Raw genomic sequence first — 256,679 nt, 5'->3', positions numbered from 1 at the left:
ATCTCTCTCCCCATTACTGCCTCTCCTTCTCCCAAGAGAAGGGGAAGCCCCCTTGGGTATCACCCCACCCTGGGACATCTGTTCCCAGAAGGACTAGGTACCTTCACTCCCACTGAGGCCCAGCCAGGCAGTCCAGGTAGGGGAAGGGGATCCAATGGCAGGCCATGGAGTCCGAGACAGCCTTCACTCTGATTGTTAGGAGAACCACATGAAGAAGAGGTTCCACATCTGCTACAAGTGGGTAGTGGGCCTAGATCCAGCCCCTCATTCTCTTTGGTCAGTCGCTGTGAGCCCTCATAGACAGAGGTTAGTTGCCTTCATAGGTCTTCTTGTGGTGTTCTTGACCACTCTGGCTTGCTCACCAAAAGTCAAACTTTCTTAAATTGGGACCATCTGTGTCCTGCGGCTGTAAGGCAGAGTGAAGGGTTCTCTCCACTCTGAGTTGGAAAGAATCCGACTCGATGAGACACACACAGCAGTAACAAAAGGCATTTCCTTAGTGTCTTTATTACCAAATGCAAGAAATAAAAGGGAAGATCTGGGGAGCCAGGGAAGCAGGCGCTCTGAAAAGGACGATGACGAGCCCAAGTGAGATGTCCCACGTACATCAGCAAATTTAATGCTCTCAAATATTGACAGTGTAGCTCATTAAGACAATGGCTTCCACCTCACAATTTATCGAAGTCTTTATCTTACGTGAGTGGCCCAGAGAAATGAAGTCACTGAAGGTCATCACCAGCGGCAACCGGAGAGCCTGGGCTGGAAGCAGGAATTGCCAAAATGCTCTCCTGCATGTCTGGTTCCTTGCCTCTCAGCAGTCCACTAAAGTCAAAACTGCAAACAGTAAATCGCATTTTTGCTGCATAGTTTCCTTAACAGACAAGTGTGTTCTCCCAGTAGGGAAATACTACTGAGAATCGTCCTAAGTCATCAAAGGGCCTACACGGGGTGGGCAGCCCTAATCCGGAAAATCTCAATCCCAAATGTTCCAAACTCTGCAATTCCTTAACTGCTGACAGATGCCACAAGTGGAAAAGCTCCAAAACATGACTTTTTGTTGTGTTCACAAATTATTTAAAATAGTGCCTAAAATTGCTTTCAGACTAAGTAAATGAAGCGTATATGAAATATAAATGAATTTAGTCTCACATCAAATGTGTCTCATTATACACATGCAAAAGTTCAACAACAACACTCTGAAATCAGAATCCCTTTTCTCAGCACACTTGGGTGAAGATTGTTCAACCTCTGTTCAGAATCTCTCTCCGTTCGGTTCATACTCAGCACCTCCCTTCACTTTGTCCTTGGGCTGTACGTAGTACTAGAGATTTATCTTTTTACCCTTAAACAGGTAGAAGAAAAAGGCTTCCAAAATGTTAGCTAGTACACTGCTCGTGGGGGGAAAAAAAAAGAAAAAAGAAACATGACGGGAACTTGGAGCAATAGCGCCCCCTTCTGTTATATTTATTCCATGACAGGTTGTTTTTGTTTTTGTTTTTCATTTTATTTTATTTACATTTAAGATGCCATCCCCTTTCCCCATTTCCCCTCCCTAGAAAACCCCTGTCTCATGCCCCCCTTTCCTTTTTGCTTTTATACAATTTTTTTTAAATGTTAATCAAAGGATTTATAAGTTTGGTAATGCTCAATCAGAAGGGTAATCCAATACCCAACCTAGATATAAAGACTATCTTTGACTGGTGGAGACCTGTGAACATCTGCCTCCATGCCCCCTCTCTCTTTCTCTCTCTCATCATCTAGTTTCTCCTCTCCTTCATCTTCTCTCCTTACTCCATCTCTTCCTCTCAGCACTCCTTCCCACTTAGCTCCTCCTACATATCACTCTTCCTGTTAAAGTAAAACTTTTCTCTCAAAATACAGTTAGAGCATACTTATTCCTAATTGTACCAGTGAGGTATAAGATAGTTCTAATACCCAGTCCATCATTTTGTTGACTAACCAGAACCTCTGTCTTCTAACTAAAACACTTACTTTTGATCCTGGCTTTTTTTTTTTTTTTTTTTTTTTTTTTTTTTTGGCTTTATAATGAATGTCAGCTGAAAACTATCTACTCAGATCTTTTCTCTCAAAGTAAATAGCCAGGATTGGCTATGAGACTATGGGTCTTCAACCCCGTCAGAAATCCTGAGTTAACTGAAGTTATAGGAAGCACTAAACATAGCTTCTAAAACTTAGCCAATTTATAGAGACCTCTGAACACCTGAGAAGCTCCTATACTACCGAATGTTCGAGCATCAAATCTTCAGCCTTCTGGCCCAGAGTCATCTGACAGACCTTAGTGATGCAGGATTATTAAGGGCTGATTACTCTGTCTGGGCAGATATAATCAGTCGACTATTCTGCATGTGTGTCCTCTTCAGGACAGTAGTTAGTCTGTAGATGGAAAGAGGTGTTTTTTTTTTTTTTTAAGAGTATGTGTGTCTATGGAGGTCAGAGGATAATGAATAGAAACTGGTCCTTGCTTCCACCAGGTGGGTTTTGAGGATTGAACTGAGGATGCCCAGGTTTCACAGCAAGAACCTTAACCCACTGAGCCATCTGGTCCAACCAGGATTTCTTGAATCTTCAGCCTCACAGAGAACAGTGAGCTGGGCATGGTGGTGTGTACTAGCACTTGGGAGACAAGACAAGAAAAATCTCTGTGAGTTCAAGGCCAATCTGATCAACATATTGAACTCCAGGACAGCACAGACTACACAGAGAGACCCTGTCTCAAAAGAGAGACAGAAAGACAAAGACGTGTTTCATGGTCCATTTTAGTCTATATCTAATTGTACCTAATCCAGTATTTAAAAGTGGTGTTCTGGCTCTGGATTTCTGATGAAACTGTAAACTGAGAGAAGCTTAAGCTTAAAAAGCTCTGTAAGCCAGAATCTATCCTCGGCATCCTGAATTGAGAATTTTAAGAAGGTGGAGTTGGCTTCTGCAAGATTAGCAATTATTCCAACTGATCCTGATGTGCAGACTGGTATGGAGCCATGGCTGGCCTCTTTGATGAGCCTCCCGTCTCCCATCTCACCCCCCAGTGAATGTGAAATATCAGCCAGTGTAAGTATCACACACAGACACAGATGCTACACAGAATCCTGTGTTTCTGGGAAGCACAAGGTGCACATGGGAGCGGGTATCAGGAGTCTCCTGCAGCAGAATCTCAAAGCTCTGGCATCACATTGCTGCAGAAACTGGGGAGGTTTTTAAATATGCTTTGCCACATGCTCTCTCTCCATCATGCGCGGCCGTCATTCAAACAATCATGAGAGTGCTTCCCCCAAACCTGGAAAGTCCTCGTCTTCTGGAGGTTGGGTAGCAACGGAGTCATTTAGTGCGCAGTCGGAAGAAAGGATGGAGCTAAAGGTCAGAGGGTGGTTTATGGCGTCAGTATTTCATCAGTAACCCCAGCAGCAATGCGAAGACATCTATGTCCCCACTAGGTGTCACGGCTTGGGTCTGGAATGTCCTACTAAGGTCCATGTGGTCAAAACTTGCTCCTGAGTTCCTAGTGCTATTGAGAGGTGGTGGGACCTTTCGGAGGTGGGACCTACTGAGTTCAGTCTTAGATGCTGGGGCCAGGACTCTTCCTGTTTCTCATTTCCTGGTTGCCACGAGGTGAGTCGTTTCCTCTGCTATGGGCTCCTGACATGATATGCTATGCTTCCATAGGCCCAAAGGCAACGAAGCCAAATGGCCTGGAAGGAAAACCTCCTCAAAAATTAACATGTCTTTATTACTATAAGCTGGATGTGGCCATGGTTTACAATTAGCCCCGATTCTCAGCCACCACTGCTGATGCTTCACCCCGTTTCATTAATGTTGAAATGTTCAAATGAGTCCAGTGCAGTGGTGTATGCCTGTAGTCCCAAGAATTCTCCTGACTAGTGTAATTTGTTTTCTTCTAATTTTTCTGTATCTCGTGTGTGTGTGTGTGTGTGTGTGTGTGTGTGTGTGTGTGTGGTGTGTTGAGAGAGAGAGAGAGAGAGAGAGAGAGAGAGAGAGAGAGAGAGAGAGAACTTGGAGTAAATGCTCTTGCCACCAAGTGGCTTGAGTTCTGCCCGAGGACTGCATGGTAGATAGAAAGAACTGACTTCCCCAAGTTGTCCTCCTACACACACACACACACACACACACACACACACACAGAGAGAGAGAGAGAGAGAGAGAGAGAGAGAGAGAGAGAGAGAGATTCATTCTCTGGTATTTTACATTATGGACCCTGATTGCTGGGGTCCAGGAGTTGCCTCAGACACTACACAAACACCAGTCTCAGTCTGATTAGGGCCACAGAACAGTCTCAGGAGCTGGCTGCAACTATGAGACAGGATCTTACAATGCTTTTAAGCCTTGAAATCCACAAGCATCTGTGCCAAGTTATTTCATCCATCAAAATTTAGGAATAGGGGACTTCCTTAGGAACATGTCTTTGTTGTACATTTATCCTGTTCCCATTGGTTGAGATATTCACCTGTAGTGGGGAATTGCCTTGCTGAACATTCATGTCTTAACTTGCCAACCAGGACATCAGTTACCCAGGTACATGTCTCTTTCTGCCAAGCAGAATGTTAGTTCCCAGGAAGGTCTTGAGCACTTAAACTGTATTCGACTCCTACTCAAAATGGAGGTTTCTTATATTGGTGCAGGTGTCTCTCTTATGTTGGGGTCCATCTCAGGAGCAGCTTATACAGGCAAGAAACCATAAAAGCTCAAACCAAAAAGCAGAAAGTGCTGCTGGGTGGTTGGTTTGGATCCAAGCTTATTATGGCTAACTATACAAAGCAGTTCTAGTTGACTTCTAGGGTGACTGGTTTCCGAGAACAGCAAAACGCAGAACATACCAGAAAAATGCAGTCGACTGAAGCATGAGAAATCTTCCTAGGAACAGCACATGAAAACATTTCCTTAGAACACTATTAACAGCACAAGGTGGCAGGCTAGACAGGCATCCGTTACCTAGGCCTTAACATTGTACCTGGGCCTTAATCCTGAGCACAATCCCTTCCCAGTTCTTCCATGTCCACCTCCCCTTGTGACCTCCTCACCACCACCCCCACAAAAGAAATAAAAAAATAAGAAGAGAATGAAAACAAGAATAACGCAAGTCCATTTTGTGTTGTCTATATCCTCACTGGAGCATGGTTAAACTCTCAGTGGCCTGGCCCTTAAATAGAACTGAGTCCCTGTCCTCCCACACCTCTGTGGGGTCGGGTAAGGGTCTCAAAGAATCTTTCCATGTCCTCCTTCTCAACTGTGTATCTGCAGTCATTGATATAACAGCAAAAGTAGCCTCTTTGCTCTTCACATCAGTAGGAGTATGTGCGGTAGGACCATGGACCCAGACAAGGTCCTCGAAGGTTACTTGAACCATGGTTATCACCATGGCCTCAGGTGCAGTGTAGACCACTGGGATCAGTCTCTGCCCCACCCCCACCCTCCACTTCTGTGACACCACTGTAGACATCAATGTGACTTCAGGAAGCAGCACATACCATGGTCATCTGCACAGCATCAACCCAGACCTCAGCAGGGCAGAGCCAGGCCAGGTGTCTGAAGTCATGGGCCTGTCCGGCTCACTCGGCTGCCCCTTGAGCACCCTCACCTGCCCAGGCTGGGGATAGGGAGCAGCATTGGCTGCTGGCTCTTCTGCCTCACACCTTTGTCAATTTTTAATATTAGAGACAAACATTTATACCATTGTGATATGTATTTAATCCTTTCTGGTTTTGAGACAGGGTTCCCTGGTGTGGCCCTGGCTGTCCTGGAACTCTATTTAGACAGAGCTGGCTGATCTGTCTGCCTCTGCCTCCTGAGTGCTGAAATTAAAGGCATGCGCCACCACAGCTGGGCTAACATTTAAAAGGCGTGGCCTCGGAGGCAGAGAGCTTGCCCACTACGCCTGAGGCCCTAGGTTTAATCTCCAGTGCGACATATTTTTAAACTACATTTTAGTTTTTGATACACATATGTAACTGTATTAGTTACTGTTCTATTGCTGTGATGGAACATCGTGGCCAGACGCAACTTACAGAAGGAAGCCTTTATTTGGGATTATGGTTCCAGAGGGATACGGGTATGTCACGGCTGGGGTCAGGAGTCAGGGTAGCAGGTTAACATGAGAGCTGGATCAACAAGCTGAGAGAGAGAGAGAGAGAGAGAGAGAGAGAGAGAGAGAGAGAGAGAGAGAGAGAGAGAGAGAGAGAGAGAGAGAGAGAGCTCACAATGCAACGGCAAGAACAAAGCTGGGCGTGTGTGCTGGAAATGGCGTGAGACTGGGAACATCAGTGTCCACCCCCTCCAACAAAGCCACACCTCCTAAGCCTCCCCAGACAGTGCCATCAGCTAGGGACCAAGTGTTCGGACATCTGAGCCTATGCAGTAGGCTCTCATTTAAACCACCACAGTGCCTAGGACACCACAGCCACAATCAATTGAAACAGTGAACTTATTCATCACCATAGTGTTTTCTCCCACAACCTCCTATTGGGGTGTGATTGGGGTGTGGGTAGAGTCTCCCACTGCAGCCCAGCCAGGCCTTGCTCTTCTGACAAACTTCTGCCTCAGGCTCAGTGTTCAGAGCCGCAGGATCCCAGGTGTGAACATACATATCTAGTGTTGGTGTTTCAACACTTCGCTACGTAGCTCGGGCTAGCCTGGAGATCACTATCTTCCTACCCAACTCTTGTTCCCCTTTATAGTCGTCCCTCTCTCTGCCCACCCCTCAGGCAACCTGATGTGTGCTCTATCGCCACAGCTTAGTGGGCCTGCACCAGGGTTTTGTATGAATGGAATCATGAGTGTGCTTTTGCCTGTCTTCTTTCATAAATCTTTTGAAATCTGTCATGCTGTGGTATGTTTCATTCATTGCATTTTTTGCTAAGTGACTTCTTACTCTATGAATGAACATGTCTGTCCATTCACCTGTTCTTGAATGTCTGTGTTGAGTCCAAGTTAGGCTGTGACATGTACAGCTGCCGTGAACATTGATGTCGTGTTCATTCTTTTCCAGGGGCCCGCGCTTTCTTCCGTGTCTCTTAGTTAGAATTTATGAGTACACTGGCTAGGTGGTGTTGGGTGGCATAGTAGAAATAAATTTTTTTTTAAGATCTCTTTTGGGGACCGGAGAAATGCCTCAGTGGTTAAGAGAACTGACTGCTCTTCCAGAGGTCCTGAGTTCAATTCCCAGCAACCATATGGTGACTCACCACCATCTGTAATAGGATCCTATGTCTTTTTCTGGTGCATCTAAAGACAGCTACAGTGCATTCATATAAATAAAATACATCTTTTTTAAAAAAAGATCTCTGCCGGGCAGTGGTGGCGCACGCCTTTAATCCCAGCACTTGGGAGGCAAAGGCAGGCAGATTTCTGAGTTCGAGGCCAGCCTGGTCTACAGAGTGAGTTCCAGGACAGCCAGGGCTACACAGAGAAACCCTGTCTCAAAAAACAAAAACAACAACAACAAAAAAAAAAGATTTCTTTTTATCCAGGTGCAGTGGCATACACCTTTAGTCCCAGAACTCAAGAGACAGAGGCAGATGAATCTCTGAGTTCAAGCATGGTCTACAGATTAAGCTCCAGGACAGCCAGGATAATATGGAGGAAACCATGCCTTGGAAAAAAATAAGTTTTTCATTCTTGTGTCTATGTGTTTTCCATAAGTGTGTGGATGCCTGAGGTCGGCAGAGGGTACTGGCTCCCACAGAGCTGGAGTTATGGGTCGTGATAAGCCACTGGACATAGGGCTAAGAAGTCAACGGAGGTCTTTGGGATGAGCAGCAAGCACTCTAAGTGCTGGGTGATGACAAACTCTTCTTGTTTCTTGTTTTACCCTCCAGGGCAGTGTTGGAGATGGACCCGACATCCTTGCACATGCTAAGTGCTCTATCACTGAGCCACAACAAATGGCTCAGTCCTCCAGTCCGTTTCCAGCAGAGATGCATGAGTGTTCCAGTTCATGTGTCCTCACTGACACTTGAAAAAGTAGTCTTCTTAATTTCAATCATCTCACTATGGTTTTGTTTAGTGTGTGTGTGTGTGTGTGTGTGTGTGTTTGTAGAGGCCAGAAGAGGACTTCAGATCCCCTGCAGCTAGTTATAGATATGAGCTGTGTAGTCTGGGAACCTGTGGTCCTCTGTTCTGCCTCTCTGCTGTCAGTGTCTGGATGCTGCTGTCTGGGACAGGGAGTCCACAGTCCACGTTTCCCTTCCAGGCATAAGACATCACTATACACCAGACTGAGGAGGATGAAGCCTCTGGGACAGACTTTCCACAGGTCTCAGGTCTGGCCAGGAATGCTGGGGGGTGTTACAGCTCTTAAAGGGGAAATAGATTCGGGCAGCCTTTGAGAGGCAGATAGCTGGGGTCCAGGGTCCCACAGTGGCTGTGGCAGCAATGTCAGCAGCCAGTGCTCTCAAAAGAGCCTAGCTGGGCAGGTGGGTCCAAGATCCAACTGAGAGCTTGGGGTGAAGAGCCTTCTCTAAGTGTTGTAGCTCAGTAAAGACAGTCACTCTCAGACGATCCTTGGTGAAATAACGTACACTTTATTCCATGTGGACAGGGGCTATGTGAACCTTGGCGCGGGGGGTGGGGATTTGGGGGAGGGCAAATGCTTTCTATCAGCTGAAGTTAAATGCTGGTGATGTTCTATTTGCATAGAGAACTCCAGGTGCCGTGTTACACAGCTGACTACCAGTAGTCACCTCAGTTAGGGGTCATGGTTACATGTCGCAGGGCAGGCACAGAGGCAAGGACAAGGCAGCTCTACTCCTGCCCTCTCAGATCTCTGAGATGACCAGGGTTTGAACATGTCCCACCTCACCAGATCTTATGCCTGTCTGGTGACTAGTCCCACCTGCCCCACGGGCACCAAACTCCAGTTCTTTGGGAGAACATTGTGAGCTTTTAAGCATGGAGTCATTTCTATTTCCAACCCACTCTCACTTGGTTTTTAATTTGCAGCCTCCTGACTACTGATGCTGTGGATCTGGAAAGTGTGCTCCTAAAACAGGATTAGAGAAATGGCAGTATCCTCAGAAGCAGTCAGAGGGTCCCTGGGAATGGTCTGTGAATGCAGACATAGATAAGACGGGCGACAGGGGTCACAGGGCTGCCAGGACGTGGCAACCAAAGGGGTTGCAGGGGCTGTGGGGTCAACTTGCTGCTTCTGATAGCTGATCCAGGTACACAGAGAAAGAAAGAAAGCTGCAGATAGTTACGGCCCAATGTAGAGCACAAGGGAAACCAAAAAGCCCTGCTGGTACCCCATCCTGATTACATAAAGAGCTGCAAGTGACTCTGACCCTGCGTCTCAGCACCCCGCCAGCCACGTCCATCAGCACCTGGAGCAACACTGCTAACTAACCTCATGTGTCACTGGCAGTTCCTCATGGAGTTTCACAACACTCTTTTGAGAAGCACATGTCTGCTGTGAGTAGCCAAACATATTCCTTGTGCGGGGGCAAGATCCCCTCTGTACACACAGGCAAACATTGGGCACGGTTGAGAGTGGGGTCTCTAAGGCAGGCAGGAGACAGGAGGGCTCGAAGGCTTATGGAAATAGTTCAGATACACTGGTTTAGGAAGAGGGCCCAGGAGTGGTGATCGCATCTGCTGGGTTAGGGTAGCTAACCAGTCTTTACTTTCAAGTGCTGGCCCAAGTGGACTATGGGGATGAACTCCCACAGCTCATATAGGTCAGCCTCCCGGAGCAGAAGCAGGCAAAGAATGGATACAGAGAGGTTTGTCCTCATCATTAACCTTGCTACTAGGGCTGTTCAGGAATGGAAATGTTCTCAGGCTATCTCCTGGCATGGTGCATTCGGGAGTTCCATGTCACCTTTGTGCCTCCCGAGCCTTCAGACTCTATACTTTGCAACACGGGAGGGAAAAGCTCACAGTGAAACTTTTTTAGTGGCTATTGTAACAAATCACCAGAAACGAATTGACTTACAGCCACAGAAAAGTAGGGAAGAATCCTACCTTGTCCTTTCTATTTCTGGTCGGTCCAGATGTTTGGGCTTATAGCTATGTCACCTTCATGGTCACATGGCCAGCCACCTTGAATTTGATTATATCTACTAATACCCTATTTCCAAATAAGGCCATGTCCATAGGTACTAGGAGTTAGAACTTCATGCCCTTAAAAGCCTAAAAGGCAATGGTTAACTATGGGGAGCCAACAGAAGGCGGCTATTATCCTTGCAGCCATCTTGAGCCATATACCCTGACCAGAGACTTGATTGCATTAGCCTACAACAGCTGAGCACACTCTGATAACATCTTGCTTTAGATACCCAGGATTTTTCCTTGGGTGTTTGAGACTTAAAGGTGTGTGACTTAGAGGCGTGGCTTAGAAGTGAGACATATAAAAGGCGAGAGGCAGACAGAAGAACAGAGAATCAGACACTTCAGAGGAGTACAACTTGGAGTAGGAATTAGGCATTGAGGAAGAAGACATTTGGACTAGAGAACTCAGAAGAAATTATTAGTTATTAGGCACTTGGCACTTGGAGAAAGAACTTGGAACTTGAAGGCACTAGGGACTAGGAACTGGGACTAGGAACTGAAGACTTAGGACTTGGAGAGAAGAAGAGAGACTGAAGACTAAACAGGATTGAATCACACTCTGTCTGGTCTCCATTCTTCATGTCCATTCTCACTCACTCTCTTGCTGAACCCCGACCCGCAGACCGGAGCAACTTGGGGCAGTACAGGCTCTAACAGTTTAGCCCCCAAGGCTTTTGGCAGTGCAGGTCCCAACATTAACAGAACGATCCAAGACACTTGGGACCCCAAACGTGGGGCAGCTCGGGCTGCAACAGTTAATCAATTTAGCAGATATTAACACACCCACAGGGGATCCAGCTCTCAATTAGGATCAGCCAACACAAGGCATTGACAGTGGTGGATGGAGGAGTGTGGTCATAACACACTGGATCTTGTTCCCTGGGTCTCTCTGCCAGAGGCTTTATGGTCCTCTCCACAGATCCCTGCAGGTATTGACAGCTCTCTAGCCTAGCAAAGCAGGCCACTGCCTGGTATTGTCTGTGCCTAAACTCTTGCTTGCAGAGTGCTTTTGCTAAATCCCAACCAGTCTGCATGTCTTGTTGATTCCCTACAGGCATCAATTAAGGTTGTTTCTAGATCCTCTGTGGGCTGAGAATATAACGGATTGGTCAGAGTGGGGCTCTGCACAATTGCCACTCAACCACCCAGTGTACATCTTGGGGATGAGCCTTAAATGTAAGGTGGGCTAGCCTTGGCACAGACTGGGGCAGATTTCACACTGCAAACTGTGTGAAGGCTCTGTGAGGTGTTGTAGTAATTGTTTATTCTCAAATTGGGGCTTCTACCCCACATTTGATCATTCAGTTCCCAGACAAAAGACACACAACTTTTATGAAAATCCTTAATCAGCACTAGAGCTGGGCAGTTATCTGCCCTCTATGCCATTAGATTCTATTTCCCTATCAATAACCCCGAATTAAAAGTTGCTAGGTTTCATCTGGGCTGCTCTTACCTGCAATTGACCAGGCCTCATGGCCATGTATTAGTAACTCACTTACCCCATGGCAGCCTCCTCCTCAATCCTTTCTCTCCCCCTCCTCCGACCCCAAGCTTGGGGACCTGGGAACCCAAGAACCCCACCTATCTTTCTTCTGCCCAGCTATTAGCTATAGATATCTTTATTCACCAATCAAGGATAACTTGGGGGGCAAGGTTACATAGAATCACTTTGGTAGTATCTGTGGGAGTAACCAGGCCTTGGGGGCCAGTATTTAACATTACAATACAAACCTCAACTGTGAGGTCACCTAATAACACCCAGCCAGAGTTAAGCTAATTCTAAATGGCAAGGTTTGTTTTGTTTTGAATTCTCCTCCCTGCATTTATAGCCTTATAATGTGACTTGTTAGGTCTTCCCACTGAGTACTGGTCTCCTAGCTTTTGCATTCTGAACTGCCTAAGTCAATGGGATAGTAGCAAAACGTGAAGATTTGAAAATGTGGGCCAATGCAATTGATGGCTCAGTGGGTAATGCACAAAAAACTGGATGCAGTGGCTTGCATTCACAATCCCAAATGAAATCAGAGGTAGAGACAGGAGAATCTAATGGAAACTGATGGGCTAGCTAGAATGGGGTACACATAATGGCAGAAACAAGACAGACCCGGCTTCAACAAGATGGAAGGAGAAAATCAATCTTCAAAGTTGTACTCTGGTCTCTATACATGCACTGTGACTGTGTTCCAGAAGTGGCTAACGCACCTAAAACCAAACCAAACCAACCATTAAACTCTGGCATCTTGATCTTGGGCTTGAGTGCCACATGAACATGCATGCCCAGGCTACCTTGCTTCAAACTGAGGGGCACAAGGGCCAGTCACCTGTTGCCTGGCTGACAGCCATGAGAGATGCCACTGGGCCCAGCCAGCTTCCAGATGAGCCACAGAGCCATGAGTGACAGCAATCGAGACTGGAAGACCCAAGCTCCACAGCCCCATGCAGATAAGAGCTTATTTCTCTCGAGTGGCTTATGATGTAGGAAATGTGAATGCTAATGAGCACATCTTCCAATCAGGCCGCTCAGGCGGAGCACTTCAGTTCATCCCTTCCGTCCCTCTGCACCAGGGTCTGCAGGAAGTTTTGACGATGCCAAGGAAGGTATGAAATGACATTTTGAGGTTTCAAGTAATCAAACCTCATCAAAATAAGGAGGGCTGTATTCATTCCCACCTATAGAACTTTGCTTATGGTCTCGGGTTACTGAAAAAGGCAGCTAGGGGCCAGTGAGTTTCCCAAGTATAACAAGGGCCACTCCCACGTGGACCCCAAGGATGCAGCTACTGAGGAATACGCCTGCAACTGCCAGACACGGGAGCCCTCTCTTCTTTTGTGAATGTCTGCACTCCCTCCAAATTATTTACTTTTTTTTTTTTTTTTTTTTTTTTAACACATTTATGTGTTGGTGGCAGGGGGAGGCAGAGTACAACTTGCAAGAGTCAGTATGTGGACATGCAAGAAACAAAAAAAAATAAAAAAGAAAAAGATAATATCCAGAGGCCTGTCCTCACCCTGTCCACCTGGCACATGACCTGGGTGCCCCAGGAGCCAGTACAATGTGCGCATATATGGTGGAGAGATGGGAAAGAGAAGCGGAATGGTTTGAGCATTATGAAAAGAGGCCGAACTGGAGACTCAAGGGTGGAGAGGATTAGACTGACGTGAACTGCCTACCCTGCCACCTGAGGCCATGGTGAAGTCCTGGCCAGTGCTGTGGCTCAGGGCCATGTCTTCGTACGTGACCATGTGGTAGCAGTGGTGGCCTGTGTCACTGTCTATGGCCCAAATTACCAAAAGCCATGTGGATGTCTGTGATCTGGGATGCTACCTAGGACCATGCTGATGTCCAACTGGACCATGTTTGTCTAAGGACGGTACAGAATCAGTCCCGCCCCTCAGTGGGTGCAGCACTTGGGAGAGCAGCCCTGCACAAAGCACAGTAGAGCTGGCCCTGAGGACATAAGTGAGAGAGACTGGCCCAGCCTCCCACCAGCTGTGGCATTGGGTGAGCTAGCCAGGGCAGTGCTGGAGAGCTCACTCTGGTAGTGTGGGTAGAGGACAGCTAGTGGGCTGACCAACTGAGCTACCACCCTAGAAGATCCAGAACTTTTAGTTGGCCCACGACAACATCTACCCCATCTATGAACTGCTTGAGCGAGTGAAGGGGCTGGTCTTGCAGATCAAAACTGCAGGATCTCCACGACACTGGGTAACAAGATTTCCAAGAGGGGTCCCAGTGAGGATCCTGTATTGATAATGGAGCAGAAGCCAAAGGCCTTGAACCAGACCAATGACCCACTGCAGCAAACATCTGCAAGTTAAGATGGACAAAAGGGTACACTGTGGGACACACTGCTATGCGCTATAGCTTCCAGACAAGACTTTTGCTTGTTTGTACTTTCTTTTACAGGGCAGGTTGCAAGGTCAGAGGGTGGATACAAAGGGATGGGAAGATGAGTGGGCCTAGGGTGGATAATGTGAAATTTACAAAGAATCAATAAAAAGTTAAAAAGAAAAGAAAGATACTGTCCAGGAATAAGCTCTGAGCACCCTGGTGATCAGAAGTCAGGAAAGTGAGAAACGCAGCATCTTAACAGCTGCTTTTTCTTCATTTCTTCATGTGGGCACAGCCTGGGTTTCAAAAGGGCTTTATGACTGGCTCAGTCCATCCTTCCACGTGAGCCTTGGGGTTTGACCTTTGTGCTCCTGCCCTCAGTTGTCTTTCTAGAGCAGGGAGACCTTTAGTAACCCCAGGCCACCCACCTGAAGTACTTACTGGCCTCAATTTGTCACACACAATTTCCACATTAGTTGTTTTACTGGACTAAGCCGCCCACATGTTGATTAGCTCAGGCTTTGTGGGAAAGGAACACAAGAACGAAACAGACAACTCTGATTAACACTGAGCGAGTCACTTAACTCCTCCAGCTCCAGTTCCTAAAACCAAACTACCTGCTTCATGGGCACAGAGTAGTATTAACTGGGTTTGGAGATACCACACGGCAAGTGCTTTTCTAAACTGTTATACAGGTGGCATCACAACGCATAGCCCATTAATTATAAACAGGTAACCCTGTTAATCTCTTCATCAGTTCTGCATGACATCACCATCATAACCTGCCAGGAACCGTAACAGTACAGGAAAACCACACTTAGCACTGTTTCTCTTGCTTAGTTCCTACTACAGATCAACACTGCAGCTTAGCTGAGAGCCACTTAACACACTCAGTCCCTCTAGCCTTAATGAGCTGTTTCTGATAGCAGTGCTACCTCATCCATCCCAACTCTTCCTCAAGTCCTCCCACAAGACCTTTAGCCTGCACACTGCCCAGCCTGTCCTTGAACTCAAACTCCCTGGCCAGCCCAGCCCCCTGAGTATGTGACTAGAGGGAAGCACTGCCGTGCGGAGCTCCCCACTTAGGCCCTATACAAACTGCTTTCTCTTTCAGGTCAAGACAGATAAGCACATACTATTTTGCTTCTGTAGACTTGTAACTTTTGAGCCAAGTATATACTATTCTTGTTTAATTCTTTTACTTTCCATAACTAATTCTACAGCAGAAGTGTCGAACACCCACCATGTAAGCCAAAGCTAGCACGAGTTAAGAATGGTTTTGCTGTTTAAAACAATCTTAAATTATATAAAAGTCAAAGACTGCATAGATGGGCATGGTGGTGTTAGGCTCAACACTTAGGAGGCAGAGGCTGGTGGAGTTCTTACTTTAAGGCCAGCCTGGTCTACAAAGTAAATTCCAGGAGAACAAATAGAGAACAAACAAAGTATCAAACAGTGATACATACACACATACATATCAACAGTCTTGTAGCAAATCTCCAGCTGGTCCTCTCAATGACATAACAAATAAGCCATATGTAAAAAGAGGGTCCTGGCAGTTTAGGCAAGACTTGGTTGGCTTGGTTGACACAAGCCTGCTGTGATGATGCTGTATCCTACCAATGTAGCAGCTGAACCCCAAGGAGTCTGTCAACTTTAAAACCACCAACCATCTGCCACTGGCCATGAGAAATAAGAAAAATAATTGGAGACTGTGAATGATATGAAGCTGTTTACTGTCTGACAGACAAAGTCAAGCTCACAAAGAAATTTCCTTGAGTTTAATAAAGATGCTAAAAATGTTACTTTTTACGTATTTAACTTTTTTTTTTTTTTTTACAAGATGAGGTTTTGCTACATAGGCCAGACTGGCTCTCCCCCGATGTCTGAAGTATTTACAGGCAAACTCCTACAGGCCTGTTTTCTTTTAAATATGTTTTAGCAGTTTATTAAAAATGTACTTGTGTTTCCTTCAGCAGGGTCTTACTAGATAGCTCTGGTGAGCCTGGAACTCACCACAGAGCTCAGGCTAGCCTCAAATGTGCAGGTATCCTCGGGCCCTAGCATATGGGTTATAGGTGTGCACCACCACAGCCTGCTGTGATGATGCTGTATCCTACCAATGTAGCAGCTGAACCCCAAGGAGTCTGTCAACTTTAAAACCACCAACCATCTGCCACTGGCCATGAGAAATAAGAAAAATAATTGGAGACTGTGAATGATATGAAGCTGTTTACTGTCTGACAGACAAAGTCAAGCTCACAAAGAAATTTCCTTGAGTTTAATAAAGATGCTAAAAATGTTACTTTTTACGTATTTAACTTTTTTTTTTTTTTTTACAAAGTTCTGTACATAAAATAAATATACAGAAGCAAACCCCATCAACTGTGTACATCAGTAATCCTCACTGGTGGGCTCACCGTTTATAAGGAAGACATCATTCAACGCATCCTGTCACAGAGACCATCCTGTCAGCAAGGACTTCTACCCCAAAGGATCATCACTGGGCCTCCTTTATGAAGTCTGCTAAACAGCAAGAAGCCTTCAATCTACCAACTAGCAAGTAGCCATGAAACCAATGGCTGTCTCGTCTAGAGTGTGGCCTAATGGCAATGTCTATATCTCATGCTGACCAAAGCCCTTAAAATACGAGTAGTTTAGAACAGAAATAAGCCCCACCTCTCCTTGGCCAGTCACTGTGAAAGTGTGCGTAAGGCAATTGAGTTGAGGGTTATAGGTTCACCTTGCTAATGTCAAAGTGACACTAACAAGAATCTTAGTTTCATCCACCAGATGACGGGCCCCTGCGTCCAGGTCTCCAGGAGCAGGTTCCACCCCCTTCACCCGTCAGAGGGTTATAACCTGGAAGTGAAAAGGAAACAGAACCATTTCGATGGCTGGAAATCTGGGAACATCCTATATTAAAACTGTAACAACATATCTAGCATGTAAATTACATGGTACAGACTCCATCTTCATGGGCAATTTCCAAGGGACTTTAGCTATTACATAAAAATAAAGTGGGTGAAGACAGCTGTGCAGCCTTCAATCCCAGTGCCTGCATGGAAAACACCAGTTGGAAATCACTCAAGACAGCTCTAAGATCTAATTACATAAAGACTCCAGTCACCATGTATAAAAAAGGTATATATTCAAATAAAGGGCATTGAAGCTGCAGAAAACTTCCAGATGTGAGGCTTACACCTGTAGGCCCACTCAGGAGGTTGAGGATACATCTTCTTGGATAAGGCCAGCCTTAACTACATGGTAATTTCCAAAACAAAGTGGGCTAGGTTTGAGAGCATGTCTCAAAAACAAAATGACAAAAAAACCAAAACTTTAAAAGAGTGTGATGGTCCTGGCCTATCATCTCAGCACTAGGAGCTGGAGGCAAGAGGAGCAACAGGTCAAAGGTCACCTTGGCTACATATGGAGCTGAAGGTCAGCCTAGGCCTAAGACTGTGTCTCAAAAACAAATCAACAACAGAAACCAAGCCCAACAACCAGAATGGAACTTTCCACTTCTAGTAGTCAGAACTGGGTCACCTACATCCTTTTTCCATCTCTCCCTCCCACATCAGCTCCTCATAGCAAACATGGATAACTGGGTCTTTGCCGAACGGCCCAGTCTCCAGAGCCAGCCAGACCTTCTGTGGGCTGGTTCTTTTCCTTGCTCACTGTGAAATCTTGCCTTGAGCCTTAGTTTCCTCATCTGCAAAGCCAGGCTATTTGGGTTGGCCCTAGCCCAGGAATGCTGGACAGCAGCACAACAGACCATGTACAAACTTAAGCATGTCAGGTGCTTTGTTTTCTACAACTTCCACTGTGTATTCAATATCTGAGAAGTTTCAAGTTTCCACCCTTCCCTGAGCTCTGGATGGCAGGAGGAGAGACACCTAACACACCAGTTGCCTCAAACTCAGCTTGAATCACAAAAGAGTACTGATTACTCCATTTGTGTGTTCCATCTTCTGGAGAGAGGTGAAACCCCTCAGGGACAAGATGAAGACATGCTGCTACGGTGTCACCTGGGGAGTCTGGTCGTGCACACAGGGTGTCACCTGGGGAGTCTGGTCATGCACACAGGGTGTCACCTGGGGAGTCTGGTCGTGCACACAGGGTGTCACCTGGGGAGTCTGGTCGTGCACACAGAAAAAAGCCAAGTGAACATCTGTCCACACCCGAGAGAGTTACTCACAGGAAGAGGGCAGCATTATCAGCAGGACACAGACAGTGTCCCCCACATCATCCTAGTTGCTTAGTGAGGAGCCACATGGTACTATGCAGCTGCTTCCCTTAGACTGACAGTCCTAAACTTGGGACCCAGAAACAGAGTCTTCTTTCTTTTAGAGACAGAATCTCACAGTGTAGCCTAGGCTGGCCTCCACTTGGGCAATCCCTCTGCTTCAGCTTCCCAAGTATTACATGTATACATCACATGCTCTCAGCTGGAGAATTGTACTTTTAAAAACGAAATACTGGGAAGATGGCTTTTCAGTGGGGAAAAGAACATGCAAGCAAGGACCTGAGTGAAAATCCCAGCACCCATGTACCATGTACAGAGCCAGGCAGTGGCACACACGCGTGTAATCTCAGTGCTTTAGGGTTACACACAGGAGCACAGCTCTGGCTTTCCAGATGCCAAACCAGTTCCAGGATGAGGGGGACTCTGCCTCAAAGGAATAATGTGTAAAGTGAGAGAACAAGAGACGTCATGTCCTTCTCTGGTCTTTGCACAAGCATGGGCATGTGTACTGGGACACACACCACACACAGAGAGCACAGATCAAAGAACAATATATTTTGTAAGTGTTGAAAATTTTAAATGTTTCTTTCACATTGCTAAGTCCTTACCACCTCCTCGCAAAGGTTTTTTGTCAGATTTTCCTTTGGGGATGACAGATGAAGTAGAAGGTCCAGGACCATCTTCTTCTTCTTCCTGTTTGAACAAACATAGGCTTAAGAATCAATAAATTCTGCTTGGGGCTGGAGATACAGCTACAATATGCTATGCTCTGTGTTCAGTTTGCAAAGCCACAAAACCACTCCAGATGCCAGCATTCTAAATGACTAAGTACTGCTACCTCCAGTTACCTGAGGCCTTCCTGAGTTTCTTTTGTAACTTCGGCCTTCTTGCATGCTGTCCCACATTTCAATTTTCTGTCTCCTTTTCTCTTCTTCAAGCTAAGAAAGAAGCACACACAATGAGCCAGGCAGTGATGCCATGCACCTTTAATCTCAGCTCTTTGGAGGCAGAGGCAGGTGGATCTCTGAGGCCAGCCTGGTCTATAAATGAGTTTCAGGACAGCCAGGGCTGTTACACATAGAAACCCTGTCTCAAAACACACACACACACACACACACACCAAGCACACTAGGAAACATCCGTAAGCTCCTACTATTCTCAAAGAAAGTGCTCATTTTAAGAATTCTTAATTCAGGATGGAGAGATGGCTCAGCAGCTAAAACCACTGACTGTTTTTCCAGAAGTCCTGAGTTCAATTCCCGGCAACCACATGGTGGCTCACAACCATCTGTGATGGGTTCTGATGCCCTCTTCTGGTGTGTCTGAAGACAGCAACAGTGTACTCACATACATAAAATAAATCTTAAAAAAAAAAAAAAAAAAAAAAAAAAACTCTTAATTCAAACATCTCCCAAATCAAGTGTTCACTTTCATCTCTTAAACAACAACAGCCAAGCTGCTGTAGAGAGCTGGGCACAGTGGTATGCACCTGTAAGCATGGCACTCAGGAAGATGAGAGAAGACTAAGTTCAAAGCCAGCCTGGCCTACACAGTAAGACCCAGTCTCAAAAATGACCTCGAATGAGTGTGTGTGGGCGGCAGAGCAGTTTTATCATCACCTGGGTATCACCTGGCAGTGCCACAGCCTTTCTGCCTCAGGCACTGGATCCTGGGACAACAGATTTCCATTGCATTGGAAAGTTAAGCAGTATGGAAACCTAAGGGGAGATGAATCCCCACAGAAAACCTGCACTCAGTAATGAGCACCCAAGAAGGCCTGTGGGAGAACCCACCTCATGGTCTTTGCTCTGCTTCCTGTTCCATGGACAGTAGCCATTTTTTCAAGCAACCAAGTATCCCAGTGGACATAAATGTCAGTGGTATGTACTCTCCCATTTCCAATGCAGTCCATTTTGGTTCTAATTAAATTGTGATATACGAACACGTGACAAGATTCTTTAAAAGCATATATTCTGCAGATCTCTCCATGGCATGTACATCTCTTGCTAAACCTGTCCCTTCAGGCTTCCATTGCTTGTAAACACAGGAAGTTGAGAAAAATCGCAAATACTTCTTAACATAAAGGTTGCTTTGTACCATTAGCTACATCAAGAAGCCAGGTGGTGGTGGCAGTGGTGGCAGTAGCAGCCGCCCATACCTGTAATCCCAGCACTGGGGAGACAGAGACAGGTTGATCTCTGTGGGTTTGAGGTTAGCCTGGTCTATAGAGTGAGTTCTAAGACAGCGAGTACACAGAGAAACCCAGTCTTGAAAGAAACCAATCAACCAAACAAACAATAACAAAAATACCCCCCAAACAAACAAACAAACAAAAAGAATGTATAGTATATGAGTTGGGCATGGTGGTACACACCCGTGATCCCAGAATCCCCAGCTCTAGGGAAGCAGAGGCAAACTTCAAGACTAGCCAGGGCTATATGAGACCATGCTTTCAAAAAAAAAAAAAAAAAAAAAAAAAAAAATGTGATCCATCTTAAAACCAAAAACAAAGGGGAGGGAGAGGTGTGCAGCTGGCTTAGCAGGCAGAAGGGCCTGCTTATTAAGCTAGGTGGCCTACGTGAGCCCAGAACTCGTGGTGGAAGGAAAGAATGGCTCCTGTAAGTTGTCCTCTGACATCCATAGCATACCACGACACGCACATGCCTGCACTCACACACAAATTATAATAAAATAAACATCCCAAATAGATGCATAGCAGATAAATTCTAGCATTATCCATGAGAGCTCTAAGCTAACCATGAGCCAGCCAGATAGGTAAACATTCAAAACAAATTGCACATACTATTTCCATTTCTGTGGAGAGGGACCCACACAATGTGTTCATAAAATATCAGATAAAATATATCTGTGAAAATATCGAAAAAAATTAACATCACATAGGCTACCTAAGCCGTAGGTAAGAAGCAAGGACAGTAGAGACGTAATTCTACAGAACAGACTTCTAGTTTTTTTGTTTTGTTTTTGGTTTTTTTTTTTTTTTTTTTGTTTTTTTGAGACAGGGTTTCTTTGTGTAGCCCTGGCTGTCCTGGAACTCACTTTGTAGACCAGGCTGGCCTCGAACTCAGAAATCCGCCTGCCTCTGCCTCCCAAGTGCTGGGATTAAAGGCGTGCGCCACCACTGCCCGGCCAGAACAGACTTCTATACTACATGTTTCTAGTTATGAACTTTAAAGTCAGTAGCAAACACTTTACGCTGATGACTGAGAGAGGATGGACAACTAACTTCCACTGAAGGCTGCTATTAAAAGTGTTAGGAGGGAGGGTGTATGTTTGTGTCTTGTTATGTCCTTTCCTTTTGAGACCCAGCCAAGCTGGGCAGACCAGACCCAAAGGGATGACCAGGCAAAAATAAGAGAAGCTGCCAACTACAGCAGAAAGGCATATGTCCCTGGAAGTCTCAGTAACACAACTGAGACTATAATATGACCAGATTCTCTGGTGCCTCAAAGCTAGCAGAGGGTTCTTTCTGCAGGGATGAGACATGCTCTGGAAACTTCTGGACTGAAACTAGAAAGCGGTCATCAACGAGAGGTCAGCTCAATGCTGGTGTGCAAGTGTGACCTCAATGAAAGGTCACCCACAGGCTCTTGCATCTCAGCGCTTGGTCTCCAGCTGGCTGCAATGTTTGGGAATGGCATAGAACCTTTGGAAGGGACAGCCTTACTGGAGAAAGCATGTGGGTTTTGAGGATTTATAGGCCAGCCCTATTTTCTATCCCCTCTGCTGCTTGTATGAGAATGAAAAGTCATCAGTCTGCTGCCTGCTGCCATGACAGACGGTATCCTCCCCCGGGACTGTACACCAAAATAAACCCCCTCTCCCCAGCTGCTTCTGTCAGTCCATCACAGCAACAGAAAAAAAAGCACCTGACACAGCCATCTTACTCCCATGAAGAACCTGGCTGATGAAGGCAATCCTTGTTCCTTCTGGTACACACCTTCACCAACCTAAGCTTCATCTAAGCTTTATGCTGCCTTTTCTTGCCTCTTCTGAAACCCACTGCAGTGCGCTTGACCACCCCTAAACCAGCTCACATGCAATACATAACTCCAAACAAAGTTGATTCGAAGCTTGTAATCCCAGCACTCAGGATTATAAGGTATCCAAGCACAGGGTAGACAGGCTGGCATCTCCCCTGGCTCCAGTGGCCTGTGACCTGGGCACACCGTTTTGTTGACTAATACTGTTATAAGAAAACACCTGAAGGCAAAACAAACAAGAGATACACACTTTTCTTCAAGAGTGTTTTCTCCCCTGACAATTCAAAACTGCACAAAGCAAGCATGCTGACCAACAGTAAACTAAGTGAAATTAATTCTTGATATCCACCCAAGACATGTACTCACTCGCTCACATACACCATCCTCATGTACTGTCTTTCACTAGGTAGCATATATTTCTCTATTATCACCAATGTAAACATAGTAGACTCTGAAATGCGTCTTGAATTGAATGAGACAGAACTCTGCTCCATAAGCTTACAAATAACAGTACTTTACTGTTATCACTAAGCCTTGATTAGTGATATCAAGGGCAGAAGTGTGGGTCAGTGATAGAGACCTACCTACCTTGCTTAGCAAGTTCAAGGCCCTGAATAAGCAAAGAAAAGACCCAACAAATTTATGAAGTCAACCCAGTTCATACCTGTCTTAGTTTTTCCTTATGTTTTTCAACCTGGGCATTTAGATCTTCCTGCATCCTCAAACGAGCAGCTGCTAAAGCCTCTTGTCGCTTAACAACAACATCGGGTTCTAAAAGAGAAAAACAATTAGTTATGAGTGCATATGGAACAGCCTATATATAGAGAGTGGTTCAAATGTCAGGAAACCAGGGCAAAGTATCCCCTTGTCTACTCAGCAGAGCACTAAGCCCTGACGGCTGCCACGGTGAACGTCCACTGTTCAAGGCGGCCAGCTCACTTGCACCTGATCTTTAGGTTGGCCAGCATTCCACAAAGCAAAGCTGAAGGCTTTCATCTCTCTCCATCACTTGATTAGCCCAGGTCTATGTATGAGAAGAGGCGTAAGATTCTTGTTCTTACAAAGCAAAGTGCTTTCAACTAGCATTAAGAATCTGAATGTTCCAATTTAACTTACTTGTGGTTGAGACAGGGTCCCGTGTAACCTCAACTGGCCTTGAACTCACTATGTAGCATAGAATGACCTTGAACTCCTGATCCTCCTGTATCTACTTCCCAGAGGGGGACTATAAAAGTCTGGCACCATACCCACTTATACTTGGTACTGGAGATCACATGCTGTCTTGTGTGCGCTAGTCAAGCACTCTACAAACTCAGTCACAGCCCCAGCAAAAGCTTACTTAATTATTATTTTTTTTAACACTGCCTCAGTATGTAGGTCTGGCTGACCTACAACTCTCTATGCAGACTGGGCTGACCCCAAATCCATACAGATCTGTCATCCACTGTCTCCTGAATATAGGGATTAAAGGTGTGTGGCCCACACCCAGACCTAGTTTACTTTTCTACCTCATTGTAAATCAAGCTTTTCCACCCCAGTCTCAGTACTGTAGTGATCAGATGAATGGTGATCTGTATTTAAGTTATACTGTAATATAAAACACTATTTCTTTAGGAAACACCACAGGAGTGTAGCTTCTAGATAGAATGGCTGCCCTTTAAGACTTCTGGAAACAACCAAACAATAACTGGAAATAAGGTCTGATGAGATCAGGGAAAAATCAAAATGAAGTGCATGTAAAAACCTAACACTGGAGATGGGGGGGGGGGGGGGGGCAGCACAGCAATTGGAATGTGAAAGAAAGAGAAAGGAAGAAAAGAAGGAAGGGAGGGAGGGAGGAAGGAAGGAAAGATGGAAAGAACCCTAACACAGGAGTTTCTGGTCACTCACAATAATTCTAGAGGTTCAGTAGGGAATGTCACTGGAGCACAAAGAAAACAGTGAAATTTTCATTTTAATCCTCCCTAAAATTAATGGGAACAGTAAAAGTCATAAGCCAGAACAGCTGCTTGACCACTATCTAGGCTGAGCCAAGTGATACAATCACTGTCATGTGGTCTTCCACTGCTGGTCCATCTCCACGTGTTACATGCTTGAGAGCTTTTAATATTTGTACAACTTGGGGATATTGGATTGATGGGAAATTTATCAATCTCTTATGCCTTCTCCCAGGATTACAGCTTCTAAGCTTTCCCAGGAAAGTCCTGAGGATACCACCCATCCCACTTTCAGGGAGCTATCCTTATCTGGCCCTAACTTGAGAGTCTTCCTTAGGCCCGGAGGTTGTATCTCAAATAAAGACAGCAGAGATCTCTTAGTGAGGCTCTGGCTCCCAGGTGTTCTTGATCGCCTGCCCTGTATTTACTCAGGAACAAGATAATTAGAACAAGGTAAACTTAAAAAGATAAATAAGATTCAGTGAGCTAGAGAAGTTGGCAGCGGGTCAGGTTAGAAGCCTCTTCCTCCTATTCGCTCAGGTGAATCCATGGCATGTAAGATTGGGGGCCACATGTGGTATGACCCTCCAGGAAAGAGACGCAGCAACAAAGTTACATTGGTTTGAGTTATCTCTGCCCTACATGGGGGCTTATACTGATGAACAAAGAATGGTATGGATAAATGGTAAAAGAATACGGTATTAGGACCTCCTTTAGAAAAGTTAGCTCATGCAGGACCACTGTGGTATCCTATGGCCAAGGAACAAAAAGCATACTAAGATTAGACATATACATTCCACAAAGATATAAACATTGTACTATGTCCAAAACTGTAGCAGCTATGGCCTGAAGATTTTCCTTGGGCCTAATGACAATTAGTACTCTGACCATCAAAAATTGATAATAAACTGCTCAGATGACAATCTGCCCAGGCTGGCTTGGAGATTTTCTGTCTAGCGTCCTTGAAACCACAAGAACTACCAGCCTGAGAATAGGTTGTCATGCTTTGGCAAACAAACAAACAAACAAACAAACAAAAATCTATAGATTTTTAAAAATGGGTTATGAGGTTGATGAGAGAAAATGATTGTAAAAGGTAATTCTGGGGCTGGAGAGATGGCTCAGCGGTTTAGAGCACTGACTGCTCTTCCAGAGTTCAATTCCCAGCAACCACATGGTGGCTCACAACCATCTGTAATGGGGTCTAATGCACTATTTTGGTGTGTTGAAGACAGCTACAGTGTACTCATATAAATAAAAATAAATAAATCTTTAAAAATTTAAATAATTCAATAAAATAAAGTAAATTTTAAAAAAGATAACTGTTCTGTCATGGTTTATCAATGATGACTAAACTTATGACTACGAGGAAGCTAAAATACATCTGGGGGACAAAAATATGACCTATGTTTTGGAAAAACATGAATCAATCCCTGTCTACTAAGTTCTGTATAAATAAAGAAGCACCCCACTTCCAATCAGTCAGGCTACAAGATTCCCGGACCCCATGCCTGACTCCCTCCTCCCTCATCACTTCTTATTTCCTCCACAGGACCTGGCCATCTCCAGGGACTGGCCCCCAGCAACTAAACATGATGTGCATTGAGTATGCTATACACCACTGAGGAGCTTTTGCATCTCAATAAAAATCTTTCAAAACCCAAACTCAAAATCATGTTTTGCCGCCACCCACTAAGTAAACAACAGGCGCCTTCACTTCTATCACATGGCACTAACCCAGAACAGCCTCAGCTTGGTCCAGCTGCCTCTGCCTCAAAGCCCTCAGTCGGAGGGAGAGCTTCTGGACGACGATGTAGAGAAGGATACAGCTGAATAGGATGTACCAGCCATAGCTGGCCAGCAGGGAGCCCACTGAAAAAAGAAACCAGTTTCAGAAACGGAAAATAGCATTTTTTTCAATAATACTCAACAAAAATAATCATAGCTCCTTTCAGAACCTTTACAATCTAGCTGAGGAAACAGACTCCTAAGAAGTGAATCACTGGGTACAGAAACTTTTCAACTACAAGGGGACTCGGGAGTAGCCCAGAGAGTGCAGAGCACAGCAGCTAGGTTCTGAAGGACTAAGGGGGACGTGTCTGTCTGATTCAGGAAAGCAAAGGCCATCAAGACTCCGTTGAGTTACACTTTGTTAAGGAGTGAGACAGCAGTGTTAGGGCCAGGCAGAGCGAAACGCCGGGCGGAGGACTCCATTGCTCCCGCCCAGCTAGGGCAACTTAGAGAAAACTGAGCTCGGCCCGGCAAGCAGGCCCGGCCAGCCCGCGGCGTTAACGCCAAGCCACCTGGACACCGACCCACCGAGCATGGCGGCACCCGCCGCCTCTCACCTGTGACGTGCAGGAATCGCAGGCTCTCGGTCTCCAGCGCCGGCCTCGCGGACAGAGGTTCCTCTGCGCGATCCATGGCCGCTACCGCCGCCAACGCCTGGCCACCCGCTCTTCTCTGCTCTGCACTTCCGGTTCGGCCCTATGTACACGTGGCGCTCACGGCCGTGGCAGTACTGACCTATCGCGGCTCGACCTGCCTCGAGCTCGACCAATCACAGAGGGGGTGTGACCAGAGGGCGGGGCTGGGAGAAGCCCAGACGGAAGCGCGTTTGACTTTCAGGGAGGAGCTTGCAGCTCAGCTCAGCTTTGCGCTGATACCCGATCTTGCACGCATTTTTTTTAAACAGACCTTGTACTTGATACCGATTGGACATTGAGGCCCAAGAGATTTGAAGCCTCCTGGGGATGAGATATGCATCCTGCCCATGTCAACGGGCCATTGAGGGGTTGCATCGTAGATCCTCCTCCCCAAACGTGCGGAAAGCGATCTATTTAAAGTTCCTTTTTTTCTGAACCACTGTCTCAAGGGAAGGAATTAATTAATGTAGTAATGACTTCAACATGTTTAGGCTCTTATGTGCAACATTACCAGTTTTTGTAATGGTTCTCTGCAACATTCTAGGAACGCAATAAAGGAGATAGCCGAGATTTGAAACGGAACTGATGGAATCAAATTTCCAAAGTTAGGTTAATGGGATTAAGGTAAGAACTCTGAGGTGTTTAAAGGTGGGGCCTTTGGGAAAATGCTGTATGAGGTCAATGTGGGATTCCCCAGGGAAAAGGAGATCAGATTTATAAGCACCCACCACAGCCAAAGGACCCTGATGGAATCTCTACGATGCTGCACCAAGCTTTGTGGACTTTGAATCCCCAAAATGGAAATAAAACTCATTGTGTCATAAAAATTAGTCTGTTAAGTATCTTGTTACAGTAATAAGCTAATGCAGTGATTCCATCTGAAGGATGGATGTTCATGGGACATAGGAGAGAAAAGCCTGGAATCACTTCACATTATCAACCACCTTGAAAATGGGCTTTGATGACTGGACATTATCAGTTAAGAATATGAAGATAGCCATGAATTTGCTGATCTTTTTTTTATTTTTATTTTTTTAGACACAACCTGGCTTTTTAAAAATTTGCTGAATTTTTAAAGTTTTATGTTCTCAATAGTTTCCTCTTAGTGGTAAAAAAAAATCATTGTTTAAAATTTTTTGGTACTGATGACTGCCACCCCACTAAGCCACACCCCAGTTTGAACCATTTCTTTTTGCTTAAGGTGATTTCTCATTTACTTTGGCTTCTGAGACAACGGAGGTTGCTCATTTACCTGTTTATCCAATCCCTTAACATCTGTAATCATAATGATGAATAAGTAGAAATGTTTAGTTTCATTAAAAGACAAGGTGGAGGGGAAATGTTGGGCAGTGGTGGAACACACCTTCAACCCCAGCGCTCAGCAGGCCTCTGAGTTTGAGGCTAGCATGATCTAGAGTTCAGGATAGTGAGGGCTACAAAGAGAAACCTTGCCTTAAAAACCCTAACAAGTCGGGAGGTGCTGGCTCATGCTTTTAATTCCAGTACACTGGTTAAGATGGGTTAGTTTCATTAAGAGAGTAGGTGGTGGCACACACCTTTAATCCCAGCACTCAGGAGGCAGAGGCTGGCGGATCTCTGAGTTAAGAGACCAGCCCTGTCTACAGAGTGAGTTCCAGGACAGACAGAGCTACACAGAGAAACCCTGTCTTAAAAAACCAAAACCAATAAAAAAGGGAGGTGAGTGGAGATGATCAAAGTACATTATACACAGATATAAGTGTCATAATGAAATCATTATTTTACACAGTGACTGCCCATACAAAAGCAATCTTTTCCATTTGGGACTTTGCAATCTAAAATGGAAACTAGCAGCAATTGAGAAAGATAACATTAAAATACAGAAAGAAGTAGGAATGTATCCCAACTGGCCAGGTGCTTCCTTGCCTACATGTACAAGCATGTAAAGCGGCTCACTGTATAAACTGAATATGTGGCAAATGCTTCTAATCCCAGCATTGGTGAGATGGTGGTAAGAAGATCAGGAATTCAGGGTCATCTTTGGTGTCAAGGGGAAGGCTACATTGGGCAGTGTGAGCCTGCCTCAAAAACCGAAACCGTAGGAGACAAAGGCAGGTAGATCTCTGTAGTTAGCCCTTCTCAAAAACAAAGTCAAATGTAAAAATTGACAGACACATAGGCACATCCAACACTAACTTTGTTTACAAACCCAGTGTACATACTTAGATACGCAGTATAATATTCAACTAAAATTTAAGGTATTTTGAGTTGAGTGCATGGATTTTAGGCTTTTATTTCAGTTCCTACAATACTGCTCCTACTTCTCAGGTGTGACACCTTTGTCCCTTTCACCAAGTGGTAGCTGTCTACCCATACTTACCGCAGCACTTGAACAGCTCAGGGGTTACTTGGAAAACTAGGGCAAAGGTGAGTAGTAACCACAACTCCACCACTTACTATGTAGACTCAATGCCTAGCTCTAACCTGTCACTTACAGTCACATCCTTGTGTGAGTCCTTTTTATAGCCACGACCTCCAAGTTAGAAGTCCTCCACCCGTTGTATTCAGCCACGTAAACTGCTTTGGTTAATGGTAAGCAGAAGTGTTACCAGTTTTGAGTATAGTTTAGTTAGTTGTCCAAGGAGTATTAGGCATAGAAAACCAACTCTGGTTAATCACATGTCACAAGATTTGTACAGACAGGGCTCCTCAACATCCTGCCACTGAGATGAGGAGGTACTACCCCACCTCACAAGACTTTACAGTTACTAGTTGATGGAAGAGTTAAGAAACATTTTCTTCAGTGGTGTAGCCATTGGTAAGGCGGTCAAGCTCCTATAAACAACCCTAATTCGTTAAGTCAGACACAAAAAGGGAGTAGCTAATTGGAAGAGGGAGATCATCTGAAGGACAAAGGAGGCTAACAGGTACATGTTTGTATAACTAAATGTACAACTAAAATACATTATGGACGTGTATGGACATGTCATGAAGTCCATTACCATATATAATTAACACAGGGTAATAAAAGCATCAACAATAAAGAGCAGAGTCAATATGAAAGCAAACAGATGGTGTGGCTATAACTGCTGGCAAACTGCCCAAATTGCTGTTTTCCAAGATAAAAAGCAACTACACAGGATGAAGGGTGTGGGGAGCTCAAGGCCTCAAAGAAGGCAATACAATGACAGTCCTGCTCAAGCAATAAGGGCCTGCCACTTTCCAGGAATGCTCTTACATGCCTGCGTGTAAGGACACCACACCTCCAGTGCCCATGGAGGCCAATAGAGGGCGTTAGATTCCCTGGAACTGTTACAGAAGATTGTGTGATCTGGCAGGTTGGTGCTGAGACCCAAATCCACGTCCTCTTAGAGAACGAGTCCTCTGAACACTGAGCCATCTTTCCAGCACCAACTCCTGTGTGTGCACATAGATGTATGTGAGCACATGTAGAGAGATCAGTTCTATCCTGTGGATTCCAGAGGTCAAGCTTCAGCTAGTCAGTCTTGTTAATCATATCCATTAAGTCAAGCCTCAAAACGAGGGCATTTACCACTTATACAAATGCTAGAGAAAAATATTCAAGGTCAGGAGGTGTGGAGACACCTGTAACCTCAGCTGTTGGGATGTGGAAGTAGGATTAGGAGTTCAAGGCCAGTTTCCGCTATGTGGCTGGTTGAAGAACAGCCTGGACTATGTGAGACCATCTCAAATTAGCATCGTAATGTAGTCCCACCGACCAATTCTTGCAGGTGTGTGATGGTGATACACATTTCTGCTGTAACAGGACCAATATTAGCCTGAATGAAATTCATGCTCTACAAAACAATACATGAGAAATGTTAGGATCCAGGATAAACAAGGATTGAAGGTTCAAGTGACACAACCTCATCAGTTTTTTGGGTTCTGAGACACATAAGAAAGGAAACCTCACTTGCCTCTAGCCAGCTTTGCAAAGCCCTTGATTGGGACAATGGCATACATGATGCAATAGTGTCCTGTTTTTCTTACCTACACCAAATACTAAGCCATCTAGTGGCAATATGGTTTCAGTCCAGACTGATTAAATACATGCCCAGGCCAGAGTTTCAAAGTTAAGCTACTTTTAGTAAAAAATGTGCAGTTAGAAAGTCGTCAGTAACTTGTCATAACTGGTACTATTGACTAAGATGTAGTCTCATCCAGTAAGAGGACTCATAAATGAAGCAATGGAAAACAGAAACCTGTTTTTGCTTTGGTGATGGGGGTCTTGTAGTCTTAGGAAGACTGCCAGCAAGCCACACCCATAGCCAAAAGCAGCAAGTATTTTGTCTGTCTTATCAGCAACAGGGGTTGTGCATTAACAGAAGGGCTGTGGGAACAGTACAGGTAGCATCACTGGAGATGCTGAAAAGCAGACTCCAATCCAGCATGGGAGAGAACTGAATTTACGGCTGGGGCTCAGCAGAAGCCACTGTTCCTCCATTCTTCTCAACCAGATATTTGAGAGCCACAGTTCTTCTGTATCTTAGGCATCTGATGCTTCTACAAGAACAGTATGTTACCAGCGACCACCAAGAAGCGTCCAGAGACTATGTAACACACTTGTCACATTCAGAATCACCAAAAAAGTTTGAAAACTTTAACAAGGGCCTGGGAGGGTGGTTCAATTGGTAAGAATGCTTGCTATGCAAGCTTGAGTACCTGAGTTCAAATCCCTATAACCCAGGTAAAAAGCTGGGTCCCTTCTACACACATACCTGCAACCCAGTGCTGTGGGGTAGAGATAGGAGAACTGCTGGCTACGAATGAGAGGCCCAGTGGGAGACATTGTTCTCAAGACAACAAGGCAGAGCAGGGAAGCTGGGGCACTGGTATTTAACAACAACAAAATCTTTCCTAGATAAGGAATACAATAAAAAGCATAGATGCTGAGAAAAATGTGCCTTAACCTGCCCAATGAGAAACCACAACCTCTGTGTCTCTGTCCCACAGGCTGGAGGTTTGTTTTTGCTCATGCTATAGCACCAACAAACAAAAGTCTCATTTCCTATTTAAAAATTTTCGAATCATTATAAGTTGATCTGTGAGATGCTCATGTATGTCGATTAAAGAGGTCAAAGAACGGCTATTTGTCTAGTCTTAAAGCCTTCCTGCCTCTACCTTTATGAAGAATCTGTAAATTTCATGAGTGGGAATAATGTCTACTCAGGAACCCCATTCTCTCCAACTTCTAACGTAAACATCACCTTATACCTCCCTGCAAACACACAGCACACAATCTGGCAGTGCAGTAAGTTGCCTTTATTTTACCATTTGTAGAAAACTGACATTGCTATGTCAAGGTTCATATTAAAAAATTATCAGCAGTAGTTCTGAATATTCAGCAGAGCTGCAGATTCCACGTTGCTGATACAAGCAAGGCTGTTACTCCATGCTCAAGATACAAGACTTGTCCCAAGAGAGCTTATCAGAGCATCTGACAGAGCTCAGGACCCATTTGTGACTGTGTCATCTTCTATCTCTTCTTCACCCTCATCACTCGGCCCTGAAAAAAAAACACAGAACAAGTCATGTCAGTTTTGTATTATCTGTTTACTCTCCAGACATACACACTGATTGAACATGCACACACGGCTGTTAATTCTGTTCCACAATTTGTGGCAGATTTCTTCATTTGAATCTAGCCTGGTGATAGTGAGTTCCAGAACAGCCAGGGCTATGTACAGAAATCCTGTCTCAAACCACAAACACACACAGACACAGACACACACCAAAAAGTTTTGCCTTTTTCAAATGTTTAGGGAAACTACTGACAAGTCTGTCTATTATTTGGAAACAAACAGTATTATTCCAGATACAAGTTAGCCAGGCTCAGTTGGCTATACTGACAGCTTCTTAGAGACAGCTCACAAAGTGAAGTTGAAAATGTTTCTAAGCCGGGCGGTGGTGGCGCCCGCCTGTAATCCCAGCACTTGGGAGGCAGAGGCAGGCGGATTTCTGAGTTCGAGGCCAGCCTGGTCTACAGAGTGAGTTCCAGGACAGCCAGGGCTACACAGAGAAACCCTGTCTTGAAAAACCAAAAAAAAAAAAAAAAAAAAAAAAAAGTTTCTAGGGTCTTTCCCGTCTTGCAAGATGGCGGGTGAAAAGGCGGAGAAGCTGGATAAAAAGGAGAAGAAACCTGTGGCCAAGAAGGCTGCTGCCTCTGGTCCCCGCGCCGCCGGTGCAGCTAAAAAGGGTAAGCCTAAGGGTAAAAAAGTCAAGAAGGCGAAGCCCCATTGCAGCAGGAACCCTGTCCTGGTTAGAGGAATTGGCAGGTGTTCCCGATCAGCTATGTATTCCAGAAAGGCCTTGTACAAAAGGAAATATTCAGCTGCCAAGGCCAAGGTTGAAAAGAAGAAGAAAAAGGAGAAGGTCCTTGCTACTGTTACAAAAAACACTTGGTAGGGACAAGAACGGTGGCATCCGGGTGGTGAAGCTTCAGGAAATGCCTAGGTATTATCCTATGGAAGAGGTGCCTTGGAAGCTGCTGAGCCATGGTGGAGAGCCCTTCAGCCAGCCTGGGGAGGCTGCACTCCGGCGTCACTCCGGGACTGTCCTGATCATCCTCACCGGGCACCACAGGGGCAGGAGAGTGGTTTTCCTAAAGCAGCTGGGCAGTGGCTTGCTACTTGTGTCTGGACCTGTGGCTATCAACAGAGTTCCTCTGCGCAGAACGCACCAGAAGTTTGTCATCGCCACCTCTACAAAAGTTGATTATCGGCGAGGTTAAAATCCCCAAACACCTGACTGACGCTTACTTCAAGAAGAAGCAGCTGCGCAAGCCCAGGCATCAGGAGGGCGAGATCTTCGACACAGAGAAGGAGAAATACGAGATCACAGAGCAGCGAAAGGCTGATCAGAAAGCTGTGGACTCGCAGATTTTGCCAAAGATTAAAGCTGTTCCTCAGCTCCAGGGCTACCTGCGATCTCAGTTCTCCCTGACAAACGGGATGTATCCTCACAAACTGGTGTTCTAAATTGCTTACAACCTAATTAAACAGATTCATGTTAAAAGAGAGAGAGAGAGAGAGAGAGAGAGAGAGAGAGAGAGAGAGAGAGAGAGAGAGAGAGAAGAAAATGTTTCTAGGAACCCTTCCTGTTGTCACCTGCAGCCCACTACTCTACCGTGTACTCTGAATGTATCTTGCACCCATAACAGGCACTTGAATACTTAGAAAAGCTCCTTTACTGTGTTTTGTACGCCTTTCTAATGCTGAGTTGTTTCATGATTCATTAGCATTTCCACTGACTTCCCCAGAAATGTTTGTAACATTTTACCCGCAGACCTACATTTTCTTTAACTGTCTTTCCAGGAACAGCAAAGCCTGAACCCAAGGTCTCACGTGTGTTAGGTATTGCTCTACCAGATTTACATCCCCAGCCCAAGTTTCCCCAATTTCAATTTTTGCTTAAAATCTTCAGTTTTATCATTGGTAATAAACATTGTCAGGTGCTAAGGACTGAACTCAAGGACTTAAATATGGTATTTATTACTGGGCTCCATCTTCAGGACCACAAAAAAATCACTTTTTATTTCAATGATGAAATGGTATATATATACTTAATGGGAGTGGAACAGGGAAGAACAGAGCAAGTGCCCTCCCTTGGCCTTGCTGAGCACCAGCAGGTTTTACCACCACTGCAGACGCATCGAAATGGAAGAGCAAACATCTGGGAGTTACTACATAGATAATTTTACCTTGCATGTCCCCAGGGGCCCAGAGGCCACACAGTACCACAGTTCTTAAAAATATCTCATACACTCTCCCTGATATGTTTATAAAAAGATAAAGAGAAAGGGGAATACGATCTGGGGGGGTGAGGTATGGGGGAAGGGGATAGCTCAGCAGGCCCATAACAAGAGGTCGAATATAGAACAGAGTTTATTCAGGGCATGGGCAGGGGAGTTAAGAGGGTAGTAGAGGCAAAGAAAGGCAGACAGAGAGAGAATAGAGACGTAGAGACCTGCCATAAGCACATGGAGAGAAAGAGGGGAGAAGGGAATGGGGAGAGAGGGGAGAGGGGACAGAGTGGAAGCAAGAAGGCAAGAGAGGAACAAGAGAGAGACGAGGGGGGCAAGCAGCCCCTTTTATAGTGGGTCAGGCCTACCTGGCTATTGCCAGGTAACTATGTGGGTGGAGTTTAGACAGAATACTAACACTCCCTGAGGAGCAACTGACAAGTGATAGCTGCTGAAGAAGGAAGAGCCATTTTCTTCAGCAGGATACTCACTGGAAAGTTACCCTTGCTCCAGCAAACACCCCTACCCCATATTCATGCAAGCAACTGACTAAATTCAGTGGGTCACAAAAACTAAAAAAACCAAAACAGCTCAAAGATAATGATCCTTGGAAAGCTGTCAAGATAGGCATCCCAGGAATATTTATACCCAACTCTGTGCTATGTGTTTACTTTATTTGAATAGTGTATCTCTGGTGCTTAACATGCCGACACAAATTTGGTATTCAAACAATAGACTAGTTAACACCCAGCAAACACAGCAGTCCTTCCCCCCCCCCCCCACAACCCCTACAAACCTTTAATGACAGCACTTATCTGAAACTTAAAGATGCAGATATTTACCTTAAATGATGAAACCTGCCCAAGGACAGTACCAAGGCTCTTTATACAGCCCGTGCTGAACCACTGAATTATCATATACAGCAACACCTTGCTTTGCAGGGATTCTGTTCTAAAATTTTCATCACTGGAGATTTTGTTGTATTGTGACGATGAACATGACAGGGAGCACACTTACACAAACCTAAATGGTTGAGGCTATTAACCTACCTGGGGAAGGCAATTATTTTCCTAATCTATGAACCTAGACAACATGTCACTGTTCTCAATAATGCAAAGAGCTGAAAAAAAGGTAAGTACCCATGCATCTACACATATCTAAACTTACCCCGTGGGATCACTATTGTATATGCAGTGTATCAGTCCACCAAAATGTCCATTATATAGCATGTGACTCAGAAGCTCACAGTCACCTCTAGAGCTTCATTCTGTCCTTATGAAATATCTTGCTACAACGTGTAGAGACTGCGTAACATCCTAGTGGCTCAACAACGTGTAGAGAAGCATAAACATCCTAGTGGCTCAACTTTCTTTACTGACCCTCCCCGCCTCCTTCCTTTGTTTCCTTTTCTTTTCTTTTTTCTTTCTTTCTTTCTTTCTTTTTTTTTTTTAAAGGGTCTTATGTAGCCCAAGCTGGTCTCAAACTTGTTTTGTAGCCAAGAATGACCTTCACCTTCTGACCCTCTCGGCTTAACCTCCCAAATACGGGGGTTATGGGCCTCTATCATCATTCCAGTCAGATAGTACTGTGTAATCACTTTGAGTGTGATATTTTACAAGTTCAGACAAAACAGTTTTCCTACCTGATCTGCGCTCTCTGCCAGGTATCTGGCCAGACTGCAGCAAGCCCTTCAGCCTCTCAACTTCCGCCAGTGTCGATGCGTTTGCTATGGCATTCTAGAAAACACAGGAAACCAAGGATGGATGATAATGACAAGCATTACAGAAATCCCAAGCAACTTTCCCATAGAATGTCAACCACACAGTTCTGTGTCAGGGAAGGATTTCACTGGCACATTACAAATCAACCTAGAAAACAGGCTGTCAATTTTCATATTTAGGAGGAGATTAAGGTTCATGTAAAGGAGAAGCAATCATTTCACATGCCCTTTAAAAAGCTAAGTATCTGTCTGGAATCCTGTTACTGGAGACTTTAGGATTTCTACCTATATTCCAACCAGAATTGTCAGCCAGCAAATCTTGGAAAGCAAAGAAACTAAAGAAAACCCCAAGACTGCACACGAAGGTATTTAACTGCTCAAAGAAGTAAGTGGATCCTGGGGAATGGAGAAGTATACACATGCCTTCAACTACTTTATCTAATCATTTCAAATCGAAGTCTGGGCAAAGAAAGTTTTAAGGAAGTTTTTTCCTGAACTAGAAATAGCAGCATCCTAAGGACTATGGGAAGATGGGCTCTACAAGGCTCAGTACTAGGACACACCACTGTCAGCCCCAGCCTGGCTCTCTCCAGTCCCACAACCTGAACACACCCTCACCTTGATTGCTTCCACATCCCCTGCAGACGGCCCACCTTTCTTTTTGTCAGTTGGCAAACCAGCACCTGGATTAAAACTGGTGAGGGAGAACACAATCGTTACATTCTGATTGGTGCCAGCTGCTTCTCTTACTCTCAAAAGCTTTTGAAAGTAATTCAACCAGTGTAGTATCTTATCTTTGTTAACAAACTGATACAAGAACTCTCTCCTTCAGAAACACCACCCAATCCATCTTCCTACAGAGAAAGCAGGGTGTTTAACATCACAATTAAGATTGTAAACCGAAATATATGCTCTGCTAACCGGGAAGAAATTTCCCGTGATGTGCAGATCATGAATGGTCAGACACCACCATTGAAATGTAATACCACACTAAGCACAGTTTTGGGTTTAATTTTGTAGGAGGCAAGCTGTCAGACAGCCAGTGTTTCTGAAGGTGAAGTAGAGTTAAGTTGGATATCCGTCTCTTACGTTTTGCTCCTCCTGGCAATATCCTTTGCAAGCTGTGCACCCCGTTTGCCCTTGAACATTTTCTCTGCTTCCTGACGCTCCTACAGCAACACCACACACAGAGTTAATGGAAATAGGAACACCACATGCACTTAGATGCATTCCCCAGGAAACATGGAAGGGAATTCTCCAGAAGTACTCTGGGTTGGTAAGAACACCAAAAGCCAACTCTAAATCAGGAGACACAGTGGTCCAACATTCTTGGGCAAAGTTCTCAAAAAGATCCCCCTCCTAGTTTTAAAGAGGGACTTCCAAGAGACTAGAGAAGAATTAGCACTTTCAACATGGAAATACCATTCTAACAGGCAGAGCTGCTCACAGATGGATTATAGTGGGCTCCCTGTTGGAAATGCATCTAAGCAGACAACTCACTGTGTAGTTCCAACTACAAAGTTTGGCCAACTTTGGAATGGCCAACAAAGCCCTACCATAAACTACTGAGAGAACAAAACAAATGGAAAAAAAAAAAAAAAACACCCCACAAAAACTGTAACAAACAATCCTAACTAAATGCTTTCTTTCCCACAGATTAAGTTTCAAAGTAATAACAAAATCTACTTATTAAGCAAGTTTAAAAGAACCTGGCAATAAAAGTAGAGGACAACTCTGTACCGCCTCACAGCAGTGGGCAATACTCACTTTTAGTTTCACTTTCTGAAAGTCCAGTACTCTGACTTGTGGAACTTTATAAATCACATAAAGTCGATAATGCTTCTTATTGGTTACAGGGTTTCTGAGGATGCTGTAAGAAAAGGGACAGTTCCAGTCGGACTCGCCGAAGCAAATGTGAGGCAGGGGTCACCGGAAGGTACAGTGACTGTATTACAAATCAAGAGCCAGCAGGCGCTTGCTCTTCCCACTTTATTGTCAGGAGTCACACACCACCCAGGGAAGAGCTGCTCATCTGCAGCCTGAAGGTGCTATTTCAGGACTACAGTCACATCATCACAAGTAATCTCCATACCTTAGATATGTCAGTGATTTGAGAGATGCCAACGGGTCCAGGTCACCCTATAAAATAGTCACAGTAAGAATGGGGCTGATAGACATACTACTACTCAGATAGTTTGAAATGGCAAGTATCTTTGAAGCAAGTATCTACACTAGCTTTTATTTAGTTTTCATTGCTCTGGCATCTACTCCATTATTAATACAACAACTGCTTAAATATCTTCTACCTAATAAACTGATACGGTTTGGTAGTAACACCTGCTTCAACAGATTTTCTACAGCAATCTCAACATGGCTACTAAGCAGCGATTCAAAAATGAAACCAATGCCAACATCAACAACTTACTTGGAACAAGCTATTTACACAGCAACCTCAAGCCAAGATCTTGGTCTATTGTGGGGTTTTTGTTGTGTGAAACAGAATCTCCTATAGCCTGGGCTGGCCTGGTACTTGTGCAGCCTAGGATGGTCTTCAATCCTGATCCTCCCAAATGCTGGAATTATGGGTATATGCTGCCACACCTGGTGCAGAATGTCTTTTCTTGTTAGTGGCTTCAGAGAGTATATTTAGTATCTTTGAAAAGGTAGTTATCCTAGCCCACCTCTGCCCCATCTCTTCAAACATCTTCAAAGACAAGGTGAATAGTATAGTTCAAAAAATTATGGATGCCTATCATGGTGGCACATGTCTTTATCCCAGCACTCAGGAGGCAGAGATAGACAAATCTCAAGTGAGTTTGAGGCCAGCCTATTTATTCTATGTAGTGAGTTCAGGCCAGCCAGTGATATTCTCAGCTTTTCCAGAATTGTCCTGGAAACCATGATGAAACAAAAATAGCAATACTAAAAACCCATCATCAAAAGTTAGAATCAAACTAGACAAGTTCTAGACAATAGACAATAACTAGACAATAACTAGACAAGTTCTTTACTAGACATCTCAGAGTAGGAATAGTTAGGGATACCAGCTACAGGACTGGCAGTGTTTGTGAAGGCAGGAAGGCCATGAATAACCAGAGAACTCCGTAATAACCAATAGATGCTCAGTTTGAGAAGTTACCCAAGGATCTGCATGTTCCAATAATAAGTACAGGGAGATCCAGATAGGGTGTGTGATGGGGCTATAGCAAATGTGGGTCCTCAGGCTTGTCGTCTCTTCTCCCATTTGAGGCAAAGTCTTACTATATATATCGCAATGGTTTGTATATGCTTGGTCTAGGGGGTGGTGCTATTAGAAGATGTGGCCCTGTTGGAGTAGGTGTGTCACTGTGGGTATGGTCCTTAAGACCCTCACCCTAGCTGCCTGGAAGTCAGTCTTCCACTAGCAGCTTTCAGATGAAGATGTAGAACTCTCAGTTCCTCCTGTACCATGCCTGGCTGGATGCTACCATGCTCCCACCTTAATGATACTGGACTGAACCTCTGAACCTGTAAGCTAGCCCCAATTAAATGTTATATTCATAAGAGTTGACTGGTCATGTTGTCTGTTCACAGCAGTAAAACCCTAACTAAGATACACACACACACACACACACACACACACACACACACAAATAAATAAAAATAAATAATCCTGGGTGGTCAAACTGTGTCCCTTCCAGGACAAATTCCTACACTAAAATCTTGGAAGAGACCTAAATTAAGTAATTCAAGAGGGAAATAGCACAGATGAAAGCAGGAGAACTCACTTCTACAGCATACACACCAAAACTGGAAGGATTGTAAAAAAGCAATAACAGAGAACAGAGTTCTCAGAAAGCAAGCAGTCATCTTTACATGTTCAAAGGGAGTACTAGAGCTTGAAAACTGGCCTACTGAGCAAAAGGAATCCAAAAGGAATAAAAAAACTAAGTGTCTGTTTTACTTATACACACACACACACACTACAGAACACAATGACAGCATGACAACCTGGTTAAGAAAAAGAATACTGTTGCTCAGTAGTAGGGGAGGCAAGCTTTCCCAGTATCTGAAAGGTCCTAGATAATTTTTGATTCTACAATGTATCACCAGAGACACTGATTCTAGAAAGACCACCTGCTAGGACTCCCTACACCCCAGCTGTGATGGTAGAGGTGCCCTGGCTCACACCTGCAATCCCAGCATTTGAAAGATTAAATCAGGAAGACATAGTGAGTTAAAACCAGCATAGGTTACATACGGAGTTCAAAGTCAGCCTGGGTGACACAGTTAAGGGACTACCTTAAAACACAATACAGGCTAATGGTTGATCGTAGACTGCCTACCAGAAATTTGATGGTAAGACCCTACTCGTGAAGCACACACTTTTGTCACTGGATATGAGAAATCAAGCGGGTACTGAGCAGGAGGCTTCCTCGCAGCAGGCTCGCTTTCATAGTATCAGAGGGTGCTATGCAGGCTGCTGGGGGAAGTCATCAGCAGTCTCACCCAGTTCCACGGGAAGAAAGGCATGCCCCGTACAATAAAGCTGGCTAAGAACCCATGGTTGGGGAGCTCATAGGCCCTAGGGGTGAATTACCATCACTATTTTGGTAAGTGTTCATACTAGCATCTCACTATTCTCTAAATATGTATCTATCCCAGAGATTAGTAGTACAGCTCTTGGACCTCATCAGAGAAGTTTCTTTGCGGAGTGGATGGTAGTTATTAAGAAACTCAAGACTGGCCAGAGCATAGAGAATACACTGGGGGGCTGAGCCACGATAGCACATCTATAGCATGCCTTTCTTCCACAGGCTCACAGTCTATTGAGGAGGAAGGGCAAATGAACAAACAGACAGTAAGAGCTAGAAGTGGGAAAAGCCAGGCCTTCCAGTATCTTCTGGACATGACAAGACCACTGCACTCATGAACTTACAGTGGCTGTGGTCATCTATACAAGACCAAGCCAGCCAACATGCCAGCACAGAAGATGGTAGGGAGCTCACAAACCTCTAGCTGGGAAACTTTTCACAGTTCAAGCAATTGGGGAAGGGAGAGTCAGTATTCTTTAAGGGTGTGGCTCTTGGTAGGTCAGCCATTCTCCTGTAATCGGCTCCATACCCCTGAGTATGTATAAGATCAGCACAAATAGGACTTAGTGGGTTTTAAAAAATTGGGGAGAGGGGGTTGGGCATGGTGGCTCAGGAGGCAGAGGCAGGAGAAACTCTATGAGTTCTAGAACTACAGAAAAGATCCCATCTCACCAAAAGAGGGAGGAAATGAAGTTGTGAGAAAGTGTGGGCAGATGGGAGAAACTGAAGGTAAATATGACCGAAACTCACTGTATACAGGTATTAAAATTTCAAAGAATAAAAACAGCAATGCAGTTAAAAGACAAACTTAACAGTGGATTTAAAAATCTTATCACTGGTGCTAGAGAGATGGCTTAGTGGGTAAGAGCACTTCTTGTTCTTGTAAAGAGCTGAGGTTTGACTCTTAGCACCCATATGGTGGCTTACAGGCATCCATAGCTCCAGTTTTAGGGGGCCTGATGCTCTTTTGAGCTGCATGGGTGCCAGGCATACACGTGGTACACATACATATATGCAGGCCATACACTCACACACATAAATCTAACAACTGGGGCTAGAGAGATGGATCAGCGGTTAAGGGCTGCTCTTCCAGAGGACTGGGGTTCAATTCCCAGCACTCACATGACAGCTTACAATTGTCTGGGCTCTGACACCCTCACACAGACATGAATGCAGACAAAACATCAATGCACATTCAATGAAATTAAGCAAGTTATTAAAAAAATCTAAAACTTTAAAAAGAATCTTATTTGCAGTTTTTAAGAGACAACAAAGATGAAAGTTAGTTCTGGATAAAAAAATGATTTGTCATGGAAACAGTTAATCAAAAAGACCTTATTTGGGGTTTTATTATATTATATGACATAAACCTCAAGGTCAAACAGTGTTAACAGACAGGTCACAAAAAAAGTTAATCAAAAGGTTCAGTTCCCAGAAATACTAACAAATTTAAAACTTGTATGTATTAAGAGATCTAAAACTGACAAAACTCCAGATGGGCAATTGAATCTACTATCATGACATAAAATCTTAATATATCATTTTCAGTGCGTGTGTGTGTGTGTGTGTGTGTGTGTGTTAGGCTGGCTGCTTGAACTGCAACTAGAGCCACTATGCCCAGCTTGCTTGCTTGTTTGTACGGATCCTAGGGTTAGAACCCAGGTCCTCATGATAAGGGGGTAAGCACTTTAAACTACGTCATGGGATTCAGGCAATTTTACAACTTGCTAGTAACTACATTAATAAAGAGAAACAGGTAAAATGAAATCCAACACCTTATCTAAAATACCAATGCACTATAATATAAAAAGCCACTGAGAAAGTTAATAACTTCATTTGTTGGGGATTGGTTCTAATGCTTTGATTTAATGGAGAATCTGCCTGTCTAAACGCTGAAGGTTCTTGTCATCCCCAATTGGTTTTGACTGATCAATAAAGATGCCAGCAGCCAATGGCTGGGCAAAGAGAGATGGGGTAGGACCCTTAGGTTTGTGCAGGCTAGGACACGGGAGAAAGGAGAAGAGAGGAGAATCACCAGGTTTTGGAGGGAGACGGATCAGATTTAGAGCTGCAGAAGGAAAATCATCCAAAATGTAGGTGAGGAGTTCTGCCCCTGGAAAGGCTGCCCTTCGTGTCTTGGATAGCAAAGATAACAAGACGGCTGCCCAGAAGGATCAGGACAACAAAGACAGATCATAGATTTAGAGGGTGTTGAATCAGGATTACCCGAGGGAAATCTATGATACCAGGCAAATGCTTACAATAGCCCAGTCTTTGAGCTAGCCAAGGCATTTCAAAAATAAGCTAATGTGAGTGTCTTTCATTTTCAAATCCAAAGAGTTCCTGGGTGGGTGGCTGGAAGCTCCACCGCCAGGAGCACAAAGTGGACTAGCAAACTCACTGCTACACTCATTTTTAATACTGTCTGGCATGTATTTTACAGTTTTGCCCAATTCACTTAAGAACTGAGATTAGAGTACCACACTGAATACTGCAACTCTGCAAACATGGGAGTTTATCCATGGAAGGGGAAGAGAGTTTCAACAGAACATCAGAAGCACTAATGATAGTGACTGGCAAACTAGATTGCACCTAATGGGAAATCCTACCAAGACACCCAGCAGAATCAAAAATCAAAAGGCAGACCTGAGTGGGCCAAAAGGTCTGGGGCATATAATCCAGATTTCTTGCCAATCCCCAGCACAAAAACTAACCAAACCACCACCAAACAAACAAACACACACTTAAATAGTAAAATTAGGAAAAAACTCAAAGAGGAAGCAGGAAGAATCCTTAATCTTGCCCCTTAAATAGTTTTCTCCATTCAACTTACCAGTTCCACTAGACTGTTGTTGGTGAGAATGAGTTCTGTCAGACAGGGAAGAGCCTGATCAAGTCCCTCACCTATACGGCTAAATAAAAATAGAGAGGCTCTCAGTGAAAACGAAAAATAAATAAGCTAACACTTCTCTGTCCATTCAAGTATTAACGCTTCAATGATAGAATCCTCTTCTCCCACATGCCATCTCAGGGAAAGTATTAAAGAAGGAGCCTTGTCTGAGGCACAGGGTCAGCGACAAGGATGGGATAACAAACCCATGTCTCCTGAGCTGCTTTCCACTGCCATGCTTTCCACTGCCAAGTGGGCTAGTGCAACCTAAGGAAAGGTGAGATTCTGGGGCAGGAAAAAAACTACTTAATCAATTTACAATTTCTCGTTCAGAAAACTTAAAAACCCAATAATTTTGCATTTAGAAAGCTGGTGTAAGACATTCATCAGAAGAAAATGTTTAATCATGAAAATGGCTTCTCCCTAAAAACACTACTCAGTGGTTTTATGCTGCACACCAACTGTGTGCTTAGCTCCTGTGGAATCCAGAAAAGGGCCTTGAATTCCCTGGAACTAGAGTTTCAAGCTGCCCTGCTGGTCTGAAAAAAGTAGCAGCCAGTCCTGTTATTAGTCCTATCTCCAGCCCCTGGGTCCTTTTCTGAATGAAAGCTTTGCCAGCAGAGCGATGGTAGCACACGCCTTTGATCCTAGCACTCAGGAGGCAAAGGGAAGCAGAAATCCAAGTTTGAGGCCAGGCTGGTCTACAGAGTGAACTCCAGGACAGCCAAGGCTCACAGAGAAACCCTGGCTCAAACAAATATGATCTTAATTTCACAGAATTATTGTAGAAACCAACTACAAAATCAAAAGCCAGTAGAATGGATGAAGTATAGGTACTCAGGGAAAAATAATTTTATTTCATAAAAAGATTTTTATTGTGACAGGGTCTCACTATGTAGCCCTGGCTGGAATTTGCTGTTGACAAGGATATCTTGAACTCAGAGAGATCAGCCTCCTCAGACTCCAGAGTATTAGGATTAAAGGCAGGCACCGTTCCACACAGCCTTTATAAATCTTTTTATTATGGTGATGGTGCTGTTGATGACTGCTCTAGGATCTGAAATGTTGACAAAGCACAGCGTTGCAAATTCAAAGTTTAGTATCAGTTACAAATATCACAGCTTTCTGAAGAGTAGCAAGTAAGGTCAGACCAATGCCCAAGTTAATGTCCAATCTCTTAGGAAAAGTGCTCTCTTCATTTCTCCCCTTAAGAGACATGGAAAGGCTGGAGAGGTGGCTCGGCAACATAGAGCTCTGGCTGATGTTCCAGAGAACCCAGATTCTATTCCTATGCTTGGAGCAGCTCAGGACTATCTGTAAACCAGCTCCAGAGAAGTCAATGCCCTCCTCTGGCCTCCAAAGCCACTAGGATTGTGTGTGGTACCTGCAGGCAAAACACTAATACACATTTTTTAAAAAGTCATCTTGGGGGCACATTAGAACACTTATTTAAAGGAAGAAAGTATTCTTACTGGCAGACACTCACCAAATTCTGTTGTTGTTCACTAATAATGTTTTCAGTCTTCTCAATAAAGGGAAACCGTCCAGTTTCCTGATCTCATTGTCAGAAAAATCAATAGCATCAAACTGGTCTAAGGTGGCACCTAGATTTTCAATAACAGGAATTTTATATCCTGTAGAGAGGGGGAAATACAACAAATATTAATATAAATGAAAAGTCCTGAAAATCATAGGAATATTGGGTGGAATTTGGCTCAAAGCTTTCATTCAGGAAGTATTAGCCTGCCACTAGTGCCATGCCAAGCACTGAACAAAAACAAATGACAAACGAGTTACGGGAGTCCCTAGTGCTACGAAGCTTGTAGTCTTGAAGAGTCTGAAGGCAAGAAGAAGAGATGGGCATTATTTACTAGCATTGGTGCCCATAGTTTATTAAGAATGTCTATGAGGTACTCACACTGTTCTAAGGCCTTAGCTTTATTAGGCTCCGTGACAGAAAGTAACACTTGAAACTGCTTACTGTTGATGCCTATGTCTTGTTCAGACACTGGTGACAGGTATTCTCAATCTTTCATATAACTTATCAGTGTAGCCTCATGGTATCCTGACTCACCCTCCTCCCCTACCATCTCCAATTCAGAGCTGAAAATGGCTTATAAATTAACCACAAATCACAGTGAGCACCCCCTTGATTGTCTAATGGGCATCATCATTGAGCTAGGCACTGTAGGAAGAAAAGGAATGAAGTACACAACTGTTGTGTTGGAAGTCGTGAAGGGGAGTGCAATAAAAAAATGTGGTACCAGAATAAGCATTCTCAAGATTGCATGGTTTTCAGAGATACAGCAGAGACCAAAACTGTGCCAAGAAAGTGAAAGGATACAGAAGCTCCTGAACTGGACTTTCTCTGAGAAAGTTAATTTCAACAAACAAAAGCACTAGTATTTCCCATAGGCACTAAGAAACTGTCGAAAATGGCATTATATAGTGTCCTGAGACTGTGGTTGCCTCAGGTCACAGACTATAATCTTAACCCCTTTCAAGGCCATCTCCTGAATAGTTAAGGATTACACTCTCAATTCTATGTTTTAAAAATCAAGTGCTACTGTTGTCAGAACTGAGCAGGTGAGCTCCACCACTCCACACATTAAGTGACCATTAAGCATTGGTCAAACAGCTCAATCTTGAAAACACCTTTATAAAAATCGGATCTGACTCAGTAGCGCGAGTGCTTGCCTAACAGGCATAAAACCCTGGGTTCATCCGAAGCACCATATAAACGTGGTGCACGAATTTAAACCCGGCACCCAGGAAGTGGAGGCAAGAGGGTCCGAAGTTCGATATAATCCTTAACTATATAACGGTTTGAAGTCAGCTCGGAATACACGAGACGTTGTCTCAAAACCAAATGAACAAAACCAAACGGGAATTACTGGGACAATTAAGGACATTTTGGTACATATCCAACCTCACTTGCCATATCAACGCATTTGCTAAAAACCAGCCGAGCGCCGTCCGGTACGTAGCATTCTCTATTTCTTTAGTCCTCAAATAGTTAAGGCTACTCAAACTCGGAGCAAAGCCTAATGACTACGGACCGGGGAAGGAACAGAGGCGCCGTGTTCGCTAGCAGGAGCGCGGCTAACAGCCCCAAAGGGCCCTGCGGGACCATCCATCGGAGGCACCCCAGGCCCAGATGGAGGCCCGCGGGCCAGGCTCCAGCCTCCGCGCACGCGGCGGGGCCGGCTTCTCGCGGCCGCGCGCCGGGGCCGGGACACAGCCTGCGCTCCGTCTAACTCACCGCGGAGGTCCAGCTCACGGTCCCGCACAGCATTGGTGTACTGCGCCGCCTGCTCGATCAGCTCCGCCGTCAGCTTCACCATCCTGTCGCAGCCCGTGTATCCTCACCTCGGAAACCGGCCTGTGCCTCCCGCCAGTGTCGTATCCCAGAGTGCACCGCGCCTCACCCCCAGACAGCACCAATCAGAGCCCCGCGCAGCTCGACCGCCAGGCTAGAGCAATCGAAGATGTAGCCCCGTGTCTTTGCTCCTGGGTTCTGGGCTTGAGCGTGCCTGAGAGTATGGGGAGCCCAGTTCCAGGTTTTTGTATCCAAAAGATAAGAACACGCGGGAGATACGTCAGTGAACCTCAAGGGAGGATTAGTTGAGACTACCCTCTCTTCTCCACCCAAGAAGGGGCGGAGACTATGAAGTCCTGCAAGTCTTGGCTTGGGCTTCCGCAGATAAGGGTCAGGACCAGTAAAGCTTGAGGGTGGACTTGTGGCCTATAGTCATTTAGGTATTCATACCTAAGGGCTGGTCAGATGACTTAAAGGTTAAGAGCACTTGCTACTTTTGCAACGGACTTGAGTTGGCTGGCATTCCAGTACCCATCTGGACACCTGACAACTGCTTGTAACTCTAGCTTCAGGCGATTCACCATCCATTTCCAGCCTCCTCGGACAGCCACAATTGCAAACACACACACATGCATGCATGCATGCATACATACATACAATAAACCATACATACAAACAAATAAAATAAACCATAAGTGATATTCACATTGAAGGCTAGGCATGGTGGAGAATGCCTTTAATCCCAGCAGTTTGGAGACAGATGGAGGTGGATCTCGGAGATTGAGGCCATCTTGGTCTACAGAGCCAGTTCCAGAACAACCAGGAATACACAGAGAAACCCTGTCTCAAGCAACCAACCAACCAAAAAAAAAAAAAAAAAAAAATTCATATAAAGTGCAGGAGAATACACACATCAGTAATTGACATTTGATGAGTGCCCCACAGTGAACACAATATACCTGGAGAGCTTTGGCCTTTCTCCCCCCAAGGCTTAATCTCACAAATTTGTGTGATTATTTTTTATTATAGCTTATTAATTAATGTACATGCCCACCTGTGTATGGGTGCAGGGGAGGCTTCAGCCTAAAATTCCCTGGAGCTGGCCATCGTGATCCTGTGGACATGTGTGTTAGAAGTTAAACCCTGGTCCTCTTCAAGAGCAGAAAACACTCTTAAAACCACTTTTTAAAATGATTTGTACAACTCTGTGGTTTTGTGCGCAGGAGTACAGATACCCACGAAAGGCCAGAGGTGCCAGATACTCTGAAACTGGAGTTACAAGTGGTTGCTGGGATCTGAACTCTGGTCCTCTGAAAGAGCTGTATGTGATCTCTTGCCTGCTGAGTCACAGGATGACTGACCTGAGGGTGAACTTGAACAGCTCACTCTCCTGCCTCCACCTCCATGTGCTAGGATTATTGGAGTGAGTTTATGCAGTGGTGATCCCTTCAGCCCTGAGCCATTAACTCCAACTGAGGCTGCACCTTCACCAATGACTATCCCTGGCTTCTCACAGTGCCAAGCCTCAGCTGCTCTTCATGACCCCTTCATGCCTTCAAAACTAGTACCACCTGGGTGATTCTTACAAGTTACCAAGTCCAGCTGCAGCATAAGGTGTAACTTTGGCTCTCTGGAATACACCTTCTTTGTGCTCTCAGAACACATTTCCCTGAAGATTTCACCTCAGTGATACTGGTCTCTTCTTAATCACTGCTAATTACTTAGCTCCAGCTAACTAGCATCAATTGTCTCAGTAGTCCCTTCTATTCTTGACTCTAAAGCCAGAGCCACATGGCAAAAGCTGCCAAGTTCTGCTGCTTGTTGGGGCTGGAAACATGGCCCCCTTCTATTACATTATTACCAACTTTCTGTTTTCCAACTCCTTCGCTGCCTAAGCTTGGCTGTCCTGGATCTTGCTCTGTAGATTGGCCTTGAACTCAAAGAGATATACATGACTCTGCCTTCTGAATGCTGGGATTAAAAGTGTGTCGCACTGTGACTGGACCTAAGCTCTTCATGGGGACTATACTGCAAGATCCAGATCAAAGGCTTGTGTCATCCCATGTCAATTTGACACATAATCATATCTCCTTATATCCCAGTGAAAATAACCAGGTCATAATAATATAACTATCTGTTGTTCAACTGCAAACACACAAACAATAAATTTAGCTGGGTGGGACCTGGCCCTGAAATTACCACTCTCTGGACCTATTGATCTCCTTCACCACAAGATCTAGCTTCATTGTGCTTCTGGTGCCATTTTAATACTTGAACCATATATTTTGTATTTTTCCTTTCTAAGCTTGCCACACGTGACCAAAACTCTCTTTATGAGAGTAAACCAGAGGACAAAGTCTATGTTGGACTTTTCTGAGACTTCTTTTTTCTTATCCTTTTTACTCTTTACCTTGGCCTCAAGTAGACTCTTCAGACAAGGGCAAAAAGCAGCAACATTCTTCACCAAAACATCATAAGAACAATCTCCAGAGTTCAAATCACCCTCAGTATCAACATTCCTATTAGAATGGCCCATTAAGCCCCACTTAAAGCATTTCACTGTTTCCAAAGTCTCCAAATCCACATTCCTCCAAACAAAAACATGGTCAGGCCTATCACAGCAATGAAGTCCCTGGTACCAACTTCTGACTTAGTTATGGTTTCCATTGTTATGAAGAGACAGCATGAGCATGGTTACTCTTACAAAGGACAACCTTTAATTGGGGCTGGATTACAGGTTCAGTGGTTCAGTCCATTATCATCATGGCAAGAAACATATGGCACCGTCCAGGCAGACATGGGGCTGGAGGAACTGAGAGGTTTGTATCTTATTTCAAAGGCAAAAAGGAGAAGACTGTCTTCAGGCAGTTAGAAAGAGAGTCTCAAGCCCACTCCCACAGTGACACACTTTCTCTAACAAGGCTGCACCTCCTAATAGTGCCATTCACTGGGCCAAGCATTTTCAAATCACCACATTTTGAGATTCAAGATCTTGGATTTAGACTTTATCTTAGAGAACCCGACCTAAGACCTAAAGTTGAACTCCAGTTAACTAACAAGCCAGCATCTAGCATCAGTTCCCAGGTTACTCCCAAACAAGACCAGTTCCCAGGATACCCTCCCTAAAAAAGCCTGTCCCTGGCACTTCACTCCCTAAAAACCACCAATCAGGAGGAAAGCAGAAGTTAAGTTTATGGTTTGGCACCAGCCAATTGTGTTAAAAGACAACAAAATTCCCTAACAGCTCCCTAATCAGATGTGTGCTGGAGCAGAAACCCCCTCACTTGCTCAACATTTTCTATGAAACCTTGCCCTGCTGAGAGCTTGGGCTTCACCCTCCCGTTCTGCTGCATCAGAGACAGTGGAGTGGCCCAAGCTCGAGCTTGTAATAAAGACCCTAGAGTGATTACATGAGAATCAGCTCTTTGGTGGTCTTTTGGGGTTCATGAAATGGGCACAACAATATGTGGGTTTTGTCTTTTTAAAAAAAAAAAAATGCTGTACGCCTGTGCTTTAGTTTGGTTTAAGAAGCATGAGCTCACTCTTGGTTGCCAGCTAATAAAAGGACTTAGATACTCCTAATTGGCTCAGTTAGTGTGGTTGTCAATAACTATCTTATGTGAACCATTTCACCACCATACCCAGTTAATCATTGATTTATTTGTGTGTGTGCGTGTACGTGTGTGTGTGTTAAATACACATGTATTTGTGGGTGCACCTACCTGTGGGCATCTGAAGGATAGAGAAGGAAGGAGCTGTCTCTCATTGAACCTAGAGGTAGGCTGGCAGCAAGTAAAGTCCCAGTGATTCTCCTGTGCCAGTGTCTATTTTATTTAGCACTGGGGCTGTAGGTCCACACTACCACACCTGATTTTTATGTGGGTCTTGGGGACTTGAACTCAGGTTCTCAAGCCTGTGCACCAAGCACTCTTAATTCTTAATTGCTGACCCATTTCCTAGCCCTTGGTTTTTGGTTTTGATATATCATGTAGTATGCTTTTTGCCTGATAAAATGATGGAATGCTTTGCTTTGTTTTTTGGTTAGGATATACACCATCATGTTGGTTAGCATGTAGGAAGTCATGGCTGTAGGCATCTGAGACAGCTGTCACATTGTTTCTACAGTTGGGAAGCAGAGAGAAATGAATTCTGTATACAGATAATTCTCTCTCTCTCTCTCTCTCTCTCTCTCTCTCTCTCTCTCTCTCTCTCTTTTCATTTGACCTGGATATTAGCTCTTGGGAGGGTATTACCTTTATCCAGGGTGGATTTTTTTTTCAGTTAAACTTATCTGGAAATGTTCCCCAAGATACAACTAAAGGAAGCTTCACTAATGCAGTGTTTCTGGAATCAATATAGGAAGGAAGTGACTAAAATATACGTTTCCCCTAATTGTGGTGGTTTGAATAGATATGCCCCCCATAGACTCAAGTGTTTGAATGCTTGGTCCATATGGAGAGGCACAAATAGGAAGTGTGGCCTTGTTGGAGGAAGTGTGTCATGGGGGGGGGGGGCTGGCTCAAGGGGCTTCAGAAGAAATTTAGTATGTGCCAGAGAGACTGTTCTTGTGATATTTTGGTGAAGAATGTGGCTGCTATTTGCCCTTATCTGAAAAGTCTGCCTGAGGCTAGAGTGAAGAGTTTTGGATTAATTCTGTTGGCAAAAGAAATCTGACAACAGCCTAGTTTAGGCTGTCTTGTGTGGTTATTAATGTGCACTTTTATGCAAATCTATAATGAAAAAGGAGCAAGCTGAGCAAGAAAAAAATACAGTATGTTCGGTGTGAGGAGAAAAGAAACACCTAGAAATGGAATGAGGCTAAGTCCTGCAGTCAAGGAGACAAAAAGATGGAAGAAAAGCCTGGTGTCAAATGGAATAAAGGAAGTGGCAGGGCAAGACCCCACCCAGCTAAGCTTCCAGCTTGTGAAAAGGAATTAAAGAAAAGGGAAAGGGAAATAACAGAAAGCCCAGGGCCAACTGTGGAGGTTCGTAGCTTTGATCTCAGCCCTCAGAAGGCAGACTCTGGTGGATCCCTGAGTTTGAGGCCAGCCTGGTCTACAGAGTGAGTTTGTGGACAGCCAAACTTAAGCAGTGAATGAACCCATCAAAATTAGAAACCTGGTGAAGATGTAATTGAATGAGGGGAAATGCTCTAGCCCCAGCAGAACAACTAGTGGCACTATCCGGAGGTGTGGCCTTGTTGGAGGAGGTGTGTCACTGTAGGGCCAGGCTTTAAGATCTATGATCAAGCTATGCCCACTATGGTACACAGTCTCCCCCCTATTGCCTGTGAATTAAGATGGAGAATTCTCAGCTCCTTCTCCAGCACCATGACTGCCTGCCTGCGGCCACGTTTCCTGCCATGACAATAAGGAACTAAAGCTGTGGAACTGTAAGCCAGCCCCAGTGAAATATTTTCCTTTATAATAGTTGCTGGGGTCACAGCAATAAAACCCTAACTAAGACACCATCTGAAAATCAAGTTAATACCATAGTTGAAGGCCATTCTTTTCTTCTAGCTCTCCGAAGCCACTCTTGTCAAAACCAAGTGTCCAAACTCATGATGGTCTGCGTTTGGACTAGCCATTCTGTTCTATGGGATTACGTGCATACTATCATACTGCTTTAATAATACATACTTTCTAAAAAAAAAAAAAACCTTTGAACTTCACTTTTTCTCACCACCTTGGTTATTCTTGTTCTTTATAGCTTTAAAATTTAAATCTTAGCTACATCTTATATCTAAAAAGAGTCTTTGGAGATGAGATAGGGAGGAGAATGAGGATGGGTTGGGACGGGAATCAGGTGGAGGGAAAGCCAAGGAGAGAGGGCTGGGAGAGTGAAGGACAATCAGGAGTGAGTGGGGTGGGGTGGGGGCATTTCTAGGATGAGCCAGAGATGTAGGATGGGAGTCTGGGGAGTCTATGAAAGTGACCCTAGTTGAGACTCTTAGTGGTGAGGGATATGGAACCTGAAGTGGCCACCTCCTGTAGACAGGCAGGATGTCTAGTGGAGGGATAAGAACACCAAGCCACCCACAAAATCTCCTACCCAAAATTTGTCCTGACTGCAAGAAATCCAGGGACCAAGATGGAGTAGAGACTGAGGGAATGGCCAACCAATAACTAATTCAACTTGAGACCCATCCCATGGGCAAGACCTAATCCCTGACACTATCAATAATACTGTTAGGCTTGCAGACAGGAGCCTAGCATAACTGTCCCCCGAGAGGCTCCCACTCAGCAGATGACCAAACATTAGACAGAGCTCAAGGAATCTTCTGGAAGAATTGGGAAGAAGGATTGAGGGATTCAGAGTGGATAGAGACTCCAAAGAAGACCAATAGAGTCAACTAACTTGGACCCTTGGGGGTCTCCCAGAGACTGAACCAAAGAACATACATGGGCTGGACCTAGCCACCCCCCCCCCTGCCACATTATGTAGCAGGTGTGCAGCCTGGTCTTCCAACAACTGGAGCAGGGATTGTCCTTGACTCTCTAGCTGCTGGTGGATCCTGTTCCCCTAACTGGGCTGTCTTGTCTGGCCTTAGTGGGAGAGGAAGTGCCTAGTCCTGCAGTGACTTGATGTACCAGGTGGGATTGTTGGTACCTGGGGGGTTGGGGGCTTCCCTTATCAGAGAAGAAGGGGAAGGGGGACTGGGAGGAGGAGCTATGTGAAAGGGGGGCTGGGAGGAGGGCTCTGTGATCAGGATATAAAGTGAATAAATAAATAAATTAATAAATAAAAAGTGCCTTCTAAAGTGTTTGAGGGAATCATGGACATTATTTCAGAAAATTACCCTCGCGTTGGTCAGGAAAATATTTTTGTGTTATATAACTTTTTATAATTTTTCTTCATTCAAAAATTACACAAAACAAATAACGACCCCCCCCCCCAACACACAAATATCCCAAACAACTATCAACATTCCAAGTTTTCTTACTTCCAGAATAAACCACTAGGTGGAGCCCTTGGACTAGAGAGCTGTTTTTTAAGAGTTAGAAAGACCCAGAAGTTGGGTAGATAGATATGGGAGGTGGGAGGGGGGTGTAGGGAGGTTGGAGGGGGGTGTAGGGAGGTGGGAGGGTGAAGGGCAGAGGGTTCTGAGAGGAGGTGAGGGACACAAGAGAACATGAAAATACACCATTTGAAATTCTCAAAAAGTAAGTTTAAAAAAAGATGTAGGATTATTTCTCTACTTTAAAAAGGGAAACTGGGACAAGCCCTTTGGGGGGTCCCAGAAGAACAGAACACTGGACACAGTTATTTACACTGTTAGAACTTGGCTTTGCTTCTGATTGTGCACTGGTTCTTTCTTTTTGAATAAGAAAGTATTTAATTTATTTTTGATTTTATAGAAGCCCACAGTTGAGAGTATCGAGCTTTTTACAAGAAATTTGGGAGCTTTATAGAAACTTTGGATTTTAAAAGAGACTGAACCTTAAAAAAAAAAGAATTATTTATTTATTTAATGTATATGAGTACACTGTACCTGTCTTTGGACATAGCAAAAGAGGGCATCAGATCCCATTATAGATGGTTGTGAGCCACTATATGGTTGCTGGGAATTAAACTCAGGACCTGTGGAAGAGCAGTCAGTGCTCTTAACCTCTGAGTTATCTCTCCAGCCCCGAGGCTGAACTTTGAAAGTGTTCGAATTTATAAAGACTGTGGGACTTTTAAAGTCTGCGATATGTTTTATACTATAATATTAATATGAGATCTTAGAGATAACAAGAGAGGAAGTGTTATGTTTACTAAGCTATTGATATGTTTGTGTGTCAAGTTGATAAGGAATCAGTTGTGCTGGCTAGCCTAGTTTTGACACAAGCTAGAGTCATCTGAGAGGAGAGAACTTCAATTGAGGAAATTCTTCCATAAGATCTGGCATTTTCTTAATTAATGACTGATGTAGGAGGGTCCAGTTCATTGTGGGTAGGGGCATCTCTGGGCTGATGGCCCTGTATTCTATAAAATTTCAGTTGAAAAAGCAAAGAGCAAGCCAGTAAATAGCAATTTTCCAGGGTCTCTGAATCAGATTTTGCTGCAGATTCGTACCCTGATTGAGTTCTTGTCCTGACTTCCTCCGATGATAAATAGTGATGTGAAAGTGTAGGCAAAATAAGCCTGTTCCTCCCCCAAGTTGTTTGGTCATGGTGTTTTATCACAGCATCAGTCATTCTGACTAAAACAGAAATTGTTACCAGGAGTAGGGTGTCTCACTCTAGCAAACAAATGGGTGACATCAAACCATAAGTGGGTTATGATATCCTTACGACTTTTCAAACATTTTTCTTTTTAAATTACATTTACTGTAGCTAAGCCTTCTCAGTCTGAGCACACTGGAATTTTAGGCTGCAGACTTCTTAGTTGCCAAGCCTTTGTGCACACTATAGGGAGCTTAGTAGCTAGCATCCCTGTCTTCTACCTGATAGATGGGAATGGCACTTTCCAGAAACATTTGTAGACGTTGCTGAAGATCCTCTGGAAAAGCAAACAGACCTGGTTGAGAACTTCTCTTTTAGGTAATAAGACATTCTTGGCTCTTGTCACTTTGGTTCTTATAATAAAAGGCTCCAGAAGAATGCCAAGAGATGTCTAGTTACACTTAGTGTAGATAGTCTATGTGGTGGTTTAAATGAGAATGGCCTCTGTAGGCTCAGATGTTTGCTTGGTCCCCAGTTAATAGAACTTTTTGGGAAGGATTAGGAGGCATGGCTTTGTTGGAAGAGGTATGTCACAGGTGTGAGCTTTGGGGCATGCTCTCTGTCTCTCTTTATCTCTCTGACTCTCTCTTTCTCTTTCTCTGTCTATATAGATCAAGACATAAGCTCTTAACTGCTGCTCCAACACCATGACTGCATGCTTCCCACCATGATAATAATAGATTAACCCTCTAAAACTGTAAGCAAGATCCCAGTTAAACGCTTTATACTATAAGTTGCTTTTGTTGCAGTGTCTCTTCAAAGCAATAGAACAGTGACTAAGGCAGAAGTTGGTACCAGGAGTGGGGTATTGCTATGACAGGCTTAACTATGCTTTTATTTAGAGGAATGTGGAAGGCTTTGGACTTTGGACTAGAAAAATTATTGAACACTAAATGGGACTTAATAGGCTGTGGCAGTAGGAGCATAGAAGAAAGTCATGTTGAGAGCAATGTAGACTATGGAGGCTTTAGCTCAAGAGGTTTCAGAAGGAAATAACATTAGAGACTCTTCTGGTGGTGGTATTTTGGCATCAAATGTGACTGCCTTCTGCCCTTATTGGAAAAAAAAGTCTACCAGATACATTGAAGTGTTTTGGAATAATGTTAGAAAAGGAGACTTCAAGACAATGTAACTCTGGCTTTGTCACACGGTTACCAGTGATTACTCTGATGTAGCTCTATAACAAAAAAGAGCAAGTAGGGGATCAAGAAATGCAAAATGTACAGTTTGAGGAAGAAAAAAAATAGTGCCAAGGACGTGTAATGTTGGAGCCAAGTCATTTGCTCAAGGAGATGAGAAGTTTAAGAAAGGCTTAAGGAGAAATGAAGTAAAGGGAGTAGTGACCTCACTTAGGAGGCATCCAACTCACAGAAAGCAAAGCTTATTCAACAGAGGCTTCAACAAGTCAAAGCTAATGCAAATATAAGGCGTGGAGGTGGCCAGGTTTCAGCCCAGGCAGCAAGCAGGAATTGGTAGCATCAGCCACTTGGTTCTGGGTTTACAGTCTAGAAGGATACAGGAGTAGAGGGGGATGGAATCTTCTTTGAGTAGGGAAAGCTGCTTCTTTGTTAACGTGCCACCACAGCAATAGAATCATAACTGAGACAACTGTGATCCTGTTATTCAAGATAAAATCCATAAACATACCCTGCCTAATAGTGTTTGCTAATCTTTACCTTGAGTGTGAGCATCTGTGAACAGGTACTGGATGCGGTCAGCCCTTTCCTATGTATAGTGATAGTAGTGCCCGTGATGAAAGGAACCAGGGCTTCATAATGCTAACCAGGAGTGAGACCTAGTCTGGCCTTTTATTTTATTTTATTTTTTTTAGGTGCCATTAGAACTTTGTCAATAACTTCTCAACTTCCTACCCCACTGGCTAGCCCCTGGATGAGCCCAGACACCGCCATGTGAGCAAGCGCTTGTAAGGCTGCTGGTTGGCTACTTGGTTTTCTTTGGGACATATAAGCTATACAAGTGGTCTCTCTCTCTGTCTCTCTCTCTGTCTCTCTCTCTGTCTCTCGTCTGTCTGTCTGTCCATCCATCCTGGGGATTAAACCCAGGGCCTCATGCATTGCAAGCAAGGTCAGCACTCTTCCATTAAAGATATATCCCAGGCTGGCTTTCTTTTTTCCCTTCCTTTCTTTCTTTCCTTCCTTTCTCTTTGATGCGAGGTTTTGTTATATTGTCCAGGCTGCCTTCAAATGTGAGACTCTCCTTTCTACACCTCAGTAGTGGGATTATAGTATCTGCTACCACAACTCAGCTCTCCATACGTTTGGACTCTGCACTCTTAGTCAACAAGGAGCTGGCGTTTTTTTAATGCTTGGGTTCTAGAGGCTAACAGCATACTCCTTAGCTTGGCTTTAATTCAGAGATAGTTTTGATGCAGATATGGGGAAAGGATTCATATTAGCATTGCGGAACTCCACTTGACTTATGCTGTATTCAGACCCCCCTTTTAACAATGCACTTGCCAAAGAAGGATCCTTACCCACATGTACAATGTTCCATATACCCCTGTCTATACAGGGTACCTGGTAACCTATGATCCTGACCTATGCTGGCCCGCATGCACACTCCTCTCTCATCTGTGAAGTAAGTTCCTCCTTTCATGAACAATTACCGAAGTTATACAAATCCTATTCAACCACACTCCTGTTTGTACAGAAGCTAGGAGGCTGACCAGGCTTGAACTGGCTTGGAGTCCATGCACAATAAGGCAAACTGAGTACTCTCAGTGAACTTTCAAAGAGAATCCCCTATTGCCACTTTTTGTCTATATATAATTAATTGTGTATGTGTGTGATTAAAATCAGATCATTATGGGAAGGAACATACGCAGTGAGCCTATGTAATACAGACTTGTCAATCAAAACAGAACTACCTCCCACTATAACCCTTAGCAATCAAACTCCTTTTGGGTTCCATAAAAGAAAGACCCAAAAATAACTGAGGCCCTTAAGTACCTTCTCCACTCATGTAGCCTTTTGTGAGCATTGACATTGTCTGACCTATTCTATTGCTTTGAGTAAAGTTTTGATACTTTTTCAAAGCAGTGTGAGTCCTTATTTCAATTCTTTGAAAAGACCAAGAACTTAGAAACATCCAGTCCAGATCCTGCCCACTGGTAACAATTTCACCTGGGAGGTGATGTTCTTAAGGATACTTCTCCACTCCAGATACAGAAGTCCAGACACGCCCACTTAGCCCTTCACAGTCTCACTCTGACAACCCTGCCTTGTCTGTGTTTGTGGTGGGCTGCTACGGGCAGTCTGTCCCCTTCTTAAGAGCTATATATCACTCCCTTCCTCTGACACTCCATGGCTACACTGTTGCACAAGCAGTTCTTGTGGCCATCACTGTGCAAGACAGGCTCAGCCGAGTCCTGTCCCAGGGAAGCAGAACCAAGAAACAACCAGGAATTAGTCTGGGGGCTGGACTAACACCAGCTGCCCTTGGGAGATGGATGATGGTGGTCTTTTCACTTGTCCTAACAGGTGACAAGCAGGACATAGGCAGAGAAGGGCATGACTTCAATGAAAATTAAAGTCCAGGTGACAGTGCTCCCATAGGGTTCCCCAGACTCTGGTGCACTCATCCCCAAAGTTCTGAACCAGCCTTGGATTTCTGAACCATTATAGCTCATTATAGCTTCCTCAGTTACAGCTGGTACCCTTTATTTATCTGCAACTAATGGATTCTACATACATGCTTTAGGCCTCACAGGCCATGGTGAAAATCCAAGAGGCAGGTAACCCATGAGTGCAGGGATTTCAGTAACTATGGAGGAGGCAGGTCAGCACCCAGTTAAATGGCACTTGCCAGATGTAGGTGAATGACCTCAGGGTCCCCTTTACCTTACTTGGCTTTGATGGCACAAAGAGGGTCTCTTATTTTTAAATTTTAAAACTCTGTAGTGTGTGTGTGTGTGTGTGTGTGTGTGTGTACACAAGTGTTTGTGTAACACAGCAAGCATCGGGAGATCGGTGGACAACCTGTGGGAATTGATTCTTTCCTTCCACCATGAGGGCTCCAGGGATCAAACTCAGGGACTCACCCTAGGAGGCAAGTGCTGGCCCCCATAATGCAGGTCTCTGACAGATGACATCCTTGCGTTGTAACCCTGGGTTTCTCTCTTTATTCCATTATGCCAACATTTGCTAAAGCCCTCCATGGGATATTGTGGTGGTTAACACTGTACACTTGGTGGGATCTAGGATCACCTAAGAGACAGGCCTCTGGGTGTGTTTATGAGGGATCACCTAGATTAAGTGAGGTGGAAAGACCCATCCCGATTGCTTCCAGTGTCTCAGGCTGTGTATGAAGATGAAGTAGGCTGGTGTAGGTAAGCGGCCATCTTCCTGACTATGGATACAGCTTCAGGATTCTGTCACTATGGCTTCTCTATCACAGTGGACTATTCTTGTGGAAGTGGGAGCCAAAATAAGCCTCCATCCCTTAAACTGTTGTTTAAGCATTCATTTTATTCGGTGTGTGCATTTTGCCTGAACTTACGCATGTGTGTCCCGTGTGCCTGGTGTTCACAGAGGTAAGAAGAAACTGGATTTCTTGGAACTGCAGCTACATACAGTTATGAGCTGCCATATCCAATGGATATTAGGAATTGAACCTGGGTCTTCTGAAAGATCAACAAGTGTTCTTTTTTATTTTATCTTTTTGTTTTTTGAGACAGGGTTTCGCTGTGTAGCCTGGCTGTCCTGGAACTGACTTTGTAGATCAGGCTATTCTCGAACACAAAGACCCACCTGCCTCTACCTCCCAAGAGCTGGCATTAAAGGGGTGCACTAAGTGTTCTTAACCAACTGCTGAGTGATCTCTCCAGCTCCTTACATTGCTTCTTGTCACATATTTTGTTATAGCAATGAGAAAAGTAACAAATATAGACAATTAAACAGATCAAGAACCCACAAAGTGATTCCTCCCTGGCCAGCACAGAGGCTCAAAGTTTTATCTTAGAAAGAAATACAGGCCCCTTTGCAACGGGATGTTAACTCTTTTATTAACTCAGGGTTAACATTAGATTTGCTGCACTGATTTCTTATTTGAAGTTGTGGATTCAACAGACAACAGCTGAGTCCTTGCCACTTACAGGTGACAAGACAAACACATTATAGTCAGAGAGGAGAGCTGGACCATATGGAGAGAGACGAGGTTGGAAAAATTTAAGGCAAATGTTATTCCCACCTTAAAGGGAACTGACCAAGCAGATCTGCGCATTTCAATGAAAATATATGAAATATTTGTCAAAATAATTAACATCGGTAAAAATTAGAACACGTAGCTTATAAAATGCCCACACAGGCTTGGCAGAAAATCAATCCAGCTCTATCATGTAGGCTTGTACCATACTGGACCAGAGCAGCATCCACTGGTGAACAGAGTCCTGAGCGTGGAGGCCAAATGCACTTGAAAAGCAGTTGTGTGCCGTGGAGGGCTGGCCATTAGTGATTTGGGGGTTGGCATTGCATGTTTAAGGAGGAACTGCCTGGCCAGCAGATGTCTTTTGGCTAGCCCTAAGTAACTCCTTTGGACTTTCCTTCACAGGCTCTGTTTCTGTAGATGGCTGGTGGCTCAGGCCCAGGAGGCCCCAGGGACACAGGTAGAACAGTCACATGGACAGCTTGGCTCACTCAGAGGAGAACGCTGAAGAGAGTATGAGTGGACCTACTTCGGTTTGTTGCTGGACCTTCCAGGCAGGGGCTGCAGTTTTGGAAGGAGCTGACTGCGTAGAGATAGGTTCTATCCCCAGTGGTCATACATCTTATGCCCTGAAACCTATTTTATTTACAGTCTGATCAAACTGTACCTCAGGCTGTTTGGTGGCCAGTGATGCTTGGGGAGGAAGCGAGGCCCTTCATCATAGGTGAGGACAGCATAGGGTCCTGCCAGCCAACTCAGTGAGATTTGTCACAGTCATACAAATATGTGGGAGGACTTGACGTGATGCCAGGCATCTCTCTTTTTCTGCTTTGGTCTTGAAGTTTCAGTAAACTAGGGTCCCAGAAGTCACTCCGAAGCTGCAGGTATGAGTCTCATAATTCATTTTGTTCCTGTTTTGAGTCCAACTTTAGACTGCAGCCAGCAAGCAGAGTTCAAGGGGATTTTTGTTAATTTAGCCACATATCCTTAAGGGCCACCTCCACCTTGTTCAGGTGCTCAGAGATGCTGCAGTCGGACCCAGCTCTGGGGGAGATACAGCTGTCAGATGCAGGGCCACCCCAAGGAACAGGCTACAGCTGACCATCTGTAGGAAGGTAGATGGGCAAGTGGGCAGACAGGAGGACCCTGCCCTTTATGGGGCAGCTGGTGCCCCTACCCAGCCAGGAGGCAGGTGCGGCAGCAAAACTGGATGAAGAGCTTCCGTTCGCAGAGACGATTGGACTTCACCATCTCACAGAAGGTCTCATCGGCTGGCAACAGAAATGGATAAGGAAGGATCAGATTTTTGATCTTGCTAAGATTCAATTGTTCTCCATTTGCCAGGCACTGATGGTGCACCAGGCAGGACACAGGGCCTCTCTCATGAGCCATTTCAACACAAAGTTCAGTGAGGCCTAGGTGGCACTGGGCTATGGGACTTCTGCTGAGTTTAAGTGATGAGGGGGAGGGAGTTCCTGAAAGGGCTTTGGGAGGTGAGATGGAGGGTCTGCTATGGGGTGTGTGTGTGTGGGTCACTGTTACTCATGTAAGTCTCTTTCTGGGGGCACTGTGTTGGTGACGGGTCATGAAGAAATGGGAAGAGGGTGCAGCCAGAGGCGCGGGACTGGAGCAGGAAGGAAAGCAGGCTTCAGGAATGTAGTTTAGGGGACATTCCCATGGGGGAGGTGGAGGGAGAAGATGGGCAGGCAGGACTCAGTGATGGGGAAAGCAGTGGAGGCTGGTACCCCTGACTCTACATTGTCACTTGGGAGCAGGCTGTCCCATGGCAGCCTTACTTTCTAGGGCTGGTACATAACCTGAGCAGGGACTTCCTGGGCTTTGAAAGGACAGGATTTTCCAAATCCCAAAGGCAAACAAGGCAACTAGGTCACTTGGTAGCCTTCAGGCCATCTGCAGGGTGCTGTGTGGGCACTCTGCCAGGGCAGAGCCATGACAGCTTTATGACGAGGGATTAGCTATCCACTAAGCTAATGTGTCCAAGGATTAGCTTGGACACATGAGGTGGGTGGCTCCCCTCTCCTGCATATTAGGACATGGTGTCCAGCATTGGTTCCACAGAGCTCCTCCCTGCTGCCTGCTCAGCATGAGTCCCCCTTCCAAGACACAGTAACCTGCTCCTGTATAAGGCCTCTAGGACATAGGCCTCTGTTGACCCTCCTGCCTGGCATCCCCACTGTCTGGATTTCTTGTGAGTTTCTAGTTTTTATAATTTGTTTTCCCCCCACCCACCATCTGTCTGCAGAGGCAGGACCCTCCTGGCATGGGTAAAGAAGCTCCTTGGTGCTGGGCGGTGGTGGCGCACACCTTTAATCTCAGCACTTGGGAGGCAGAGGAAGGCGGATTTCTGAGTTCGAGGCCAGCCTGGTCTGCAGAGTGAGTTCCAGGACAGCCAGGGCTACACAGAGAAACCCTGTCTCGAAAAACAACAACAACAACAACAACAACAACAACAACAACCTCCTTGGAGACAGTTGGGGCTCAGCTCTGTCCTCCTAGTCCTAAGGATGAGGTCTTTCCAGTCTCCTGGTGTTGACCTTTTTTATGGGGAAGTTCTACTCCATCTGCCTGTAGCCTATGTTGGGAGAGTGGAAACAGCATACAAACAAAACTACTTTTAAGCCATGTAGCCAAAGAGATGGTCGATCAGGTCAGAAGTGACCACTCCTGCTCTGGGTAGCCATGCCTCTGCTCTCTCCTCCTTTCACTGCCTCCCGGGCAGCTCTGAGGTCAGCGCTCACCATTGCTGCACGTGTGGTTGGTGATGCAGGACGTCCCCAGCTGCGTGAAGCCGGCTTTACATCTGCTGCAGTTCCTACTGGAGCCTTCGCAGCTCAAGCAGTTTTCATCGCATCTGTGGGAAGACATCAGCCCCTCCTGAGCTTTGGGGAAGAGGCCCCTCCACATGGGGTTCCCATCCCAGAACCTCCCAGCATGTACTCCCAAAGTCTCAGGAGTTACCGAGACTCTCAGGATACCCTGGCAAGCACCGAATGTTGGTTGATACACCATTCTTGTCTGACCTCTCTGTTGCCAGGGGAAGGCAGAGGCTGTCAGAATCAGTTGGCAGGAGCATTCTCAGGAGGGGAGGCCCTCAGGCCTTGCTCTCTGACTCTGTGGCCCATCTGGACACTCTAGTAGACACGAATCCACTCTCCCCATGTGCCTCCCAGAGCTTCCAGCTGTCCAGCTGTAATAGTTGTAGGCTTGGGGTTGGGGGGTACACAGATTGCCTAGGACCATGACCCTAAAACGTCTGCTGCCTCCCAGGCTAGCATGTTTGACATCTGCTAGACATCTGGGGAGGGTGCGAGCCCATCTCTACTCCCACTTCCACAGACAGTCCTGGCCCAGCCTGACCCCATGGCTCCTGCTAATGCAGAGTGCTACGATCTCAGGTCATAAAAGTGGACCACACTTGAAGTCCACACTCAGCATTCTCTTGGGAACATGGGCTCATTTTCACCTGGCCTGTGGGTGCTGCAGTGGTAAAGCTAAGAAGCTCTAACAGGCAGGCTCCTGCAAGCCTGAATTATGTGTTGCATGGCTCTTGACAGAAACAACTTAGCGTGACTCTGCATGATTCTCAGTGTGTGTACTCGAGCTGTTTCTGATGCTATTTCCAGCTCCAGGTGACCAGGACTCCACAGTGGTTCCTGTTTGCTTCCAGCTTCCCCTGCTACTGTCAGTTAACTGTGGAACAGGCCTGTGGGAGGGGAAGAAGTCTAGCTCAGCCAGGCTTCGGCCCGCCCCAGGGGTGACATGTTTAAGAAAGATGCCACCTATGTGAAACCTTCGGTGTTGAAATGTCCCTGAGGGGTTTAATCCAAGTCATAAGAAGCCCTAGGGCAGCATCTCCTCAGCCTGGGTGAGGTGGGTTTTTGTTCCAAATGCACTGGAGGATGCTGAACTAGCTTGCGTTAAGAGGCCTGGTTTCAGATCAGCGTGTAAGGCTGACTTCTGGCACAATTTTGGGAAGTCCCTGGTATCTGGTTCTAGCCACACAGTCTGGGTCCTCATGACACAGGCCCCCCTGGAGATCTTCCTGGCCTCTTTCATGGAGATGCATGCATGGGCAACCATTTCAAAGAATGTCAGTTGTCTGGGAGGCTCGGGGCCCCAGGGACTCGCAGGCACTGGCTGAGCGTTGCTGCAACCAGAAAGAGCTGCGGCATGGAGTAGGCTGTAGTGAGAACCCAGCCAGACACAGCTCAGTTCTTCACATACTGCTCACTGAGCTCAGCGGGACGGAGGACAGGCGCTGCTGTTTTCTATTTCTGCAGCACAAAGTGCCAATAAAATGTCACATCTGAGCAAGTCTGGGTTCGGCAGCCAGAAGCCCAGGCAGGCTCAGCTGGGGTATTCACACAGGTCTCAGGAGGTCCAGGGGTGGTGCTGGCCACCCTGAGTGCTCATTTGGAGTTTTGTGGGGAAGGACTGAGCATAATGCTTTCCTGAGGAAGAAGTGTTATCTCCTGGACTCACTCCCCAGATGCCCCGTCTCCCGCTTCTGACTCTACCGGGGCACAATACTGTATTGGCAGTGGTCTCAAGAACAGGGGCTTTCAGGGTACCTACAGTTCCTCTGCAGTACCCATGTCACCTCTAAAACAACATGGCAACTTTACCCTGCCAAATTCTGGAGGGAGAGCTGTACCCACCCACGGACCTCTCTCTGTACCACAACTGGAGACATACCTACCAAGGAAGAGTGGGACTCAGACCTCCTGCTTCAAGGGGCCCTCACCAAGCTTCAGTCTGGGTACAAACTGGGCAAGAGGCACACTCTGAGGACTTCTGTACCTACTGAGGAGTCTGGAGAATGCTGAGGGCTGGGGGAAGACATGGAAAGACTATCCTTGGAGCAACAACCCCAGAGTTGTTCTCATTTTCTGCCAAGAGGTCCCTGCTTGGGAGTAAAGGTCCCCTTACTGAGTCTTGAGTGTGGCTGGCAGTTCTGAAATACTGTCACAGACTGTCTTCAGGTTCAGGCTTCAGCTTCTACATGTCTTCTTTGTATTCAGGTTAGCAAACAAGCAGGTCTGTGCCATTATGGCTTCCACATCTAGCTAGCCCTCCAAACAATTATATGTTCCCTGTGGCTCTCCCTGGCTCCTCTGTAGGGGAAGCATGATATCAGGTAGCATTCTGGAGCTTGCTGCCTGAGTTGGGAGAGGCACACAAAGACTCAGGCTCTCCTCCCTTAGGGAAAGGTTCACACCTATAAAGGCTCTTCAGGGCCAGAGGCTCTGTGGTGTGGAATTGTGTAAAGTTCTGTCACTTCCTCACTTGGGAGCTCTGCAAGGCTCCTGGGGGTGTTTTCCCAGGATCTGGTATGTCAGCTCCAAGCTGAGGCTGGACTCCCCTCCGGGGCTGTTAGCATTTCCTCAGATAGAAACTAGTACCAAGGAACTTCTGTCCAAGGGGCATTTGTGGCTGGCTTCCCTTCTCTCTCCTCGAGGCTGGGACATCATGGCCTCTGGATGCCACAGTCAGCATCCCTGGGAGTCTGGGGCACTTGACAAATGAAAGTGATTATCATCATTAAATTCCATGCTGTCCCTGTGCTGTTGTCCTTGGTTTAATTATCAGTAAACCAGCTGGCTTGTGAAATGAAAGGTTTATTGCTGACAGCTGTGCCCACAGTCCTGCGTGCAGGACTCAGCATGGCAGGAGGGGGTGGGGGGGAGTCTCCTGTTTTGAATCATCACTGCAGGGTGCTGACCCTTGTATAGACATAAGGCACCCCTCCCCTACTGGCCCTTCTTTTCTCAGTGCTGATGACTTGCTCTTATCAGCTCACTGAGTATAGGTGACAACGCACCATAATTCTCAAAATAGTCCAAGAAGTAGAGCCCACTGTGAACTTTGCCACTAGGAGGGGGATCTGGGCATGGCTTCCCACTCCTGTCCTGACACAAGTTTCTCAGAGTGGCTTTGAGTCTTTTGCAGATAGCAATACCCCACTTCCACTTCCCTCAAGGACCACGCCTCCACTGCATCAGCACTGTCAGTCACCTTCACATGCCTCCCTCTTGCTCGTACCATAGGCTGTCTTTCCTGTTCCTGACCTGTTTATGATGTCCTGACCTGGTACAAGGCACAGCCAGCCAAGCATAGAAGAAAGTTTGTCTGCTCCTTGAACAGCCCAAAGAACAAGGGAGTACCGTTGGGTCCAGTGGCACTTGCCAAGTGTGTGCGCTCATGGGAGGAATAGGCAGAGAACAAGAGGGTTAAAACACTTGCGTACTGTCTATGCCAGGACTGGCTTTGCAATGAAGACATGACCAGGTTAGTTTTATTTCATCTAAAATATGTAACTTAGAAAGAGTGTTAACTTCCATAAACTTGGTTTCCTTGACCACCTACAACGTGAAAGCATACCACACCATGGCTTGAGGACCAGTGCCCTGTACCATCTGCTGCTGGGGTGTGAGGGCTGTGTGACAGCACCTTGTTAATTCCGTTTCTTGTCCTAGCCCACTGCTACCCAGTGCCTGCATATGGAAAGTGCTTCACAAATAATTAGGCATTAGGAGAGGCTTGAAGGCTGCCAGCTGGCTTGTGACTTTGGCAATCACTAACTATAGGCAACCCTTCCTCAGTAAATGGCTTCCTGTCTGACCTCTGCACCTACAGCAGCAGGTGATGAAGCATGTCAATCCCCTAGGCTCCAGGGGCACTGCCACCACACCTGGCCCATCAGCTGCTCTTTCTGTAGTGCCCAGATGACCATGACTCCACATCAGCCTGGACCACAGCCCAGAAGACCATACCTTCGACACACTTTGTGGGGTAACCCAGGCATCTCCTCCGGGTAGAAGCCTTCACCACAGGCTGGCACACATTTCCAGTCTTGGAAGTGGAAGCTTTTTGCACAGTGAATACATTCTTCTCTGCTGGGCCCTGACAGGTGCAGGAAAAGAAGCAGATGTCAAGGACATGACTGGTGTTCTAGTACCTCTGTGAGGATGCTCAAATGTCCCCAGGCAGCCCACACAGCTTTGTAGGAGCTCAGTGACAGCTGACAGGGCTTACTATGTGACTTCTGGGGGTAGTTCACCCTCCCCACTTCACAGATGGAAACATCAGAGGCCTAAGCTTAGCCCAGTGGGGAACACTGCTAGAGCCTTGGTGATTGACTTCAGTTGCATGTATTTCCTTTCCGTCAGCTTTAGGATAGAATCATGACAGTAGGCACTCAGTGGTATTATTGAGGTATGGCTTTGTCATAGTAGATGTGGCTTTGGTGGAGGAAGTTTGTCACTGAGGGCAGACCTAGTGGCTCACTGTCTTTTCCTGCTGCCTGCAGATACAGATGTAGAGCTCTCAGCTACCACTCCAGCACCATGTCTCCCTGCATGCCACCTTGTTTCCCATCACGATGATAATTGACTAAAACCTCTGAACCGTAAGCCAGCCCTAACGGAATGTTTTTCTTTTTAAGACTTGCTGTGGTCATGGTGTCTCTTCACAGCAATAGAAACCCTAAGACAGTAGCCAAACTATTTCCACATGGTTCTCATTTTTTCATGTGTATGAAGGAATATGTACCTATGTGTATACTTACATTTGTGTGTGTGTGTGTGTGTGTGTGTGGTGTGTAGCTTGGAAGGCAATATTGAATATCATCCTCAGGAAAACTGCTTATCACTTTTGAGATAAGAACTCCTTTTGGCCTGGAGCTCACTAATTAGGCTAGACTGACTGGCCAGTGAGTCCCAGGGCTCTACCTGTTTTGAGGCTCCTGTAATGGACAAGAAGACTCATATGGAGTCTCTTTTTTTCCTATGCTGTGGCGGTGTGGCCAACCTCCTACCCCTCAAACTGGGATTCTCTCAGGTTTATATTGTTTTTGATTGAAAGCTTAATCTCATTCTTTGGCCAATCCCCACCCTACCCTCACACCCCCAGTGTTTGTCTCCAGGGAGCATCTGCAAGTCTGTGAGTTGGCAGACTGGGTCACTCTATTGTGAGCCTCAGGGACTATCAGAGCCAGACACTATCTACTGCCGTGCCTCCTCTGCTCAACTATGCTAGCCCTGATAGGCTTCCTTCAAACTCGTTCCCTCTGATGGGAATGGATGTCTATACCTAGCTGAAAGCTCACTACTCTTTGGTGGTAGTGGTGGTACTGGGATTCACATATGTATATGTATCATTAGGGAATGCCTCTAGATCATGCTTAGTCTATTAAACCTAACAGTTACGAGGTGGGTGTGGTGGTTCACACCTATAGCCCCAGCATTCAGGATGTAGTGTCATGAGTGTCATAAATTAAGGGACGACCTCACTACATACTGAATCCTTGTCTTCATTTTTAAAAAGTTGATTATGACTGAAGGTGTACTGTCTGGTGTGTGTGAAGAACTGGGTTTCGTTCTTTTCTTTTTTTTAATATTGGGGGTTTGTTTGTTTGAGACAAATTGTGTGTGTGTGTGTGTGTGTGTGTGTGTGTGTGTGTATAGCCCTGGCTGTCCTAGAACTCATTCTGCAGACCAAGTTCTGACCTTGAACTCAGAGATGAGCCTGCCTCTGCCTCCCAAGTGCTTGGGATCAAAGTGTGCTCTACACTTCCTGGCTGTGAGGCACTGGGTTTAATCCTCAGCACCAGAAAATAAGAAGAAATTAGAAAAAAAATGTTGGCTGCAGGATCAGTTGGAAAAAAATGCTAACACTTCTGGAGGTGAATGATGGTCATAGACATGACAAGCACATGTGAGAATGCTTAATGCCACTGATCTGGACATCTGAAAATGGCCGTGCCAGGATGGCAGGCCCAGTGAGGGTGTGAGCAATGGCATCAAAACAGTCCCAGAGGGGAAGTTCTCCTGTGCTTGTGATGTCTTGACTGTCAGCTTGAGTGTTTAGAATCACCTAGGAGACACACCTCTGGCTTATCTGTGAGGATGTTTCCAGTGAAGTCTGACTGCTCTCAATGTGGGTGGTACCACCCCTTGGGCTAGGGTGCTGGACTGAATAAAAAGAGGGGGAAGCAGGAGGCCAGCTGAACACCTCTCTTTCCTAGCTGGGCATGCAGTGTGGCCAGCTGGTGCATACTCTTGCTACTACTGCTAGAGCCTTCCATGCTATTGTGCCTTCCCTATCACAACAGAGGACATCCTCAAACCATGAGCCAACACAAATCCATCCTTAAGTTGCTTTTGTCATGTATGTTACTAATGAAAAAAAAAAAAAAAACCAAAACAACGCCAACCATTCTACATCAAGGATAGGACAACCACAGCATCCACCATCCAATCATGTTTCATGCTAGAAGGGAAGACCTTGAAGATTCCCAACACATAGAAGTAATACTATTTGGGGAGATGGAAACACTTATGACCTTGGCTTAATCATCGCTCATTGAATACAGGCACTGAATGAGAACATGGAACCTCAAAAATCAGTACTGTCAACTGGATTTTGTTTTTGAGTGGTTAAGATTGTAAATTTTATGTTATATGTTTCGTTACAACAAAAAATGTCGGTGAGCACATTTTTTTTTTTTTATGAAACTACTCTCATAACTACTAATGAATGTCATACTCAAAACCTCTCAAGGATTCCATTCGGCCTCTAGAGGTACCAAACACTTAGAGCCCCCACAGTGCTAACGATAACAGCACAATGGGCTATGCTTATGCTAACCCACCATGCTAGGTCTAGTACAAGTAGAAATACAGGCCCTTGTGTAGAAGGCAAGAAAAACATGCTGTGAGAAGTGCTAAGGTTTCCTTTGAAATCTCTCTGGGACTGTTGTGGTATTTTTTCACTTGCTGTTTCTTGCTGTGTTTTCCCAGGCACAGGCCAGGGTCAACTCTCCTAAGGACCTAGGGAACTGCTCCTTGACCTAGCAAGCATGTACGAATGTCTACTGGCTGCCACTTGCCCTGGATAGGTAAGTGGAAACCAGCACTTCCCTCTCCCATGGGTCAACTCGTCAACACCAAGTCAAAGATCACAACCTCAATGCCAGGATGCTCTGGGCACCCTCACTGGAGGTAGCCAGGAGAGTCTCAGTCCCATAAAGTTCAGGGTACTTGGATCATGGTAGGCTGGGCCACTATGCTGAACTAAAGATGCCACCAGGCACAGGTGCTTCAAGGGCAATAACACCTGGCATGGAGTAATGGGCTCCAGATGATTCTGAGTGGGAAAGAGAGGCTCTGGCCCCCATCACTGCCTCGGGTTATGTGTGTTCTAGACAGGTTAAAAAGAGCTCCATGGGGAGGCATGGAGAATTCCTCTCCTCCAAGAGCTTTGGAACTGCCTGATATGGAAATGAATGCTTTAAGTGAGGGAGAAGACACAGGACTGAGCTAAGAAAACTTACAAGTGCTTCAATACCATTGGCTGCTAGACAGTCTGGGGACTCACTCTGAGAAAGACAAGTGAATTGAATTATTGAAATCAAAAGAATTAAGGGACCATAGGCATGAATGCTATGGATTCACGTGACATTTAAACAGGCAGCACCAGAGACATTTCTTAAACAACCTGGGTTAAACCAGGACAAAAAACAAGAAATAAAAACGCAGCAAGAGCAACTCACTGGGAAAAGCCACTTGCTAAGGCTAAGCCTTGATCCTTCTGGGGTTGTCTGAGGATGGGGTGGAAAGAGGACATGCATGTCTCCCACAGGTGGCCTAGGGTCAGCACCAGCCATTGTTTTTGGATGCTGGGATCTCTGGCATGTCCACTTGCATAACACAGCTGATAGTTTCAAGAGGCCCCTATGGGACCATACCGAGGATGACTGTACCTGCCTCCTGGCATTTCTAATAAATGGTTTTGTGGCAAATAAGATTGAACTGAGACCTAATTCTTATATTGTCACTGCAGCAAAAACTCCATCTAACTCGAGTTTCTTAGCAGGCACCAAAGTGCTGGGGGCGGGAAGAAAACAGAGGAGAATGCTTCACCTGGAACGTATCTGAGCACATAACTCACGATGCATGCGGATGACTGCAAAATGAAACCCAATAAAATGAATGAAATCTCCGCTACACTCTGCATAAAACCTGTGCCTGGAGACATCTGTGCTATAATCTCGGTGGGGAACTATAATGCATGTAAAATTGTTTATGGCAGTCTCTTTCCTCTTTGAATAAAATGTTCAGATTAAGTGGAGACGGTTACAGAGAACTGAAGTTGTGTTTTATCACAGGGTGCCCAGCTCTGTCCCCACACCTCTCAGAGGCCTCTCAGTCTTTATGGCGCTGCATTTTGGTTAACTCTGCAGCAAGAGTAGAGTTTTAAGGCAAGCCAGCTTAGGAGCTGCTAGACCCCCTCTCTCTCTTGTCTAAAAGCATTCACGGCTTTTGCTATGGCTATGGGTTTGAAGCTGGGAAACCCAGGGCTGCTTGCTCAGAGTGGGTCTCTGCAGGTTTGGTTGTGTTTTTGTTTTTAATTAAAAAAAAAAAAAAAAACAAAACTGTTGGTATCTGGTACATAACCAGCTGTACCAGCTCAAACATCTTAAAGTATATAGTCGGGTGGCATTACTGAATTCACACCAGTGGGCAGCCATTACTACCCTCTGTCTCTGGAACATTCTTCATTTCCCCTAACTTGCACTCTTGTGTTCCTTAAACAGTAGCTCCTCATTCTTCCTCACCAGCCCTGGGAGGACCTTTGTTATTTTATGGTTTTTTCCCCCCCTTAGGTCCTACATGGGAGGCAAACGCTTTATCCCTGAGTTACACTTTAAGCCCCCTGCCTTTAAATTTTACTCTGTAATAAATCCAGGAACCCACAAAGTTATAGAACTTCCTGAATTTCAAGATAGTTGGCCTATTCACCTCAGTGAGCCAGCATGCAAACGTCCAATGAGACCAAAGCCTTGGCAGCTTACCCACACAGGTCCGGCAGGTGTGATGGCATTCCCCACATTTGATGAGCTCAGAATCGAAGTAGGTACCCGGTTCACAGTCTGGAATGCAGCTGCCCCGAGCGAGGCTGGTAAAAAGAAAAGTAGGCCGGTTTCCATGTCTGTTCCGAAATTCTAATTAAATTAGGATCTGTCCTCAAACACTTTTCACAGGAGGAAATGAAAGTCATCAGAGCACAGAGCTTTGTGTCACCAAAGGTTCCCAGCTGATGAGAGTTGGCAAAGCTGTCCTGAAGCCAGCTGGAGGTGCTGAGGCCTCCAGCCTGCTGCAAGAGGTCAAAGCTTCCAGCTTTCTCTTACTCTATGATGGCTTATCTCTATAGCTTTTTCTGAAACCTGCATCAGAAACCCCCCCACTCCCCTGGAGACCTGGAGCATTGAGTGGTTGCCACTGTGGCAAGTTAGTTCCAGCTTACTGGTTTGAGTCCCCGGAGGATCTGCATTTGTGTGTGTGTGTGTGTGTGTGTGTGTGTATGTTAATAGCCACAAAGTTGACCTTTAGTCCTGGATCTGCTCTGGTTTCTTCCTTACTTAAAACTCTCCTGTTTTACATGAACTTGAAACAAGAGCATCTCCTGGCATCTGGCACCCTGCTACATCTGGCTTCTGGCTTCCTTTCTTATCCATCAGTGCCTGTATACCTGTCCTTTAGCTAGGCAGCCTGGCAAAGGCATCATGGATACAAACCACTGATGCAGGACCTGGCTCCACTACTTCCCAGCTATCCCAGGCAAGCCAGCAAAGCCCGTTTCCTCCTAGGAATTGGTTCCTACAGCATAAAACTGCTAGGAAGACTCACTGAGCAAATACATATAACTGTTCGGTGTCTGGCACACGGTAGTGTAAATAAATGTCACCTACTGTGATGTCTTTGGTTCCTGGAATTATACTGTGTGTGAGGCACAATTCTAAATGGGTTTGCTGATAAATAGATTGAGCAAGGGCTCTAGAGTGCACCCGTCAGCTCCAGCACGTCCTGCTGGGATGTGATTTATAATTAGAAATATATATTTAGTCTTCATCTTAGCACACAGCTCCAAAACTCTCTACAATCAATAGTGATAAGTGTCATTTTGCATGCTAATGAGATAACTGGTTGCTGGGGCTCTTCCATGGCTTCATGGTGGTGGTGGGGAGACTGGCTGCCAGGTAGACAGATGATTGATCAGAGAGCAGGGATTTCCAGTCTCACCACCCCAACCTCAGAGGAGGTGAAAAAGACTGAAGGTGCAATTGTCATCACCAATGACCAATGACATTAACATTAATTCAAGCCTCCATAATGGAGTCTCCATGGCAACTCCAAGAGAGATGATTTGGAGTTTCCAAGTTGGTGAACAAGAACATATACATAATTCAAGAGCTGAGGCAGGGGTACTGCCATGAGCTCAAGGACCATTTTGAATACAAAGAACACATCCATCTACCTGCTGGGAGGATATTGCACCCAACTCCATAGGAATGGGAGGTCCTGTGTTCTTGACCCTGCCAGTGTTGCTATATAATCCCACTTCATCCGCCTCCTTTTTAACACCTGTGTAATACAGGGAAAATGTCTCCCTGTTCCGGGAGCAGGTGTAGTAGGAAAGCAATCAGACCCAAGAAGAGGCTGTGGGAACTCCAACAGCTGGAAGCCAGGATGGTCCACATTGGGATCTGAGACTAGCCTCAGAAGCAGGACCAGCATTGAGAACTGAGTTCTCCACTTGTGGGACATGGTGCCAGGGGTGGGTGGATAGGTGTGAGAATTAAGTTGGGTTTATGGGATATCCAGTGGATGTCGTCCACCCATCCATATTTTGATGACCAGAATGTAAGTGTAAGTGTGCTGTACTACATATAAAGAGTAGGAGACCCCCACCCCCACCACATGGTTTGCACCTCCATCCAGCAGGGTGATGCTCACAGGGTTGCGAGCTCCTCTCCACAGATGGCAGATGCTCGCCTGCGATCCTTCCTCACTGTGATGCCAGGGCCACCATGCAGGACAGTTAAATCATGTTTGTAATAACTTCTCTGTGAGCCCCTCCAGTGTTTATCCCCCTAAAGAGATGGATGGCCAGGAGGCGGCGGCTAGGCTGTTCTCTCACAGCTGTGACGTGACAGCAATGATTTGAAGTCACAGCTGAAGAGGATATTGGGCAATAAAAGGAAGCTTTCTGTGGATTATGGCTGGCAATGTTTCCCTGCTTTGTTTGTGTTCCTCCATGAAAGCTTATTACTGCAGCCACCACACCTGCAGAGTGACTGCTGCCGAGAGAGGTTCTTCCCCCAGCCCCTGCATCCACACCCAACTTCACTCTTCCCCACAGGACATAGAGATAGGTATCTTGGACTCCTTGGCACCTTTCCTCTGGGAAATAGGTTTCAGGGAGTCAGATCTACAGTCTTCCATCCTTCATACCTTCAGCTAGCAGCCCAGGGTTTGAGGGCCCATAGCAGGACACACCAGTGTTAGAGGGGCCCAGGATATTAAAGCTGGTCCCTCTCAGCCACCAGTCATGGCCTCTAGTAAAATGTCTTCTTTCTCTCAGCTTTGTTCCCTTTGGGGGAATGTCTTCCTGGAACAGTGAATCCTAGATCCTTTGCTTCTAATCTTGTTCTATCTAGCTAACAGGTTTACAGGAGCAGCCAGTAAGATGTGCCACTTTGGAAGGTCTTGCTTTCCCTTCCTGTCCTCCAAACTCTGATCTAAAAGGGCAGGATGGAGGTAGGCAATGTCACCAAGGCAGTCACATGGAGCCTTCTGGGACATTCATTGGTCTCCCCTGCATGAAAGCCGTGAGTAACACCAATGACTTCATAAGTTGCTATAAAGGCTAAAGGCAACATTGGTGGGAACACTCGCAGAAAGAACAGATGCTCTCTGAGGCCGTGGCCATTGTGGAGGCTCTCTGGGTACTCACCCATCCTTCCTCATTAAAGAGCTTCCCCTTTGAAGTGAATTCTAGCCTCAGCGGCAGTGGGAGGAGACGATGAGCTGGGTGAGTGGGATGCAGCCTTGAAGTGCCTCATGTGCACCTACTACAGCATCCCCTCCCCTGGGCATCTGCTGGAAATACAGGTGCTCGGGTTTCACCAAGCCTCACGGCCATTTGGACAGAAACCCCTGAAGTTCCTAAGCCCTGATGACTCCCCCCCCCCCTTCTTTTTTTCTTTCTTTCTTTCCAAGGAGACCATGGTGCTAGGCCCTCTACATGGGCGTGTCTATAGCTTTCTTAATATATGCTTTCTAAACTTTTGGATAGTAACTGGTAATATGTATTTGATGTCACTAAATGCAATTTGGCTGTAGTAAGTGGTCAAATGGAAGAATTCAAAATTGTTTGAAGAACATTCCTTAACCCAGCAAAGCTGTTGTTCCATTTTGTGTTTTAAATGCTGAGCTTTATAGGGCCAAGTTCTGTGGAACAGGGAGGATGAAGAAACTGTGGAGCATCCTCAGGGAGCCAAGTTCTCTGTCCGGATGACAGTAGAGGGGTTTATTATTGCAGAGGAAAGTGCCACGAGCTTCCTAGGATTCTCCATCCCCCCAACCTCCTAACAGCAAACTATTGTTATCTCATGTGTTCAACTGTTACTTTTACCAATTTTCCAAACCCAGCCTAGAATGTGGAGCTTCTGGCCATCCTTCAATCTCTCTTCTTCAGCAGTCCCCTGATTTGACAGCAGGACTCTTTGGGCTCCATGCCTTTGACATTTTAGCTTTCAGGAAAGGAAGCAAACTCTCAGGAAAGCAAACACAGAGTAGATCCTGCCTTTTGTTTTGTTTTGTTCCCCCCCTCCCAACAGTTCAGGGTGGGCTCACCTGAATCCTTCCTTACACACAGTGCACTTCTCAGGTTCGTCCACACACTTTTGACAGCTCGGGTGGCACCTGAGGCAGAGTCTCTGACCTGGAGAAAGGCAGGAAGGCAGTAAGCAGACGATGACACGGAGGGGGCTCAGAGTAGAAAATAAGCCCCAGCATGCTTGGTGGCCTTGGTGAGGACAGCTGTCCCCAGTGCCCTCTCCAGAGTGGAGCAAGAAATAACCATGAACCTGGGTGTTAGACCTCAAGCTTCCCAGGTCCATTATCTGGAGTAACTCCATCAAGTCAAAGGACCAGCTGGCTTCAGAGGTGGTTCTTTTCTACAGGAGACATTCTGTCTCTGCTTATGGACCAGAGCCAATCCCTGAGTATACTTGGATCAGGTGCAGATCTTTATAAACCGTTGAGGTACCCTGGAGGCCACTGGCTCCTCTCCCAGGGAGGCAGGACTCTACTCTGCCCCTGCCCCAGCAGCTTCTGGGGCACGCCCAGTCCCACCTGTGCTTCCAAGCTTTACGACTAAGCTCACCTGTGCAGGTGCCTCATCAAGCCCCAGCTGGCAGGCCCGAGGGGGGGGCACCTCTGCTCAGCCTGATGAGGGGGTCCATGGGGTGACATCCCATGCAACTCAGCTGGTGCTCAGCAAAGACAGTGGTGAAGGATAGGTGACCTGACCAGGCAAGGTGAGGAACCTGCATGTCATCTGAAAAGGAGCCTGGCTGGTAGCCTTGACAGGTGTCCCCAATGCCAAGGAAATATTTCTATGTGACCTGCCATTTGACCTCTAAAGGGAGTCTTTTCTTGATGGCTTGATATGTCTTTAAAAACTTCCTGGTTCCTTCTCCCCAGGGCTAACAGCCATGGTATGACAGGTGACAGGCCAGATCAGTGCAGGGGTTAAAATGGGAGGACTAAAGTTGGGGTGATACCTGTGAGTTTCTGAGGTCCTCAGCTCATCTGAGAGCGGTCCATCACCTGTCCACTTAGCACAAACCTTCTCTTTCCCCTCTTGCAGAGTGAGTTTCACTTTCCCAGCTATGTAAGCCTGCACTGAAGCCCACAGCGCCATAGCGAGGATGGGCTGTGGACAAGATCCTTTATCTGCATCTTGTTCTCAGTAGAGAATGAATTCAGTGTGCGGGACTAATTTCAACAGTGCTTTCACCACTGTGCAGCAGGCTGCAGCTGCTGAGTGCTATGACTTCACATCCTCGCCCCCTGGCCTGGTTCAAGATCCCACAAAAGACCAGAGTACAAGAAGCTAAGGGTCCGGGAAACCCTCCCTAAGTAGGGGAGTACGGTCCAGCAGGGGAAGCAACTCATCTATGCTTGTGTCTGTGGACAGCCCACTTACTTTCGTCAGCATAAAGTCCGGCAGGGCAGAGGGTCACACACGTGTTCCTCTCCTGGTGGTGATAGAACCCACGGCGACAAGACAAGCACTGTGTTGGGCTCCTGCCCGTGCATGACTCACATCCCTTATGACATCGACGGCAGCGTCTTGCTGCTGTGTCCCCAAAGTAGCCCAAGGGGCACTCGCTCACACACTTCCTGTGGGAGCAAGGGCAGGTGAGGATCTCTGTTTCATTCCAACCCTGTGCCCACCCTGTGTGGTTCTTACATGGGCTGAGGCTTCATAGCTAGGTGTGTAAAATGTTGAGGACACAGAATCCCAGGGGGAAGGTTAAACCATAAATAAGTTCCCCTGTTTGCTGACTATAGCTGGGGAGGGTCCTAGGTACAAACAGGCAGATCTGAAGAACAGGAATCCAATCCCAGGAGCTGGGTCTGGTAGACTACAAGTATAATCCCAACACTTGGCTGAGGCAGGAAGAGTTTGAGGTCAAAGTCAGTTTGGGCTACATAGGGATACCTTATAGAAAAAATACCCAACCAAATAAAGCAGGAATTCTTTCCCATTCTAAGGAACTGTTTGGTTTTCTGCAGGCACTATGATTTTGGTACTGACTTGGAATCCTGCCCCCCCCCCCCTTTGTTTTTGAGTCAGGGTTTCTCTGTGTAGCCCTGGCTGTTCTAGAACTCACTCTCTGGTCTAGAACTCAGAGACCCACCTGTCTCTGCCTCCCGAGTGCTGGGATTAAAGGAGTACATCATTATCTCCCAGGCTTGACTTGGAATTTCTGACTGGAACAATTACTATTTTGGTGCTTGCATAGAGTAAGTTTGATGGTCAGTGAATGAAGCTATAAATGACTGCCCTTGTTCAGAGCCAGGGTGTGTTCCAGGTCTGGGATGGGGACTCCAGATACAGCAAGATCTGCATCTTGATTCCACTGTGTATAGCACACCCCTGCCTGACATGCCTGGCCCTCATGGACATGCTTCAGCAGTGCTGAGGTACAGCTGACATCCAGACCTTTAGTGTGCACAGCACTGTCTCGCTGTTACCTTGGCCTTCTATTCCAGGCACACGCAGCCCATGGTGGATGCTCAGGAAGGTTTGTGTATTACATTAAATAAATAAAAGGAAGGGAAGCTTCAAGCCTATTAGGGAGTGGTATAAGGGTCTGAGGTTTGCATACTCCTCACTGAAGGGACAGTCTGAGCTGAGACAATTGGCCATAGGCTGGGTGTCTGTGGTGGTTTGAAAATGCTTGGCCCTTGGGAAGTGAGACACTTAGAAGTGTGGCCTTGTTGGAGAAAGTGTGTCACTGTGGGGGTGGGCTTTGAGACCTTTCTCTTGGCTGCCTGCAGAAGAGACAGTCTCTTCTGGTTGCCTTCAGATCAAGATGCACAACTCTCAGGTCCTTTTCCAGCACCATGCCTGCCTGGATGATGCTCCCATGTCTCCTGCTATGATGATAATGGACTGAACCTCTGAATCTGTAAGCCAGCCCCAATTAAATGTTGTCTTTATAAGAGTTGCCCTGGTCATGGTGTCTCCTCACAGCAATTCTAAGATGGTGTCCTAGGTCAGGTCTGTCAGAGCTTCCCTTCAGGGAACAGGAAGGTTCACAGAGTTTTTAGGGAGCTGACAGGAAATCCCACAGCCAGCTGCAGCCTGTTTAAGAGCTGAGTCACCATGCTGGTCCTCTGAGGCCTACAGTACAGGGTTCTTGAATCACGCCATGTCCACAATGCTCTGTGAGCAGGCATGTGTACTCAGTGTGATCCAATATGGCTGCAGAATGATTTCTAAGCATGGCCAGCAAATCATTCAACTTCTCACTGTTTCGTAATGGACTTGGATTACTTGTGTGATTAAATCCAAGATAGGAAACATTTTTGTTTTTGAAAAAATACAAAGCTGTTAACTTTGATGCACTCTCTTTTCGAGGGTTAAACAACGTGGCCACCTTAGCGCTAAGACATGGGGGTCTAGGGTCTGCAGACAGTAGCTCCAGCCTCTTGTTACCTGTTTGTCTTGGAGTTCCCCAGGCTGAAGTGGACACAGTTCAAGCACTGGTCTGCATTGGGACCATCACAGCCTTTGTCACCACATTCGGGATGGCACACACCTTAAAGACACAAGCACTTCTTTTCATCCAGAGAGATGGTTTCTCCATCCGATCCAGCCCCATGCATCCCTTTGTCAGGTCACCACAACCCCCAGGTCTGGGGAACTTCCTTCAAGTCTTGTAGAGACTACCATATCAGAGACCTACTCACGGGATGTGGTCCCTCAGCTGGGGCCTGAATCTAGCTGTCCTGACCCTCTATGGAGGAAAGGCATGAGAGCAAGTGATATTTAGTCATTGGAAGTAGTGAGAGATGAAGGCCAGTGAGGAGATGGGAACTGAGATCTTAGATATGAGGCATTAGAGCTGTCACGATGGGACCAGTCACTTTGTTATATGCACAGTGAAAAACAAAGCAACACAGTTGGGTGTTTGGGTTGTAACTACAACATAGATTATGGCAGAAGAGAGTAGGGGAGGAGTCTATTTCCACACCTGGTGTTCCCAGATTACACAGAATGTAAGGAGACAGGGACAGTTGGGAACATAGGACTGGATGACACTCATGGTGACTGTGGGCTGAGCTTTTCCTGCAGCCTTTTCCCCTCCAGCTTCCTTCATTCTTGCGGCCAGCAGTAAGCTACCATGTCTTCCCTCACATCTCCTCAGGAGACTTCAATTCTAACTGTGGGTTCCACGTTGTTGGAAAAGCCATCTAGAAGTACAGGGAGCTCCACAAAGTCCAGAAAACTATCATCTTCTAGGTCCTTCCCCAGGGCCCTGCAGGGACGAGCCACCTCAGCTGCAGCTGGCAAGGCTGCAGGTTCTGCTTCTCGGTCCTGAAGCCAGCCCGAGGTGACTCTGCCTATGCCACAGTTTGCTATGCACACAGAGAGAAAGCATCCCTGGAGGTTGGAGGTGATACAGGGAGGGGATGGAGGAGGCACTGGAAAGGCTTCTGAGAGGTTAGAAGGAAAAACCCTTCTGCTAAGCTTGTGTTAGCAGAAGATTCGGACTGAGTCCAGAATCGAAGTGGCTGATGAGCTGGCCACCGCATTTCATGCAGAACATGAATACAAAAGCCCCCATTCTCCCAGCCCACAGGGCTTTCCCAAGGAGCGCAAAGGCCTCTTCATTTCCCCTCCTGACGTTGAGACTTTGCTTCCCTCCCTAAGGTTTATCTTTGCTGGTATCTCCCAGCTTGCACTGTGGATCTCCATTTGCCTCAGTAGCCACTGTGAACCCCCACAGAGCTGGGTCTCCCTCAGGATGTTCTAGATGGCCTTTCCAAGTGGCTGCTGGTCTATTATGTGTTCTAGGTAGACATGCCTGTCGCTTCTAAAATTCAGCACCCGAGCCACATCCTAACTCTGTCTTCCAAGACTCTATTATTTTGAGCTTCTTGTTGGCCTCACCCCAGAGTCAGCTATGGGGAAACGTCAACTCTTGTTTGGCCGCCTTCTCTCTCCCAGGCCCCCTCCCCCCGCAAGGCATGGTGGCATTCCTCTGTGGCCCTGCTAACCAGTCACTTAAGGGCTTGCCTTTTGTCTTCTGCAGAACTTTCTCTGTACAACCCAGGAGGCAACAGTGCAACCAGCCTGGTGGAAAGGAAGTCTCTCAGTCTGACTGTGAGACCACTGAAATGACAGACTCCAGAGAAATGAGACCTCCCCTGGAATCTCATGGTGGGAAGGGAAAAAAAATCACCCAAAGGGGGAGTTTGTCATCACGGAGAGGTTCATAACTTGTCAGACCACCTTAAGGTTTATAACTTGTCAGACCACCACCTGGGTTTCGGTATAGGACCAAAACCCAGACAATGATGGGAAAATGGTGTGTAGAAACACAACTTGTCCCAGGACTGCTTAGATGTGCCCTTGATCTACATTTCAATCTCACTTCAGGACGGTGAACATGGACTTAGGGTGGGCTGTGGGGTCAGAGGATGCGTGAATAAATCTCCCTTTCCCGATTTTTAATATTCATTTGATTGTTTTAATTGGTGGCCAAACTCAGTTTTTTCGAGTAACAATGGTGACCCCTAAGTTCAGTTACGATTATTTCTACTTTAGAAAGATTAAGCATGATGGGGGGACAGGAACATGAATCCCATTTCCTTACAGACAGAATAGGGACAAACAGAATGGAGTCTAGCTTGTTCAATGCAAGTACCTAGGATGTATTATGTGGAGCAGGTGCGAGGCAGACATTTGCCGGTGGCTGAAATGTGGCAGGATAGATGGAGGAAGGGCAGACGCCTTCACCATCTGTAGGCAAATGTCCTAGCAAGTCCCTAAACAGAGATGCCTTCAGCAGGGACTGGACTGGGCCTTCTCCAGCACTGGTCAACAGGATGCTGATGTCACTTGTTACCTCTACCTGCCCCTGCCTCTCAGGCCTTCCCACAGTAGGAAGTTTCATCAGTCATCTCTGGAAGAGATGGCTAAGTCCACATGACAGCCAGGGCAGCAGAATTCTGATATAGCATCAAGGCCATGGGCAGCAGCCAGCCCTCAGTTGGAGAGGCCGGGATATGACATTGTCCAGCCAAGGGCAGCTATCAAATTCATAAACCAACCAATCAACCAGCATGTGGCTTTCTGGGTGGTTTTAAAAGCCAAGTATCAAACTTCATCTCACCCATGAAACACGCTGAATCAGATCCACCTGGCTAGCTAGCTAACCATCTTACCCCAAACACCCCTTTCCTCCCCTGAATGCTGGTGTCCAGCTGTAACTCATTCTCTCCGAGAGCATCTGTTTTTGTCACAATCTGTAATTATGTCTGCTTGGCATCTCTCCTCAATTAGCTGAAAGTGACTCTGAGCCCTGGCTTCCGGAGTCAGTGGGCTCTGCAGCACACCGACAGAAGCTCCCAGCAAAAGGAGTGCTTGAATGTTCTGAACAGCTTGGCTAATAGCAGATCACAACCCCATGGGGTTATCCAACACAGGCAAATTCGAAAAGTCAATTTCCTGTCCTTTGTGGGGCAAGTCCAGGATTGAAAAAAAGAAACCAAATCAATGGATCAGGAAGGCAACTTGTCCTGCTCCTCTCTCCCGTCCTGCTCCTCTCTCCCGCCTGGTCCCTTCTAACTCTCTCTTCTCCTTTTGTTCCAAGACTAGAGATTGACTCTGTGGCTGCACAAATGCCATGTAAGTGCTTTACTGCTGAGCAGTATTGCCTGCAAATACATTTTTTTTTTTTTTGAGACAGAAACTTTGCAGGTTGACCAGGCTGGCTTTGAACTCACTCTGCAGCCCTGGTAAGCCTTGAACTTACCTCAGACGACTCCCTACCTCAAGTTCCTGGGATTATAGGCATGCACCATGAGACTCATTCATTTTCCTTGCTCAATGGCTGTTTCTTTCCCCAACCCAGGCTCCCCTTGATTCCAATAAGTTTGGTCACATGCTTGTAAGACCCCCATCTCATATCCTGCTTTCATCCTATCTGAGCTCAGTTCTACTAGCTGCCCAGGTACAACCTACATGGGGTGTCTTATTTACCTGCTATGGGTGTAGACTTCAGAGCACCCCAGATCTGCTGAGCCTGGTCTCTCAGGTGGGGCCAGTCCAGGGTCTGCTCTTTAATCAAGCATTCTGATGTGTTCTGGTGGTGGTTGTGGGGTCTGCCTCCATTGCCACCACCAGATGGCTCTGTCACTGTATGCCTGCCCTCACTCCAAGCTGTTCATTCCTGGTACCCTCCTCCTGTCTTCCCTGTGCTTCATCTTGCCTGCTGGGGCTGCTCTCCTCACTTCTGGCAGGTCTTCTGGATCCCAGTCCCCTTGTTCTCCGGCCCTCCACCCTACCAGCTGATGCCACTGCTCATATTCCCCATCACCCCAGACGGTACTTCAGCCTCACTTACCTTACCTGAAACTAGTGCTGCTGCCTGGCCTGGTGTAGTTTGGAGTTGGCCCTAAATGTTAATGTGCCGGAATCTGGTTCAGTTGGATGGTGCTGAGGTTGTAGAACCTCCTAGTGTGATGACTAGCTTTGACTGTCCAATGGTGGACCTGGGAGACGCTTAGGAGATAACTTCCTATACCTCTGTGTGTGTCTGTAAGAATGCTTCCAGAGACGGCTGGACCAGTGATGCCTCTGACCTACTCAAGGTTCAGCCACTGATGGATTTAAAATGTTGGCAGATTTGGGGAAGCAGTAGAACCAAGGAAGGTGGGGCCTCACTGGGGCATTGGCTTCTTCCTGTCTGTCTTCTCTTTCCTGTTTGCCCTCAGTGAGGATCTCCATCATGATGTTTTACCCCACTACTCAGAGCCCTGGAGCTAAGAAAACATGGACTGGAGCCTTTGAGTCCATGAGCAAAATAAATTGTTCCTCCTTTTAACCATTCTCTTAGGTGTTTGTCCCTGCGATGAAAACCCCAGGGGCACATAGTGTAAGGTAGTTAGATCACTTTGGATGTTGCCCTTGGAAGGGGTTAATGATAACTTATGGCACTGAGTTAGTTCCAGCAAGGACAGGTTGTTCTAAAGAATGGCCTTGCCACTCACTTGGCCCTTATACACCATCCTGAGTCTCTACTCTTTTGTGAAGCAGACAAAAGTATTTCCTCAGAGATGGACAGGTAGACTGAATTTCTAGTCCCCTAAATTGTGAGTTAAATTCATCCTTTTTTTTTTTTTCTTCTGTATAAGTCACTCAGCTTTGGGGATTTTGTTATAGCAATAGAAAACCTAACGCTGCAATGCTGAGTATTCTCTGTGGAAGCCCCATTTTCCTGTGATGGGCAATCTTGTCAGCTGCTATTTGGAATCCTTGTTATTTACAAACATTCTCTCCCCTCTCCTCTTTCACCTCCTCTATTTCTTGTCCCAGGGAGTGTTGGCCCTCCTCCTCTCCTATCTGTCTCTTGTCTCCTCCTGCTGGTTCCTGGGACCACTGCCCCTTTGGACTGTCTCTGTCTTTCTTAATATGGCAACTACTCTCTCATCTATAAGGTCCCAGTGAAGCCAATGACAGCCATGGCATCACCACAAATGTACAGTTTATCAATGACCAGCTTTCCGTGTTCTGAAAGCCACAGTCCTGCCCTTTCTTGGGACTCTAAAGAGGCTTGCTGTCCCTTACTCCTCCTACTTGGCCACTCATGCCATGGCACCCTCTGTCACTCTGGCCTGCCTCTGTGACTGGGTCACCCTTCCAGTTTCCCCAGACTTCGGGAAACTTTCCCAAGAGCCAGAACACATCTTATCCCTATGGAAACCTCTTCCTTCACCCAGGCCGTGCTGGGTAGGGACCATGTACTCTGAGAGCAGAACAGCGTAAGGGTGAGATGCCAGTGTGCACGGCCGGAGTCAGAAGCAGGTTTTGAGGGGGAAAAAAAATCAGCTCTTTATTAATAATTACTGAATCTTGCCATGGTTTATAAATCACAAGGGACAACAGCAGATTAGCCCATACATAATTCAATGTTTCGTTTTAAAGGGATGGCAGAAAAAAATTTAAAATAAAATCGACCAGGGTTTACGCCTGATTTGTATTGGTGGAAGTTTCAATCTAGTTATCCATATCTGAGATATCACCCATCATTTGTCAAGGAGATGGGACATTTAGCTAAGAAAAATATGCCCAACCAGAAACAACCAGTGCCATATAATTGCTGTGGGATGACCCAGAGGAAAATGAGCTTCTTCAAGCTCAAATAACATCTGTGCTCTGCCCAGAGACTGGAGGTGTCCAATGGCATGTTTGGGTTACCGTGGCTCCTAGCTACCTTTCAAATGAGCCAGTAGTCTAGAGACTGAGGCCACCATGCCAATGGGATAGGTGTAGAAGCCTTCACGCCAGGGTCTTTATATGCTGTGAGCTTCTGAAGATGTTTTTACATAGCATTAGTCTGTATTAATTCACCTCTTGACGACCTCTCCTGGGTACGAGGAGAGTGGTCCTGGAGAATGGTCACTTCTCCCTTTTTGGAAACAAGCTCATGGAACCCAAGCTTTCCTCTCATTTCTGGTTGCTCAAAATGGATGGAGTTGAGAGAGTCCAGATATTGAGTCATGTGATGAGGGACTTTGAAGAAAGGGGGGCAACCCTGGAGCTAAGCTAATTAACCCAGGGCAAGCGCCAGTTCTGGTTGGGCATATTGGAAGGAGCCCAGTGGCCCAGCCTGAAAGGTCAGAGAATACTTACTGGTTTGAAGTATACTTACTGGTCTGTAAAGTATTAGGAGAGCCTTGGATGGAAGGAGCTGTGTGAGTGCAAATTACTGTCATTATTACAACTTCCAGGCAAGGGAAGACCTACAACCAAAACCCCACTTTTTGCCCGAAAGGGCCCCGCCTTTGAGAGCTACAGTGGAAAGTGAAGTTGGGAGGCTACCCATCTCCTCTCACTCAGGTTTATTACCTGTGTACTCTTCCTCATCTTCTGGAGTCTCCGCCTGGGTTGGTGGTCCAGCAGCCTTGGGAGGTTCCTGCTCCGGGACTGAAAGCTCCAGCATCCGAGAGCGAGACTGATGGGAACTGAAGGTGCGGTATGGGTGCTCGGCCGTGCCATATAAAATGAGGCTCCATTCTTTCAACTTTCCTGGAAGGCACCAAAACCATCATCATCCCCCAAAGCTTGGGATACATCTGCAGACCACTGAGCATGTGCAGCAGCCTCCGTCACCCATAAGAGAATCAGATGCTGCCTAGCTTTGACCCCTACAGCAGGCTCTCTGTCGTTACATCATTTCCCACCCACCTGTTGATCCGGTGTAACAGCTACTCTTGGTTGTCAACTTGGCTGCACCTGGAATGAACTAAAACCCAAGTAGATAGGTACACCTGTGAGGAATCTTTCTAGATTAAATTATTTTAAGTGTTCCTACCACTTCCAATCCATTTTTTTAATCTCGATCATTTGAGGTAGTAAAATAGACCTTTAATCTAGATCTCTTGAGCTGGGAAGATCCACCTTTTATCTGGGCCACACTTTCTCCTGGCAGCCTGTATAAAGGACATGAAGGAGGGAAGCTGGCTCTCTTTGCCTGCTCACCCTTGGTGGCAAGTCCATTCCATCACTAGCATTAGGGCCTACTTCTTTGGGATTCTGGTGTGTACTAAAGATCAACTGAGACATCCAGCCTTGTGGACTGAACAAATAATGGAGTTTTGGACCTTCCATTGCTAGACAGTCATTGTTGGACTAGGTGAACCATTTTTAATTAGTGGTATATATGGGATATAAATAAATATATAGGATACGTTTATCCCATGCACACACACTCATTCTGTAAGTTTGTTCCTCTAGAGAACCTTGACTAATACAGATTTTGGTACCAGAAGTGGTTCTAGAACTACAGAAGTATAAGGATGAATTTAAGTATCTGGAATAGGTTTTCAAATTTGCCAATTACAGCTACTGAAGCCTCTCCAGTTACCAAAACCTCTCGTAGAAATTCAGAGAGTACTCAAAACCCATGGCACGAACTAGGTTACAAACTTAAGGAGGTAAATACATCTGATTAATTGGACCCTGAAAGATCTAGACTAAAACGGGTCTTCCCACTCCAAATGATATAATAATAATAATGATAATGATAATAACAACAACCTCTCATGAGTGTGCCCAGCCATATAGGTTTTAGTTCATTCCAGATATAGTCAAGGTGACAACCAAGAATAGCCACCACAAGTCCACTCCTTGTCAACTTTATACCTTTACACAATCATATCTTCTTATTTCATGATTAATTTCCAAATGAAAACAATAACCATGTCATAATTACACCTAACATGATATAACGATCCCTCATAAACCACAAATGCATTATAAATTTTAGAATAGGTGGCGATGTCCCTAGAGAGATGTTCTTACAGTATCTCAAACTTAAATATGATAACCACTGATATTTTTTAAATTGATAATATATTACATGATAATTGAGGAAAGAGAACAAATATCTGTACAAATACATTCTTTACAATGTATGACAAACACTCATCTCAGTTATATTCCTCGTTTCTGCAGCTGGTCATGTGGCCTTAGCTGGTATGTATTGGTACCTTCCTCTATTACCTGTTCAGTATCTCCTCTACCCTTGGCAAGCACCTCAGCAGGTCTTGACTCTTTTCCTAGTGGAGTGACCCATTCCCGAAGGTTCTTTGCCCTTTGGAATCCTGTCTTAGTTAGCTTGTCGTAGTTTCCCATTGACTTTAATCACAAGACATGGTAGCACCAAGAGACGCCCTAAAGTAGTGGTCCTCAACCTGTGGGTTCAGATCCCAACCCTTTCACAGGGATTGCCAAAGACCACTGGAAAATACAGATATTCACATTATGATTCATAGCAGTATTAAAATTATAGTAGTGAAGTAGCAAAGAAAATAATTTTTATGGTTGGGGTTCACTATAACACGAGGAACCGTATTAAAGGGATTCAGCATTAGGAAGGTTGAGAACCGCTGGGCGGTGGTGGCGCATGCCTTTAATCCCAGCACTTGGGAGGCGGAGGCAGAGGCAGGTGGATTTCTGAGTTTGAGGCCAGCCTGGTCTACAGAGTGAGTTCCAGGACAGCCAAGGCTATACAGAGAAACCCTGTCTCAAAAAACCAAAAAAAAAAAAAAAAAAAAAAAAAGGTTGAGAACCACCACAAAATATTTCAGACACTCTAAACATAATCTTTCTTTCTTCTGTTGCAGAGAAGCAATCCAGTTTCCTCTTAGTAACCTGGACCAATCACCCCTCCTAACACTGTTACTCCTTTCTTTGTCTGCTGGGCTTAAGGGCATCAGAAACCCAAAGTGGTCAGGGGGACATCTAAGCTTCTAGTACAATGGAATGTTTGCTGTGTCTCCTGGCAGGAGCACCCTCCCCCCACCCCACACACTCTGGAACCAAAACTTCTAGGCCAGCAGAACTGTAGGCAGAGGAACAGGAAGAAATTTTTTCCTAGCGGGCCAGTAAGGGTGATAGTGAGTGAATGGAACCATTTCCTTTCTACACCTTGATTCCTGGACCTGTGGGTCCTGACTTGGGGGAAACTGTATCGTATATTAGACACTGATTAAAGGCATGTATATAATTGATGCTGTAACTGTGTCTTCAATAGGCCATTCTATTTTTCTATCAGGCAAGCCGCTTCAGGATAGCGGGGGACATAGTAATACAAGTGGACTCCATGATCGTGGGCCCATGGTCGTACTTCTCTGGCTGTGAAGTTCATTCATTGGTCAGAAGTGTGGAATGTCATGAGGGTAAATAAGACATTCTGTAAGTCCATGGTGGTGGTTTTGGCAGAAGTACTACATGCAGGAAAGGCAAAGCCATAACTAAAATTACTATCTATCCCAGTAAGGACATAGTGTTATCCTTTCCACAGAGAAAGTGGTCCAATGTAGTCAACTTGCTACCAGGTCACTGGCTAGTCACCCTAGGGAATGGTGCCATGTCTGGGGCTCAGTGTTGGTCTCTGCTGCTGGCAGATCTGGCCCTCAGCAGCAGCTGTTAGCCAGTTCAGCCTTGGTGAGTGGCAGTCCATATCAAGCTCATGCATACCCTCCATCTCTGCCACCACTTTGTTCATGGGTCCCCTGAACAATGACAGGGATAACTGGAGAAAGACACTGTCTACAGAATGGTTCATCTATCTACTCGATTACTGAACTCCTCCTCTGCTTTAGTCACCTTTTGTTGAGCATTTACATGGGATATAAGTATCTCTTCACATCCTTTGTCCATTTGGAGAGCTCTATACACATACTTTGTTCCCAGAAATCTTTCTCACCATCTTCCAATCATGCTTGTTCTAAGTCCCTGACCATACAGCCAATTGATTTCCTAGAGCCCATGAAATCAGTGAACATAAGATTTCATATAGGGTCATGTTCCTTCCAAACCAAATGTATGGCCATGTGTACTGCCCAAAGTTCTGCCCACTGTGAAGATTTCCCTTTGCTTATGTCTTTTAGAGTTGTCCCAGAAAGGCATTGTAATGATGCAGCTATCCACTTCTGGGTAGTGCCTGCATCATGTGCAGAACCATCAGCAAATCAGGCCCTAGTCTTCTCTTCCTCAGTCAACTGATCATAAGAGAACACCCCATGGGGTTATAGGTGTGTGCTTATAGCAGATGGCATTGTATTGGGAGTAGAAATCAATGGTATTCAGGCATCTTCTTCATGTAACTTGCTTGCACCCTCCAGAAATACTCAGGGCCAATCACAAATATACCATTTCCATTTGATAATGGGTTGCTGCTGTGTTCACCTTACTTTAACTTGGTGGGTCCAATAACACTCAGATCATGATGGGCAGCTCAGGTCACATGGTAACTTGGTGGTCCATTATCAAGCATTCAGTTTCCACCAAGGCCCAATAGCAGGCCAAGACCTATCTCTCAAATGGATTACAGTAGTCTTCAGATGATGGTAGAGCCTTGCCCAAAATCCCAAAGGTCTTTCTCTTCTCTGATCCACTTATAAGGTCTTGCTGAAGGCTCCAAGCAACATCTCTATCTGTCACTGACACCTCAAGTATCATAGAGTCTACTGGATCATATGGTCAGAGTGGTAGAGCAGCCTGCACAGCAGCCTGGACCTGTTGAAGAGCCCTCTCCTGTACCAGGCTGCACACAAAGCTAACAGCTTTCCAAGTCACTTGGTGTATGGGCTGGAGTAATATACCAAAATGAGAAATGTGCTGTCTCCAGAATCCAAATACGTCAACTAAATGTGCTTCTTTCTTGGTGGGAAGGGGGCAAGGTGCAATAACTTATCCTTCACCTTAGGAGTATCTCTGCATACCCCATACCACTTGACTCCTAAGAATTTCTTAGGTAGAATTTCTTAGGTAAGAATTTCTAAGGTAGAAAGCCCTTGAATTTAGGTTGGATTTATTTTCCATCTGCTGAAGTGCGTATGTGTTATCAAGGAGTCTGAAGTGGTTGCTACTTCCATCTCACTTGGTCCAGCAAGTATAAAGTCATCAATATAGTGAACCAATCTGATACTTTCTGGAAGAGACAATCAAGATCCCGTTGAACTAAGTTATAACACAGAGCTGGGAGGTTAATATATCCTTGACTTACTGTAAAGGTGTACTGCTGGGCTTGACAACAGAAAGCAAATTGCTTCTGGTAATCTTTCTGGACAAGTACCAAGAAAAAGGCATTTGCTAGATCAATAGCTGCATGCCATGCACCAGGAGATGTGTTCATCTGCTCCAGTAAGGACACTGCATCTGGCGCAGCAGCTGCAATTTGACTCTCTACTTGATTGAGGTTTTGATAGTCAACTGTCATTCTCCATGATTCACCTGCCTTCTGCACTGGCCAGATAGGAGAGTTAAAAAAAAGATGTGGTAGGAACCAACACCCCTGCATCTTTCAAGTCCTTAATGGTGGCAGTAATTTTTGCAGTTCATCCAGGGATGTGATTCTGTTTTTAATTCACTATTTTCCCTGGCAGAGACAACTCTAAAGGCCATTTAGCCTTTCCAACCATAGTAGCCCTCACTCCACAGGTCAGGGAAACCATTTGAGAATTCTGCCAGCTTCTAACTATATTTACCCCAATTATACATTCTGCGACTGGAGAGTTTGGGGGACCCACTGAACATACTATGAATCAGACTTCAGCCAAAACTCCATGAATCACCCACCCGACCTCCATAAGCCCCTGCTTTAACTGGAGGGCCCCTGTGTTTCTTGGGATCTCCCTGACTCAGTGTTAGTTTAGAACCAGTATCCAATAGGCCCTGGAAAGTCTGATTGTTTCCTTTCTCCTAGTGTACCATTGTAAAAGCACTAGATTCCTTTGGGGAAGGACTGGAGAAAAAGTAACAGTAAAACTCTTGGGTGTCTTATCAAGGTCCATAGGGGGAAACTGGTTGTTACTTTATTCAAGGTGTTCTAGGTCTGTAAACTAGCTCAAGTCTGGAAGTTGGTTCATTGGCCAAGATTCCCCTTTGCCATGATCCAATGTAGCCTTTCTTTCATTTGTTTGAGAGTTTTCCCACTTAAACAGATCAAACAAAAATTCAGTAGGCTTATCTGTTTCATTCCTGGAAATGTCATGGTTGATTAGCCAATACCATACGCCCATACAAGTCATGCCAACATAAAAACTACTGCCCGTGCTGACCATCATGGGTCAGTCCATTATGGACATTGCTTTGTCTGTGCTGCTCATTACAATAACTATAATCACTTTGCCTTTGGCGATTCAGTGTTGTCACCTGGCCCCTCCTACCTTAGGACCCAATTAAACCCATTGCATTTAATTCATTCAACTGAACAGCAATGTCTCAGACCCTAAGGTTTGGTACAAGATAAAGGTCGAGAACAAAGTTCTTCAAATGTGCTGGTGCCCCTTTTGCAGCTTATAGGCTTGGTGAAGGACATGTCTTCTGGGCTTTCCTATTGTGGAGGATTAGGTTTTACACAGTGTACCCACTCTAGCACTGCAATTTCCCTGAGCCTTGCAATCCCTTCATCAGCACTAAGCCAAGGGATCTCCAACTCTTTTTCAGTAGGCCACCTTTTGACAAATGCTTCAGCTAACCATTCAAAAACAAACTCTTGACACCTTTTTAATTGACCTTACATATTCAATCCATTCAGTGGGTCCATATCAATAAACTCAGACTGATCCAGGTTTTGTTCCTCCCGCCATTACCCCACACCCTTAAGATCCATTCCCACACATTTTTCCCCAGACTTCTGCTTGAATGCGTTAGCAAACTAACTTAGCTCTTTAGTAGTGTAGCACAGCTCCTCATGGACTGCACTTTCCACCTCCCAGCCTGGTTGTAGGTCTAGAGGCAGCTATTGGTAGGGGCAGAGGGACATCAATAATGTCTTATCTGGCATCTCCTTCAGGGAAAGTCGTTGTTGGTTTAGCAGATGTCGAAGGATTGATTTCCTTAGTCAAAAGTGGAACAGGCAATATTTCAGGGGCTGGAGGTGAGAGTATTTCTTCTACTGAGGGTGGAAAGAGCACTTCCTCAGGTGACATAAGCCCTTTGGAATCTCAGGGTCCAAAGTTCTCAGCCTCTCTTGGGTCCTCCCATCCATCTCTATCCCAAGTTACATGGTTCCATCCTTTACCAATCAATGTGCCCTTACTTTAATGAAGAAACCTTCCAAGGCTGGGACTTGAATCTGTGCTAGAATTTAGCCAACCTTATAAATGAGGGCCTTGGTTTAATTTTCCACAACTTGAGCTCTGTGACTGCTGGAGAGAAGATTCTCTTCTAGAGCACACTTAGACACCTTGAGACTGTGACCATCTGGAGCCAGTGCATTTTAATCACTGAATTCATTATTGCCCTTTGTCATTTTCTGAGATGCTGGAAGCTAATTTTATCAGGGAGCTCATTCTTTTCCTTTTTCAGTTGGTCCAGAGATGGTGGGAGCAACCAACCAGCAGCAGCATTTTCTTTATTTTTCCACATTGTCAAAAGTTTTATATACTGAGTCACCAAATCTGTTGACTCTCAGAATCGGTGAGCCTTCTTCTTTGGGATTCCAGCATACGCTGAAGACCAGCTGAGACATCTAGCCTTGTGGACTGAACAACTACTAGATTCTTAGACCTTCTGTTAGAAGACAGCCATCGTTGGGCTAGCTAGACCACCAACCAACTGCATTCCCCGAGCCTGCTGGAGAGAGGCTGGCTGATTTGAACTCTGATTTGGACCTAGAGGGTCCTTTGGCTCCCTGCCCCACTTCACCATAGCTGCCTTTGAAGATGCTATGCTCACAAACTAGCAATAGGTAGCTCTGTGAGCCTCTGGGGCAGACTATGTAGCAGATGGAGCAAGGATCCCTGTCTGTTGACTTCCCATGGGGACACTAGGTTGCAGTCAAGGGCCATTCTATTTGGGTCATCTACTCTAAAGCATGAAGGAGTTCGGTCTCAGGCTTGTTAGTCTAGAGCCAGCCCAGGTAATGGTATGGGAGTGGGAGGTGAGAGAGGTCCTGGGGACAAAATACCTGCTGAAGCTGGGACAGGAAGCTATGCTTGGAAAACAGAAAGGTAAGTGGCAAGATGGGCTCTACCAGAGGGCATGTTGCAGGTATGGGGAAGACAGAGTAGGACGGCAGGGTACCCAGCCTACGATGGGGGTGGTGGGGACCCTGCTCTACTTTCCTCCTCCAAGTGGAAACAACAGCCATGTAGCTAGGTATGCTAAGTGTGAAGAGAAGTAGGATGCTTAACCTGACATTCCCAGGTATCTCCTATGGGTGTGCACATACATGTGTGATGCTGGGCTTGGAACCCAGGGCCTTGCCTGCACTCACTAAGCAAGCGCATTAGCACTGAGTCATCACCACACCATCATTGGACACCTGATATCATGAAAACACACAAGCCAGGTGACAGACACCTGTGGGCTGGGTCACCCTTTTAGGGCTTCTTCCCTGAACAGTATTCCTAGAAACCCTGTTTAGGAGAACCAAGCCCTGTTTAGGAGCAGTAGTACTGTGCTCATCCTTTGGGGTGAGTTTGACTGTCACCCCCTCACCCATTCTGACATCTCTTTGCCACAAAGGTGGGCATCTGTCCCTAGAAACTCGTGCAGAGATTGCTTTGCAATGGGGGCAGCTTAGCCAAAACAACTTTAGCTTTTGTTCCAATGGGCATCTCTCAGGCTCGCTAAATCGCTGCACAGAGGACTCATGTTCATCAATGTACCAACACTTCCCACCCCCCATGACCCCCTGGCTCTAGAAGAGGGGAAGGCAGAGTAATAGCCAGGGCTGGTCTACAACTCACAATGCCATGATGTGGTAATCTGTTACATGGTTGACTCATTTGTAACTATGTTTTTGTTTTGGCTAGTCCAAAAGTTACAGCTCCCAGATCCCCTGCTATCCTTTAAATGTGTCCCCTCCAAAGTTCAAATGTTATAAACATAATCCCCTAATCCATAATGATAACATTTGGAGGTGCATTTGGGGAAATGGCTAGGAGTAGATTATCTAATGAGGGTCAGGCCCCATGAGGAGATATGTAAGGAGAATTGAGGGAGAGCAGAGCCAGCACACTAGCTCTGACTCACCGTGGGATACCCCTCTCCACATTTTGATGCAGCAAAATGGTTTCACCAGATGCTGGTAACACGCTCTTGAATTTCCTAGATTCTAGAACCATGAACTAAGCAAACCGCTAATCACCATAGATGACTAAGCCTCAAGTATTTTGTCATAGCCACAGAAGACAGAATTAGGCCTGGCCCCATGTCAGACCCTGCATTACCTGTGGCTGGCTTGGCCTGGGCAGCATTAGAGGAGGTATACACAGGCAGGGTCCCTGTACCTGTAGTAGAAGACCTTTCCCTAGTTCGTGGACTTCCAAAGGGTCTGGCTCCTTCAGACACACGGTGGCTTAGACCCTTCACACATTTCACAGGTGCACACTTGACTGTGACACTGAGTGTCTCATACAGCTGTCGAAAGCACAGCCGTGGCAATGACTCTATCCATCCCAAACTCCTGAGGATCAAATTAAAGCTCTATTTCAAACCGCATAGGAGTCTAGGCTCTTTAACTACTGCGTGATGAACAGTGATTATAGAGGGACCGTGGTTACTGAAGGACAGAGCCCAAGGGCTCAGTAAACTATAATTTCGCCAAGAGTTATTTCAGTCCTATAGGATGTCTCCAAAAACACCCACAAAAAAGCCAACTCACCAAAATTAGAGTCTTATTTTGGGAGGCAGTTTCAGGAGGACAAACAAAAGAAGCTGTCCTCAGGATCAATAGTAGAGGAGGAAACAGAGGAAAACCCTCCCAGGCACCACCCTGCCGGAGTGGGGAAAAGGGAGGCTGCCACTTAGAAATAGAAGGAAGACTTCATTTTTATTACAGGCCCTTGGAATGATTCTCTTAAAACCATAAACACCCACCATATTTTCTGTGTATGGCTCTTGTCACGACCCCCCTCACTACACCCCCTCCTTGTTTGTGTCTGAGGCAGGGTCTCTCTCTGAACTCAGAGCTCACTGACTTGGCTAGACCAACTGGCTAGCAAGCTCCAGGCACCTGTCTGTCACTGCTGTTTCAGATGCACCGATAGCACCTGGCTTTTAGGTGGGTGCTGGGCGTTACTCAGCAAGAATTTTTCCGAGTCATCTCTTCGGCACCTCCCACATATTTTATCGCAATTCAAGCACAGATGAACACACATACTGTCCCACTCCCATTATCAACACCCCATGTAGCCCCCCCCCCCAGGAGCCCTGCTATTTCCACTAGCTGTACACCATGGGGTCATTCTCTTGCAGACTTGCAGAGAGGGAATGTTATTTACTTACATGGTCCCCCCATGGGTGGGCACTTAGTTTGCTTCCGATTGGTAAAATTGCACATAATGGCTGTGACCTTGCAACCTATGATGCAGCTTGCATCAGATAAGGAGGGAAGCAGAGAGGCAGGCACAGAGTGCATCTTGGCTCTGCTTTCTACAAGCTAGGTCACATTTAGCAGAGTTGCGTCACCTCTGTTCTTTAGCTTTTGCCCCTACAGAAGACTGAAAACGAGTTTATGTACCAGAATACTAGCTGGCATAGGAGGACTTCCACCATGGTACTTGACAAGTAAAATCTGACAAAATGTCATTTTCCTTTTTTTTTTTTTCTTTCTTTCTTGAGACAGAGTTTCTCTGTGCAGTAGCCCTGGCTGGCCTGGAACTCATTCTGTAGCCCAGGCTGGCCTTGAACTCACAGAGATCTGCCTGCCTCTCAAGTGCTGGGATTAAAGGTGTGCACCACCACACCTGGCTAAATATGTCATTTTATATTTTGTTTTAAGGTAGGGTCTCAATGGAGCCATCTATTTGGGCATGCTGCACGCTGAGATTACAGATGCACCCCACCATGCTCAGCTCCCTTCATGTCTTCCTCAGTGTACCTGCAGGCTACATTCTTGGAAGCGAGATCCAGTATTAAAAGGAGCTTGTTCCCTCACAGCCTGAGACGGTCAGTGTAAAAACCGTAATAGGTTAACCTTGCATAACGCTACTGTGAGAAGCTGAGCGGCTTCGCAAGTGATTAAGAGCCAAACACTTTTCCAATTTGGTAGAAATTGCAAGCACTTTACAAGCTTGGAAATTAACTTGAACTGTTTGCTCAAAACAAATGATGGGTCTTCAAAGATGCGTCAAAGCACACTGTGGAAGTCGCATCGGCAGGGAGCCGAGGGGAACAAGGAGTGTTTTGCTCACATCTGCTTTGTAGTTATGTTCCTTAAATCTGCAAGATATTTATGAGCACCTCTGAGGGAACCAGGCAATATGCTAAGAAATCATGGAGCTGAGAAGTAGGAACACAGAAAATGAGTTTCACCAAGTAGGGCCACAGGAACCCAACAGCATGGTATGAGCTACACAACCTGTCCTAAGGTTACAGGTCAATTTTGAATGTATTTCTCCCCTCTTTCTTGTACTTTGATGCTGTTTTCAGTTTCCTGCCTTCATAAGACATGAAGACAACTGTTCCAGGGGCTGGATAGATGGATGGCCCACTGGCTAAGAGTGTTTGCTGCTCTCGGAGAGGAGCCAAGCTGGCTTCCCAGCACTGTGTCGTATGGCTCATACCTGCCTGTATCCAGAGGAACTGTTTGTTGCCTTCTTCTGGCCTCCATAGCACCTGTACTCATGTGCACCAGTCTACACACTTATACACATAAAATAAAATAAATCTTAACAGAAGAACACTATTCCAGACATATGGCAACAAGTACAAGGCTTAAAACATGAGAGGAATTTGAAGATGACTCTTTTTTTAAAAACTTATTTTCTGCTACTTAGGTTAAGACAGGTTATTAAATATTGAAGCACCTAAAAGGGAAAATAAAAGTCATTTGTAACTGCTCTGGCATGGGCTTCTCAGGTTACTTCCTATGCACGTGCATTTCCATGTACAGATACTTCTGTGCTGTGTGTCCCACTTAGTGCTACATGATATTTGCTGCATTCAGGAGTTATTTATTTACTAGTTCACTGTAGGAATATGCTGTTCTCACATGGGCATCAGCTTCAGTATGTGGTAAGTGTTCGTCAAATAATTGATGTTCAACATATGTTTTCAGAATGAATAAATTAATAGCTAAAAACATCAGAGTTTTTCTCTTTAAGGAAAAGATTTCACTACATGAATAACTATCCCCCCCCCCCGTGTGTGTGTGTGTGTGTGTGTGTGTGTGTGCTTGCAGATGTGTGCATGCACGTGTGTATGCACACACACATGTACCTGTGGGAGGTAGGCAGCAAGGAGTCCAACACTGGGTACTGTTTCTCAAGAGCCATCAACCTTGACTTTTTTTGAGACAAGCTCTCACTGGCCTAGAGCCTGCCAAGTAGGCTAAGCACTAGTGAGCCCCAGGGGTTCTCTCTTTTTCCTTTCTCCCTGTTCTAGGATTACAGGCCTGCATTACTCTGCTTGGCTTTTTATGTGGTTACTAAGGATCAAATACAGGTCCTCATGCTTATACAGCAAGCCCTTCATTGACTGAATTATCTTCCCAGTCCTGTAACCACATCTTATCCAACCCCTTAGCATGGATTATATGAGAGCATTTGTCCCCTTCCCCACCCTGTCTCTTAAAGTCAGCACACTTACTTGAACTATCACTTGCTACAGGATAGGCAACTTTCTTCAGTGGATTTCCTCAAGCAGAACCACTGGGTCAGATACTAAGATGTTAATTAAAGCTTTCACCACATAATGTCAGAAGCCACACATGCCATGCTGCATCCCAACGTAGTCAGGGAAATAAACAGAGTCACCTGGGAAATCCAGTCCCTGTAATAATCAAACCCTGCATATGTCCCTTCTCTAGTCCCCACTGTCACTGAGTCAGTCAGGTCAGATGCTGGGGATTCAGCAAGCACATCAGCAGAAAGACCTGCTCCAAGGCCCTAGTTTTGGAGGTGAAGGCATGTTTTCTTCATTTCAAGTTCAACAGAAGAGTTACCTACTGCACTCCTCCCCATGTGTGAGGATGCAGTTCACTGCTCAATGCACCCTTCCCCATGTGCAAGGATGCAGTTCCCTGCTCAATGCACCCTTCCCCATGTGCAAGGATGCAGTTCACTGCTCAATGCACCCCTCCCCATGTGTGAGGATGCAGTTCACTGCTCAATGCACCCTTCCCCATATGCAAGGATGCAGTTCCCTGCTCAATGCACCCTTCCCCATGTGCAAGGATGCAGTTCACTGCTCAATGCACCCCTCCCCATGTGTGAGGATGCAGTTCACTGCTCAATGCACCCTTCCCCATGTGCAAGGATGCAGTTCCCTGGGGCCTTTACATTTGCCATTCCCTAGAGGTCATGATCTGACTGGGAAAGTGAGACAAGAAGATGAAAAAGAATCAAGAGAAGGCTAACACACCCAGGGCCACTCCATGTCAGCCAGAGCCCACACTCAACAGAATGTTTGTTACAGGCAGTTGTAGGGCTTGCCTTGCTTTGAGCAAAGCACTTAACTAGAAGGTATTGAGTCCTCAGGGTCTCCAGCAAGCCTGTTCAAGTTCACTATGACAAAGACTGAACTAGGACTACACAGCTGTTCCCAGAAGGGGTCTCAAGAGATCCCCACTCTGTCTGCTTTGGCTGTTTTGATGTCAGATTTGTGAGTTCACAGAAGACAGTCCAATTCACCTGCTCACACGCTGGGGCTGGCACTGGCAGTAGGCTGCCTCCAGGTGCCAACAGTGGATCCTGGGTGACTGTAATTGCCAGAGGCCAAGGATAATCCCTGGATAATGCCACTGTAGGCTGCCAGTCAACAGCTTTATCTCCACCTATTATCTTCCCAATGCATTTCCCCTGGATGAATTAAATTCCCAACAAGCAAACAGGATTATTCCTATTTTCAAAGAAAGAGCCACTATTAAGAGAGGACTGAGGTTGGGATCACCAGCAGTAAAGAGGCTTTTCTTTGCCCAGATTTCTGAAGTAAACCTTAAAGATCACCGAGAGAGGAATTTATAACAAGACAACATGGGACACGGAGGGGAAGAGGTTCTGTTGCATTACGGCTATGAGCTAAGAGTTTGAATTCCTATTTTTTCTTGCCTATACAAGAAGTTATTAACAATTAAGACTCTATTAAATCTCCCACACTCCCAGACCTAACACATGCAGGAAGAAGTACTTTAGTTGAAATACAGTAAAAGAAGAAAGGGCTAGAAAATCAAGTATGTAAGTTCCAGTTTAATGCTTCAATGAACAGTTTTTAAATTCTGGGGTCCAGGGAACCAATCACAAAGTTTAAGCACAAAGATGTGGGTAAAAAGAATGAAAAAGGCTACCCACATCTATTTATAGGAATATATACACCTGAAGTGTGTGTGTGTGGGGGGGGTGGGGGGGATGGGGAAGGAGGATCATGAGTTTGAGGCCAGTCTGGGCTACACATGGTGTATGCCATGTCTGTGGTGGCCTATGCCTTCAATCTTAGCACTTGGCAGGCAGAGGCAGGTATATCTCTGAGTTTGAGGCTAATCTGGTCTATAGAAGTTCCAGGACAGCCATGACTACACAATACCCTGTTTCAAAAAAAAAAAAAAAGCAAAACAAAACAACAACGACACAATACCCTGTCTTAAAAAAAAACAAAACAACAACAACAACAACAAACAAAAACAAAACCCAAACCAACCAAATGAAAAAAGCCAAAACCCCACAAGAACACCTGAGAAAGGTCACTTTTATGATGTGCAAATTATAACTCAAAAAGTCCGTTATCCAAAACTACTGTGTATATATTATAAACACACAGTTGCTATCTATAGCAACATTCACTCAATAAGCCTAACACATAGTTTAAAATGCACTTTAAATCCACTTTATGGCAAGAAAGAGGAAGGAAGGTAAGGGACACTGAGGAAATGGTTTGGAGGAGGGCATATACAGCAACACACACACACACACACACACACACACACACAGAGAGAGAGAGAGAGAGAGAGAGAGAGACAGAGACAGAGACAGAGACAGAGACTGACTGACTCACTGTCCCTGGATTTTGTAGTCATTAAATCCCTGAACAATGCTGTTTCAAATGCCAAAAGGATCCAAAAACTCCAGACTCCCAATTATTTGGGTGAGGCATCTGTAGAAATATGGCCTGAGAGTCCCAGTGGATGCTGGGAACTGCAGATAGCCCTGTTCCGTGGAGGCATAGCTCTTCCTGTGTGTTCACTCTCATGTTGGATGCCATCACCACCTGAACTCAGCTTGTGCTGTGGCTATAACTCCCATGGGTAAATGTTTTCCTTTCTCACAGTTTTATGGCTGGAAAAGCCATTCTTACTGTAGAAGACAGCCACCTCCACAAACCTCTTCTTTCGAGGGTGAAGAACGTCACCTTCACACCTAGAGGAAGCACTTGTTGGCGCCTCTTTGGCGCATGTGAATCACTAGCCCCACTCTTCTTATGCTTTGGGGCCTCTATTAACAAGATAACAGTTCGCTGAACACAGACACTGTATTCATTTAGTGAGACAGTTAACTTGATAGCCTAAGCCACTTACTATGGGACTAACACGAGGGGAGTGTAGCCAGTGTGAATTCAGTGGACAAAGGGAAGGCTCAGGATTTCACCTGGGTGAAGCAGAGCAGGAGTCATCACCCTGCTCAGAACAGCATACACTTGAAAGCATAGGAACTGCAAGCTTCTGGAATTCTTCCTTAAATATTTCCAGAGCATGATGGGTTATGTACAACTGAAGGAAATGTGGTTTGAATGAAGGGTGCCTGCTATAAGCTCATGCATTGCATACTTGGTCTCCAGCTGGTGGCGCTGTTTGGGCTAGTTACAGAACCTCGCTGGAAGTTCCTATGGCATTGGGGGCAGGCTTTGGGGACCTACAGCCTAGCTCCACTTGCTCATTTTGCATTACTTTCCATGTGCAGATTGTGGCAGAATCAGCCAGCTACCTGCATAGGCCTCCAAACTTTTCTTGCCAGTTGCCACATTTCTCACCAGGATGGACTGTGTCCCTCTAGAACTGTAAGCCAAGATAAATCCTTTTCCCCTTAAGTTGCTGTTGTCACAGTATTTTATCATAGCAGTAGAAATGAATACATACCAAGGAAAACAAAATTTTGCTTCAGACACTGTTGTCTGTGCTGGGTAACAAGCTTTATCTGAACATACCAGTATGATTGGTGCTTTCCTTAGCAGCCCTGCTAAGTTTGACAGTTTGTTAATTAGCTAATTCAGTCATTAATTTTGTGATGATGCCATGGAACCCAGAGCCTCGCACATACAGGTAGGTGCTCTGCCTCCAAGTGTTAACCCAATGATCCTTTTATTTCCTGAGGTGTGGGGTTGAGATGATGCCCTACGTAAGCTTTGGGTACTGGCACTTTTCTGTCCTCACCTCCCAGTTCTGGGATGATGGGGATGTGTCATCACATCCCACGGGAAAGCTATCTGGAACGGAGTAAATTAACAGTTTGAAAAACCAGATGATGCTCTGAGGTTTATAACACAGAGCAGCCCTTTCTTGGTTCCCATCTCCTTCTGGGAATCCCATTGACCACAACATATAGTTTCCTTTAAATACTCTGGACGTCCTTTCCTGGCATTTATCCCAGATTCCAAATGTTCTCCTGCACTGCTCCCTGTCCTTGACTTCAAATACTGCCCGATGCTTTCCCACCCCGGACGTGAGAACCCAGTTCTCTCACACCAGCCCGCACATGCTCAGCTCCCCACTTCCCTTCCTGTCCTAACACAAGTCCTCCAGTCAATAGTCAGCATTTCTTCTATAGCCTCATCTCATTTTCTGAGGGTAATGTCTCTAATTTACTGTCTGATTTAGTTACTAATTTTTTTTCTTTTAAAAACAAAACCTCACTATGTTGCTCTGGCTAGTCTTGGACTCATGGAATGAAATGGTCCTCCTGCCTCAGCCCACTGAGCAGCTGGGACCACAGGGGTATGCTGCTACACTCAGCTGGACTCTAGCTTGGATATATTTTTTTTATTTCTGCCTCATATTTAGGTTTTGAAGACATTTATCTTCCCGTGTTCATATAAAAACTACAGCAGCTGGCTCCTGTTTTACCGCCACTGCCGCTGTTTCCATAACTCTCTAGTTTCCACTTGCTGCCTGAGTTGCCCCTTTCCCTTGCCAAGTTTAGTCTTTGCTAGAGCTGGTGTCGGCTTTAATATTGGATAACTCCCTCAAATGCCTGGCGGGTTCCTGGGCATCCTCTCATGTTTACTAGAGAGGCAATAAAAAGCTGATTGGTGTTCTCCTGTGTCCCTGGAATATGGAAATGCACCTTTCGTCTGTTTACTCATTTTGTATACAGCAGACTTGCGAGTTTGTATAATGTGGGCAGGGAAGTGTGTGAGCATACTAGTTGGCTCAGACGCAAGTAGCATTCACATGGCAAATGCAAGTATTTTCCACCAAAGACAACACAGGTCAGATGAAGATGTAGTATCTTCAAAGTGCTGAGTTTAAACAAAACATTTTGCCAAACCAGATTCTAAATCTAATCCAAAATGGGTTATAATAAAGGTACTAACAAGTATATCAAACAAAAGCTGAGTAAATTTACTGCCAGCATGCCAAGCGATGGCGAAGGAACACACCTGTGATTCTGGCGCTTGGGAGGCTGAGGTGGGAGGAGTGTGAGTTATGGGCCAGTTAGTTACTGGCTACATAGGAGACCTGTCTTAGGAAAGGGAAAGGGAATTCTTCAAGTGGAGGAAAAAATGATACCAGGTGAGAATTTGGATCTAGAAAAAGAAGAAAGAAAAGCAGCAGGAAATGGCAGGTGTGTGGTAAATATTGAAGAGTAGGGGTTTTCCCTCTCTTGGTTTTTCTCTCTCTCCCACTTTCTCTCTCTTTCTGTGGGAGACTGTCTCTGTCTGGTGTCCTCTTCTGTTGCTCTCCACCTGAGTTTTTAAAACAAGGTCTCTCACTGAATCTGAAGCTCACCAATTTGGTCAGACTAGCTAGTGAGCCCCATAGGGACCCTCCTATCTCTGCCTCCCCCACACAAGGTTACTGGCATGTGTCACTGTGTCTAGAGCGCCCCCTGAACTATGAGTGTTGGGGGATCTGAACTGAGGTTCCATGCTTGCTTGGCAGGTACTTTGCTGACAGAGAAATCTCCCTTTCTTTCTGCTTCTTAATTTTTTTAAGGCATCTTAAAGAAAAACAAAACAAAAAAACAAACAAAACCCCAAACATTCCTATCTCTGATGCATCACCAAAAAAGGAGTTCATAATACACAGAGGTACAGGACCCCCTCTTCCCCAGCACAGCTGAGGGAAGCTAGGATAGAAACTATGCATTTGCATCATCAGCAGTGAGCGTGGCGTTTTATGTGAGTTCAAACTGAACCAGAAACATTTGGTGCATTTGCCACCCTTTAGCCATGGCTGAGTTTGGCTAAGAAGCCAATGCTGGAAATAAAACAATGTAAAATTATTCGATTAATCCAAAATATGGCAAGAAAAGCAGATCACAATATATCTCTTTACAAATGTAATTGGATTTTATTGATACTGACTTGCATTTTTTTTTTTAAATGGCTTAGAAGTCTGCATTCTCAGAGTGGGTTGTTGGAATCTGCCACGGTTACACTGGCTTTATCAAATTAGTTGGATACATCTCCTCTTTGCTACTGTCTAGAAGAGTTTATGAAATACTGGCACTGTTTTTCACTTACATGTTTAGTAGACTAAACATGTTTGCTAGAGACTCCACCTGGCTTTGAGTTTTCTTCCAAATTATAGGACTAATTTCATTAATAGAACAATTCTGAAACTGAACCTAAGAACTTAAGAGCACTCTGGCTTCTCAAGCACACACGGAACAGGTGTTCGAACCTCCTATCAGCCTCATGAACTAACTGTTCTATCTCCCAGCTGTATTTAGTTACTCAATCTCTGCCATTGCATGTAAGCTTACTCTTCCTTCTTACAGTTTTAAAATTCTTGCTGTAAAGCTATGTTATGCATAAGAGTCGAGAAGTGTAATTTCCTCATGGAACCGAGTCCCTTGCTAGCAGTGACAAATGCTGATACAGAACCACACAGTTTGTTGATCTGATGTTGATACGGCTGCATCATCTTTGGCTGATTATTTGCCTTGTATATTTTTCCCATCCACTTTACTTTTCATATTTTGGCTTTCTGATGTTTCCACTAACTTTCTTGTGCATGGTTCTGCAGGAAGCAGACGGAATAGTTATCCTAGCGGAATCCATGGAGGCTTTCTTTAATGAAGAGACTATTCTATGAGCAGAGTCCATGGGAACTAGAGGGAGGATGCTAGCCGCTGGGGCTAGTGGCCTTCCACCTTGAGGGATGCTGCTTCCTAGACTAGAGGAATGAATAGCTTACACAGAAATGTCTCATCCTTTCCTCTACTTACCTCCTAAGGTCCTATCTCTCTGCTCTCCCCCTCCACACTAATTCAATCAGGTTGCCTCTGAATAGGTCCACCTCCCAAAGCAGAGGAGAGAATGTGCGTGCTGTGCATAAATAAAACATCCTGGGCACAAAAGCAAATACATTTTAAAAATCAAGTGTGTCAGTCTTTGTTTTTTAAATAATGAGTTCATTATTAGTAGTAATATAATTAATTATTATCGGGCAGCCCTCCCCACTCTGAGGTTCTGGGGATGAATGACTAGGCAAGCCCTGCACCTGGGGGCACACCCACATCCAGCTACTGTTGGAATTTTAGCACCTTGTTTTCCAGGTTCTGGCCTGCATTTTGTGTTTCTCTTCCTTTCCTTTGGTTCTTCCAAGGTCCCAGTGTTGGCAGGTCACCTAGGATCCCCTTCCACAGGGGTCATCACAGATCAGCAAAAGCCCCAAAGGAAAAAAACCTGCTTGGCCTCTCCAGGTCTGCCTTTGGATACCAGCTTGCTCTTCAACAGTTACTTTAAAAAATTATTTTCTGCGGCAGGGATGTCTCTAGACTTTTGGTCTTCTACGGCATAGAAATGGAAAAAAAAATCTACACCACATAGTAATTTCTTTTCAGGACATTTGTAAGCAATACACGGGAAGAACAGTTGGCTACCTTATAATAAAAATATAAACGAATTACAAAAAAAAATTATAAAGATGAAAATTCAAAAATAAAAATAATTGCCGAAACTCTGTAGGAGGCGTGTGGAGTCCTCTCTGAAGGCTTATTTGTTTTTACATATTTTTATGCCTGAATGCATGCAGTATGTAGGTTCACCATGTGCACGCCTGGTGCCTGTGGTGGTCACAGCTTCAGATCCCCTGGAAGTCAAGTTACTCACGAGGTTGTGGGCTGCCCTGTGGATGCTGGGAACCGAAACCAAGTCCTCTGCACGAGCAGTCAGCTCTCTCAACTGAGCACCTCTCCAGCCAAGATTAGTTTTGAAAAGGGATATGTAAGGGCACAGCAATCAGTGGATACACGAGTAATAGACACGGATGCCAAGTTCTCTGTGTAATGCAGCTAGAAGGCTGTAAACACTACAGGAGAACAGACTGGATGGAGATAGAGATATATTTTTAAACATGCCATGTTTCTCAAAATAAATTTTATTACTTCCGCTTAAACACTAAAAGCACCCATCAATTCTGGGGAGGGTTGGTTGTTGACACAGTGACCAGCCAGAGATCTAAGTGAGCTTTCACTCCTAATGGTGGTAGCGCAGAGCCAAGAAAGTGGCTCTGAGGAGCTTTCCCGTTTTTTCTTTTCTTTCCTTTTTTAGAGATTTATTTCCCGTTTAATTATGTGTTTGTGTGTGTCTGTGTGGACATGTGCATATGAGTTTGGGTGCCCTCAGAAGCCAGAAAGAGGAGGGAGATCTGGAACAGGAATTATAGGTGGTTGTGGGTACTGGGTGTTTTAACTTGGTCCTCTGGAGGAGTAGCAAGCACCCTTAACCACTCGGCCACCTCCTCCTTGGGCCCAGGAGTGTCTATTTTTCATTTGTGTTTCATCATCATTCAGTTTGTCATTCACAAATGAAAGGGGGAACAGGTAAGCCTTCTCTTGCTACCTTTGCAGTCAGGAGAAAAAGAACCAATGAAATGAAGCCACGCCCCCTGGAGGAGACCCCCCCCCCCCCCCAGCGGTAGGATTGGTGGCTCACCTACTGAGAGGACAATTTCTTTGTTCTAGAATCAGGAGAGTTTGAGGAGACTATTACTGGCCCCTGGAAAAGTAGAAGCAGGTTGAAGTGGTTGGTTTCAAGATTAATGCAAATAGTGGTAAAAAGCGGATCTTGACAACTCCGCGGAAACGGTTCTACCGTTCTGTTTCTACTCTCTGCAGAAATGAGTTTAGTGGAAAAGCTTAAAGCCAGCACAGGGGATGTGTGCATTCAGTCTTCCTCCTAGTGGAGAGGATAAGATCGTTGGAGCCATCAGCCACAGATTGCAAAATTCCAAGTCTCTTTTTGGAAATGACAATCAGCCTCCAACAGATGTCAATAAAACAGAGGTCAATAAAACCAGTAATGAAACAAGAGCAGTTGGGGGGGGGGGGAGACAAACACGAATGAGCCATGAAAGGAAAACCAAGAACCATGTTACTTTTTAAGAAGAAGAAGGAGGGACCGGCCACAGGAGACTCATTCTTTCCCCTTTAACTGATTACTGGACATCCTGCTGAGCATGCAGGCTGAAAACAGGGTTGATTAAAACCACAAGCGCTTTTGATTTAAATAAGGCTCACACACGTGCGCGCGCACACACCCGCCTTCTAATCACTCAATGACTACTTATTAACCATGTTCTCAGCGCTGAGCTCGAAGGGGAGAGACCGCAGCAGATTCAGCCGGGGACTTCCCAAGGCCGTGGCACCATCACACTGGACCACGTCTGCATTCGGTGACTTTGAGATCTACCCCTGTGGACTACTTCATAGATCATGGAAGCTTTTACCTAGTCTGCCACCTGAGCGTGGTGTTTCAGCCCAGAATCTCTAGATGACATGGGTGTAAAGTGAAGCTTGTGGGCTGCAGCTGTCTTGGATGGGAAGCAATCTCCCATGGGGAGAATGGGAGCCGGCAGCTAGTATAAAGTGTTGTGGTCAAACCGGAACAACACAACAGAGTACACAGGAGGGGGCTTTCAAAGTGGTCTCATAGGACTAACAAGCCTTAGACTGTCAGTCGGGATGGGCTGCATCCTTAGCATGGCATAAACCTTCTGGGTGGGGTCATCTGCCTCACCAGAGAGCTGCACGCTAGGGAGGCCAAATGCCAAGTCTTTCCTGGAAGGGGAGAGAAAAGCCAGAGCCACAGGCTTGCTGGCTTTAATCTGACCTTCTGGAGCAGCCATAGCTCATCAGACTGACAGCAACCATGCAGAAGCCTGGTCTGCACCTCAGGGGAGCCTCAGAGAAAGGAAACAGCTGTAGTGAGGCCTGGGGGCAACAGGACCTGGCAGTTCTGGGGAAGTGAATCAGAAGGTCAATGAGACCTTAAAGGAGTCAATACCAATGTGACATTAATGGAGTAAATGCCATCAGTATTTCCAGGTGTGAGTCCTGAGCTATCACAAGTCATGTCTGGAGAGCCTAATACTCCTAGACTCCCTTTAGCCTTCCACTCCAGTAAGCAGAATGCCTTTTTGAGACTAACTGCAGAGTCAGGTAGGAAAGTGGCGTAAGCTTACTATCAAGCAGTGGCTCATGGGCTGGGGAGATGGCTCACTGAAGGGAGTGCTTGCTGCACAAGCAGGAGAACCTGGGTTAGACCCCTGAACCCACATTAAAAACAACAACAACAACAAAAAACAAAAATACAGGTGTAGCAGTGCATCTGCAATCCCAGCACTGGGGAGCCATAGGCAGGCCAATCCATCTAGCCAAACCGGTAAAGTCCAGGTTTGGTGAGACCTTGTTCAAAAAATAAGGTGGAAATTGATTGAAGATACCTGGCATGGACTGCTGGCCTTCACACACTTGAACAAAAGTGTACCGTTACCTGCCCCCCTACACAAGTGCACATACACGTGCACAGAGAATTACTTCACAGAGTTCCTGGGTTCAAACCCCAGTATTGTGCCAAAACTAAATAACTTTGACAAGTTTTTCTAAACCCGCATGTATGTGCATCTGTGGACGCTGAACACTTGGAGGTCAGAGAACAACGTTGTGAGTTGGTTCCCTCTTTTATTTCTGTGTTGGTTCTGAGAATCAGTCTCGGGTTACCAGGCTTATGTGGTCACCATTTTTACTTGCTAAGCTGGCTGTTTCTCCAATTTATAACTTTTATTTATGATTAGTAGTTTCTTTGTTTTGTTTTTTTGAGACTGGGTCTCTCTCCTGGCTGTCTTAGAACTCACTCTGTAGACCAGGTTGGCCTTGATCTGACAGAGGTCCACCTGGCTCCTCTGAATTCCGAGTGCTGGGAATAAAGGCATGTGTTACTACTACATTCAACTAAGATTCATTATTGTTTTTAACTATATGTATGTTGAGTGTGTTGGGGAGAGGATAGTTGCACCTGCCTATAGAGGCCAGAAGCATCAGTTGGCCCTGGAATTGTAGGCAGTTGTAGCCATCCAATGCAGGTGCTGGGTGAAGGGCTTGCCGATAGGCCCAAGCATGGCAAACATGGTGCCAGCATGTTTTGCCCTCTTTCCTCTTCCCTCTCCCGTGCTAAACCATTGGATTACATTCTTAAAGCTAGACCTAAGGTCCATTACCCTGTTTGGCTGCTAACTCATTCCCCAACAACCAAAACTCATTATTTAACTACAGTAGCTGACAGGTCCAATCGGGACTTGCCAACTTACCCTCGAATAGACTTTTTCTTTTCTCCCCCAAACCCACTCCTGCAGTGACACCTGTTGTCTGCCTTTGTGCAATCTAGAGGTGCACCCTCTCCCCTACTTGTCCCTTGTGGATAATGATAAATCTCCTTTGCACTGAGAACTTGCTGTCTGGGTATATTTTGTACAACTTGTGGGGCAGGTGCTTACAATGGGAACACACTAAGCTTTTAGCACTGAGCGCTTTAATTTTAAAACTTAAAAACAAAAAAAAAAAAAGAGAAAGAAATACAGATAATCACAGGCACGATGCACAGAGACAGATTATTTTCCTGAAGCTTTTCATGTTTCTCACAGAGAACTTCACCTAAGGCCTGCCTGCATTCAAAAGCTCATGGAGGCCCCAGGGAATCACATATAATTATTCCTCCCATAAGTATGCAGAAGCCGGACAGACAGAGGGGTCCATGACTAGGCCAGCAAGTGGCTGCTTGGAATTCAGACTGAGCCTGGCAGATGCTCCGCTGTGAGTGCACACACACACACTCCAGAGGACAGATTGCTCTGCAGCAAGCCCAGAGCCAGTAGTGAGTAGTGGGGCCGGCCGGCCTGACTCCACCCTTGTGCTTTTCTCAGGAGGCTGGGTGTGCAGGGGTCAGGCTGCCTAGCTTAGCTGTGCTTAGAGAGCTCACTGTAAACTTTTTGACAAAAGCATTCCCGTTCTCACTGGGCCTCTCTGATGCTGTCCCAGCCTGAACTTTTCTCATGGGAAGGAGGGAAAGATGGGATTCCTCTCCTTGGAACCATGCAAGTAGAGTCAGGTGTGCCCGGCTGAGCTCCAAAGAAAGCCAAGATGTGTGGGAACCGCTCTAATGTTCCCACCCTGGGGAACGCAGCCAAGCGCACAGGAAGCCACCAGAAGCTGGGTCCCAGCTGATTACTTGCTCACAGCAGTTCTGAAGCTAAGCTGTTGATTAGCACACTTCTGCTCCCTTTGATTAGAAAACAAGGCAAAAACAGAAACAAAAACTGTTGTCGCTTGTGGAGAAGAAAGAAAGAAGGGGTCTGTGTGTGTACCTGTTGGGTTTTGAGAGAATTTTCTGTGGGCTCGGTTATCTGGAATACAGCTTGCCTTCAGTGTGGCATCCTGGATTCTATCTCTAAACTCCCAATTTTTCCAGAAACACAGCCTGTTTAGTTTTTCTCCCAGGCATGGGGGCAGGTGTCTATTCGGTAGCTCTGGGCTTTATAGTCCTGAAAGGCAAATGGGACAACAGTTCCTAACATTTGTGCTAAAACCTCCTGTAGTTGGTACATAGGAAGAGGGGAGAAAGAGGACCTTGGTTTCCATGTCAACCAGTTTAAGTTGCACTTGAAAACTTCACTCCCTTCTGGTGCTCACAGTGAGATAACAAGGAGGCTGTGGCTCTTTGGACCCCCGACCCCATCCAGTGCAGAAAGCCACATCCATCCTGTGATCCCTAGACAGTTGGGGACCCGCTATCATATCCACCTCTTGGGTTGTAATTTATATTTTTCAGTGGTCAAAAAAAAAGCCTAAATGTTTTTTGTTCCTTAACTATTTGTATTTTTCTTTGTAACTTAATTTCAGGCTTTTCTTTTTTAAAATTCACATAAAGGTAGGTGTTCACATGCACACACATGCACGTGTATTTGCTTGTCTGTATGTGCAACATGTGCATGCAGAGCCTGTAGAAACCAGAAGAGGGCAGGAAGTGCTCTTAACCACTGAGAATCTATCTCTCTAGGCCTCAGGTTTTTTTTTCTACCCTTCTACTTAAGTGTTTGTGTATATGTAGTGATTTCTAAACCCTCTTTATATGTAAAAATTATAAAATTACAAAGTTCTATTTGTAATCAACTAAACACTGTGCTCTGAGATATGAGAGATAAAGAAAATGCCTGCCTCTGTATTAGATGTTTGTTTGTTTGGTTGGTTGGTTTGGTTTGGGTTTTTTTGAGACAGGATTTCTCTTTGTAGCCTTGGCTATCCTGGAACCCACTCTGTAGACCAGGCTGGCCTTGAACTCAGAGACCCATTTGCTTCTGCCTTCCAAGTGCTGTAATTAAGGGCTGTGCATTGTAGATGCTTTTATGCTGTTTTAATTTTTGTCTTTGACATTTTGGCATATTGAGAATTCAGATGATGGTTAATTAGCAAGATTTAGCTGGGTAAATAGTTTGATTTACATAGTAGACAATTAAACCAATGGCAAATAGACCCTGAGTTGGCCTAGAAGAGAAGTAGGTCAATAAACTGAGAGCTTGTGGTTGTGGTTTACAGTCCTGGGAAGAGGACTAGAGATTAAGGTGCTAAATGATGGGGTGCTTGTATTCAGCAAATGAGGACTTGATTGACAGGTGGCAGAGCAGTGACAAGATCTCAGTCTAAGTCACATGCTTAACAGGGGCAGGGCCAGAGCACTGAGGAGGTCTGAGGCCAGGTTGTATAGTGAACACTTTTCCCTTTCAGGATATTTACCATCAAAGAGAGACAGACAGTCTTGTACCTAATTCTTTATATGCATCACCTTGTTGACTGTCAATACCTGGTCTTTATTTAAAATTAGCATGAGGCTGGAGAGATGGTTAAGAGCACTTATTGCTCTCACAGAGGACCTGAGGTCAGTGCCCAGCACCCATAGTGCCACTCCCTGGGCCAAGCATATTCAAACCACTACAGCCTAAAAGAAATGGACACATTTCTAGACACAATCTACAAAATTACACCATGAGAAAACCATGACAAGAGAAGAAGTAATGAAAAGACCCCCAGTTGAAAAAAATCCCAAACCCAGATGGAGTCACTGCTGGATTCTACAGCTCCTTGAAGAACTAAAAACAGGCTTCACACATTATTCCGAGAAGACAGGGGGGATCACTACTGAAGTCTTTCCAAAGCCAGCATCACACCAAGACTTGAACCCCAGGGGAAACGACAATGATAGAAAACAAGAATTATAATCCAATCTTTCTGAAAACACATAGACATGAAATATTCAATAAAATAGTTGCAAACACAATTCAACAAACATAAAAAATAATTCATTGTGGTCAAATTGGCTCTATCCCATGTGTGCAAGGATAGTTCAACATACAGAAACCAATGAATTTAACCAACAATAGACTTAATGACAGAACTTACAGCAGCAGCAGATATAGAAAAGGCCTTGTACTAAGTTTAATATACTTTCATGATAAAAAAAAAAATCTCTGAAGAAACTGGTAATGTGGCGACATATCTGAACATAGTGGAGGTGATAGACAACATACAGCCAGCATTATACTAAATGGGAAAAAAAAAATTCAAAGCATTTCCAGTATAGTCAGGAATGAATGAGACAAGGTTGTGTGTGTGTGTGTGTGTCCATTCTCCATTCAAACTCAATATAGTTCTTAAAATCTTTTTTTTGTTTGTTTGTTTGTTTTGTTTTTCGAGACAGAGTTTCTCTGTGTAGTCCTGGCTGTCCTGGAACTCACTCTGTAGTCCAGGCTGGCCTTGAACTCAGAAATCTGCCTGCCTCTGCCTAGTTCTTGAAGTCTTATCTGAAGCAGTATGAAGATTTAAAGGGGGGGGGATATGAATAGAAAGAAAGAGGGCAAATTATCATACTTTGCAGATGATATGATCCTGTACATAGAGACCTTACAGATTCCACCAGAATGCTCTTAAAATTGATGGACATATTCATCCAGGAGCAGCATAAAGCCAATACATAAAAATGTAAGTCTTCCTATATGCCAGCAATGAATGTGTTGAAAAAGGAGCCACAAAATACCATTCAGAGTAGCCTAGCAATAATCTGATAGACACAGCCAAGGGAACTGAAAGACTTCTACAATAAAACAAATCTATTAAATGTTAACTTCTCTTCTGCTTTTATACATGATAATTATATTTACACCATCTCCCCTCAAACTCCTCACATGACCCCTCCTCTCTCAAAGTGTTGAACTTCTTTAATTATTTTTGTTAGACAAAACACACACACACACTTCATGAGTCATGAAGGAGACACTAGAAGACAGACCCCCATACTCATGGATTGACAGAATACTGTGACAACGACATCATCAAAAGTGATTTACAGACTCAATACAATCCTCATGAAAACTTTAATGCTGTTCTGTTAGGAGCAGCTTTGCTTATATACTGAAGGCCTAAAATCAGCCATAGGCCTAAGACAGCTTGCTAGCATCAAGTCTTGGGTCTCTGTGGAAAAACACTGAAACAACTATTGTAAACAAGCAGCTTTGGTGGAAAATTGCCAGCCTAAATAGTCATAGACCTTGGGTAGCCTTGGTAGATAGTACCAACTTAGATTAGGACAAGTGAATCATAGGCGGAGTCACAGTGAACTGACCCCTGAACCTTCACCCAGCTGACACTCTGTTCTGGAAGATATCTGTACTCCCCCTGAACACCTATGCTCCTTCGTCATCCCCTTCCCCACATCTTGCCTTTTTTGTGTATATAGCCCCTGTGTGAAAAAGTAAAAATGGCGATTTGATCAGCCTATAGACAGATCGCCATTCTTTGCGTTGGCCTGTTTTCCCCTACACTTTCTCTTTCAGGTGACCTCCCCAGACCTCTGTTTAATGCCCTGCTGGACAGGACATTGTTCCTTTACATAAATCAAAACAATCCTAAAATTCATATGGAAGAAAGACCCCAAATAACCAAAGCCATGCTGAGCAAAAAGTACAAAGGTGTCACACCACTGCACCCAGTTTCCAGGTATCCTACAGAGCTCTAGTAAGAAAGCTAGCATGGTGACCCAGAAGCAGAGATGCCGATCAATGGGCTGAAGCTGGGGGCCCATATACAAGCCTGTGCAGTTCCAGCTTCCTGACACTGGGGGAAGATGGCCTCTTCTACTGATGCTGAGACAACTGGATAGCCACATGTACAGGAATAAAACTAGATCCCTATCTCTTACCCTGAATAAAAATCAGTCATGATGGAGTGGAGGCCTTAAACAGGAAACTCCACAGCCATTGGAAGGAAACAGCAAAACCAGGTTACAATAGAAGCAGAAGCAAACACTTTTCTGAAAAGGACTCAAGTGGTTCCGAAAACCACGAACTGACAAATGAGTCTGTATGAACATTAAAAGTCTGCACAGCAAAAGGAGCAATTGATTGCACTATGGAAATTCTCAAATAAACACAAAGTGGAGAAAATGTACAATGGGCACTCACACTCCCAGTCCATGGCCACAGCAACATTGGGTGAAGTCTGCTTTGACCTTTCCTTTCCTGCTTTTCCATGCTATGTCCCCTGGTATGTATTTTTATTTTTTTAAATCCAAGACACAGAAATATTTCACTTACAAATATTTAGGATATTCACACCAGCAACAAAAATATTTGTTATTCATTTTTGTGTTCTGGGGACTAAACCTAGCACCTAGGGCTTCATATGTGCTAGGCCATTGTTCTGTCACAGAGATATATTCCAAGATTTTTTTTTAACTGACAGGATAGGCTATACATTTGCCCTGTAGTCCAAGCAGGCCTTCAACTTGTGATCCTCCTGCCTCAGGCATCTCAGGAGCTGGGATTATAGGCCTATACATCTATGACTATTTAAGACCCACAGTGATTCCACACTGATTTTTATGAGGTCAAATGTGCCAGTGCCAAGTGAAAAACCCACACATGTGAACCATCATCCTAATAATGCTGTTGAGTGCATGAAAAAGAGCATATGGAGTGTGTGTGTGTGTGTGTGTGTGTGTGTGTGTGTGTGTGTGTGTATGTTGTCTATAAGAAACAGGAAAGAAGAGAGAAAAGAGAAATCTTAGAAAAAATGAATGTTAGCATTCATGAAACTAATAGAATTTTTAAAAGCTTCTTCGCTTGTCTTTGTCCATTTGTTACTATGTGAATTCAGATAAGACAGTCATGGAATGAGATGCATGGGTCTGGTTACAGAGAGAGACACTGAAAGGCAAGTTTCATCGCAAGTTTCATCTGGTCCTCCTAAATGGGAGCTGATGCTCACAGCTCCCAGGGCAAGGGAAATACTAGGAGAAACACAAGTTCTGGTTGCAAGCAAGGCTGGAGATCTCAATACAGTGGGAGTTTCGCACAGACAGAGCTATACCCCTCCCTGCCAGGCACTAAGCTGGAGTGTTTGTACTGGAGAGAACATGAAAGCAAAGAATGAGGGTGCATGTTCCTGCCCTGTTCCTATCCCTGGAATGAGGTAGGCTTTTATTCAAGGTGTGTGCTAAAGACATGAGAGATACACCAAGCCAAGACCACCCTAGGTCTTCTTGAAGCCAAGCCTAGCATCTGGGTAGGAAGACTCACATTTCACCTGTACAGGGAGCCCAGGAATCCCAGGTATTATGGAGGACCCTTCCTTAGCCATAGGGTGTTGAATGGGACATGCACCTGGGGAGGCAGCCTGGCTTGACTTTAAGCGTATGCAGGGCTCTACCTTGTGACCTAGGTGTGACGTCCACTTGGGGCTCTGAAGTGAGAAGGCTGGGAAAGGACTATACTTCCTTTTAGTGGCAGCCTGGGCCACCACCTCTTAGCCCTAGCTTACAAGAGAGGCCCAGTGTCAAGGCTGGAGAGCTAGTCACGGGTGTTTGTGTCCTGGAGGGTGAAACATGTCTTCTCAGAGAACTGAAGCCTCTCTACACTCGATGCCTGGCGTTCACTTGCGACCATTCTGAATATAAACAGTTGAAAACGATGAAGCCAGATGCTCTCTGAGAGATGTCTGTGCATGAGGACAAGCTCACTCTGCTCTGGCTACACACGACTGCAGCTCCAGGTCTCTGGGATCACAGGCACTGTATGGAAACAAGGCCTCCACTTGCAGAAGCCCTGCCCCTGCGGGGCGTGATCCTACAGTCCTCAGATTCAGCACTGAGTCCTGTAAAGGCAAGCTAATCAAAGCTGTGGTGTGCTGGAATGTGACTGACCCTACCTTCCATCCTGAGACAACCTCCTGCAGGACAGCCTTCCTGGGAGAGGCACCGCCCCTACCTGGGAGAGGCACCGCCCCTTCCTTGTTTTAGGAAATGGATGCCTCATCTTCACTGGGGTTTAGAATATAGTTTTAAAACTAGTTGTATAAGCCGAGCAAGTTCAGTATGACAGGGTGAGTCCTCCACCTAGATCAACACAGATGACTTAATTACTTAATAAACCCCAGTTCTTAGCTGAGATTTCTCAAGTACTTTTACCCAGCTTATCATTAAACCTGAGCTCTTTCCCACCGCATTTCCTTCTCTCCCTGTTTCCCTCCCTCTCTTCTTTCCTTCTCTCTCCATTAAGTTGTAGAGACTCAGACACTAGAGGAAGACTAAAGTGAACACAGACAGGAGGTACCTTGCCCTCATAACAGGCTCTCAGGATCCTGGTAAAGAGCTGAGTGTTTCCTTCCTGGGTTTATGGAATCATGTCCCGAGGTCAGCAGCCAGGAGAGACCTCAACTCACAAGCCATACCACCCATCTTCCATTTGGGACCAATTCACACCCCACGCAAATACCACCAGCAAGGGCCTCAGACCCCGGCAATGCCAAAGGGTGTTGACTCTCCCAGGCTCTAAATCCTAGTGTCATAGTGTCTCCTTCTCGGACTGTGCTCATAGCAGACACCATCAGAGTGACCTGAATTTTCCAGTGTTGAAAATCCTGCGTTACACAGCACACCAGATGCAAGAAGGCACCTCTCTCTCTGTCCCTACTATGTGACAGCAATGCACCCGTAGTAGCATCCTAATGTGCACAGTGCTGGAGTACAGCAATGAGCCACATTGTGTGCCCTAGAGTGAGTCCTCTCTTGTTCCCTTAGCCAGAAGTCACTGCTTGTTCCACTAAATTCCAGAGTTCCCCTCTGACTCTGGGTTGGCCCTTGGGGCCTTACATGTGGTATTGCTCCAAACCGAACCCTTCCTGATTAGCCTGCTCCTCAGAGGCAGGGATGGCGTGTCAGGGTCCCTGAACATCTGTCAGGCAGCTGTCAAGTCAGGGAACTGCCTTAGTCAGTCATGGGCTGATGACTAAATAATAGCACACACAGAATGCCCTGATTGGCAGCAGTAGGGGACTTATCCTAGATGGACTTCAGATGTGTTTGGCATCCATGCCAACCAAGGAGAGGTTCACCTTGCTTCTATCAGAGTCCCTCTGTCCCAGGATTTTGCCTGTGGTCACCACTTGACTCAGCATGCACCCTAGAAGGCTATAGCACTCAGTTCAGAGGCTCATTCTTGAGTGCATCAAGGCCAGTGAGATTTTGGGGAGACTCAGCTACCATGGCAATCAGTGGGCTCCTTCTGTGGAGAGATGAGGAGAGACTAGAGGTAGACTAGAGCTGAATGAAAGACTGGCTGGTGACAGGACTGACTGAGTATGTGACTTGGAGAAGGCCCAGAAGGAAGTGCTTGTGGGCCTCACTTGCCAGCACTTGCCTTCTCTGGTGAAGACCATCCTGAATAGCTGGGAGAACCTGTGCAGAGCAAAGCCCAACCCAGAAGCTGCTACAGGGCCATTCAGGCTCTCTGTGACAAAGGATGTGTCCCCACCTGCCATGCTCTCGTAAATCACAGAAGGTCAGTGCTAGAAGCACTTGTGAGCTTCTACTCTGTTCCCATATAGTCTGCATACAAAGGCCTAGAAGCTACACATGCTTAAACTTCGAGACCAACTCATTTCAAGACAGAACTCGGGGCCATTCCGGGGACTGTTGTGTACCCACTAACTGTATGTTCTCTGAAACTTGCAGGGCCACCCTGTGATTGTGGACAGTTTTAACTGCCTGTACTGATGAAACTGCCAGCATCTATGGTGTACCTATCATGATGTACTCAGCCCACCGGACAGGGGCACAGCAGGGGTCAGATTGCAGGCAGCAGTTACAGGAAAGTGAGGAATGGTTGGTCTGCAAGCAGGAAGCAGGTAAATTGATGAGCAGCCCCAGGGTGGGCAGCAACGTGTGTGCAGGGCATGTGACTGTGACTTGTGTATCTGTGCCACGGAAACACCGAAGCCCACAACACACCAGTGCCCACTCAGCACACCACACAGACACTTCCAAAGTATGTTAATGGTTGTTGTGTAAATAGCAGATCATCCAGCACCCATAAACCCTAGAGAGATGGCATACTTCAGAGGGAGTGTCTAACTTCCAGCCTGTCCTGCCCAGCCCTCCAGGTCTGCATCTCTACCTAGACTTATGGGTATCTTCACCTTGACTCTCCCCAAAGGAGCTCTTGGCCTCTGAAACACCTGCTCCTCTATAATGTCCCAGCTTTAGGAAATGACAACTCCACTTTTCTTCAAAACAAGATAAAACCCAGAATCATCAGTCCACTTTTCCCTCTGATTGGCAAATCCCTCACCTTTCCAAATTAGATTGCTCTGCCAACCTCCAGTGCTACTGCTGGGTCTGAGTTACCATTATCTCTTACTGCAGTGACCTCCTAACTGACCTCCCTCTTCTTGTCTCTCTCCCATCTCCATGTCAACCTAATCAAACTGAGCTGACAGCCTATTAACATAGAAGTTTAGATCTGTGCTCTTTGGAGTTAAAATGACTGTGGCTTCCCACTGAGGTCTGTAATGACCTATACAGCAGTACGGACTGGCTCTAAGTAACCATGTCATATTCTGTACCCTCTGCACCCTCTTCTGTTGTGTGTGGGGTTGGGGACGTCCTGGCCAATGCCACAGGACCTTTGCACCCGACAACACTGTTGTCTGTCGTGTTCTTTCCCTAGATTGTTTATGCAGCTCACTCCCTCATCTTCAGTTACTCAAACATCTCTTCCATGAGGCTCTGCATAGCTACCCTGCCCTGCACTGGGCTTCTCGTGCAGTGCTGATGGTATGTGATGTGGTACAGTCGAGGGAGTGAACAGTTTGGCTAGTCCTTGACATGTTAAATACAGAGTTACCTATGACTTGACAACTCTACTCCCCGGTTTCTAATGAAGAGAAATAAAAATATACATGCATATAAAAGCCTGCCCCTGAGTGCTCCTGTAGGCACTATTCACAAAGGGGAAAGTCATCTCCCTCACTGTCTATGTGTCCCCTCTGTGCTTTCTGCTAATGGACAGTAGCCTCCTGTTTGGGGATCTTGCTTAATGGCTCGGTGCCCCCAGGAAGTGAGCTCAGGTCTGCTCTGACCACCATCCTCTCCGACCACCATCCTCTCCCAGTCCATGTGCACGGTGTGTGTAGGGACAGAGGCCGTGTTCTAGGTGGGAACGTGATTCTGTGGAGAAACTGATGAAGTCCATTCGGTAATGTCTGAGGTTTTTTTTTTGTTTGTTTGTTTGTTTGTTTTTTGTTTTATTCATACTTATTCAAATTGGCCTACAGTTTGTTTCCCACAGTGGTCAGTTCTCCTTCACTCCGGATTTCTTCTAGTAAACTGAAAGGCCAGCGTCGGCTTTTGCAATTTGATTATCTGTATATTACATGAAAACATTTCATTTTGTATGTGTCGGTGCTAAAAATCAAATGTGGTCTACTGGCTGGTGTGTGTCCTCCTTATTTTTGTCCTTAACCTGTTTTTGTAGAAGGAACACTGGATAGGACCATGATGAGACCTCTCAGGAGGCCATGTCTGAGCCACAGCTATAGGCAGCTCTGAGCAGAGTGAGCATCCCTGGAGCCTGTGGTGGGCTGGACCAATCAAGTCAGGAGATAGCAAAGAGGAAACAGGAAGTGCTGAGAAGGGCTGCTAGCTAAGAGTTTGAGTATCTGATGGTCTTAGGCAACTTCTGTGAAAGGGTAGTTCGGGCCACACTAAACAGGTTGAGAACCACTGCTCTAATAGCAGATGAGAGAGGATAGAGAACAAAGACTAAGGTGAACTTTGGGGTTTGGGCAGGATAAGTGTGCTGACAGAGAAGTTGCTGATGTTCTGGGGGATACAAGAAGCAGTTACTTTAGGAGTTCTGTCTGAGATGCTTGGAGCATAGGGCCTGATAGACTCCAGGTACCGAGCTTAGGAGGCTACTGCAGAGCCTGGGATGAGGAGGGGCAGGGAGAGTCAGGCGTGGGTATCATCATGTGGTGTGGAGTTGAGTTGCACTGGATGAGGTCCCTGGGCAGAGCTGACCATCAAGGAACTTGGTAGCATGCTGGGGGATGTGAAGGACAGAGAGCACCAAGAGAGACTCACAGGAGTTGCCTTTGAGCCTCTGAGGTGAGGGTTCACTGCAGCCATGCAGGGCGAGCACTTCCAGAAGACAGGAGCCCAGCCCTGCTCTCAGGATCCTGTTTATATTGACAGATGTCATCCTATAACTTGACCTCGTGGACATCATCACCATCCCATTTTCTTTTCTATGTGTGTGGTATGTGTACATATTCACGTGTACACACGTGTGTGTTCAAAGGCCAGAGGTTAGTGGTGGGTGTCTTCCATAATCACTCTTATTTTTTGAGATATGGCCTCTCACTGAACCTAGAGCCCACCAATTCAGCCAGGATGGCTGGACAGCAAGCCTCACAGATCTTCCGGGCACAGTCTCCCCCATCAATGGGATCACAGACATGCATCACAGTGCTTGGCTTTGATGCGGGTGCTAGGGTTCCTCATGCTTGCATTGTTGGCACTGTATTTACTGAGCCATCTCCTCAGCCCCAAGGTAGTGGGCATCAGCAGGAATCTGGATCCCAAGACTATAGTTTTAGCCACTGTACCATGTGACCACTAATAGAGGGTGACCTCGTGGCTGAGGATGGCTGTGCCGTTTTTTATGTCAACCTGACACAAACTTAGACATATCCAGGAAGAGAAACCTCAATTATGAAAATGCGTCCATCACTTTGCCTCCAGGTAAGTCTGTAGTGCATTTCCTTGATTGATGACAGATGAGAGAGGGAGAGGCTTGCTGTGGGTGGGGCCATCCCTGGGCTGGTGGTTCTGGGTTATATAAGAAAGCAGGCTGGGCAAGCCATGGGGAGCAAGCCAGTAACCAGTGTTCCTCCACAGGCTCTGCATTAGCTCCTGCCTTCAGCTCCCACCTGACTTCCCTTAGTTATGAAGTGTGATCTGAAACTGTAAGATGAAATAAATAAACCCTTTCCTTCCTATGCTTTTGATTCTGTTTTGTTTTGTTTTTTTTTTTTTTTTTCCTCACAGCAATAGAAACCTAACTAAGACAGTGGGTGCCCTGTTAAAGAGGCTTGGACTCATTTAGAAAAGTTAATGAGGACAGAGCCAGGAACACTAACTTAGGAGACAGTGTTCCCAAGGGGACAGTGACCAGGGGTCAGCAAAGGCCTTATTATTTGCCCTAGCTCACCGTATTCTGCTCACAACACAGAGCAATGACTGTGGCCCGAGAGGTGAAGAGATATGCCATTGGCCTTCATGTGCTTCTGCCCATAGCACCAGCCTCACAGGCAAGTGGGCTGCTACAGGGCCAGGAGCTCTGAGGTACCCAGAGTGATGTATGCTTGACCCGGTGGCTGGCACAGAACAGCAACCTCAAGTTTTAATGCTATGTCCACAAGCTTTGGAGGTTATAAAAAAAACAATGTAAGAGCCTCTGATAGGAAAGTAGGAAAAGTCATTAAAATTTTATGCTTTCATATTTTTAGAATTTATCAATATTTTCTTATAATAGTTAAAGTCAGGAGGTGAACTTGAGAGAATTCTTACAGGTGACTTATTCATTTAAAGCAAACCTTTTGGATAAAACAAACCACTGCTCCTATCCTCATAAAAACAACAATACAACACCCTAGAAGATCTCTATAAGAAGAATTGGAAGTGAATTGAATCAAGGAGACATTAGACATTCATAAGCTGACTGAGGTGGTTTGAATATGCTTGGCCCATGGGAAGTGGCACTATTAGGTGTTATGGCCTTGGAATAGGTGTGGCATTGTCGGAGGAAGTGTGTTGTGGTGTACGTGGGCTTTGAGGACTCTTAGTGCTTAGGCTCTGCCCAGTGTGGAAGACAGTCTCCTCCTGGCTGCCTTCAGATAAAGGTGCAGAAACTATAAGCCAGTCCCACTTAAATGTTTGCCTTCATAAGATTTACCTTGGTCATGGTATCTCTTCACAGCAATAAAAGCCTAACTAAGACAGAAGGCATACTTCTTCATAGGAAGGGGACAACAGTGTTCCTTAACAACAGAGCAAGGAAAACAAACATGGGGGGTGGGGGAGCCTGTTCCACACAGCACTAAGAAAGACCCCAGCCTAGTCCGTGTATTTAACTATGAATCCACAGAGAGCCACGGAAAGTTTGCTGGCCTCTGTGAGTGACTACCAGATGTGATGATTACCACAGCTTTCTTTCTTGGTCTAAGTCCATCCCCTAGATCAATGTCTGGTCCATAGTAGTTATTCAATAAATATTTGTTAGATAAATTATTAACTAGAGGGAGTTACAGAAAGTTATAAAAAGTATCAGAGATACAAACCATCCAAAACAAAAACGAAGGGAAAAATTTGTAGGGGCTGGAAAGAAGGCTCAGTAATTAAAAGCACTTGCTGCTTTTTCAAAGAGCCAATGCTCAGTTCTTAGCACCCATGTCAGGCGCTTACAGTGGCCTGCAACTCCTGCTCCAAGGATCTCACACCCTCCTCTGGCCTCTCTGGGTACCTCAATGTACATGGCAAACAGTCACATTAGACGTATATGCACATGTGCATATGCATAAATAAAAGCAAATCTTAACAAGGAAGGAAGGAAGGAAGGAAGGAAGGAAGGAAGGAAGGAAGGAAGGAAGGTCTGGAGAGAAAGTTCAGTGGTTCAGATCATTGGTTGCTCTTCCAGAAGACCGGGTTCAATCCCTAGCACTTTCTGGCCTCCACAGCCACCAAGCATGAAACTATGGCACAGGCAAAACACCCACACATATAAAATAAAAATGTAAATTTAAACAAGAAAAACCATTTGACCCAGAATAGCGCCCAGAAGAAGAAGATACTTTGTAAGTAATAAACATAGGCAAGGCAGTGCAAAGCCAGAGGCATACTGAAAACCAAAACAAAACCTTATTGACCAGTGAAATAAAGCCAATGAAAGAGAAAGTATCCATGTTGACGGGCTAGGAGAGTTACTATTAAGATGGCCACGTGCCCCAAAATAATTTAACTGCTGTGAGAGTTTAAAAAAAAAGAAAGAAGAAATTCACGGGGTCATCCTGAAAGCCATATAAATTTATAAGGAATCCAAAACGGCCAAAACAATTTTGAAAAATAACAAAGTTGGAAGTCTGGATTTATAAAGCCATGCAATAAACAGAATTGAGAGCTCAGCTAAACCCTTGCACCCATCACCAGCAGTGCCTGGGTCATGTGATGGAGAAAGAATATTACCTTCAATAAATGGTACTTGGACAAAAAAATAGCCTTGTGCAAAGGATGAATTTGGCTCCTCTTCCTAAGACATATACGTTAGTCTCTTAGTTATATTTTATTGCTGTGATAAGACACCATGACCAAGGCAACTTATAAAGGAAACTGTTTAACATGGGGATAGTTAGAGTTTCAGAAGGTTAGACCATCATGGTGGGGAGCATAACAGCAGGCAGGCAGGCAGGCAGGCATGGCGCTGGGACAACCGCTGAGAGCTTACATCTTGATTTACAAGCATGAGGCAGAGTGGAAGTTAGCTGGGAATGGCATGGGCTTTTGAAGCCTCAAAGCCCCTCTGCCCATGACACACCTCCCACCTCCTCCAACAAGGCCAGACTTCCGAATCCTTCTCAAATAGTTCCACCAACCAGGGCCCAAGTATTCAAACACATGATCTTACAGGAGACTTTCTTATTTAAACCACCACAATTAGCTAAAATGGTTCCAATATCCAAATTAAAGCACCAAAGCTGCAACATCCTTAAAGAGCACGTAGAAATAAATCTCTGTGACACTGTGTCTTAGGTAGAGTTTTATGGCTGTGAAGAGACACTATGCCCATGGCAACTCTTATGAAAGAGAGCATTTAACTGGGGCTGGCTTCTAGTCTCAGAGGTTCAGTTTATTATTGTCAGGGCAGGAAGCCTGGCAGTCTGCAGGCAAGTGTGGTGCTGGAGAGGTAGCTGATCAGAAGGTAGCAAAAGGAGACTATGTGCCACACTGGGGCATAATGTGAGCATGTGAGACCGCAAAGCCTACCACCACAATGACACACTTGTCCAGCAAGGCCACACCTACTCTAAACAAGGCCACGCCTACTAATAATGCCACTCCCTACGGGCCTATGGAGGCCAATTACATTCATACCACCATATACTATGTTAGTGTGCTGGTTTCAACTGGACACAAGGAAATTTATCCAGGAAAAGGAACCCTCAACTGAGTAATAGCCTCCTGTGAGACTGGCCTGTGGGCAACATGGGGAGAGTTTTCTTGATTGTTAATTGATATGGGTGGGCCCAACCCAATATAGGCTGGGCAAGTGGGCCTGGCCTTATAAGGAAGGTAACTGAGGAAGCCATCGGGAACAAGCCAGTAAGCAGCCCTCCTCCATGGCTTCTCTTTCAGTTTCTGTCTCTTCCTGCCTTGAGTTTCTGCCCAGGCGTCCCTGGACGATGGACTCTGTAAGCCAAATAAACCCTTTCTTTCTCCAAGCTGCATTTGAGCATGCGTGGTGTTTATCGCAGCAACAGAAAGCAAACTAGCAGAGTTAACCATTTTTTTTTTTAAATATGATACTTAAAAAAAAAGGAAAAACAAAACCCAAGAGAAACAAGATAACTGGGTGTCATCACAAAGTTCTGTGTGCCAAAGGATCCCATCGCTCAAGTGAGCACAGCCCACAGGATGAGAAACATATTTTCAAATCACATATGTGATAAAAACAACTCAACAATAAAAAAGCGAGGAAACCAATTTAAAAAAAAAAAAAAAAAAGGCAAAGCACTCGAACAAACATCTCCCCAAAGAATATGCGCAAACGAACGAGGAGAACATGAAGAGCTATTTGACTTCCATAGTCATCAGGGAATTGCAAATCAAAACCGCAGATACCACTCCACACCCACAGGATGGTTTTTAGCACAAAGAAAAGTAAATAGCAAGTGCTAGGGAGGGGTGGAGAAGCCCCACCTCCCCGACACTGGCAAAGGCAAAAGCGGGCAGAGTCACAACCAGCAATTCCACTCCCAGCTATAAAACTGGGGGCAACAAAACCCAAGTCTGAGTACATGGATGTTCCTGAAAGCTTAACTCACAAAGGAAAGACTGTGAAAATAAGCTGTGTTTCTGTCAGCCAATGACTGAATAGTATGCTTGTCCAGTGGAGTATTATCTGGTCAAGAAAGCAATGTAGTCTGATGTATACCAGACCATGAATATAACGCTGAATGAAAGAACCCACACAGCATGCCTCTACATACAGAAAATGTCCAGGATAGAAACATTCAGAAACAAGAGGTAAACTGGTGGTAGGCAGGGAGAGGAGCTGAGAAAGGGATGGGAGCATTTGCCTCTGAAGGGGTGAGGAGTTCTGGAGATAGATGGGATGGTTGCACACCATCATGAATATACAAAAGTTACTGACCTTGAAAATGATCATGGTAGCGGATGTTATCCCCACAAGACAAAGACTCACCAGCAGCAGTGTCTTTTAATAAAGCATTGACACATAAAAGAGGTTGTGAAATGCCAAGGGCCACTGACCTTGTTTCTCTGGGTTGCGGACCTGCGATGGTATATCCTGCACTTCCAGAGTCCATTCCCCTTCAGCCTTTTCTCCCCAGCAGTGAACAGTCATGAATTCCCAGTTTGTGAACCCCTCATTGGAAAAATCCAGCAATCTGCAATTGGAAATGCTGAGTTAGAAATTGAAGGCCCAGCCTGGGGAGCCAGGCCTGGGGTGCGGGTGGGGCAGCTCCAGGAGGATTCTGACCCATCCACATAGGGGTAGAGGTCAGTTCTCTCCTTCTACCATGTCAGCCCCAGGGAATCTAGGCTTGAAGGCAAGTGCCCTTAACCACAGGACCATCTTGCTGTTTGCTTTCCAAACTCTTACGTTGAGGCCCACCTCCATTATTTCACCTCCCTAATATTTGGAAGGCAGGGTGGCCTTCGTGACCCATAACAGACTGGACTGGCCCATGTGCCCCACTGGGAGAGGCCTGGGAAAGGGGAAGAGGAGATTTTCTGAACACATTCAGGTGGAACTCCCCAACTCTTTGGAGATTTAATGAACCTCCATTTTCCTTCCAGACTAGAAGGATGTATTGGCTGGTTTCCTTTGCCAATTTGGCACAAACTAAAGTCATCATCGAGAAAGGAGCCTCAATTGAGGAAATGCCCTCATGAGATTCAGCTGTGAGGCATTTTCTCAATTAGTGATCAGTAGGGAAGTGCCTACTGTGGGCGGTGCCATCCCTAAGATGGTGGTCCTGGGTTCTATAAGAAAGCAGGCTGAGCAAGCCATGAAGAACAAACCAGTAAGTGGCATCCCTCTATGGCTTCTGCATCAGCTCCTGCCTTCAAGATCCTGCCCTCTTCCAGTTCCTGTCCTGATTTCCTTCGATGAATAGCAATATGGAAGTGCAAGCCAAATAAATGCTTAAGTGTAATGCTTAAATAAAGCGCGTTTCTCCCCAATTTGCTTTTTGAACACGATGTTTTACAGCAATAGAAACCCTAACTAAGACAAAGGGCTTCCCTCAGCTGTCTCCACAAGCCCCTGGACCTTCAGGCTCCTCCATTTTTCATAGTTCAAAGAGAAACAGAAAGGAACTGCTACTGGTTTCTCCTTCCTTTTCTGGCAGCACTGAGAGAGTGAACCCAAGACCTTATGTATGCTAGGCAAACCCTCTACCACTGAGCTGCATCCCCCAGCCCTCTTTTCTTTCTTTCTTTCTTTCTTTCTTTCTTTCTTTCTTTCTTTCTTTCTTTCTTTCTTTCTTTCTTTCTTTTTTTTTCCCAGCCCTCTTAAAGCAGGCATTTCTACTTGGGGATAAGAACTTGCATTTAGGACTGAACTCTTATACTGTTCATCAGGAGTTCAAATATGGAAGTTCTATTCCATTCTGGTTTGGACGCTCCCTAAACACTGGAGACTGTGATGTTGTTCAAGGGAACTTTCTTTGTAGGGGAATAGTCCTAAGAAACTGCCAAGGTCAAGGTTGACTTACATACAAAGCCAAGTAGAACCTGACACACTGGAGCTAAAACAAGGACGGTCTTGTAGATGCCGAGGCCCTTAGGAATGCCAGCTTTCAATGTGAAAATGAAATGAAGTGGAAGTGCCCGAGGAGCCCAGGAAGATGTGGAGTAAGGTAGAAGGTAACAGATCCCCAAACCACAATCTTGATATCATGCAGACTCTTGGCAAAACACCAAATTCCCAAGACTGGAATGACTGCCAGGTGGCCCCAAGGCAGTGCTTTCAAGTACTTGCAGGCACTGCTAGCGACCGTGGCATTCCTAACAAACCCACAGGGCCCACTCTGGGTCGCAGGGAGCTCAAGCACCTGGTCTGAGATAGAAGGATGAATGACAGGTTGGAGGGGAAGGAAATTGGAGCTGGCAGTGGGCATGTTAAGTACTGGAAGGTTCTTATAGTCCAGAGGGCTAAACTGATTTCAACAGGAAACGAGCAGTAGCCAAGCATAGTAATCTACATTATTATATTTGATTCTTATAATATTCTCAGTGCTTACGGATGAGTAGCATGGCATATCCAGATGAAAAATAAAGAGAGGACAAATGCCTAGGTCCCAGAAGGAGCCTGATGGGATGTGCAGAGGCTGGGATAAAAGCTTGCCTTGATAGGCTTAAGCACAAGCCTGTATTCCCTGCATCACTCTGCCTACACTGCCCCCCCTCCCCCAGGCTCCCAGCCACTAAGCCTCTTTATGCCCTTGAGTACCTACGCCAGGACCTCTCAGGCAAGCTCAGCCTCTGAGGAGGTCACAAAGGAGTCAGAAATCTAAGGCTCAAGCCAGGCCCAAGCAGGGAGCAGGGAGCAGGGAGCAGGGAGCAGAAATACCCTGAGGCAAACTTGCCCTCCACTTGGCTCTAGCCAGGCTAGAAAAGTGGGCCCCGGGAGGGTGAGCTTCCATGTTTTCAGCAAATGCTAGAAATACAGATTTTTAGACAAATTGTTTAAAATGTGGAAGTAAAACATTATCGAGCTTCAGCTTGCTGGCTGGCCCCCTCAAACGGCAGAGGCCCCTGGTGACCTCCCCACCAGGTAGAGGTTGAGCAAGACTGGGCATGGCTGGGCATGGCTGAGGTCACCTTTAGGAGAGGAGATGCCTCCATGATAGTCTTCTGCTAGGAAAGTGGGGGCTGGTAGGGACTCCTGGAACCTACCCACTACGGTTGTTCTAGGGTTGACTCGAATGGACTGATGCCAGGCCCATAGCCTGCTGTTTGCTGCCCATCTGTGGGCTGCTGATCCTGGAGGCCACATCCTGGAGGGCTGGAGGGTATAGCCCAGATCCCCTCTTTTTGGGACAGTGATGCTAGCAACAATTCATTGCTCTCTGACAGCTCTGTCTTATGCAATAGGAGTCATCAGAGTAGTTAAGAAAAATGGTGGATCCTGTCTAACCTCGTGAGGATATTTCCTACATACCTTACCTCCCAGGCTTCCGACATCCCAGGATAAGGGCTATGACAGACAGGGTACACCTAATCCCAGGTGCTTCCTCAAGGGCTGAGGGACACATGCAAATTCTAAAAATACTGGGTTGTCTGTGAAATTTTTCACTCTGCTTCTTAGGTAGAAAGAGACAACATATATCCTAACTCTCCCTGGGTTCCCTCTGGTTCCTACAAATGCCTCTGCTCTATTTACCTGAAAGCTATTTAAGCCCATCCAAGTACTTCATAACTACACATAAGACATTCAAGACACAACTGCACACTGCAGCCTTTCACAAACCCCGCAGGAAGCTGAGGAAGCTCCAGCAGTCCCAAATCCCAACTCAAGCCTTTGTAGGAGAAGGCTTTGGAAAACAGCCTGGGAACCTTCCCTGCACCTCACCAGCCACACCTGGCCCTCAGGAGCAGCCCAGAACCGAAGCAGGAGAGCTCCCAAAGAAATACAAACATTAGAGGTACCTCAGCTTAAGCCACAACCAAATAGGATCATCATGACCTTCATTGCACTTCTAAAGCAATGGGACATAACATGAACTCCACTCCAACAACAGGTAACAACTCCTATTACTTCTTGAGGATTAAAGTTTCACAGGTCTGTTCCCAAGGCCCTGTCCAGCTCTTTAGGGTTGTGGGTCCTGCCTGTATAGACCCAGAGAGAACCCCCACTTCCCTGTGCAGACGATCTTGCCAGGATCCAGAGTAAATAGGGCCTTCGTGAGCAAAAGCTGGAGAGAGTAGCCTCACCTCTTTGCCAAAAGTTGAGACTTGGTTCCAGAGGGAGAAATCAGGTGGATCTGGAGATCGCCCCGGCGTGGGTGTGAGATTGAGATTCGGACCACCACATGCTCTAGGTACACCACGCGCTGGTCTGAGTGGTCCGCACAGGCATTGGTCAGGGCTGTGGTCCGCAGCACCTGCACTATGGGGATGCTCCTGGGGAGGAAAAACAAGTACCCACGTCTTAGTCTCATACAGGGAGAATATGGACTTCAGTGCTGAGTCTGTCCCTCCCCTGCTGTGGGCCCTGGGTGCTGGGAGCCGCTGGGGAGTCAGGTCTCACTCGTAGGTGATCCATTCTGACCACTGTTGGGAAAACTTTATGGTTATAGAATTTTTTTAAAAAATGTATCTTTATGCACACTTGGGGCCAATGTTTCTGGGGACCTTCCCTTTGGAACCCAGGAGTTACCACCTGTCTTTAAATAGCACTGTGGCCAGCTCACTTTCTCAAGAGCTTTAGCCTTGGAGATAGCGTTACAAATGCTGACCAACCAGCACAAGGCGCTGGTGGGAAAGCTTACAAGGATTATTAAGTCATCCATCTGGGAGAAGGAAGGACTGCATCAGTGTCACGCGGCTTCAGTCTCTAGGCCATGTCTCCTTGGGTTAACCCACACTCGAGGGACTGATTTGCTGCCGCTGAATTTGCTGCCCTTGCTCTGCCTCCACTCAGTCTGCTGGAGAACTGCCGACCCACTGCCCCATGAAGGAAACGAATGATGGCACTTTCATGACAAGGCTCTTCTGTCACCTGGGATGGAAGCTGACGACAAGCCCATCTCCAGTCACTCAAAAATCATTCCCACCAGTTTTTTGGAAGCACAAAACAAGACACAAACCCTGTGCCTACAGGCTGCTTTGAGAGTTTGTGTCTCTAAATGCCTGGCCCCTTCCCACCAATTTGTAAACTGAATAAAGATGGCATTCTTTGGTGGAAACCTGATTGACACGGAACAGCACATTAGTAATTCCCCGCTACATGGTCTGAACTGGGAATGCTTTTCGCTCTGTGCAGGGCTTCCCTCTAGAGGGGCCCGGAACAAACATGTGTTTGGAGTCTCTTAGGAATGGATTTGCTGGGCTCTACTGGGCCTGACTCATAAGAAAACATTCAAAACAGCTAGAAATAGTGATGTAATACCCCCGGGACTCTGTAAATATTTGAAAAACATGCTTTGCATGTACCATAAATTGACTTAGAGGCTGGCTTCTTTCATTGCTTTCTCCGAGCTTTACTGTCTGGGTTTAGGCGCCCCACCACTGTGGTAGATCCAGAATATAGCAGAATGTTCCAGAGAGGCCCAGGCCCACAGGGCCCACAGGGCCCACACACCCTTTCAGGTAAAGAGTTCACCTATAGTATCCTGACTATACACTCAAAAGAGAAACTGAGCATGTTGGTTAGTGATGTGAGGGAAACAAAGTCAATGGTGCCCTGCCACAGGGCTTTGAAATATGATGGCCCAAGATCCAGGAGTGAGGGAGTGAGGTCACTCTTTTTTTTTTTTTTTTTTTTTTTTTTTTTTGGTTTTTCGAGACAGGGTTTCTCTGTGTAGTCCTGGCTGTCCTGGAACTCACTCTGTAGACCAGGCTGGCCTCGAACTCAGAAATCCGCCTGCCTCTGCCTCCCAAGTTGCTGGGATTAAAGGCATGCGCCACCACCGCCCAGCTGTGTGAGGTCACTCTTAAGCTAACACTTTCACAAGTAGAATAGCAGCATCAAGGCAAACGAAGTTCTTACCAGGATTAAAACACTGTTTTCTCCCTTGGCCTTTTACTATCAGAAAGAACAATCACCACTCTAGAAATAGACCTAGAACCCTATTGGGGAAACCTGGCTTCCACAGATAAGGGCACAGGATGTAAGAGAACAGGTGAAGACAAGACAGCCAAACCCTGGTGGCCTGGCCAGTGCCTCACGACTGCCCAGCTCAGGGCTCAATGCACCCAGACCCAGAGGAAAAACCTCATTTCACTTAGCTCCACTTGTCTTAGTGTGACTGGCTCCTGCTAAGGGACCCCCGGCTGCTGGGAGAGGACTCTGGGCTGGTCTCCCCCACAGGAAGCCAGTCTGCTGCAGTGCCAGGCTGGTGGGCCGGTGGGCAGTTTGGCCCCCCGCAGGAATTAATGGCGTCTCCTGTCTCGGTTTTCATAGCCAAGATATTAAGCTTCTCTGGGGCTAGGGACCAGCCTGCCCGGGGCACAAAGCTAACTGTAACAATTAGTTTTTATGTGAAATCTCTTTAACTGGGAAATCACTCAGCCGCCAGGACTCCTCATTCCTGCATGTTTGAGGGGAAGGCTGGTAGCCTGGATGCTCCTCGCCACAAGGGCCAGATACGTCACTGCTTCTTGTACTTTCTACTTCTGCTGCTGAAGCAATAGCCTAATGCTCCAACTGAGGGACTCTTACGTTTCCTAGTGAAAAGCTAAAGGAAGGAGCCTTTGAGATGGTCAAAATAGCCAGGCTGTAATTGTTCTTGCTTTCGACAGAAACTCCAAGAAGTCACGATGAAGCCAAGTGCCAAAAGCCACTTAACTCCAAGTCAAAACGTAAAAGAGTTCATGAAAAGGAAACACTATTCTGCAATCATTGCAAAGACAATTCAGAGAATGTGAGTCAACTGTAAATTCATGTTTGTTGTTTGTTTAAAAATTCACAGGGACTGTTCGTCCCATGAACACTGTTCTTTAATCATGAAAATTGACTTAGAAAGATCTTAAAGTTCCTGACTGCAAAGGCTTCTCTGCAATTAAACTCTAAAGTCATTGCCTTGCATGGAATCATCTTCCAAGAGTCCTAGTAGAACTCAATGAATTAAAGGACCGGCCTCTGCTTCAGTGAGGGGCACTGTGGATTTGGATGCAATCACTAAGGACCCAGAGATGCTACTTCCCATCTAGCCACACTTCAAGAGTGACTGCTCATCTCCAGATGGTCTCCTTGCATCCTCAGATCTCGGGGCCCAGCCTATTCTGAGGAGGCAGAGGGCTTCCAGATGGTAGCCATCATAACAACAGCCCAGTGCATCCACCCATGCTACTAATATGGTGGCCTCCTAGTTGTCTCCGATATATAAAGATATAGAAAAATCCTAGTTTTCTGATACTTGTAACAGAGTGATATTCAAAGATAAATATTCTCAAGTAATTAAGTAATAGGAAAGAGCAGAGGAAGGCAGATCCCAGTCAGAAACCCTCTACTCTGGGGCTTCTGATTCACCATCCTAGCCAAGAAGCTACTACAAGCCATGATTTTCAGTTTCACCTGAAGACCTCACTCCAGCTCCTGCACCCACTCTCTCTCGAAAGTTAATGCTTTCTTTCCACTCTGCAGGGCTGGGGGCAAGAATTGTCTAGCCCCCGTTTCTCATCAGCCAATTCTGAAATCATGTTGGGGTTCCTGTGGGAATCCAGAGATAACAGAGTCCTTCTCTCTGGTGTATTTGTCATCTGGCTGGGGACGATGGGATGACTGACCCACTGAGGGCCACAGAGCAGAAGCTGGCTCAGAGAATGTTTTTCACTGACCTTCTAAAGAGTAGTGAGTGGACAGGTGGGAGCACACTGGAGTACACATTGTAAAGTCAAGTAGGAGAACATAACTCAGCAAGTTACCATCCAGATCTACGTTCTTAGAATTAATGCTATCATCTCAAATAAAGACCACTTTGTTAATGATATATGATATGCCACATGAGTGTGTTTATATTTGGGGCTGGGAAAAGGTTGAAACACAGAGTCATATGTAACTGAAGCTGGCCTTGAACCAACTATGCACGCGAGGATGACCTTGAACTCCTGATTTTTTTCTGCCTCTATCTCCTGAGCACTGGGATTACATGCCCAGCTAGATGAAATTACTTTTGATTATTAAACCATAGCATGATGTTTAGGCTATAAATAAAATGTAGCAAAAAAAAAAAAAAAAAAAAAAAAAAAAAAAAAAACCAAACCTTTTCTATACTAATTTACCCTTAATTAATTGGTCTACAAAATACACAATGTTTATATTTGTAGCACACCCTTTCCTTCTAGGTCCAGTGCTAACAACAGCCTGAGATTCAGGCTGATAGGAAGTTAAAGCAGACAATAAATTAAACTCCAGTCGGTTCTCATTGTTCGGATTCTGAGTTTGCATTTTTACTGGCTCACTAGAAGTTATTTGTAAACTCAAGTTCACCTTTGTGGTCATTGGTGAACGTACACAAAGTAGCGAAGTCACCCAACACTCACGCACTTCCCAGCTGAGGTCAGGCCAGGCCAGGATCCGCTTCTTGTTCAGCTCTCAGACTGTAAACAGGCTCCCATTTCACACTCTCTGTAGTGGTACGCTTTCCATTTTTATGCTTTTTGCTTAAGTTTTGCTGCTTATAAGCTCTGTCCCCAAACATCCAAAGCACTGGATGAGGTGCTGTCTAATGCTCTTGGGCCCCCAAAGGCTACAATGTGTCCTATAGGAAAATAGATGTGTGGTATGCAGTTCATGCAGAAGTGAGGGTCCTCGAAGCTCTGAGTTCAAGGTCAATGAGTTACCAACAGTCAGTACAAAAAGGCATATCTAGATAGCAATCCATACAGTGAAACTGTCACTATTATCTGTCATTCACATATGAACATATCACATGTGATACACAGAGTATCATAAGCAGTATGGAATCCCAGAAATAAGGAAATGCAGAAAAGGCAGGATGCAATTAATTTAGAGCCCGTTCTAGACAGGCATCAATGAGTTGACCACCTACCATATAGATCATCTCCAATAGGACGAGGGAGGGAGAAGGGAAGAAGAGTGGAGAGAGAATAAGAAGCTTGAAATAAAAGAGGTCAAAAGAAGCAACATTTTGAATGGAAATCTTCAAAAGCAGTAAAGCTTTAAGACCTACACGCACGTTATGTTCTCTTGCTTTCTGCTGGCTTAGCTGACTCTTCTTGTTGTAGCCTCTCCACCATCAAGCTGGAAGCCATGGGTTGCAGTGGATTGGTCTAACGCTGCTTGTATTTTAATGCTAATTTGCATCCCCCAAAGTTATTTGCCCCAAAGATGAGAGAGTCCACAAGTAAGACACTGAGGAACCATGCCCCCAGCTAATTCTGATTGGTAAATAAAGACAGCAGCAGCCAATAGCTGGGGAGAAGAGACACAGGTGGGGTTTAGGTTTCCTGGGCTAGGGACCATGAGGAAGGAGGAGGAGAGAAAGGGAGCCACCATGGGCTAAGGGCCAAGAGAACATGGCTCAGCGGGTTGGAGCTAAGGGGCATCCAGATGAAACATAGAAAGTAATAACTTGGGTTATGAATAGGGAGGTAGAATCTAACAGCATGAAGGGTAGGCAGCTGCCCAGCTATTGTGCTGCTTAAGGCATATTAAAATATAAAGGCTATGTGTGTGTCTTTTATCTGGGGACATAAATGGTCAAAGGCAGGAAGAAACCCCACACCGGGATATTTTTAAAATATCTTTTACTACGATAGATGTCACAGACTGCTTCACAGAGTCTGGAGTTTCTAAAATGCAGGGAAGTACTGGTCAGAAAACCCAATGGGTCAACTGTGACTTTAATAATTCACAGGAATTATATATACTAGGCTTGGCTCTCTTTTTCACTTGAATAAAAGCTATGAAAGGATTCACTTTGCCTTTCTCTTCACAGAGATTCAAAAGCTATTCAGCACAGTCAGAAGTCACGGCATACGGTTCCATTTACCATCGTTTCACAGAAGAAAGGCACTAAATCAGTGGTTCTCAACCTGTGGGTTTCGACCCCTTTGGGGATGAATGACCGTTTCATGGAGGTCACCTAAGACCATTGGAAAACTCAGATACATTTACATTAAGATTATGACAGTAGCAAAATTACAGTTACAAAGTAGCAACAAAAGTAATTTTATGGTTAGGGGTCACCACAACATGAGGAACTGTATCAAAGGGTCGCAGCAAGAGGAAGTTGAGAACCATGGCTCTAAATAGATTAAAATTACCTGTGACCCAAAGCAGGTAAGGGCATCCTTAACCTATGTGTGCTTGGCTATCACAGGAACAGTGATCCAGGTCACATTTAGGTTTTCACCCAGTAATACCCACAGGACCCTAACAAGGCAGCCTCTGCTGTCCTTAGGGTCATGTGACTGTCCCTTGTCCTTTCATTAGCACCTGTGGGAAAACTGTCCATGACAGCTTTGCACTATGGCCATTATGGAGGAAGCTTTGGTTCTAGTCCTGTCTATTGTGAGGTTTGGGGGTCAGGTAGGGACAACAGGCTGTGGAGTCTACCCAGCAAGGTCCGGTAAGAACAGAGGGCCTATTCCTTCAGTTGTCACCTAAGACACTCTTTCAGTGGTCCTCTTTTCTGATGGGTTCCCTGACCTTACCCTAAGATACTTTTACTTAAAGGCAAGTGTCCCTAGACATTCAGTGTCCAGATTAGAAACACCCTGAGTCCCATCAGGATAGTCCTTTTCTATACCAGGGAAGCCTTTTCTTTAAATTACAAAGAACCAAGGCTAGCATTTTCTCGGGGTGTGCGTGTGTGCTTGCGTGCGTGCGTACGTGTGTATGTGATCCTGCATCTGTTGTGACAGTCATCATAGGTGGAACCATATGCTGCAGCCCTTCCTACTCCCTGCTGTCAGCCTCTCTGCTCCTTTCAGCCCGAGCTAACCATTCAAGGGCACACAGGACAAAGTCACTCAACAGAGGGGTGTCAGGGGCTACTGAGTGCCAGTATCCTGTGGTCTTTTGGGGCACAGTGGCTTGATGGTAGTTTCTAAGCAAGGCTGGGTGAGCAGTCCTTGTCAGTGAGGTTCTGTCTTTCTGAGTCACAGGAGGACCTACCCTGTTCAGAAGGAGGAGGTATCACACTCAGGGCTGGGACAGGAATTGTCCTACACAGAGGGATGAATGCTCCAATAACACCCTAGCTATTCCAACTCAGGACCCTCCACAACATCACCCTAGAGATAGTAGGCACAGCCATAATGCCTTCCAGACCCTCAACTTAAAGTCTGGTGCATATAATGCTTTGACCTTTGGTCACATCAGTAGTACTTCTTTTCATCAAGAGAAAAAAAAGGTCAACATGCCCCATTGAATACACAGTTATACCCATAGATGTTTTCTCACTCTCTGGCCCATTCCTCTCTCCTCCAGTTCTCTCTCTCTCTCCCTCTTGCTCTCTTGTGCTCACTCTGCCATGGCATGGGAAGCAGCTGAGGCCAGATTTAAAGCATAAAAGCCTAGGTTCTATCAAGAGAAGAATGCAGAAGGAGGCCAAGAGTAGTCAATGGGGTCTGAGTGGTGGTGGTGGTAAGAGCAAGCGTCTGTATGGGAAACTTCCTGGCCATTTAAAGCCAGGTGATCTTAGCTGAGAAAAGCTGGGTATGAGAGGCTCGCAGCTAAGAGATGGGGGGTGGGGTGGGTAAAGCTGAGGGAGGGAAGTAGGATGGGTGTCAGCATTCCAGGTACAGATGCCTGAACCCCTCTTCTGTAACCTGATTGTGGGAGAGCTTCAGCTCTGCAGGAGGTGACACAGTGGTTACAGAGGGGCTATCTGCCCCCCTACTCCAGGTGATACTGACCCCTTTGAGGGTCTTTATGTCCTTGGGAACAATCAAGTGTTGGAGTTGGGCAGGCGGTCTGAGACTGGAGGTTGGCTGAAAATTCCAGACAGAGTCAGAAACAACAGAGGGGAAAGAGGATTTTCCTTTAGAAACAGAAGTCCGATTCTTGTTCCCTTTTGGAGTTTGTAGGGTCCTTACTTTCCTCAAAGGGCAGGAACAATGTCATACTGTATGTTATGGTGGGTTCCCTCAACCTATGCTGTCTAGACTCTGTGTGCTTTCACTCAAAAAACAAAATAAAATAAAAATAAAAACAACCACTCGCCACCTAGGCACCACTTGATCATCTTAAACAGATTTCTGGCAGGAAAAGAATGCTTCATTCAGGAGCTGCCCCGGCTGGAGAGCTGGGTGGGAGGGAGGTGGGCAGTACTGTAGGTCAGGCAGGACAGCAAGAGCCAGGCTCCCCTAAGTGGTGGCTCCCAGCAGACAAAGTCAGCATAGGCAAAGGCCTCCTTTATCCCACCACAGCCCTATCCTTCTTAAGCTTAGCACAGATGCTTTTGAGAGGAAATGAAGCCTGAAGAAGCCCACACTGGGACCTGCTTGCTGGCTGGTAGACCTGTCTGGTCTTAGAGTGATGGCCCCAGTAGTGGTGGGCCCAATTAGCCACAAGCTGGAAACATAGTGTTTTGAAAGGTCCTTCAGTGGCTATTCATCCAGCAAATGTTCTCTGAACTCCCAGAGTTTTCGAGGTGTGCTCACGAAACACAACTCTCAACATTAGGGGTCAAAAGAGCTTAATATAAGAGGTGTGCATGCTCGTGGAAGAGATGAGCTGGAAGTGGTCTGTGTTTGTAGATAAAACAGTGGATCTTGCTCCCCCATCCCCACGTGGAAGTCAGAGGCTGACGCAGGTGTCTTCCACTATTGTTCTCCCCTTACCTTTTGAAACAGAGTCTCTCATTAAACCCAGAGTTCACTGATTGCCTAGACTAGCTGGCCAGCCATTTCTGGGGATGCTTTTGTCTCTGCCTCCCAGTGCTAAGGCTGTAAATGTCATGACCAGATTCATGTGGGGTCTGGTTGTCCAAAGTCAGGTTCTCATGCTTGAGAAGCTTCACCTAACTTACTGACTGAGCTATTCCTGGCCCCTGGTTTTGGGTTTTTCATTTTTTTCTTGCTGGGGATGAAACCAAGGGCTTCACACGTGCTAGGCGGGTGTTCATTGAGAGCTACAGCTCTCCAGCCCTGCTAATTACCCCCATTGAGTCTCGTTCAAGCGTGTATTTCCCAAAGGGAATAAAACATCTCGTTCATACTCTTAAAAAGCACAGCCACAGTGACACAGTTCAGGGATAATCTGACTTCTGAACCAAGTAGCCATCTTCCCGTCAGATCCATGTCACAGGCTGTTCTTTGTTGTTTTTGTCCCAACCAACCTATGTTAACTGGTTTAAAAACACTTCCTCTAAAGGGGAGCACAGAAAAGGAGATGACGCCAGGGTCCTGCAGCCCCCTGCTTGGGGCCTGCTTAAACATTCCAGTGCTTAAGCCTTCAGAAGGTTTATGGGGCTGGATAGAAGCAATGTTGAGATGCTGTGTAGTCCGTGAGCCCCTCCCCCCATTGGCCTGCTACAGAGAAGGGGCAGGCCTCACTGTTCTTGTTCACACACACAAGCTCTAGGGCAATGGGACTGGGCTGTGGCTATGGTGACAACCTCAAGCAGGTGGAACAGAAAAGATCCTGCGGCTGCTACTCTTGTATCCCAGTGGGCAAAGCAGATCTCTGGTCTCGTTGGCTATGGTAACACCATGGATGAGACTTTCTAATACAAGGCTGAGCGATTCACCCTGAGAAACAGATCCTCTACACTGGCAAAATCTGCCACGGAAGGACAGGAGGCCTCTAAACAGTCGATCTGGATGTGCATCCCTCCTAGCTGCAGAGATAACTCAGGGACGTCTGGCCAGAAACTGCCCATGTGATCCTACCTGCCTATGTGTATAGAGATGTAGGGTTAGACACCTCCCCCTACCCCTGCTACACAGCCAGGCCTCATGGTGTCAGAGTGGAGCCTTACCTGGGCCTTTTGTCTGCAGCAGCCACGCACATGTGCTGGGATGGTACTGCCGTCCACTTCCTTGCCTCTAGGACCAGAGCTTCGGCATCCACCAAGCCAAATCCATAGAGATGGCTAACTGAAAAAACAGGGCCTTCAGATCCAGCTTCTCTTGCCTCCCCCAGGAAGGGAGCCGTCCCCCAACTCTATGGATCTCAGGATTACACAGCAGCTGTCACCTCAAGGTCCCAACAAGGTGATGGCAGTTGCCTCCTGAGAGCTGTTTACAGATCCAGCTTCATTATCCTTTGAACTGAACTCTTTTGGTTCAGGAGGGCTGGCTGGGACATGTGTCCCACTCTGGGAGAGAGTCCAGAACTTTGTTTTGGGAGGATAAGGTTGGGTTTCTTTATGTTAAGAGGACCTGCCACCATGTGTGCCCCTGAAACTCAGACTAGACAAGAGAAACAAGTCCAAAAGCCCGAGAGGCCCAGGTGTCGGTACTGGGCTTGGCTTGCACAGGCCCTGGGTAGAATTTCCAGCAACCCTTAAAAGTCCAGGCACATGACTATGATGTGCAACAAATACAATGAGGCAAGGAAAACTGTTGTTTTTAAAATACTTTTCTTCTGCTACTGACTCTCAGGGTTCTCGGGACAGCAGCACACAGTCAGGAGTGCTTGTGGGGCTGGGTGGAACCAGGATTCGATTTGGCCAAGGGAGAAGGTTTCAAGGCTTAATTTCAGGGCAAGGTCAAGACCCAATGCAATCTATTTTTCTCCTAATTAGACCAAGATGGAAATGGAGGGCGATGTTACAGTGCACCACCAGCTGCAAATGAAGACAGATGAGGCTCAATGACCTCTTTATTCAGTGGAGTGGCCCCTGCTACTCACAGGGGCAGTGCTTGACCTATATGCACAGATAGCGGTATCAGGCGTGGCAGCCTAAGAGTTGGACTTGAGCTTCAGAAAGGGGGACAAGTTTTCTCTGACACATCATGGCTGACAGAAATGTTTTTCAAGTACTACCTGTCAACTTCCTTTTCAGAGACCCCAAATCATGTCCTGATTGTGGAGCGAAGTTACCATACTGAGATGACAGAGGCCCCGTGTGCCTTTAGTTATTTCTATCACAAAGAGGCTAGCTGGCGGCAGGTTTGCAGATCAGAAGGAAATTTACACAGCTATCTCAATGTCTTTTTTTTTGTACAGACAGGAAAACTGAAGGTGAGCACCAAAAGGGCTTTGAACTCATGGTCCCCACACTATAGTGTCCCGAACGCAAGGATTGCAGGCACGTGCCTTAATGACTGGCTTCAAAGTTGCCTTGTAAATCACATTTCTTTGTGAAAAACAGAAATCAGGGAGCAAAGGAAACAAGACTATTAAACTTGCTATGGGCAGGGCAAGCTTGGCATTTAGGGACCTGGATTCTGGGGCACTGAGGCTATCCCTTCACGCCAGAGTGTGCTCTAGGAAAACTGTTCTAAAATCATTGACAAGCACTTTGAATTTCTGCAACACATAGTCTATGATATAACCAGTGAATGTTATTTGGGCTTCCTCAAGGGTCAACAGAGCACCTCTCCCAGCCCACCAGGAGCACCCACACCTTTATGCCCAGCTCCGTTGACTTTCCAGTCGCTCGCCTTCAGATGGGCTGGCCGTGACGTCTTCACTAGCAGGTGCTGCACATCCCGCCAGGTCAACTGGTTGCTGCAATGACATAGCAGAGACCATTGGAGTCACTGGTGCTGACTGGGTAAGACATTCCAAGGAGATATGGGAGGCAGCGCAAAGCTCGGCCTGCATACCTCCAGAAGGGTTCGCTTTGCAACAATGGCTTCCAGCAACCGGACCCTGAGCTGAAAGAGTTCAAAGGGTCTAAAACTTAGAGTCATGAGAAACCCAGTTCGACCACCAAACCAGCCTGAGTTTGTAACAGGCATTTTGGAGGTGGAGAAATGAGAACTTTAATGTCACTGAAATTGCTTATCAAGTGCATGGAGCAAGGATGTGCTAAGCTGGGCTCCATTTGAAGGGCAAGCCGGGCTGCAGGCTGTAGGGACTCTAAGCTTACAACACTTCTTTTCAGCGCACATAGAAATGTGCCATCCAAGAAAGCATGGCCTCCAGTGTCAATCGAACACCGTATTTCTAGGATTTTTAAACATGGCTGAAATCAGGCTCCATCATTCTGCCACCCATCTAATTGCTTGGCACCTAGCAATGAGCCCGGATTACACTATCTGGGAGGGCTAAGTTTGGTCCTGGTTATTCTTATTGTCACTTCTAATTTGAAATAGCTTCTAGGGTAAAAGCCACCACACTACCTGTGCAACATCTAAGAAATATAAACGTTAGTATGGTAGCACTCGTAGTCTTTCAGGGACCATTTTATACTCCGAAGAGTCCCAGATTTAATGAAAATTGTGTTTTTCATACTATCACCGAGTAGAGAAAAGCAGGAAATGAAACCCCTACTCCTGTCTTCTCTTCTGCATTAGTTGTCATGGAATCTGGATATCTGAACACAGAAGCCTTCCGCAAGGGATGCTTTAAATAGAGCTGATGCACCAGCTACATCAGACTCACCACGAGTAGGAATATGTCTTTTGCAATGTGAGACCAACAGCTGCATGAAAAGCTTGGCGTACACGTTCACAGGTCTACCCGCAGCTGAACCAAGATATACTTATACATGTCTTATTAAGTGGATACGTATCTAAAGTATCTTTTGATCAGAATATTAGCCAAGGACAAATGAGGATTCTATCTTTTCAGCACAGTTGAAATGCGAAGGACCAAGATAATCCTCGGGGCTGTCCCAGGAGCTTACTCTATGTCCATGTCTGTCTGTTACGGATGCTTGCCTGTGCTACACGTGCTCCTACAGCAGAGGAGAACCCATGACTGGGGGACTCAAGTGCCACCTGGAAGAGCAGCTGCTAGTAAGAATGGCTTTGTGTGAGGAGATCCACCCGACCCTGGCCACCTGCTTAGGACCATGTCTACTCAGGCCCAGAGTAATGCACACATTTTCAGATGCCTCAAGTGTGTGCTAAAGCGACCTATGGAGTTTAATTTACCATCTTCAACATTAAATACAGTTCAGGGGCCTTGGTACATTCACACTGTTGGACAACCATCATCACCCTCTAAAACCACCCAGACCTTTTCATCTCCCCAAACTAAAACACCATCAAACACCAAATCTCCATGCAGTTTTCCCCGTCCTTGCCAACCACCCACAATCACTCCGCCTTCTAGTCCTATAAACATGGCTTTTAAAAGGCATCTATTAGAAAATAAACAACAACAATAATTATAACAATAATAATAAATTTGTCTTATCTCACTTAGGACGACATCCTCAAGGTTCATCCCCACTAAACATGGACTAGTTTCCTCTTTCTTCCTTCCTTCCCTTTTCTTTTTTAATTGTTTTTTTTTTTTTTTTTTTTCCAGTCAGGGTTTCTCTGTGTTGTTTCTCTGTGTTGGCTGACCTAGAACTTACTTTGTAGACCAGGCTGGCCTTGAACTTGCAAAGATCTGCCTGCCTCTGCCTCCAAAGTGCTGGGATTAAAGGCATGTGCTATCACTGCCCAGTGGGTTTTCCCCCTTTTTGATGGTGACTAATATTCTACTTCATGGATCGGCCACGTTTTGCTTACGGATTCACTCCCATGGACACCTGAGTTGCCGTGAATGCTGCCGCTGTGAATGTGAATGTTGGTGTCTGTCCGGGGTCTCTTCACTCTGCTCTTCTGAGCATATACTCAGAAGTGGGATTACTATGTCATACGGCAGTTCTGTGTTTACTCTGGTGGGTGGTGGCACTCTTTTTCCATAGTGGCTGCTCCAGCCATCTTTGCACCATTAGCTCCCATACAACTGGTCTTCCTGCCAGGAGCTCAGCTGTTATGTGAGTCTTAGACACAGTTTCCCTCAGGAACACACTTAGCAGATCTAGTCTTGCCTGGTTCTTCTCCTGTGTTCTTGTTGTTCTGCCCGCTTGCCCTCCCCACTACCCTTATCTTACCCCTGTCTTACCATATCCATCTACCCAAGTCTCCAGGTTCCTGTCCCGACATAGGCTGATCGGATGTCCTCTCCTGATCCTCTGTCTACTCCCTCATGAGGTCCCAGAGGCCAACCTTAGGCCTAGAAAAAGATTCTGAGGCCCTAAGTCACCCCAGGCCAACTCCTGGGTGTGGTCAAGGGTCCAGGCTTCTGAATTCAGACAGAGATGATATGGCTGTGGTTCTTGTTGACTACATGATGTGGTAAATAATCTTTTTTTTTCTTTCCCTCTCAGGATGTCTGAGACACAGTGAGTGTTTAAAGTAGATTCCACCTTCCTCCTTTCTATATAGGAATTGAACTTGGGGCTTGAGGAAGCATTCTATAGCCCTAGTGCAAAAACACTTTTTAACAAAAAAAGAGGTGGATGGGATATCTGGAATTTGCACTAAACTAGGGAGAATTCTTAGATTGCCTGCTGACCTCATTCTTATCTCTTGAAGTCCTCAGATCTTTCCATCTCCACTGGAGTGTCTTCCTCTAGGATAGTGGTTCTCAACCTTCTTAATGCTGCAACCCTTTTTTAATACAGCCCCTCATGTTGTGGTGACCCCCAACCATAAAATTATCTCATTGCTACTCCAGAACTATAATTTTGCTACTGTTATCAATCATAATGTAAATACCTGATGTATGGCCCCTGTAGGGGTTGCAACCCACAGGTTGAGAACCACTGCCCTAGGATCACCATCTATGATGCTCAGAGATGGGAGAAGGCAATGCAGAGACAATGCTGCCTGGACCTGCTCGGCACTGCAGTCTCTGAGTGTCCTCAACTCAGCCTGAGTCCCTAGACACCATTTTCTCTCCCCTAGACCAATACTAAATCCAGAAATTTCTAAGTAAATTCTCCCTTAAGTGAGGTTTGCTTGAATTATACCTGCAAATCTCCAACCTGTCGTTAGTTTCCTCTGGTCCACAGGCGAGTTTCCTGGGGGAACTGGCCATGAAGCAGGGTGTGTTTTCTATTTAGGTCTGACTAACAAAATTCCTTGCATGTTTCCAATAAGGAATGGAGGAAAATAGAGAGTGATGAATTGCTAAGTATGAGAAATACAACTTTCCACACAAGTAACTAATTACTGCAGAGCCCCAGGACACAGAAGCTAATATTTGGGGGTGGGGGGTGGGGCTGGAAATTGAAAATATTTAGCTGTTTTTTTTTTTTTTTTTTTTCGAAATTGGTAGCATTTGAGTATTTTGGTCTTTAGCTGAGTGGAAATCAGCATGCAAGCATGCATAATTACAAGGATTACACATCTCAAGTATTCTCTCTGAATCACTTAAAAACTCATCTAAAACAAAGGATTACTGCAAATGTTCGTTTGTTATGTGACAGTTGATGTCTAAACTGTTTCTGACTCCACAATTGCACACAAGGTGTTTTTATTTGGATGGGGAATGTCCCCCCACAGGCTCACAAGTTTGAATACTTGGTCTCTAGCTGATAGCATTGATTTTTGAGGGGGAAGGCTGTGGAACCTCTCACAGAGTAAGCCTGCCAGCAAGAAGTAGGTCACTGGGGGGGTTGTAGGGGTGGACCTTAAAGGTTATAATTTAGGCCTGGTCTAAAAGTATTCCTCAATCTGCCAAGAAGTAAAAAGCTGTGCCATAGGCCATTGTCACCACAGAGCCCAGGTTTCCGTGACTTCTACACCATGATGAACCATATCCCTTCAAACTGTGAGCCAAATGAATCTCTTGTCACACTGATGAAAAAAAAAAAAAAAAAAAAAGACTCGTATTCTATCTGACTCATTCACACATTTATAATTCTAGGTTTCATGAGACTTAGAAAATTGGTCCCTTGTCATTGTCAGTTTAGGAAGCAAGGTTCAGGAAAAAAGAAGACAGCCTAGGGCACAGTTTGGATGCATGGTTATGAATGGAGGGCTCAGACCTGTAAGCACAGTTTGGGTGCATGGCTATGAATGGAGAGCTCAGACCCATGAGCACAGTTTGGTTCATGGTTATGAATGGAGAGCTCAGACCCATGAGCACAGTTTGGGTGCATGGTTATGAATGGAGAGCTCCAGCTTCAGTGGCTGAAGAGAGTATTATGGGCTGGAATCTGGATTGTAGCACATGAGTCCTAAGCCCTGCTCCTCAGAATATGACTTGTATTTCAAAATAGGGCTTATGAAAAGACAATTCAGGCCAATGAGGTCATCGGCAAGCACCAACTGGAGGTGTCCAATGGCAAGCCAAGGAGATACCAATCCTGCTGTTGCGTCAGTCCAGCAGGAACTCTGAGGTCACACATTCCTATTGTATAAACAACTTTCTATGGCAGCCGAGGCAGACCAATACAGAGACCTAATGTTTAATGGTAACAAGACTTCAGTTGGGGAAGGTGACAAAGTTCTGGTGATTGTCAGTGACGGGTACATGGCAACAGAACTGGGCTTCCTGTGGCTGAACTTGTCATTTAAAATTTTCAGGATGCTAGGTTTGTCGTGAGGTATGTGCCACCAGGGTAGAGACAGCTTTTCAAAGGAAAAGAAGAAAGGTTGACACTTACTTTGCTTCTAGAGCCAAGGCAATGATGCCAGCCACCATGGGGGCTGAGACTGACGTCCCAGTGTGGCCGTCAGTGCAGCGCTGACGCAGATCCGTGGTGACCTGCATGAAAGACAGATGTGTGAAGCAGGATGCTGGAGAGACCAGTTCCCTCTGAGAGGACTGAGGCCCCTGGCATGCTGCCAACTGGAGAGAATGACTTTGGGTGCCAGTGACAGAAAAGGCATGAGACAAACCTGTCGTCTGGCTCTATCAGACTTTGCACTTACATGCAAAACTGCAGCCATGCTACGGAACAGTCAAATCTCCCAGGGTGAAAACAGAGAGACACAGCAGGACAGACAAACATCTAGGAGCACAGCTCAGCTGATTCCTGAAGACCACTGAAGCCTTTGCAGACAAATGGGCAAGGTGAGATGCAGTGGACTCTCTGCTGGCCCATCTTCCTGCATGGCACCATAGAATGCATGAAATCTGATCCCAAAGAGCTAAGCTCAATGACTCAGGACTTGAGGGGTGCTGAAAACCTGTGTCCTGCAGTACTCAGGAGCCCAGATGGTGTTTCTACTTTTAGCTGGAAGGTAAGAGTTGGGACTGGGGACAGACAACCCTCCCAGAGGAATCTGAAGTGCTCTTGCTAGCACATGGCCTGCTAAGCTGGGCAAGAGGCTGCTGGTCTTTGGGGGATATCATGGCTGACTCCGCCAACTGGGACTCTGCCTATCTTCATCTGAGTGGCTCCAGGAAGATGGGACACTGACTCTGGATCTCACAACTACTCAGCCACCCCCCTGGGAGGATGAAGGGGAAAGAGGGTCATAGGATCAACACATGGGTTCAGTTGTATTGGGTGAGATCATTGCCCCTGTGACTTTTGTTTCTGGTTTTAATTCTATGTACTCTGCACCTGGAATCAAGGTTGCTAACCTTAAATCAGAAAGAGTATTCTGAATTATCCAGCTGGCCCCAAGAGAATCAGAAGGCTTTAAAGGTGGAAGGAGTAAGCAGAAAAATCTGCTGGGGAGGTGAGGCATGTGAAGATTTTAGCTATCAGGGATGGCTTTCAAGGAGCTGGGGAGACCCAGACCAAGGATGTAGGGAAAGAGAGGCTCTAAAAACAAGAATGTTCCTCATCTAACAGCCCACAAGGGAACGGGGGGGGGGGGGGGGGGAACCTGAGTCAGGAGCTGAATCATGTTAAGTTTACATAAGCATGGACCTCCCCAGAGATGCCAGAATGCCAGAGGCCCTCCTGACACCTTTCCCTCAGCCTGTGCATCTGGAGCTGAGAGCCGAGAGAGGCCGCTCGGTTTCTGAGCCACAAATTGGGGAGATGTCTATTTGTACGGCCTTAGGGTGCTAAGTTCCTGATGACTTGTTAGGGTGGCAACAGGAAACTAGCTCACCCACCCACCTGCTGTGCAGCTCATGGGACCATTTTATGGGACCCTTGAGAATGAATTTCCCCAGAAGTAACAACAGGATCCTTCCACACGGAGAGTGTTTCTCTGTCATGCTGTAGCTAGGCAGGAGAGGGGTGTCTAGTCTGCGTCATACATTCATGGGAAGATCTGACTGGTATTTTTGCAGAAACCAGCTTCCTTGCTGTACACAGTAGGACTAAACCACCTCAAGGGAAAGGAGAAGGGCAGCCCAGGAGGGACCTCTGGCTCCCAGCACACCTGTTCTATCCCAACAGGGCACCTACTCCCAGTTAACTGTGTGCCAGCAAGGCTCAAGACTGACTCTCCAGCCTTAGGGGAGAGGGTTTAGGGAAGGAATGAAGCTCCTGTGAGAGAGCTGAAACAAGGTGGACAGAAGCCTCCCAAGTCCCAGGGTCCTGCTTAGAACTCTGTGCATGGTTGCCCCTCAGCTTCTAGTTCCCAAGCCTGTAAGTGAAGGTTTTACCTCTGATCACGAGCCATGCCCCTTCCTGAGGAGTCACGCAGCTCAGGTGGATGCTGCAGCTCCACTCAAGGGGCTGGAGCTCTAATTGACACAAGAGCTCACCTGAACTCAAGACTGAGATGCACCCACCTCTTGAGCGATTGCTTAGTGGCTTGCAAAACATCTCTGGGGCCTCAAGCAAATATTAGGCTCCAGTAATCAGACAAAAACAGTCATCATGCTCAGGGCAGAGTCCCAAGGACAGCAGCTCTGACACTCAAGTTTGTCTCCCCCTCTCCTAATCATGTCATGTCTTCCTTATCCGTAATATTGCTCAGAGGAGGGATTTTTTTTTTTTTTTAAAGAAGGAATTAAAGCAAGATGTGGTGGCGCATGACTGTAACTTCAGCATTGCAATGCGAAGGCAGGAAAACCAGGAGGAGTTCAAGTAAAGCCTCTGCTATACAGTTAGTAAATTCAAATCCAGTCTGGACTACATAGGATCAACTTTTTAACAAGTGTGTGTGTGTGTGTGTGTGTGTGTGTGTGTGTGTGTGTGTGTGTGTGTGGAGGGGGGGGGGTTAAAGTATTTCTGATGTGTGCACATTGATGCATAATAGATAGTAAATAAAGCCACAGATCCCGAGTCCAGAGCTGAGGATCACTGAGAATGCAGCTGAGGACAGTCCCCAGTACAACGTGTCAAATCGTGCCTACTTCTGCTTGTATCTATTTAGCCAGTAGGCCTTTGTTGGGTTTCAGCCCAAGCATCTGTTTAATAAAACTTCAACGAGCCCATGCTTAAATGAATAGGACATGGTAGAGTCTCAGCTGCCCATCCCAGGGCTGGGTGACCCTGCAGGATGGGAAAGAGACACTTAAATTAACACCTTTGTGAGCCACCCTGGGCCACTGCCAGGCCTGCAACAGGATGGTATGGCTGACCTTCCATAGCAAGTAGGGTACAGGAAGCCTGTGTGCTCCCCACAGGGGGAAAGATGTAAAAATAAATTTGAAAGTAATTTCTAAAGACGTGTATAAGCAGCAAGAGGAATGAAAAGGTGCTGGTGAGTGAGTGTTAAAACCAAACCACGCCTGGCGGGCTCCACAGATTCATTCTAAAAACATCTACACACTAACTTAATGACTACGAATTTGAATTCTGCATTAATTTAAACTGGAAACAACCCCCCCTTTTAAATATAGAAAAATATGTATAGAAGGAAGAAGCAGAAATTCCAGCCATGTACTAAAACAGTTACCATTTGAAAGATAAGTCAGTGGCTCAGTAGTGGAGTTCCTGCCTACCATGGGTTTAACCACTACAAAGAAAAATAAAAGAAAAACTACTCACTGCAGTGAACAGAGCTGGCAAACCTTGTGGCTTTACTTCCAAGTGTCTAGGGCATGTCCCTTGGCAGAGAAGAAGCCTAGAATGCTTGGGTTTCCAGAATGTTTCAGCATAAAACCAAAGCTTTCTATTTTGTGCATCAGAGTAGGACTGGTCAACTGGACTCTGGGATGTGGCCACAGAATTCCAGAGAGTTAAAAGGAGATATGATGGCGATGAACCCCATTCTTAAATGACATTTTTAGGTCTCTAAGTCAGAGAGGGTTTAATTGGCATTTCTGGGCACAGATGAGTCAAACATCTTAAGTTAAATAGTTAAGTCTGAGGCCGGCTGCCAAGGCACTGGGGTTGACCTCCTTCACAGAGGGATTAGGCTGGGACCTGAGATCCAACAAAATCTGGTCTTGGCCAAACTGGCTTTTGGGAAAAGGAAGGCTTGGACCTTATGAGAGAACTTACGATCTTCCGTTCATAGAAGGCCCCGCTGCTGTAGGTGGTAGCCAAGGTGGAAGAGCATTCCTCCAGGTACCAGGGTTTGTGGCCGTTCTCAGTGGTGCTGCTCACGGAGATGGTGTAGATGCTGTTGGTGTAGCCATCACAGGAGCAGTGGTCCCCTTCTCTCCCACCATTCCCGGAAGCCCAGACAAAAATGGAGCCCAGACCTTGGCGGCCCTACATGGAAGCAAGAACAGATGTTAGCATCTGTAGTGGGACACCATGGAAGCACCTCACACCAGTCTGCAACTCCACCTTCAGCCTGTTCCTCCATAGGGCTGAGAAGGTTGCCCTGAGACCACATGGGTCCTGCCCAAGGGTTCTGTTGGGTTTCAGAGGAGCTGTTTTGCCTGTAGTAACAGTGTTAAGACCATAGATACTCATGATCCTGGCAAGGATGGGTCAAAAGATCCCTCTGACTGTCACGAGACAATCTAGACCCCAGTGCAAAGTCTCTAATTCCTATTACCATAGCTGATGACCAAGGGGATTCAGTGTAAGACCAAGGTTAGAAACGCACAATGGCAGAATTGTGAACTGTTTAAGTTTTATGGGTCACAGGAGCTGGTTTTGAGAGAGAAGTGCATCGATTTCCGGAAACAGTTTTAGAGATTGGCTTCTTGGAGGGTCAGCTCATTTTTGAAGAGGGGTGAAGGGAGAGGGGAGAGATTGTGCCTTCTGGGTGAGACTGACTAGATAAACAAGATCCTGTTCTACAACACTGTTTACTAGAAATGTCCCACCAGAGTTCCCTGAGGCGGTCAGATGTCAGCACCAACCCAGGCTGGTGACATCACTTGTTCATCAGGTACATGAACCAGAGAAAGCTCATGACAATGGCAGATCAGGCAGGTTCCCACAGCTCTGTTCTATACTATGCCCATTGGATCAATGGTTTCTGACCAAACTTCATGTCATTCTAGCCACAGACACTAGTTAATGATTAGCTCATGGAAGACTAGATTAAGTCCCTCCCAACAGCTGGACCTAGGGATAGTGCACAGCAGAAATTGGACCTCCCAGGCTCTTCACATAGAGGGGGGACTGACACTGAATCCAAGCAACTGCTCAGTTTAAAGATGTCTTTCGAGCAGATTCTATGACCCAATCCATCTATATCCCTTCTCAGAGTGCAGGTCTTCCCTTGGGGAAGTTGGACCACCTGCTCTGGAAGCCCTGAGACACTCTCTTTTGTAGACTAAAGAGACTTCAGTTCTAGGCTAAAGCTCCCAACAAAACCCATAGGGAGGTTCCTGGTACTTCCGTAGCCCAGATATATTAGGCTGGCTCATTCGCTCTGCTTTCTGCAGCTCCAAATCAGTGTGTGTCTGAATGCCTAAGAGCTTACCACAAAGGTTAGCTATACTTCACAACAAAGGTAAACTTCTGGTGCTGGAGAAATGGCTCAACAGTTTAGAGCACTTGTTGTTCTTGCAGAGGTCCTAGGTTCAATTCCCAGCACCCACAGGGTGGCTCACAACCATCTATAACTCTTGTTCCAGTGGATCTGATGCCCTCTTCTGACCTCTGCAAGTACTACGTAGGATATGGCATATATACATGCGTGGAGGAAAAACATTAATACACACACATACACATATACACCTAAAAGAAGAAATTCTAAGAAATAGGTTAACTTTTAAAAGAAAGGCACAAAACAAGAAAGTGGGTGTGTCTGTGAATTGGGTCATGCCCCATGTCATGACAATGGATCACACAGGTGCAGAGAAGCTAGGTGTGGGGCAGGCGTCTGTGCCATCAGAGTTTGTGCAAGTACTCTATCATGAGGTTACATCATGATGCAATGGCCTAATGATGGCTTTCTCAGAGAATGTCCTCAGCATGAAGCAAAGCAAGACTATAATTATCTGTTGGAAAAGATTAATCAGAGCCAGTTGAAAGTGACTAAAATCCAAATAAAAGGTCATTTAGCCCATCAGAGCCTATCTATTCCTTAGGAGAATCATGCACAAGATAATGTCACTCTCAACCCTGCACCCAACAGAAACCTGTTGATACAATGTTCTTTTTTTGTTTTGTTTTGTTTTTTTGAGACAGGGCTTTTCTGTATAGCCTTGGCAATCCTGGAACTCATTCTGTAGACCAGGCTGGCCTCGAACTCAGAAATCATGCCTGCCTCTGCCTCCTAAGTGCTGGGATTAAAGGCTGTGTGCCACCACTGCCTGGAGATACAATGTTTTTATTTCACAAAGTGCAACAATCATATTATCTCAGAAATATACAGAACAGCTTAAATAGTGCTCCAAACTCCGTGTGTGGACACTGAGCCACAAAAGAATCATGTTACAAACGTCTTTGGGCCTAGCAGGTGGGTGGTCTGACAGGTAACTGTCTAGCACTGTAACAAATACGAAGTAAGTCAAGTTACAAAAGAAGGAAGGAAGGAAGGAAGGAAGGAAGGAAGGAAGGAAGGAAGAAAGAAAGAAAGAAAGAAAGAAAGAAAGAAAGAAAGAAAGAAAGAAAGAAAGGCAGACAGAAAGGCAGACAGACAGACAAAGAAAGAAAGAAAGAAAGAAAGAAAGAAAGAAAGAAAGAAAGACAGAAAGAAAGGGAGGAGAGGGTAAGAGAGATTGAGGAGGGAGAGAGAGAGAGAGAAGGAGAGAGAGAGAGAGAAAGAGAGAGAGAGAAACAAAGAAACAAAGAAGGTTTATTTGGCTCACAGTTTTGTAGGTTTCAACCCATGGCTGTCAGTACCCGTTGATTTGGCCTTTGGTGACATGTCACAATAGAGGCTCATGGCAGAGGAAGTCTATTTACCCCATGAGAATTTGAGGCTTAGTCCCACAATTCAAGGTGTGGTGGCAGTGACCAGTGGATCTTCCAGTAGGCGCCCTCCTCCAGTTTCCTCCCAGTTCCAGCAGCACCACGCTGATAGGCCTGGAATCTGCATGTCTAAGACTTCTCAGCCCATATGCCATGCTTTCCATGTGACATAGGACACCTACTGCCTGACCATCTAGCTTCCCAAAGGCACCACAGTATCAATGGCCTCTTTCTCGTCTTACTGTGGTTTTTTAGAGAGAATGGAGGGAGGCAGGGAGCATTGTAGGTTTGAGCTATAAGGGAGGCCTTTGCTGTCCTTGGGAGTCTTAGGTTCACCTTCCACATCTTGTATCTGCAGACGCTGGAGGGCATGTTCCGACTCTAGCCATGGACTTGAATTTCTGCTCAGGAAAGTCACAAGTTGAACACCATCAAACTGCACTAGTACTCTCCCTGGGGGCAGGGAGCACCCTCCTGAGGGCTGGTGAGCACTAGTCAGCTGGACAAGGCCAGCTGTTCTTTATCACAGTGTTTAATCTCCTTTCTGAGAGAAAATGCAGGGGAGGATTGAGGCTTCATAAGGACTAGCGTTAAACAGATTCCTGTGCCCAGTAATGGCTTCTAAAGCTACCTGTCACCCCACCATATCATCTACTTAAGATGAAGCCACACTTTGCAGAAAAAGCTAACAGGTCACAAATGGGATGGCATGGAAGAGTAACAGATGGGGCCACGTGCTTTGGTTGGAGGCCATCATCACGTCCTTCCTGGAGCATTCTCCTTGGCATCTTTAGACAGCTGTGATTTAAGTGGCCTATAACAAACATACTTGACTTCAGAATGACTAAAATTTAAATGGCCTCTGTATTTTGAGGAAGCATGACAAGAACTAGGAGGACTGTGTAGCTCCCTTTACACATCCCTGTTGCCCTGACAACCTGATGAAGCAGCCGGCGCTGCTCAGGGTTCAGAATGCAAAGTTCCCGTCTTTGTAGCTCCAACATGTAAGCTCCGTATACACACCAAGACACACAGTAGTGACCCCTTGGAAACAGGCTGCTCCTCTCCTGGACGCCGAGCTTCGCACCTCATCTTTAGAAAGCATCTCATAGAAATGCCAGGTGTCCAGCATTAACAGCATTCCGGTTGATGCCTTTTGTGCAGAGAAACGTGACCTCCAACTTAAGTCAGCCTCTCCGGAGTTGCAGCTCGGCTTAATTTTTAGGATGTTTCCCTTGTCATCGGGTCTGAGATCTGAGTGATCTAACGTTGGAAGGGGGGTTGAGTCATGGAAACAAGTGATTTATTTGTTCAGCAATCCCCCTGTGGGCGGTGGCTTACTTGGTCACGCCTGAGTCTGCCAGCATTCCCCTAGCCCAGCATGTGGCCTAGCACACGGCCCACCACATGGCTTGGCTCAGATGTTCAGCAGAATAATGGAAGACGCCTGTGTCCTGCTGGAGTGGTGGGGTAGAGCGGTCCATGTTCTGTGAGTGAGCACAGGTCTTGTGCTGTCTGTGTCTGCAGGCTGAGCCTCTTTTACTTTCCTTCCTCTGACCATTGGACACCTCCCTGCACTGGCTGCTTGTTTCTCAGGCATCAGGGCCCTGGGTGGCCTGTGAAAGAAGATGGCTTTCCTTGTACTTCGGGGGGTGCAGACTAGATGTTTCTAGCAGGGATTGGAGATGTAGGACACACCTTAACTGAGAAGTTTAGATAAATGAAGACATTCCAAGAATGCAGTATGGTCGGAGGTGGCGAGGCAGGATATTCTGGCAAAAACTCTTGTTGCCATAGAAAAAATAACAACCAACTCAATACATCCAAGAAAGAATTCAAATGTCAATCAGAAAAATAGTCCTGAAGAAGATTGGGATGGGGAAGATGGCTCAGTCAGGAAGATGTCTACAGCATCAGCTGGAGGACCCAAGGTTGATCCCCAAAAACCAAGTGAAAAAAGGAAGAAAAATAAATAAAAGGAAAAGCTGGTGCAGTGGCCCATATCTGTGATCCCAGTGCTGGGGAGACAGAGACGGGCTTGCTGGCCAGCCAGACTAGCCAGTCAGCAAGCTCCAAGGTCAGCGAGCCCACTGAGAGACTCTGTCTCAAAAAATAAGGCGGTGGCACGTGCCGTCAATGCCAGCATTTGGGAGGCATGGGTAAGTAGACCTCAGTGAGTCTGAGGGGAGCTTAGTCAACATAATGAGATCCCAGCCAACCAAAGGTTTCATAGTAAGACCCTGTCTCAAAAATAAATAAATAGGGGCTGGAGAGATGTCTCAGCAGCTAAAAGCACTTTCTGATCTTGCAGAGGACCCAGGTTCAGTTCCCAGCACCTACAATGAGGATCACAACTGTCTACAACTCCAGATTCATGGGATACAATGCCTTTTTCTGTGGCACTAGGCATGCACATAGCACGGTAAAATATAAACTTATAGGTGAACCACTTATACACATATAAAATAAAAATAAAAATTTTAAACTAAATAAGTGAAGAATAATCGAAAAACTTACATGTGCATGGACACACATATACACACACACATACATATGTGTTTGTATAAACACATACACACACAGAGGGAGAGAGAGATTGATCTTCTGAAGCAGAACTGCAGGGCAGAGGAAGACAGACAAGCTGTTTGCAGTGTAATCTTTTGGTACTTTTGGATATACTTATTAACTATTAACTGAATTGCTGTGCATGGGTTACAGTATAATAAAATCTTGAAAAAAAATGTTTTACATTATATAAACAATAAAATGGGCTCAATCCTTGCATCCTTCACTTTCCTGTTTCCCACAGGAATCAGAAACACCTGGGCTTCCTGATAGATGCTTTCCCACACCCCTGCCAGCATATGTTAGCCACACCTATACTGTGAGCTGGGGCTCAGTGGGCAATCCACAGCCTCCGGGATGCTGACTACAACCGCACCTGACTGCTCTAAGAAACTGTCCTCACCCAGCAATCTATTTTGCCACCTGGCTTGTAAGAACTGGTTTTGGCTCATCTCCTGCTACCCCTTCCCAACCTCATCTTCCCTAAGTCACCGCCCCCACCCCTCCACACTGACAGTGGGTGATACAGCAGAGCTGGAGGGTAGGCCTCCTGAGATGAGCCTTCCAGCTTCCTCAGATCAGAAGGTAGTCAACCTCTTGGATGTTGTCTATGGTTTGCCTCTGAAACTGTAACTGTGTTTGTTGAGCAGTGTTCTGGTGAGGGTGGAGGTGTCTAGGTGACAGCTCCCTGATGCAATGAGGCCTTACATTAGGCACACCCCAGAATAGACAGAACGCTTCACTCAGTATTTCACCTGCATAGACCAGAGAGCAGGCCAGGAGATCTGACTGAGCCACCTCCCACCACCTACACAGGCCTCCTCAGCCTCCAGTGGAGTAGGTAGGGACAGTGAGTGCAAGCTAAGCTGGCTCTCCCTGGACTAGCTATGCCCTTCCAGCTGAGTTGGTATACACCATTCCCTAGAGCTCCTGAGAGACTTCTTCATTCTGGCACTGCAGGGCTTTCCTGCCAGTCTTGTTTCAGGCCATGGCTGGTATCACTTTGATATTTAAATGTTCAAAATGTGCGGTCACCCCCACCCTGGGTGCTCCCCCATAGCCCTGGGTTACTCACACCTTTTTAATGCCATACTCGAAAGCCTGTTTAGCCAGACGACCGGGTCCATCCACTGTCTTCCCGTCATCATCTGGCCCCCAACTGGCGCTGTAAATGTCAATGTAGTTGGGTCTGATGCCCAGAGACTTGGCCTCAACCACATCGGTCACATCACCGTCCAGCATCCGGATGCCTGCAAGCATAGAGGGAAGCTTATTGTCAACCCTGGTGATTCTGAGCAAGCAGTGAAGCTGCCATAGGACTGGAAGCCTGCAAGGCCCAAGAGCCTTACCAGCTTACACCAGGACACCAGGACACCAGGACACCAGGACACTAGAAGGTTCTTGTATTGGTGACTTTGGTTTTTGTTTTTCTTTTTGTTGTTGTTGTTGTTGTTTTTTGTTTGTTTTTAGAGATGAGGTTTCTTTGTGTAGCCCTAGCTGCCTCAGAACTCACTATGTAGACCAGGCTGGCCTCAAACTCAAAGATCCGCCTGCCTCTGCCTCCTGAGTGTTGGGATTAAAGATGCATCACCACCACCCCGCTGTTCTGGCTAGTTTTATGCCAATTTGACAGAAGCTATAGTTTTTGCGGGGCTGTTTTTGTTTTTTTTTGAAAAGGAAACCTCAATTAAGAAAATGTCGCCATCAGAATGGCTGATGGACAAGCCTGTTGGGCATTTTATTGATTAAAGATTGATACTGGAGAGCCCAGTCCACTGTTAGAAATGCCACCGCTGGGTGGGTGGTCCTGGAGTGTATAAGAAAGCAGGCTTAGCAAGCCATGTTGGGAAAGCCAGTGAGCAACACTCCTCCATGGCCTCTGCTTGTTCCTGTCCCCGGGTTCCTGCTCTGCCTGAGTTCCTTCCTTGACTTCCCTCAGTGACGGGCGTTCCTGAGAAATAAACCCTTTACTCCCCAAAGTGCTTCTGGTTATAGTATATTAATGACCACCAAACTACACAGTTTCTCTTCAAACATATTCCCAATACATTCCGGTCTGAGGGTAGAAGGACTCATCTGGGGTACATATGCAGTCAGACAAAAGTATTTACTTAAGTGAACTTCTAGGGAGATTTTTCTATTTACCATCTTATACCTGTGCATACTCAAGAGTGCACATGATTAGTATACAGAGAGCAAAGACCTAGGTAAACTAAGCCTGTCAAACCAAATAAATAACCACTCATTACACCCTTAGTAATGAACAATTCCTTCACTTGAACCCCATAAAAGGTGGCCCCCATATAATAATAAGAGCCCTTGAGTACCCTGCACTCCCATGGCCAGTCTCGACACTATGTCCTTTCTTATCTGTACTGCAGCTTTGCAGTTGAGTAACGCTTCCTTGTTACTTTACAATCTGTGTGGGATCTTATTTAACTCTTGAAGAAGAGACCAAGAAACACCTGACCCAGACCCCAACCACCAGGAACACTTCCTGAGAGTGTCCAGAGCCTCTTGAACACAGGTCTGTGTGTACAATAGCCATGCCTGTCATAGAAACATACTTTACATCTTAGAACGACTAAAGACTTAATAGAAAAGTAGACCTCACTCTCCTTGCAGGAAGCTTAGTGAACACAGAAACAACCTCTGATGGTACTTCAGCCCCTTCTAATACTTTTCTTTACCTGAAGCATACACTTTCAGCCACATTAAAAAAAAACAAAAACAAAAAAACAAACAAAAAAAAAAACCTAAACTTTCTGTGGAGTGATTGCCCTATGTGATTAGGGATCTTTTTCAAGACAAGGTTAATAACAGTCATGCACGCTGGCCCTACACACATCAGGCCCAGGTTCGCCTTCCTCTGAGGCTCACCGCATCATGGGAGGACTCTGTACCTCACCTGTACCAGACCTCCATAAGAGATCTTCAAGAACTGAAACTCTGACTATAACAGACATCCATTCATAGACAGAGAGATAGATGAAGCAGCTCTCTATGTTCACGAGTTCTGCACCCACAGATTGAAGCCAAAACACAGCTGAAATACTTGGGACCCCACAAAGAAAAAAACCCCAACTGTTTCTTTTTTCTACTAGGATAGACATTTTTTTCTTGTCACCTCTTCCTAAACAATTAACAACTATACACAATATTTATATATTATGTATTATCTGGAGATGATTTCACATATACAGGAGACTGTGCGCAGGTTCTATGCAAATGCTATACCATTTCCTATAAGGAACTTCAGCACAAGCACTTTGGTATCTCTGTGGGTTCTGGACCCGGTATCTGTGGACGCTGAAGAGTCTACTGTAGTGCTCCCCGCTGCGACCAGGAGACGGTTCTCAAGTAGGAGCGAAGACCTTCCCCAGCCCCAGAAACAAATACCTCATGTGAGCTAAAGTGCAGACACACTTCACCATACTCATGGGACACGCTGTCATCATGTTGCTTCTGATGACTGACTGGCCACTGAGCCCAGAACCTTACTATGTCCCTCCAATTTCTTGTCTTACATCTTGCTTAGTAGCCCATCGGTTACAAATAACTAGACATACTTTTTTTCTTCCCTATGGGGAATTGGAAGATTTTGTGATTCTTTTCTTTAACCAGTTTTTAAAGTTGAGGTTCCTCTAACACCAGGAGAACACAGCCCACAGAGTCAACTAAACAGGGCTCTTAGGGGCTCACAGAGACTGAAGCAGCAGCTATGGAGTGTGCATGGGTCTGCGCCAGGCTCTCTACCTACCTGTGTGGTCGTGTAGCTTGGGAGTTTTGTGGGTCTCCTAACTGTGGGAGTTGGGGTGTCTCTGACTCATTTGCCTGCTCTTGAGACCCTTTTCCTCCTATTGGGCTGCCTCATCCAGCTTGGGTGTGAGGCTGTGCACCTAACTTCTCATGCCATGATCATAACCTGCTATTTTCTAAAGAAAAGTGGAATGGCAGTGGATCTGGGAGAGAAGGGAGGTGGGCAGGGGTATGAGGAGGAGAGGAGGGAGAGGAGGCTATGGTTGAGATGTATTGCGTGAGAGAAGAATAAATTATTTTTCTAAAAAGTTCAAGTCCTGGGGGCTGGAGAGATGGCTCAGTGGTTAAGAGCACTGACTGTTCTTCCAGAGGTCCTGAGTTCGATTTCCAGCAACCACATGGTGGCTTCACAACCATCTATAAGATCTGGTACCCTATTCTGACATGCAGACATACATGCAAGCAGAATGCTGTATAGGTAATATATAAATAAATATATCTTTAAAAAAAAAAGTTCAATTCCTCTAATGTAGTATTTCTCAATCCATCAGTCGAGACCTCCAGGGTTGATCGACCCCTTCATAGGGGTTGCAACATCACCAGAAAACACAGATAGTTACAGTATGATTCCTAACAGTAGAAATGAAATAATTTTACAGTCACCACACAGTGATTTGGAGGTTGCCACAACATGAGGAACTGTATTAAAGGGTCACAGCATTAGGAAGGTGGAGGACCATTGCTCTAAGGTTTTTCCAGAGTTCCTATGTCATGAGCAAGAGGGTCAGTGCAGTCATCACTGGGGGGAATCCTTGGGAGGCTGTATAGTGTAACCAGTTGCTCTGGGACACAGTAACCTGGCCTTATGCTTAAGTGGGACACTAGGCTTAACTAGAAACAACTGCTTTGAAGGTGTGGGAATTCCTACTTTAAATCACTGTCAGAAAGATTTATTGGGGGAAAAAATAGTAAGGCTCAGGTGCTGAGGACATCAGAAGTCCGACAGTGGGGCCCAGAGCCATGCAGGACGCAGCTAGACAGGCATAGGCAACTATGGAGGGCCAGGATGGAGTCATCACATGACAGCCTTTCCATTCAAGTTGGAAGGCCTGCAAAATGAGCAGCACAGACGGGTTCCAGCTCAGCATCATGTCTTCTTGTCGGCTCTCCATCTGCTTCCTTCTGCCCATTACCACCTCTGCTACCTGGCTTCGGGTAGCTAGGGAGACACCATGACCAGCCACACACAGTGACTTAAGGCATTGTGTCACCTGCTTCTAGAAGGAGAGGCCCTCATTGCAGCAGGCCTCCCTCTGGCTAGTAGACAGATACGCCAGGGGTAGAAGCCCTGTGACCAGATAGGGACCCTGGAAGCTCTGTCACGGTATAAATCTTGGTTGACTGTCCGAGATGGTGAAGGAAACTACCTGCTCCATGAGATGCAAAATGGAGAAAAAGTACCCAGCACACAGGAGGCACTTAATGTGCTTGATTCCACAGAACCTCAGTTTTCCTAGCTATAAAAATGGGCGTAGTTTTAATAACTAATTCCTTCCTTCCATATTTTCTAAAGATGTACTGTTTGTTATCTATAAAGGAAGACATTGCATATCTGCTAGTTATAACATCTCATAAACCAATGGATCCTATGTGCTCTCCATGTAATGTAAGCAAGAAGACCTCGCTGGAGGGGTGGTCTCTACACAGGTCTACCGCCTTGTTACCCTGCTTCTTGAAGGAAACTGCTTAGAATCTTGGGCCATCCATTCCCCTGTCTTTTAAACACAGGCTCTTGATTTAAATAATGTTAAATGCTCATTTCCTTTTGAAGTCCCCACCCCTCCCCCAGGCTTGTGAGTATCTACGGTGAAGTTCCATTCATTGGGAGGGAGGGCAGAGTCACCCAGCCACAGCATGCGTGCACTGTGAAACTACTTCATTGTTTTTTCTCTTTTTGGGGTTCTGGGTAGAAGAATTGAGGTGGCCACAAGGCACCATCCTTCCCCAGGCTCCAGCCCACATGCCTAACACTTCTTCACTCCATGGCTATTTCAAGGATGCTGGGCCCAGGGAGCCAGCTCATTCAGCCATAACAGTGCAGGAGTAAGCAGTGGACACAGGCAGAGCAGCTCACGGTAGGTAGACTGCCAGGGTCACAGGGTCAGAGAGGTCTAAGCCAGAATGTCAGACCTGTGTGTGACCTTGAGCATGGACCCAGCCCCTCTGTTCCCCATTTTCCACTGAGAAGACTAAGGAAGACATAAGCTGGAGCCCTTGGCTGTGGTTCAGACATGGCTGGAGAGTACCCTTGAAGAGTTGTTCATGTGCTGGAGGCATGGACCCGGTATGGTTCTATAGAGGGATAGTGGCATCTGTTGGGAGGTGGCTAGCTTCCTTAGTGCACTGCCTTTGTAGGGACTAAAGAAGGTCTCATTGACCCTGCTTAGTTCTCAAGAGAGGGAACTGTTATAAAAGAGAAGGCTTACCATTGAATGGTTCACTGGCTTCTATGTCATTCCATAGTCTCTTCCTGTTGCAAATGCTCCTGCTCTGATTCTATCTGCCGCCATGTGTTATAGCCAAGGGGAAACCCGCCAGAGTCAGCACCGTGCTGTTTGAACTGCAAACCTCTAAAACTGGGAGCTAAAGAAAACCCCTGTTCCCAAGTTATCCGGACTCAGACATTTTGTTACACCAACAAAAAATGGCCCAGTATGCCCTGGTTCTCAGTGCTGTTCCATACATGGAGCCATGTTTCTTATGCCTTTAAAGTTAGTGGCAGACACGGGCAAGAGAAGCTCGCTGGTCACTTGGGTGGCCAAAGCCTATTCTGTGGTTCTGGTGTTGAAATTGAACCTGCTATTCTAAGACTTTTCATACTAGTTATAGATGGTGAGGTGCCTATTTCTAAATGAGAAGAACAGGATGCCAGGAGACATCCAAAAATATATAAAAGTATACAAGCAGAGTGACTCCCTCAATGGTTCTCACAATGGTCTTCATCACACGCTCACACTGGCACAGGAGAAGGACTGAGCAGTGAGATTTCCCCAGCATTGACAGTTGCCAACAGAAAAGAAAAAGAAGGGGAATATTTTCAGTAGAAGCCTGCTGTTCAACATTAGCTTCAGATGTGAATGGCTCTGCAAATACAAAGGAGAGGGGAAAAAAAGCCATCGTTTCTCTAATGAAAACAAAAGAAAGGCTCATTTACTATAAATTGCTGGGGACAAAAATAATCTGGACAAATCATTTGGATGGCAAATTAGCTCCTGTCGTTAGCCAGCCGCTGGGTTGCTTTCCTGTGGGTGGGATCAGGGTGAGTGACTGCATGGCAAACACAGCTGACCCATCTATCCACTCTGGTGGCTAGTCTGCGAGTCCCAGGCGGAGGAGTGGGCAGACGGGAAAGGTGTTGAACCCGGTGTGTTTGTGTCTGAGTAGAAGAGGAGATGCACTCTCCACAGGATGATTCTAGGTGCTCCTATAAGTTGATCCTGGGGAGCTCTGGGCAGGCCTTCCCCCTTTCAGTAATGTATACAACCCTATTAGGTTGACAACCTAGTAGTTGAAATGTCCTGGGGAAAAACTGGCTGAAACCATAATCTTAGAAATCTCTTGGTAAAAGTTAAAAGATAACATCAGTTTTCTCATAGTGATCCATCTTTCGTCCCTGTTTCTGATTTATATCGTGACTGTCTGAACGGCAAGCTTGTATAAGGCTAGGAAACACGGAAACATCCAGTTGGCTCTGTGAAGAACACAAGATGTAGCATTTGCCCTCCAAACTATTTTCTGAGGGAGCTCGACATGAAAAGAAAGAGAAAGAACACACACAGACACGCACACGTGTGTGCACGTATACACACACATACAGAGACAGAGACATACAAAGAGACAAACACACACATAGACAAACACATGCACATACATATGCAAACACACAAAATCACACATGTGCACACATACACACACACACACACATATGTGCACACACACATATGTGCGCACACATACATGGCAAGGTGCACACACACTGGCCTCACAGGAGAAGTCGGCCATCTTGCCCGCCTGTTACCATCTGGAGGAAGGCGGGGGAGCTGCCATGCTGCGCCTCTTATGTTTATTGAACAGTAATGTATTTTGCCTTTAGCAAGTGAGTGGCGACACAAGAGCAATGAACAGCGGCAAGGAAAATGAGATTGTAGCTTCCCGCGTGTGACAAATAGTTCTCAACAAATCCAATGCATTAATCCTCAGTTTGTTTCTGTAAACTCACAGAGAAATGCTTGTTTGTCTGTCTGTTTTCCAGTAAAACCACAGTTCATTCTATTCCATGGGCAGCCATGCATGCACGGTTTCAACAGCTGTTTAAAAGCCCACAAATGGGACTGGAGAGATGGCTCAACAGTTAAGAGCACTGGCTGCTCTTAACTGTCTCAGTCAGACAGCCTAGGTTTGGCTCCCAGGACCCACATGCTGGCCTACAACTGCCTGTAATTCCTCTCATAAAGGATCCGCTGCCCTCTTCTTTCTCCCATGGGTACTAGGTACACACATGGTGTACATACATACACACATGCAAAACACTCATACACATAAAATAAAAATATATTTTTAATGTCCACAAATCTGCAAAACTGTCAAGTCTCATAATCTCCTTAGAGCCTGTTAATCTCTAAATATGCCCCACCCGATAGCCTTTTTCCAGGTCCCTGGGAGCTGAGGTCAAGACAAACCTACAGTCTGCCATTATCCCAATATAGACATTGTGGATCGACAATATAGGTGGATCGACATAAAGCCAGGTCCCTCTCAGCCTCCCAGGCTATTCTTGATCTCATAACACAGCATCCCATGGCTTCCTAGAGAGAGGCAGCTGCAGCCATGTGCATGTACCCATGGGCTTCATAACCAAACCACCAAGATGAGGCTCTGACAGATTCTCATGTTAACTCTGTCTTGTAATGCACTGACACTGGGGGGGGGGGGTGTCTTAACCCCTAAGAGACTTTCCTCTTCAGCCTTGACTAACTTCTAGGCATAGTAAATGACTCATGTAGAAAAGTATATCTTCCACATGGAAACCAAGCAATCCAGTCTCCACCTAGGAGACTCCTTTAGTGGGTCCTCACAATCTGACCAGGGGAGGGCAGTCAGCAAATGACTAGGGACATATGCTATCCTGCTGAGGTCATCCAGAGTAGCCAGTTCTACTACTTGCATTATCAAGCCTGCTCTCCATGCCTCACCTCGCCTTCCTATGGAAACAGCAATGAATCCTCTGCCTCCCTTGCTTGTCTGACTCCTGAACAACCTTGGAGCTTCCCTAGGAGGCCCTGCATGGTGTGATGTGGATTGTCTTTTTGGGAGCTGTGAGTCACAAGCTACCAATTAGTGGCAGTCATCTGCTCATCAGATGGCCTTGCCAAACCTAAGTGATAATGAAAACCATACTCCCCTTTGATAATCAGGTCCTGTTGATGTCTTGAACGAAAACAGAAGGGAAGAAAAGCTATTGTCATAGCTATTGTCTAGAGCTGTGGTTCTCAACCCTCCCAATGCTGCAACCCTTTAATACAGTTAGTTCCTTGTGTTGTGGTGACCCCCCAACCATAAGATTATTTTGTTACTATTTCCTAACTATGATTTTGCTACTGTTATGACTTGTAATGTAAATATTTAATATATAACCCTCAAAGGGGTCATGAAGCACATGTTGAGAGACACTGGTCCAGGAAGCTGATTCCCGCACTGACTCTTGTGCAGTCCCCTGCCACCGGGAACAGGACAAGTGAATTTTCTAGAGACTTAGGAATTCAGCAAGAGCTGACTCTTGGGACACAGGACAAACATCAAGCTTCAGAGCCACACAGGGCACCCACATATCTATGTCACAGGCAAGAACAGCAAGGAGCTGCCAAGAGGGTGAGTAGATGAGAGAAAGAAAGCCAACTCATGCCCCTGAGCTGGCCTCTGAAGAAGGCAAGGGGGCAGTGAATGTAAGACATTGAACAAACGTGAACAGAGGTTCCCCTGGAGCTGGTCATTCCCCTGAGGAGCTGCTAGACTCTTTGTTTTAGCCTGTCCTCCTCAGCGCCATCAAGAATGAAGACCCTCCTCAGTGTTTGGGGGATTATCTCTGGAACTCTACCTGGGCAGCCCAAGATACCAGGAGCCAGGCTCACTCGTCCTTGTAAGGAGGGTGTGGCCACTGGGGTCTCTAATTCCTCCTCCCCAGGATCCTCAGACTATGCCTAGGAATTTTCAGGCCCAGCAGGCAAGCACTTTAGACAAGATGTGGGGGGTGAGGGACAGGGAAGTGGGGACCCCTCTTCTTTGACAGCACTGCCTCCCACAGTCACCAAATCTCCCAAGCCTCCTGTGCATTTTAAATCCTTCTGCTTTGAAGATTAATCTGGAACTTAACCGGCTGCCTTAGAATAAATGCTCACAAGCCTAAACTGCTTAATGGAAGTGCTAATGAGACGGAATTCTGTGACTCAAAATTAACATAATTAACCAATTTATGGGCACAGATTAATTTAGTTGTTATGTACTTAACATTTTCCTGTTTGTGAAAGGGGGTGGGGGGAATCCCATGATTTAGTTACCCGATCAAAACATGGTGTGGAAACACAGACAGAAATATGTCTGTCGCTGTTTGCTTTTTCTTCCCAGAAGACAAGTAGACACAGTAGCAGCTGCATGTCGTCATGGAAGCCAAGCAGGGGACACTGCTTCGAAGTACCCATCAAACTCAGGGTCCTGGGGGTCCTCTCCTGCTCGGCACCCTTAAGCCATCAGCTCCTGAGCAGCCTGGGGGACCCAGTCCCTCCAGATAATGGTGTTTCTTAGAAGCAGGGGACCCTGATCTCTGTACCTCAGGGTAACCCTCTTTCCTCTGGAGATCTGAGTCATGTTAAACAAGAGTACAGGCGAGGTACTGGCCAAAGGCTGTCCCACACTACTGAGCGTTCCTGACAGCAAGGTCAGCTCAGGCCTCTACTTCTGTGTCCCCAGAGAGTTTCTGTCAGACCCATAGTTCTGAACCTGTGGGTTGTGACCCCTTTGGGGGACAGGGATCATCTAAGACCATCAAAAAACACAGATATTTATATTACAGTTCATAACAGTAGTAAAGTTACAGTCATGAAGTAGCAGCGAAATAATTTTATAGTTAGGGAGTCACCACAACATGCAGGACCGTATGTTATGTATTAAAGGGTTACAGCATCAGGAAGGCTGAGAAGCACTGTGTCACAGGATGCTGGATGCAGTGTGCAGCCAGGAGCATGTGGCATGCTGAACAGGCAGACTCACCTCGTCAGAGCTACAGGCTGAGTGAGGCCTTTGCACTCTGCAGACACCTGTAGGATGGGCATGCCTCCTAGGATCTCGACTGGCAGGTAAACTGTGCTAGAAAGGTGCAGCCAAGTCAACTACACACATGCCAGCAGACAGCAGGTGCAACGAGAGAGGAGCAGCATCGCAAACCAAACCAAACCAAACCAAACCAAACCAAACCAAACCAAACCAAACACAAGGCCAAGAAGGAGGGCTCTGAGTATGCCAGATTATTTTCAAATAAAATGAACAATTTGTAAAATGAAACTTAAAAGACTGAAAGAAGGCTCACAAGCAAGAAGGAAGAGAAACGTTAAAAGTGGCTTGGTGGCAGCTGACTGCAGGGTGTCACTATGCCCTGGCATCAGACAGCTAGGCTAGAAAAGGCACAACCCAGCCTTCAGGTCACCTCTGCTCTGCCTCTCAGCAACTGCCTGACCCTGGAGGTGGCAAGTCACCTCCCTGCTCAGTTTGGTTTCTCGCCCGCACGTGTGAAGTGACCACAATGACACCAACTCCCACAATCCTGCTGAGGATCATATGTAGAGACAGAGGACGAACTTGGTGCTGCATTACAACTAACAGCAGTCTACAATGGCTGCTACTGTTGTACTAATAAAAAATATCCTAAGGGGGCTGGAGCAAGAAAGCGAAGTGGATACGTGGCCTGTCCACCTCTCCTCAGGGCCCAAATCCCCAGGACTTAAAACACAGAAAAGAACAACTCTGAAATAGTCACGCAAGATGTTTGGAGGAACTGAGCACAGAGATGAGATGAGATGCGGGCAGCCGGAGAAGCACCCTAGAGCAAGTCTGCTTGGAAGGGAGCAGTTCCACAAGGCTCAAACCCCCGAGGCCTGGGTGCTCGGTCAGCAGGGATCCTGCCCAAGCCTCCCGGAAGATCATTGCCAACCTGCAGGCTGAGCGGGACGCAGCACAGGAGTCGTTCTGAGGTGAATCAAGTGAGAGATGGTGGTAGGTCAGAGAGAAGGGATGGCGTCCTGAGATTAGGCAGCCCACCCAGTACCCTTCCAAAAGGACGGGGCTAGTACCCGCCAGGCGATGATAATCACTCACAGCCAAGAAATTTGTGGGCATAATTGCGAGTGTGCAACCAAACCCAGCAAACATCTACAGAAATCCAAATGTCAAATTGAAAAGTAACGCAGTTGGATGTCACAGCTCATGCCTGCAATCCAAGCATTGCTGAGCCCAGGGACAAAGGATGGAGAGTCTGGAGCCACAGCAGGATTCTGTCTCCAAAGACAGTGAATGCGGGCAGCAGGGGGCTCCAACATAAATGTCAGTATGCACAAAACGATGCAAGATGCAGTAGTATCTGTGAAGAATCGGCTAGAGCTCTCCTGTTTCCAGGAAGATGGGAAAGATATAATTCACTCCATTCTTCCTGCTTCAAAAAGCTAAACTCTGGAGATGGTACGCGAAACAAACATGAGGGAGCTCTGAGAGGCAAAGAGGCAGGCAGGCTGGTTCTGATCTTGTTCTGTTAAGAATGACATGGTAGTGAGATCTTGGGTCTTCTCCCCACCCCCCTTTTGTCTCTTCTTTTAACTCGTGTGTATGGGTGTTTTGCCTGCACGTCTGTCTGTGCAACACGTGTATGCAGGACCTCCAAAAGTGAGAAGATGGGGCCTCCAGCCGGGCAGTGGTGGCACATGCCTTTAATCCCAGCACTTGGGAGGCAGAGGCAGGTGGATTTCTGAGTTCGAGGCCAGCCTGGTCTACAGAGTGAGTTCCAGGATAGCCAGGGCTATACAGAGAAATCCTGTCTCAAAAAACCAAAAAAAAAAAAAAAAAAAAAAAAAGATGGGGCCTCCAGTCCCATTGGCATCATACTCCAATCTCCAATGGGACTGGAATTACAGATGGCTGTGAGTCACCATGTAGGTGCTGGGAATCAAACCTGGTTCCTCCAGAAGAGCAGCCAGTGCTCTTAACCCCTGAGCCACCGCTCAAGCCCCATCATATCTTTTGTGTGTGTGGTCTGTGGTTTATTTTGTTTTGTTGCTTTGTGACAGAGTCTTGCTGAAGCAGGACAGAAAGATGGAAACCCATGGGTACATGATGGCAAGAGCAAGAAGGGGTGGGGCTGGCAAGTCCTTATAGTAGCTGTGGTCTGGTTTTCTAACACTCCTCACCCCTGGAGTCTGGATGAAGCTTTCACCAGCTGAGACACAAGGATTCCAACACAGTTCACAGAATTTGTTTGAAGCTTGCTCCCTTCCCAGCTGTAAATCCCACAATTCCGTAGGAATCTCACCAGAAATCCCCTTTGACAGAGTAAAATGACATATCCTCACCCTAGTGGCTTCTGGTTAATCCAAAAAGAACAGAAAAAAAATCTTAGCAACCCTTCAAGGTGTAACACGGGAGCCACCAAAATGGTGCACAACTCTACTGCTCAGCCACATAAAGGCGGCTCTCCCTTGAGAAGCGACAACCAGGCTCGCACAGGACATCGCTACCCTGAGAAGCCCACACCTGCTCTCCAGAGTTTGCTGATTCCTTCCCCAGGAGCCTTTCTATTTTTAATAAACTTCTTTCACATTAGCTTGTCCTGAAACATCTTTTCTTCAGCACGGCCATGGATGTATTAGTTGAAGTTGTGTGTGACAGCTTCGGAGACACTGGTGGCCATATGTTCCCTGGCTTTAGGACAGCGTAATCTCACATTTGCCTTCCTGTACTAGAAGAAGGACTCCCCTGGCTGCTTGGGTGACAGTATGGAACAGTGTCTCTATCCCTGCTGCCACTGACATTGCTATGAGTCTCAGGCTGGCCTTGAACTCTCCAGCCTCTCAAGTGCTAGTGTTAGAGACACACGTTACCATACTCAGTTTGCTGTCTTCTTTTTAAAATCTCATTTATTTATTCCAGAGCTAGAGATGAAGATGATGGCAACCCAGAAATACCACTGGAAATAGACAGAAGGGGAAAAAAGGGGAACAAAAACTTAGTTTATCCAGTGTAAGCACCAGGAAAAAAAAAAGGACAGCCTAGGAATGCACAGGAAATGTTTATAATCAACCACCCAAGTACAGCCAACAGCACAGGGAAGCTGCCGTTCCAGCCCACAAAGTTGGGTGGTTAGCCTGGATCTCCATCCCTGTGAAGATGTAACAAGCCTACCCACTAAGCCCAGTGGTGTCAGAAAGTAATAAGAAGAAAACAGGGCTTCTATCATTCCAGTCACAAAAAGGGTCCTTCTCATGAAGTCAAGCAGTCATGAGAAGTCCACTGTTGACCTCCAGCCAGGTAGCATCCAGATGTTCCCCCACTCTTCCCTGGAGTTGCTTTAGGAGATGTGTGAGGAGAAGCCACAGTAATGAGATAACCCCCACAGTGATGTAACTGAACATGTACAGAGAATATCGGTCCCGTCATGCCCAGGATGGATGAGGAGGAGTGTGTATGCTCACTCACATCTGCCCTAACGAGGCAGTAACCCTTTCTCTGCTGGAGCCATGTCATGGAGAAAGCTAAGATAGGAGGCTTAAGCAAGACTAGAGTCTCAGCACAGAATGAACAACTTTTCTAATGAAAATCACACATCACACCAAGTACAGCGGCAACGACGCAGCTGTAAAGGAATGCTACAGTGGAGAAATAGACTGAGAAGAGACCATGGTAATCCCGCAATCTCGAGACAAATGACAACATATTAACGAAGAAGTGGAAATTATTTACAGAGAGATAGAAGGTGTAAGGCACTGTCATCAAAATGACAGGCTCAGTAAATGCAAGGCAGGAAGGGGAAAGCATGGACTGTAAGACAGACCCATAGGCAAAGGAAGAGAACTAAAACAAAGATCTAATACTGATGTCACCAGAGCCCATAGAAGGGAGGGCAGAAAATGTACTCAAAGAAGTAAAAGCTGAGGTCTATCCAAATATTTTCAAGAGACACAGAATTACAGACTCGCTGGGCATTGCTACTCCTCTTGAGTTTTCTGTATCATGTTTGATAGCTGAGGCAAAATGTCTGGTGGTTCTAATATGTGTATGTTAAGGCAATTATAAATATTACATGGGGGGAATAGTGAGATGTAATAGAAGGTAAGGGGCTTGTGCCTCACCCAAACAGTGAGATAATTAATTATTCATAGTCTGATCAATTATATGTAATTTTATATGGTAAAACAGATCATAGATTAAATCAGATTAAAATATAGGCAGTACTTAATCACCCTTCAATGAGACAAAGAAAAAAAATAAAATTACAGGAAGCAACATATTATATGTCAAGCATGAAGTGATCAGATATTAAGAGTAAGTACTGCTGTTATAGACAAGCTGAGTTCACTTCCCAGCACCCACATCAGGAGACTTACAATAGACACACACAAATAATAAATAAAAATAATAAGTAAAAAGTATTCAGAAATAAATATCAATAACAGCACAGTACAATTAAGCTAGTGATAGGGGTCAGGGAGAACACATGGATGACATTCATTCATTCGGACATAGAAGAGCCTACAGTTAAACAGTTAACAAGTGTTCCTCCAGGAGCTAGGAACAAACAACAGTAGGGAAAGATAAAGGAATTACCAAACAAGAAAAGGGAGAAATTGATGAAACAATAAAAAGTTTATTTATAAACAATTAAATTTTTTTAATAAAAAACATAATTCTCTAAAGAAACCCTCTTTAAAGAAGAGAAGAAAACCAATTTTTTACTGATCCAGGGGAAAAACAGATATCATAAATAAAATTGGAAACAACAACTATGCATACAGAAAAGTACCTTTAAATTCTGAGAATATGATATTAAGTTTATGTCAGACTTGAACGTCCAGAGAAATGAGTGATTTTGTAGAAAAATCTAATTACCAAACTTTCCTCAAGGAGAATAAAAAGCCCATATAGACAGTAACCATAAAGAATAACTAACCAGACCCACAGCCATTCCCAAACCAGGCCAGGGCCCTGATAAGGCAACTGCTTCAGAGCAGGGGAAACAGAGTTCCCTGACACATGTCACCCGACCACCCTGAGTGACACCCAGAGAGGAACCGTGCTTAATCTAACCTGCAAACCAATGCAAACACACACACAAACTATCAACAACTGAGTGGAGCAGTAACTTTGAATGATATGAAGGAATGATACTTGGGATCAAACAGGATTTAATTCCAAGAAGGAAAGAAATAAATATCTGAATATAATTTATTACATTACACAGACCAAATGGCACATGTGTGTGAAAAAGAATATGATCATCTCAGTAGATGCCTTTTAAGGGAACATCTTATAAAATCCAATATCCACTCCTCATCGAAATGCTCAGAAATCCAGGAATAAAATACAATTGGTTCAATTTGATAAAGACCAACAACAGGAAATGAACAGAAGGCAGAACAAATGGTTTAATACTATTCCTGCATGCATCAAGTACAACAGAGCCCATAAACCACGACCCTTTAGTAATTATCAGGAATCCATATATGCCAACTTAAGGTGTGAGAGAGAAATGAGTTACCACGGTTAGAGTCAGCCCACCACTGGCCTCACAACTGGCTGCTATTTACCTATAGTAAAGCCACACAAGCACATAGCACCAAGAGCATATAAACAAGTCAGCCAGGAACAAAAACAGTGCCTTCCCTATGTCCATTTCAGTAATGACTGGTGATAAATGTATACTACGTATCAACCTAGACATAAATCTAATTACATATGAACAGTCTATACAGAGAAAGTGATAAAACTTAAGTGACGCTTTGAAAAAAAGCCTAAAAATATAGACACAAACCGTGATGCTCCTGGGTGGGAAGACTCAGTATTGTAAGGCTATCAGTTCTACCACAAACCAATCTATAATTTTACATGCAATGCCCATCAAAACCCCAACAGGAATTTTCATGGAACTTGACAAGAAAACTCTCAAGTTCAGCTGAGAGAAAAATACTCAGGACATTTTTGAAAGAGAGCTATAAGAGAAAATTCGTCCTGTTAGTTATCAGAAAAAAAAAAAAACCCAAACTATGCAAACAATAATGATGGCGTTGATAGAACTTAGACTAATACAGTATCAGGGAGGAGCCTGTGTACACAGGGGATGCAGGGTGGGAAAATGCAGTGTGCATGCTTAAATTGAACAGGCATCTGATGGGCTGGAGGCAGGCTCTCCATCCTACTCAATATTCACGAAAAAAATTCCATAGGAATCAGGAGGTAAAAATAAAAGATAACTCCATTAAAGCTCTTGGATAAATTATTGTCCTAAAACTACATTTCCAGAGGAAACACAAGAGAAACAATTTTATTTTTCATGGACTTTTCTTAAGCTAGATCTCAAACTCCAGCATTATAAACGGAAGATAAACAAATTTGACATTATAAAAATTTCATCAGGTTTTTATTGAAATGTTACAGAAAAAGAACACAAGTCATCCATGTGTACCTCAAGACCTTAATAAAAAATTAAAATCTTCTAAAATGAAATGCAGCAGAGACTACTGAGTAAATGCACCCTGGGCTCCCCACTTTGAAAATGATGTCTCTACTGGTCCCTGGGCATATTAATCTCTCCTGAACATAGGTGGGATACTTACTGGCAATATGGCCAGAGTGCTAGTGACTGGGAGAATTTGTTTCCTAAGATATAAGTTGAATAGATCCACTGTTTTCTTTAGTTATTTTTATGTGATAAAACTTACAAAAATCTTACAATTTTAACAAAGAAAGTTGTTAAAATTTACTGCATTTGAATAAACAGGCAGGCTTTTTTTTTTTTATTTTATTTTATTTTTTTTTAAGAATCCCATCTGTGGTGATTTTAAACTATGTCATTTTTCTCTTCAAAAGGTGCAACCAAATTCCTCTTGGGGATGTAGTGATGCACTTCTGATAAGCAGAATATGGCTGCAGAGAAGGTTTGTAACCTCTGGGACTAGATCATAAAAGACACTGTAACCTCATGATGTAAAACTTACAAAGAATCAATATGAAGTTTTAAAAAAAAGGCACTGTAGCAAGATGGTTATTTCTCTCTTGAACCATGATGGCACTTGGGGGAATTAGCTTCCATGCTATAGGGACACTCAAGCCACCCTGAAGATAGATAGGTATTTTGAGAAACCAGTGTCCCCAACCACAGCTGCCAAGGAGTTAAGGCCTCACACCAGCAGCCATGTTCAGCCCATCATGAGAGAGGATACCCAGTAAAGCAGTCAGAGCTCAGACACAGCCAACTATGTAACTTCATCTCGAAGAGTGACTCAGCCTGAACCATTTGGCGCAGCCGTGTTCTGCTAAATGAGAGACGATTGTTGTTTAAGAAATCTTAGTTTGTGATGGTTGTCGTGTGGCAAAGGCTAACAAATGTGAACTCTACTAGTTTAAAAAAATATACATACATATATATCAGATATGTATATATGCATATACATATCTATGTATGTGTGCACATATATGCATATACATACATATGTGTGCATATATATGTATGTGTGTATGTGTGTATGTGTGTGTGTATGTATGTATGTATGTATGTATGTATGAATGTGTGAATGAGTTCTAAGTTTGTTTCAGTAAGGGTAGAGGAGCACATAGCAGGCCACCTCTTCACAGATAATAATCACAGACTCTGGGAAACATGTCCATTTTTAAGGGCATCAGAAAGCAACCAGAAGAGGGCAGAGATAGATAGGGATTTAGTGGTTTAAAGGAAAGAATTATCTTGGGTGTTAGATGGATTTCCGCAACCAGGCTCTCCATTGAAGTCAATTGTGACAGGACACAGATTTTAAGAAACTGAGAGAAGGAATCTCAGAAAGGACCCAGGAAAAGGCATAATGTTCACTCACTCCTTTGACTGATCCCTGAACATGTGTCTAGGCAATGTTAGTTAAAAAAAAAAAAATCTAGGAAGAAGATAACAGGCACAAACCTGAACAAGCCGTGCAGATGTCCCAAGCACTCTGCAGCCCAGGGCTGCAGGTTTCCACCGAGACACCAAAAGCTATGCTATAAGAGCAAAAGCTACGTTCCTGGCAAAGAAGTCTGTAAAATGATGAATAAGCCTTTCAAATTTCAAATTTATATTATTGCTATAACAACATTTTACAGTATTCAGAAAAAAAATCAACAGGCTCCAAATTCTACAGTGTAGATTATTTTTATTGTATAATAAATTTTATTATATAATGATACAATAAAAATAACTAGGCGTGCAAAATAGAAGAATATGTGAGCCACTATAAAGAGCAGAATTAATCATTAGGGACATAAAAATGACTGGGCTACTGGACTTCGTACTAAAGACTCTGCAGTAACTCTGACTACCTCGCCAGGGAGTTTAAGATAAAAGACACTTACAGAGTGAAGTTGCGGGAGCCTCAGGGAAGATTTAGAGCTGGTTACAAATAAGACAAAGCAAACTGAAAACTGAAGACAGAAAAATACAATAACTAACACTTTGTAATAGCAAGGGATTAAGAATAGACTGGATGCTGTAAAAAGAAGGTGTAGCACTAACTGTCTAACTAAAACCAAACGGAGAGACAGATTTTAATATAGGAAAGTGCCTCAGTGAGCTATGAGGTATGTAGAGCAGGCAGGTGATTCAAAGTAAAAAACACTTAAACACTGACTTTTCTCTTTAAATTCTCTCTCTCTCTCTCTCTCTCTCTCTCTCTCTCTCTCTCTCTCTCTCTGTGTGTGTGTGTGTGTGTGTGTGTGTGTGTGTGTGTGTGTGTGTGTGTTAGTTCTCAACCTGTGAGTCACAACCCCTTTGGGGTCAAATGACACTTTCACAGGTCCTGCATAGCAGATATTTACACTACGACTCATAACAGTAGCAAAATTACAGTTATGAAGTACCAACAAAATAATTTTATGGTTTGGGGATGACCACAACATGAGGAACTGTATTAAAGGGTCACAGCATTAGGAAGGTTTGAGAAGCACTGGTTTAAAGAGAAAGCTAGCATGAACTCTCTGAGAATCAGCAAACTCCAATCTGGAATAATAGAAAGAAAATGACACAAGAGGCCATATATAGCTACAAAAATATAATAGTTTAGAAAAGCAGCATCAAGCTTCCCCAGAAGAGAACACACAAATGCAGGGGCGGCAGTCAGGATGGCACCCGGCTCACCCTCAGAGAGAGCGATGGGCAGGAGACAGAGGCCAACATCTTTAAAATGTCGAAAGTGTCAGGCAAGAGTCCTGCTCAACACAGCCCCTTTCCAAAACACGACAAACATACTTTCAGAGCCAGGAATTCAGTCTCTACCCAGGTTTTCCTCTGACCTCTGTATGCATGGGCATACAACCCATTAATACTAGATTAATTGACTAGTTCCTTTTAAAGACACTTTCAAATAATTCTAGGACAATTTCTTACCAGAATACCTAAACTTAAAAAAAAAAAAAAATTAAAAGAGAAATCTCTGGGTACATTGACTTTACTCCCAGTATTTGGAAGGCTGAGCTAGGATGATGGCCATGACTTTGAAGCCAGCCTGGGTTATGTACAGAGCTCCAGGCCAGTTTAGGCTATCTCAAAAAATAAATTCTTCAGGTTGAAAATAGAGAAACCACAAAGCTCAAGAAACTCTCCATATACAAGCAGGTGTAACTTTCTATGACTGACTTGAGTATTTAAAACAAGAGTAAGAGAAATAGCCGAGTCAGGCTATGTGATCTCAGTACTCAGGGGGTGGATTGCTATGAGTTCAAGGTCAGCCTGGGCTACATAGCCAGATGTGTGTCAAAATAAAGACTAAGAAGGAATGGAGTAATAGCAGTGCATACATATTCAGTACACAAAACCTCCAGCACAAAGCACGAGGGTGTAAATTGAAACAATCTGTCTCGATTCATACTTTACACATGATTCATTATGACTTATTCCAGACAGACTGGGGCAGGTTAAGATACACATTTTACTCTCCGGAGCAATGACTGCGGGTAGGGGTACGGGGGGTGGGGTGGGCGGGGGGAGGGGGACAGGCATAAAAAGGTTTAGGTCTATGATCAGCCCAGAGGCACTACAGAGAAATTCCCTATCTTGTGTATGAAAACTCAGAGAGAGGGTAGCCGCCCTATGTCTGGGGTGTTCCAAAATTACCCTGCCCAGTGGTGGGTGTCAGGAGACGGGCAGGAGGAAGAGGTGGTCATATATGTAGAACTGAAAGTATGCATGGCAGCTTTGGAGACGCTGGAGCCATATGCTCCTTGGCTTAAGAACAGCACAATCTCCATGTATCTTCCAGTATCCAGCCCACTCCTGGTCCTGTCCTTAAGTAGTATATGTCCTCCCAGCTCTACACTGCTGATTCCTTTGCCTCCTTGGAATGCCCTATGTGCAGCCAAGCCTCCAGGTCAGGCTCCAGCCATGTCTCTTGCTTCTACCCTTCCAAGTTCCGCCTGCCTGTCTCATTTCAGTACCTGGTCCCGTACTGACTTCTCTGCAGTACTAGTCACCCCAAAGGCATGCTGAGCTGCTGGAGGCTCCTAGTTATGTCTGGCATCTTCATCTCCCCCTCAATGGCTGCCCAGAGTTATACATGCGGTACGTGCTTGAAGATGTTTGAAAAATTAATTTTTAAAACATTCTTGCTCCTGGCCCTACTCAGGAGGTCCTCGCCCTCCAAGACTCCGGGAAGCTCAGAGCCACAGTTTGACAATGAGGATAGAGGAGAACCATCCAAGGACAGCAAGCTGGACTTGTGCAGCTCCTCTGGGTGGCTCTCTGTAAGCATTGTTTCCACTGACCCCACCCACCTGCCTGACCCCAGAGAGTCTTGGAGGCCCATGTTCTCAAATGACCCTTTGCAGACAAACTCCCTGGGAATCTACAGGTCTGATTTGTGGGTCTCGAGGGGAAGCAAGGAATCTGCATCTTAGTAGATATCAGATGTTGCCAGACTAAGGATCTGAAGGAGCGAGGCTTGAACAACTGAAGAGTGGGGGGTCTATCTGCTCACTCAATCAAGCAAGTCCCACCTCGAGAACCCACTATTAGGCTGGCTGACTGAGCTGGGACAGCTGGCATTGCTGCTTCAGGCCAGGTCTATGCCCAGGTCAAAGGACATGAGGCAGCTGAACCCCTCAGAAAGAGTGTTTTCCACCCAGCCCTTGACCCCTCTGCTCCCAGCTCTGTGTCTCACCTTACCTCCTATCTTTGCATTATATGCTATGCCCACGATGCAGTAGGAGTTGTTGGCCGAAGCAGCGACTTCTCCCGCGCAGCGAGTGCCATGTCTGAAGCAGAGGAAAACAGAAACAAAGAAAGTGAGGTCCTGGTCCAGCAATTATTAATGAATCCTGTGTACTGCTCATTATTTCTGCAGCCAAGGTCAGCTATTGCTCTCTATACCTGAGATGCCAGCAAAGACCCCTGCCTTTTTTTTAAGCATATGTATGCAATCAGGTTTTGCCCTGCCCTCTGTGCCTTCTGGAGATGGCACTGGTTCCCAGGATGTCCCTTCTAGGATGCCTCCAATAGATCCCCAGGCAGAGTTGCAGCACCTGCTGCCAGTGTCCATGGCCCTGGGTGTCTCGGCACTTGTTACTGCTGTTCACAGACCTGCCTCAGTTCTGTGCCTCCTGTGACTAAAGACGCGTCACTCGGCACATACAGGTGTGGCGGTGTCAACGCCTGCCTCACTGATACAATACAAAGAAACCCGTGCGCATTTGCCTTGGTTCCCTGTGTCCTGACAAGCTTGCTAGCCTGAAGAGACCTCTGTCATTTCCACAGCTGTTTACCAGGAGCTGAGAAAGGATGTTTTTTTGGATGCTCAGCAAAGGCTGGGGGGCAATGAGGAAATGAACAGAGGAACACATGGCTTTCCCCAGAAATGAGCCTATCTTCTGAGGTGCCACCTTGGGTCATTCCCTCTAGTGGATGCCAAAACATAAACTAGTGTACATCGTACATCTGTGAGGAGAGACCATGGGGGACTCAGAATCATCTATTCAAATGTGTAGCAAATTTTAAAAATGGCCCAGGGCCTGGATGCTAGAGCCCTTGGAACGGTGTCATCTGTCATTCTCTGGAAGTCTTGCAGCTCCAAGGCTGGGCCTGCTCTCAGGTCACACAATGGGATTTGGTTTTGCCCTTCAAGGGTCACTGCATGGAATATAGATCATGCTTTTCCACCCCTTGATGTGTGACCAGGAAGCGGGCCCTGTGCCCCAGGCCTCCCCGCTGCCTCACAGAAGGGCACCTTGGGACGTGAGGCAGGAAGCAGTCTGGGAGCCCAGGAGCCCAGCATCTGGCATGTGGCACATAGCACCAAGCAGCCCTGCACAGCACTGAGTGGAACCCACGGCACACTGGTATACTGCTGGAGTCTGGATGCTGGATGCCCTGCCCTCAGTCTCATGTGTTAGAGGCTTAGTCCCATGGTGGCACTACTTTGAGGAGCAGTATCTTTAGCAGATGGAGCCTTAGGTCACTGATCACGTGATCTGAGTGAGGCTGTGACACTCAGACACTTCCTCCTTCTCTTTTGGCTTTCTAGCTTACCTTATGAAGTGTTAAGTGCTGCTTTATGTTCCCACCACGATGGACCAACTGATCATGGACTGGGGCAAAGTTGCGAGCCAAAGTAAATCTCTCTCCATCTGTTTTTTTGTTGTTTGTTTTTGTCCTTCTTACACTCTCCCACTTCCCTCTCTCCTCCTTTCCCCTTCCCCCAAACCTACCCCCCTCCCCCCAGTCTTCCTTTCTTTTCCCCTGTTTCAGAGATGCATCCTGCTATACTGTCCAGGTTGTTCTCTAAGCACCTCCTGCCTTCCCCTTGAGTAGCTAGGACCAGAGATGCATGCCACTGCATGTATATTCACCTTTCCTTCTAAGCCAGGCATTCCCTTATAGTGACAGAAAGTTGACTAACAGAAGCAGCTTGGGAAGACATACACCAGCTGGTGCTGTGTCAACACAGGGAAAGAAGAAAGAGCTTTTGTTACTTTCCTCTAAATATTTCTGGAAGAATGATAAGAGTTAAGGGAATCAGGCTTGCTGACAGAGAAAGGACAAGCAGGCACCGTGAAGGAAATGCAGAAACAACCCAGGACTGCCATTTAGCTTGCATAGGTCACTTGACCTCTCCAGGCTACCTAAGGTGGTGACTTACAATGTAACCGATCCCCACCTGTCACCTCACTTACCTATCCCAACAGCCCTTGAGCTGGGTACATCATCTGTGCGGAGCAGCCTCCATGACAGAAGGACTGTGTCAGCAAGGTTTCTCTAACGTGCACAAACAGCCACAGCCAGTGGGCGGGAGAGGTGGGATTTGAACCGTTTATTTGTCCAGCCTCACTCATGACTTTCCACCTCGGCCATAAGGTCAAGAGCTCAGGTATGTGACTAGTGTGTTTGGACAGACCAGACTGATGTTTGAACACAGTCACAGAGAGTCCAGATCCCACTTCCCTTGGTGGTAGAGTGGCTTCTGAGACCCTAGACATGCCTCAGACAGCACTCAGGCAGGTGAATCACCCAGCGCCTAGAACTTCTGCAGGGCCCCTCTTTGCAAAGAAAGGAAGCTAAGCCAGTACGGCAGGCACAAAAGGACATACTTGTTCTCATTGCTGGCATCATATCTTGGGGATGGGTCATAATCGTTTCCGTTGACATCATAGCTTGCATAGGAATCCTAGGAATTAAATCTTGGTTAGTGAGAATTGGAGGCGCAATATTTGATAATGCTACTTTAAACCATCCGTCTGCCAAGCCTTGGAAAATGAAGAAAAATCATACCCAGGATCGCTCTGACTATAACTACCATCCTATATACTTTTCATTGTGGTGAAATATACAGGACATAAAACCTTACCATCTCAACTATCTTTAGGTGTACGGTTCAGTGTCACTAAATCCACATACTTTTTTTTTGTGCAATTACCACCACCCTTTATCACTGGGACTTTTCACTGTGCAAAACTAAAGTCTGCTCTGACAAAATGGTAACTCCCCACCACCCCTCCCCAAGCCCTGGCAACCGCCATGCTTTTGTCTCTCAGTGTGGCTCCAGATGTGTCTCAGAAGAGGAATCACTCAGTATTTGTGTTCTGAGACAGCTAATTCCACCCAGCATAAGGCCCTCAGGTTCGAGTTGGCACATGTATCAGAATTTCCTTAATTTCATATTTTAATGTGCATAGTTCCCTTTACGTATTGGTAGTAATGGTATTCATATAAATTTTTGTCCTCTACAGGAAATGCGTCACCAAGTTTTCCAGAATTAACGCAGTCTTCACAACTCGTCCCTGTGGGCCACATAATGACCTCAGATGTGGGTTCCATGGGATTTACTTAGCTACTTTTGGCACCTGGGTATCTTAGAGGATTTAGTACATTTCCCATATTTACTGCAGGGAGGAGTAGCAGAATGTTTGCACCCCTGACCTTTCCCAGCATGATCTTCATTAGTCTCTGATTTAAAGAGTTTGGGGAAGAGGAAAGGCAGTCGGTATGTATTTAATAACTGGTGTAGTTAAATTCCATGTGTGTCAATTCTGAGGCTGTACTCACGTAGTTGGGGGCCAGGTCTGGGTGATTCCTCTCTATGCCGTCATCGAGGATGGTGACGACCACATTCTTTCCCGTGTAGCCACGCTTCCACGCCGCCTGGACGTTCATCTCTGAGCGACAGCGGCTGTTTTTATCAGCACAATGCTGCAAGCACAGAGGACACTGAAGCCCAGGACAGACACCTCTGCAGCTGAGCAGCCACAGAACACTCCACACTCCTGATACCAACAGAGCACAGCATGGCAACCCAGCCAGACAGGGATGACTGTGTTAGGAAGCAATGAAGAACAGTGGGCTCCACCTTAGGAAAGACTTGCTTATATGTGGAGGCTCCCTGGTCTTCTCTGCACCTGACAAGTGTGAGTCCCTGTGTCACTGTCTCCTGCTGGGAACACCATCCAAGGACAGGTCTTCACCACTCAGTCCATTCTGCAGCCAGCATCAATGCTCCTCCCTCCATACAGAGCCCTCCCTGAATTCTCACACAGTCTCACGCAGGCCTTCAGGGAGGGCTCTGTATGGAGGGAGGAGCAGTGGTTCTCAACCTGTAGGTCATGGCCCCCCACAAGGGTTGCATATCAGATATTTACATTACAAATCATAAGAGTAGAAAAATTATAGGTATGAAGCAGCAATGAAAATTAACCCACTTCAGAGGCACAGCGTGCTAATGTCCCCGAGAAGACAGAGGTCCCAATACCTTACTTACCATGTACCACATGTTGGACCAAATGGGATCATTAAAATAAAGAGAGTCGCTTCGCGCCTGTCTCTTGACCCTGCGCTTCACTTCCTGTTGTTGGAGCCATTTTACCTATTTAAAAAAAAAAGGTAGATGTTATTTATTTAAAAGTGCAGTGTTTCCATGGCTAAAGAACTTGCTATGCTAGCCTGACAAGCTGAGTTTAAACCCAACATTAAAAACCAAAACCAAAACCATGCATCAGCTCTTATCTGTAATCTAGCACCTACAGGGAACTAGGGAAACCAAGACTGGAAACTTGCCAAGAAGCTTGAGGGCGGGCTAGCCTGGAACACACAGTGTGTCATCGACAAGAAGAGCAGAAACAATGTGGAAAAAGAGAAGCAACTTTGAAAGCCATCCCCTGACCTCCATATACATACTAGTTCAAGTACATGCATGTGTATGCTTGCCTGCGTTTGCTTAGTGGGTAAAGGCACTTAGCACACAAGCCTCAGGAACTCATAGAAAGGTCTGGAGTTATCCTCCATAGTTATCCTTTAGTCTCCACACATGCACTGTGTGTGACATTTGTCTGTGGGTGCACACAAACTAAACATAGATGTCTGTGATTGATAACAGATATCGAGAGATGAGAGATCGTCGAGAGACAGAGCATTTAGTGACCTCCCAACTTCAGCCTCTTGTAGGCGCTACAGGTTTCCTTTTGCAAGATTCTGGGTCATGGTAGGTGATCTGGATGGCGTGCACCAAGAGATGCTTTGACGACAGTTGAAAGCGGCTGGCTTATTATGAATGGTGGTGAGGGTGGTGATCACACCACACTGACAGATTTTGAAGTTATTCTACTGAAATCAACAGACTGTGATGGTGCCACCCAAAAAATGGACAAATAGTTGCTGTCCCAAAGAAGAGAACACTGGCACTGGCATGGGGAGGAGGAATGAGAGAGCGAAGAAACTGTTCAGTCAAACTGGTACCAGAGTGGTACTTGTCTAGTGAAGACATGAGTAGGGGAATTTCCATAATTCACATAGTAAAGATTGGGGCAGCAACTGGAAAACATGTGCAGAGAAAGATCTAGAAAGGGAAATAGCAAAGCACTAACCATGGCAATTCTTGGATAGTGACATTATTGCTAATTTATAATTGGGGGTTTTATAAATTTCTCTTACACAATATGACTTGCCTTCTTGATCAAGCAACAGTTTGAAAGGTAGAATAAACAGCCCAGAAGGCCAGAGATCCAGGATCCAGAAAGCCTGGAATAAAACTCGGCCCCACAACTCATGGTGCCTCCTGAGCCTCAGTTTGTCTGTCTATAGAAAGAGCCTATCACCATGAATTCTAGGGACCATTGTGGGTACAGTGTGTTCTAAACATCCACACCAGTGCCTAGCATACAGCATATGTCCACTGCTTATACACACTGCTTTCCAACTGCAGGGACCTATTCAAGAACCCAAGGCAGTGGAAATGTTTTCTCTGACCTTGCTGGGCTGGTTGGCCCCTCAATAATGCTTGCAGCTATGGGTCAAGCCAGTGCTGAGGGCCAAGACTGGAAAGATGAGAATGTGCTTTTTGAGAGCATGGTGCCCCTGCTCTCAGAAAGGCTGGACCCCACTCTGGATCCAAGGAGACAGTGAGGTCACTCTACACAAGGCAGGCTGTCTATAGGAGTTGACGTGGACTTGGAAGGAAAGAATGAAGGGCAAGAAACTCACAGTTACTTAAAGGTTGCTGGGGACTATAAGCTGGTCCTGGAGACTATAAGCTGGTCCTGGAGTTAGAATGGCTGTCCCAGAGAAAGCAGGGAGTGAGGTCCCCTAGGGTCAAAGGTAAGATTCCCCTCCCTTTTCTCTAAGCATCAACCTCTCCATTTCCTAAAGGAGGGAGCAGAGCATCCTGAAGGTTAGTCTCATGGATGTCAAATCCTCCCTGGTATACAGGACAAAACATGTAGGAAGAAGTACCACAGCCTGTCCCACCAGATATGGTCTGTCTATAAATTATCTATGTACTAGGTTTATTAGAAACCCTGCAAGAAAGCTGGATGTGGGGACACACACTCAATCCTAGTACCTGGGAGGCAGAAAGTTCATTTGATGAAAATCCCAGGCTAGCCAGAGCTACATAGCCAGGCACTGTCTCAAAACAACAACAACAACAAAACCCTGAAAAGAGCTCAAAATCCCTTTTGGATTAGACATTTTTAAAAGCTTCAGTCCCAAGTCCTAGGTAATTTATAAGCCCCATAGAAGGAGACTCCTGCAGAAAATAAAATGAGAAAGTGAGATGTTTTGCTCATAACACCCATTGATAGCATTTTACAGCTTCCCCACATATGCTACCAGAACAAGAAAACTCTACCTGCTATGAGAGCTGTAAGGCAGTGTGCTTCAGTATCTGTTAAACACCTACCATAAAACACAGAGGACTCCTCAGACTCTGCACTCCCCAGACTCTGCACTCCCCATGGTGATTTCACCTCTCCTGCCATGCTGACAGCCCAGAGCCACAGTGCCACCAGGCCTCACTTCTCCTCTGAGGAGGTAGCTCTGCTGTCCCGAGCCTGGGTGTATGCTGTGAGGGAAGCAAGTATCCAGTATGGAGTGGCCAGCTGGATGAGTTGAGCATCCCAGCTCCTTGTTGTTGCTGGGTTTGGGGGAAGAGCCCCATGCTGACATTCTGAGGATAACTGCTGCCCATGGCCAAGACAATGAAACCAAACAGCATGGGTTATATGCACAATGTGGGAGTGTCGAGGTTCCAACTCTGCTGACAGGGACTCAGAAGGTGGTTAATATGGCTAGCTGCCACCCAGTCCTTTACTCAGGCTTTGGTTACTGACTAACTCCTCATCCATCTCTGGGAAAGTGCAACAGGATTTCTCACTTCTTGACTATCATAAAGAATAAGCTATTTCCTATCTCGATTTCTCTGCATAGTAGATGTCCTGGAGTTGGGCAGTTACCTGCTCACTCAACAGAGATGTGTAAGAGCATTTCATGGGTCCAGTACTAGGTTCTGAGGAGATGAGGGTAAATACACTTGGTTCCTGATCAAGGCCAACACACCAATGCTCCACCTCAGCCAGGCTCTGTTTGGATGCCCTTAGGTTGGCACCCAAGAGCCACCTAGATACTTTAAGAAGGCCAGAAAAATGCTTGTGTCCCAAACCCAAGTAAGCGGCTGAAGCTTCATCTCCCCCATCAGACAGAATCCCCACCCATGCATGCAGAAGGGCCCTTTCACATAGGCATGTTCATGAACTATCATTATGTATGTCTATGACCATGTGACTTACAGCAAAGGACCATATCACTGAGGGTCTCTAACTCATGGAACTGAAGCTTCTGTAGAACCTGAAAGCAACTGCTGAGAGTCAAGGGTGGACAGCTTGTCTTTGGCACTATTTCCCCTGTGTACATAATTATCTGTATTAGAAAACAAAAATATGAGAATCTTTGTAGGATTACCTATGGTCCCTTGTGGTGGTTTGAATGTAAATGTCCCCATGGGTTCAGATGATTTTTGTTTGTTTGTTTATCTGTTTAGGAGGTAGGCTCTACCACTTCCAGTTAGCTCTCTTTGCTTCCTATTTGTAGCTTTCTATTCCAGCCCTCATGCCTGCCCCTTGCTGCCATGCCTGCCCCATTTCAGACTCTCAACCCCCTCAAACTGTAAGCCCAAAAAGATCCTTCTTCTATAAGCTGTGTTAGCTGTGGTATTTTGTCTCAGCAACAGAAAGGTAACTAATAGAGACATGGGTACCAGTGAGTGGACTGCTGTTACAAAGAACTTGATTGTGCTGTTGTCATTTTGAAGCAACACGGAAGACTTCGGAACTTGGTGGGGGCACTAGAAAAGAGGTTAAATGCTGCAATCAGGGCTTAATGGGCCATTCCACTAGGAGCCTGGAAGGCAGTAGTGCTGAGAGCAATGGGGACCGTGGCGATGTTTCGGAGGGAAACACCAGGAACTGGGCTAGAGCCCATTCCTATGCTATCTGGTGAAGAATCAGGCTGCTTTCTGCCCTTGTCCTAAGAACTTGCCCGAGGCAAAAAAAAATGCAATGGAACAACTTTGGCAGAGAGGATTTCAAAGCATGACATTGAATCTGTGGTTTGGTTATTATTCATGACTCTTATGCAGGTTTATAGTTAAAAAGAACAATTGGAGCAGAAAAGTATACAGTTGAGAGAGAGAGAGAGAGACAGAGAGAGACAGAGACAGAGAGAGACAGAGAGAGAGACAGAGACAGAGAGAGAGAGAGAGAACTAAAAAGCTTAATGTTACATCCAAAGCCTGTGCTGAAAGAGGGGCCATAAGTTTTCAGGAGAGCCGCATCATTAAGGAGAGGGCCGATCTATACTGGAACAAAGGGAAGGATGTCCTCAGCTGGGAGACCCCACTCTGTCAAGCTTCCAGCTAGTGACAGAGAGCCCATGGTGTCTTCTGTTCCTAGGAAGCAACCAAATCAAAAAGCTAATGTGATTCAAGGGGCCCAGGAGCCATCCAAGCTGGCAGCCAAACTTGAGAGTATCCTCCGTTTGCTGTTGGCTTTAGAGTTATGAAGGACTAAGGGGAAAAGTATCATGGTTGCCTCCCGTGGCTGCAGAGAGCCACTGAGGGAGGCACCCTGTGACAGGAGAGTCTCTCTGTGAGCACTAGAGGGCAAGAGGCTACGAAAGGCTATTTTATAAACCCAAGAGAAAGAAGCTGGGGTTGCAGCGAAGATCCCAAGATATCGAAGATGGCACAGCTGATAGACATCTGCCAAAGGTAGCTGCAGACCGGATGGAACCAGCCAAGAAAGCAGTATATGTCAGTGGCAGAAAAGCTTGAAGGAAAGAGCCTTGTAAGCCTGTTGATATCAGGAGAACTATAAGGCTGTGTTTGCTTTGCTGGGATCCAGTTTTGCTGTAGTCCAGTATTCTTCACTACGCTCCCATTCCTCCCTATGGGGTGGTATATGTGTGTGTGTGTGTGTGTGTGTGTGTGTGTGTGTGTGTGTGTGTGTGTGTGCGTGTGTGTGTATGTATATATATATATGCACATACACACATACACACACACACATATATATATGTATGTATGTATGTTGGAAGTCTGTGATTTGATTTTTGGTTTTACAGGGGGTTGTAATTAAAAGATTGCCTTGAGTCTCAGAAGAGACTCACATTTTAAACTGTGTGAAGACTGAGAAAGACTATGGGGACTTTAAAAGTTGAACAGAAAGTGAATTTTGCATTATGATAAGGCTGTGAGTCTAATATACCCCTTTCCTAAGAGGACCAGTGTACACAGGAAGTCTTCATGGGAGCAGCCTTGGCCATCACTTCCCACTAAAGCTTCATTCGTGGTCTTTGCACCAGATGCTTTATAGTGTCTGTGTGAGGTAGCCAACCTTTCTCCCTGTGAGAAATGTATGGCAAAAGACAACAGTACATATTAATTCATCTTTTGCAAATAGTCAAGGGACAAGCAAGACAATAAACATAAATAGTCAAAGAACAAGCAAGACAATAAACAAAGTTCTGTGAATACTCCCATGATCACTGTTTCTAAGGGCTTGTCAGGATGACCAAAATATCTGAGCCTACTTTCCTGTCCTAGCCCAAAGTCATTTTCATGTCTGAAGCCTACTTCCTTATTCTAGCCTAAAATTTAGATACCTGCCTGAAATTACTTCTTTGACTATTTTAAAATAGTTCTTAACTATTTGCATCTATTGTATTGCTAGTTCCTTAACCTAGAATTGACCTTAATACTTGCGTGTAATTAAAACGGTATAAAAGCAAAAAGGAGGAGGGGGGATGGGATAGAGGTTTTTCAGGGAAGGGAAATGGGGAAAGGGGATGGCATCTGAAATGTAAATAAATAAAATATCCAATAAAATTTTTTAATTAAACAGTTGGAACTATAGCTTATAAAATACCTTCTATGATTTATATTACACTGTAACTATGCAAGTTGCTTCTTATCAGAATTATTAAAAATATGAACAGAAAAAAAATCCATCTTTCACATTCACAGGTAAGAAACTTGGGAACTAAGTCCTAAACTCAAATAAGCCTATGTCTGAGTGACCATGGCCTCCATGTCTGACTGCATGGATTTGGAGCTGCTATGGTGTACAAGTATGGTAAAAGTTTGGTGGCCAGCCTGTGGTGCTACTGAGAGATAGCATATCCTCTAAGAGGTGGGGCCTTGGCTGGATTGTAGCTTAGTGACTGCTTACATAGCATGTACAGGGCTTCGTCCACAGCACTGAGTTGGGGGACCTGGAAGTTATGTCCTTCATCACTTTTGTGGCATCTGTGAGTCTTTGCTCTCCAGCTGCCATATGGAGAATCTGCCTTCTCCGTCCTGTTTCCTTTATGGTGTGTACTGCCATAGGCCCAAACCAATAGGACTGTAGTTTTCAACCTGTGGGTTGTGACCCCTTTGGGAGTCAAACAACCCTTTCACAGGGCTCACCTAAGACCATCCAACACCAAAGATATTTTACATTATGATTCATGCCTGTAGCAAAATTTCAGTTAAGAAATAGCAATGAAAATAGTTTTCTGACTGACATTCACCACAACATAATAAGGAACTGTATCAAAGGGTCACAGCAATAGGAAGGTTGAGAAGCACTGCAATAGGACCAGGCAACCATGAGCTACAACCTCCAAAGTTGAGCCAAAGCGAACTTTTTCCTCTTTTGAAATCAAACTAAGTTACCAAAGTGATGGATTATGGCATTCTCATAAGTACCATTATGTCTTGTTCTGGTTCATCCTTCTACCCATTTTTCCTCTCTGTACGTTGACTTATCTCAGGGAGTTGTCACAGCAATGTAAAGATGAACTTCAAACAGTGGTCCAACTATCCTATGCTGCCCTACAGCTATCTGGGCAGCGTCTACTGTCCTATCTCCATTGTATTTCACTGTGTTAGGCAATACCTAGAAATCAGATGGAGTTCATTAATATTTCCTGGGTGAATAAATGAAGCCATAATTCAGATTTTAAATATGAATATGTTTCAGGCCTATATAAGGAACAATCACAGACTTTTAAAAACATACTTCTGAATTGGAACCAAAAGGATTTCTTTTCCTTTTGAGACAAGGTCTGACTATGTTGCATCTGCTAGTCTGAAATAGCTCAAGCTGGCCTTGAACTCACAATCCTCTATCCAATGTACTAATGCTAGGACCTGGGCATGCTCTGGCATGCCCACACCCAGCTTGGGTATTGACGACTGTATGACATTTGTTTAGGTTTGTGTGTGTGTGTGTGTGTGGAACATCAATAATAAGTGACTTGGAATGGGAACAAGGTTATTAAACATCACATCTACCGTGTACCGATCCTGCAACCACAAACTGGTACAAAGTGTCTGGATGTCTTTGAACTTTATTCAGATCTTTTTCCTTTCCTCCGCTTCTGTTTGTTTCCTGCTAAACCTACACCTGAATTTCCCCACAAAGTTCTCTGCTCTGGGAACAAATTCTAGGTATAGGCAAGGTTTCCTATTCTCCCCAGGGTTCCGTGAGCAGCGGCCCTGGCACATGGCTCAGGACCCAGCACAGGGCCTCTCCCCAGCTCTGCGCTTTGTTTTGCAGCACATGTCCATCTTCATTCTAGAAATCAAGTTAAATCCGGCCTATCTGGACTGTCCTCCTGTGTGAGATGAGATAAAATCTAGACACAGTCACAGGAACGCACATAAACAAAGCAGAGACCTAGAGGCAGAGAGCTGGGGTGGGGAACATGGGAGATCCTGAAGGGACATAGTAAACACCCTGCAGTGTCAAGTGTCATTGATGCTGCCTCCTTGCTCATAGAGGAGTCCCAGAGGCAGCTTTAGCTGTTTCCTCTTCTGAGAGCCAGAGGCTCACTGCCAGACTAGAAGCCTAGTTGACACACTGGTCCCGGGTGTCATAAGCAACAAAGGGCTGTTTTGAAAAATCCTCCCATGTGATGGTGTTGACAAGGAGAGCATAAAACTCTGCTTGTGGAGCCCTTTCCTGCCCAGAAGGGGTTTGCTATGTCCTCCTCAGAAACCCCAACAAGCTTCCTCAGGGAGCCCCCTTCCTATAAGGGGATTTAGGGTCCATCCATAGCGTGAACAGAGCTAAAGTGACAAAGAACATTCCCAGAGTCCCCTGTACTGAAGGCTCCTACACAGCACATCAGGGAGGGGGACACATTAGAACCAAGCTGGTAAACTTATTAAAGCACTCAGAGGAGGGTCTTGACTGAATCTTGAATGGATTCTGTACTTTTTACATAGCTGTACCCAGTGTAAAGGAGACAGCTCCTGGCATCTCTCCTTTCCCTGTGCCTTTTCGCTTCCAAGAGAAGTATGTTCTAGTCTGTAAATGTAAAAGGACAAGAGGGTAAGGCAACCTGATTACACACCATGCAAATCAGTGGAGGAAGTCAGAGGCTATGTTCCCAGGGTCTAGGAACCATCAAATCCCAAAGCCAGAGGCAGAGGGGAGCAGCTGAAGGACACCCTAGGAGACAGTCTGACACCCTGCCGGGGCTTTAGTTTCCAAACCATAAATGTGTGTTGCCTGGGCCAACCTGTCTCTGAGCCTTTGCACTCAACAGTGTGGTCACATATAGTCTCCATCAATGATAACTGCTCCAAATACCAACATTCAGCCTGCTGAAGGGCTCAACAAGAAGCTACATGGAGAGATAGGTGAGGACAGTGTTCACCAATGGCTGCACGGCCTGAGGGAAAGTGAATCTGGGCTCTTCTCCCTAAAGGAGTGGAAGGAATCCTGGGACTTCTGGGATCTTACAGAAATGCTTCAGGAACGGGCATGCACCTTTGCTCTCCACAACCTTGGCCAGTGTGTCAAAGGGGCCTCATTCCCACTGCGATTAGGATCACAGAGCAAACCCTGAAGAGACAGACCTCTGGCTACCCCTTTCCATCCTCTCCTGTCATATACATCACTAGGACATAAAAGAAAACGCATGCATTTTAACTGAAAGAGAAAAATTTCAATATTAAGAAACTGTGCTTGGTGTGTACCTCCATTCTGTTTCTCATTCTCAGATGCTACCCACATTTCCCAGTAGACTAAAGACCCCCTTGTTATTGAGAGTTTGATGGCTCTTTCTAGGTAAGGTGTTGGCATTCCCTGTAGTATTGTTCCTATCCACATGTCTCTACCTAGTCCCCTCAGTGTTGGAATATTCTGAGAAGACAGAGATGTGCCACCAACTCTAGCTCTTCCATATCTCTTGACTCTTTCTCCACTGCCCTTCTCCTTTTGTCTCTAAAGACAAAATTGTTGTCTGGTCACTTTGACAGTTTAAACTAAGACAATGTATTATGTCAGAGCAAGGAAATATAACTAATGGATTAGATGAAACAGTGGCAGGTGAAAAGAAGGCTCATGGAGACGAAAGGGTTTTCTCTTTCTCTTGCATGTGCAAGGCATGGGAGTGACAGCTATCACCTCCTTAGAGAACAGCAGAATTGTGTGTGTAAGGCATGGGAGTGACAGCTGTCACCTCTTTGGGAACAGGAGAACTGTATGTGCAAGGCATGAGAGTGACAGCTGTCACCTCCTTTAAGGACAGGAGAATTGTTGCCACAGTGTACTGGCTTCATTTAAGCTGGTCTTAGTAGGATGCCTGAGCCCACCTGCAGTGCTACACTTCCTCTGCTTGGGGTTTGCAGGGAGGGAATGCCAGGTTGCTATGCCAATTGTACACCTACAACAGGAAAGCCATGACAGTAGATAGTGAAAAAAGGTTAGGAAACCCAGGACATGAAATGTATTCTAACTCAGCCTAGAATCCTACCATCATCACCTTTCTCACGTCACCAAGGAAACAGAGAAGCAACTCTCCCCTCTAAATACACACACACACACACACACCCCGCTTCACCTGCAGCCAGAGAAACACTATAGAAGCCATTTCTTGTATTTAGTTTAGAAGACCCTGGCTTCACCAGATGACCATATGAGCAGTATGTAGGTACTTTGGGAAATTGAAGCTGTCCATCCATTCCTAAGTTACTCTCACTTTGCTGAAGGACACAGACAGTGCAGTTTCCCCATTGCTGGTCACTGGTTTACAGTCACTGAAAACAGAGCCTGCAGCCACAACCCAGTTGGGTCGATTGTTATGGCTGAACTGTGTCTCCCTCTAGATTACTAGTTTTCAACCTTCCTCATGCTGCACCCTTTAATACATGTTGTGGTGACCCCCAACCATAAAATTATTTTTGTTTTTAATTCATAACTGTAATTTTGCTACTGCTATGAATCATAATACAAATACCTGTGTTATCGGATGGTCTTAGGTAACCCCTGAACATCTGTGTTATCGGATGGTCTTAGGCGACCCCTGTGAGAGGGTCACTCCATCCTCTGGTTGAGAACCACTGCTCTACTTTATGTTAAAGTCCTAACCCCTGGCATGCCAGAATGAGACTGTGGGGACTCAAACCCACGGCCTCACACATGTTAGGCAAGTGTTCTGCCACTGAGCCACACCCAACCTCTGGAGACAGTCTTTAAAGAGACAAATTGAGTTAAAGTGAGGTCATTAGGGTAGGCCTTCATCCATTATTACTGATGTCGTCATATGAGATTAGCACACAGATGTGCACAGAGGGAGTCCATGCGAGGACAAGCAAGAACACAGCCATGTGCAAAAGATCTCACAGAAACACCCAGCCGAAACCTTCCCCTTCACCTCCCAGTCTCTGTGATTGTGAGACATAGGGTAGGTATCTGTTACTGAAGCCACCCAGTCTGTGACCATTTGTCACAACGACTCTAGCAGACACTGGTCCACACTCCCCGTGTCTATCATTTTGGTTTCAGCAACATTCGATGAGGCTTTCCTAACTCAGCTTCCCACATGGGTTTTAGGATCACCGAGTTAGGGTGAACCACAATGTATATCTGAAACATTTAGATAGAAAGTGGTTGATATGCAAATGAAGTCAGGTAGCCATTATATGCACGAGCCTGGTCTGTAAAAATTGAGAGACATTTCAATAAACATTTATCTGGCATCTGTTAGTTTTTACTGGGCGACTGCTGGGCTTGTAAGGGGATAAAAAACAAATGAGATGTGGCCTTGGCTCTCAACAGCTTCATATTGTGTTGGCAAGGAATCCTATTTCAGTGACCAAGCTCCTCTCCCCAAGAGAATCCATCAGTCGGGTTGGTCTGCCTTCCCATTACTCTCCATTGGCGCTATCAGTCGTAGCACATTGGATGTGCTCCCCAGCCCGTACTAGAACTCAGAGGTTCCCAATGCAGCTCCCTGCCACTTCTGTTTCTGTCACCGACCAGATCCTAAACAAACTACTAGTCATGGGATTGCCGTTGCTATCAAATACTGTGGTGCACACTTATCCCAGGCTAAATCTAGAACACAAACACACAACTTGTAGGAAGAGCAGTCCATGCCCTGAGGATATTGATCAAACCACTGGCTCCCTGGTAGCAGGGAGATTTGAGATCAGAGCGAGGCGGCAAAGAGAAAGATGGAGAAAGATAGGGGGTGACCTGTGCAAAGGCTGAACAGGAGTGAAGTGTGAAGTCATCAGGGGACTACAAAGGCTGGTGTGGTTGGGCTGGGACGGGGGTGTGAACACAGGGAGTGGAGAGGTTAGCTGTGGGTCAGAGGAAACAAGGAGGCTCACCAGAGGACAGCCTAGAGGACATTGCTGTGATCCAGGTGAGAGAAGTTGAGATGTGGGCTGGGAAATACAGGAAGAGGGCTGGCCCTGACCAATGAAGCAAGTTGGGGAGGGGGCACCTGCCAACTCAAGCCAGAGAACACAAATGAGTACCTCTCTTTGAGGCTGCGAGGCCTTTGATGTCACTGAGAAGTGCCGGATATGCAGGTAAAATTATAAATACATTGTCTTATGAGGTGCGTTTTAAAATTCAAACCCTTTGCCAATTGCCGACAGCCATGCACCTGAAATCAGTTGTGCTGTACTGAAATACACAGAGAGACAGCCATGAACTTGTGGTAGTTGGTCTTCAGTTACTGCTTGGGAAGAGAGTGTGTGGCACCAGTCAGGGTGCCAGAGCGCTATCCCTACCCATGTGGCCAGATCCATCCTGGGCAGGAGAACAGCCTGCCCATTACATAGTCCATTGGCCCTGGAGACCACTGTGGTCACTCGCTGTCCGTATGCCGCTATCTGCCAGGAACTCTCTGTTTGTTTGCTATTTGAACGGCTCTCACACACAGTCAGATAAAATTCCATCCGTTGGTTAATGGAAAGATCTGTTTAAATGTTGCATCACCACTGGAAAGAAACCCGAGCTCTGATTAAACTCTGGGGCAAAGTCCCATCGCGCTAAGCAGAATGCCTGCTGTGGCCCCCAAAATAACGCTGCAACTGGGAAGCATTAAAGCCCCGACAGGAGGCACCAGCAGCCCGGATCCCCGCAGCCCAGAAGCAGGCGCTGAAGCTCTCTCCAATGACATCTCCATCTTTCCAATCCCATCGTCCAACTGGCTGAGAACCAAAGGGAAGGAAAGGGCTGAACCAGAGTCATCTAGCTAAAATGTAAGGTTTGGAAGAGACACGCAGCAGCGTCTAAACTATAAGCCAGTTTGGCACAGAATCAGAACGAGTAATTTTTAAAAAATTTGTGAGCCCTTTCAGCTATTGGCTGAGGCTTCTGCAACATCTGCCCTTCTGCAGACGTTTAGCAGAAGGACAAGTTAAAAATGGTTTCATTTTGCTTAGATGACAGCCTTTAGAGAAACCCAGTGACCAACACTGCACACTGGGAACATGTAGGTTGTTCTCCCTGTGACAGGGCTGATCCGTAAAGAAAAATGGCCCATTCAAGAGGAAATCACGCAAAGGTTCATTTAAAACACACAGAAGGGAGTAAGTAGCCCAGCAGTTAAAAGCACTGACTGCTCTTGCAGAGGACCTGAGCTGAATCCCTAGCACTGTATGTTGGCTAACAACCATCTGTAACTCCAGTTTCAGGGGATCCCATGGTTTCTTCTAGCTTCCACGGGAACTGCATGTATGTGGTACAGACATACATTCAACATATAAAATACATATTATTATAAGTATAAAAGAGTGCGAAGACAGTGCTGGCCTACAGAGGAGCCGTAGAGGATGAGTGGAGGGAGCTGCCTAGCAGGGGTCACATGTGTGTGTGTGTATCTGTGTGTAAATAGAGACAAGCACCCCTCCTTCGCTGCCTCCCCCTTGTGTTTTGTTTAAACAAATGTACACTCCATCCGTTTTATATGTTGTTGGGGTAGACTGTAAATTCCATCACTCATCAAGCCGCTTTGATACAACAGAAACTGAAGGTAATTAAAATTAAACGCCATCTGTATTCTATTGGACTTTATCCTAAGACCTATAACATTCATTTCCAGTTTGGTCATCCTAGCACATGGGCAACTACATTCCAATGTCCCTGAATAATATTAAATCATCTTTTCCTTTTGTTAATAATATTAATTATAGACCTTTCCAAGTGTAAGGGTATCATAAAAGGCTAACGGAAGAAAATGGTTCTGATAAGGGACAATACTAAGTAATCCTATGAAACAGCTAATTTCATCAAGTTAGAAATAACTGGGTAAAGTAAAAAAATTCATCAGATGGACAGCGGATTCATTTGGCTTGCCTTAAAACTAGACCTATGTAAACAGAGGCATTTCATTCACAGTTCAGAATTCCTAATTGGTCTATATGCTCTCCCTGGGGTTGAAGCTTTAATTAGACTGAGAAAGACAATCAGCCAATCCCTGGCAGGTCTCAGGCGGGGCTGGGACCGGCAGGCTTTTCACCTTTTTCCTCTTTATTTTTTATTGGCAGGAGGCTTTGATGGCAGCCCTGCCAGGAACCAAGAAAGTAGGTAAAAGGGGTTTTTATTTGGAAAAAGCTAACTGCCAGAGCCTTATCCTAGGAAGTCTGTTCTTCCTTCTGCTTACTTCAGGGATACAACTACAGGGTATGGTGGCTCATGACTGTAACACTAGCATTTGGGAAGCTGAGGCAGTAGGCTTGCCATAAATTCTAAGTCACCATGGGCTATAAGGTGGGTTTTGGGTTAGCCTGTGATATGGAACATGTCCCTGTCTCAAATAAAATCATACAACTAATCCCCGGGGAATATTTTGCAGGGAGACCCAAACTGAACACACTTCTTTCAACACAGCCAACATGAATCAATGGACCAGCTCAGTTGTCGCATATAGGTAAGCCTAGGGAACCTCTTGGAATATGACACTGCTGATCAGCAGGCATGGCCCATGCACGAGTCTTCTGCCACAGCATCACCGAGGCCACACTAGTACGAGAACTCCTGAGCAGCTCTGCATACCAGAATCATACAGTTCATGATGTTTTTGAAAAAGAAGACATGCCCGGCTAAGTACCTTAGGCAGGTTTAAGACTTCCAGGGCTGATGGCTCTGGTCTGTAATCTCAGCTTCTCAAAAGGCTGAGTCGGGAGGATCAAAAGTTCCGCCAAGACAAGTTATCTAGACTTTGTTTCCTAATAAAAATATGAAAGGGGGCTGAGAACACAGCTCGGTGGCAAATTACTTGCTTATTATATAGGCAGTCCTAGGTTCAAGCCCCGGTACCTGGAACCCAAACAAAACACCACAAAGCATTCTCTGTGCCTCCTATTTTTGATTCTGTATTTGTCTGACTATCAAAAAGCAGTTTTAATTCTTGAACACCCTCTTAAAAGGGATTCGGAGCCAAGTCTCTTATCACAGAGCCCCCATGTCAGAGCATCCCCCATACAAATACTTTCCCCAACTTTTTACTCTCTGAGAGGTAGGAATTTGAAGATGATGGAGATTTCAGATGAAGAGAAAGCATGCTGTCTTTACAGGATGTATCCACTGCTTGCTCAGAGTGAAGCTGTAGCGAGTGATGTGGTGCTAACTTCTCTCTTGGCTTAGCCTTTCCCCTAAGACAGGCGATGGCTCACTTTCAACTCACAGAACCCATCACAGCTCTTCCGTGTTCCAGCTGTGCACCGGCTGGGTCCCGCTGCCCTTCTCTATCGGCCTGAGGACCAGCTCTGCTCACCTTTCACTAATTACTTCCACTCTAGAAGTGTGAGCAGCTACGCTTATGGCTTGGCTTCCTAAGGGAAGGGAATGTCCTCATTCCTCTGCAAAACATTTCTTCATGTTCTGTATTGTGACCACAAGTAGATATAATTATAACACCATGTAATTAGGTGAGATGGCATGTTTTAAAATGCCCAGACACATAAGAATCTGCTAATAAACATTAGATTCCTTTCCTTGTGGAGGGAATAACAGAATTAGCAAAATGTCCTTTATCTGTATCTTTGTATCCATTCATCCATTCTTGTGTTTATCCATCTGTTCACCCTACCCACCCACTAATCCACCTATTCATCCACCCAAATATCCATCAGTCATGTATCCATCCACTCATCTATCCCTCCATCAGTAGTACGTTTACCCACCCACTCACCCACCCACCCACTCACCCACCCACCTATTATTCATCCTCCCATAAACCCATTCACCCGTGTATTCACCTGCTCATCCACCCCTTCATTAGTCTGTCCATCCATGCATGCATGCATGCATTCATCCACCCACCCACCCATCCATCCATCCTTTCACCCACCAAGCTATGAAATGAATTCACAAATACATTCAGGAAGGATCTCTGCCTTCTATGCCCCACTTCCATGGGGGGGAGGGTGCTATTTCAACTACATTCAAACCAGAATACCCACAGAGCAATGACCCAGAGTAATTCATCACTGTGTCCAGGGATGGACTGTTTCTCTCCCCTCCCCCAGCTCTGTCAACACATGAAGCCATGATGGTCAGTGGAGTGGCTTGTGGTAACATCAATAACCTGTTGTTCCACAGAAACTATTGTAAACGTTCTCTGGAAATGGCTGAAATAACTTTGTGTGCCAGACAGACACCGAGTTCAGACTGACATTTCAAGCATTGCTTTTAAGATGAGATGACTACTATGTTTAAAAACACAGAGGCCTATCGATGGCCACACCGCCTTGTGGTTAGTACTGTTTCTCACATGCACGTCCTTTTCCTTTACAGCTAGCTCACGCTGTGACCAAATGTGTTGCTTCATTTTTGGCCAGCCCAGCTGCCAGCTTCACTGCCCTTGCTGGAGGCAGAATAAGCCAGACGGCAGGCATTTAAAAAGCACCTACTGAATAAATGAACCTATGAAAGGCCCACCACTTCTTGGGCAGTTGTACTGTTTGAGCAAGTATCTGCTGACTGAAAGTTGTCAACATTAGTTTCAAATATAGGTAGAAAGGAAGCATAATTTACTGACCCAGTCAACATAGGTTACACAAAAACTTCAAACTAATTTACTTAAGTCTGAAAGAGATCCACAAAAGTTAAGGAAAGAGTCATACTGTTCCAGTATTTAAGTCAATGGCAACCATTAAGATACATATTCTAATAACCAGAAAACTTTCTTTCTACTTGATCACTGATTTCATTATTAAATATTTGCTTTAAGGGTTTGGTTTATTGGTAAGAATCATACATACCCACATACATGCATACATACATACATACATACAGTATGTATGTGTGTGTATATATGTATATTGTAATGATTACATATTTTTATTTTTAAAATTAAATAAACTTTTACAGTACTGGGGCTGAACCCAAGGTTTTGTGCATGCTGGGCAAGGGCTCTACCACTGAGATATCTCCCAAGCTCTACTGATTTTTAAAATATTGATAGATTTCAATGTATTAACTAAAGTCAAGTATTTTTCTCAAGTCTGGTAAAGATACAAAAATTGAGAACACTGAGTGGGTCTGACATGTTGCTCTATCTCTGCTACCTTTTATTCAATGTAAATACAGAAATTAATTTTTGGGAATAGAAACCCATTTTGGTCTACTCTGAGAAGGGCAGAGCGGGATGCTCTCATCCTTGGGAAGGGATCCTCCCTGGAGGATTTATGTACCTGTGGGTCCATTCTGAGGAAGGTGTGGGGGCCCCTGCTGCTCAAGGTCGATCTCTTGAAGGTCTTGCTGTGATAAAAATGATAGTAATCGTCCAGGTTTCCAATCTGCAAAACAAGAAGCAGGTTACCATTCTCTAAAACACCTCAAAGATGTTTCAAAAGCCCTCCTTCCCATTTTCAGCTTCCAGAGGAGACCCCCCTCCCCGCCCTGCTGCCCACCTGTGCTTCTGGCAAACAGTCAGTGCTTAGGGACCCGAAGGACGAAGGACAGATTGGATAATTCTCTTCAGATAAACAACCCAAGGTAATGTTTGTGAGGAAGCATACACATCCCACTGGTTAATATTGTCTACGTTTATAATATTGTGGCCAAGATTTTTGGACACGAGTTAGTGTTTATTTTGGGTCAAGTATCACTGAGATAGCGAAGTTACTGTCAAATCAGGTCTACACCAAAACATTCATTATAAACACTCCCCTTCCTCTCCACACCATGAGTAAACCAAAATCTCTAAGAATGGGGCACTCACTCTCAAGTGCATAGAGGACGCCAAAGAAAACACACGGGTCCATCTGCCCTGCCCATCTGCCCTGCCCGGGAACTGTAAGAGGTCAGATGAGAACACACAACCCCCTGGGGTGTCCCAATTTTCCATTACATTGAGAGAGGCCCTGTGGCCTGATTCCCCCATCTTCAAGAAAGGTCGATGCTCACATCCTCCCAGTCATGTAGACTTGACCAATGTCAAATGACTCTTAAGTACGAGGACATAGCTTTCAGAGGCCTGTATCCTAGCTGTCCCTGGCTGCATTACATCACTGGTTAACCACTGACCTCAAAAGCAGAGTCTGAAAATGCAGGGGAACTGAAGTTACACAGACACCTCTGTGGCCCTTCTCAGCCACCAGAGCATCTGACTCAAGAGGGACTGAGGAGTAAGTGGGCCACCTCTATCCACTCACATTTACAGAGTTATATGTAATCAACTGACGTAGAAAGCATTTAACGGAAGATGCTGTTGTATCATTGCTTTATTCACTAGGAGTTGTTGATCACTGCTGGCTATAATCTGTAGATGCCCAATAGAGATGACAGTCCTGAGAGAGACCTGGGGGGATTTAGATGCTAAGAGTGGCCATTTTCCCATCTTTGATTAAGATGGTAGAGTATACAAATGAGGTTCTGCTGGGTTCTTTGTTGTCCTCAGCTTTCTTTGCTAGCCAGCCTGGCAGTGCCACTGCTTCCTGTTCTTGCATTTAGGAGACAGACTTCTGTTTTTAAAATAGAGCCTCCACAGGGACTCTACAAGAAGACCAACAGAATCAACTAATCTGGACCCCTGGGGACTCCCAGACACTTAACCACCAAACATGGGCTGGACCTAATCCCTCCCCGGTCCACCCCACACACATATGTAGCAGATGTGCAGCTTGCTCTTAATGCAGGTCCCCCAACAACTGGAGCAGGGGCTGTCCCTGACTGTGCTGCCTGCCTATGGATCCTTCTCCCCTGACTGGACCTCTTGTCTGGCCTCAGTGGGAGAGGTTGTACCTAGTCCTGCAGTGACTTGATGTGCCAAGGATGGGGTGATAAGGGGAGGGGTCCTCTTCTCAGAGGAGAAGGGGAAGGGAGAGAGACACAAGAGGGGAGAAAGGGACTGGGAGAAGAGGGGCGCTGTGATTGGATACAAGGAGAATAAATTAGTTAATGGGGAAAGATAAACAAAGCCCCTCCACTTAAATTTGTCCTGACATGTTCTGTACTTACACAGAAAGAACTTCAAGCACCATGACAGTCAAGTGTCACCTTCTTGGCGCCAGGACCCTTGGGTGCTACTAACAAATGACAGCTCTTACTGGGTGCTGGGATTGGCCCTCTGGCTCCTCCTCAAGGCCCCTCCATTCTTCCTTCAGGTCTGGGATGCTGTGGATTGGGATTAATCTGACTGTACACATATCTTAACCCCTTCCGCTTGGAAAACTTGGACTTATCCTCTCTGGGTTTTCATCTCCTCATGAGACTCTAAGCACCACTTTGTAGGACTGATTCTTCCAGACCTAAAGGGGATGCCTATGTATGTGAGGAGCTAGCAGGGCTCCTGGAAGGTAGTAAGTACTCAGTCAGAGTTATCTGCAATTCTAATTCTCTGCTCATTTTCTGTTTCAAGACATCTTTTTTTTTTTTTTTTTTTTTTTTTTACCATGACACTTCCCTGTTTCTATCTTGTACACAGGCACGTTTCTCTTCTTGCAGGTAAATCTCATTGCTCACTTCTTCAAACAAGTGATCCAAAGACTGCTAGAGCATGGTAGACCTGCTTCCAGCCAAAGACAGTCGTAGAGACTTACTAGCCAGCAGTAGTTAGTAAGTTTGCTTATGAGCAGTCGCTATCCCTGGTGGGTTTCACATCATGGTTGGTCTTCCAAGGCTATGCATGTAAGCCAGTTCCCTCTTAGGGAAATTTTATTTCCCTCTTAGATGAATAAAATTTGCTGGCAAAAGAATGGACTCAATGCTGAGCCATCAGCCATTGAACGGAGATCCTGGAGGCCAGTCAGAAAAGTACTGGCCTCCAGGTAGCTGAGCCAAGCCAAAGGAGCCATTCCTTCCCTTGATACAAGTCCCAACCACTCAGTCCCCTTTTCTCTGGGCCACTGAGATCATCCTTAGAAATTGCCTTAGAAATGGTCTCCAATGATGAGCTGTTCTCTTGGAAGAAGGAAAGGAACAACTGGTCCCCAAAATACTAACTAGGCAAACGGCCTCAGGGGTCAGCAGTGTCCAACACTGCACCTGTTTGGACACATGTATAACTCAGAAGGAGGGTTGAGTTCCACTGCAGATGAGAAGGGAGCACCAGCCAAGGCATCCGCCTGCCCTTGCAACACTGGCTGCCAACACAGTGAGGCTCTGACCACTTTAGTGGAGCCATGTAGCATCTGCCCTTTTGTGCCTGGCTCATTTTGGTGAGCATCAATGACTTCAAGGTTATCCATGTTGTATTACATGTCAAGGTCTCCTTCCTTTTGATTGCCAATGAACACTGTATTGTAAGGAAATATCCATCGACATGTTGATGGACACAGATCTTCATTTAGCTATTGTGAATGTCACCACTATGAACAGGGTATGCCAATATTTGCCCAAGTCCCTGCTTTCACTTCCTTTGGGTATATTCCCAGGTCCCATTTCTAGCATTACTGGACAAGTCACACCCATTTGTTTGCTTATGTAGCCATTTCCTGTTGCTTCTCTGCTGTCTCGGCTCTCCTTAGATTCTCACCTGACCTGACCCTGCAGCACTGACTCCAGGGTGCACTTCCTAGGCTCGAAAACTGCTCTTTCTGACCTCCCCTCGGGCTGTCATCATGAGGAGAGAAGACAGGATACCAAGGTGACAGGTCCAGGCTTGGACAGAGTCTCTCTCAGGGATGGGTATGCTCTCTTAGTTCAACCAGATATCTGACTGTGCTCTGACCCTGACTCAGATTAGTCAGAGGGACTCATTGCTCTGTGACTCTCTCAGCCTCAGTCTTCCCATTTCTAAGATGAGGTCATTGTATGAGGAGACTGAGGCCCTAGTGTTATATGGGGAGGGGGAACTCCAAATTTCTGAATTAGCAACACCACCATTCTGTCTAAAAACAAGCAAACACAGCTGACAGTAAAGGACATATGCACACACAAATAAGACCTAAGACGACTGTCTTTCTTTTGGTATATCTTCAGGGTCAAACTGGGAGAAGCTAGACGTGTAAGAACATAGGAGTCACCTACCTAAGAACATGGGTAACTCCAAAGATAATTATAATTTTTCCCTATGCATACATACTCACAATACATTAATTAATACAATTAGGCATAAGGTTTAATAACAAAATAAAACTACCGTAATAAATATAACTATATTTACTATATAATATACTATCTATAACTTTATCCATTAGCATGCAAGTTATATATGAAGTGTATAAAGTGTTTGCAATTTTCTATTTAATCTCTTAGGCTGTGGTGGACTGTGGGTAACTACAGCTATGAAATGTGAACCCTCAGATAATGAAGGGCTTCTATAGACAGAAGAGGCAGGAGGCACAAAGCCTTTTCTGGAAGAAAGTGGGTGTTGGGGACTAAACACCAAGCCTCTCATAAGCTAAGCCAATCCCACTGAGCTTCATGCCTAGCCTATAAACACCTTATCCTTGTTTGACACTCACATTCATATTAACACAGTTCCTCAGCTGTCTGTCTGTCTGTCTGTCTGTCTGTCTGTGGATCCTGGGCTGTCTCTGGGCCATGGGCTGGGACAGTTTATGCCAGACATCGACTGTGTTTCTATGGTCAGTGGGGACAACTCTGCCTACCACCTCTCAAGCCAGTCTCTGAATAGTCCATCATTACAGAGGTGCAGTGGACGCCACAAACACATCCACACACAAGCAGAGGGCAGCTCTTCTTCCCTCCCCCCGCCCCCCTTTGCGGGAACAGGAGAAGCCAGCCCCACCAGACCTACGGCCTTTCTGTTCCACTCTACCCTTCCCAGGCCCCTGTCTGCTCTTCATCAGCAAAGCTGCCTGCTGCAGCGAGAGAAACTGTTCCTTAAATCTTAACATAAAAAAATTCAGTATGTTCTTTTCTCCTCTCTTGCCCATGGAATTTTCACAATGTGTTCATCAGAATCAGTCTCTCAGAGCGCTATCCAATAAAACAATTTTCTGAATATCAGATGCTCATGTTTCGCTATTCGACATCAATATGTAACTATATACATTAGCTGATAAAATTGGTAATATCATTAAAACATCATTAAAGGCCTTGCTAAATGTTCTCAACCAGAACACTGGAAGAAATGAGATAAAAAACTCACAGAGAGAAGAGTCAAATGTAGTTCAATTCTCTCTGCCAGGAGGCTCTATTAGACATTTCAAAATACTAGGTAATATAGGTATATGGGGCAGACAAGGGAGGTACAAAGACAGAATGGAATTGGGAGCAATGCCCTATTCTGTCTCTCCCTGGGATTCTTCGACCACCAGTGAGTGCACCACCTAGCTTAGTGGCAAGCATCAGAGGATCACACCCATCCCATGCAGCAAACTCAAAAGTTCAGATGAATTCACAACCCAAGCAGCTAGCTGTTAAATCTAACTTATCTTGCAGACAGGGGAACTGAAGCATACAGCAGTAAAGTCATATCTTCGAGACCATGAGTCATGTTAGTAACACAGCTAGGATTCTTAGGCATTAAACCTCTATCTTTTGGTGCAATTAAAGGCCAATAGCTGCCACAGAGACTCCAAAAGCCCAACGCCTGTCCTCAGTAGGTTTTCTACATGGGGGCCCATATCTCAGCAAGCGACACTCTTCTGTTTCCAGGGGAAATATGGGGTCAGACATTAAGTTCAATGGTACATTTTTTATTATGCCCTCTGTGTGTATGTGTGGGTGGATGGATGGGTTGTTCAAGTTATATGAAAACCTGTTTGTTCTGCTGTGTATGAGATATATATGTTTATTATATATATTTAGATGTGTAGATTTATAAAAATGTGTGTATGTATTTAGATATACCTGTGTTTGTGACTATGTATGTATGTATGTATGCATTTATGAATGTATTTCACATATTTATATGAATGTGTAGGAATTTATATATGTAAATACATAAGCATTCAGGTGTGTGTGTATATGTATGTGTGAGCATGAGTGTGTGAGTGTGTATTTATGCAGGACTCGTAACCAAAGCCCAGCAAACCTTTGATTTTCCCATAACCATTATATCAAATGGGCTGCTGGGGCCTGTGCTGACTGCCCTAATTTAGAAGCCCTGGGTCTATAGCTCCCCACTGTAGTATACCTCAAAAACAGGCAAATAGCTCCAGTAAATCTGCTGTGAGTTGGGTCTGACCTCAGATGGAGGTTCTGGTTACAGAGGCCTGGGTGGTGATGGGGCAGAGAGGTTCTGGTTACAGAGGCCTGTGGGTTCTGGAGAAGAGAGAGGCTGAGCTTTTCCCAGGAGGCTGCAACCTAGTTACCCTCTTCTACCCCTATCCCCCAGGCACAAAGCAGGCCACTGGCTCCTCTAGAGCCACCTCTCCCTTCACCTACATGGGTCCTGAGTACCCTGCATGCTCATGGCCTGAGGTGTTGGGAGGCGGGGCCATACTCTCAGCATCTCTGTCCTTGGGCTTGGCACAGTACAGGTGTCAGCAGATGACTCTCACACAACCAAAGCCACCATCATTGCTTTGTCTCCTGCCCCCTGCAAGTCTACCTGTCTTCTGAGGAGCTCCACAGCATGGTGGAAAGTACCACCCGACCTTGTCAAAGCAGCCCCTTAAATGGTCCACAGCCTCATCCCATCAAGGAGAGGTCTTTGATGGGAACTAGTGCCCCCCCCCCAGGTGCTGTGCTGACCCCTTCATCACTTCAGCATCCCTACACTGCCATTCCACCCAGCTACTCACTGACCCAGGGCCACCTCTCTTGTCACACATACTGGCCTCTGTCCTTAAGAGACTCTGTCATATGTAAGAACCTTTCTCCTCTCTTGTTGCTTCATAGTCCTGTGTGAGCTCCTGCTAGTCCTCTGATTCTGACTCCACTTGTTCCTATTGTTAACCTTATCCTGAAGTCATCACTGCCTCCAGGAAGCCTTCTCAGACGTCCCAGACTCAGTTCTCACTGTACCTATATATGGCCCAGGGAAAGTGTGAGTCCAGAGGAAGGACTGACAGCTCCTTCTGCTTCTGGGCACAGCTGTCTTCCTTCTACTCTCTCCCAGCCAGTCCCTGTCCTGGGACAGCTGTGAAGCTGGAAACTATCGTGCTATGGAGGTAAGGGACCAATTGACGGCTGGTGGCTTGGGCAGACATGGCCTCTGTGCTAGAAGGCACAGCTCCTCCACTCAGGCGGCTGGAGTTTATTCATGGGGAGCACACCCCACAGATGGGAGCACGAAGAACTTGCAGAGCCACATGGGGAGGTTCTGAAGGAGAGCAGACTCCAAGCAGTGACAGAGTGGAGTCTTGAGTTTTTATTTTAAGCACAAGCACTTACTCTTATGTTTACTGAGCCCAATGGGCCACCAGCTGGAGCTCACCCTGTATTCTTCAAGACAGCGTTGCTTGAAGGAATGAAGGAGGAGCGACAGTCTAATTGACCCGTGTCTGGTGTGCAGCAGGGCCACTGCAGAGCACCAGCAGCTACCCCAGATGACACCAAGTCTTCCAAAGGTCCACCAGCCCTGGGGCCAGAAGGCTGGCTCCGAGGGGAGTTGCCTATGTGCATATTTTGGACAGTCCAGGAAAACATCATCCCACCTCTCCAGGCTAGAGCAGCTAAATCTCGCCTCAAGGGAACAGCTGATAAGCAGCCATGGGAATGTCCCCCTTCAAGGTCTCCACATGAATGGGGAGTAGATCTGTAGCTTCTGACTGCGGAAACTTCCCTTTGTCGCTCCTGGAGCCTGCCCTTGGCTAGACACAGATGTCTCCAGCCCTCTTTCCTGCAGCTGCAGCATGCTGGCTTCTGGAGCTGCTGGGCTTTCTTTGGGCTGACATCTTCCAAAGGCCTTGGCTTTCTGGAAGAGTCCATGTCTCAGTCATGGTCCCCTGGGTTCAGTTATATAACACTATTGATCCCAGTTGGCCTGCTCAAGAAAAACACAACTAATTAGAGCCCATAAAAGCCTACACACCAAATTAATTCTGAATTGCTCTGGTGACTTCCTCCTAAAAATGTTATAAATAGAGATGGCCACCGAGCCTATATTTAGCCTGTGCTGGGCTACCTGGTATTTATAATGAAGGAAGTCCAGAGGGATAGAATAGACATTTTGTTGTTTTTTTTAAAGCACATTTTTACAAACTGCTTCCCATTTCAGTCACATATACACACAGCCACATTCTGTTATTGCAATAATTACAGTCCCACCCGAGTTAAGATGCTGCACAATTTCTCAGTCCTTTAAAATTATGTTCCTCAACACATACACACCCAAACAGTGCAATTAAGCTGGTCAACTTCCTGCAAATCCTTTAAAAAAAAAAAAAAGTAACATTAATTTTGATTTTGTAGACTTCACTTTCTTTCCCTTGAGCTGCTGAAGCAAACAGCCTGGTTTCTGATGAGGAAGCCTGACTTACCCACTTGGCCTGGGCTCGTGCTGCTCATGGCCACAAGCATTCTGCAGCCTGTACTTTGAAGATCTCACCTTTAGAGACCTTACTAGTTAAAGGATTCTTAGTGGTTGTGTGAAGTTCATTACTGTTCTTCATTTCTGATCCTAATTCCTCCCTGAGGATTCACTTCTGTTTTGTTTTTACTTGATTTTAGAAGTAATACATGCAACCCTTCCTCTCCTAAGGTCTTCTAAAAAGTGTCATAAGGACAGGAGGATGGCTTGTATGGGAGGGGACAAAGGGGAAGGCCTAGGGTAGCCCAGGGCAAGGCATTACTAACGGAGCTCAAAGTGGAGAAGGCATCCCTACTGGTAATGGGAAATCTGGGGAAATCTATAGGCAGAGCGGCCCACTCTAGGCATCTAAATATGAGCAGGTACCCAGTGTGAGGATAGAAATCAATGAATCTGTCAGATGGTTAAGCCGCAGGGGCACTGACCAATGTATCAGTACATCAGGAACAACAGAAGCCAGATTTCCCAGTACTAGAGAAGGTCATTCGAGCAAGGCAGAACTCTGAGAATTCTTTGGCTTAGGACTGGAATTAGCTGTCCTTGTAAACTGTTTTCAATGCAGATAGAAAAGTAAACGCACGTGTGTGCTGTGGTTTGGAAAAGTGTCATCCAAAGGTCCATGTGCTAAAAGCTTAGTCGCCAGCTTTGGGGAGATGAAAGAACCATTAAAGGAGGTGGAGCCTAGTGGGGGGAAAGTCACTGAAGGACAGCCACAGAAGGGAAGAGTAAGACCTAGCACCTTCCCTCTCTTGCTTCTTGGCTGCCATGTGGCAGGTAGTTTTGCCCCGTTGTATAATCTCACCAGGACCTACTGCTTGGCTACAGCAGCAGGGCTCTGGGCTGAAACCCTGCAAATGGTCAGACAAAATAAGACTTGCCTACTTTTGTCACAGGGTCAGAGCACCACACGAGGTGTATGTAGGCACAGATGCATAATCCCAACCTGTCCCCCACAGCCTGAAAGCAGCAATACTCCAAAGCTACAAGGCCACCAATATCATTTCCCTACTAAGAAGAACAGGGCTCTGTGGGCTATGGCTGGTTCTGGGACAGGAATAGCAGAAAAACACGTGGCATATATTGGCAGGAAGGAAGCAAAGGCCCAAAGAACTCTGGAGACATTCGAGAATACAGATACAGTGGATACAGAGGCCAGATTGAAGGGCACCCACTGAACAAACTGGACACAAGACATTGTAATGAACTCCGACTAAAACAAGAAACCATGAGTTCCTATAGACACGAGTAAATTGATAATAAATTCAAGCTTTCTGCGGAATACCTGCTATGTTTCATACAGTTTCAGAGTAATATTCCACAAAATACAATTATGAAGGTAAAACGAGACATTTTACAGTGTAAATTCTGATGAAAATCACCTGAGTCAAGTGACCTACATAAGCATCCCCTGAGAAGTGATGAAATGGGAGCCAGGGGCTGTGGATGCCTCGGGATGGTTTGCCCTCTCCACGCTGCGGTTTAGCCCCTACTGTGAAACTTTAAGGTGGTAGAAACCCAACCCGATGCTTAGAGATAACATCTTCCAGGGGTGACTGCAGTGAAAAGCTCATGTGGGAAGCCCCCATGACTTGTATCTTGATAGCTTTATAAGAAGATATCAACATATGAACATGTTCTTCCTGCTTCCTGCCATGTCACGACAGCCTGAGCCAGCTTGGGACCCTGCTGGCAGGGACAGAATCACTAGTATGGGCCCTTGACTTTGGACCCCGAGAACTGTGAGCCAAAATAAACATCTTTTTCTTTCTATATAACTCTGTACTGTTGTTATTAGCAATAGAAAACAGACTAAGATGTGGTCCGGTGCCATGGCAACAACCAATGTCCCTTCTGTAATACTTCCATCAACACCTGACAAACCCAACTAGAAGGATGTTTCCCAAAACAACTGGCCTAATATGTAAAAAGGATTTAGGTCAGGTCATGAAAGAAAAAAAAAATCCACTAACAAATGCTCTAGAGTGGAAGAGATTGAAGAGCAATGCCACATCCCCTCTGGAGGTCACAGTGGAACCTGAGGCAAAGGAGAAATCAGCAACACTGAGCTGAACTGCAAATGTTAATATTTTGTTCATGGGGTTTCGTGCATTACTTGTTATTTGTCTTCACGCTGGAGTCTTTTGGTACCCCTCATATTGTGCCCTTCAGCCACATGCCAATCTCACCCTGCCCTACGGCCCACCCTGCTAATGAGACCCGCTCACCAAATGTAATCCTGACTGAACGGAATCCTTCTCTACACTTTGTCAGCTTTCTGTCACTGTAACAAAATACCCCAGGCAGTTAGTTTGTTTGTGATGAGAAAATGTTTGTTCTACCTGACAGTTCTGGAGGTCGTCATCTACAATTAAGTGATCCTGGCTGCCTGTGATGAGCCAGAGCATCATGGGGGACACACATGGCAGAGCAAAACCACTCATCTATGGCCAGAAAGGAAAAACACAGAGAGGAAGGAATTGGCCTTCTGTGGGTCCCTTTGAGGGTATGCGCCCACATCCAGACCCACCTCTCAAAGGGTCTACCTCTTCCCAGTCACATCGCTGTGGAGAGCTTTTGAATCCAAGCTTCATCCTCAGTGAGGACCACTGTTGGGTGACTGAGGACAGTGAGGCTCACATGTGGGGACAGCCCTGCCAGCATCTATTGCAGTTCTATAGAAATAGCCCTTGTTTTTGTGACAGATGCACCAGAGTGTTGGGGTTGATGAGACCAAGCCAGCAACAGTCTCCCTTTCTAGGATTCTAACTCTCCTGAGAGCTTGTGATTGGTTTCAATTTTGTTCTTACGTTTTATTCTTTCATTGCAATAAAACAAAACACCTAACCTCCCAGTTCACTCTCCCAGTGAACACTGTGGTGGTTTGAATAAAAATGGCGCCCATAGGGATTAGAGATTTAGTTCAGTGGTAGAATGCTTGCCTAGCAAGCACAAGGCCCTAGGTTCAGTCCTCAGCTCTGAAGAAAAGAAAAAAGAAAAAAAAGAAAAGAAAGAAAATGGCGCCCATAGACTCATTGGGAGTGGCACTATTAGGAGGTGTGGCCTTGTATGTCACTAGGGATGGGCTTTGAGGTTTCAGAAGCTCAAGCTAGGTTCGGTGTCTCTCTCTTTATGCTGCCTGTTGGTCAGGATGTCAAACTCTCAGCTACCTCTCCAGCACCATGTTTGCCTGTGTGCTGTCATGCTTCCTACCATGACAATAATGGAAAACCTCTGAACTGTAAGCCTGCCCAAATTTTTTCCTTTATAAAAGTTGCCATGGGGGTTGGGGATTTAGCTCAGTGGTAGAGTGCTTGCCTATAGTCCCTGGGTTCGGTCCTCAGTTCTGGAGGAAATAAAAAAGACAAAATAACAAAAGTTTTGATGGTCATGGTGTCTCTTCACAGCAATAAAACCCAGACTAAGATAAGCAGTGAAAATGTGGTCTAGCCAGGCATATCAGTATTGAATAGCCTTTGCCACGTGGAGAGTTCAGAGCCAGCCTGGTTTACATGACACTCTGTCCCAGTAAACAACAGAATTTATGCTCTAAAAGACAAAAGCTGAAATGCTTCAACTCCTGTAACGTATCTCTGAGTCCCTCTCTTTAGCTCTGTGTTGTAAATGACAGATGGGTTATTTGAATTTCATCACTATTCCCTCCTCTAACCAGAGAGGCCCTGGAGTGTTGTAGAAGAAAGAAAAAGACAAGGAGACTTATTCCAAAGAAGGTGATCTTGAGGTAGGGAGGCTGCAGGAGGTGTGGACCTGCCCATAATGTCCCCAGGTATGAGCACCTCATGTTCTATTAGGACTCATGACCTTTCCATGGAATATCTACCCTGCAGCTGACTCATTAATTAAGGATGGGGTCACACCATGTATCCCTGTTATCTGCTAACTACGAGGGTCTAACTACATCTGGTCTCTATAGTTAGGAGAGGTGGCCCCAAACCCAAGGACCCATGCAGGGAGCCTATGATAGGAGGCAGGGTTCTTGAACTCTCCCCTAAAAAGCCAATATTCAGATTGTACATGAGTTTTATACCAAGTTTTTAACATTAGTGCCTCATTTAATTGTTCCTACTACTGTAGAGCCTGCCCTAACATGTCTGCAGGTTGTCAGTGGCCTGTGATCCTGGCAGCTAGCATCTGGACACTGGCTCAGACTTTCCTGTCTGTAAAAGGCCCCTGTTTATTTTTGTTTCCCTGAGTGTAAGGGAAGCAGGGTGATGATGGCCTTATCCTCAGAAAGTCCTAGCTGAAAAAGTTACAAGCTTAGATTTGCTCATAGAAATGAGTACCTCTGACTGTTCAGGCAGTGCAGTTCACCTGTGACCCGGGGCACAAATGGCTGTGCACAGCACACAGTGAAGGGAGGCTTAGGGTTGGGATGCTGTTTGGGTCTACTTCATGGAAAAAGTCCATGTTGGAGAAGATTGCAGCTTATAAAAGGGGGTAGGGAGAAAAAAGAGTTGACTTTATGAGAGAAATGACTTAAAAACTTTAATATCTAAAACCCTTGCTAGAGAGTAGTTATGCAAAGGGAAACTAAAAGATATCTAGAGGAAGGAATCTTCAAACTTTTCACTTTAAAATTAAGACTCTCCTGTATAGAAGCAAAAGCTGGAGCTGTCAGCAACAGGTGCATACCCAAGCCCACAGAAACAACGCTCACAGTAGCCAAGCAGGGAGCAGCTCAAGTGTCCATCAGTGGCTGAGGCGGTGACCGTGGGATGCACCAGTATGCAGTGAAAGCTGGTTTGGCCTTGGAAAGGAAGGAGACACAGACACAAGCTGCAACAGGGATGAACCTAGAAGACACTGGGTTACGTGAAACAAGCTGGAGTTCACTGCTATGAACATGGTAGTAGTGAAGCATGCACAGGCAGGAAATGGGATGTTAGTGTGAGGACAGGGAGGAGGGAGGATGAGGAATGAGTTCTTAATACAAAGAGTTTCAGCTTAGAAATGGTTGGTAATGACCGGTACCCATGAGCATGAATGAACGGAATGACACTCAACTGTGCACTTAACAATAGTCCGGATGGCATACTCTGCGTTACTCATCTTTGATCACCATTAGTATATATCCTCTATGGTCTGTCCACATATTTCCTGAAGTTGACTTGTCTGCTCTGTCACTCGGCACATTGGAGGCTGTGGCTCCAGGGACTAGAGAGGAAGCAGACACAGCAGATGCAGGGAGGCTGCCAGCTCTCATGACTAGCTGCCATGGCGCCAGCAGCTCTTTCCCCTCCTCTGGCCATTCCTATCATGCGGTGTCCTTTAAAGGTAAAAAGGGCACAGGAAGAGAAGGAGGTGGCAGTCTCATCATAGCCACAGTGCCCTGGCCCACCTTAAGTCTTCAGCCCTGGACTAGCACACACGAGTGCCTCAAACACACAGCAAGCTCAGCTTCCTTCACCTGATCCCCATCTTGAGAGGCAGCCTTGGGGCCTGCAGGGAAGGTAGCCAGTGACTACATGTCTGTGCTGACCCCTACATAGTAGCTTGTTTTATCAAAACGGTCACCTCAGGGTTCAGGAAGACAGGGGAAAAAAAAAACCTCTCAATTTTTTTTTTTAATTATGTTTATGGATGTTTTACCTTCATGTGTGTCTGTATACCGTGTGCACACACCAGGTATCTGTGGTGGCCAGAGAGGGTGTTGGATCCCCTGGGACTGAAGTTACAGACCATTATAAGCTAGGATGTAGGTGCTGGGAATTGAACCCAAGTCCTCTAGAAAAGTGCTTACCTCTTAACTGCTGAGCCATCTCTTCTAGCCCCATATAGGTAAAATTTAAAAAAGAAAAATATAGAACCATTTATTTTTATATTTTAAACATGGGTGTTTTGTTTATGTACCCCATTTACACTGATACCCTTGGAGGTCAGAAGAGGGCATTGAACCCCCTGGAACCAGGGTTCTGTGATCTTTTACCAGCCTCAGTTTCTCCTCTCTGAAAGGCAGAGAGGCATTGGCTTTCTCTCCAGCCACTTCACGTTAACACCTATGGTTTCTGGAATATTTGCTGATAAATAACTTTGGCAGAGCTCTCATAGTCAAAGTAAAACCTCCAGAAGAACACTGATCAAGCCAACTAATTGCTTCAGAGGAAGACAGGAGAAAGCAGTTAGTCCACGGTGCCCTTCCCACCCGGGACTCCCTGACAGGAGGCACACAGTAGTGTGTCACACACCAGGGACCCAAGGAAGACCCAACCAGCCTTCTGCATCTCCTTGTGTGCTTACTGACAGCACTGCTGGGTAGCTCTATCCCTGCCTCCCTCTCTTCCTCTGACTGATGCTTTCATCTTGTTCAGCTACCACAGGTCTCCATGGACACCCATCATTCCCTCGTGGATTGCTTCAACATGGGCTTCAGCAGCCGTTAGAGCAGAGCACAGTCCTAAATATGGGAGATCTGGCAGGACCTGGGGCAGCCAGACCCTTCTTCAGAAGGGGTGCCAATAAAAATGAGCAAGACACAAGAGAAGCCATCCTGGCCACCAGGGGCTCAGAGGGCATCACCAAGCTCTATCTACCAAAACGTGTCCTAAGATACAAACAGGGACCTGTGTTCTCGGAGACTTAGGAGAGAGAGCACAACTACTGTTCTTCAAATGAAAAACTGGGTGGGGGTGGGGACACAAAGGAAACAAGGAATTCACCTCCCAGTTATCACCTTGCACACCCTACGGAAGAAGTCCATTAGGACCTAACTCAGCAGCTGAGTGAGGTCTTGGCTCTGAAGACGGGCTGTTCACACTAGCTCTGTTTAATTGAAAAGGGACTTTGGGCACAGCTCCTTCATTTCTCTTTGCCTTTATTTCCCTTTCCATGTAAGGAGAGCAGTACTATTCCTCTGCCCGAGGCTGTGGTAAGGAAAACCGTGGCAGGCACGCAGCACAGGAAATGCTTTAGAGGGGCCTGGTAGCTTCTTGTATATTGTTTCTTGGAGAAAGGAACAAGCGTGCACCCCACTTTAGGAGGACAAATAGACCAAATGAAATTGGCTGTAAGGTCAGATAACAAATCCCATTAGCCCTTTGGCTTCTTTTCATTTTCAACTATACAGGCAGCCCTCTGTATCCACGAGTTCTGCATCTCTGAATTCAACTAGCGTCTCTGAAAACAATCAGGGGGAAAAAAGGCGGGGGGGGCGGGGGGGGAGGTTGTTATTACTGACTCATGAGCCAATTACACCTTGGGCCTACGAGGCTGGCCAGTACATCTGTACCGACATGTACAAACTGCGCACAGACTTCTCCCTGGGACTTTATTCCCTAGACAATACAATATAACAATAATTTCTATCACGCTTGCACTGCGTTAAGAATGATCAGTCATCTAGAGGTGATTTAGAGTACGTAAGAGGATGCATGTAGGCTCTCCATAAATACTGCATCATTCTATATGAGGAAACTGAGCACCCACAGACCTGGGTACCCTTGGGGATCTCTGCACCAATCTTTCACAGATACCAAGGAAAGAAAGACTTTATTGGTGGTTCCATAGGGAAAATAACCCTACTTGGGAGAGACTCAAAAGGTCAATGTGAACATTGACATAACAGCACCTTGCTGGCTAAGCCTCCTCCCAAAGGGGCAGCAGGAGTAGAGGACGGTGCTAGGATGGCGAGCCACACACACAAGCATTCTAGACTCCTACCTGCCAGGCATGTGACACAGCACCTGTGTCTAGCAATCCACTGTCTTTTCCAGTTTCCCCGAAGCTGACACCTCATCCATTTACTTTTACGTTCTCATCTGAGTTTGCAATATATGGCTGATTCTAGGCTGAGACATTTTTTAAGTCCCAGAGTTCTGATTCTGCAAAACAGATTCATGCCGTATGTCATCTCTTATGTTCACAAGTCTGCAAAGACAAATTCGCTTTGAGCTTGGGGGCTGCTCATCTGGGTCTGTGAAATCCTGTCTGATGTATGTGCACTGCCTGCTGGAGCTGACAGCCGGTGTCTCCGATACCCTCATCACCCGATGCTGGTGACAAGTCTTCTCCAGAGATGTTGACTGGCTCTAGCGAAGCTTTCAGTGACTCATAGTATGGTAGTCTTACATGTCTTGCTTTCCAAGGGTCCCACAGCTACCCGCCGTGTGGTCAGACATCAATCACACAGTGAGGATCTGATTCGGCTACCAGGTGCCTTCTCTCTCAAAAAGTGACAGGCAAATCCATTCTGTTACCCGAGGATGGGCACAAGTTGTGAGGACTAGAATGGCCCCTGTGGACCCCCACTCCAGTGGTGTACGGTCAGTTTATCTCTTGTGTGGATCTGAGATGCTGCAGTGAGCAGAAGGTGTGTTTAGTGAGTGTTCTACATAGCTTTGACCAGCACAGCCCAGATGCTCTAATGAAGCCAGGTAGGCAGTGTAGCCCAGGTTTTGCAGCCCTGGCCCCCATGTGGCCTGGCTTCCCAGGCAAGCCCTCAGCATGGACTCAAGCAAGGTCCTAGCTGGGCTTCTTTGCCTGTCCACAGACATCTTTCGCATCCATCCAAGGCCTGCCCATGCCTTCCATGGACTGCATCCTCTATAGGCTCTCAGTGGTTCTTCCCTAGTACAGCTACCCTTTAAAACAGTTCCTCGTGCTGTGGAGACCCCCAACCATAAAATTATTTTGTTCCTACTACAGAACTACAATTTTGCTGTTATGCACATAATGTAAATATCTGATAAGCAGGATATGTAATATGTGACCCCTAATGGGGTCACCACATACAAGTAGAGAACCACTGCCTTAGATGGACTGCAGTATCAGAATATAGCCTGGCGATGCTGAAGCCTCCAGAGCTCTCTGCAGAGTAGGGGCAGACTGGCTCTTTTCAAAGATACATTCGTTCTGTTATGTTTTTCTCTAATGCCAATGAAAGACACAGACTTGGAGAAACATCATTGAGTTCTCAGGAGCCGGCCTAATTACTTGTTACACTACTCTGTAACTGCGCCCCTGAATGTGGGCTAAATTTAGCAGCTTTTGGTCTCTCTCTGTCAGCTTCTTCATAAGTCTTCCATATCTGCCTCACTTGCAAGAAAGCAAACAACTCCCCCACCCCACCCCCCACACACCGCTGCCACCCATTGAGTTTGACCACCGGGCACAGCTTGCTTGTCTTCTCTACCAGAGCTGAATGTGCCTGGAGGTTGACGTAGAGTAGCACCCCACCACTCTGCAGCTCTGAGGACAGCTGCCTGCCTGCGGCACCTCTCGGCTGATGGGGAGGCTTTCACAGAGACCAGGACCAGATGAGGAAATGGGAACACAGCTTTGTCTGACAGGCAATTGCAGCCCCAAAGCATCTGGAAATCACGAGCTGGAGTGGCCAGGGAGTCACGAGGGAGAGAGTGGGACCCCAACACAGGTCAGCTTCTTACACTTCCTGATGCAGCCAGCCAACTGTTTTGGCTGTCCTTCAATGTCACAGTCAGCCTCCTACCCAGCACCTGCAGTGTGTCTCTGACACCACAGCCCACTGTGTCTGCGTCTTCGCTCTGTGCATCAGACCTTTCAGACTACTTCCTGAGTCCCATGGCTACTTCTCTTCCTACTGAGCCCTTGGGAACCATATTAAAGAAAAAAAGTCTTCGAACAAATAAACTACTCATTTTCCAATTCCCCTGTGCCCTCTTAGCTGCCTGAGAACCCTTTCTAAAAGGTAGTGTGTGTCCTGTTTTCTCAGCTCTGCTACGCTAGCTTAAGCTACTTTCGCTCTCCCTTGCTCTCTCTTGTTCTGGGCTATGCAATTACTTCTGTAGCCAAGGCCGTGTCTCCAGGAAAGGGGCATTATGGGCGCCAACACAGTCATCATGGCTCACCCTGAGGCTCCACTACCAAGTCCCACGTCATCGCTTCTTCCTGGTGTTGACTACCACCATTCATGGGCTCACTTTCCTCCTCGGCCACTTTCCTGCCACTGGTGCCTACTTTGATAGCCAGGTAAACAACTATCCTGATTCCCTGATTCTTTCCCTGACTCCTCCCTCATGCCAGCAGTTGTGAACACAGCTCCAGACAGGCTCCACACCAATGTTCCTCCATCACTACAACTCATCATGACCTCGATCACCCCTGGTTCCATTGTGACATGGTTATCCAATCCTTTAAGCAGCTATGTCAACCATGCTCTCTTAGAACCCAATGGTCTGACTTCTCTCTGTGAGAGTTCTGCTCTCAGGGTCCTCATATAGCTGAGGACATCCTTGCTACATGGCCAGTCACACTGTCATCTTTGCCTTATAAAAATCACCATACAAGTATGACCCTGCCCCACAGCCCAGATCTACACAAGCCCAAGCACTTGCTGTTCTCCCTGCAGGTAGGTGCTTCCCCTGAACCCCAGGAGATAACTCTCGCCTGACTATGAGATAGGATCTTTCTCCTGGGCCTCTAGGCCTGGCCCACTCCTCCTCTTCTCTTTGATGCTCTCTGCAGAGGTTAAACCACTGGCTTTCCCTCATAGTATTCATGTTACTCTCTAAGCTCAGGCCCTCTCAGTCTCATGGACCTAAGCCCTACTCATCTACCAGGTCTCCTGACAACAGAGGCCACACACACAAGGCTGGGTCTCAAGCCAGGTCACAGAGACAGATGTCACTGAAGTGGATAAGTTAGAGCCACGTTGCCAATAGGCATGCTCCAGCAGATGTAACTCTACCCAACAGGGTTACAACATTCTTCTCCAGAGACTGATGAAGTCCAAGAATTTAAAATACATCTCTTCAGCATCAAAGAATTAATTTCCAAGACAACATCTGATTTGAGAACAATTATTAGATATTGGTAACAGGAAGAGATGAAACATCCCATACGTGTAGAAATTAGCATACATTAGCATACATGCTTGATCCATGTGGACTTCAGATATGTATAACATAATGACGTGAAAATCCTGACAGAAGAACTTCAGTGAATCACTGACACACATCAGAAGGGGCACTGTAGCCCCTCCCACACTGGCTGAAGCCTAGGTGATAGCAAGCATCCAGCTACATATTTTTAAGTTCAAGAAAACAGAGAGAAAGAGAGTTAAAGTTAGAACTCTGTAAAGTAAAAAATAAATTAGTAATAAAGAAAAGTTAAGCAGCTGGAAAAGCTTCCTTTGAAACCCAGCAGGAGAGATAAATCTACCTCAGTACAGACATGAAAATAAAATAAAATAAATCACTCAGAGAAAGTAGAATTACAAATAAAAAGAAAGATGCAGCCAAAGATAAAGCCAAGGATTAACGGATAATAAGGGAACACTCATCAGGACGTTAAGCTAATATATATGGAAACTTAAGGCAACTGAGAGTGAATGACTAGAAAATGATGACTTATGAAACTATCTAAAAAGGAATAGTGGACCTTCCGGTAGAGCCACTGAAGCTGTGGGGAACCAGCCATCTCTAACACAGAACATACACGGACAGATCTAAGAGTGAGCGCTACAGAACAGACCATCTCAGTCTTGCACAAACTGGCCCAGAAAGCAGAAAAGGTAAAATTTTATGAGCCGGGATAATATTAGAGCCAGCAAGAGCTGTGTTGGAAGGCTTGGCCGCGAGTGTAGACTCTGAACTTCCAACCGGCTTAGAAAACCAGATTCAGTGGTGAGTAGGAACCATAAGACCCCAGGACTAAGGTGGATTTAGTCCATAAACGCAAGAGCATTTGAAAGTCAATACATTTAACTCTTTCTAACAGCAAATTCTAAGTATCTTTTAAATTCAAAATCCATATGATTAAAAATTCTTAAATTTAAAGGGCCAGGAAGCTACTTTTGCAGTATTGATGACTGCAAACTCACAGATGAGAAAGAGAGATGTAGGCTTCTGTGACAATCCCTACCGCACCCCTGAGCACACACCTGTCCCCCAAAAGTAACAGCCTGGACAAGAAGCCAGCAAAGAGAACTCAAAAAAAAAAAAAAAAAAAAAAAAAAAAAAAAAAACCTGATAGGAACGCTGAAATGTGGGGCTGCAGAGATGGCTCAGCAGTTAAGAGCTCTGGCTGCTATTCCAGAGGACCCAAATTCAATTCCCAGCACCCACATGATAGTTCACATCTAGCGCCAAATGATTTGACTCTCCCTCCCCCTCCCCCTCTCTCTTTCTCTCTCTTTTTCTCTCTATCTCCCTTCTTCTCCCTCTCTCCCTGCCCTCTCTCTCAGGCACACACAGAGAGGCATGCATACATGTAGGCAAAACACCAATGCTCATAAAATAAAAAACAAGTACATTATTTAACAACAACAACAAAAGCATGCTAAAGTGTAGCTCTCCAGAAGTAATAGCTTCTGGTGGGGCCTTGGGAGGCACGAAAGTGAGTGTATGGGCAACATACAACATAAATTAGATTTGTAGGGGTTTTTTTTTTTTTCCTTCTTCTTCTTCTTCTTTTTGAGGCAGGGTAGGAGGGAAGGGAGACCTGAGAGGACTGGAAAATGGGTATGATCTTGGTATATGACGTGAAACTCCCAAATAATCAATTTAAAAAAAAAAAGTTACATGCACCTGCTGCTCCTCCACAGGACCAGGGTTGAATTCCCAGCACCCACATAGCAGCTCACAACTGTCTGTAACTTCTGTTTTGGGGATCTGACAACCTCACACAGACATACATTCAGGCAAAACTCCATTCCATATAAAATAAAAATAAACAAATGTTAAAAACTCAAAAAAATACTATCAGAAAAACATGTTGGGAAAAAAATTCTTAAATTTGGTAAAAGAAAGGAACTCTCTCAGGCTGTTATAAGGCAATCTACTGAAACAAAATAGCAAAGGTAGGACCCCTCACCTGTGATCCTAACACATGGGGGATGGAGGCAAGGAGATCAGGAGTTCTAGGCATCCTGAGCTACATGTGTTCCAGGCCAGCCTGGGCAACTTCTGACTCAGAAGAAGATAAACAAACCCCACACCAACAACAAACAGAAAACATTGCTCTTCATAGGGAACATATCTGAAACAACCCTTTTAAAATTACAAAGCTAAGAACTCTCCCTGGCAATCTGGACACAGTGCATATAAATGCCTGTTGACCCAGCACTCTGAGCCTGAGGTGGGATATCAGGCCAACCTGGGAGCACATAGGGAGACTACTTCCCAAAACAGAACATCCTTGGCGAAAGGAGAAACTGCTCAAGTGGGGACTCTAAGAGAGGGGGTGTTCCTACAAGGGAAAAAGGTCAATCAAATCCTTTTCTATAGAGCACGCCAAAAACAAATTTGAGTCAACTGAGACCTAAGTGTGACACGTAAAAGGGAAACCTGTAGACAGCCACCTGTGAGCAGGTTGGAGGCCTCATTCCCACAATACACTCTCTACTTTAACCCTGCGTTGGTGGTGGTGGTGGTGGGGGGGGGGGTTGGTGTTTAGTTTTGGTTGGTTGGTTGGTTGGTTGTTTTATGTTTTTTGTTTTTGTCAAATTTACACAATGTAGAGTCACTGGGAAGACAGAACATCAGCTAAGGAATCGCCTCCATCAGACCGGCCTGTGGACATGTCTGTGAAACATTTTCTTGATTAATGATTGAAGTGGGAGGGCCGGGTCACTGCAGATGTGTCCACCCCCAGGTGGTCCTGGTGTGTGTGTGTGTGTGTGTGTGTGTGTGTGTATATATATGGAGTAAGGCATGGGGAGCAAGCCAGTCAGCACATGCTCAGTCTCACCTCTGGGTTCCTGCCTTGAGCTCCTGCCCTGACTTTCCTTCTTGATGGACCGTAAGCTGTAAGATGAAATAAACCCTTTCTCCCCCAAGTTGCTTTTGGTCATAATGTTTCTTATAGCACCAGGGAACCAAACTAGGACAGAAAGTGGTACCAGAGAGTGGGGCACTGCTGTGACAGACCTGACAGTATTGTTTTGGGGGAGACTGTGGAAGAAATTTTAGAACTTTAGTCTGAAAAAGCTGCTAAATGCTTAAAGCTATTATAATGGGTGCAGTGGAGAGCCCTGTGTTATAGATGCCAGGACCACAGGTTGACTACCAAGGACGGGGTGGGTGTCATGGGAGCTGGCCTGTGCCTAGGAGTCAAGCTGTGCATGCTGAAGGCAGCAGAGTTGCAGACTGGGAACTGCCCAAGCTCTTCAGAAGCAGAAGACTGGGAGTCCCAGATGTTGGGCAATGAACCTTTTGTGCTGCTAAATTTTGGGGTTCGCTTTGATTCGACTATAACTGTGCCCTGGTTCTTCCCTCTTAGAAAAAGATATAACTTGCCTTTTATTTTATAGAAGGAAGCCCATAGTTGAAAGACTTTAGATTTTAAAAAGATATTAGATATTTTAAAGAGGCTTTGAACTTTAAAAAAAAAATTGACTCTTCTAAAGACTCTGGAGCTTTTAAAGCTGTACTATGTTTTATAGTGCGGTATTAACGTGAGATCTTAGGGTAAACAAGAAAGGAAAGGGCAGGATCTAATACTGATATATTTGTGTGTCAAGTTGACAAGGGGTTATCTGTGCTGGTTAATTATTATTATTTTTTTAATCAATGTGACACAGGTTCCAGTCATCTGGGAAGAAGGACTGTCAACTGAGGAAAACTGCCTTCAGTAGACTGGAATATGTTTGTGGGGCATTTTCTGGATTAATGATTGATGACAGAGGGCCCAGGCTGCTGTGGGTGTGCCACTCCTGGGCAGGGCCCTTAAGGTATATTTAAGAAGCAAGCCGAGAAAGCACAAACAGTATTTCTCTGTGGCACTCACTTTCGTTCCTGCCTTGAGCTCCTGCCCTTGCTTCCCTTCAGACGGAAGCTATAAGCTGTAAGCTGAAATAACCCTTTCTTCCCCAAGTTGTTTTTGGTTATGGTATCCCTCATAGCAATGGAGAAGCAAAAAAGGACACTCCTTCCCAGGGATGGGAACACCCCCCACCCCCCACCCCCCACCCCCGTCCATGGCTCCTCTACCCTCCAGCTATAGGATGAGCTCTGTGCACCCAGAGGCAAATGAGCAGGAAGGCAGGGCTGGCCTTTCCACTCCCCTGGGCTCTGCCTACAGACCTGCTTCAACATGGTTTCTCTCCAAGACCCCTGCTCGTTCAAAAGTGCTGGTCTACCTAATCCTTCCCTCTGGCTCCCATCAACAGCCTGTCTTCACTTCCTTTGGGGCCAAGGAATAGAAAGAACCCCATAACAGTCCCTATGTTCTTCTGAGCTCCGTTTTCATCTTTGGAAAATGTCTGCCAACCTTCCTCAAATGTACTCCAGTAGAGCGTACCTCATCCTTCCAATCGAGATACGCACTGATGACGTACCTATTGCTGAAAGTAAACTGAAGCTAAACGGGTCTTCGCGATGGGCTTCACGTACTCCAGGAGCCCTGAGGTAATTATCTGGCTGAGTATGATAAGGGCATCTGCAGCCATCTGGATTACATGCAAACCTACAGTATTCTTGATTATACAATGATACAAGTGTTCACATGGAGTGAGGTACCCAGTTGTAGGACACAGTGTAGCAGTGATAGTGATGGTCACGGCTAAAAGGTCAGGTAGACTTTCCTGGTGACACCAGAGAACATCCATATGGGGAAAAAGTTCAAAGCTAAGAACAAGCAAGGAGATGTGCACTTCCAGAGTCAAAGAACCACTGAAATGGCAAGCCTCCATAGGTGGCTCAGGGTTAGGAAGGTGAGGAAGAGCAGGCTGAGGACGGACTGCAGACAATGGCTGTGGCAATGATCTCTGGCCTGTTTCTCAGATGACCTCCCACTCACCATGGGTAACAAAATAGCCTTCTCCACAAAGAGCCTTGCCACAGCTACCACTGGGGCAGCTGCCTCACAAGGCTGGGACTCTTCTCTCAGGACTCACCCACCTCTTACCTGTCTGAGCCCATGTTACAAATCAGGTCCTTAGGTTCAGAGACGTAGGAACTGCCTTAATTCATGTATAGGGGTCCAGGAAGTGTGGGAGACTTTTTTTTTAACATGAGAATCAACGATACTACCTAAATACACCTGATGTCAGTCAGTAGGCAGATGTGGCTACCTTCCTCACGTGTGGCTGCTGAAATACACGGAGGTGTGCAGAGTCTACAAGATCAGCTAGCCTAAGCCCAGAATGAATAAAAACTAGTATCTGAGGCCAATATGCTGGAAGCCCAAATGCTCCATGATGCTCAGAGCATCCAGCCACTGCACAGCTTACATTCTAAAGCCAGTGAGCTGGAGCAGTGCCCAGAGTCTCTGATGGAGCAGTGGAGCCTGAGAAGTTTTATTTCTAGCAATGTCCTAAATGCTGTTGCTGCTGGTCTGCTGGGAACATGGAGAAATGGGCGTCGTGGAGGGACTCATCGTAGGCCACCGGTTGGCCACCCTGCCCTACACTCCTATGAGAGGATGGGAGGCTGCTCCCCTCCCCCACAGACTTAGGAAAGTGCCATGGAGAGGGGTGGCAGATACCCAAGGGGTGTTCCAACACCATCAGATGCCCCACATTTAGTGGGTACCATGGAACTCTGAATGGCAGAGGCCAGTGGCAAACAGACCTGAATGGCTGCCCTACACACAGGACTGTGGTGCTACTCACAGTCCCTGACTTACAGGACCTGGATAATGATCAGGGATGAAAAAGACAGGCAGGCAGCTCAGGGAGATGCTACTTGGCACAGACTCTGTGCCTTGGTTTCCTTATGTGTTACATGGAAGTGGGAAGAAGTGTTGGTGGCCTTAGGGCCATTCCTCACTGGGTAAGAGTTCATCAACCTTGTCTGCTACCATGTTCATCTTCATGATGACTTTATCTCCTTTTCTTGGAAGTGACTGCCCTCGACTTCTGTAATCGCTCGCACTTTTCCCAGGTAGTTTCCCACACTGCTGGTGTTGGACTCCGGATACAGCTGTCTAGGCATCTGCAAGAGTCTAGCCCTCACTGGATGGCAAGTTAGCCCAACACTAAGAGGTAGCTGCCTCTTAGGAATGCACAGGACCTTTCTCCCCCTCTTATGCCCTTTCTGTTTTTCCATTCACAAGACAACGCAGAGATACCACCATCACTGCGGTGCAGAGGAACCGCCATAGACACAAACCCCACCTGTATTTCCAAACCATTCTTTATCTCCCTCTTTTATAAGGCTGGAGAATCCAAAACTCTTGATTTCCCAGACTCCCCTGGAGCCAGCATGGCCATATAACATAGCTATAACCCCTGAGATAGATCTAGGCACAAGTTCCTGGGGAGGGTGACTCTTCTTGATTCAAAAGGAAACAGTCTTTGTTCTAGTCTCTCAACCCCAAACCCTGTAGCCTGCCTTGCATCTGGATATCAGACTTCAAAGTGTATGTGTATTATTAACCCCACACTGCCACAAGGAGTTGCCCACATGAAGAGAGTGTGCGGGGTGAAAAAACTGAGGTGCCAATGGCATACACAAAACAAGATAACCCCTCACAATGTTTTAAGTTCCTACCTCTGTTTTTTGCCTCTGAACACATGCCTAGCTACAATTTATCAGTTCTCTGAAACTGGGGACACACGGCTTATGCACATGGTTATTATTTTCTGACGGAATGCAGATTACCAATGGTGGCTGCTGAGCAGCTGGGTAAATCAAACTGCAGCAAATTATTCACTATGCATTCTAGGCACTTAATGTCAAAGACAGGTGGTGACCCCGACACTGCAACACCCCGAATTCTATGCTCTTTCAAAATCAAATATGGAATAAACCCAGGAAATATGTGAGGAAACAGACAAAGGCGGGACTAGTAAAGGAAGGCACCTCCTGGCCTTCAGCCTGTAGCCACAGTGGGGACAGCTTAGGTATCCCCTGGGGACAATGCTACTCCCCTTGAGGTCAGTGCGGAGAGAGGGTATCAGGAGGTTCAGTTCTGTCCAGGGAGGAGAGCAGTCACCCTCCAGTCTCCCACAGTCAGCTGCAGGATTCTGTTTTGTAATGATGACTGCAATCACACCTCACGGGTGACTGATTTGACACCCAAGGACGGGAGTGGCTCGCCAATGGCTGATCAGTGTGTAGGCAAAAGTGTTCAGATCAGATTGAAATCTTCTGTTCATGTTTGCTCAATGGCTCTGTTTGCAAGAGCTGGTCCATTGAGGCAGTCCAGGAAAATGAAAAGCTGGCTTTATGCATCACAGGGAAGGCTACCCACTGTGGGGAGAGAAGGAGGAGAAGAAAAGCATCTTTGCTTTTTCATTTCTATGGCTCCTTAGACTTTTGCTTTATTTTGTTTTGTTTTGACTTTTGAGACAGGGTTTCTCTGTGTAGCCTTAGCTGTCCTGGAACTCACTCTATAGACCAGGCTGGCCTCGAACTCAGAAATCCACCTGCCTCTGCCTCCCAAGTGCTGGGATTAAAGGCGTGCGCCACCACTGCCCGGCTCCTTAGACTTTTTCTCATTGGATGAAGTCAATATTTGGTACAGTCCATCGTAAAAGATGCCCAGGGCAGGAAACATGTAGAAGATAAAAATCTAGCACCTCTGGGCACACTGTTCTCTGGGGGTGGGGAATGAAAACAGTACCTCAGGTAAACAGCAGTGTAGTGAACGGCCACCTGCTGCTAACGGGAGGGCAACAGCCAGACAAGTCACTAGGAGCCTGTGGTCAGCTCTGCAGCATTGGCTCTGTAAGTCATGGTTCATGAGTTCTTTCTTAGTCTGGCATAGCTTCCCCGCTCTGTCTCATGTGTTAACAGCTACAATTTTCCTCAATTAAAAAATAAAAAAAAGACAAAGGTACAACAATATTCAAACTTCCCCCCTACTGTATTCCCAGTGCTAGAGATGGAAGTCACGGTGCTGGACACATTGAGCAGGTGTGCTGCTGTCTCTCTGGTATCCTCCGCTCTCCGCTTCCTCAGCTTTGAATTCCTGCTTTAAATGCAGTGCTTCCCTAGGGCAATTCCAGCATGCCTAACACTGGGCATACTGGTATGTCAAACCAGGTAGACTGGTATGTCTGGCTCCACTGACATAGATAACCATCGCAAAGATGATGATGATGATGATGATGATGATGATGATGATGCTATTAGCAGCAGAATGGTCACCTGAGGACAGGCACAATTCCAAGCCCGTACTTACTGGAAGTGTCGCTAATTTCCCATTTTCAGAAGAAAGAATTAAGGTACAGGAAGGGTCAGTCACTGTCAGAAGAGAGAGATTCTTATCACTCATGCCTTCATAGATTAGATTTCAAAACATGGTACACGCCTTTAATCCCAGCGCTCAGAAGGCAGAGGCAAGTGAATCTCTATGGGTTTGAGGCCAGCTTGGACTACATAGAGAGTTCCAGGCTAGCCACAACTATATGTGTCAAAAAAAAAAAAAAAAAAAAAAAAAAAAAAAAAAAACCCTAAAATAAAATAAAATTACGTTTATTTGGTACTGCTTGCACATGCACATGCACAAGCACCTATGTGGAAAAGTCAGAAAGCAAATGCCTTAAAGAAGTCAGTTGTCTCCTGGACATTGAACTCAGGTCCCCAAGCTCGGTGGCCACTGGCTTTACTACTAAGCCACCTAGCTGGGCCTACTCATTAAACCTGATTGTGGTAAGTTTTACCCCTAAGCACATGTTCTTCAAACTCTCCCTCATTCACTGACAAGCGGTGTCTGCCTTCAGCTCGCCTAACACAAGTGGCTGTTTACTGTGTATTAAAGCCCGTCAATGCCTTTTGTTAGCGGTCAGAACTCCCTCATTGTGTGTGCAGAACAGGAGGCACTGTATTGGCTATTGGGGAAAAAAATAGCAACCGGTAGCTATTTGCATATTTTATATTTAATACATTTTATTTTGCAAATGACTCTTAGAGCACATTAAGCAGTTAGTTGGCTTTATTTCCTTTTCAACATTTTATTTGTCTCTATAATGTAATTAGTGCAAACTCTGTATTTGTTTTCCCCTTGAGTCAGCTTACCACTTTCTCCTTTTCATTATGAAATATTTTATGCTTCCTTCCAAGTTTTCTCCTCACCAAGCCCTTATTTTAATTCGCTTTCCTGGTACAAAGTGCTCTAAGATGATTTTATTTCAGAAAAAAAAAAAAATGCCCCATCTTCCCCTCGGTACGGAGACTCTTCTCATTTTGAGATTCTTCTCATTTTACCACGTTCCCTCGTTTAGTTTAACGTCCTTTCATTTCTATTATGTGTTATGTGTTCCAACTTTTATATCCCTCCGGCGTTCGTTCTAATAGAATTAGGAGAATCTATAAATAAAAGCAGCTTCTTAGAATAATGCTTTCATTCTTCTCCTATGTCCCCGCCCCCACTTCGGAATTTACTAGCAGACCCTCTCTGGCAGAGGCTGTGCCCAAGAGGACTAAGTTGTCTTTGCTGCATCTGATCTGGGGCGCCCCTGGGGAAACAGGCAGGGGTCCAAATTAGGGCTCCCATTCAGGCCTCTGCACCACCGGCGGCTGCCGGTCCTGCCCCTAGATTTCAAAAGAATCAGGGAGGCTGGGAAGTCTTCAGGAAGTCACTAAGTCAGATCCTGAAGCACGGCAGAGCGGGTGGAGAAGATAATTAACAGCGAACAAGCCAAACTGACGCTGCCAGGGGTGTCTGCCGCAGGCTTATCGCTCTCGCACAGGAAGTCCCCATAACTGTAGGATTGGGCTCATTTACATTTTCTGAGACTCTGCCAGCACAGAACTAGCAAGTGAGGGCCTCCAGGAGCCATGCTTGTCCCTTCGGGTGTCAAGGTGGCCTATACCCTATAGAAGTGTCCCAAAGTCAGATTCCATTGCTACTGCCTCGATGACATCACTGGCTCTATTAAATCCCTAGAAGGCGTCTAATCTTCACCTGTAAATATAACTTCATGATTAGGACAGCACCGGCTTTCTCCTCAGGGGGCCCCATCCCACCACACCCTATCTATCTTTTTCTCCTAACATCTTATTATGAAAATTTGCAAACACAGAGCAAAGTTCTGAGAGATAACTGAGCAGCAATGCTCCCACCCCGACCCCCACCACACTATTCCACCACTGAAGTCCCCTCAGAGTTCTCTCCCTGAATCCACCCCGCCATTAGCACATTTATTCTTGGTGTACTCACTCTAAAGTAAACTGCCTTTATCGGCACACTTCCCCCTTAAACACTTCCACATACACATCCTTATCAAGAGTTCAATATTTACTCAGGGCTTTTTCTTCTCACAGGCAAAATTCGCCAGTGAGGACTTGAGCAAATGTTCATTCATGCCACGTTTGGCTGAGACTTGGTCCATTCTATACCTATGTTCTGCAAACTACCAAGATCTTACCCCCACCAAGACATCACTGGGAGTATCTGTGAGCCCTCCCATCCCGACCCTAAGGCTGAGTCCCTCCACTCCACTCCGTTAGTTTTGTCTATTCTAGAGCTTTCTACACATGGAATCGTCTAGTTGTGGTACAAGGCTTCTTTTGCTCGGTGTGGTGTTTGTGAGGTTTTGCTGTTATGCATACCCATTGTCCGTTCCTTTATACTGTTTGCTCTTTGTCCCATTTCTCCATGTCCACTTGCCTATGGATGGTGTCAGCAAATTTACAACTATAATATAAGTTAAATGGTCCAGGAAACCCCATAGTCCTCTAGGGGAAGAGTAAAAAACAGTACCCCAACATGCTGAGAACCTAACACTGACACAGGCAGACTGGCGACCCCCTCTGACCAGTGTGCTTACTGGCCTGTTTTCTCTCAAGTGGGCAAAACACAGCACTAGCTCCCCTGGTTGCTAGGAAGGCCTGGCCATGCCATTCATACCGCTAACACAGCCTCTGTTGCTATGAGAGGCTGATGCGGAAATTACACTGGGATCAAGGCTAACACACCACCACTAAGAGCTTAGGACAAAGATGCCATTTAAAATGGAATAGGTAGGTTTGGCAGAGTATAGTCCTGTTGGCTCTGTCCATTGTCCCTAACAACCCATGCGGCATCAGTTTCATGCCCATGATGCACGTAGCAACATGGCCCAACCTGAAGACTTGCAGCCTAATTCATGCAGCCTAACAGAGTGATTCAAATAAAATAAACAAGGCAGCTGGGGGGGGGGGAAGGGGGCGGCAGCAGAAGACAGACAGGCAAGGCTCCTCAGCCTTGGGGAAAAGATCTCCCAATGGCAGCTCCAGTCACTGGAAATCTGCATGAAGTAGCCTGTGTTCATCCCTTAAGGATGACATCGTAGCATGGAAACAGGCCAGGGGCTGGCACAGCCATCGGCACAGATCAAGTACATAAGCACATAAGTTACTAACTTCAGGAAACAGTTGCTAGAAATTAAAACCGACTTTGACTCCTTGGCTTTAGGATGGGATTTTCTACAGCTCTTCCCAGCTGAATTTCTGACACGAGAAAGCAGAAAACCCACACAGGGCTTCTTGAAAAGGGTCCATGCTCAGGACTCGAGAGCAATAGGACATAACAATGGTGCGGGTTTGTGACCTCCTAGTTCCCCAGCAGGAGCAACACAGTGACATTGGTTCATCTATATCTACTCCAAGAATTCATCTGGATTTGAAGTTGATTTAACAGGAGACAGAATCAGTTTGGTTTTCTGATGCTCCTGTCATGACTAGCTTTCAGAAAGTAGAGAGCTACATCCCTAAGAAATCGGGTGGGAGTAGGTGCTCAGAAGGTTATTATGACAACGTTGTGTACAAGGACACAAACCATTCTGGAAAGGGAGAGCAGCCGTTTCCCACGCAGGCTGGTGGTGTGGCTGAATGTCAGGGCATTGGCCTGAATGAGGTCCTGGATTCCATCCACAGCACTGCCAAAGTAAAACAACTGTTTAAATGAAGGGCTGAGGGGGTCTTGAACCGGCTGAGTTGTGGACAGAACCTAGTTTAAGCCACTGAAATGAGCCCAGCTTTCTTGTTTGGGCTAATAGTACCACGTCCCAGCAAGTGACACATTAGAGGCTGTAAAGAAAGTGTGTTAATGAGTTCTTGACAGCAAGACAGAAATAGTTTCTTTTCTATTCCAGAAAAACTGGACTTTATCGTGAAGAATATAAATTGAGGGTTTTGTTTAACTTTAAGAAAAAATCAACAGCATAAGACAGAAATGTGTGTGAGACCAAGCCCAGTGACAGCTAAGAATGGACTTATTTTTCTGTCAAAATCTGTTCTCAGACAGACACACCTAAATAAACTCTAACTGAGACACAGGCAGGGATCCAAGGATGTGGGGTCTGACAGAGAACCACAGGCTTCTTCTGTGGCCCTCAGAGGACATGCATAAAGCTACAACTGTCATAGGAGGGGGACCGCAGGGATGCACAGCCTGCCTGCCCCAGTCCATCTCTGTAGCTCAGAACCAGTCAGCATCAGGCCAGGTTTGGATACACTGTACAACTTTACTGAATAAAAGAAAGCAGTAGCTGATAAATACTCCTGCCACCTAATGCCATCAGACGTGTGGCAAAGTCTCTACAGATTAATCCATCTATCTATCTATCTATCTATCTATCTATCGTCCATCTTCCTTCTTCCCTCTTTCCTTCCTTCCTTTCTATTTGAGACAGGGTCTCACTGTGTAGTCCTGGCTAGCTGTCCTGGAATTTCACTGGGTGGATCAAGCTGGCCTCAAACTCAGAAATACATCTACCTTTGATTCCTGAATATTATGATTAAAGTTACACACTCCATACCAGCTGTCAGAACTTAAAAAAAAAAAAAAAAAAATGTAATGTGTGTATCTCTGTGCGTGTGTTTGCGTGCATGTGTGAATGATGTAATGTATGTATCTGTGTGTGTGCGTGCATGTGTGAATGCTGCAATGTGTGTATCTGTGTGTGTGCATGCATGTGTGAATGCTGCAATGTGTATATCTGTGTGTGTGTTTGCTTGCATGTGTGAATGCTCGCTCGTGTTTGGATGAGCTCATGGAGGCCAAAATCTGGTGTCAGATCCCTTAGAGCTGAAGTTACAGGTGTTTACAGGATGACTGGCTGCTGTACATTGGTACCATGATCTGAACTCTGATTCTCATAATTGAACAGTAAATGCAAATTATTTTAGTTTATATGCATGAGTGGTTTGTCCACATGTACAACTCTGCATACCACTGTGTCCCTGGTACCTGTGGAGGTCAGAAGGGGCATTGGATTGATTCTATGGCACTGGAGTTACAGATAATTGTGAGTTGCCTTGTGGGTGCTAGGAATCGAACCAACTCCTCTGGAAAAGCAGCCGGTGCTCTGAACTTCTGAGCCATCTCTCTAACCTCCATTAAGCCCCTATCCCCCTTCTGAACTTTTCTCTCTCCAACCTTGCTCTAACCTAGCTGCTTTTTTTCCTGCCTATCCCTCCCTCAGCCCATTCCCCACCTACTCTGCTCCATGCTTGGGATGAGTGAGCCCTCCAGACAGCATCACCTGGACACTGGGAAGCACTACCAGAGAAGGCTCTGCTAACTGCATGCCCACCCCACCGTCTCACCACTCCCTACCCTCACCCCTCCACTACTCCCTCTGGTTGCTCCCTAAGCACCCTTGCCTGAGATTCTCTCTACTTTAAGGTGAGTTGCTTCCAAATGAGATGCTGTGAGATATTGCCCAAACACCACCTCCTGCCTGTTCCTAGGTCCAAGAAAACCTCGGATGTTACTGGTCACAAAGCCTCCCCTGAACCCCCAGGGAACAAGTTCCTGCTCCCTGCTGCTGCCCAAAGCAGCACCTGGGTGTTCCTCTTCAGTGGTTAAATTCCTGTTGGCTGCTGTAGACAGGGATCTAGGCCTATTCATCCCTGAAATACACAAAGGGAGGGCCCAACGCCTCACAAACAAACAGCATTCCAGGTTCTACTTCAAAACACAAGGAAACAAACAAGCCCACTGATCTAGGTTCAAAGAAATTGCAGTAGTGTTCTTTAAAAAAAGAAAGCAAGAAACAAACAGGGATGGATCCTCAAACTACATAGAGTATACCTACAAATTATTCAGACAAAACTGGGCAGAGAATAAGCAATTCAGAGAAAAATGAAATGATGATTAGATGTGTAAAGGGATGTTTGACTTTAGCTGTAATTACAAAGAAAGCCAATGACCTTAACCTTGTACAGTAGTAAAGTTGGTATGTACAGTACGAAATCACCTTTACCCCAAAATGGTAACAATGACCTTCTCACACTCTTCTGGGGGAGTGTCAACCATCATCTATCTGCCTGGAGAACTACCCAATGCCCAACCGACTGTAACATGGACACACCTATGACACATGCCCTCACTCTCTGGGGCCAGGCCACCTTGGTCAAAACCTTGGCAACATTTACAAGCTGTGAAGCCATGGAACAACCTTCTCATATGTAAGAAGAGGATAATGGTACCCGCCTCATAGGCTTTCTAAGAAGATAAGTGAATCAGTACAAGGAAAAACAGGTAGAAAATCACTGTGGTGTAGCCAGGACCAGACAGATATCTTGACTCTCACTGATTGTTGTATTTGTTCTTGCTGTTATTAATCCTATGAAAAAGTCTCCTGCATGCACCCAGAGAAGAATGAATAAAAAGATCAGGGTAGCATGGAGGTAAGGCAAACAAACACCCATAGGCAAATAGTGCAACAATTTGGAGTGCTTTAAGTCACAGCCATAAAGATGACATAAAGCTACTTATACTATCAAGAAAGTGGGCAGCCCTCTATATACTGGCAAAGACAGACTTCCAGGGTGGTTAAGATAGCTAGGTATTAAAAAAAAAAAAGTTGAGCTGGATCCAAGTCCAATGCTGTGTATGTGCACATGTTCATATTTGTCTTTTAAAGATACGAACAGAAACACACAGACTGAGGTGTGAGCAGTGGTGCTATCAGGAGGTAGAGACAACTGGGATGAGTTCTGCAAAGACATTGGTGATTTTATTTATTCCCTCTTTATACAAATGCACTGTTTGAACTCTGTGGTGGAAAATCACTATAGAAGACATAACTAAGTTTTTTTCAGTGTTAGGGATTGAACCCAGGATTCAACCAGGATTGAACATGGTAGGCAAGTGCTCTGCCACTCAGCTATCTCCAGTCCTGTGGTTTTTCAAAACAAATCTATATATTCATTTCTTTTTATTTTATACATATGGGTATTTTGTCTGCATGTATGGCTATATACCATATACATGTCTAGAACCTGCAAATATCAGAATAGGGCATCAGACCTCCTGGAACTAGAATTACAGATGGTTGTCACCTCCCATGTGGGAGCTGGGAATCAAACCTGAGTCCTCTGGAAGAGCCTCTAGTGCTCTTAACCACTGAGCCACCTCTCTAGCTCCCCATAATTTTTTAAAAAATCATTTAAAATTCTCACAATATCTTCAGGGATTAAATTAAACAAATATTTCTAAGCTCTACAAGGACAGAAAGTAGGACAGGTCACTGTCAATAGAGGTGTGAACAGGTCAGTGGGGACAGGGAAGCCATGGAGCCACCTCTCTACAAGGTCCTACCATTTCAAACCAAGCACATCCTAACACAAAGAATCCCTTGACCTAAACGTCATGGAAATACTCCATAAATTATCTGGCAGCCATACAATGACATACCAGCCACTAGAAATTACAACAGAGAATAGTTATTAACTTAGGAGGGATACATTTTGAAACACATGGTCTATTTATATAAGTCATTTGTGCATATATGAGTGTGTATGCACATATATTAGCACTAGTATGTGTGCACGTGCACACATAAGTTATAAAGATAACAAAAAGAGGGCCGGAAGAGGCTCAATAGTAAAGTGTTTGCTGTGTCAACGTGGAGCTCCTCAGATCCCACCTAAGGCTGGACACGGTAGCATCTTAGCATCAGCATTCCTACAGAGAGATGGGGGCTGGAGATCGGAGAGCACTGAATGCTCACGGGCCAGCTATTCTGGCATTCATAATGAAGAACAAGAGATCTGGTCTCAAACACGGTGGGAGTTGAAAACCCAACAGGTGAAGTTGACCTCTGATCTCATGTGTCCCACGGCACTCAGATCCATATCCACACACATACCCACACGGAAAGATTAAAGACAAAGAAGACAAAAAGATTTGCTCCAAATACAAACCATCATCATCTCTGGAGAGCGGAACTCTAGATGATTACTATAGTTTCTGTTTTCAATCTTTTCCTGTATTTAAATGTGTATGTTATTGACTGCATTGGATTGCTGCAACAGATCAAGACCACAAGGCTTTGTAAGGTGAGGGTGGCTTCACTGTGTCACCTTCAGTGCAGCCCTGGGTTCTGTAAGGCTTTTCTTCACCTCTCACTAGGTTCTACTTTCTGATTCTGATACTTAGTGCCATCTTGGTGAGAACACAGAGGAATATGTTAGGCTGAAGAAGGTATATACTAGGTTAGAAAAGGTATACACTAGGCTGGGGAGGGTATACATGGAAAAGTACACACTAGGCTGAAGAGAATATATACTAGGCTGGGGAAGATGCACTCTAGGCTGAGGATATACACTAGGCTGAGGAGGATATACACTAGGCTGGGGAGGATATATATTAGGCTGGAGACGGTATACACTAAGCTGGAGAGAGTATACAAGAAACCTTCCCTGCCCTTGAAATCCTTGGATCCAACTTAAAAACTGTGGTTCCGGGGCTGGGCTGTGGCTCAGTGGTAGAGTACTTGCCTAGCATGTGTAAAGCCCAGGGGTTTGATCCTACGTCAGTGCTGGTCTGCCTTCATTCCTGCATAGATAAGCCTTTGATGCAAGCTCCGGGCCGGAGGCCTGATAAGAAGGGAGGATCCCAGGTGCAAGGCACCCTCACTTAGCAGGGCCACAAAGGCACCTTCCCAGGGCACCGCCCTTCCTCTGGAACCTTCCTCCAAACTGCAACCCTCTGCTCTCAGCTGGTTGGAAAACCTGACTCAAGCCCCCACTGGCTCATACATTCTCTTTGTACCTTTCCTAACAAGGCTGGCACTGCCAGGGTAGGGCCTCCACATCAGGCTGCCAAGCTGTTGAGCTGGCATCCACCAAGATGTAGTTATTTACTCAACCTCTCTGGAGGTCAATTTGCTCATCTGTCTAGTGAAGTTAATGCCAGGAGTCTAGGGTGACAGTCATGGTGGGAGTGGCACTCACTGACTAAGTTGCCATACAATTAAAATCAGTCACACCTGAGACACAGTACAGTCAGGATCTGGACTGTCACTTCAAAGACTAAGACTTTCACTAAAGACTGAGGTCCGGGGCAGGCCAGACTCTTTCTATGACATTCTTCCTGCCATCCGTTATTCCTACCACCACCACTTCCTGACCCTGCTGCATTCTTCCTGTTCTTTGTCCACTTAGGAGCAAAGGGTTCACTTTTACTTTGAGAAATGGACTCTGGACACTGCCAGATACATCGGCTCTGTCCCTTGACCTTGATTTTTAAGTTCCTGCAGGTAACCCTGAACTTGTGGAACAAGATCCAGTCCTGGAGAACAAGCCACCAGCAAGGTACCAAGAGATGTCACTAGATAGAAACCCGTACGTGTCCTCGGCTGTTACAAACCTGGAAGCCAATAGAAGCTATGACAATAAAGTTAGTATTTTCCCTCACTCACACCCTTGGGGTCATTTACCCAGTAAGTGGAATCAAGAAACCACCAATCCTGGAATTTAAAAAAAAAAAAAAAAAAAAAGTAAAGGTTTCATGTTTACTGAGCCTTCTATATGTCAGAAAGCAAGATAGGTCCCAAGGAGGCACAGATGCTACTAAGATACTACCACACCATGCTGTAGTCCAGGGAGAAGATAGATGCCTCATGGAGCTCTGGGTAGACAGTGTTCAACCCTATTAGCAGTCGACAGGTTGAGGTTCTCTGGGTAGATCACATGGAGATAGATTGTGAGCAATAACAAACAGCAGAGGTAAAGAAAGAACATGGGTAAAGTTTCCAGGACATCCAAGTTCTGGCACTGCTGGAGCGAGGAGCGAGGAGCTAGGCTGGAGGATGTGCAGGCGGCAGAAGGGACCCCTTGCTGGGGATGTGTGCCCTGCTACATGGAGCCTCTGATGCTTTGAAAGCAGGGAAGGGAGAACATGAGACTTTCTGGTTGGTGGTGGAGGTCAAGGCTAAGGAGTCAGGGAAGGCAATCAGGCAGATACTGGATGTTAATAGCCCTTGTGGGGCTGGCCTGGGCTGTGGCTGCCAGCTTGGGGGTAGGGCGTAAGGGGCAACTAGAGGCAGACTGGCAGGGATTGTACCTCATGGCTGCCAATACCAGGGAAGAGAAAAATCTAAGGAGATACCCTGGTTTCTGTCCTGAAGCATAGGGAAAGAGACAAGGTGGACAAAGGGGCAGGCTTGGAGTGTAGAGAACCCCAGGGAGCTCTGGAAAGGGCCCTGAATTACACGGTAGTACCCTACACACACACTTACACACACACACACACACACACACACACACATGCACACTCACACACACTCACACACACACTCACACACACACACTCACACACATGCACACTCACACACACTCACATACACACACTCACACACACTCACACACACCACACACACTCACACACACACACACTCTCACACACACACACACACTCTCTCTCACACACTCACACACACTCACACACACACTCACACACATGCACACTCACACACATGCACACTCACACACACTCACACACAGACTCACACACACACTCACACACATGCACACTCACACACACACACACTCACACACACACACACACACACCACACACACTCACACACACACACTCTCACACACACACACACACACTCTCTCTCACACACTCACACACACTCACACACACTCACACACACACACTCACACACACTCACACACACACTCACACACACACACACACTCACACACACTCACACACACACACTGCTGGTAACACGTGCCTCACTAGGATGATGACTGGAAATTGAAGAGAGAAAATTTGGAAATCCGGGTTCTTAAAATACAGGGGATTTGTTTATCCCCGGTGGCAGGAGCGGTCTGGCTGGTCATTGAGACATTGGACCTAGTTGACAAGGGCTCTGTGACTGCTGCTGATGGCCGGTGGCAGAAATTCAAGAGTCCCCATGAGGGTCCAAGACTGACAGTGATGGTCCCTTCCTGGCCCAGTTCAGGAGGGGACATGTGTAGCATGCCACTGCAGGGCAGCAAATCTGGCTGGACCTCAGGGCACTGCAGGGCCCTGCGGGGTGCGGCTTGTTTGTGCCCAAGCGGCCAAAGGGGAGACAATGAGACTATTTCTTCCCCTCTGCGGTGCCACCATCTCGACACTGAGGGCATTGATGGACTGGTTACTATGGGAACCCAAGGCTGCTGATCCCATCCCACGGAGTGTGAGGCTCCCAACAGCTGATGGCTATTCATCCTGGTTCTCTGCAGGACCAGACGGAGGCCCATCACTGTCTTCAGAATCCTCAAAGCAGAGGCACTAGTACACCAGGAAGATGCAGGATTTGGTGGAATGATGAGATGGGAGGCAGGCATGGCAGGACCCCAGGCACTGCCAGGGCACATGGGGCTCTCAGCTCAGTGTGGAGCTGACCTGGCCCAGAAGCAAAGGGCAGTATCACAGGAGGGTGTCCTCATGCATATGTACACACAGGGCTTAGTGAATTTGAAAAACACGGGATTAAAAATTTAAAAGCAGTAGGAAGAGATGTTCAGTAACAGAAGGGCTAGGCCTGACCTCCTCCAGCCTCAAGGCTCACAACCTGTACAGAACTGGCTTAAATGAGCACACATCCATGCTCTGCCCCAGTGAGGCTTCTCAGTCATAGACTCAAAACTGACCAGAAGAACAGCCAGGGGACCAACTCCAGACTTACCAGAAAACCCAGAGTCTAAGTGGCAGACAAGCCAGCAGGCCATAAATATCAGAGACGATGACAGTGATGAGGAGTCCAGAAGACAAATATGTTCTCTGGGCTGGGGCACTCAGGGAAGAGCTGCTGACAGTGAAGCTGAGCTGAGAAAGATGAGGGATAACCAGGAGGATGAGGTCCACTCTGAGCTGACCAGAGTAACATAAGAAAGCCCAGGGGAAGCATGAGAATGAAGAAAGGAGTTTGGAGGTAGACAGTTGAAACCGGGTGGGGCAGAGGCGTTGCAGTAGCCTGGTGGGCAGGCAAGTGGGATGGGGGACCTGGCCTGTGCTGCACAGCAGCAGGAGGAGCAGGGGACCTCAGAGCCAGCCAGTTGGCAGTGATATGGGCCTGGCTAGAGAACAGGTGTGAGCAACTGGAGCCGGACACAGCTCCCAGGCCTCTAGTTCAGGCACCAGAGTGGAAGATCTCTGTAAGAAACGGGGACACAAGAGGGTGAGTTTTACAGCTAAGTATGTCCAGGTGATAACCTATAGTTAGTGTCTGAGTATAGTGCCTTAGGGCTGGAGGGACTAAGTTTAGGTTTTTTTTTAAAAAATACATAGCTGGGCAGTGGTGGCGCACGCCTTTAATCCCAGCACTTGGGAGGCAGAGGCAGGCAGATTTCTGAGTTCGAGGCCAGCCTGGTCTACAGAGTGAGTTCCAGGACAGCCAGGGCTACAAGAGAAACCCTGTCTCAAAAAAACAAAAAACAAAAAACAAAAAACAAAAAACAAAAAACAAAGCAAAACAAAAACAAAAAAAAAACAAAAACAACATAGAGAGACGTAAGTTTCAATGCTAAGGAGAAACCCACTGTCCTAGAGAGAACAACATGCCACAAAGCACAGTGACAGGAGGGGAAACACTGACTGTGGCTTCATTAGTCAGTCAATCAATTGCTTATTTCATCAGGAACAGGAAGGCTTTCAGCAAGAAGGTGACTTGCCCTTGACTGAAAAGTGGGGACAGGGTTACCTGCCAAAGGTGACAAAAGTGGAAAGTCAGCCACTGAGTATGGGTTTGGGCCCTGGTCTGTCAATCAACGGTTTGTCAGACTCTACTTGGATGGAATACATCATGGCAGTAGGTGACATCTCCCTACAAGGCTGGCGTAAGGTTCCCCAAGTCAGGGCACCCACACAAGAAACACCAGTCAGCGTGAGGACATGCCAGGGCTTCTCATTACCCAAGGTCACAGCACAGCCTTGACAGCCAGGAGGAAGACAGGCACTGGGAACAGGTGCACGGAAGTTCTTCTGCGTGTGGGTCCTGGGAGGACTTGGACTAGGCTGAGGAGGGCTCAAAAATTATTTTAAACAAAAAAAGTCTGTGCAGAGGCTCAAGGCCCAGACAAGCTTCGGATGTTGCCAGGACAGCAGGGTATTGCTAGACACTGGAAAGCAGTATCTGACCAGCTGCTGTGTGGTCCGCTATGGCCGCCCAAAATGCAAGGCACACTGAGGTCTCAGTGTCTGCAGGCTACTGCTGTGTTTCTGATGTGCTCCCCGGCGTCTGCCCGGGAAACACTTGAACAGTTCCAGTGGGCTGGTCAGCTGGCTAGCCATTCAGGCCTCATTTCATGTCTGCCTTTGAACACTACCACTCGGGGCCTTCCTGTCCTACACAGTCTAGCCAGATCAGCTCTGGTCACTGCTCTCCACCTCAGTCCCAGTGAGTCAAAGGGCAAGCTAGTCAATCAAAAGCCCTGTCCACGTTGACCATCTGAGACAGTTCGACGCAAGCCTCAAAATGCCAATCTTGTCTGGATCCCCAGTGCACATCCAAGACCTCTCCCTGGCCAGCTTTGCATAACAGGAAGACAACCTCTGACCAAAAAGTAGTCCTTAAGAACTAGGTCACAAATGATTGGCACTTTGGGTTTTTCCTTGTTCCCATCAAGCTCCCAGTGCTTCAGCTGGAACGAGTTCTGGCTCACTATTCTCACACCTGGTGAAGACCTCAGCTGGCTCTTCCTTGTGAGAACAAGCTGTCCACAGCGCAACAGTTTTCCTCTGCTGACAAATGGATTCCACAGGCTTACCTGAAATTCTAGGCCAGGGATGGCCTGCTCGCCAGCTATTTTAAGGACGACTATTTAGGGCAAGTTCAAAATCATTTAAGGCTCTTAGATCTTTTAGGGCCCTGGCAGCCAGCCTGCTCTTTTATGTTCAAACTTAGAACTAACAAATTAGCTCAATACCCCAGGCAAAGCAAAAACACGAGGGAAGTACGGCGTCAGAGTGCCACCCTCCAGATAAACATCACCTCCAAGAGCTGCAGACGCCTCGCTGCAGTTCAGAGTGCGCACAGGTCTGTGTTTCATGCCCAACCTGTAAACAACTTGCCTTGTCTAGGAATCATCAGTATCAAAGGTGTACACGGGCTGGAATGAGGGCTCTTCCGCCAAGAAAGAGAATGAAGAAGAAAGGAGCATGGTAGAGGAGTCTGGCAATGGCCAGGGGTCAGAGTGCTCGGTATTTGGTACCGCTCTGCCCAAACAGCCTGTAGATCTATGGCCAGGCCTTCTGTTCACTAAGTCACTAATTCCTTGACAAGTGGATAGCCCCTTCTTGGAGGTTTTAAAGCAGGGGCTTCTTAACCCAGGCCCAAGGGCACTTTGGGTACCCATGGATGTGTTCCAGGACACTGTGGCATGTGGGGTTTTTTTTCCCCTTTAACATTTTATGTGTCGTTGTATATGAAGGCATGGATGCATGCACGTATGCATGCAACAGGCACACATGCAGAATCATATGTAATGTATTCTGACTTGAAGAAAATGTGAAATACCTGAGCCAGATAACATTTCTTTTAGTGCAGATGTTCTTCATTACCCACAGGAGAAGGTTCTAGAATCCCCACAGATACCACAGATAAGGATGCTCGCCTCCCTATACAAATGATACGGTATTGATAAAGAACATCCTCCCTCACACTTTATACCATCACTAGATTACTTGTGACGCCTAATCCCATGTGGGCATGGAGTTGCTCCACATTGCTTAGAGAAGAATAAAAGTACAATGTCCATGTCTGACACAGAAGCAGTGCTTCCTGAGAAGTTTAACCCAGTATGGTCACAGAGGACATATCATGTACCTTGAGAATTAGTAAAGGCGGCTGGAGAGATCCCTCGGCAATTAAGAGAGTACTGCTTGCTTTTTCAGAGGACCAGGGTTCAGGTCCCAGCACCCACAAGGTGGTTCATACACCTGTAACTCCAGTTCCAGGGGATCAGACACCCTTCTTCTGACCTCCATGGGTACCATGCACACATGTGTTGTACATACATACATACGTGCAGGCAAAACACTCACAAGCATAAAATAAAACAAAGAAATCTTTAAAAATTTTAAAAAAAAATTAAGGAATCTGTAACTCTTCCCCTTCCTAGAAGCTACTACAAACTAAAATTTGAAGGAGATCCTTGTAGCTTAGGCTTCTAAACTTTTGCTATATGTATGCTCACCCATCAATAATATTACCATATTATTTTGGGTTTTTTTTTTTGTTTGGTTTTTTTTTTGGGGGGGGGGGTTGTTTGTTTGGTTTTTTGTATTTTCAAGACAGGGTTTCTCTGTGTAGCTGTATAGGCCTGGCTGTCCTGGAACTCACTCTGTAGACCAGACTGGCTTTGAACTCAGAAATCCGCCTGCCTCTGCCTCCCAAGTGCTGGGATTAAAGGTGTGCACCATCACTGCCTGGCTAGTGGTTCACATATTGTGCCTCTGACGCTGCCTTTTAAAAGTCAGTGCTTATTGAAGTATGCACATACGTATCTTCTTCATGTCCGTAACCATGTCTAGTATGTCATGGTGTGAGTCTTCTGCTTCACCTTTTCACTCCTCCTCCGGTAGAAGTTCAGGCTGCTTTTCCTTTAATGAATTAAGCGTCGGTGGGCAATCTCCACTGAGCCTGAATAAATACAGCACTCTCGGGCTACAAGCCTTTGTGATACAGTAGCTGGTGTAGCATGTCTCATCGTAGCACCAAAATGCTCTGTAAAGTAGGTGCCAATTTCAACTAGGAGCAACAAGAGGTCTCTGGGCTCCACATCCCTGCCAACACTTGACACTGACACTGTCTGGGGTTTGCCAATCAGATAGGTGTGAAGTGGTGTCTCCGCTGTGGCCTTAGGGCAGCTCCCAGCCAGGCTAGGCATCTTCTCTTTATTGGCCATTCTGTTTCCTCTGTTCACACATGTTTCTGCTTTTCTCCTGGGCATTTATCTGTTTTCTCATTCATGTGTTTAATTTTTTTTTTTTTGTTATCTTCTCTAACTACTTTTCCTAGTCTACTGCTTTCTTAATATTCTTAGAGGGATGCCCTTTGTACAGAACTTTTATTTTGATGTGCCAATCTCTTCCTTTTGCAACAGTTTGTTATTTATGGCCCTAGTATTTACTAAAAATTTTAATCAAAAATAAAAGGTCAGACTGAGAGAAACCTCAGACTACCAGAATGAGAAGCAAAACCTATGGGCAGGCATGTCAAGAGAGCCAGAGTGCTGAACTGGAGGCTAATGGCTGCTTCTTTAGATTTCTAGACCAAGAACTTTAAAATAGTTACTACTGTCCCATTTTAAAATCCCAAATTCAAATCTATTTTGCTTAAGATATCCCCCTCCTTTCCTGGCGCCATAAGAGTAGGCCATTCTACTTTTCTAAGAGTCTTATCCGCAGTCAGATCTTTAATCCTGTCTAGAATTTAACATATGTACTGTGTGGGCTAAGAGTCTAATTGTTTCTCCATGTGGACAGTCAGTTCTTCCAGAACCACTTATTAAGTAAATGGCCCATCTTTCCTCATCCATCTGTAGCTCCTCGGTTGGCATGCACGGGCTCCCACGCACCCTTGGCTTTGAGTCCATTCCACGGATGGGTGGAACCATCCCTGGGCCAGTGCCAGCCTGCTGTGATCGCAACGCCCCTCCTTGCTCTTTCCCAGACTTGTCTGAAGGATTCTTGGACCTCACTGTACCATATAGCTCATCTGTGGATTCCATGGATAGTTCAATCCCGTGGGGATTTACGAGATTACAGTGGATTAATGGATTCACAGGGGAGGGGGGCAAAAAGGTTTTCGGGGGCTGTGGGTGTGGTCCAGTGGTAAACCCAGCATCAGCACCGTCTGTTCCTCGGCCCCCCAAAACGAAAAGACTTTACCATTTTCCCATTCACTCTCCCCTTTAAATGACTCATCCCTAAGTATCTTACAGCTTTGATGCTGGAATGAACTACAGTTCCTCTTCTGTCTGCTGAGCACACACGCGTGGTGCGTTTTCTAGCAGCCCGCTCAACTCTCATGAGTTCTCACGACTTAATCTCTAGGTTCCCTTCCTTAACCGTGTGGTTATGACAACTGTCAATGACAGTATTTGACCCTTCCTAATTTTTACTTTTTAAAAACTACTGTTTCGTTTATTTACTTTGCGTGTGTTCAGATGTGCACACTCGTGTGTGTGCACCAGCATACATGTGGAAATCAGAGGACAACTTTGGGAGTTGGTCCTCTCCTTCCACCACGTGGGTTCCACCCATAGAGTTTGGGTCATGAGACTTGGCAGCAAGCCCCTTTACTCACTGAGCCATCTCACTGGCCCATGACTTTTATTTCTTGAGAGAGAGAGAGAGAGAGAGAGAGAGAGAGAGAGAGAGAGAGAGAGAGAGAGAAACAAAAACAAAAAAAAACATGTTGTATTATTATCTGGAAGGATGCCTAAGAGAGGGAAATGGTGGCTGGCTTGTCTTTATCAGATGCATATTTTTTTTAATTAAAAAGGACAGTACTTGTATCCGACTGAAAGAAATCCATGACTTGAAAAAGGTCAATAGCCGCTGCCCTGAGTTACCTGTGGATCATGTTAAATAAATCAAGTCAGGTTATCAATTGTATAAAAATGAAACAGTCAAGCAAGAATGTCAGAGCACAGCCGGAAAGGCGGATAAGAAAGCCAAGGCTGTGTGTGACTCAGGCAGGTACAGAACAGAGCTCCATTAAGGGTTTAGAAGAAAGAGTCACACAAAGGTGAGAAGGCAACGAGAGACAAAGCAGTTATCATAATGGCAGGGGTGACACATGGTTACCATATGAACACAAACAGCTCTCTCCCTTGACCCCTCGATCCCCATTTACTCATCTATAAAGAAAAAAAAATCGTCATCTTATTTTTGAGTCACAAATTCTCCTGCTTGAAAATGTCAATAAGGTTTTTAAAGAGTTCTTACTGAGTAGGTAGAGGTTGGAAAGCTCCAGGCCTTTTCCACATTAGCCGCACTTAAAGGTGGGGAAAGAAAAGCTGGTTTGGGAATAAAGAGTAATAAGGCTTTCCTTGGAGACAGCTCCTACCGCCAAACCAGTCATCTCTCAGATGCGATGTCCCCATCCCATCCCTCCCAGAACAAGGCCTACCAAGCTGAGTGACAGACTATGTGAAGTCTGACTGTACTGTTCAGAGAGACCTTTGGGGCCACCCAAGAACATCACTACATGCCTAAAAACCCTATTCACCCACAGGCAAAACCAGGAGCACAGACCTTGCTCCTAAGCTACTCAGTAAGATACAGTAGATTCAATGGCTAGCACATCCAGGAGGTGAGCAAGGTTATTCCTGGGGGCAAGAATGTCAAAGGGAGAGCTAACTATGCCTCTGCCTCTTGCGCTGGAGAGCCCAAGTTCTTCTTCACCTCCTCTCTCTTCACTTAATTACAGGGACCCAAATCCCAGGCACTTTGTAATTTACCACCCAGTTTAAGAATCACTTTTAGTTGAGACAAATTGCTGGGCCGCCTGGACAGAGCAAGGAAGAGCGGGAGGAGCTGGGAGTCCTAATCAAACAGGAGAGCTTTCTTCAGCCCAGACAAGCAGCCCTGGAGCTTTTGACAGCTAGAGAGAGCAACGAAACCAGGGTCACCAAAAGGCAAAATCTGAGCGCTTCGGGTGTTTGAAGACACAAAAGCTGATTATTTTCTTTTGGATAAACTCCGACCTGGAACTTCACAGAGCAGAATTTCCCCTTCCAGGAGGTCTTCTACCTCAGATCAAGTACGGGAAGAAATGTCATTTTGAACATGACCAAGCACACGTTGCTGGCTTCTGTCACAGATAATGATGAAACTAAATTTAACACTGCCTGCGACTGCAGTTGAGTTGTAAGGCTCCCTTCATTTCACTTGATTCTCAGACTGTGTAGTTTGTGGATCTGTTAAGGTGCTAAGAGCTCTCCTGGTGGGGCTGCACATTTGAGCCTGTGACGTCCCTCCACGGACCACAAATCAGAATCAACCCGCCCCACTGCCCCTCTGCAGGGCTGCAATAGGAAAAGGCACTCTGCGTTGGCGGTCCTTGGGAGCTGCACGGGCTTAGGGCCCTATCTTTGCTTCTCTTAGTACTAAATGACAGCCAGCTTAAACCACCAGGGATGAGAGAAAGGGCATTCCGCGACTAGCGCCTTGGTTCTGAACAATACTCAGTTATCTCAACAACCTCAGGCAGTACAAAGTCACTGCCCCTACAGATGAGCAAGTCAAGAAGTGACATGTCCAAGGTCATGCAGCTATTGGGCAGAAGGCTGCCTTTCCAGCTGCATCCAGAGCCCAAAGCAAAGCAATCCCGTCTTTGCCTAGAGAGGTTTTAAGTGCAGAGTTCAGCCTACAATCAACCCGCAGTTTCTGGGTCCTGCTTGTTCCCTGACCCAAACCTGACTTCTGGGCACAGGCACCGGCGCGCCACGCAGAGGGAAAGCCAGTCCCTGAGTTGTCCCGGTCACGCTCACGTCGCCCAACCAGCGCCTGACTGCCTTGGCGCGCGCACCGGAGCCCAGAGCCCCAGGCGACCCGTCGAGGGCAGAGTGGCCCGAGAGAGACGGAGCTAGAGCTCGGAGGCAACGGGGAATTGGGTAGACGCTGAGGATGGCGCGGGTGGGCAGAGCGCAGAGACCCCTTAGGCGCCCACTCGAGCGCGGCTTGGCAGGTGTAGGCGCCCGACCTGGGCTTCCGAGACCACACTTCCCGAGTGCGAATGCTGCTAGGCGACACCGCCTGGGGACCCACGGCCTCGGGCCCTCCAGCGTGACTGTCCGTGCCAAGCCACCATTTCCTCCCCGCCGAGTGTCCCACGGCACTCCCAACGAGTCCCAGCCGTCCCCAGCGGTGTGGGCCGCCTTCCCACGCGGCGCCGTTGGCCAAGGGCTTGGCAAGGCGCCCCCTCGCGCGTGGCCGCCGGCGGCCGGGAAAGTTTGGGGCGCGCGGGGCCGGCCGTACTCACCTGGCCCAAGTTGAGGTAGCCGTGCGCCGCAGCCACGCGGTCCGCCGCGCCGGGGCCGCCCAGCACTTGCACTGCCCAGTGGTTGGTGTAGACGGGGCGCGGCGGCGGCAGCGCGGAGCAGGCGGCGGGCAGCGCGAGCAGAAGCAGCCAACGCCAGGGGAGCGGCGCGAGCGGCGGGAGCCCGTGCCGGCCGGCGGCCCCTGCGCCCCGCGCGACATCGGCGGCCCGGGGCGGCGGCCGGGGCCCGGGCGCTGGCGGCGCGCGCGGAGGCATGGCAGCGGCAGGCTCGCGCGGCGCCCGAGCGGCGAGTGCGCCGGGGGGTGGGGAGCCGCCTTTTAAAGCCGCTCCGCGCCGGGGAAGCGCCGCCGCCGCGGGCGGGAGCCGGGGAGGAGGAGGCCGCCGCGGCGCGTTCCCGCCCGCGCGGCCCGGTGGCGCCCCTGGGCCCGCGCTCGTGCGGCAGTCTCCCGGCCCGCCAGCAGCCGGGGGCCGGCGCAGGGGAGGCTCGAGACTTCGGGTCTCTCGGGACACGGCGCTGCCCGGAGTGGCAGCCTCGGCTCCGCGCGTTCTGCTGGAAGCCGGGAGGGCTCTGGGCATCCCACGTGAGTTCCCCATATCCCGGAGGAGTTGACTTTCTACCGGTTGCGCCCCTGGAGGCTGAACTCACCTGCTGGGGTCCCCAAGGCTAGACAGCCTTGCTCAACTTAGCTGTGACAGTGAACGTGCAAATGTGCAGATCTTCAGGAGGAAACGATGCCAGGAAAACTCTAGGGTGTCCCAGGACCTGGCCTGACCTCAAGAACATATTGAATGAGCAAAGGGCATGTGGCGAACTTAGCTGGAGTCCACGAGAGTATTGGGGACACTGCGTTTATGCAGGGCTGAGGCTTAGCTAGAACGGCTGTGTATGTGAACTCCGTAGCTGATCACTTAGCATCTGTGTGATATTGGACACCTTTCTGTCCTTGCTAAGCCTGTAAGATGAGGATAACAATAGCATCTATCCATCGGGCTGTTTTGAGGATGTCAGCTCTTCCCTTGCAATCAGCTGACGGTAATGTTTGTTTTGATGAGCCCAGGGCCTGCCACGTGCTTGGTATTTCACTAGATTTTGTACACTCTTAAAAGTACCCACTGAGCTAGGACCAGTCAGTGCGAATGTGAGTTGACTCATCCTTACCCTCCCTCCCGAAGCAACCTGGAGAACTGGGGACATGACACGTTCACACTGTAAAGACACAATGATGAGAGGCTGGGATGGCTGCAAGGCTCAGAGGACCCATTGGTCCCAACTGGCTCCATACAGAAAGCAAACCTTCAGCCTGATTAATGCAGGAAGGGAGTCGAGTCGGGAAACAAAATACAGCAAAACAGAGCTGAGAAGGCCTTGAGTCAGGAAGGAAGCCACTTCACTCAGGTTCCAAGAGCCCCTGCTTCCTAGACTGGTGCTGTATGGAATTCACTTGCCTGAGTCTATAACCAGGCAGATCAGACAGATATGCCAGGGACCACAGGGGAGAGAGGCGGCAGGATCTACAGAGGGCCACCTGAAGTCCTTTCCAGTATCTGTCTCAGGAGTCCTTGGGTTTTGTATCCCACATGATCCATCCTTTCTACAAGCTTTTGTCACCCTAATGAAAGTGGAAGAAGGGGAGGAAACTTGGTGGGGGACCAAGCCAGGACAAGCCAAAATTCATGCCAACAGGGCTCTTGCCACAGGTGCCTTTTGACACCTGAGGCCTTCCCCCTTCTTCCCCAGATCATGAGTGCTCCTGTTGTCCCTGGCCAAGGGCAGTCAGCTCTCTGGGCAGTAACTCTAGATCCCCTCTTCGTTGCAGAATGTAAGACCTTGGGACAAGGCCTGGGTGCTCCCTGGTCTCCTACCTGATGGAAAGATCTGAGGCCATCACACAAAATAGCCAGCCCTAGAGAGCACTGCATATATGTTGGACAAAGACAGCATCCAGACCCTTCAGCCTGCCTCTGTCCAGTCAGGCAGAGAAGCTAACGGACAGAGGAGACTGGGGGCAGAGGATTCAGTCTGTTCTGTTCCTTTCCAGCAATCCACCTGGACAACCCGAGTCCCCTTTCTGGCCCTCATGGACCAACCTGGTTTTGACTCATCCCAGATCCTGTGCAGTGCTTCAAGAGAATGACCTGCGTGAAGACTCTGCACAGTGCACATAGTCTAGATGACACAGAGTATTTCATACCTCCCAAGAGAGTACCCCCTGTTACAGCAGTTATTGTAACAGGCAGAGATGTGGGTTTTCTGTAATAACTCGGTAGATGAAGGGATTCTGCCTACTGAATTGAGACTAACATGCATCTGAAGTTTGTACTTGGAGGGGTCAGAATGTATTTTGTTAACAAGGCTGATCCACTGGGACTAAACTCCCTGCTTGTTGTAGAAGTACCTAGGCCACAGCATCTCTGTAGGAAGACCAGCTTGCCAAAATGAACATCCTAAATCAAATTGCTGCCTGTGAGTTTCCAATTGATTTACACAGTGACAGGATTAACTCAATCACAAAAGTCCCAGCCCTTTGAGTTGAGATAGGATCTGTAATAAAACTTGCCTCGTCTTTCTGCAGGGAGGGGATTTCATTACTCACTCAGCTCTGCTCTCCAGATGTCCAGATGGCCCTGAGGTGTACGCAGCTCCTAGGCTGGGAGTGAGTGGGGGGTGTTTCTTCCCTAGATTGAGGTTGGCCAGGCTGGGCAGGGACAGGACAGGGACTGGAAAGGTGATTGGAAGTGACCGTGTTTCGGAAGTTAAAAAATATCATCCAGAGATGCTTTTACTAACATCTTCCCAAACAGGAGAAAAAAGAAGCATTAGGATGTGTTAATAGAACTGTATTCTTATGCCTACCTCTGGTCGTGGTACAGCAAGAGAAGGGCTGCCTAGCTGGGCCACAGCATGCCCCTAATGCAAGGCTTCTGTTGTAGTTATTCATATGCTTGTCTCCTGTGGTCCTGGAAAACAGAACATGTGCCTTTCCATTGTCATATCTCCTACCACGGCAATAGTATATTGTCACTGTTAAGTACTCTAAGTATGTATTTCTTGAATGAATTTTTCACCTCTGTAAGAGAAGTTATAGAAACTTGAACTGGATAGTGGTTAATTTTTCATATATATTGAATTATGTTGTACATGCATGTGGGTGTGTACTGCGCAGCCTCTTGGGACTCACAATTAACTCCATTTAAGTGATAAAAACTTGACTGCAGAATTGTACCTTTTTGAGTATGCTAGGCTCTACAGGACAGAATGATAGATAGCTCTGTGTCACACGGGCGGAGCCTTCAGGGGACTTCAGGAGAAGAGTGAGCGCTCAGTCCACAGGTTAGAGCACTTGCTTGTGTGTGATTGGGTTTCCTCTGTTGTAAATGGCAGTGACATCGTTGTCCCTGTGGGGGGCACTGTGAGGATGACAGGAGCTGGTTGGTGTGAAGCCCTCTATGGAGCACCTGGCACCCAGTAAGCGAGCACTTTATACTTGACTGCACTGCTGACTATGCTCTGCTGGATACCAGACACTCCACAGTGGGGCTTGGCAGTTGGCATTGCTGTGCTTCCCTGTGTGAGGCTTAGGGCAAGGAAGTGAACCATCTGTATCAAAGCCCGGTTAGCATTGTCTTCCTTTGGAACCAGGAAAAGCTCGTGATTGAGGCTCTGCTGTCACCACTGGATGGGACTGAAACTAAGTTTCTCCAGAGAGGGTTTGTGTTGACCTGGGGCCACTAGCTCCTGAGGCCCCTTGAGAACCTGCTTTGTAGTGTGAGCTCAGACTGAAAACCTTAGGGTTAAACCAGTACAATTCTCTGTATATTTCTCTCTACCTGGACCAATGCAGAGGATTCAGGGTTTCTTATCCCTCTCTGCCTAATGTTTTTTCCCTCCATTTTCTTTCACACCAACAATGTAGCTTTTGCATCGTTTTCTGTAATACTCCACCTGGGATGTTTATAAAAGAATATTTATTTTATTTAAATTATGTTATATATGCATGTGGGCACATGTGGGTGCCTATGGAGGCCAGAAATGGGTCATGAATTCCCTGGAGCAGGAGTTATAGGTGGTTGTGAGCCTCCCAACACAAGTGCTACAATCAAACTCTTTTTTTTTTTTTACAAGAGCAGGAAGCTTCTGACTATTGAGCCACTCATCAGCTTCTGACCTCTTCTGACATCTCAGAGGGGATGTGTGTGTGTGGGGTGTAGGGGGTTGTTAATCAATGAAGTGTTTCCTGTGCAAGTATGAAAACCTGAGTTGGGATTCTTGGCAGTACCCACCTGTTACTCCAGCAGTGGGAGGCCACCAGGGCATCCTATAGGTCTTGTCATCTTGTCAGCCTAGCTGAATTGGTGAGCTCCTAGTTCAGATCCTGTCTCAAAACATCAGGTGGAGAACAACTGTGGAAAACACTGTCAACCTCTGGCCTCTACACGTGTGTGTCCACGTGTGCGTGAACACTTGCATACACACACATACAAAATGACAACTAGGATACATTAAATCAGGCTGTAACAATAATATAACAATAATACATTAAATCATGCTGTGTCTTCTGATGGAGAACATGTAAGATCGAAGATGCTTGGTCTTAGTGTCCTGAGGACACAGCTCAGTAAAGAGACCTGTTGACTGCCGGGAATGTACTTGCCTTTTCCTCCTTCTTGTGATTCCTGCCAGCATCCACAGAGCTTTGATCTCTTTTCTTGCTTCTTTTGTTTTCCATCGAAATTGATTGTGATTATTCTGCAAAGTGAAGGCTCCCTTTGAACTGGTTTTAATTGTCAAATGCTGCCTATTATGTCTCTATTAGGAGATCCCTGGGTTGTTTTAGGCTGCTCTGTGTTCACAGGTAAGATAGATAGATACCTGGTAGGGCTTTAAAAATAAACGTTCCAACAAACCACACTTCCTTGAGACCAGATAAAAGTCCAAGGTCTCCACTATGGAGCACTGGTGTGACTTCAGGGAGGGACTTGAGACATGGGAGTCTCTGCTCCCCATGTACCCAAAAACCTTTGCCTAGGCCCAGGGCCCAAAGTTTTGCCTTACCACATCCACTTCTCTCCCAGTTTGCAGTTCTCTCTCCCTTCCATTCCCTGGGAGCCCCAACCACAGCTCACCCTTGCTGTATGGGGTTAAAGTTCTTCATTCCCCTCACAGTTCCACCTCCTCTGCAGGGCTCTCTAGGCTCTGTGTCCCTCATCCATAAACCTCTCTTGGACCAGCAGACACAGACAGCTCCTGTGCCACCTTCTGCCTCCAATTTGATTCTCCCTTCTTATCTGCACCCTAGATTTCTGAAGAACGAGCCCCCTGAAAACAGCCTTCCCTGCACACACAGTTATCCTGGACCCCACAGCTAGTATCCTGGGTCTTCTTTGTAATCTCACATAGAAGCTGGGTGTCAAAAACAAAATAAACAAACTAACAAAACAAATCTCAAAGTCTATGAAGCCTTTCCTAAGAGAGGCTCTGCAATGTGTTCCATTTTTTGCCTTGAAAGAATTCCTAGGCTCAGAGCTACGTGTAGCTAAATGTTACAATGTTGATATCCCCGCTTCTGTAACAATTAGGATACCTTTGGTTACAAAACTCTTGAATGACCAAGGGAAGAAGATATCTGACTCTAACAAACAGGCAACTAGGAGCCTTGGGTGCCACGGGGCAAACCTGGGTCTTGGACTTTCCTCCTGCAGCCTGGTTTCCAAGGTTGCTGTGACTGATTGATCGTCTTGGGGTTTCTCTGGGAGGGGGCATCCTTTACCCTGCAGCATGTTGCTGCCCTAGATTAAGCAAAAGAAAATTTAAGTCAGCAAAAGGTAACAGCAGCCTGAAGGTGGCTGGGGACCCAGCCTGTCTTCCATCTCCCTTCTATTTCTTTTGTGTTTCTTTCTTCTATATTCTGCTCAGCAAACAGCAGGCTCCAACAAATGTTTATTGAAAGGAAGAGAGGGAAAGAAGGAGTCTGTAGAAAGAGAACAAGGGGTATGGGAGGGGATAAAAAGAGGGGGAGCCAGGCTTAAGTGTTATTAAAATGAAGCACTGCCTAAATAGCATCGCAGATTCAAAGTAAGCAGCTTTGACCTTCTCTGAGTGCCCCAACCCTACCTTAGCCAAACGAGGATCTAGCTGTATTTACACAAGTCCAGCTGTGGGATGTACCCCTGTTCCTCTGTAGAGTAGTCCTTGATTCCAGAATGAGCTCCCAGTTGTCACCCGTGTATTTTCCCAAGTGAACATAACTTTAGAACTCACTCTCCCTTTCAAGGCAGGACAAACTGTGCCAAGCAGAAGACTGGGTGGGAGTCGTGAGTCTGCAGTCACTAGACTTGGAAGCTTAGCTCTGTCTACAGAGACCAGTGCTGAAGTTTAGTGTATCAGTAGCTGTCAGAGAGGTGCTGGGTGCAGACTTGTAGGGATGTAATGGCAGTCAGATGTTCTGTAAGGTTCCTCCAGACTCTTATAGACTCTATAGCTTCTCTCTTCCCTCAAGAAAATCACAAGCCAGGGAACTTCTTTGTCTTCTGCCCTGTTCTTCCCCAAAGCAGTCCTGATCCCCAGAAAACCACACTTGGTGTAGGCTGGTGCAGCCCTTATTCTCCTGTTTCTTGATTTTTTTTTCTTCCCAAGACCCTTTAGCAGACCCTACAAAGGATGCTTACCCCTCCCTGCCCTACAGCCCCTTCAGCATCCACTCTGTTTCTTCTGCTGTAGCTTCTAGGCTTTTGGAAATAGTGCCCACTTGCTCCCCACTTGCCTGCAACACTGTGACAGCCTTGCATCCAACCAGGAGCTGTATCTGTGCTGCTGAAAGACAAGTGGGGAGGAACCAAAACCACCCTGACTGGTCTCACCTGCCATTCATCCTTACACACCTACAGTGACACACAGATCTGGCTCACCTACTGCTGATTCAGTTCCTCCAGCACCACACCTCCACTCCCAACTGAACACCTTACTTCCTTCTTTCTCACAAGACAATCCCCTGCCTCAGGCTCTGGCTTCCTAACATTTTTTGTAGGGATTCGTGGGTCCTTGATGCCCCACCCTACCTTGTGGTGCTCTGGATTCCAATCCCATCCCTGTCAAGGACATACCTTCATTATTGTCAAATTTTCTGCTAGATTATCTTATGCTCTGGCAGACATCTATTGAAGACAACTCTTTCCGGCTACCTCCTGTTCTCTCTTCTCTTTATGTAAACAATCCCAAAGGCAGCACCCTGCTCAATGGTCAGTATCTCCACTGCTGATTTGAACCTGTTTGTATCAAGCTCCACCCTCAGAACCCAGCTGTGAACACCCATCACAAGCAGCCTCTGTGGTAATAAATCCAGTGGTGTGTGTGTGTGTGTGTGTGTGTGTGTGTGTGTGTGTGTGTGTTGTGCACAAATATGAAGGTCAAAGGACAAATTACTGAAACTTGCTTTATCTCTTTCTCTCTTCTTTCTTTCTTTCTTTCTTTCTTTTTATTTATCTTTCTTCTCCTTTTACCATGTGGTTTCTGGGGGATTGAACTCAGGTCATCAAACTTGATGGCAAGCACCTTCACAGGCTGGGCCACCTAAAGTGGCTCCATATCTCATCTTTGAAGCCTGATCCTCATAGGACTTTCTGGCACCCTCATCTGCTCAGCCACATCTCCTGACTCTCTGCCTATGTTAGGACTCCAAGGCCAGGTCCTCAGTGGCACAGGGTAGAAGAAGCTCCTGCTGCTCAGAGGAGGGGCCTCGGAGCTGAAGAGGATTAGATAAGGTCATCAGGGTGGAGACTTTGATTAAATCTGGTGGCTTTATTAGAGGGGGGAAACAGAAAAGGCATGGACCCATGCGTACACATACCTTCCCTTGCCATATGATACCTTGTATCACTTTGAGACTTTTTTTTTCAGATGCATCTGGAGAACCATAAGCCAAAGCAAATCTCTTTTCTTTATAAGGCACCCCAGCCTCAGGTAGTTCATTACAGTAATGCAGCATACACTCATATACACCTCTGCTGCAGTTACAGCAAATTCCAGCTCTGTCCTTTTGTTCAGACCTAAGACTGGGATTAACTTTTCCCTTCCTCCCATGTCTACAATATCAGTAAGCCTGGTTGTTTCCTCATTGGATAGTCTCCTGGTATCTGACTGATCCTCACCACGCCCTGTTATCCCTTTGGTCAAGTCATCTCACCTCCCAGTGGCCTTCTAAATGGCTCCCCTATCTTACCTTCTTCAATGTGGAGAACCATGTGTAACGGAACTCTCCCACAGCTCTCAGTCTTATGGACAGAGAAATCTAGTCCCCAGAGGGTCCATATACCTCCCCCCAGTTCAGAGTGGAGCCTGTCGATTAACAGAGAGCACTGAACTGGATGGGTTGAGGTTCTCAGAGGAAATAATTTTTAAGCTGTGCTTGAAGAAATAAACAGTAACTATGCACATAAGTGGTCCATCAGTCAGGTCTCAGCAAGGAAACAAAAATCACATTAAATATTTCTGATGGGGGATAGGACACGGGTAATAGAGGAGACATCAGGGGACAGCATAGTCTCTCCATCCCTGGCAGTGGCCAGGAGATCACTCCAAAGTGGACTAGCATGTGCAAAGGCCCTGGAGTAGAGGAAGCTTGCTGTGTTAGTAGGTAGAGGAGAGGGAAGGAGGGAGGGAGGGAGGGAGGGAAGGAGGGAGGGAGGGAGGGAGGGAGGGAGGGAAGGAGGGAGGGAGGGGCAGGAATACTGATAGTTCTAAGAGCATCGTGGGAGAGGAAATAAAGACAGGTCAAGTGGCGACAACTTCATCAGCTTTGGGAAGAACTTGGACTTGATCAGGAGAACAGAAAGCCAAGGAGGGACACACCTGTGCTCCAACCAGCCTGGTCTCAGCAGCTCCCACAGCTGCATTAATACAGTCTCTCTGACATCAGGAGGCCATGCCTCTGTCCCTTCACTGTCAGTTCCTTACTCAATATCTGCTGACTGTCCCCTCAAACTTGAAGCCACCTGTGCCAACCTCTTTACCCCATCTAGACTTCATGAGGCCTGAGCATTCCCTGTGGCATTTACAGCAGCGTCCTCTATCCCAGGACCCAGAGTAGGCTCTGCTAGGCTGCTCTTCCCTCATCAGTCTACCCTATCCCACCCAGCTCCTCTCCATATGTGATGGTTTGTATGTGCTCGGCTCAGGGAGTGGCACTAATAAAAGATGTGGCCTTGTTGGAGTAGGCATGGGACTGTAGGTATGGGCTTTAAGACTCTCATCCTAGCTGCCTGGAAGTCATTCTTCCACTAGCAGCCTTCAGATGAAGATGTAGAACTCTCAGCTCCTCCTGTACCATGCCTGCCTCAATGCTGCCATGCTCCCACCTTAATGATACTGGACTGAACCTCTGAACCTGTAAGCCAGCCCCAATTATATGTTGTCCTTTATGAGACTTGCCTTGGTCATGGTGCCTGTTCACAGCAGTAAAACCCTAACTAAGACACCATACATACTTAGTTAGCTCCATAGTTTGCAAAGTGTCTCACTGTTGAGGGGAAAACTCAAGCCTCCTGCATACTAGAGAAGGATTCAACTATTGGCCAGCATCCTTGGCTCCAAACAGGTTTGCTCTTGATTAATTCGAACAGAAAGACTGCTCCAACCATTGCCCATCAGTCCCCATATCCAGCTGTTCCCCAGTGTCTCAGCTGTCAGGTGCTCCATCTGGACTTCCTGGCCAGCAGGGCAGAGCTCACACTCAAGCATTTTAGCACCATCCTTTGGTATTCCTGCTCCATCACACAGGACCCATGACTGTTCCAAAAGCACTGGCCATCTGCCTAGACACTCTGACCTTCATTCCATACCACAAACCTCTCTGTGTGTCTCTCCATACACTGTAGTGACTCTCTGACTCATGGTGGGGGTCCCAGCTGCTGCTCCTCATCTCAAGGTTCCCTCTGTACCACTGCCACATCCCCATCTTCTCATTGACAAACCTCAGGCATGGCAATCTTAATCCATCCCTGCTCAATAAGGCAAAATCCTCTGAGCTAGTATTTGCTGACACAGTGGCCTCTATTAAGGCCACTGGGCAAATGGGTCAATGTGGAGCACCCAGCAGTGGGAGCATCATAGGGTAGAGGTCCTGGGGCAGCAGGAAGCTGGGTATGGTGAAATCTAGAAGTGAAGCAGAAGGTCAGAGGCACTGATAGAGAAGGGCAGTCAGTGCGGAGGGGTGTAGAAGGGTCCAACAGCCTTTCACAAGATCTGTTAGTGCTTTGGGTGGTCCATACACTGTGACCGCTGTCCTTATTCCCAAATGCCATTCCTTCTATGTCTTCTTTTCAACAAGGTTAGGAAGCAAAGTCTTCCTGTTCAACCAACCCAAGAGCAAACCTGTTTGGGGATAGAGATGCTGGCCAATAGTTGAGCCCTTCTCTAGCGGGAGGCTTGAGATTTTCCCTCAGTGGTAAAAAAGATGGAAGGGAGAGAAGGAAGGCTGGAGATAGCTCAGTGGTTAAGAACACCCAATACTCTTGCTGAGGACCCAAGTTTGGTTCCTAAAACCCATGTCAGGGGGTTTATCACTACCTGTAACTCCAGCTCTAGGGGGTCTGAGACCCTCTTCTGACCTTTACAGGCATCTTTATTCATATCACACATGCACACACACATGCACACACACACACGTGCACAGGCACATCCACACAGAGACACATGCATGCACACACACATGCGCACACACACATGCATACATATAGGAACACACTTTAAAAACAGAATCTTTTAGAAGGAAGGATATATGGAAGAAAGGATGGACAATGAATGGGCCAGCTTTGTTTGTAAAAACCAAGGAGACAGCAGCATCCTCTAGCAACACAGAAAGTCTTCACTGTGCAGTGTCTTGATTTATTCTGAGGCCTCTGGGCCCTAGGGTAGCAGAGATTATAAAGGCACAAAGGGGTTTAGTGACATGCTCAAGGGTTATATAAATAAGGACCCATTGGTGAAAGGATGTCTGTTTCCAAGAGACAAGAATAGAGGAAGGTACATAGCTTTGCACAGGAGATTAGCTCCCTGTAGTACTACCCTCAGGGTGCATCTTGACAGGATCCAGCCATCATTTGCTGGCTTGAACAGAATACCTAACCTTCCCTGCCTTGGTTTCCTTTGCTGTAGATGAAAACAATAATGGTACCTCATGGTAGAGAGTAAGGTGGTCTTGAAGGACCCAGTGGCAGCACACAGCCTGTAGACTGGCGGTGAACCTCCTCAGAAGTGCATTATTAATTTGGCAAAGGGCTGTAGTGACTGGTGTGATGTGTGACCCATAGGGCTGGGGAGGGGGACTGAGTGCTGAGGGAGCTCTGCTGGGTTCCTCTGAGGCTTCCCTATACCCTAAGTGCTTCCTAACGCCAC

The 256,679-nt window shown here is 46.0% G+C and overlaps 3 protein-coding genes, 2 long non-coding RNA genes and 1 pseudogene across 7 annotated transcripts; 3 read left to right on the top strand and 3 right to left on the bottom strand.

The window, feature by feature from the left end:
* Positions 1-16,128: 16,128 nt before the first annotated feature.
* On the bottom strand, positions 16,129-26,583 carry Selenos (selenoprotein S). Its single transcript, XM_034489328.2, has 6 exons — positions 26,442-26,583; positions 25,831-25,965; positions 22,821-22,927; positions 19,004-19,093; positions 18,764-18,848; positions 16,129-16,771 (listed from the first exon to the last, which is right to left on the bottom strand). The coding sequence occupies exons 1-6, from the start codon at positions 26,515-26,517 to the stop codon at positions 16,692-16,694; spliced, it is 573 nt and encodes a 190-aa protein (XP_034345219.1). The 5' UTR covers positions 26,518-26,583; the 3' UTR covers positions 16,129-16,691.
* A 5,177-nt stretch (positions 26,584-31,760) lies between these two features.
* On the bottom strand, positions 31,761-46,876 carry Snrpa1 (small nuclear ribonucleoprotein polypeptide A'). The gene is made up of 9 exons (XM_034485332.2): positions 46,707-46,876; positions 44,931-45,078; positions 43,388-43,466; positions 38,073-38,119; positions 37,748-37,850; positions 37,070-37,149; positions 36,599-36,674; positions 35,903-35,996; positions 31,761-32,025 (listed from the first exon to the last, which is right to left on the bottom strand). Exons 1-9 carry the CDS (start codon positions 46,786-46,788, stop codon positions 31,967-31,969), a joined length of 768 nt encoding a protein of 255 aa, XP_034341223.1. The 5' UTR covers positions 46,789-46,876; the 3' UTR covers positions 31,761-31,966.
* LOC117694423 (large ribosomal subunit protein eL6 pseudogene) lies at positions 32,580-33,533 on the top strand (annotated as a pseudogene).
* Positions 46,291-71,156, top strand: LOC143442608 (uncharacterized). Of its 2 annotated transcripts, none has more exons than XR_013110908.1 (3): positions 46,291-46,423; positions 69,955-70,052; positions 71,027-71,156. It is a non-coding gene; the product is annotated as an uncharacterized LOC143442608 (long non-coding RNA). The 2 variants fall into 2 exon arrangements; XR_013110909.1 differs by lacking the exon at positions 46,291-46,423 and adding an exon at positions 62,217-62,342.
* Positions 59,968-245,852, bottom strand: Pcsk6 (proprotein convertase subtilisin/kexin type 6). 2 transcript variants are annotated; one of them, XM_034507496.2, is made up of 22 exons: positions 245,273-245,852; positions 197,994-198,098; positions 180,996-181,100; positions 180,287-180,430; positions 179,332-179,408; positions 176,915-177,003; positions 155,740-155,912; positions 149,278-149,490; positions 145,582-145,682; positions 140,590-140,693; positions 138,997-139,114; positions 129,317-129,505; positions 125,627-125,763; positions 85,652-85,831; positions 85,455-85,493; positions 79,232-79,334; positions 77,210-77,406; positions 75,853-75,940; positions 72,009-72,112; positions 66,928-67,057; positions 62,893-63,005; positions 59,968-61,404 (listed from the first exon to the last, which is right to left on the bottom strand). In XM_034507496.2, the coding sequence occupies exons 1-22, from the start codon at positions 245,543-245,545 to the stop codon at positions 61,307-61,309; spliced, it is 2,880 nt and encodes a 959-aa protein (XP_034363387.1). In that variant the 5' UTR covers positions 245,546-245,852; the 3' UTR covers positions 59,968-61,306. The 2 variants fall into 2 exon arrangements, with proteins under 2 accessions (XP_034363387.1, XP_034363394.1); XM_034507503.2 differs by lacking the exon at positions 85,455-85,493.
* LOC143442607 (uncharacterized) lies at positions 245,732-248,385 on the top strand. The gene is made up of 2 exons (XR_013110907.1): positions 245,732-245,871; positions 247,330-248,385. It is a non-coding gene; the product is annotated as an uncharacterized LOC143442607 (long non-coding RNA).
* The last annotated feature ends 8,294 nt before the right edge of the window (positions 248,386-256,679 follow it).

Source organism: Arvicanthis niloticus, chromosome 1 (genome assembly GCF_011762505.2).
Source record: "Arvicanthis niloticus isolate mArvNil1 chromosome 1, mArvNil1.pat.X, whole genome shotgun sequence".
In the NCBI taxonomy this organism is placed as follows: domain Eukaryota; kingdom Metazoa; phylum Chordata; class Mammalia; order Rodentia; family Muridae; genus Arvicanthis; species Arvicanthis niloticus.
The sequence above is the reverse complement of the archived record's forward strand: the minus strand, read 5'-3'. Positions and strand labels throughout refer to the sequence as shown.

Excerpts from the sequence above, each read along its gene's own strand:
- Selenos (XM_034489328.2), bottom strand. The coding sequence starts at position 26,517 with ATGGATCGCGCAGAGGAACCTCTGTCCGCGAGGCCGGCGCTGGAGACC. Across the intron at positions 22,928-25,830 it reads CCAAGCTGAGGCTGTTCTGG|AACCCGATGTTGTTGTTAAG; the intron begins GTTAGTGCCATG and ends TTTCTCTTTTAG. Across the intron at positions 16,772-18,763 it reads AAAACCTTTGCGAGGAGGTG|GTTATAACCCTCTGACGGGT; the intron begins GTAAGGACTTAG and ends TTTCACTTCCAG.
- Snrpa1 (XM_034485332.2), bottom strand. The coding sequence starts at position 46,788 with ATGGTGAAGCTGACGGCGGAGCTGATCGAGCAGGCGGCGCAGTACACC. Across the intron at positions 37,851-38,072 it reads AAATCACTGACATATCTAAG|CATCCTCAGAAACCCTGTAA; the intron begins GTATGGAGATTA and ends CTTTTCTTACAG. Across the intron at positions 37,150-37,747 it reads TTCAGAAAGTGAAACTAAAA|GAGCGTCAGGAAGCAGAGAA; the intron begins GTGAGTATTGCC and ends GTGTTGCTGTAG.
- Pcsk6 (XM_034507496.2), bottom strand. The coding sequence starts at position 245,545 with ATGCCTCCGCGCGCGCCGCCAGCGCCCGGGCCCCGGCCGCCGCCCCGG. Across the intron at positions 129,506-138,996 it reads GCTGCAGACAAAAGGCCCAG|GAGCATCCCCATAGTGCAGG; the intron begins GTAAGGCTCCAC and ends TTTCCTCCCCAG. Across the intron at positions 85,832-125,626 it reads CCGCAACCCAGAGAAACAAG|GAAAGTTGAAAGAATGGAGC; the intron begins GTCAGTGGCCCT and ends GGTGCCTTCCAG.